This window comes from Alternaria viburni (assembly GCF_023758015.1).
Source record: "Alternaria viburni strain BMP 2772 chromosome Unknown scaffold_8, whole genome shotgun sequence".
Lineage (NCBI taxonomy): Eukaryota > Fungi > Ascomycota > Dothideomycetes > Pleosporales > Pleosporaceae > Alternaria > Alternaria viburni.
In genome coordinates this window covers 2758-274083 of record NW_026055777.1, presented here as the reverse complement: position 1 = coordinate 274083, position 271326 = coordinate 2758, and the positions used below count along the sequence as shown (strand labels likewise).

The window sequence follows — 271326 nt, the reverse complement described above, 5'->3', positions numbered from 1 at the left end:
CAGTAACGGTGTTCGAGAACAATTGTAGCTGCGCCAATCTGCTCAGCCAGGGCTCCTGTTGCATGGCTGGGGGTTAAGAAGCTGTGGTACATAGTAGCGTTGACTTCTCCGGGCGAAAACAGTATCACCGGCGAACCGGGACCCCTCCAGTACGTTGTGTCGTAGTAGTAGAACTGGTCAAAAGTCCCCAGGTTAGGGTTGTTGTGGTCTATCAACTGTTTGAAAGTGCTGTTGTCGTAATAGTGTTTCTTCGGCAGTGGTTCGCTGCCTCTCACGGGTGGAGTACAACCCCAGCCTTAATCGGACGTTAATATATCCAGTTTGTACTCTACCCATGTAAAGACTTACCTCCATAAGGACCGCAGTCATACCAGTCCTCGCCATGAGATTTATCGGCATACCCGATATGAACGTGGTCTTTCTGAGCTTCAGTGGGAATCGAGAGAGCGGCTAAAACCCACAGTCCTTTCATGTTAGGCAAGATAGATGGAACAATTACAAAGTATACTGGATGTTGCAATCAGCTGTAAGATTATTATAATCACTCTGTGTACGTCAGCAGCATCTATGTGCCGAGTGCAGCCCGAATAGATGAGGTACCTAACGAATCGACAAGACAAGACTGCTGTTTTGCTTTCGTGGACCAGCCCCAGGTCTAAATTCGCCTATGAAAGACCCCCACGACGACAATACATGTCTATTTCTCCGATGTGCACACCCTGTTGCGTTGTGTAATGATCGACGATGTCCCTAGGCAACTGAACGTCGCTCAGCACCCGGGCAGGTATTGTGGGCCACGCTCGCCTCATCTACAGAACTATCTTTGTTCATACTGCGGATCCGATCGATATCGAAATGCGTTTGACACCTGCTCGAGATCGCGCTCAGCTCTGTCTTCCAAGTCAGCGATCAAGAGAACGGCCCGTAGCGCTTATGTGGACGGCTCGTATAGTTCTAGGAAGAGGGGTCATGCGAGAGGTTCCTACATAGGCCCGAATTTTGCTTAGACGGTCGCAAGAAAACCCGAGGTGGCTGCAGAAAGCTTCCCGCGTCACCCTGCTGTTGGGAGTTTGGAGATTGTCGGCCCGGACCCAGGAGACGGGGCCCGTTGCTTGGCAGCGTTCTGATCGGCCGCTCACGCTCACGCGCACGGACACAAACATCGAAGCTTCACGCGCGCAGAAATCCTCAGATGTTTTCATGTCTTATTGAAATGGCTCAATCTGTTTCGAGGCCCAGATTAAGTACATTACAATCATTGCTAACATAACATACACAGCTTCAGATCATGTGCTACGCGGCAATGCGGCTGCCTTGGGCATGGCTTCTTCACTCCAGCCCGTACTGATCTCAATATCTCTTAATGCAGAGTATTCTTCTCCTAATTTAGAAGTTTGGCGGCTGATCATATGTGACGAACTACACCACTTTCTTCCCGAATATTCTCCCGAACGACTACTCATAATCGTCCCGCTCGCATAGCACGTGTCTTCTTTCATCCACTACTCTTGCATACTCTAACAATAGCCGTAGCCAGTATAGCTCCATATCTGCCTTACGGAGAACTCGGCGGCTCCATATCGCCGCGCCCTCGCCAATTGCTGCGGCATGCCTGTCATGATTCTCACAACTCTTCCCTCGACAACATCCGCCGATAAAGAAGCAGAGTTTGTGCCAAAGGTCGGGAAGACTGCCGAGGTCGAAGGGGACGAAATGTTTGTACGGTACGAGCCGCGAGCGGTGCCATTCTTCGAAGATAGTGGCCTTCAACACTAGGGAGCCCGTCATGAGCAATGCGCGGAAACGAGCTACAACTGATGTTATGCCACATATCATCATTTGCGAGAACAAGAGTGCCTACCACTGTACGCGTTGCCATCAATGTCTGGTAGGTACTTGTACGTGGCCATGTCAGCCATAGATGTATGCGCTGCAGTTCGGAAATGGTGATCAAGGTAGCTGCAGGCATCCCCGACGTCCCAGCCTCGCCCAGCGCAGCGCAGTTGTGTAAAAGCACCGTCCAGATGCTCGTGCATCCATTCAAAGTGCGGTGGTTTGGGTGCTGCTTGATTCAGAGAAGCATTGGCCCAGTCGATCTGACCACTGCTAATAGCCTCGAGAAAAGTGGAGTTCATTGACGCAACAAATCGATGGCGATGAGACTTCATCCAGGTCAAGGAATTATGTCTGCCACCGGTATTGGAGCCACGCCAGATAGCCTGCAGAGACGAACATACGAAGTCAGTATATGTCTCATATGCATCTGATACAACCAAAACTTACCTTGTTGCGCTTCTCTGACCACGCCACACCAATAGACGAGTTGACCAGATGTTCGGGGAGGGTAAAGCTTGGTATATCCACCCAGGTATGGAGGTCAGGGACCGTGATCTCGGCGCTCACGTGTCGCATGTGCGTTGCCGAGAAAATAGGAAGAAGGGTCGATGATGTCGACACAAGGTGAGGCGCCAGCATCGTGCCGTGAACAGCAGCCAACTCTGGTCGATTGCACACATCCTGAACAGCAGAATCCGAAAGCGGTACGTGATCGGTTGACGCATTTCTCGGAGGGCAGACAATGCTGCGCAAAGAGTATGGAGGGATTTCTACGTGTAGTCCAAACTTTAGCTGGCGAAGCTTCGCATATGACGGTACCGCAGCTTACCTCGATTCCACCCTTTCACGACGTCTTCCGTTCTAGCATAAAGTGCTTTGCTGACACCTCCATGAATATGACTTTGTGCGCCTGCTGAGCGAGACACTAATCGACTATGCTGGCGTGCCTGCTGTCGGGCTCTCTCCATGACGTCCCAAGGAACGAGCACACGAGGCGAGGCATGCACACTCACAGCCACGTCAATGTCTGGTAGCAACGGAGCGATTCGTCTGAGCAATCCCAGTTGATCGTCACAGGTCATGTCTTCTCTCGGGCAGTTGGCCCGGACTTCTCCACGTCGGAATGAGAAACCCTGGAGCCGTTCGATTTTCTTTTGAAGCCCGGCGAGAGAGACCAGCGAGGCCGCAGCAGTTTGCGTGGCCTGTGCTGTGATGCCCCAGAATGGCTCCAAGTCGTCATAGATTTGATCCCAGAATGGCTCAATTGATATCCCTTTCAACTGTTGGAGGCGCTCATGAAAGGCCCGGAAGCCTGGAGGTGGACATCGTGCGCGTTGGTGCCGATATGATTCTACCGCCTGTGCGTATGTGTGCGTTTCTTGAACCGCCAAAGACTGGAAGTAGTCCTCGGCATCGTTGATTGAACGCTCGAGAGGGTGCAACGGAGTACGCGTTCTTGGATACGTGATAGACACACTATATGTTGCAATCACAAGAAAAGCACACGCCAGAAGTCGGTAGTGTTGCATGGTCGTAGCGAGTACAGGCACGGTAAAATGTTCAGTGTGAAAAGAAGAACATTTAGATTCATTCTCATTCTTTTATTTCGAACCAAGTCGCCTTGTCCTCGACTCTTCCTTCGTCCACTAGAGCGGCCCGATCGTTCCCTGCTCTCTAACCTCTTCCAGCGCTGGAGCTGGTCCATGATCCTTGAACAGATAAACTTAGGTCTCACGCTTCTCCGATCCAGCGTCCGGCGCGGGAGCTGGTCCGTCATCCTTGAACAGATCGATGTAGGTGTCACGTTTCTCCGATCCAGCGTCTGGCGCGGGAGCTGGCCCATCGTCTTTGAACAGATCGATGTAGGTGTCCCGCTTCTCCGACCCAGCGTCTGGCGCGGGAGCTGGCCCATCGTCTTTGAACAGATCGATATAGGTGTCACGCTTCCCCGAATTGGCCCTTTCAGAGCGTTTGTAGGCGCCACCACCCTCTTCCGGCGCGGGAGCTGGCCCGTCATCCTTGAACAGATCCACGTAGGTGTCGCGCTTCTTAACGTCCCTCAATTCTTCTGCATGAGCTTCGACACTTAGTAAGTTTACTTTCTTATCCGTGGGTCAGGGAAGGACATACGCGAAGCGGTCGCTGCTGACAAGCCAGCCAACGCGACGAGAAAAATCAAACTCTTGTGCATCTTGGAAAATGTGCGTAAACGAGAATATGATAATCGTTTATGAGGATCCGTCTTGGACAATACAAGGCGTTTGTAGGGCGAAAGATGATTATTCTGTGGGGTTTCTGCTCAGCTATTTGTACATCACTCTCCACTGGTAAAGACATCGATGATCGAACACTTACCTGGTGATAGAGTTGCTCTTCTGCATCGTGACGCGGCCCGTCGAACTTACGAAAGAGCTGACCGAGCAGCAACGCATATCTTGAAAGCTTAAAGAAGTGCCATGAACCTGTACTCACTACGCTGGTTTACCATGCGATGACTATCCCTACTTGATGGGTAGTTTGATAGTAGTCGGCCGAGCCGTGTCTCGATTGAACATGATTGAACATTGATTGTAAGGTTTGTCACTTGCATAGTGCATAGTGAGGCTACCGATAGGACGTATGGGAGAGTGAGCAGAATAATGACGTATCTCAAGCTTACCGCCGAACTGCATACTGAACCGGAACTGCCGTGTTGTGACTACCTAGGTACCCCCACTCATTCGTTGGGATCTGTCAAGGTGCCTTCTGACCGAATCGAATACTTCGAAAGTGAAGCTACCGTCTATGACGGAATTATACTGCATTCATTTGGTGGGCGCTAATCGCTCCTATACACTCAATGTAACTAGATAGACTGAAGCTCCGGCTAACCTGACGACACTTCAGACGGGTATACCAGCTTGGTTCGCCTCTCTTCCAGGCTAGCGTTGAGCATGAACATCTCACCGCAATGTCTGATATGTCCCTCATCCGATGCGGTCATATGCATCACGATGCCTGTGAATTGCTGTCGGAACTGCTTCCTCCACGAGAAGATGCAATGCACAACATGTTGCTCGTAGGTAAACCATATGGTCCTCCCGGGCTCGATCAGCATGGATAGCTCGGTCCCGTTGATGAGACGGTACTTGCCATCCATCTCCGTCTGGTATAGCCAGGCGCCCCCCTTGTCAGAACGAGAGGCTGTCGTGAACTCATGCGTGAGATCGAAGTCAATGCATTCCGGTCTCAACCAACATAACTCAATCTCATCGAACTGGCAGTTCCGCGAAATTCCCTCGGCAGTTGTGAATCCGCACAGGCATGGGGCGTCATCCCGTGTCAGCGTTTCGATCGCTTGGGCTCCGACCGTGTAAGCTCCGCATATAGCCAGGGTAGCAACGAGAACGGCAGCAACTGTTCGTAGGATGAGGTTCTTCCGTGGCTTGGATGTGTCCTTGCTGCTCTTTGGGTAGAGTGAGGTAAGGCCGATTCGCTCCTCTATGGTGCTTTCAGATTCGGCTTCCGCGCCCATGCTCGACTGTTGGAGAACAGTCATGAAGCGTTGGAACATTGATCCTGTATACTTATGATTAAGCTGAGTCCTGGCTCCGCATTCGTTCCATGTGGGTTGGTACCTTTCTTTCTGTTTTACGGGTTAAAAAGAGAGAAGTGGTATACTTCACGAGCGAGAAGAGTACGGGCGTGTACGTAAAGACTGCACAATAGTAGCGTGTCGCTCCGATGGTGATGTTATTATCTTCGGTCGATCTTCTTGTAGTTGGCTTCAGCTGACATAATATCCAGGAAACAACAAAGTTTGACTAGAAAACGCGCAGTCTTCGGCTTCGGCTTCGGACGCGGAACTCGACCTTCAACAGTTCTAACGTGGTACCTAGGTAGCTTTCGACAGGCCCGCGGATGTGCCGAAGCAGGACCGTACCTACGCAACCTGCATGCAGTACCCCTCAGTAATGATGCTCCGAAGGCTCCGTCCCGCGACATCGATCGTAAGTATCTCATTGTGATGCTCGTTATCGTTGTTGCCCCCCAAAGCGCGCAGCGGGCTCAGCTATCTCCCGATGACTTTGTATGCTGAAGGCATTGCACGTAATAGATTCTCACACTTTTTCAGTGCTTACCCTGCAATATGAATCACTCATCGCGTAGAGCGCCTCGAAGTGAAGACCCCGAAGAGTCAGAGGGGCTTTTGCCATCCACGGTTCCAAGCGGTGAAGCTCGCACCAAATCCGCCACGTCTCTCCCACTGCTTTGCTCATGCTTGAGGTACGCTGTGGTGGCTATCTTGTTCTTCGTCTTAGGCTTGATATCCAACAGTGGATACCTGCGCAATGAACAGGGCTCATCTGGTACGTGGTCTTCCTGTCGCTGAATACGTGACTAACACAGTATGATATAGAGCCATCGTTTTTGGAAGAGATCAATCGCAGCACTCACCCCAACCATACCAACGTTCCTGTCTTCGCAAGAAGTAACGGACCCATCTGGCAGCAACCGCCAAGTCCAGAAGTTGACGCAGCATGGCATGCGCTAACCTCCGGTTATCCATTTTTGATAACAGAGGACGACATGCGCATCCTTGGCAAAGATCCAGACCGCTATATCAGTGTCCCCCAAAGCTTCGGCTACGGCGAAAAGAAGTTCATCACCCGATTCGCGCATCCACATAACATTCACTGCCTCGATCACATCCGGAAGCGCCTTTACCGTGATTATTACGGATACCCAAAGTAAGTTGTAGCCGCGCAAATTGCATGTGAGATATACACTGACTCCGTATCTTCACATTTGTAGCGATACAATGGATTGGATCCATACCGAGCACTGTCTCCACGCCTTGGTGGATCATTTGACGTGCTACGTCCAGTACGATGTTCTCAACTACATGTGGGTCGAAGGAGAGCCAGCGGCGGAACCTGAGCTCACCTACAATCGTCAATGTCAAGATCTGGACGCGCTGCTACGCTGGAGCAAAGATAACCGTGTCGACAAAGATTTGCGAGTATACTATATTCAGCCGGCTGCGGGTGATAAGATCTTTCCCGCAGACGCAGAGTTCCGCAATATCGAAAACGAGTACGACCAGAACAACCCCGACCGACCGTCAATGGAGGATCGACGGAAGACTTACCAGAAAGCATACCAAGATGCGATAAGCTATTGGAAAACAACAGGAGAAGTGCCGATTGAGGAACGACCTTGGTAGTAGATGTTACTTCTATCACTTGAAGATACCGAAGCGCACAAGGGGATTTGGTTGCAAAGATATCGCTATCGGACGAGATTGGGATATGCACTGTTAGTATGGAGGCAGTGTTTCGTCACTTACACGGGTATGGGCACTGTATTCACACTCCCCTACTGTGTGGTATGATCTGTTCAGGCATCACCTCCAGTCAGCCATCAGGAATGCGAGTTTGAGGTGGGTGTGATCGCCAAATTCCGAATTATCAGCACTGGCGATATCTAGTCAGCGCTGATGTAGCATCCAGCTTGGCCCATTATTTCATTATCGTTATGAATGTATTACCTCTACTCTCTCTTTCAGTTGAATGGTATCGTGGGTGGACACAGTTTAGTACAAGCTCCGCGTATTGTATGCGGCGCAGGATATGCGGCGTGCGACGTGCGTCATGCGGACGACATCGGGTTCCGCCGATTCGACCGCGATATATCGTGCGCTGCGATCGCGCAAGCTGAAGAGTGTCTGCCCAAGCGAATTTGGGCGTGCGCGCATGGCGAAAGATTCGGACAAGGAGACAAGCCGCTCATCCATTGCTGTTGTTGCCTGGTGGGCCCGGCCAGTAGCGAGCGAGTTGCATGACGACTTGTATGCATCTACGGCCTTAACGTCGACGATGGCTATCTCCGGTCTGGCCCAACTTTTCGCCGACTACATGAAATGCGGCCGAGGGTGGGCGCGCATTGTTTTCCTCTTTCGCGAATACAATATAGCTCCTATTTAGGCCGCTTGAGTTAGTCTAGACGCGTGTATATATCCAATGTCTCGCCTGTCGCTTCCGTCTCGCATCATACGAAGGCTACTCAGTGAATCGCGACACTACCAGGTTTGGGGGAAACGTCAGCCCTTTTGGCAAAAACCACACTTTGCTCGGACGCTCAAGATGAGTTCAATAGGTGGTGCAAGTATTGGCGTAGGTCTTTACGCCGTGGTAAGCAATCCAGCACAGATTGCTGCGAAACCCGAGGAAGCCGATGAAAAGAGACATCACCTGAAGAACGGCAAGGGGTTTACGAACCCGTGGGATAGCTATATCGAGTCAAGTGCTTGGGAACTGCAAATCAAGGGTATGCTCTGGTAAGTCCGGCATACGGGAATTTTATGAAGACTTTACAAGGTGCGAACTAACACTCCGTGGTAGGCGCAAGATTACCGGTCAAGCCCACAATCCAGACACCTCGCCACCGACAGTACCAGTCCACAAACCAATGTTCCTTCCCTCCCGAGAGACACCACGACTTCGTGCAACATGGCTCGGTCACGCATGCTACTATATAGAGTTCCCGAGCGGCTTTCGTGTTCTCTTTGACCCTGTCTTTGAAGAATGCTGTGCACCGTTCACTATAAAGAGCCTTAAACGCTACACGCCCCCTCCGTGTGAGATTGAAGATCTACCAATTGTCGATGCAGTAGTTATAAGCCACAATCACTACGATCACTTAAGCTACCCAACAATCCAGCGCTTGAAAAAGAAATTCCCCGAGGCGCATTTCTTTGCGCCCCTAGGAAATAAAGAGTGGTTTGAGAAGAGCGGGGTTACGAAAGTCACAGAATTGGATTGGTGGGAGAGTAGAGATGTCAAGTTGGAGGAATTGTCGCAAAAGGGGGGTAGGGCTGGCTCTGTTTCTGTGAGTTCGGTGGACATGGGCAAGACTAGTGGTATTACAGCAACGATTGGTGCGCTGCCTTGTCAGCATATCAGTGCAAGGACGCCCTTCGATAAGGCCAAGACGCTTTGGGCAAGCTGGAGTGTGGAATCTGGCGGAGCGAAGGTCTACTTTGCTGGGTACGTCTGCTTTGTACCACACTCATGACTCATTCTTTATGCTGACCCTACCCAGTGACACAGGCTACCGCACGGTTCCGGCTAGCATTCCAACCACAGAAGACGACTACTCGGCTGCGTACTCGCACTTACCCACTTGCCCGGCTTTCTCACAGATCGGTCAACATCGCGGCCCCTTCGATCTCGGTCTTATCCCTATTGGCGCCTACGAACCTCGTTGGATGTACAGTAACGTGCATGCTAGCCCCAAAGATGCGGTCAACATCTTCGTGGACACGAAATGCAGGAGAGCGCTAGGCATGCATTGGGGTACTTGGGTGTTGACCGAGGAAGAGGTCATGGCACCGCCAAAGGAGCTGCAAGAGGCTTGTGAGTGGAAGGGGATCAAGGGAGGCAAAGAAGGTTTTGGGGTTTGCGACATCGGGGAGAGTACTGAGTTCGAGTCCGGACAGGCTACAAGAAACTAAATGTGAAAGCGGCCGACACGATCGAGTTGTGGAAAATCCAAGTGCGTAGTTTGAAGGACAAGGCGTTGGGTCAGCTGGGTACATGAGTATGCACGTAATGTATATATTTTTGACTTCACGACGTGCATTCTACACCTATATGTTATGATCCGTGTCCACTTTCATGCGTATAATTATCGCAGGGCTTTCCTTCAATATCTACTAAACCCTTGATGGGTTCTACTCAGAACCTCAAGTTTCCTGAGTTTTCTGCAAGATGACCTTGATCATTTCATTCCCTAACTTGGTCGCCTCCGGGAACCTCGGTTCGAAGTATCTCTGGATCTCCTCAAACTTCTCCCGGTAGCCATCAAAGTTACCCAGACTGACACGCGAGCTCCAGTCCCGGGCGGCAAAGGTGAACTCCAGGTCGTCGGCCCGGAACGTGTTGTCGTCGATGGCCGTGTCGATGGCTTCCTCGAGGAGCGTGGGGTTGCAGAAGAGGTACTCTGTAATGCCGAGCCACATGCGCGAGGGCTGAATGTGTGTTAGTGGATAAGAATTTGGAAGAGTAATGTAAAGAGGAAAGAAAACTGGGGACCTACAGGCGTCGAACAGATCATGTGGTCGTAGGGGACTATGCCTAGCTTCCACCAGCAGTCTACCATGGCGAGTAGACTGAGATGGTTGTTTTTGAGTTTCTTCTCTGGGATTGTGCCTAAAGCGAATCGGTCAAGCAAGTCATCTCGAAGGAGCAGCTTCTTGCCATCCTCGTTATCGCCAAACACAGCCTTGCGAGCGGTATGCACACGTTCACGGAGCTCGTCCCGCTGCCCTGCGAGCATGAGCTTGAACAGCTCGGTCACAGATTCGGCATACTGCTTAATCTGCTTCTTCGCGTCTGGGTTGAGGATCGCAAGACCTGCATAGACGTGCCACTTATTAGAGTAGATGCGGAGGGTAATGTTCATCTTGACGTTCTCAATACCACCGACGTAGCGCGAGCTGTCCCACGGGAATTGGTTGTTCGCGAACCATGCACCGCCCATGCTGAGGAAAGCGGCATGAGTAACAGCTTGTGTGTCCGCTGTAATGCGATCATGCTGCTCGGCGGAAAGATAGACGTGCTTGGACCCGAGGCAGGACATAACATTCTCCACGAACGCAAAGTCAGCATCCGAGGCGCGATACTTGATTAGCACCAGTGGCTGCCCTTTCGGGTCTATGCCTGGCCCGTGGAGGGAGTGCACGGAGACAATGCTGACGTCTTTAGGAAGGTGTTTGTCAAAAGCCTCCATCTCCGGGGCCTTGCATGAGGTCTGACCACCGACTATTGCGCCGACCTTTGTAGCTGAACGTAGGCTCGAGTCAGTAACAACACTGATCCGTGACAGGAGACGGCATACATGGGCCGAAGGTCTTAACGACCGCGTCGATGTTCTTCGCCTCGACGCTGTATATGATGAAGTCGCTGCAGCGAGACACAAGATGACCACTTTGCATGATCTCAACTCTGGGCTGGCGCAGTCTCAGCATGCGTTCGTTCATTGATATATAAAAGCGCTATCCTACAAAGTCCCGAAACTCTGCCACTAATGTATCAAACTTGTCTGGAAGATCGCAGGCGTGAACCCTTCAACGAGAGCATGTCAGCGCGTTCGACGGAGAGGAATCAATCTGTGAGCCACTGGTTAGCAAAGTTCGCGCCATAGTAATGAACAATGCGATGTAGTTGGTCGTAGTTCAGAGGTGTATAAAATAAGGTAGCGAGAATTCACATCATGGACGGCAACATGCCCAATTACTGCAAACCAAGACGGCAGCAGTGTGGACATGCGCCGTACTCGAGCCAAATGCACTCACGGTCATCATAACGGGGGAGGGGAGGATGAGAGAGTGAAGGACTTACCATTTGCAGAAGACACTGGAGCTCCGAAGCTATCAGTCGCGAGTGCACTCACTTCCAGCCAGCTGTGCTCAGCCGGCGGGCGTACATCTTGCCCATGTCGCCCATGCCGATAATACCGACGCTCTTGCGATCGTCCATGGCTGCTGTTGTGTCGCACGCTCTTGTGCGTGAGTGAGGTGGAGGAAGTCAGCCCATTGTAAAGCGATGGAGGAACTGCAGGTCGCTTGCGGCAGCCAAAGAAAAGTTAAGTAGGCGGCTTGGCGCGCTAAGCACGGCGTTTTGGTTACTCCGACACCCGCGAACAAGCGAAATTCCACCTCCCACCACCGAAAGTTCGACTCGATCGCCGTCAGTGCTACGAACCGCCAGTCACGTCAAGAAACCCATATTACCGCCAACATGCCTCCCAAGCAGAAGGTCGCCCGCGCTCCCCAGGAGAACATCCAGCTCGGACCCCAGGTCCGCGAGGTGCGTGACCAGCAGACATTGGAAATCGCGACGACACGGACTGACAGCAACGCAGGGTGAGCTTGTCTTCGGTGTCGCCCGTATCTTCGCTTCATTCAACGACACCTTCGTCCACATCACCGATCTTTCTGGCCGCGAAACCATCTCCCGTGTCACCGGTGTAAGTGCAGCCATACCGATTGCATGCGACAGCCACTGACCAGTACATAAGGGCATGAAGGTCAAGGCCGACCGTGACGAGAGCTCTCCCTACGCCGCCATGTTGGCAGCCCAGGACGTTGCTGCCCGCTGCAAGGGTAAGATGATTGGAATGGATAATCTGGAACGGGAACAGGAGCTAACATATGCAGAACTCGGTATCACCGCTCTCCACGTCAAGATCCGTGCCACCGGTGGTAACGGCACCAAGACTCCCGGCCCCGGTGCCCAGTCCGCCCTCCGCGCTCTTGCCCGTGCTGGTATGCGCATCGGACGTATCGAGGACGTTACTCCCACCCCATCCGACTCCACCAGGAGGAAGGGTGGTCGCCGTGGTCGTCGTCTCTGAGCATGTGCGCAAATCATTGGCTCAGTGGTGGAATATGGCATGGCATGGTATGCACGATTTATGGTTTCATGACCACAATCAAATAAAGTCGCGGGGAACGGCGAATCGCCTGGTCTCCTTGTTGTACTTGGCTTCTCCTACGAGATAGTCAAGCTAAATCAACAGAACCCTTTTTAGTTCGAAAAGAGTTCCCGACAATCAAGTGCTTACTGCTGTGTTGATTATGAGGTTTACACATTACGATTACGACTGCTTTGGGTATTACGTGACGGACAATATCAAATGTCGACGACTTGGATAGGATTGCCCAACTTGCCTGTATTTCCACACGTCTGGGCTGCATTGACCATGATAGTATTTGGACTCTGCCCGCCCCACACGCGATCCCAGAGCAGCTCTCGCATGCCACGGTACGCGACCCTGACTACATTCCACCAAAGCTTTGGATTCAGGATACCTCGCGTCCACTTGGACTTGATTGAAAGCCCTCGCACATATGCGTCGTGAGCTCTGTCCCACCAAACTACAGTTTGCCCTGCGCCCCAATGCACATGGCCGAACACGTGTAGTGTTGGCTTCACTCGCCTGACCTCAGCAAGGAGGTGCTCGCAGCCGATCCCCGTCGGCAGGGACAGATCCAGATGGTATTTCGGCGGTGTATGTGTGACCAATATATCGATATCTTCAGGCACAGTTTCTGACCACGCGTCTCGTCCCCTTTCATACTGGAAGGCATGCACGTTCATGTCTCCACACGCTGGTATATGTGGTGCGCCGTAGATTCGTATCCTTCTCTGACCTGGCTCCGCTGCGAGCAAGGGTGTGGTAACATCCATCTGATCGCCGTCTTTAGGCTCAACCTTGATCGTTAGGCTCAACCGTCGGTGCTGCAGGTAGTGTACCCTCTTCCAATTGAGCCTTCCAGTCCTGTGCTGTTCGGACAGCGATGGTCGTGTCCTTGGATCCAAAAAAGTATCATGGTTCCCACTGATCACTACAATCTCTCTATGCGGGAGCGAGCTCAGCCAGTCTATTTGTTTCTGTATTTCCGCCACACTTCCGTCATTCGTCATGTCACCAGCGTGGATGAGCAGATCGCCTTCCGGTACATCTTCCGGTATCAAATTGTGCGTATCGGATATGCAAACGACTCGAATGGGTGGGCGTTGTAGAGGCTTCGGGGTTGAGCGCAGACATGTGATAAGGTGGTATGCATGGTAGAGGAGTAGCTTGACGGGAGCTCGGAAGAAGAGGGCGATGAAGGGCGTTGGCTCGAACTCTGATGCGGGGCGATACCAAGGATTCAGATGCTCGAGAAGCATTTCCGGGGGGCCAGATGCCCGTCGTAGCTCTGGTGACCGGTTCGCCTGTCACTGGTTTGGTGGTGAGCAAATGGGTGGCAGCATGCGACGCGTCGACCAGGGTCCATGTTCGCGTGGCTTCTTAGCGTGGCTGTGCGGGCCGCGGCTTTCCTCGAGGCATACACCCGTCAACCTATCACCTCCAGGTGATGTCTCTGCTGCACCTAACGAGTTCAGCAGAACGCTCCTCAGCCACGATTGCAGCCTTCGTCATGTATCGCAAAACGCCATCGCGCTGTTACCCTTACCGGACCCCACTATTCCAGCCTCCTGGATTGGTCTGGGATGTGATGACGGCCTTCAGCTCGAGGCCACGGGGCAGTGTTGGTTACAGATCAGGTTGCGCGCCTGCATCGCGGCGTGCTATGCTCTCATGTCGCCATGAAGGTTTGATAGAAATATCAGCCTTCTCGCTGCTTACCCTTGAGTAATTCTCCAAGTCTGCGTTCATCTCATTGCTTTCCTCTCTCGGCGAGACCGTCCAGCTGTCCCTTTCAAAGGTTACTCCGAACAGCCTTAGAGATGGCAGAGTTGGCTATCGGAGGTGTATCCTTCTTCTTCCAGGTGTTTGCGGGATGTATCCAAGGTTGGCATACCCATTGACCTACGCCTGAAGATGCATTAATAATCTTGATTAGGTTACGAACTGATCGCAGATGCTTGTCATCTTCGCAAAGACTGCCAAGCGCTTCTGGTCAACTTCAAAGTGGAAGAACATCGACTTCTCAACTGGGCAAAGCTTGTACAGCTCGATTATCGAGACGACAAACTGGTCCTGAATCACATGTCGAAAGGCCTCATTATCAACATCATGGAGCAACAACAAAAGCTTCTTTTCTCATTCGGCCGACTAGACAAGAAGTACGAGAGACTTACAGAGCCTCTCCTAGAGGAAGCAGCTGAAGCATTCGTCCTACAAAATTTTGATCGCCTGATCGAAGACGATACCAACGGCTCTGGTGAAGGGAATGCAAGGTCTGTCCGGTTCCCGCCTACTGACGAGCTGGTAAAAATGTCCCTCAAATTCGTGCAACAGTTCAAGGATGTACCAAAGAGGCTCAAATGGGCTGTATTCGATCACCTTAAGATGGAGAAGCTAATCGCGAGACTGGCCGACTTCAACGACAAGATGCACGAAGCGCTCGACAAAGCTCAAGTAGACCTGCTCATCGATATGCAGACGCGTACAAATGACCAAATAGTCTTGCTGAACCGGACGATGTCGCACATGGTTCAAATCTACCAATCCCAGCAATCAGAACAGATTGGCTTTCGAAGGGCTTATTCACTGATAGAGATGGAAGATTCCGAATATGATGGTATGATGGACAGTGGTGCCGTCGCAGCTCGTGGTGCCGCCCGTCAGCCTCTTGCTGCTTTAGCCCAGCAAAACTTCATTCACCTTGCTATCGAAGACTCTCACGAAGATCTTACCACAAGCTATGCAGAAAAGATCAACATGCCAGATCTTCCAAAGGACATTCGTGATACCCAGCTCCAGTACATGGACATACGCCCTAAGCTAGGCAGTCAATTTCCCCTGGAGATTGATGAAGGTGTACGCACGGAGGCATACTACAAGAACACACCTGTGTGGATAGAATGGAAATCACCCGATACCACGGGTCCCATGCAGCAGGATGGTGCTGTGGACGCCAAGATCCACGCTCGCGTCAAGAAACTGGCCGCCTTACTCAGTAAGCACAACAGAACAGTCCGGTTTAGAGCACCCTTCTGCCGAGGCTACTTTATCGATGAGGACGAAGGACGTTTCGGGCTAGTCTTCGAAAAGCCCGCGTCCGTCCCGGCGGACACTGAACCGACATCTCTACACGCACTCATCGCAAACCCCGAGAACGATATACCTTCGCTCACTGACCGTATCACACTCATGAGACTTCTTACCGAGACAGTTGAACGTCTCCATGCGGTGGATTGGCTTCACAAGGGCCTACGCTCGGCCAACATCCTCCTCTTTCCGAAGAAGGGAGGAAGAGTTGAAAACGGTCAGGTCACGCACGGCGAGGTCAACTACGCGGATCCTCTGATTAGTGGTTTCGACTATTCTCGTCCGGCAACCAGCGATGATATGACTGAACGGCCTCTTGACAATCCCGCTGCAGACATCTATCGTCATCCCTCCGTACAGCATAGAGGGAATCGCGAAGATGCCGGCGGTCGTGAGTCTTACAAGAAGTCGTTCGACCTCTACTCGCTCGGTATCGTGCTACTGGAGATCGCTTACTGGAAAACCATTGACCAAATTCTGTCTATCGATCTTGAAAAGGCGCGGCCTAAGCATACGTGGGCTGTGGAGAAGAGGTTGCTACAGACGGAACCACAACATCTACGGGGCGTAAAGAGTTATCTAGGTAACACGGTGGAGGGTGTTATCAGGGCTTGTTTGCAAGGGCCTACCGCGTTTGATCTCGATGAAAATGCAGATGAGAAGAGAGAGGTTGTTGCTGCCCAGCTACAGGAGGCATTTGGAGAAAAGGTCGTGAAGAAGTTGGCATGTATGAAGGGTCTTTAGGCATTTTCTCTCTCATTTATCGCTAGGACACCATGAACATATCTGACCCATGCTTGTTACGTATATGCCCCATGATGAAATGATGTGAATGCGCTTGATCATACATGTGCTCCGGTGTGCTTGTCTCTTGTCGCTGTTGTAGTCAACATGTGAAGCTAGACTGGCATGTTCGGCGGCGAGATGCACAGTACTCTTTGGGACCTGCAACAAACAAGGTTCTGGTTTAGGGGTTGAGAGTTGTCATTGTATCGAAGAGGATCCTCCAATGCCGCTATTTCATCCATCGTCAATCATATATATGTCCATGAGCAGTCGCCCATGATGCCATCCATCGCTCCGCAACTCGGTTATGCAAATATCCCTAAAGTACAAACAGGCTCGAATCGAAGGCGCTTTACATTCCGTGCTTCTTCAGGTACTCGCCGAGCTCAACTACGGAGTTGAAGGCGTTGGGAGTCTGGATGGTGTCGGGGTGGTGGGCGATGATGACGGCTTGGGTAGTCTTGAAAGCGACGATGCCCTCTTTTCCCTGAGGTCGTTGTCAGTGCTTGAACACTTGATGGTGGGCAATGTCTGGCACCTACCTTCTTCGCCTTGAGCGAGTCGTCGCTTGCCTCGATGGTCATGTACTTGACACCGTTGACCTTGACACCTTCCGAGATGACCTTCTTGGGCTCTGACTTGTCGTTGAAGGATTTGGCGATGGCAGCCCTTTCCTCAGCGGACAGCTGTAATTGGTCAACACCAATCTATTGTTTATGCGCCACCGGAGCTCTGATTCTGGAGTACTCGCTGTGTCCGGCGCGTATTGTATCGGACGACTTACCGAGAAGTCGGCGGAGGCGGCCCAGGCAGTCGAGCCCTCGATGTCGCAGATGAGGGCCTTGTCGATGTTACCAGTGCCGACGAGGCTGTGATAACGTTAGTCATGGACAGGTGATAGATTGGGAGGCTTGATGTACCTGGTGTCAACGTATTCTGCGCTCAAAGTTAGCCAGGACCTTCCAAACTCGACGCCTCGAGCTGCTCACCTTGCCAGGACATGGTTGCGGAGGGTTGATGTGCGTGCTGTGGAAGCTTGTGGTGATGGGAAGACGAAGAGGGATGCGGCGAAGTAGATGCAGGTACTTTTGACTAAGCAGAGCAAGAGGGTAAATGCGGTGAGGGTGTTCAAGGCTGCGTTGTTGGGCTAAAGTTGCGATTTGATAGTGGGGCTGTTTTGACCCCGCCTCTCGCGATGAAATCTAACGGACGCAATTCACTCCTCCAATTCCAGCACGCAAACCTCTGAGCTTCTAATCTGACGACCCGTCACGCGTCCTACTTGCGCTATCATGCAGCTGCTTACTTGGTGGGGGTCACCACTGCCCTCGATGCCTAACGCGACGGCACTGAGCGCGCCGCATTTAGCTATGCCCACCGCGATACCCGCCTAGTATCCGCCGCGCTCTGGGGTCGAGGACGGATAGCGGGTCAGAGTGCTGGCAATTCAGCAGTCGCTCCAACAGTCACGCAAGAGCGGACACTGGAACCGTCCATGTCCAGGTCCTTCACACGTCTACTATTTAACCCGTCTCTGGCCTGTTTGGAAGCAAACGTTGAAATTGCAGACATGGCAAATCGAGCTCCGCGGCAGATATGAAAACGTATTAGCTGGAGTTTGAGGGACGACTGGCTTTTCATCATGCACCTTGTGCAAGCTGTACAAGCTGGCGATTCAATTCTCTTCCCACATTGCCGATCTATTCCCTGTGGTGGCCCTTGACTATGTGATGGCTGTTTGCGAACACGTCCCGCTAGTCACGTGCCAGCGCTAAGACGAGCTTGAAGCTTGGAGCTACCATCCAAAAGTTACGTCGCGTTAGACATGACCAACAAAGTAACTACAAGCCCAACCACCGAGTGTACATTGAAGAGCACGCGATAGGACACTGCTACGACTGAAATTGCGCGACAGCCAAGACATGCCATCTCGTTCTCCATCTCCCGCACGCTCGCGCACGCGCAGCCCTTCTCGCGACCCGTCGCACACAACATCACCCAGCCGCCCTCGGTCGGCGCAGTCAGGCTCGCCGCGCCGCTCCGTCACCCCTCGCTCGCCTACACGGTCTCGTTCAATTACTCGATCGCGCTCGCCGACATCACCGTCTCCACGGCGCAATGGGCGACGGAGCTACACACCAGAAAGCAGATCGCGCTCGAGAGGCAGAAGTTATTCCCGGAGTTTGACTCCAAGAGATCGGTCGCCAGCACCTAGAAGCGCAAAGGTAAGCATACTCCCTGTGCTAGACGCAACTTTCAGAGCTGCCTTGCCTCAGCCTTCCTGCACCAGCACGCTGACCCACCAACAGATCGTAGTTGAAGCCTTGACCAGGAACGTCAAAGAAGACCACGTGCGGGAGATATTCGGAAAGTACGGTGTCATCAAGGAACTCACCATGCCCATGAACCCCACCTGTATGTTTCGCCCTACCTCCCCACAGAGCAGGACTGACTATTGAACAGTCAACATCAATCGCGGCATAGCCTACATTCTCTACGAGGAGATCGACGACGCCGAACGCGCAATCGCGAAGATGCACGACGCACAATTAGATGGAGCCAAGATCCAAGTTTCCATTGTCCTTCCCCGCCGTCGTTTCTCACAGACACCTCCGCCCGCGCGTAGAGGCCCGCCGCCACGCGACGACTACGAAGGTGGCTATGGGCGCGGTGGACGGGGACCGAGGGGCGGAGGCCCACCTGGCGCGTACAGGCCACCACCTATGGATGGCCGTTATCGATCTCCACCGCGTCGAATGTCGCCCGATCGAGGTCACTGGGGTCGGGGCAGAGGCGGAGGCGGTCGTGGTGGACGAGGGGCCTACGGAGGACGGCCACGGTCGTACACACGTTCTCGCAGCCGGTCACCACGACGAAGCCTATCGCGCTCTTCTTACAGTCGCTCGCCATCCAGAACACCACCAAGACGAAGTGGGGGAGGAGGCTATGGCAGGCGGGACAGTCCACCAAGGAGGGGAGGTCGCGCGGGTGCAGGCGGCGGAAGGAGGAGTCCAAGCTATAGCTCCTATGGCAGCGACCGGAGTCGAAGCAGAGACCGCAGATGAGAGACGCAAGATTGTCTTCATTGTCGGCTGGAAAAGCCTAGAGGCATCCGCACAGTCAAGTAGGAGCTCGGTTGGACTATTCGGTTGGCCAGACCAATGGTATACATTAATTGAAATCGGTCGCAGGCTCAGTTGGGCGAAGTCCATCTTGCCTTGAAAGAAGTTTCCTACATGCCCACGCGTCTTCGCAATCAATCAGGTCATCTTCAACTGAAATCCTGCTCCCTTCTCTTCTTCCTCTCTGCCCTTGAAAATACTACTAAAATCCACGTTGCCCTGCATTCCGGGCGCCTCTCCTCTCTTTGGCGCATTCGGACTCTTCTTCCTTCTCCTCTCCTGCCCGGCCTTGCTTGGAAACGTGGGAAACATCTCGGTCGGTTTCGGCTTGGGTTGCTCTCTGAAGTAAGGATGCTCCAGTACTTCTTTCGCTGTAGGCCTATGGTCTGGATTCAGGGATAGCAACGAAGAGAGGAGTTCAATGCCAGACGCTGTCAAGAAGGGAAATTTTGCACGGTTGAAGCCTGGGGCGCTGCGGTGGTCGCGTGGTAGCTTTAGTGATTTGGAGTTGGGCAGGCGGTAGAATTGTGGCCAAGACTTCTCTGATGGGAGACCACAAAGGGAGAAGATGAGTGAGAGCTCGTCGACCTCGTTCTTGCCTTGTAGTAACGGCTCTTTTGCAAGCAGTTCGCCGAATATACAGCCTACGCTCCACATGTCGACTTCCGTCCCGTAATCTCGAGTCCCTAGTAGAAGTTCAGGCGCACGATACCATAGCGTGACGACCAGTTGTGTGAGGGGTGCGTTCGCCGGCGGGATGTATCGTGCCATACCAAAGTCTGCAAGCTTCAGCTGGCCACGGTTGTTGAGTAGGATGTTTGATGTCTTGAGATCGCGGTGCATGATGAAGTTCTCATGCAGATAGCCGACGCCAGAGACCAACTGTCGTAACAATGTCTTGACTTCACTTGCCATGAATGGCTCACTCATGTCTTCTTGTAATGTCTTGAGGTCATGTTCGAGGAAGTCCATGACCAGGATACATTCTTGCGGGTCGTCACCAGATAGAACCTCCAGAAGATCGACGACATGGGCATGTCTGCAGCGTTGCAGGATGGAGATTTCTCGTAGCGCGGTGATAGGGAAACCGTCTTGGTTGTAGTCCATTTTGACTTTCTTATGGGCGACCACGGAGCCTGTAGTGATGTCGCGCGCTCGTGAGACCCAGCCGTATGAGCCTTCTTCGATCTGATTGAGGGTCTCGAAGTTGGAAATATGTCGACAAGGGTTCCAAGCTCCGCCTTGAAATCGCAGGAGCTTCCTCTCGGTCTCTTCTTCTTTGGGCTTTGCGGCTCCCTCGTCATCGTCGCCTGTTGATAATCTCCTGCGCTTTGCAGGTCTCGATTCCGCCTCTTGCGTTGTTCGTGAGGCTGCTTCCGCCTCTTGATGTTTCTGAAGCTTCAGGCGTTTCTTCTCTTCTTTCTCTTTCTTCCGACGCGCTTCCTCGGCTTTGTCTGCTTCATCATTTGCCCATCGTGATGCCATAGCTCTTTCTCTTTCCTTTCTGACCAAGAGACCGACTTCCACTATTATCTATGTGCAAAGGCGTGTATTGAGGTTAAGTTGGTTTGGTTTTCCCAGAAGGACCCGGTTGGTGTGTTTCCGTGTAGATGGCGCTGGTTGGACCGATAGCACGTGTGAATCGTTAAATGGTGGTCATAGCTTCGTTCACGTTGGCGTTCCGATCTAAACTTTCTGTAGTTCCGAACGCGCCAACGTCATGGAGCTTCGATAAACAAGACCGACATGAGGACCAAACCTCTGAACCTACTGCGGACAGCGACACAGTGTTGTCGATCGGTACCACGACAAACGTCGATCCGAATAACGAAATGTGCCTCCCGGTGGTCGTCGACTTCTGCCTCTACATCTTCCGACTCGGAACGACAATGGTCGACGCCGCTGGCGAAGACGCTGGCTGAAGCTATTACAGTATGAGTCCCCTTCCCAGTATGAAAGCAAGTCTAACATTAGCTTCAGACGACAGGTCCAATCTCGGTAGCGGCGTATATGCGACAATGCCTCACTCACCCCGATGGCGGTTACTACACAAGACAAACATCGACTGGACAGGATCAATTTGGCACAAAGGGTGACTTTGTGACATCGCCAGAGATCAGCCAGGTATTTGGCGAGCTTATTGGTATATGGCTATACGCAGAGTGGCTTGCCCAAGGAAGGAAAGACAAGGTGCAGATAATCGAGGTTGGGCCCGGACGAGGAACGCTAATGGACGATGTACTGAGGGTATGGTTCTCTGCCAATAGTAGAGAATGCGAAGCATGCTTACAGGATGGCAGACCATATCTAGTTTCAAGGCTTTCACAAATAGCATCGAGGCTATTTATCTCATCGAAGCATCACCTTACCTACAGAAACAGCAAGCAAAGTTGCTGTCTGACACCGATGATCTGAAGAAGAGCGACATTGGTCTAACCGCACAATGCAAGTACATGCCTTCCTGCAGGATCGAGTGGTGTGAAGACATCAGGCTGGTGCCAAAAGGTACGCGCTCGACTTTACTCTCTTCATCAACAGCGTACTGACAACATACACAGAGCATACGGCAGCGCCTTTCATACTAGCCCACGAGTTCTTTGATGCACTTCCAATCCACGTCTTCCAGAATATCTCTCAATCTTCGGTGCCTGCCTCATCGACCATCATCACGCCAACCGGCCCTATCAAACCCAAGCACGGCGTGACAACCCCCAAGAATACCTGGCATGAGCTGGTTGTGTCGCCAACTTCGCCGTACTCGGATATGGGCGCAAGTGGCCCTTCGCCAAAGAAAGGGGATGAAAAATTGGACTTCGAATTGACCGTTTCGAAGACACCGACGCCACACTCCTTATACCTGCCGAAGTTGTCTGATCGCTACAAGAAGCTAGAGAATACTCCAGATGCGATCATCGAGATCTCGCCTGAATCTTTTGCCTACGTATCTGACTTCGCTGTACGGATAGGCGGCAGCGCTCCTAAGCCTAGCAACACCTCAGCATCCCATACTTTCTCGAGCAGAAGTGCTCCTGTTGAGGAAAGCTTCGTAAAAGCGCAGCCGTCTGGTGCAGCTTTGATCTTGGATTATGGACCTTTGGATACTATCCCAGCGAACACTCTCCGGGGCATTCGCTCACATACCACTGTCTCGCCTTTTGCATCGCCCGGTCTGGTAGATCTCTCGGCTGATGTGGACTTTCTCGCCCTTGCAGATGCAGCTTTAGATGCTTCTCCGGGTGTTGAGGTTCACGGACCCGTTGAACAGTCTTTCTTTTTATCGACAATGGGCATTAAGGAGCGCGCTGATCGCTTACTTAAGGCTGCTAAGGATGAAGATACGCGAAGACGCTTGGAAACAGGCTGGAAGCGACTTGTCGATAGAGGGCCAAACGGCATGGGTAAAACGTACAAAGCTATGGCTATCGTGCCCTATAAGAAGCAAAGCCCAGTCCGACGGCCGATCGGGTTTGGCGGAGACATCGTTGGCTGAACAATATGATAGCTACCAAATCAACAGTTTTAGCCTTGGACATTAGGTGATAGGCGTCTGATGACTAAATACGATATGTATTCCCATACTGCGTGCCGCAGTTGATTGCATCCGATTGATCGATCGAATTTCTTCAATGTTAGTTCCACTCGACTGGCTCTCACGATGGAATGATACTTCGCATAGCCATCCTACCATGATTGATGCGCGATACTTCCATCACCGGTACCCTACGTAAGAGAAAGACCATCCTATGGGTACACTCATCTTGCAAGGAAGTCTTGGTGTCTTTGAAGGACAGCATCGAGGAGAGGATTCCTTCTGATCGTAGAAGGAAAGAACAACGTCACGGATGAATGGACGAGTGCTCTGCACGTCAATGATGTTAAGACAATTTACTCCTGAAAACTCCAAAAGAATAGAGTTTAAATCGTATAAGGGGGCATAAAAAGGGAAGAATCTACATACAAAACATACTAATAAAAATCGTTAGAACACACACTGGCATCGCTAGCCCTCCGACGTCTTCCCTTGCCCAATATCATACCCACATTCAGTGCACATCCCTGAGGCACCTCGTCGTCTTCAGGCTCACCCCGCTCCCAGTCCTCAATCTCATCTTCAGCAAGTTCTTCATCGATCACGTCGAAACGCGCAGAATTGAATCCTGCGTCCCCGAAAGCAGAATACATAGACTGGCGCTGCGGCTTCGGGAAGACAGAAGCGTTGTCATCCTCATATTCAGCGAACGGTTCGGGGTCAGGATGGCTAGATAGAAGCTGTCTGTACTTCTCCATGCGCTCTTCTTGCGTCTCAATGTGGTCATAGATCGGGTTGTCGAGAGGATCTATGTATCCCGTGCGAGAGGATGGGCCGCCGGTGTAAGACGCGATCGTGTGCGCTGTGGTTGCGAGTGATCGGCGGGAGATCATTGAAGCGGGAGGATTGAGGAAAGAGTTCTCCTGCCTGGTAGAACCCGCGACTGACGGTTGTGGCACAGGCCTGCGTCTGATCTGTAATGGAGCTGGACGGTCGTCCGAATTGTGGTGCCGAGGAAGGCGAACGGTAGGGAGGCTCATGGTATCATCAGGCGTGATAGTCCTTTCTGGATTATGCGAAGCCATTGACTCGTTATAATGCCTTGACGCGTTTGTCGATGAGCGAGAAGGTATGAGTCCAGGCTGGTTTCGCAAAGCCGGATGGACATCTTCTTGGTTGTGAGGAATAGTGTATACCCGCTTACGCATACCGGGCATCTCAAAACCAAGATCCTCGGCCTGTGACTTGAGCTTAGTGTCTGGAGGCCGGGGATTAGGACCCAGTTTGGGGTCGAACAGGCTCGGAGCTGTTAGTTCTTGTTCTCGCCGCCGTCTTACAGTTCTGGTCGAGGCAGAACGGCTAAAAGTGCGCTGATGAGCAGGGACGGTAGATGAACCTAAACTTTGACAGGGCATCGGACCGACGGAAGTTTTCTGCGTTCTCGTGCGGCTATGTGCACGAAGGTGGCGGTGTTGCTCATGCTTCCACTGAGCCCGAAGATGTTTGAGATCCATGCCCAGATCGCATGCTCTTAACATATTGCTTTCTCCACTCGCCTTCCTGACCCAGTAACGCACGAATCGAAGACGTTTGCTCTTAGTGCTGTCCCAGCCAGCAACGCTACGGATCGCATCCATTGTCGTGAACGCCTTGCTGTTGAAGCGACCGACCATACCGGCGAACAGAGCAAAAAGAACATCCGAATCTGATCCCATCCGCGCCATCATACAAGCCGGGCATTGGTCTGCCTGATAGTGCCACTTCGATCCGCACTGAATCGGCTCATGACCAGGGGGAGCGGAAGCACCCGAACTAAAGTTGGGTTGCCACATCCGTAGCACAGGTTCTAGTTGACGGACTTTCAACTTCTGATCCGTCGTTAGAAGGCCGTGGGTCATTACAAGTGGATAGAGAAACTTGCCGATGGCGCCATCGTATTCGTGACGGATCCATTTGAAGATGTCATTGACAAGATTTTGGTTTAGGCCCTTGTGTGTCGTGCACAGGTTCGTTGAGCCGAAAGAGAGCCGCGAAGCGCGTAGCCGGCTAGGAAGCCGTTGTATAGCTTCCTTGGTATGTTTACGATACAGCGCTTCCTTGCGCTCATCGCGCAAATCATTGGGAGTAGGGACATGCCGAAAAATACGGACAAGTCTCTTCATGTCGCTGTTGTGGAGCCGGCGAGTCTCCATCCTGTGTAGGAATGAAGGCATCGTGAAATGTTGTGAGATGTCTTTGTGGTTGTAATGCATTGTGGGTGCCTTGTGATAATGGTTGTGTTTGGTCTGTTGTAAACATGGAGGAATGTGGAGAGGTTAAGAACACGCACGGGACGTTTGCAATGAGACAGAGTGGTTTCATGATGCAGCGTATATTGCGAGTGATAGGGCGCGGCTGTGTAGTATGTGAAAGTTATCAGTGTGTATATATCATAGGACAAGCGAAAGAGGAAGAAACAACTCGAACTCAATAAAGTATCAGTAGAGATACCTGCTCATATGATCTGTTGGAGTGAAAGACAGTATCGGTGAGACACTATCAGTAAAGCAGCTAAGGCTGATTGGCACCAACGATCGAAACAGCGCAACGTGAAAAGCCGTCGCTAACGAGCGAAGGTTGTAGTATTTTGAATGGGAACTCAAATTCGATGTAATCCAACCGTCCAGCAAACGCCGTCCCAGAATCGTACAGTCCGTGAATGAATGACGACAAGATACAGGCCGTATTTCAGAAATAGCAGGAGAATATGCACCAGTGATGCAATGCAGCGGATGTGATAGAACCATCCGGAAGTTATACACCCGAGACTATACATTACCTGCTGCAACAGCATGATGTTTGTTTACACATAAAAAAAAAGTACAGATTAATGTGAGCTTTCCAACCCCAGAACATTGGCTCTCCTGCCGTGCAGGTTTTGATTGACCTTGTTCGTCAAATCTTTGAAATTTGTGCCAGCCGTTGATGAGATGCTGCTAGCCTTCTTGCGCGAGATGCGAGGTGTCGATGCGCCTTGTGGCACTACACCCTCGTCCTGTGTCAGGCCCGAGGCTGCCGCGGTCGACATGGGTACTGCAGTAGCTTCGTTCTCTTTTTCTTGGTCGACCTTCTGCTGTGCTGTAAGACGAGCACGCTCATATTTGGCAGTCACATCGCCTTTGTACATTGTCCCGCCAAGTCGGTCGAGGTATACGAAGAAAGGTTGCGAAAAGTTGGTCTTGATACCCCAGCTCTGGTGATGAATGTCGTGGTAAGCGGCATTGTTGGGGAAGATCCAGTGGATAGGGTCGTAGGGGAATGCGTAACCGCCGTGATCAAGCACTGTCTTGATGGTAGAGCCAGTGAAGAACCACATCGACTGTCGCATTGTCATGCCGGTAAGCAGATAGCTCAAGCCAGCACCCAGGGTATCGAGCGCGAACCCTTCGATCGGGTGGTTGTACAGAGCGCCGTAGGCATATGGCACATAGAGACGGTGATGCCGCGAATGGAACGTTACTGCGTGGGTTAACAAAAGTCGAAGAGCATGACACGGGTTGGAACTTACCATATAACCATCTGTTCAGGTGCATGGCACGGTGCAGCATGTACTCCCACGCGTCCATGATGACTATGGCAGCACTGAACTGGATGGCAGGTATGGCATACCAGTACGCAAAGCTAGCCACGGCCATCTCCCAAGAAGCAAAGGCGGGGACGAGAGTCTGCTCGCCCGCAACTGTCGCTGTCTGCAGCAGCGCGGGGTATTTGCCTCCGATGACAACGGAAGAAAGTATCGGCTGTGAGGTAGCGACCTTGGAAGCCAGCGCGATCGGGTTGACACCTACCGCAGACAAGACGTAAGGAACCGCGCGCTGGGCAAGTCTGAGCTTCTGCGCGTACCAAGCCACATCGTACTCGGCTTTGCCGGTTGTCGGCGCCTCGTCGATTAAAGAAAGGCTGAAGGATGCGAGAATCTGAATGACTTGCTGGAGTATGACGTCGCGCAGCACTTCGTAGCGTGAAACATGGTTGCGCTTCAGAACCTCTGCTGGCGTGTGCAGCCGATACTGCGGGAAGAAGTCGTACACGTCAATGACGTGGAAAACCAGGGAGACAACCCAGTATCCGACGACAGGCAGTGCGGCTTGTATGAATGCATCGGAGACCCACGACGTGAGAGGCTGAAGGGGCTCGAGGGTGTATTCGGGAAGCGGCGGGAGGTCGTAGGACGTGATGTTTGCGCTCGCCATGATGCGGCAGCGGTGCGCTAGGAGAGCGGATTATCGATTACAACTGTATGTATGCGAGACTGAGGAGTTGCGCAGCGCAGCCGGCGAAGACGTCGAAGGTGCAGCGTGCTCGAGGCGAGATCGCGGTGCTGGGCCAGCTATGGGGTGACAAAGACGGAGCCGGAAGCCGCGGACCAAGGAAATTAGGGAGAAGGCGCGATGCGACGGACGAGTGATGTCGGTATTCGGGCTGGAGGGCGGATGGCGCGCAATTGACCAGTCGAGCTCAGAAAGGAGAGGCTGAGGTGGGCGGAGCGAGGGTTGGGTGAAAGTCGTGTGAGAGTGGTGCAGCAGCGTGCCTGTGACAGCACCAAGGCATGACGGGGGTTTACGATATACGCGCGCATCATGACATTTCGCCGCCGGGCGCCCGGGCGGGCCTAGTCGCTCAGCCACTTCCACTTCCACCCCTTGCGGTTAGCGCGCTTTTCACACCCAATTTTCGACCCCACCAATTTCTCCTTCACGCCTACAGGCCAGCGCTTCTTTTCCGCTCCAGTCTTCAACCCCTCGCCTGCCCGCCCCGACCAACCTACACTCTTTCTACATATCCCCAGACCCTACTTCCCTCTACCGCCAACATGATCATTTTCAAGGTACGTTGTGCCTGCGCTGGGTCGCTCTTACCTGCGCCCTACCCCGCCTTCCCTGCTGCACTTGATGCTGCTTTGCGCATGCAAAGAGCCTCTTGTCTTCTCCACTAGTCGCGTGGTACTGACTTCTTCCAGGACATCATCACCGGTGACGAGATCATCTCCGACTCCTACAACCTCAAGGAGATCGACGGCGTCGCCTACGAGGCCGACTGCACCAAGATCACTGTCGGAGGAGAATCATTCGGTGGGTACTGCCAAACGAGATGAGGATCTGGCAGGCTAACGACGTGTAGACACCGGTGCCAATGCTTCCGCCGAGGAGCAAGAGGAGGGAGCCGACGACCAGAAGGAGACCAAGATCGACGTCGTCTACTCTTTCCGCCTGAACGAGACCGGCTTCGACAAGAAGGGCTACCTCACATACCTCAAGGGTAAGAACGCTAGGGCAAAATCCTCCAGACCCAGGACTAACGATAGACAGGTTACATGAAGTCAGTCAAGGAGGCCCTCAAGAACAAGGGCGCCGACGAGGCTACAATCAAGGACTTTGAGAGCAAGGCCTCCGGTTTCGCCAAGAAGATCATCGGCAACTTCAAGGACTACGAGTTCTACACTGGCGAGTCCATGAACCCCGACGGTATGATCGTCCTCCTCAACTACCGCGAGGACGGTGTCACACCCTACGTTACCGTCTGGAAGCACGGTCTCGAGGAGATGAAGGTCTAAGTCCAAGAGGACTTGGCTATGGGAAAGACGAGGCTTGGTTCACGGTTCATTGAATTCACGATTACCTATTGCATGTTTGGGAAATATCCGCCATAGTGCGAAAAGCGGAATGGCACAAATCTAGACGATCTTAAGGAGCCGTACACGATACAGCATATTATTCTCTACCCATGCTACAACCTGCCCTCTAACACCTGTGATGGGGCTTGGTGGAGGCGACTATAAATGGTGAAATGTCGAGTATCAAGCAAGTCTCGCGGCGATGTCAGAATCAGTATCGGACCATATCCAGGGCTGGCACTTGAAATTTCGCCTAACTCAGCTTGGTGAAACATCTCATCGCGTGACCACGCGATACCGCGTATGTGCACAGACCATAGGTTTCATCACCTAGCAACAGCAGCCTCAGGCACACATTTAGCAATCCTCAGCCTTCCGCGACTCACCCCGCTATATCATTACGTCCTGAACCTATTCATTCTTCTTTTTTGTCGCCGCGATCCTGCCAATCTTACTGTCGCATGAAGTCCAAGGTACGAAGGAACATTGTTGCCCCGCGTCATGACGGGTAACGGTGGTCCCGCCGTTTCGCTACCGGCAACTCCGCGCCACCGCTCTGGAGCAGCCCTCAACGAGCTGATTTGCTCGCTGGAAAGACAGTGGAACATCGGTCTTAGGCTTCGTGGTAATGGATGGTCACCAAACAAAGCCATCCCGAGCGATGCGGCCGACAAGGTCAATGCGCTTATCCAATTCCTCTTCTACAGCGCACCGACGGCGCTCGAAGAGGCGATTGAACAATTCAAGGGAGACGCCCCTAGTTTGACGCGTGAGGAGCGCTTGGAAAAGCTTCGTGAGATTCTGTCCCGTGTTAAAAAGGGTGAATTGGAGTCGAAGGGCAGGACGCCGAGGAATGAGCCGCCTAAAGTGCGGGCGACACCCTTTAGTGGTAAGTACAAACTTGCTTTTTAAGTTTCCTTCAGAATTAGCGCGTACATTTCTTCCATGACGGTAGACTATATCGGTGCATGATGGGGAACCCATATATCTTGCGGACTCTGTGATAGAGATGGTCCACGTTATGCCTTCCTCGAATTGTAATTGCTTCGTGGGTCGGACTGTCAGCATGAAGCAATTCCGTCATCATGTCAGCTACCATTCTTGATGCATATCAACGAATGCATATTGTTTGCGTAAATAGTAAATTAGTCAGACTGTAGCTCATCGGGACTGGACTGGGAGAATGTCTTTGCAGTAGCTAATACAAAGACAGGGGCCAAGCCTACCTCGCAAGTAACAACTAGCTTGCATGATGTTCAGCACGACGAACATGAGTCTTGTGCTACTGCTGATCCAGGATCACCCACAGACGTTGACACCGACGATGAGACGGATCAAGAATACGAAACACCGCGATCACCGTCCCGGTCGCCGTCACCATCACCCTCTCCATCCACTAGGTTAGGACAGACGCTCTTTCAGGCAAGTAACCATGCCTCTTTACATGTCTCTAAGAAACGGCCATCTGAAAGCTCCAACCATTCCGAGAACTCGCAGAAATTGACCAAAACCTCGAAAGGGAAACAGGCTGTCAAATCCTTCAACACTTCGCCGATTCCACCACCGCAATTTGACTTCAAGAAGCCAACACTCGATATGGCTCGGTCTTTCCAACCCGTAAATTCCGTTTCATCTTCGGTCAACACCTCCTTCAACAACACCACATTCTCCTCCCAAGAGACAGCAAATACAACAAACACTTCATTCACCTCGTACGATGGCGCCATCGAGTTACAGGAGAATAGGTTCTCTAGGCCCCAATTGAAAAGGACGAGTTCGACTACAATCGGTTCTCTGGATGATGTGGAGCTTGACCAGGCTATGTTGTATCCCGGGAGCGAAGTGCGTGAGAAAGATATACAGCAAGACCTGAACGAACACTTTACTCAAGGGAGTAGCGGTCAGAACAGATCTACTTATGGCTCTGTTGATGAGACTGGTCTTCTTGAAGCATCTTTCGAGGTTGAAGAGAAGCAGACCGACCCGCGAGTAATCCCACATGACAAGATGGAAAGTTCCAGACCACCCGCCGTTGTTGACAATCGCCATGGGCAATTCCGTGCATCATCGACGCCACGGTTTCGATCTAACGGAGTTCCAAACGGTCAAGAGAAATCGCCGGCTGCTGTGCAATCTCCCTCGAAGATACCACACGAGATTCGCGATCTACCTACCCAAAATCTCTTCGTGGACGCGCTCCCACCAGGGCTAGAACATATCCCATACCATATCTTGTTCATCTGCGAACGTCTAGCGATAGACCACTCAATCTCAATCTTGGACCTGGTAAGCGGTATGGATATCGCTACTGTATCCTCCGATGCAGAGGCGTTTTGGTCTTTCATTGACGAACATCGGAAAATACCGCGTATGAAGCTGCGGGAGTCAAACCGTCTCTGGCAAGCTGCGAAACGCGACTTTGATGGGTTCACTTTCAGAGGACACATCAATCTCAGCCCCAAACGCACTGGCCCGATTCTAAACCTTACATTGTTACCAGTACAATCGGATCGATCATGCCGACTAGAGCGAATGTTTGGCTCCGACCGATTTCTCTACTTATACACGCCAGTCTTCGACTTCTCCGAAACAAATCGTTTCACGGGTGAGCGGCTTCAACAAATTTGCAATCAATTTCAAGCGTGGCTACTCACAGAACACCACTTCTTGAACCGCAAGTGGAGAGTCTTCCATGTTGAAGATGTGAAGAAGCCCAAGACCGCTCGACCCAAGGACATGGTCTATGACAAAAGGATCGTGCTGTTCGCCACCGAAGGATGTGGAATTGAGCAACCCTATTCAGTGGGTCAAATGCTCGATCGATTCCTACCATTCCACATCAACAGACACCAAAGCTTTTGCAAAGCCTTCGCTCGTATTGAACTGGGGCTTTCTCGAACCACCTCTACGTTGTGCTTTGAGACGTCACAAATCATCCACGTGGATGACGACTTGGCCACAAACGATCCGGAGGACACTATGTACAATGACTCGGACTTAGAGTGGCAGGCGATTCCGGATGGCTCGGTCATGAACGATGGATGCTCAGTTATCTCCGTTGGCGCTGCATTAGCCATATGGCAGCTATACAAGAAAACAACCGGGATGAAGGGACCTTTGCCCAGTACATTCCAGGGACGCATTGGCGGAGCCAAGGGACTTTGGATGATTAGCGCGGAATCCTACACCAAAGATCCGGAGCATCTCAAGCACTGGATCAAGATCAACAGGAGTCAGTGGAAGTTTCATCCACCCGCCGACGATTTAATGCATCATCATCGAACGTTTGAGGTCTCCAACTTCAGTTCTCCGCCTTCACAGTCGGAATTGCATATATTGTATATACCCATTCTGGCCGATCGAGGCGTGAAGAAAGAGGTTATTGCTAGTCTCATGGAAGAGCGACTCGAAAGCGAACGCGAGAAGCTGCTACATTTACTACCAGATCCAGTCAAGGTCTACGAATGGGTTCACCAGAACGGTACGAAGACTCAGGCTGAACCTGACTGGCAAGCTGCACTGCCGGTATCCTTAGAGGAAAAGTTGAAGTTCTTGCTCGAGACGGGCTTCGTACCTACCAAGTTTCCCTACCTTGCCAGAAGTCTCGAACGCTTTATCCAGACAAAGCATGTCTTCCAGGAATCCAAGCTACGTGTGCCTCTCGCAAAGTCCGCGTACTTTTATGGAATAGCAGATCCTTTTGGAGTCTTAGAACCAGGAGAGATTCAAGTACAGTTCTCCTCCTCATTTGTCGACGAGGATACCGATGAAAAGTACCTCTGCCTTAGGGACATGGAAGCTCTCGTCACTCGTCAGCCTGCCTGTCGCCGCTCGGATATCCAAAAAGTCCGCACGGTCATACGACCTGAACTGTCGCATCTGGTCGACGTAGTGATCTTTCCTTGCAAAGGCCGGTTCCCACTAGCTGGGAAGCTACAAGGAGGCGATTACGATGGTGATATGTTTTGGACTTGTTGGGAACCTAAACTTGTGCGCCCTTTTCGGAACGCTCCAGCGCCAATGACTACACCCAAGCCTGCGAAATACGGCATAGAGACACGGACTGAGAAGCTCGAAGATATCATGAACACCAGCGAACCTGAACAGGTGGACAACTTCCTCAGTAAAGCTTTCGAGTTTCGTAACAACTCCTCGCTGCTTGGTCTAGTCACCACTTTCGCAGAGAAACAAGCATACACCGAAAACCGCATTCATTCTCAGATACTTGAACGACTGTACGATATGCATGATTTGCTAGTCGATGCGTCTAAACAGGGCTACGTATTTACGCAGACGAAGTTTGATAAGTATGTAGCCAACTTGAAACCAAGACAGCCGCGATATAAGGAAGAGATGAAAAAGTGCGCCAGCAAGGGGGACTCAGCAGGTGTTGAGAAAATCCGTAAAGCAGATCGGCGAGTTCGATCTAACCATATAGTCGATTACCTCTACTTCGACATCGTAAGAGCACACAACATCGAGACAATGAGTCGAGTCAGGTCCGTTCTCTCGGAAGCTATTGAGCTAGACGACGCGCTTTTGTATCCAATTGATCACCTCGCCAAGAAGGGATCGGAGACTATTAAGCAAGAAATCCTCTCTCTGACAAGAAAGCTGGACGACGTCAATTGTACTTGGAATTCCGGCTGGCATGGTGATGTGAGCACGACGGAGCGGCTAAACGCTGTTGTAAACAACTGCTACCAGAAGTTCCAGGCTATACAGCCCGAATACCCGGACGACACTGATATCCGGCCTCTGCTTGATGATTACCTTACGCCCGGTTCATGCATGTGGGACACCATCAAGGCATCAGCATTATATGCACAGTTCAAGAGGCCGGAGAAATCCAGTTTCGTTCTGAAAATGGCAGGACGAGAGCTTGCGAGTCTCAAGGCAAACAGCTCTGAGAAATCCAGAGCTATAGTCTCGTGTATACGCATGAACATGAAGCCGAAACCAATCAAGGCACAGGTTCAGTACGAAGAGGAAGAAGAAGACGACTTTCAGACCGCGCTCGAGGAGCTCACCTTGTAGTTACCTCCAGGTCGTACGGAAACGGTGTTCATCTTACGACGCTTTCACGTATCGGCCACCTCTCACTTTGGCACCATACACACATTATTCGCGCAGGATCATTACAGTTATTTGGGTGTTCAGGAGCGCTTATACAATCATTTCGACAGGGTCTTGATCTTTCCACCAGTGTTCGATCCACTGTATTTACTCATTGGGTACTCGAAACATCATTGCACCATCCATGGTTGCCGTTGCAATACCATGTACAAATCAACGTCTCTGGAGTCAGTCCAGGAGTCTCACTGAGCCATTCATAGCCACATCTTTTTAGATGGTGGCACAAACGTAGTATTAGGAGGACGAGGACGAAGAAGGAAGGAAAATGAAGACATTCCGGTTGAGAGTCTGAAGAGATGTATAGAGGGGGTTAGAAGATGGAAGTGGAGGTATAATTCGGGGTCTGCTCCATGTCACTCATTTGTCTCTCTTCCAATGATCGTAGCTCCAAGCCAGTTCATTGTGATTTCGCTCCTTGCTCACAATTCGTTGCTTTTTATACTCTTCTACTCGATCGTCATATGCATAGCTCTAAATGATATAGACCTACACGTGATGAATATGCAGAAGCGCACGCATCAACCAGTGCTTGTCGCTTTGAGCAATAATTGGGTATCTTTAAAAACATCCACGACTCTCCAGTACATCTTTAGCACACGGCTCACCCCATCGTAGGAGCAGCTGCTGCAGCCTTGATCTTCAGATTCCTCCTCTCTTCTTCTCTCCGCGCTTCCACACCAGCCAAAAACTCCATACGACCCAGATAGGCTTCCTTGGTCTTTCCATGTGTATCCAATTCCTCTGCGATGCCCTCTTTGTCCACGAAGCCTGTCCAGTCCATGCGCGATTTGTCCACGACATTGAGCTTCTGCGCCTTCTCGACCTTCTTCGCGACCGATATGTCTGTTTCTGGCGGAATTTCCTGCTCGCGTTGTAGATCGGCAGCGGCGGTACGGGGCCAGGAAAGTTGGTGTTCGGGTGCGAGGGCGCGGACGTAGCCTGTAGGGTTGGGGTCGAATCGGGATGGACGGCGCAGGGGGCGACGGATCTTGGGTCCACTAGACTCGGAGGGATCTTTGGGGGACTCTGTTGTGGGTATTGTCGCTGCGGACGCATCGAGTGTCGTCCACCCATCTTTGAGGTATTTGTCGAGCTGCGAGCGTGGAACTTGCTTCTCCTCGGTCGTGTCCTGCCCAGCGAAGGTGAAGACTTTCTTGATCGTGAGCTGTTCTTCCTCTTCCGCTGATACTGGGATGTTGGCTACGGGTACGTGATTTTGTTGTGCAGCTGATTCATGTGATGCTGTGGAATCCAAAGGCTTCAGAGGCGCTGCTGTCATTTGGGCCCATAGCGCATCGACATCTACAGTTGCGCCCTCGGTCCTTGCAAGCGGTCTCCGTTCTTTTCCCTCAATCCTCCGTTGCGCCCGTGTTTTGACAAGTCCACCCTCCCCGCCTTCATCATCTGATATGATCAGCTCGTCTGCATCATCGTTGCCGCCTTTCTTCCCCTTCTTCTTCGCTCGCTTCTTCCGCGCAGCTTGTATTGTCACTTCGTCTCCAGAATCAAGGTCTTCATCGGCAGGTGCTTTCCGCTTGCCCTTGCGCTGTGTGGGTTCTATCGTGACATGGTCTTCGTCTTCGGAACTGGATGCCTCTTCGGGAGGCGCGGCTTCGGGGTTGAAGTCCTCATCGGACGACTCGTGGTACTTCTCGTCGACGTTCTCGAGGTCTTCGTCGCCATAAGTGTGTGGCATGGTAAAGTGGGTATTGAGTCGGAGGCCTGGGATCGCGTCGCGCAAGCCAAAACGAAGATGCGCCAGATCGACGGCCAAGGCCAATGGGGTCTAGCGTGGCGCAAGGGCGAGCTCCAGACATCTGGAAGTTCATACGTCAGTGACGTGGGCGGGGAGGCAGGCGCGTTCCAGATCAAAACAAGCGAGGCATGCCTCCAGCTGGGCTGGCTTGCTTCTGTCTCCTAACCTCACCGTTGCTGTCGCGTAATGCGCGTTTGACTCTATCACTGATCGCATCACCCAGCCAACATCATGGCGCCAGTCGATACAGTCGCATCTACGCGGAGTAACTCACTCCCCATCGCCATCTTCGGGGGCCAAGTGCTCCTCGTTACAGTACTCACAGCTCGTGTACTTCTCACTACTCGACGCGCCGCCAAATCTCAGCCACCATCAACGCGCACGCGCTCACAAGACTCGGCTCGCCGCCGCCATGCCGTCACCTTCTCCGTCATTGCGCTTCTCTCACTACTCTCCGTCGGTAGCTTTGCCTTCCTCTGGCGCGCCATCTCCTACGTGCGATGGGCTGGAGAGAATACACATGACATTCCAGGTAGCCTCTGGAGTGGCTGGTATGGCACTGGCGAGGAAGGGAGATGGTATCTAGCCGACTGGATCGCGGACATCGATCTCGTGCGCGAGTTTGACAAAGTTGGAATAATGAAACCGGAGGGGTTTCTGTATACTAGCCAGTATTTCGTTGGACTGATCGCGAGCTCCATATTCATGGGCGCTGAAGGTATGTGCAATGCGATCGACGCAGATTCTCCAAGTCCCTCACTGACTGGTCATCTTTAGGCCGCAGGCGCAATCTTTCCAACACAACCATTGCGTCGTTCGTACTACTGAGCTCTATTGGAAGCTTAGGGTACTCTTTGAGCTTGTTCTTCATCACCATCTTGTATACGCCTTTGACCATACACCACGATGATACCCCGTTACACGACGCGCTGTTCACACCATATGCTTTCGTATACGACACTGGCATCGTTGCGTCGCTCATTACTCTGAATCTCTTTCCACAACTAGTCTCCGAGTTCGGCGACAAGAGCATGATGCGACTCGGATACCTGGCCATGCCACTTGCCTTTGCATTTGCGCCACAGTTGGTTCCCTACGCACTGGGTCATCAGCATACGTCTAAAGCAGCGGCTCATAGATCATACGTCAAAGTCTTCCACGCGCTATCAATTGCCTCTATCCTCGTATACTGGCGTGTGTGGACTACTCTGGTGTACGTCAACAGACCTGCCCAGCGCTCCCACGTTTGGGATCTCTTCGCGAATTCTATTGCCAAGAGCGATTCGGCGAATGCAAACAGGCTTCTCGCAAGTATCAGCAACGCGGGCCAAGCTCTCAAGCACATCAGCATGCACCCGGCTATCAGTGTCACCAGCCTCGACGTCCTCTTTGCTGCCATCAGCTTGCTGACGTGGACTTTCACGCGCGATCTAGATGTGCATGCGATCCTAGAAAGCAGCATACTTTCTTTTCTCGTTCCCACCCATGAGAAACACGTCACATTCAAGCAAGACCTGGCAAGAGTGATGGAGCATGCGAGCGAGCCCTCGTCCCCAATAGAGCCTCTTACGCCGAGGAAGCCTGGGCGCCCGGCAAAGAAGGCTGACGTAAATGGTACATCCACTTCCGCATCCACGAGTGCGTCTCTCAGACGCAGCACACGAGGGAAAGCGCGCACTTCAGATGTGGATTCTGACGCAGGCTCATTTGCTGGTGACCCTGATGCTACATACCAACCAACAGAGCAGACCAAGCGCGCTATACAGGGAATGGAGTCAGACGGCTCCGCGCCTGAGGGCGATCTAGTTCACGCGGGAGAGTCGACTGCACTAGCTATGTTTCTTGTCTTCTTCGGTGGACTGGGTCAATTAGCTGCGGGTACGCTGGGTGCCGAGGTGACAGGACCGCGAGACTGAGGCGGTTGAGTGTATTGTACTTCAGATCGCCCGAGTAACGAACGGGAATTATTTTCTTATTGGAAACCTGAAGAGTACGCAATCTATGAGCTGTTTAGGGTAGGCGTACAGGGCCTTTGGTGTACGGGAACAAGGATGGATGGGAATAGCGGCTTTGGCTTTTGATTTTGGATACCCCGGGTGCGCCGGAGCGTCGGGTCGTTTTGATATTGCTTTTTTGGAATACAGTGTTTGCAGGGATATAATGTACATTTTGCGCAAAGTCATCAAGTTGACGAGCAGAGTGACGATAACGCGCATGTTGACATGTCCTACTGACTGGACTCCTACACGTGTGCGACGTCCATCTGACAGTAAAGGGGCACACAGCGCTGTATCAATGACGTTCGGAAATAGTCTCTGCTACGCTGTGTAACCTTGCTGCCGCGGATAACAAATCCTTGTCCACCATGCGGCGTTGATATCGTCAGCTTGACTCAGGTAAGGTTGGGCTGACGGAGGTTGACTTCGGCACAACACTAATCGGGTAACTGTCCCAAGCCACAAAATACCAAGACGTTCGCTCTTCATCGAAGTTGGGCTGGTGTTGGAGAGCTGGGACGAGGACAGAATGGTGGTGCCTGAAGATCTTCCCTTGTTACCGTAAGCGAACGTGGCCTGCACGCGACCAACCGCCTCCTCACAATGACACTCTCCGTCTTCTACGACGGTTCCAGATGCTTCAGCGTCGTGCCACTGCAGCTATTTATCAGCAGCACTGACTTGTCTCCGACCCGGCCTCGAAACGTGTTACAGTGACGCTCTGGTGCCCGACGACTGGGCGCGCGCGGAGAGCCATCCTTGCCGACCCGGCTTCTTCGGCTGCTGGCTGCCAACAGAGAGTGGTTGCGAGCAGTGAAATTGCAGGGCGGGCATCCTGTCAGAGGGCAATCCAAGCATTCCTGGAAGAGTTGTAGTACTCCCGAGCGTTTGGCTGAAGGCGTGATTCGGGTTGGGCGTCGGCTCATCAGCAAGGACAGCGGTTCTGGGGCAGTGGCAGGCTCGGGCCTAAAGACTATCACCACCGTGCGCAACGCAAAGACGCTACACTACCACTGAACAACCATGGAGGTAAGCCCAGATTCCTTCTTTTACTCCTTTGCTTTCCCCACGTGTATCGTCGTCTTCCCTATCTAGCTAGATTACTGGCAAAGCCCCGGCGGTTGCGTCGCGACTTCCTCAGCCCTATGTACGTCTGCACCATGGCCTGAGCTCCCTGGGTGCCTTCCGCTCGGTGTCGACTGCCTTGCGCGCATCACCGACTGTTGTTGTAGAACATCACGGGGGCTCCTGATTGACTCGTCGCTTCTCTGCCACCTCTCCTTTGCATGTACCGCCCGTCCTCGTGGCCTCTCCCTGCTGGTCTCGTACCACACGTTGTCGCAGCGTGCCTGTCACTTCCCCACGAGAGTAGCACGCTTCACTGCGCAGATGCCTGCCAGCTGAAGGGCGATAGGAAGGGCCGGCTCTCTGTTTTCTGTCTTTTCTCGGCGCGGCGCTTTCTTCACCCACGATACCCAATTTTCTCTTAGTTCTGCGACTTCTGCTCTTAGCGATATACCCTGTACCACTAAGCACCACCATGGAGAGCCGCTTTCTTTCACACCGCCCTTCAGCAACCTTCGATGCTTCTCGCGACATTGTTCGAGACGATGGCGCTGAGGAGAGGCGGACATCCGCTAGCTCATCTTTACTCAGACCAAGTGCTCAATTGACCATGGACCGTTTTCTGCAGGATCTATCAAACGCAGAGCAGCCACCTGTTGACTTTGCGCCGCAGTATCACACTGGTCGCGTCCCCAATAGCAAGGCGGGAGATGGCAAGCCGCGATTGCTGCTCATGGGCCAGAGAAGGTGAGATCCGTCAAGGTCAGCGTGTTGAGCGCGCTAACCATCCATCTGCAGGAGCGGCAAGTCTTCGATATCAAGTGTCGTCTTTCACAAGCTGCCGCCAAGTGAGACGCTGTACCTCGAAACGACGTACAGGATAAAGAAAGAGTCCATGCAGTACGTTAATCACCAAGTGTACGCATACATGGCTGACTAATAACGCTAGCTCGTTCATGGACTTTCAAGTCTGGGATCTGCCAGGTCATCTGGACTACTTCGATCCAGCTTTCGATACCGACAACATCTTCGAGGAGATTGGAGCTCTGATATGGGTTATCGATGCCCAAGATGAGTATCTCGATGCAATTGCGCGACTGAACATGACCATCCTCAACCTTCAGCAATCATACCCCAACATCAACGTGGAAGTCTTCGTGCACAAGGTCGACGGTCTTTCAGATGACTTCCGCGGTGACACTTTCCGCGACATCATTCAGCGCGTGCAAGACGAACTATCGGATCACGGCTATGAGCAGGCGCCCATATCTTTCTACCAGACTTCCATCTACGACCATTCCATCTTTGAAGCCTTTAGCAAGGTGATCCAGAAGCTCATCCCACAGCTTCCCACCCTCGAAGCGCTGCTCAACAACTTGTGTGGTGCCTGTAACATCGAGAAAGCCTACCTCTTCGACATCATGAGCAAGATCTACATCGCAACAGATACAAGCCCGACCGATATTGGCAGCTATGAGATATGCTCCGACTACATTGATGTAGTCATCGATGTTAGTGAGATCTATGGCTGGGATCGACCCGATGAGGGCGAGGATGAGAGTGAGACTGGTAACAACGATGCCGAGAGTCTAATCACCATGGAGAAGAAGAACAGCAGATATCTCTACTTGCGGGAGATTAACAAGTAAGCAGACTACCTGCATGGTTATGGAATCGTGAGTGTACTAACGATGGACACAGGTATCTCGCTCTAGTATGTATCATGGGCCAGGATAATCCAGCGGAAAAGAAAGCCATCATCGACTACAACGTCGGCGTCTTTCAAGCAGGACTCAAAAAGGTCTTCCCCAAGAGCGACAGAGAAGCGCAAGTCGAGATCCGCGATATTCACGACGGCGCTGAATGAGTGATTGAGGTGATGCTCATTAAATGAGGAAAGACCACTGAACGATTTCGTACTCTAAGAAGCGGGAAACGCCACGATCCCTACATCATGCAAATCACACAACTAGTGGAGAGAAGATGGAAGATGGACGTTGTATATACACACACGAAGGGAGGGTTGTATTACTACAAAAGTGAAACATTCGCATGACACCTGCGATATCGTACAGTAGCCAGATTACAGAAATTTGCATATTGACTCTACGAGTTATGCGATTCCAAGTCTTTCATGCCGATCTCATCCATTGCAAGTTGTCCAAAAGTGATAGTCCAGTAGTAGCGTCTTGGCCAAGATCGCCAATGACATCAATCTGAAAGTGGCCAATCATCGGAACCGAGATTGTGGTACTTCCCGACAGCAGCGCCTCGGAACGCGCAGGCGAAAGCAATCTATTCTCCGCATCGCGCATCCGACGGTTCCTGGCTTGCGGACACGTCTCCGAATACTTTCTTCGGTGGCTAGTTAGGGTTGTGCCTCGGTATCTGAGTGACGTTGACGCGGGAGTACCACACTTTGAGCTGCGTAACTGTTGGATGAACAGGTATGAACGTCTCCGAGCAACTCTCGCTATATGTAGACTGACCACGCAAATAAAGCAGTGCATCTGAACGCATTACCGTCACTACCACCGCCATAATGTCCTCATCACAGCGATACCGCCGTGCTGCGAAAGAGGAGCCCACAGACACGACCACGTCTTCTATTCCTCCGACCTCCTCGGGCGCTCAAGAGAAAGCAGAGCTTAAGAAAGCCGTCAAGGAGCAAGCCGCTGCGACGTCAAATGGCTTATCCGTGCTGGACATACTGCGCATACTAAGTGGCGTCCTCCTATTGAGTTGCGGGCTGAGCTATCTGAGTACAAGTGGAGAAAGTATGACATGGGGATATAATGCATGGTGGACCAGAGCTCGAGAGTGGAAGAGCCTCATGGTAAGTTTCTCTTTCACATTCCAACAAGCTCTCGTAGCTAACATGACACGTAGCAAGGAGAACTCACCCTAACCGATGCTGAATTGGCTCTATATGACGGCAGCGACCCCTCGAAACCGATCTACCTCGCTCTAAACGGTACAATCTACGACGTTTCCATTTCGCCTACGACCTACGGACCCGGCGGCTCATACCACTTTTTCGCGGGCAAAGACGCAGCGCGCGCCTTCCTTACGGGTTGTTTCGCCGAAGACACTGTGCCCGATCTACGCGGCGTAGAGGAAATGTTCATACCCGTTGAGCCCGAAGAGAAAGCCGGTCTGACACAGGAAGAAAGAGAAGTGGAAATGGAAAAGGCGCGGAAGAGGAAACCATTGAGCAAGGGAGAACTGAAGAACAGGCGTGCACAGGAACTCAAGAGCGCTAGAAAACAGATGGTTGCCGGTCTGGAGGGCTGGCATATGTTGTTCCGTGGAGACAAGGGTAAGCCGTATAGGCGGGTAGGCTATGTCAAGAGGGAACCTGGATGGCAGGACAGAATGCCTAAGAGGGGCTTGTGCGAGCAGGCCGAAAAGGGCAGGCCGGTTCGGAAATATGAACAATAGGTCGAGCTTCCCTCGGCATACTGTCCTGGCCTTCCAGGCGTATATCCATTGTATATACGCACAAACTTGATGCCCGCGTCCCCAGCCTTCCTACTGTAAATCTTGTCTAATAACTATTCTCACACTCGAATCTTGTCCTTCACTTGCGCGGCAAGTAAATATAGCTATGCTGCAATAAAGTATGTCCTTCTCAACCGACGCAATTTGTGAGGCATCTGATGGGCCCATGTGGCCAATCTATCCTAACAAAATACCAGTATATCCTTGAGTCACACCGTCGCGTGACTTCTTGCAACTTGAGAGATCGAGCCTTCCATACTACAAGCGAAATGATGTGATCCAAAACGCAGAGCAAGCAGGAAGGGATAGCTATACTATACCTACCAGAGGTTCTGACTTCCACAAGCGTATAAGGAACGAACTTGGCATGCCTGACACTTGATGAGATAGAGTTCTAGTTTTCCAACCAGTCCAGATCAAGAGCCCATTCCTCCGCCTCCGTGTACTCTTACTATTATCTAAGATCGGGACGAAATAGGAAGTGTGTAGTAGGAGAACGTGCCGCCTCAGACAGTATACGGGCCTAAATCAAGGAACCGCGGCATGGATTAAATCCATCTTCACAGACCGATGGTACATGTCCGCAAGTTGATCAATACGTGCTCGCGCTCTGACCGGACATATCCTTGTGAGCAGTCATAGCAAGCACGAGGTGTAAGCAAGACAGAGACCTGTCGTCGGTACGTCTCTAGGGAAAAGAGCAGAGTGCTATGGCAATTTCAAGCTGGAGAGTAAAAGCGGTGGAATTCGCGATTGACATGACGCCAGACATCAGCGCTAGTATGCTTGCAAAAGCCAGAACAAGGGGAGGGGACACGAGGGCTGCAAGTATTGACAAAACCAAGACAAGGACAGTGGTACGAATGAACACTCTGTAGTGTGGACTCAACATTAGCACACGAGCGCTTTCACTAATAGCAAGGTCAAGTTGGGTGGTGGTGTTTCGGAAGTCTTTTCATTCAGTACATAACCGACACCTCCAATGGACCCTAGGTGCTGTACCCGAGCCCGTTCCTCTCATTTCATGTCCGCTATGAAGCATGCATCCCAATGTAGTATGACCCGTTCATTTCATGAAGACGCCGATTGGTAATGGAAAGAGGAATGCCGTTAAAAAGCCGAAAGAGGTATCCGAGATTCGCATTTACGTTCGTTTAATTGTCGGTTGCGTAAGGCTTACTCGGCGGCGCCGACAGCTCGTGCTGCAGTGTGTTAGTGAACGCTCATACAATCTCCAAATATTCCAAGGTTTCGTAACACGTGGATCTTTCGAAATGCATTTGTGGTGACATACTGTAGATGCTGAGCTTGGAGTGTCCGACAACCTTCTTGATCTGACCGTTGGCCTCAAGGTCGTTAAGAGCTTGACGCGCGAGCGAACCGTTGATCTTCAAGCGATCGACGAGAGTGGCAACGGTGATGAGGCGGTAGGACTGGACATCCTTCTGGAGCTTGTCGTTGGTCTGCTTGTCGAGAACGACAGCGTGCTGGGCCTTGTCCTTGACTGCTTATGTGTTAGTGGCAAATCGACTCTGGAGTCATGTTGAAGTGCGCGATGGTGAAACAGGGTTGCGGGAGTATCAATAAGGCTTTCGAGCGTTTCCGACGTGTTCGCGAGGTGTATAATTATGCTGAAGGTGTGCAGTGCTGGATCACGTACCCTTGCCCTTGGACCACTTCTTCTTCTGCTTCTTGCCTCCAGTTGCTGCAGGTGCCTGTCTAACGGTCAGCGCCAACAATCTTCGTTTTCGGAATCTCGACCGCGCATTAGACGTACCATTTTGTCGGTTGTTGTGTGGTTGCTGAGGAGAGACGGTCGAACTCAGGTCAATTTCGACTTGCTCGGGGGCGGAGAAGGTGCGCTTTCTTGGCGCGCTAACCAAGCGAGCTACGTCCCCACGTGATCAATCACTCCACCGTCCGACCTACTCGAGATAATGTCTAAGGCATGTGTGACGCAATTCTTATTTGCTACTCAAGTATGTGCGTCAATTCGTATGAATTTGGGTTTCATGTCCACCACGGAACTCCAGACCACAGACACGTGCAGCACCTGGGCGTTGTTCTCCAGAGATACCTACCATTAACAGCGCCACCCAGGCGCCGCACGCTACGATTCCGATCTTTTTAGCGCTTATAGACCGTTGCCAGGAATCACATGTCGCACATTATGAGGAGGGATCACGCGTTCCCTTAGTCGGCGGACATGCTTCCCAAACGATGCTTTCAATGAATTGGAAGACTAGCGCCTGAACCGCCAATGTATGCAACCAATGCGGCGTGATTATAATGATGTGCTTGAACAGGAAGGTGTGGTTTGCTGAACGGCGACAAGATCATGAAGTGGTCTTGACGACTATCAAGGTGTCGGTGGCGGATAGAAGAGGACAATGTCTGTGTGCGAACTTCTGGGGGGCTTCGGAAATTGTTGTCGAAAACTACCAGAATAGACATGGATGCGCGGGGGTCTGACCGTCAATGCAACGCTGCAGGGCATGAGCATACGAGGTTCGGAGAGATGTGTGCACCAAATTTAGCACGCGGTTGGTTGACCGTGATCACGCATTAGTAGAGTGCAGTGTAGATCAATACATGTTCCACACGGACGCGAAGCCCTGCGCCAGCACGCGGACGAAGTGCATAGGGGAAATCCCATTCGATGTCAACGTACACCATGGAGCAAAGATGCGCCGAAGATTGTTTTCCAATTACAAGCTAATCAGCACAAGTCACTACCAAGGACTCTTGCGCCAGCCAAGTGCGTCCGACTCGCCTTTTCGCATATTGTATCTCTCCGATGTAGACAACGCAGATACCCCTCAACCATGACTGATACTGACTCAAGGAAAGTAATGAGAGACAAAGACACGTCTGACAGTAAAGGAAATGGACGTCAACATACGACTGAACCACTAATAGAGACGATGAGGGCAAGGAAAAGGTTGGCTTCAACTAGAAAGATCTCCCTCCGTCTTTTTTGCAGTCCGATGCCAACAATTACTTCGCCCGCTGAGCCCACACGCGAGCACGCGTTCTTCCTCTACGTGATTGCAAATGCTCGCTAAGATGGAAGAACAGTCCGTAGTAACCAGAACATGGAACAGAGCTGACAACTGGTAAATGCTGATGGCTCCAATCCGCAAGTGCAACGATGAGAGGTATTCGCCAAGACGCCATGTCCAAATGATGGATGCATAATCATTAGAAGAAATGGGTGTGTGGTTTCGAGAGCTCGTGAACTTCCATCTCCTGTTCGAGTGGTTAGCTTCGCTCCGGTAACGATACTCTAGCTGCAGTACATACCATCTTAAAGGAGTTCAGTTCCTCCTTGATCTGTTGCGCAAGCATCGGTGTAAGCCTATTACACGTTGCGATGTCGCCTCTACGATCGTAGTCCTGTGGTGACCATGCATCGTGGAATTGGATACGTGGGCTAAAACTGATGTTTCGAAGACCTCCGTGAGGTGTGGTAGGAAGACTCCTCGTGCTGCCGTTGGGAATACGCGGTGGTTTGCCGAAGTAGTCATCGTTGCGAGCTTGCCCAACCTCTGTTTTTGGCGTAGCAGGGGAGCTAGATCTTGATGAGCCCACATTTGGGACGGCATCGACGGGCTTCAGAACAGGCGAACCTGAATCTGAGTTTGTACCGGTGCCTGATTTTTCGTCAGTAACTGCATATGAGGAATGCGTAGCACACGTACGTTTTAGGATGCCCTTCTTCATCGAGGAAAGAACCTCGGCACGATCGCGATCGGACCCAACGATGCTCTTCCTTGACATAGCCTCGTTGCCCAACGCAGAGGGGTTTACAATCTCTGCGGACCGTCCGGCGTCAATCGAATTGCGCTCCAATCTAGGATAGCCAGTGCCGCCTCCGATCTGCTCGTGAGGGTTTGCGTTGACATTGACCTTTTGTCTCTCAGCCTCGACGGTGACAAGAGACACCTGACCCACGCTGGGTCTAGTGATAGGGCCATCGGCGGCAGGGACTCCAATGACCGACTTTGGCCTGAAGAGGCCCTTGATGGATTTTGTGCCCTTCTTCATCCCATGACCCATCTTGCGGAGCATGACCGATGCAGACGACGCGGCTGACTGTATTGAGAGGTTGTCAGTAGAGCCTATGCCACCCTGTCCTGAGTAGATGCCAGCGCCAATACCTGCCGCCTCTTGCTTTGCGATAATCGCCGCTTGTTCGGCATCCTCGTCGTTCTGGTACTTGTCTTTCCTCAATCTTGCACGCTCTGCCGAGATGTTATTCTCAGCAGAAGCCTTTCGAAGCTCAGCTGCGCTTCCAAAAGAAAAGGCCCTGCGTAGCCGGGACTTCATTCCCTTGTCCTTGTCGTTCACAGCGTTGAGGTGTTGCATCGCTGTGCTAGGTAGTACAGGTGCCTTCGCAGGGCTTGCAGGCTCTGATGGGGAGACCGGGTGCGACAGAGGAGATGGAGCTTGCCGCCTGTTAGGCTCAGGTGCTTTGGAAGGACCGCCTGCTGCTACGGAGGCATAGCTGCGCTGCGTGTTCACCACAGGGCGAGACTGGATTCCTTGTCAGCTTGCGAAAGTCTGGTGAAGTCACTCTACTCACTTGAGACCTTGAAGAGTTGTTAGAGGAAGCACTGCCTGCACTGCCTTGCCGTTCATGACTGTGACTCGAGTCGGGGCGGCTTCCTGCACGATTCGAATTCGAGGGCGTGGTGGTGGAGGCGCTCGGTGTCGTGCTTGAACCAGCTCCTGAGCTAACCTGCAATGATGCCATGGCGGAGGTAACGTTGTTGTCTCCTTCCAGTCCGTTGAAACTGCGTCTTCTATATCGCTTAGCGGGGTCTATACCGCCTGAGCGAATAACTTGCGTATCATCTGCACTGTTCGCTCGGTTGTGCCCTGGCCTGAATGGCTGTGGGCCGTCATTCTGCGTGGGTCCCATCTGGGAGTTTCCTCCTGATGTAGAGCGTTGCGTCGGGGTAGAGGCACCGGTCGGAATGCTGTTGGACGAGTCTGTCCGTCCAGCGCCTCGCCTGTATCGTCCTGGTGAGGGCTTGGCAGGCGTATCGCCTATTGAAAGCGAGAGATCGGGTATGGAGGTGGATAGCGTGATGGAGGGCGCAGCGGAGTCGTAAGGTTTCTTGGTGTCGCGGTCATCTCTGGCAGCTGTGGGTGGCCCAGCCGACGAGCGGTTGGACGAGCCAGAGGTGGAGACTGTGGAATCGGAGGATGAGGAGGGGTGAGAGGGGTGGCCGAGTCGTGTCTGGTTGGCGTGGCTGGGAGGCTGCTGCAGGGTTTGGGGGGCTGGAGTCGAGGCAGACCTGTTGTCCTGGCGCAGCTGGGGCGTGCTGTTGAAGGCATACGGGGCTATGGGTGCGGCGGTCCCCCTGTATCCAGTGCCTCCCGAGTTTCCATTTTGCTGGTTGCGCGGCATCTGCGAGGCCCGCTGTTGTTGTTGGTTGGGGTGGTTGGGCGGGTTTTTGTAGGCATCGGACGGCGAGTAGGGCATTGTAATGGGTCCTGTCGTCTGGATGACTGATGTGAGTACCTGAGCCATCGGAGGCCTGCGAGGTAGCGCTATCAGGAGCTCGACGGGGGTGGGCGAGGACTCGTCGGCGGCAGGAAGCGGCGACCGAGACGGGCAAAGGAAGATCTGTGGAGGGCGGGCGCATTAGCAGGGGGCTCTGAGAGTGCGAAGGCTGCGGGTGGTGGAGCGATGGGCATGGTGGCCGCGGTCGCGGACGGGAGGCAGGCGACCAGAGCGTGGCCTTTAGGGACGGGGCATTGGGGGGCAGGCAGGCCTGTGTCGGGGCTCCTGGGGCGGCGACGGGCAGCTGGGGGAGGTGTACCTGCTATGAAACAAAACGGACAAAGTATTAAAACAGAGAATAGAATGTAACGTCGTCAAGCGCTGGGAAGGCTGTCGTGAATCGACGGAGATGGCAGCGTGTACCAAGCCTCCCGAGCAGTTGTTCAAGCCTGCATTGGTCGGTCGTGGAGAGTCGGTCTTCTGCTGCTGACAACGACGTGCGATTCAACAAGCAAGCAGAAAAGGAAATAATAGAGGGAGGGTAAGGTTGGCCGTCGCGGTGAAGAGTTGAGGTTGTCAGGCAAAGGGGCCGCACTAGTCTCTGGAGCACGCACGGACGGGCGCGGCTGGGTCTAGGAGATTCAATAACTTCCTCACGCCAGACAACGAGCACGTTGCCCTGCCTCGCCAGGTGCAGCAGCGTCGTTATGCCAGGCTGCCTGTGCGGCCAACCCGTCGCAGGCGTGTGGGCGACGCTGGATGCCGTGAGCCTCTGCTGGATAGCCTCAGGGCCTCGCGGCTCGTGGCCCAGGGCAGCTGCCGCTCGTCGTATTCACGCAAATCTTCATAGCCGATGGCCGCTGAGCTTCATCCGCCCCGACGTTGTGAAGACAGCGTCCGTCACCTCACCTCACCTCGCCAGCTTCACTTTGACCCTGGTCGCGCCCCCGTCATATAGTGCTCGGGCGCAGCCGATATAAGCAACAATATCGCGGCGGCCCATTTGCACCTCTAACCACATGTTGATCCTGCCACATTCCCACCCTGCCGTTCGGAAGCTTCTCGCTGCATGGCAACGGCACACTGCACCAGGCCCGGCCAACGTCACGGCTGCCTGCAAACCCTCCAGCTCCTGTCGCGGCTGGTGCGTCGACGCGTTGCGCTTAGGCCGAGCAGATACGACGCGATCTGGTAAACACTTACGAATTCGCCTCTGCGAGGGTCCCCGACGGCCAATCCGCAGCGCGCGCCCGGCGTCGCGCGACCCACCGCACCTGCGGCTCAGCCGTTTGCAGCAGTTGGTGAGTAGCGGTGGGCTCGTTAGGTCGCTGGCGGGCTGCGATAACGACGCTCCAAAGCCCGCCCTCGCCATGTTGATGCTTCACCGACACGTCTGTACCCCGCTCCTCTGCACGCCAGTCTCCCGTCCCTCTGCTACGCCGTGCCTGCTCCTACTGTGCCTACCTGATGCCACGGCTCTACCACCACTCCCCACCTCTCCTGCTCCCGGCACTGCATGCATGGCACCATTGCAGAGGGTCCCGGCACCTCGTCGGGCCTTCCGCGAGACTCGTGCAGGATCGCATCCCCGTGATGAAATTTGCGGATTGCGATGTTCCCCAAGCCGTGGGGAACGGGACGAGGATGCTCGGCTCAGCGAGATGAGAGCTGTTTGATGTGCATTGTCGAGGCACAACATCATTTCCTCTAATTGCGCAACCGCACTCGAGACACGCCTAGCAGTCCCGTCTCTGCTGTTGTGCAGAAATGGCAGTGGTGCGCGGCGTCGCAGCTCATGGCGTTCGAGGGTGGGTTTTCTCCGTTCCACCATGTCTTTTTGTGCCCCGCTTTTCTCGCCAGGGTGACGCGATCAGCAGAAAGACGCGATCAGTGCGGCTTCTATTTTGAGCAGCACCACCAATCAACGACTCGTGTGGAGAGATCGAGGAAAACCTCCTGCTTCTTCGGGAATCATCTACGCTCACTACCAGCCCTCACCCACACGTCTTCACGTCCTCTTGTGCATCTTTTTTCCTCGCCTTCTTCGGCAGTAAGAGAATCCCGAGACTCGTCCAGACGGAGCATTTGCGCTAGCCTTTAGCACAACGCATATAGAATTGACTCTCGCGGAGCTAACCAGGGTCCCAAATTGGCGGTACTTCATTGTCGTCGCAAGGAACCATCCCTCTCGATCAAGGCTCTATTACTATTCCTATGCTGAGACGCAAATCCAGCTCGCCGATCAAAAGCTGCCTGCTGTATCCTGGACACTGCAGGGAAGGCAATTGCAACCGATCGTTGTGCGTGTCAACACATCACCATGTCTGACTTCTCGACCCGACGGCACCAAGGCTTGGTAGGTTGCCCATGCTCTCGACTGATCCACTGCATCTCTGGGGTATTATCATACCCAGTCCATCCGCCAGTATCCAAGTCCAGATCTCAATCGCCACGATGTCAATGTCGACGCTTCTCCGCGTCCGCCGCAGCTGCGCAACACACTTTCATACCTCAATACACCCCAGCGATTGTAGCCGTTATGTTTAGTCTCCACGCGTCCATCGACCTAGAGCACTCCCAACGAGTATTCGGGGAGAAATTCTTACCAACAACCAATCAAGCATTTTGGCTCATCTACCCGTCTGGAACCCCACATGCGTCCAATCGCTGTCTAGACCGGCCAAGCACGCACGAGGAAGCTTTTGTGGCTGCTCTGATTAACGTCACACAGGGTAAAGCCCTTTACTAGCAATGTAGTCTGCGCATTTGTTAGCAGAACAGCCAATTGGAACGCGCTTGATGTTTGAACGTCTCGCTTGGATGTTTCTTCCGATCGTCGATTGCCGTCCAGCCGCTGTCTGCGGGATCTCCAATGCCCATGCACAGTGCGCCATGGAACTGGATCTGCTGTCCTGTTGTCGGTGTAGTAGCTGTGCAGCTCGGTGCACACGACCTCTTGGGACGATGAACACACACCACAGCACACAGGCATGTTCCATCCTTGCAAGCAACCCACGCGAAGAGTGCTCAGCACGAAAGCTCTGATGTAGTAGCGTTCGCGGCTGTGTGGATTTGCTGGTCAACCGCCAAGGACGGGAGGCAGCGCTGATGTTGCTGTATTCTGACCGCTTCAAACAGCTTTGTTAGGTCTGGGGCGCCTCTCGCATAGTCGTTCTGTCGGGGTCCAGGGATGCATTACATCTTGGCCTATGTGTGGCTGGAAGATCCATGCTTGTCCATTGGAAAGATGACTGATTGCTAGGGAACTTGGCACGATGGCGGGAAAGGACTTCTGCTCACCATCTGTCTACTCTAGCAAATGCTGTATACTCCACAGCCCTTGGAAAGCGCAGGACTCAAAACTCCGCGCTGATCCCAACCCCGTCAGCGTCGAATCTCACTTTCTTCACTGATCGCCCATCTGACATCATTGCGAAGACACGTCAGCCTCCGTGTCGTTGAGGAGCCAACCCACATGCACCGTTGAGTCGCATCCACTCTTTGGTCACCGCGTTTCAGATTCAAGGTTATCGGATCGACAAGAACGGGTATCATAATTTCCCGAACCCTGATTTACCCAAGATGACGCAAGGATCTTCCGCTGCAGACCCGGCAGGTTTGTTTATGTGCGTCAAGTTGCTTGTCTTAATTGCCTTGACAGCAACGCGACCAGGTCGCTGGGTTGGGAAAATGTATCTGAAACGTGACGATCGATGGCTGCACGTATATCGTCCCGCGTTCTGCCACCGGGAGGATGCAGATATCAACAGCCTGCTTGGCATTATAACGAGCGTGTGTGGAATGTCCAACTGCTTGCCGTGACTCGTGTTCAGTACCCGAAGCGACAAGGTAGAGTCGATGGTGGAGATTGCAAAAAGAACGGCCACAACAAAACATGCAACTCCAGACAGAGCATCAGCATGTTTGAGGAGCGTCTCGATTGGGGTAAAAAGCAAAAAGTAAGCGAAGCCCATGGGGATCGAACCCACAACCTGTTGTCTGTTAGAGTCTGGTGGGTGTCTCGAGGCGCGTTGAACCATACCTTTGGTGTTTGATGTTTTCTCCGAAAACCAACGCGCTACCATTGCGCCAAGGCTCCTCTTTAGGAAGTATAGAAGACTGTCGCGAAATCTGCCCTATATAACTACACTCAGAACTGTACGTCCTCGCCGTGCGAGCTTCCAGCCAGACTAGAGGGCAAAAATGCGGACTCCAAGTGACGAGTTCCTGCATTCTACCCCGCTGTTAGCCAGGCGCTTAGAGCATCCGGCGTTGGCGGCACCCCACTGGCACGTGACCCCGCGCAGGTTTGCAAAAAGACATGTCCCTCCCGAGCACCACTACCACCACAACGACGCGCAGGATGGCAAAAGGAATGCATCGGCCGGGAATCGAACCCGGGGCTAGCCGAAACTGTGCTGTGAGGCATGGCAACGGCTAATTTTACCACTAAACCACCGATGCGGATTGGAGGTGTTATTGATGAAGGATTGAGCAGACGGTAACACTATAGTCCCGGCTTCACCACGCGAAGAAGAAGCATTGGGGGAGAAGATGTGAGAACTGGAGCATTTTGAGTTGATTCGGGTTGTTCAGGGGTAGTGAAGGATTTGCCTGGGCTGTGGGTCTGGAACGCCATGGACTTGTACCACTGAGCTACCCCTCTATCGATAGTAGCGTCGCAAATTCTTAGACGTCTTGACCTGACTACAAGGCTCGGAAGCAGACATGATTGTTTGATGGCGTTGCCGCGGCTAGGTTCGGTGACAGATATTGAACATTCGCAAAATCTACACTCGAGCAACTACAATGGGATACAACGGCAGCGTGGAGCCTTCCTCTAATTCAGGTGCCTCACCCTCACAGAGACTATGTGTACCATTCTTCGAAAGATACCGAATCATCAACTTGGCAAGGTGACAGCATCCATCATCAGATTCTGGCCTTACAGCAGCCCTCAGGTTTCAGCGCTGTACCTCTAATTCTCTTCTAATGCCACTCAATACCTTCCTCGATTACGCATAGAGAACTATGAAGTTAGCATGAGGACTCTACGTAGGAGTTACAACCCCTTCGCCATTACATTCACTCCCTCGATCGTTCGGGACCGTTCTTAGCTCGACTCCACTCACGTAAACTCATTCATCCTTCGAGAAAAAGCCAACATCTCCGCTCTTCTGTCCCATCTCCACGAGCCTCTCTCTCATCTTCTTCGCCCTTTCTGCCATGTCAGGTTCAAATCCCTCGAAATCGTATTCCTTGGCCCTGAACGTAGGTGTAAGAAGTCAGTGTATGTCTCACGCGCAGTTCGTATGGGATACTTACCAATCACCGACACCGTGCTGCAACACATTCCTCGCTCGCTCGCTCCCCGCCTGTGTCGTTCCTATACTTCCATGCAACGTCATCCTTTCTTTCGAACTGTCGTACACGCCGCGATGTAGGATGTTGTTATTGTAGAAGGCCACCTCGCCTGCCTTGAGTTGCACAGTAATCTGGTCGGGCATGTGTACTTCGTACGGGTCCGCATTTCGTTCCGTCTCAGTGCGTGCGCGTTTATGCGATCCAGGCACAAGTACAAGGCTGCTGTCGTCGTACAGTGCAAGGTTCCACTGTGCGTGATGCCCTGGCTTCTTCAATCGCTCGAGCTCTTCTTCAGGCGTTGCGGTAGCTGCGACATCATCTCTATGCCAGCGCAGACTGAAGTCCTCGTCTGGTCGAACCAGCATGTTGTATAATTCCATGGTCAAATCGTCCTCGCCACACCCAATTAGTGCTGCGACGTACTTCAGAAGCTCGCTGTCAAAGTACGATCTTGCGAATGTGAGATGATCGGGATTTGACGGGTGGAGCAGATGCTGCACGCCCCAGATGCCTTTCGAGGGATCTTGTGGCCATGGTGGGAACTGCTTCGGCAATGTGCGTATATATGGCCATTTCCCAGATCGTGCCGCTTCTGTCATGCGGGAGGCAGCAGCGCGCAGGGCGTCGAGATCAAAAGACGGGAAGAGCGAAGCCGATAAGACCACGAAGCCATCGCGATCGAGAGCTTCGCGAGCTGCTTTGTACGGGTCGGCGCTCGATGAGGTGATGTTGTTTGAGTCCGAAGGCCCATTTGATGCTGGCTTAGCGGCTGGTTGCGCTATCGGTAGCTGCACCCTGGCCCTTGCACTTCCTTTCGGGCCTCCCATGTCGGGCTGGTGTTCGAACTTCCGCATCTTCTCTGTACCTGGGAGGAAGTGTGATAGAAAGAAAGCGCTGAGAGCTACAGACTTTTGTACGTTCCAACGCGCAGTTCGATGTCGATGTGCTACCCCGCTAGTGCTGTTAGCCCCGCAATGAGGCCCATTTGGGCATGCCGTAGTACAGACGCAAGCCGTATTGTACATCCAGCTCCGACATCCCTACTATAAGGCTCTCGGATTAGGAGATGATGAGGTCACGAGGTTATACCAGCGAAAAAACAGGGAAGAAAGACATGCCCAGACATGGTAGACGCGTTCAAGAGTGGGCGAGTCTCTTCACTTATGAACAGCAATGAATATTGGAGCTGTGGTCTGGATAGTTATTTCCAGTCTGAAGAGTAACGCTTGATTGAAATTCCGAAAAGAGCGACTGTCGCACTAGAAGTAGGAGAGGTTCGTCGACACGTAAGCACACAATCCAACACTGTTTCCCCTCTTAACATGCATCTCAGTCCAAGACCTCGATGTCATCCTAACCAAACTTATTCCGCAATCTCAAAAGCCTTCACCGACTCATCCAGGTACCCGTATCCTGCATTCGCTTTGACAGCTTCGACGAGAATGGTGGTGACATCAGAAGGAACGTCGCCTCCCATCTTAAAGTGACGGTGCTTGCGTTCGACCGCATCCCAAATCCCAGCCACATTGGGCTTGACAGCATCAACAGACCTCTTGGCAAATCTTCCCTCCAGACGTTCGTCCCCACTGTGCCAGAGTGAGCCTCCAGTCTCCTTTGCACCACATCCTTCTTGACCACCACCGGTAGCCCAGCAGAAGTCTTCGAAACCTCCGCCGCCGCCACAGTAGCCTTCCGTAGTCACGGCGCATGGGTCGCCGTCTTCGCCGTTGAATACGGCGAATGAGTCTGGATCGCGGCCATCGACCTGGGTGTTGTTGAGGCCGCGACCTAGAATCGAGCTTGTAGTCTTCCAGAAGTTCGCACAGCAGGTTTCAGCAGGGATGTTGCTGCACATAACTAAGGGTTGATGTATAGAATAAGTAAATGGCCCACACTTGGCCAGCACGGGGGACATTGCTTACAGTAGGCGCCGTCAAGGTCGAGGTTGCACTCTGTGTTAGGAACGCTGTCTTCCCAGATGGCGAACTGGATAATGTCGACAGCATGAGCCATAAGAGGCAGAACCGCAAGGATGAGACTCTGAGTGTACATGGTGAGTTTGGTGGTAGTTCGAGCCGTTTGTGTGTTTGAGTGGTGGTTGATGAGGTGAAGCGAGGGCTAGAAAGCTGATGTTGATATCTGAAGGCCTCATCGTAACTTTATATACACGACTTCAGATATTGACCCACATGCTTTACCCATTACATCTATTCTCAAACGAAGAGATGGTGCTAGTAAGGCAGACTTCCACGCAGTGGTCCATCCTCTACGCGACCATCGCGAAGGATCACAAGTTTACGCCCGTGGCGGAGGTCCAGAGGTTTAATCCACTCCCAACGTCCCTCTTTGACTTGACGCTGCTCGGTTGCGTACGCGATATTTACTTGCTACGCAGGTCTTAGGCAGGTAGCCAAGAAATAATCTGCCGGTCGAAGCACGCATCAAGAAGCTAATCTTTCACCCACGGGAACGGCTCAGTGACTGCACTGCGGCCTTGCATGTGGTCGGTGTTGAATCTGTTGTCGCGTTTTTGAGGCGGAGTCCACGGTTGCGTCGCGAAGGATCTGGCGCTAACGCAGCGAGGACTGGAAACTCCTAAGCACGGGGTAATGACCCCTATAGGACGCATGTCCGCTTGGTTCAATCAGCTTTAGCCGGTATAGCTTAGACAAGTCGACGCCCTTCGTGTGCGCGGTCGCGGACCCGAGTTAGACGGCCGATTTGTCAGGCCAGGTTGTGTGAATGAACATGTTCGACGGGTGTATGATCTCCGTAGTCTGCACTTTCAACAACTTGTTACCAGTTGGTGTAACCGGGAGATTTGCACGGGTATGGCCGGGCCAGATCCTCGACAGGCCAACAAAGCAGTTGCAATATCGGTCTAGGCCATGGTCTCCGACGTATGCTGCCCTTGACAACGCTGTTCTTGTACCAATCGTCTTGAACTCTGCAAAGGTGAACAGAGTAGCCTCCAAGATGTAGTAGAATACCTGGGAAAGGCCTTGTCTACTGATGGCTGCTGAGCTCTCAAAGTACACTAGGGACTACGTTTCCGTTACAAGTTTGCCAGCCTGCATCTAGGATTAGTGTGACATGCCTACATAGGGTTTTAGACATAGAAATTGCGATGAGATGAGACACAGACGTCCCTTCTTTGGTAGCATCCCTTCGACTTCGTGTGCATGCAAGCAGTGTTTTATCGCAGCCCTTAAAGGACGGATTCTCTTCGCTCATCTTCCACAGACCGCCCTTGGTAAGATCCGGGATCTTTCTGATCGATGAGTTAAGCGTATCGCATTCGTTTATGTATCCACGTTGCGAATGATTAACGAGATGCCTCGGCAGGGTTGACGGTGTAGGTATTGCCGAGAGCCCATTCCGGATCCTCACTATTGGACGAGCACGCTGAGGAGCTCGCAATAGCGGGTTGATGTGACTTCGTTGCTTTCGACGCGGCATTTGATCTTGTCAGACACACGAACAGAGGCCTCGACGAGAGTGATAAACCCTCATGACCTAGAAGCCAGGATGGCTTCACCCCGTGCGGCATTTATAGGTGATCAGCGTGATGTCTAGAGGCTGACGGTATCCCAGGACATAACACAGGCGCTTGCAACTCTAATACGAATTGATGTATGTGATGATACACAACAATTGCGAAAGCTCATTGATTGAAGCAGGACCCATTCTTGAAAGCAAACGGCAAGAGTTGGAGGGCCCCGTGGTGACTAAGCCCCGCGCCAACCAATCCTAGAAAGGAAGCCCCACCATGGCTGCCTCCAGCTCCCAAGGTCTCTCTCCATTTTGACTATTTTCTACCTTCTTTATTCATCAGCTCCTGATTTTCAAAAGGATCGCAAGATTGGAGTCCTTAGAGAATAATACGACGAAATGGGGGATGTGAAGATGGCGTATTCTACCTACGTAAAGACAGTCGGAGACATCGCCAAGTCTAACGCGGCAGCAGAACGCCAACGAGAACTTGAAAGTCAGCTCTGCTTGAGCCACACTTTGTCAAGTGGGAGTTTTCAATTTTGAGTGTCGTAAGCGCTCTTCCGAGACCCATGCTCATTAGTGCAGCCTTCTTTTATCAGTGCCCGTGTATTTGTAAGCACTGTGGACGCCTTACAGGAGTATTCCCACGAGTTTCTACTCGATCCTATAACTGCGGGAAACCTATATAAGTGCCTTCAAAAGCTATTAGTAGAAAAACGATGGCACGAAGAACGGATCCAAGGGATGATGAGTGGAAAAATGTCCAAGATGCGAAGAAGAGGAAGCAGATACAGGACCGATTGGCACAACGTGCACGCCGTATGTGTGGATCATCGCGCATGCATCATTTTATACTCATATAATGTAGGGCAGCGACTACGTCAAGCTCAAAACGAAACCAGCATATCGACATCGCGATTGCCTCAAACCCAACGCCCGGAATCCTCCACGAATGATACATCATCTGAGATCGCAATTAGATCCAGTCCAGACGATATCGCGCATCTCAATACGTCGAGATCACCCTGCCCACATTTCCAGAACGTAGAAGTACATTCTAGCGCACTAGAGATTGATTTAACGTGCAACCCCTACCCCCAAACTTGCTCAATACCTTCCCCACTAGCCCAGACCATGATCCCCTTGACCGTCTTTGCTGCACTCTATGCAAACGGCGACATCCAAGGCATTTCCTGCGCTACTACCTACTCCTCACGGACTCCCATGCCGAAGCCGCATATTCCATTACCTCTGCATCCAACAGAGCTGCAAATGATGATTGTACATCCGCGGTGGATTGACCGGCTCCCATTTCCGCGAATGAGGGATAGTTTGATAAAGCTGATAGGTGTGGTGGACGAGGAAGAGCTGTGCAAGGACTTGTTTACTATGCCGAGTTGGGCCATTGAGCCGGGATACGCATCCTGGGATCCTAGGGCCTGGAAGATGGAAAGGGAGTGGGAAATGAAATGGGGGTGGTTAATGATATGAGGGTATGGGTTACTGATGAGAAAATGCTTTGTTACACAGCCAATGAACCTAAGAGATCAAGAGAATCTCGCATTTATTTTACAGAGGCAGTCTTACTTCCACCGCAGTAGGTACCTGGAGATATCTACGCGGTTTCCATCGTTTGAGCTTGCGGTGTCGCTCAGCCGTCAACCTTCCTTCCTTCCCCTCCTTCAAATCGATGCTTCCCAATTTCCAACACGTCAATCTTATCACCCACCGCGACGGCTCCTGTATCCAATGGCGTGACTTGCATACCCAGACACGCATTCTTAGACCCCTCATCGATAACCCTGTAACTCCTCAACGTAGTCAGAGGCTCGTTCTTATCGGCTACAGCAGTTTTTGGGTCGACGTTAGGCAACTTGCACCTGGTCGTCCGACACGAGATGTGCAGGTTCATGGAGGATGTGGAATCAGATGAAGTAATTTGTGCCTGCTTCCAGTCGTCTTCGGCAAAGGCAGGAGGTCCAGTGATGTAAATGTTTGCGCGGAATCGCAGCGCGTCGAGGAGGGTAAGATGCCTTTGCCAGAGTTCTGGAAGTTCGGAAGAGGGATTGGGGAGCTTGGATGCTACGTCGTGGACCGAAGCGAGATTCAAAATATGGATCGGGTACTGTAGTACTATTAATCATAATGCCGTAGAAGGTCAGGACAGAATCTCCAAGATTCAGGCGCCTGGAACGGCAACAGCTGAGATCAAAGAATAGTAAGACATGACTGAAAAAATCCATACGTACCGAATCGTGCATTCCAATGACCGTCTCAAATCCAACATCCTCCTTTTTGGGCGCGCATTTGTGTACTTCCCGATACGCATTCGTGTCAATTCTGAAGAGCGCAATTGGATTTGCTGCACCAAGGGTATATCTCAACTTCTCGAAGACTTCGCGATCAATCTCCGAGCTAACATTGAGTGCAGTAGGGCTGTCTTTCCAGATACGCAAAACTTCGCTCCGATATCCCTTGCTCTTGATCCTCTCCGGCGAAGGGTTGAAAGGTACTCTGAACTCCAGCATCGGCTCCGATTTTCGACTCAATCTTGCCAACATGATTTTTCCATAGTTGATCAGACCCTCGATCGTGAAGTCGGTGTCGGGAGAAAAGGGGAAACGAATGACCAAGCATCCCTCACTTTTGACCCATTCTCCGTCTTCTTTGTAGCCTCTTGCGGAAGGATCCGGAACCCAGATCTCAGTGTCGACTTTAGCAAGGCGAGGGAATTTCCTTTGGGTCATAAAGTGCCATTCACTGGTCACCTTGCCGTCTAGCGTGGGCAAGCTCGTGACTTGCTGGGCGAGGGTGAACTGGCGATCATATTTCAGTCCTGTGCGATCGATGTCGCTCTTGCTCAACTCGACGGGTGCACCTGACTTCAGGGGGTAGACGAAGAGTGCCTTGACCGTCCATGGCTTCTCTGGAGTGGGGTCACCGCCCTTGGCATATCTCTTAGAATACTGATCCTCCAGGTTACTGCGTCCTTGGAGCCCGAGTTTCCTGCAACCAGCTGGCGGAGGTAGTGGCTTTGGTGTTTTGAAGGCAGCGAGAACAAGCAAAAAGACCAGAGGGGCGATACAAGATGCCGTCGTAAGGAGGACTGCCTGGAGTGTTATGCTGATGCCAGCTTCTTTGAGCATACCATTGGCAGCAAGTACGAAGTTTTCGACATTTTCCGCCATGCTGGTGTAGACGTTCACACGCTACTAGGGAGAGGAGTGTGGCGTGTGGTCAAAGGAGAGATCTAGAAGCTCGAAGATGCGACTCTTATCGTGAAAACATGCCAAGGTATAAGCCCAAGCAATATCGTCGGCGCTAGAACACACAAGGCAGGTGTGCTTGAACGAGTGAAAGACCAGATCACCCAAAACGCGTCTCTCCTGGGGCAGTATGTTTGTCGCGAGAAGGAAGCAAGGCATGTGGAAGTGAGGAGAGGGTGCGAGTCATGATAAACCGCGGCCCGCATTTGCTCTCGACAAAGTCTCCCGAACACCCACCATACGCACCTTCTACCTACACGAAGGCTGTCTCGACCCCATCGCGCACAGGGCAAGCAGAATAACGCGAAACGTCATGCACGTCAACGCGAGATCACGAGACTACCGCACCACCATCGCAATCCGCTGAGGCTCGACCGCAAGCCACGACACACCATGGCCAGTGAAGAAGCACCCCAGCTGTCGCCCTCGTCGCGTAGGCAATTGCTCCTCTCGCGCAGATGGCATAGATAACTGACACTATCACAGACAGGCTGCCCACCGTCTCGGCATCCCAAGCCCTCCAAAGCCTCCATGCGCGCGGAGCCCGCACTGTATCGACGGGCCTGGCACAGCTCGACCAGGTCCTCTCACCGCCGAGCCTACCGGGCCACCATGTCTCGGGCGGATACATACGCGGCAAGGTGACGGAGATCTTCGGCCCGTCCGGAGTCGGCAAGACAGCATTTGGGTAATTGTGCCTGCGTCACAGCTTCACGAGAGACGGCGGCTGAAGGGTTCAAGGATACAGGCTGCAGTCTCTGCCCTGCGCGAGGGCCAGCGAGTGATATGGATCGGTATGTATATGTCCACAACTGCGGACCAGGGCTAATTGATTGCTTGCAGACGCTGCCTGTGCGCCTTTGGTCAAGCATCGCGTCGACGACATGCTCACTGCGCAACCCGATGCGCCCGGTATCTCTCGAGATGAACTGCGTGCTCATTTCCACTACTTGCCCATGCCGACGCTTGCCCATTTCCTGGCGCTGTTCATGCACGCGCCCGCTGCCTTTCCTCCGCACGGCACCAGCCTGGTCGTCGTAGACTCTCTTGCAACCCTCGTCGATAACGCATACCCCCGCAATGTCGACGACCGCCTACCCAAAAACAAGACAGATCAGGCACGGTGGGCTGCGGGACGTCGATATACCGTCATCAACGAGCTGATCGCCACACTTACGCGCTTCGCTGCACTGCACGACATCGCCCTACTAGTGACGAGCCAGACCATTACACGCATCCGTGGCGCTTCACGCGCATTGTTGGTACCGGCAATATCAGGGATCGAATGGGAGAATGGCGTTTCTACTCGTCTGGTTCTCTTCAGAGACTGGCCCCGACACGGCAAGGCCAAGAGCAAGGTACAAGCCGACAGCTTGCAGAAAGCGCGATTTGCTGGCTTGGTCAAGGCGAATGGTGTAGCTCTCGCGGAAGAAGGCAGTGTGGGCAACGTGGTATCCTTCACCATTGACCATGTGCGTCGATATACTACCTGCAGAGCGTTCATCTACCACGATGCGCTCCAACATCCTGTGCGATGAGCTCCCGCTGACGCTATACAGCACGGTCTTTGCGACATGAATGTAGCAGCCGACGATATTGCAACCCCTCTGTTCGTCCCAACAGAAGCCAGACCGCCTAAAAGATCCTTCGCCGAGATCGACGAGGACGTGGCTCGAGAACCAAATTCTGATGAGCTCTATGGCTGGATAGAAGACGATGAAGTCGCCACTGAGGGGTTGTTGATGGATGAAGCAGCCGTCAACGAGAACGACGCTGTGGGACCTCGCCTAGATGTTGTCGCAGAGGGCCATAAGAAGAAGGTAACACGGACATCTACGCTTTGATTGTAGGGGCACCAGTCCACCCTACACCTCTGCCACAGTCAAGACCCGCCAAGTTATTGCTCTGTCGCGACGCGCGTTGCTCGTCAGACGTGTTCTGCTTACATCTGGGGTAAGCTCGTATGTATCTCCCTTCTCTTCATATGCAAGGTCTAAAAACTGGCAAATCTACCAGTTAGAACGTAGATCTCGCATTTCCACCGATGATACAGGCCTCCGGCCCGCGGGAATGGGTCTCGCTATTCAGCCGTGTGGGGTCATACAGTGCCACCCGGAATGAACACCCACACCTTGTCTCCGCACCAACCCGCATGCTCGCCTGCATTCGAAGCGCTCTGACATCAGCACCGAGATGCGTCTCCGCGCGCTACGGTCAAACACTCTCGTTTCCGCGTAATCCAGCTCGGGCATGTACGTATTCTTCCGGCGGTAGATTTGCTTCGCATCCGTCCTCCACTTATACAAATCCGGACACAGAGCCTATGGGTGTCGTCCCCAGGCTAGCGGTATCCACGAAAAGCAACAAAAAGCAAATGCACAACACAAGCCTCATCAGCCTTTACACGTGCATGCATCACCCCGGAACTCCGGTGCTCACAGGGATCGGGGAAGCGCCCGCAAACCCAAAGCCCTGGGTTTCTCACCGGCAAAAGTCGTGCTTCTTTTGGATGATGATGGCTTGAGGCTTCGCGAGTCCGGGGTCAGCGGGGTTGGTGTGTCGCCTGGGCGTGGGGGCTGCCACCTACCTGCTTGTTTCACGTTCTGATTGCTCGTGGCAGACCACCTGACCATGTGATAGGCATTTTCGCGACAGTGTTATAGCAAGCCACTGATACAATCGCATCTGATTACCCCACGGGGAGCATAGCGAACTACACAATCCTGCCGGAGAAGCACCTGCTTCCAATGTGGACTCCGCAGCAAGCGATAGTTCATGTTACTGTCCTGTCGCCAAGGGCGCATACGTGAACGAAATCTAGATTTACTTGCTCACCGCCAGTCAGCCACACAAACTGCACAAGAGATGGTGATCTCCTCTTTCCACAACAATCAGCATCTGTCATGCCAGGCAGAAACAGCTTCAACGCATATCATCGGCTCCACCAACAGCAGGGGCGTCGTTTAACGCCAGATGCAGAAGGTCCTTGCCTTAGTATCAACCGCGCAATGTCACTCCTTCCCCACGCTTCTCCACAAACGCACTACGCTTCGCTGGTCACCGTTGATCCCTTGCCCTGATGGAGGCGGAGGCTGCGTGAAGAGACGGCATTCACGGCCCTAGCGGGCGACTGACACGCGGTATCCGGGGCCGACCCGCCTGTGAAGCAAGATGTTCGCTTCGCTTGGACGCCTGATGTGGGGATCGTGGTGTTGATCCTGAATCTGGTGTTTGGAGGTTTGCAACGCTGTTGCCTCTTCGAGTAATCCGTGAAAGGAGGTGCAGAGGAAGACGGCGTGCGTACGTAACGGTATTGTTGGTCGGGTAACGGTGTCCGAGATGATAACGTAGTGCACACTGGAGGATGGTGATAGCGGCTTCGTATGTTGTTCTGCAATATGCATGTTAAGGCGAACTTGAATTTTAGGAAAGAGAGGCTAGTGACTGGTGTCAATGCGATGAGTAGTACCTACTTTGTTGTCCGAATGATTCGTTTCTGATAGTAATTACGCGCTGTATGAGTATGGGCTGGCGGTATTGATACTTGCTGCTTATAAGACACTTGATACCACGGCCTGTATTGCCTTTTCTGTACATTTGCTAGTACCGGTAGTCAGCAACCCGCCTATGAACAAGATGTGCTCCTGACTTAGATGTATCTGGCTGCTACAAGACACCGCATGGCGTTGTCGTTTATAACATAGTGCTCTGGTGGTATTACAACAAGCATGCGAATCGACGCGCTTACAAGCGAGGGCAGTATTGCACCGCAGGAACATGCAGATCGTGTAGCAAAACATACTTTATCGATTGCTACCTTTCTTGAACGATTATTGTTGCCTTAGCCTTTAAGGACGTAAGGGATAGATAGGTATAGTGCAAGACCATACGCAAACACTAGTGCGAAGCTGAGTCGCTAGTAAAACAAAGTTGAGTAAGACTTTGCACCGAGTGCACATTTTGGTCCTGTTAAACACAAAGGTGTCAAAGTTAACAAGCGGAAGCCGATCTATGGCTATGCAGGCGCCTTGGCTCAGTTGTCATACGGACTAAAGTTCGACATGAAGTGGGTATGCACAAAGGTCTTTGCTGACTGGGTTTCTATCTCCCGCGACAAGCGGAACGGAAAGACACCAGAACCATCCAAGATTGGTACTGAGCGCAGCTCATATCAACATAGGCGCTTGCACAACAGCTCAAGCATGAAATGAACTCCAGTGCTGCGCGGGCAGATATGCGAGACGCGTTCGCCATCGACAAACCAGGCCGGCGTAATAGCGTGCACTCAAACAAAGACCATTAACATCCGAAACAGTACTATGTGGCTCTATAGTACCCGAACGGACAGAAAGAGGATGAGGTCACGAGGGACCAAGCCATCAATTAAGGACATCCCCAGTCTGTCAATCGTGCTCGTGAATACGAAAAGCCCATTATATCAATTGGTAGGCCACTTCCGATCGACCAAAGACTGGAAGCCTCCGTAGTGTACCATCTTCTGTGTTGATCCTCATCACTGTACAGCTGAGAGCCTCGCAGCGGCCCTCGTGTAAGTAACTCTATCCCCGGCCTCAGAAGTTGCGATCATCCTGGCATAACGCGAATCTCCCCGGGGCTAAAGGCAGATCGACATTCTCCCTTCATCCGCGGGCTGCATCCGATTGATTGTTCCCAAGATCACGATCGGGGCTTCGTAGATCCATGAGGGGTTGCTAGTGAAATGCTCTGGGGCATTAGAGCCTGGAGAAGCGCTCAATAATTGCGATAGGAGGTCTATTGAGTTTGTCAAGCGCAGCAATTGCGGACAAGACGACGATCTTTATGCAGACTTGTGGAGATCGTGGTCTGACGTAGGATCGACATGTGACTGGAGATTTGTTCATGTTGGGTGACTGCATTAAAGAAATTTGCAGACCTCGAATTCCGCCATCGGTCCATGTCAACCCCAGCTATGCAGCATTCGTAATCTGTTCCCACCATCTGTGCACTGGGATTGCCACCGAAGCTTGGCGTGATGTACTGGGGTCGTCGCGTCGTTGCGTCTTGTCACTATCTTTGAAGACGACAGACTGACATCGAGTAGTGAACAACATGGCCACTACGGTAAGTCTAGGCAGAGAAGGTCGGATCTGATGAGGTGGCGGTATCATCGAAACAAAACCCCTGGATCGCCTTCGCCTCGTCTCGGTCCATGAGCCACTGTCAACGGTGCGGGGCCCCAGAGCCCGACCCGTAGATCAACCGATACTATCGGGTACTGTTGGCTTTGACGCGTAATGGGGTCTTCCAGACTTGCGAAACACGTCAGTACAATGGGCCAAAGAAACCCTGGGAATTCCAGTCTGAAGTCATTAAGCGCTGCAACAGTTGGTGAGTGTCAGGTCTCGCTGGGCGATGAGAAGGTAAAACCCTGGCAGAACTGGTCCCACTGCGCAACAGCTGTCAGTCACCCAGGGGATTGGAAGGTCGACGGGCACTGGTCCGACCGACGTCGCAGATGGCAATCTGCCAGGACAGAGGTTGCTTGGAACTGTGCCTCGGCCGACGTTCGCTGTCTTCACGAGCGAAACGCATGGTGGAAGAACGTCGGCATAACTAAGCTGGAGTTGTGCTGGTTTCGGGTCTAGCACTGTGACGTCTGGAAGGACAGTGCTTCTACAAAAGCTTCCACAAAGGCGTACCTTGCATATCGGAGGTCCAGAAGCAGCTAAGACGTCACCGAGGTGGAATTGAGCGGAGCCACAACTCCAGCGACATGCGTTCCGAGAATCTCCGATGCCACGTTTACCACAGAAACAGCTCCTGGCTCTGCTGGCGTGAGAAATTTCTGTCGGCTCGGCATAGGCGTACGCTCGGAGGAAGCGCCACAAAGCGGGGCGAGCTATCGAAGGGCTAGCAGTACTCAAAAATTTCTCGAACAAGAGATAAGAATAGCGGACCCGATATTGAAATTGCAGCGTAGCAATTGCATCAGTGCTCTGCGACGGCATCGGCGACTTTAAGGGACGTAGTTAGAGCCGTGAAGCAGTTCTCACATTGGCAACAATACCAAGGAAGTAGGCGTCATAATGTTCGGGACCGCCGGTCCGTTGCAAAGGTCCCCCACGATCTGCTGCAAAGCCACTCACAGGGGTACGGCAGGGTGCGTTGGAGATAACGAGCAGCGGAGATGGGCTGCGGGACCGAGGCGGAGACCACTAGTCAGCGAGGGGCTGCGATAAGTACGGAGTAGGGAAAACTCGTCGCACAGTATGAGCTGATGGTGAAGCCATGCTGATGCTGCTTTTGCCGATGCATCGTCAGTTTTGGGCACGTCTCGGCAGAGATCGCCCTCGCCCTGCGTTGGTTCACCGACTCGCATCTTCATCTGTGACTGTGCGAGTGCACAGGCCGGGAAGACGCATAGAAGGCGGGCCGTAGTATAAGGCAAGGTGGCCGGCTCGGTAGCACGGGGCTACTCCGCTGCGCATGTGCTGGTGTGTAGATGCTGCGAGAGATATTGCGATGCTGTGCGAGGCACTGCAACGAGGGGTCTCGGGGCGACATGGTGGCTCACTGTTGCTTGCTGTGCCTGCCGTACCCCAGGAAATGATCCCCCACAGCCATGGACGCGTCTTGGATCAGCCCCCGGGCTGCGGTGGAACGCGAACAAAGCCAGTGGGTAAATCAGGTGTGCTGCGTGTGTTGGGGAGCGTTAGTGGTCGTCGGCCAGGGCCAATGGGTGGAGGTGATTGCGGAAGCGCTCAGCACAAGTAACAGCAGCGGGGATGCATGGCCGGATCCCTGAGGGTGGGTGAATTCCGTGGTGTTGTGCTGCGGTGTAGGCAGGCACGGAGGAGTCAGGGCCACGAGGGGCAGGCGCACCTATGGCTGAGGAAGGAGCGCCTGTGGCCGCTGAGGAAGGCGCATCCATGAGATGCGGGAGCACAAACAAACCCCAGATGTGTGACGTCTCGAGCACCCCATACAAAGGCCGCCGTCTCCTTATCTCTGTGCCCCAGCTTCGCGGCGCCCGTCACTCGCACCGCAGCGCCCGCCCACCTCTCCGCAGCGACGTAGCACCATCTGACCTGCTGCCTCACTCTGCCCACGTACGCCCACTCGGTGTCCTGGCCTCATCACGAGAGTTTGGGGGCCCCGGTCTGCTGCGCACACCTGTACTGTAGCCCTCTGCAACCTCTCGCCGACACTCACCGCTGCAAAATTTCAGCTGCAGAATTCTCACGATTGCAAATTGCATCGTGCGCTCAACCAACTGTCGCAGCTCCACCGGCGACTGCGCCATCAAAACCAGCGTCGGCCCAAGGCAAGTTCCGCTGGGTACTGCGCCATAGCATCCCATCCCCCATCTCACCCGCGCCCGCCCAAAAAGGCCTCGGACGCACTCAGGACTCGCTCCAGCAGCTCCCTGCACCCGCTGCACGCTCCTCTCCGCAAGTCATCACGCAAGCGTTCAAGGGCCCGCATTTCTTGATACGTCTCCACGACTCGAGCGCCCCCCGAAGGAAGCCAAGCCGCACTGGCGCACCGCGTTTCTTTCTGCGCTTGCTCCGGCATATCCTCGCCCGCGTCAGCACAGACAGCCCTGACGGCCATCAGTCGACCCCCACACGCCCGCCTCGTTGATCCATACATATATCCGAGCCCCCCATCATCCCCCTTCCCCAAACTTTCACCCTCGGTCACATGCAATCCAACTCTGCCTCGACAGGTTTCGCCAACCTGCTGAACCCCGACACGTCCTCCCAACAACAGCACCAACTACCCACTACCACCCAGCACTCCAACTCTATGGCTACTGCTACCGTGAGCCTCATGGCTCCTCTGCTGCAAAACGCCCCGCAGCAGTCGGACGAGCCCCGTCAGGATCTCCCCAGGCCCTACAAGTGCCCTCTCTGCGACAAGGCATTCCACCGTCTGGAACATCAGACTCGCCACATTCGCACTCACACTGGAGAGAAGCCCCATGCCTGCACTTTCCCCGGCTGCACAAAGCGATTTTCTCGCTCCGACGAACTTACTCGGTATGTCACAGCAACCACGTCTTGCCAACTTCCAGCTAACTCTCCATAGACACTCGAGGATACACAACAACCCCAACTCACGGCGGGGAAAGGGCCAGCAACATGCCGCTGCCCACCAGGCCGCTGTTGCTGCCGTTCAAGCTGGCCTTATGGAGCCTGGCTCTGGCCTTGCGCACATGATGCCCCCTCCATCCAAGCCCATCTCCCGCAGTGCTCCAGGCTCTCAGCTTGGCTCACCGAATGTGTCACCTCCTCACTCATTCTCCAACTACTCGCCAAACATGGGCAACGACTTGGCAGCGTACCACCAGGGCGGCTTCAACAGCAGTAACAGCAACAGCCCCAGCGGCTTATCCCGCCCCATGGATCTGCTGGCAGACGCAGCCTCAAGACTAGAGCAGCGCCCTGGTCACTACTCGCACTCAAGTAGACACCACATCACGAGCGGCTACCATCCCTACGCCAGCCGTCTGCCTGGCCTCTCTCAGTACGCGTACTCGTCGCAGCCAATGTCAAGATCTCATTCACACGAGGATGACGACCCGTACTCGCACCGTATGACAAAGAAGTCGAGACCAGGCTCGCCAACGTCGACTGCTCCTCCCTCGCCGACTTTCTCTCACGATTCTTGCAGCCCCACTCCTGACCACACCCCACTCGCAACTCCTGCGCACTCACCCAGATTACGCCCGCACGGCTTCAATGACCTCCAGCTTCCTCATCTACGTCATCTGAGTTTAAACCAGAACTTCGTACCAGCTTTGGCGCCCATGGAGCCATCTACAGATCGGGAACAACCTTACGTGCCCAGTCAATCTTCCGGGTTGCGCATAGGCGACATCATCTCAAAACCAGAGGGCGCCCAGCGAAAACTGCCGGTTCCACAAGTACCCAAGGTGGCCGTCCAGGATCTCCTCAATGGCCCGAGCAATAGCGGCTTCTCCTCCGGCAACTCCTCGGCGACTGCTTCGTTAGCCGGTGAGGACCTGTCGCATCGCAACTAAAACTTTCAACTCCACTCCACTCCACTAGCATGGCATCGGCGTTCTCTATCAGCATTTTCGCATTCCGTCATTCACGTTAGCAAGCGATGAGATTAGACATGGACAAACTTTCATGAGGAGTAATGCTTGCGGCATTTCACGATTTCTGTTACATCGCAGACCCCACCACCCAGATAGACCTTTCTTATTTGTTTTGTTGGATCCAATACCCCGCGAAGCCGCATCTGGCGATTCGCAATCTTGTATAAGTTCCACTCAGCCTTGTTTCATCGGCCTGGCTGTTGTGAGGGAAGCGCCTGCTTATTCGCAGTGCCGAGATGATTAGACAGTATCCCCCAGCTTGGCGCTTAATTGAAATACCAATCCACACTTAGTCACTCTATCTGCATTTGAGCATGTAATTACGAGATGGTTATGTTAGGGTGAAGCATGTCGCTATGCGTGACGTGATTTAGCACCATGGTGATGCAAGTAACGAGAATCATCAGCAGGGAACCAAGCATACTTGCATACACAACCCGGAAAGGTGGAATTTTCCAGCCTATCTTTCTAATCTCTCCACACTGCCCAACCACCACGCCCAGTGTTTCCCCGCAGATAAGTTTTGTCGATTGTCTGGTACACCCACAAACAAATCTTACGATACGGGTCGGACCAACAGCACTCAAACAAGACCGGCATTTCCCCACATTCCGCTGTCTGGTACTACCACACTCTGTCCCGAACACGATCCTCTCCTACGCATGGTGTCTTACCCCGGAGCAGGTAGGGCAAATGTGCGGTGAGGAGAGGCAGGCTAGCCACCCTCCCACCCAACATATCCAGACATGTTTCATTTGCTCACTCATCTTGTGTGAGCAGCTAATAGCTATTCTTGTCCCTTTCCGCATTGTGCGATAAGCTCCGACCCATGACGACTCTGGCACGCACACCTTGCGGTACTGGCGCTAGCAGAGCGATGACACGAGGGCCCTGAAAGTTTTTTTTTGCGGAGAGGACGGAACATGGGAGGAGTCAGACTGTGGAGTACGTGGCACACGCAATAATAGTGGCGCTTGCCATGCTTCACTGTCGCAGTCCGAAACCGGAAGGCGCCTTGGTGCCAAATGGACAGAATCAACAACGTTGGCAATCTCCGAGATGCTTTGGCTGGGTGACATCCTTGCGGGGATCTATCGAATCGTGCTGGCTTATCTCTGGTCCTCACCACAGCACGAATCGCGACTTGGCTATCGGCAGACGCCGCGTTTCCATGTGAGACTATGCGATTCGACAGCCTCCAAGCGACTCGTCAGATTGTATGTCTCGGATTTGCAAGTGCGAAACTCCCATAGCCTATCTTCACTCGTCACATTTATTTCCCGCCGGTTGATTGAGGCGATCATCTCTGGTACACCTGGGCATGCACCCCGGACTGCAGAGTGCAGCAGCGCCGTCATTACTCCACAGCGATGACGATCGTGACAGTCTCGAGTGTGCGAATCGGCAGGTCTGGCGGGATCTTCTCCGCTGGCTGAGCGCTAGATATTGCGGCGTTTGAACAATGCCCAGGTGTCGGGCCGGCGGGCGCGAAGCGAAGATACATACGTCTCTGTATACAACACCTATCAACACGACCAACAGTAGGCTTGCATTTCGAGCAGCGAGACGCACCAGACCAGCACGCCGCAACCAGACGGCGACATTTGCAGGAGGATGGAGCTGGCAAGCAGCTTCAGCATTACCACGCGACTCCGGCACATGCTTTGAATTGTCGACGTAGCTCCGCCGTGGGTTACCCGTTACAGAAGTGCAGTGCACGCCAATCTGCTCACGTACCTGACCATCGTGGGCCCTTAGCTCGCACGCCTTGTCCCGATGTCGACTTGGCAGCTAGATCCGCCCCTCTTTCTTGTCAGCCCAGAAAAGCAAAGATAACGCACGACAAAGGGGAAGACAAACTTCTGTCCCACAAAAGTACTCTCCATTCACCCCAGAGAACACAGCCGGCGGGACAAATACCACACTCTACTAAGCCTTCCGCCCCTTGCTTGCTGACTCGGGACCGCATAGCAAAGGGCGTCTAGCGAGCTTCTAGAGCCGCCCATCCAGGCCGCGAATCCATCCTAAGTACCAGAATCGCTTACTTGTGGGGTCTCCACACTGGCAATCCGGACCTGCCTGAGCAGGAAATCGCGGCGGTTAAGGCTGGCGACATGCGAGTCACACACATAGTATCTTGGGGGTGGATCACTTGTGCAAACGTACTCGCGTCGAGGAATGCATGCTGCCGACAGTAAATGCACCAGTCAGAGGGAAGGACGAGGTGTCGTGGACTGTGGAGAGGATCCCTTCTCCACATCTCGATCATCGCATATACTTCCCGATACAGCTGGGTTTCCGCCAATTGTGCAGTCGGAGGCAGCACTTGACTAGCATCGTCACAACCGGCATCCTCTCCGATCCGATGCGGCTCAAAGCCAAGCAGAACTGAGCCAAGTGAACAATGCTCAGTCGCAGTTCTCGCTATCGAAATCATCCGGGGGAGTTTCATTGTCGGTCTCACACGCCAATATCCTTCCGTCCGCCCTTGCTCCGTGTCAGCCGAGGGTATCGAAAGCTCGTCGCACGTTTTCTGCCTCGATTCACCCTTTCTGACTCAACCTCCGTCCATGCAGGGGCAACATTACCCTCAAAGGTTTGAAATATGGTTTCCAGAGTGCTCGTTGAGGTCAGCCGCACTTGCACAGCATACGAGATGCAGGATCTAGCACAACGCTCTCTCATCTAAACCCAACACTGTGCTGTACCAGGCTGTTGGTACTGCACTTAAGCGACCGCAACCAGGTCCACGCAAACACTTTATTCCGCAGATCGGTTCTATCTAGACGGTAATATATATTGCTTCCGGTGCCCTGCGCAAGGGCGATGCACAGATGCTTTGCAGCTTGGGCCGCTCGTTCGCCAACCATCCAATGCCTTCACATACGAGTCGAGGTTACATCTCCGGCATAACGATGGAGGGCTTCTGCACTCCATATCGCGGATGTGTGGTCCCGTGACAGCCGTTTGTACCGCCTACCAAGCCGCACAGAAGGACACTATGCAACTATCATGACACGCTAGATTCCAGGATCGCAAGTCTTGGTCTCACTTCATGATGACGCAGCCTGATTCTCACACCTGAGAATACCGTCAACAATCAAGGCAACAGTCTGACAGCTGTCTCCGGAGTCTTGCAATTACATGCACGCTGCTCTAAGCGACCGCGCATCGCATGTGCATCGCGGACCATATACGTCCGATCACCTCTTACCGCTGTTCTTATCTCAATAACCGACTTCTGCGGCGCATCAAGGCGCAACGCTACATATAATCGTTTAATCTAGATTCGTATTTACCCGACCAATGTCGCGGATACCCGAGAGAATGGGTGTACATTGGGATAGATTGCTCAACGCATGTACCAAACGCCCAAGCTACTACTCCTTCAAATTAATTGAGGAGGGGCAATGTACCAAAGTATTTCTGGACGACACGTCGGTGGTTCGAGATGGTCCGACCGTGACATGATAGCGGCGTGCCTCGCTGCACATGCAATCTACTGCTACGATACCGTGAGGTGTACAGGTAAGGCAAGGCATATTGTTGAGATACCTGCATGTCGTCAGATCATCATCACTAGTATAGGCATCACCATCTCGGAGCTCAACAGCGTCTTCAGAGCTTACAGCCCCCCGACATGTGAAAATGACCCCCACGCCGCCAATGTCGAGGCCTCGAACCTCTCCAGCTCTCCAGCCGTTCAAGCAAGGGGCTTCCCCAGACAAGTTAAGACGCGTAATTATGCCGGTCCGAGATACCGCGGGTCCAAACGCGGAAGAATTCTACCTTTCTTCTCTCTGTTTTTGAGACTGGCCGGAAAAACTAAGGATGTGACTGTACCTCGGGCTAAGTACAACGCCACCAACATTTTGCGGGTGAAATACCTCCTCGACATGTACCGCGTCGAATTCATCCTTTTCGGAACACTTTTGACCCAAGAAAGTAGTGCGGACACGGCGACCAGGGTTGAGCATGGGTCAAATATTGCGTTGCGGCTCAAATGGCACCCACGTGCAGGACTTTCAGGGTCTGTGGGGACGATAACGGCGCTGCATCTGTCTCGGCGATCTCGTCTCCAGGATATATGTGAGCTGCAAGCGATGTGTATTGCGCGAAAATGAAGTTCCGGTGGCTGAAAAGGAAAGTCGATACAGAAGATGTGGAGACGATAAAGTGACGCTGACTCAAGTCGTATCGGAGAGAGATGAGGAAGGATTCCTCTTTCTGGATGCCCGGGAGACGATTGCGAAGTTTTTCCGAAACTCACGATGCAATGCGAGAATCCCCAATATCACGCTTTTGTGAAGTGATTTGAGCTGATGATCTCGGCAAGGCTTGACTGTCTCGAGTTTAGTATTTGCCAAGCGCAGATAGACGCGTCATCCACTTCTGATGCTAGTCTTTCGGATTGCTTTGTCGGCGCTTTGCCAGACACTGGGACAACATGTTGAGATATGCAGAAAGAGGAAGATCTTCGAGGCAACTCGGCTTGGGTCGGCCTATGTACCATCGCCTTCCCTTCACTCTGGCCAAAGACCCAGCTGAGGGTTCTCAGGAGCAGGATGAATTCTTGCACAGAAACCACAACACCTGTTGATTATCGCTGCACCTTGGGGTGGAAACATATTTTCGTTCTGTCATGAAATCGTTCATTGGAGGACTGTAAGAAAGAAAGCGACTGGTTCTTAGTTCTCCGTCCTCTTGCGTACGGCATACACCTGGCCTCAACGTCACACGTAATCGACAGTCTGTCCATTTCTGTTGGATATATTCAGAGCCCACGATACGCTCATTATCATACACATCGTCATCTGCGGCGAACTGTTCCTCCTCATTACTCGCAAGCAGGGTTCAGAAAGCTCAACGCTGCTGTTGCACATGTTAGCACTTTCGCATCCAAAGGTGTGGGCAGGAATAAGGGAAACGTACCAAGGTTCTCGCCCATACTACATGTCGCCGCTGAACACGACGTTACGGCATCGAAGAAAGGTCCGCACAGACAGCTGTCGTCTGCGTTGGGATCGCAGCCTGCTACCACTGCGGCTTCGTTCCAACAGTTCATCTGCGCACGCAATCAGCACACATTCTCTCCATGACATATAATGGTGAGTGTGCGACATACCGGGCAAGGTCCTGCTCCAGCGACACCAGCGCCCGGTCCCATAGGTCCTCCCATGGATCCCTTGGGCCCTGGAGGACCTTGTCTCCGCGACACAGGCGAAGACGATGTGATGGGTGACGCAACAGCAACGGAAGCTACCACAGCACCGACAATTGCAATACTGACGCGCATGTTTAGAGTAAGGGAGGCTTAGCAGTAACGATCGTGGGGCCTTTTACAAGCACAAAGAAGGTGAATGATTGGTTTTTTGTTGATTGGATTCGAATTGATTGAGCAATGCGATAGTCATGCAACTTCAAGCCTGCTAACTACACAAGTTCCTTATATGAATTCGACAGCGTTGACCGTGTATTAATTAGGTGGGTGGCCCAAGGCGATGGTGTTAATGCGGGCTTGTTTCGCATTTCTGCCGCACCATCGGTTACAAGTTGGTGTTGAAACGACACCCAGATTCCGACATCCCGCTTGCTAGAGTTCACGAAAACAGGGACGAGACGGAACTCAGAATCGTTTGCTTAGTGTGGCGCGGATAGCGGAAATGCGTGGTTCTTCGTCCATCTCGAACGAGCATGTTGCGATAGCTATACACTGAGGTTTGGAACGGCGACTCGTATCGTCGCGCAAATCATTCTCACGTTGCGAAGTCAAGGTCTTTACCAATGGAGGACAGCAGGTTGTTTCTTATCACACTCAACACGATAGAAACGCATTAAGTCAACCTTCCAGAATACGCCGCAAAGTTCCAGATCTTGTTTTCGCATCTTCAGTACGCTCAGCACCTTGTTTTGTTGCATATCCATCCCAAGGCATCGATTCTTTGTTTCAGTTATATGCGTTCATGCCTTGTTGGTTCTCAGATCAAACGCCTGGCTCCGCCTTGTTGCCTCGGAACATTGCACTCTTCAAGGCATCCCCATCAAGCAGGCGCTTACGTCTCAGCCCTACCTGATAACCGCTCTGCGACAGTGCGTATTGGTGACAAAAGCTAGCGGCAATGAAAGTCGAAAAGAGGTCAGGTGCGTGCAAATTTTGGGGCTACTTGTTTAATCCTCACGCTCTACGCAAATGAACATTCCCTAAAGAGTGTCTTAGAAGCGCCCCAGATATTCGGAACGGTCGTCAGTTTCCAGTTCTGCTTAATCTTTGCATAGACATGCGAGCGACAAAATATCCCGTGTCTTGGGTATACTCAACACCATACTAATGCTATCTTACCCCCATACCGCATCGAGGCAGATTTCCGTGAGCCCGTTTCAGCTTCACATAACTCCGTCACACAGCCACTCAGTCTAGCTGCTTCGTCTGTAGGAGAGCCTGTGCATACATCGCCAGGAGAACGACGAGCAATCTTTCTCACGGTACTTGTGGCAAGTTGAGTATACTTGCAGTTCAAGGACCATGGAGATTGGGATTAGATGTTTGAGGCACCGTCTCAGCACCTTGGTGCGCCCGTCTGTGGCATTCAGAAGAGATCATTGATAGAGAGGAAGATGGGGCAAGAACTTTCTTTGAGATAACATGCTACGCTATATATGCACTGTACAAGCACATCCGATTGACGTGTCCAGAAGCCAGTTGCTCAAGCATTGGAACTTATTCGTTTCCACTGCGGTAAAGGCTCACCACGCGTAACTATTCGCGGCCTCCTTTCTCGACAAGGCCCTCAATCCAAACACTCACTTGCTCTCTCTTCTCATCAAGAACGAGGGGAAAGTGATCGCAGGCGACCTTGGTAACATCCACCTTCATCCCGTCCCTCTCTGTACCGACCCAACTTCCCTCGATAACATCGATGGCAGTTTGCTGTACCCTTGGTACAACGATAAGGTCCTCTTCTGCGAATAACCAAGACACAGGAACATCTTTGTAGCCAGCGTGGGTAAGTACGTCACCGAAACAAGCACCGTGATGCTTGCCAAACTTGGCAACGTACGAGATGCCGTCTTCCAGCGTGAGGTTGTTGAAGCAAAGTGACGCTGTAGCGGCAGGATCGGACTGCGTTACCCATCCGTTTGCATCAACCTCGATTGGGGCACTCTCTTCGCGTGCAAGGGCCTGACCGCAGGATTCGCCGACACGTGGTACGGCGGCCGTGAGATACGCAAGGCGTACCACACCACCAGTCCTGCCCTGATGCTCTCGCTCTTTCTTCGTTACGTCTTTGATACCCTCGGTTGCTGGGCAACCTATATGATATCAGCATTAGTCATTCCTTCATCTATCAGAAAAGGTATGAAAAATCTAGGACTTACCACCATAGCTATGCGCAAGTAGGATGACTTCCTTTCCACCGTCTGCGAGCTTTCTCACAAACTCGTTGACATAAGCTGCGTCGTCATACATGCTTGGTTGAGTAACGGAGTTGGCTTTGTAGCCAGCAGGATAGCAGGGTGGTTCGAGAACGTGGATATCGTAGCCTTTGGCACGAAGTGGCATTACGAGAGGGTCGTACATGCTTGTAGGGCAGAAACTGCCCGGAACAATGACGACGCTTGGTTTTGAGGACATGTTCTCAAACTGTACTGATAGAACAATGTGGGAGAGAGATGGATGTCGGAATGAGATATCAGTGAGTGATTGTAAGCTATCGTGCTGCGTGCGTGTGGATGCTGAGAGTCGAAGTTGATCGAGGGCTGGTTGACATATTTCCTCTTCAGCGGCGCATCTCTTTATATACTTCCTATACCGTCCTTCCACTAACAATCTGGTTATTGTTCGGCATCTGAGTTGCCGCTGATCCTGCACCCTACCGCGATTTAAGAGGATGGCTGCCGAAAGCCACGCACTAGCCAGAATTCAGTGCTAATATTGCAACTGCTTTACAATCTCATGAATTGTCATCATCGTACATGTGGAGAAAGCTGTATATCACGGCTTGACAAGTTCAGAAAAGAGTTGCGGAGTGGTCGTGCATTCTGACGTTCTGACATGCACGATGTCAGAAACTAGTGCCGGGTGGGAAGGGCCTAAAAACCCAGCCAACCGTCGCCACAGCGACGATCAGGATTATTAAGCAAGGAACATCAAGTATTCCCTGTGGTTTTCCGTGTCTGCTGAGTTGCTCCGGGGCGACTGGAAGTAGACGGGGACATTATTGTCAAGCAATATACCAAATCGCACCAAAGCTGTTTTGCATCAAAGATCATCACATAGACTTGGTCAAAGCAGTGACAAAAAGTTCGTTCAGATGCCGAAGCAAGCACGGAAGCAGATGTGTTGGCATAGCGATTAGATTAGAACATTAAGCTAACAAGGAACAAGCTGAAGACATTCTATCCTCCATCAGATCATCACATACTTGCTTTATCCCCTAACAAGAAGCCGCAGGAGCTTACGCCTCGTTCTTTCCAGAGTCAGGTGTGCTATCGGTGTAAGAAGCAGCGCAGATGACGGAGTATTCATCGTCGCCGTAGTAGTAGCCAGTGTTGACGGCATAGCTTTCATCCCAGTACTGAGTGTAAAGTGCGCAGTAAGTACCAAGAGGAACACCGTTCTTGGTCAAGATGTAAGAGGTGAAGAAGTTGCAAGGCTTGTATTCGCCGTTGGCGTCAGCAAGGTGCTCCTTGTCGAACTGGGTCTGCGACTCGCAAGCTGCAGCGCACAGGCTGGGGTCGTAGGGGTTGGTGTTGAAGAGACGCATTCCGTTGTAGGTGTCGTAGTCCTTGCCTTGCTTCTTGATCAAGGGAGCGTTGATGGCAGCGGGAAGGTTGGCGGGAGCGTTGAAGCCCTCGACGGTAGGGGCGGGCTTGCAGACTCCTTTGCCGGCCTTGGAGTAACCTGAGTATATGTTAGTAAGGAGTACTCAGGGCGATGAGCAGGGTTAGAAAGCTTACCGTTGCTGCCAGTGATAACAACATGGAAGTCACCACGGTACTGGCCCTGGTTGGTGGCCGATGCCTCAGCCACGGGGTATCCGTAGATTGAGCACTTGATGTTTGTGACGGGCGCTGGGTCACTGCATCCCTCACCGGGGTCGACGCTGGGGTCGCGCTCGAAGAAGAGGTTGAAACCAAGGCAGTACTTCTCGCTGTTGCAGAAGGCGGCACACTCATCAGGGCTGTAAGTGTCGAGAGTCTTGTAGGTCAAGTAGCCAATCTGTTCGGTGGACCCGATAAGATTGGTAAAGGCCTTGGTGTAACCTTCGGGAGTGCCTGCGGTTTGGGCAGCTTTCCGGAGAGAGTTCTCTTTGTTCAGGTATTCATCAACGGAGCCCTGTCCAGGAACATACTCGGCTCCGGCACTGTGTCGATTGTCAGTCACTCTGCAGTAAAGGTGTTCAGCACAACAACGTACCCAGCAGGCTGGGCCTGGCAGGCATCACGCTTCTTGAGCTCTGCACCACTTGTAGCAACTACTGCAGCAGCAGACGCGGCAGCGGCAGCTTGGTTGTAAGACACTGGAAGCTCAGCAGTCTCCTCGGCCTTGGGTCCAAGAACGGTGGGAGTGGGGACGGCCAAAGCAGCCTCGATGTTGATCATCTGGGGTAGGGCAGCAGCTAGGCCACTGAGGGCGGAAGTAGCGAGAAGAACGTTACGCATGTTGAAGGTTGGTTGGAGGAGATGGTGATGGAGAAGGATAGTGCTGATGAGATGCCAGTGAAGCTTGCTGAGTGCTGCTGTGGATGAGGATCTTCAATTGACGAGCAGAGACGTCTTACTTATACATTGCCAGGACATCATCATGGAATACATGGGGCATGATTTAGCCGAGACCTGTATTGTTAGTTGCAAGCCGCTGTTGTTGCTAACGCCGCTCGATAGCGCTTGGCGGAACGTTTCCAGCTGGGCGCGTTGTGGTGAGGCTCGAGAACTTGACCACATCGGGCCCAGAATCGCGAGCGTGTCGACTCTCATGGAACAGAATGGACGTTTTGGTACCACGATGCAAGTTCCAGCCGTACGCCGCTGTCTGGTGGCTTGTAGCCTCATCGTGTCCGAAAAGCACCGTATCACAGTAAGCATGGGTGGAGCAAGGGATGTTATTGAGAAGTGATACGATCGCAAGCCACAAGTGTGGTGAAGCGCCGCATAGATCGCGTCCACCGAAGAGCCCAGGAAGAGTGCCGGGTGTCCATAAACAACCCGAAATAGTGACGGGAGAGCGCCTGAGGCTAAAGCTTGACGCACGAGCGGGCCCCTTGTCAGTTGCGTCGCCGTGCTGATCTCCTTTAGCGAAGTCTGGATGAGACGGGAGATAGATCAAGCCAATTTCCACAAACGTGTTGGCATTCAGGCACCGTTCCCGCACCACCAACAGCAAGATTGGCTAGCGCGACCGGAGCGGCCAAGCGGGCCCCACTCTCGATAACGCTAGCACGCTGGCTTCTGCAGTTTCGAGAAATCCTCAACAACACCCTTACATGACGACAGCTCTGTCTTCATCTGAGTCGATCATCGAAATCGTTCCAGAGAGTCGGTTGGCGATATTGACGCCTGCCAACGGCGAGGGAAGTATAATGTCTACCAAACCTTCACCACCTACGCTAAGATGCGCTATATTCGGCACACTGATAATGCCCCAGTATGCGGATGCCAATTGCGGCGTTTCTGGCAAGGCGTCGAACCCAAAAACGGCCGGTGAGCCCACGCCTGCCACGCCACGAGGCTGGCGTGGAGCTGTCAATATTGGTCTGCGGTGCTCACCCCCGTTAGTGCACAGATTTCGCAGCCCTTCTCCATGGCAAACGCTATCTTCCTAGTCATTTGACCTGCCAGTTCGGGGTCATCGACAGGACTTGTTACCGATACCGCGTTTTCAAATTGCTGCCGGCTCCGCTTGCACCAACTAACTGGCTCGCGGATTTTCAGAACCATGGAAACATCAGAGCTTAGCTGCCAACCTTGCAGTCGGAGACATTAGCCACCCCACATGATTTCTAACAATGCCATTACCCTGAAGACGTTTCTTCGGTATCCTGAGTTAAACCCGACACAAGTCCTCGCCCAGCGCCGCGTGTTGTACAGACTTGGCACACATTACTCCGCGGATCTAGACGCCGCGCCCACGACGCAAAATGTCCGACTAGACCCTAAAGCCTGTCGCGATGGCTTTTTCTAGAGGCGAGCTGAGATGCGGAGCTACTCCACAACAGCAAAACAGCGAGGATGAAGTCGACGGTGAAGCCGATGCTGGCTGTCATGCATGCACGACCAAACAGCGTCACTTGCATGATGCTAGTCTTTTGTGGAGGCTCAGAAGCGAGCAAATGTCCACGTGTAACTGCCGAGATCACTGATGCGAGGCTGGTCTCAAACAATGGCCTTACAATGACACATGCCAGTAAAGAAAGAGCACTGTTCGCGGTTGACTAAGAGACGTTCGATCGGAAAGTGCGGCACGTTGTGCTCCGCACAGTGTACCATGGTACTCGTCCTCTAGAGATTGTCTGGTATGGAACGCGAAGCTCCATGTACAATGACCGGCGTTAGGGTCTTACTTCACCCCCGCCTTTGTTCCTCTGGTACCTTTAGGCTGGTACCAGACGATCGCGTTCACGCCAAGTGGGAACCTCATGAATCAGCCAGCCTTATTGGACCCCAGCTTCCTACTCAGACATGCCCAGCCACAGACACCAAAAAAGACGTCAAGCGTATGCACCGGTGAGAGTGGGCCCAGACGAGCCACAGCGGTGTTGCATATGTTTAGACCCTTACTACACGTCCACCAGAGGCGAATATGCCGAGGTGCCACTCCAGCTCCCTTGTGGGCATGTTTTCGGTGACGCTTGCATTGCGGAGTGGATGCAAACCAAGCGAACATGCCCCCTCTGCCGATTTGAGTTCTTTGATATTGAGTTTGACCACAACGACGACGAATACGATCTATGGATAAGCGAGACTGAGTCAGCAAACCAGCATCTCGGGACCTCTTCGGGTCACATTTCCACATTTTCGTTTGTTCCAGATTTTCCAGGGGAACGAATCGCAATCGATGGGCTAGGCGTTCCTGCGACTCGCAGCAGCACAGCCGCACACCGCTCCTTCCACACCCGTTTGGGTGGCTCTCTCTCAGCTCCCCCACAATACGCCAGGCAGCCTTATCGCCATGCCCAGACAGGTCGCCGCTATGGCCACGGCAAGAACTCTAGATCCTATTTCGAGAGGGAAGATGTCTGGATCACAGCGCTAACTGACGAGAGGGATGAGCTGGCTGCGACCGGAGTAGGCGATGGCTGGATCATGGCGCCCGATGAGGATGAAGACGAGGCCTATGAACTGGAGCTATATCGGCACCTGTACCTTTGCGATGCGTCAATGCAGCAAGCATGGCTTGAAGACTCACTCCCGGATTATTTGTTCGACGAAATGGTCGCTGAACACATGCAGTGGATGCATGAGATGGGTAGTGAGACCCAATACGATGTATACGACGAGTTCGACTATCTCGTTTGATACATGAATGCGAAGTTCAGGTGCTCAAGACATCAACGTGGCTTATGTCGATGAAACGCTTCCTACTCGGGGCAGCTTCAGCTCATGCTATATACCAGCATTCGATGGGAAAGTGCGGATTCATTCATTCATCCAAGTTGTTAGTTCGCTTTTCACGCCATATGGTGTGCATACGTCTTTTGAGAAAATAGATCTTCTTTGCTATTTGATTTCACTGCTAATAATGCCATTTACAATCTCCTCAAAACGAGGCAAAGCTCGATAACCCTTCCTCCATGGCAAAGCAGATTCTGCGTGCGCAATTTCAAACTCTAGTACCATGGCCATCCTGCAGTGCTGCGATAGCTCACCAACAACTCATATACGACGAGTCACTTACGACTTCCGCAATACCAGCGACGCAATCGATGCCAAAAAGTTCCCATTGCTCAATAGCGACAGCGATGATAACTGCAATTCACCAGCAAAGCTTCGAATCAAATGCCTTTGCACCATTCAAACTCCACATCGTCACCTTCCCAAGAAGCCAAACTGCTCCAGGAAGCTGAACTATTACTCCTGCTACCCAAGCCCGACCGACTAGTTCTGTTCCCGTAGTTGCTTCTGCAGGCTTGGTCCAACATGAGAACGCTTTCGAGGGGAGCCGCATCCCGTCCTTCTCGAACAGCTTGCTCCTCGTGCTCTGCACACAAAGGATCTGCAGGAAACCGTGCTGTAGCAGCCAACATTGAGCTAATTGGAAGACGGGTGCTGCAATGGACATTCGAGCAGCGCAAGGTCCCCGGTGTCTTTGGAAAAGCACTGCGTATGTCGGTGTCGGGATCTTGTGTGGAAATAGCGAGGCTGCGTCGCTTGCGGTGACTGGTATTATCGGAGTTTTGCGATGCTGGTGTTGGGGCGGTTATCAGCATGTCGTATGCTGCTAACGATAGCTTGTCGATCCATATCGACGGCGGCTCCTGGGAGGTAGAAGCGGGTGGAAAGATGAATTGTGAGAAGTCTCGCGGGTAGTGTGAGTCCGAAGGGAAGATTGGACGAAGGAAACTTGTACATTCCTCGCATGAACACGCGATATTCAGTTCTGCTGCTGCTGCTGATGATGACGATACAGATGATGGAGAAGACATGTCTGCTACTTCGGACTGATCATCTTCCGACTCAGTACAATGTATTTTTTTTCGTTTTTGTATATGGCAACGTCCTTATCGTAGAGTTCCTAAGAGACAAACGTGTTTCAAAGACACCATCTCCCTCTCTCTCCTACTGTCTTGCCTCCTTTGTTCGTCGCTTGAAGTCTCGACGCAGACAAAGCCCCTGCTCGTGGTATGGGCGAGCAAACAGACTGTACTCCGTGTTTTCGGGCTACTTGTCGCTTTGTTCGCTCGCCTGGTCATCTATGGCTGTCCTGCAGCTTCCCTCGATACGAGTACTGTACGTCCTTCGAAAACAAAAAGACGATGCATGGTTGCCATGCAGCAAGCGCAGTATAGTGTAGTGCAAATAAAACATTTCGGTAGCGCCCACGTGTTGCGAAAAAAAGCAAGTAGTACCAAACAATACATGCCCGGCAAGCCTTGCTGTCCCTGCGCAAGGCCAACGCGTTCCTGTGTTTTTGTTTCTTTCTCCGGCAGAGCTACCGGGATCGATTTTGGCGCGGGCTGCAGCTGTGCCGTATCTTTGGTCGCGTTTGCGGCAAGCGCTGCGCACATTGCAGACCCTTTTTGGGGCTGGCTTGCGTGGGGGGTTTCTGCACTCACCGATGTGCTCGACGAGGAGGCGCTGCGCACTCGCGACAGTGTGGGAATTGGAGGTTTTCTTTTTGTCTAGATTTTCGAGTTCTCCATGACCATGGCAAGTACTCGTGGCAACAGTAGACTAATAATGAGCGTAGAGGGTGTGACTGTTGCTGATGAGATTTTGTGCGGGCCCCTAGAACCGCGTCGCTGGTCTCCTGCTCTTTTCCTCTCCACCTCAATCCCGCAATCATCCTTCAGGCGTGTAATTTGGCGAGGCTCCCCGTTGGACATTACCATAGTTCCACCAGTCATTGTAGAACTCATGGCATGCATCGAATAAATCGAGCCAGTGTAGAGCGCAGAGGTAATCGCCGTTGTGGCCTGCAGCTATGTTTGAATCCCTTGGAAAGCTACGCGTGCAGCCTGTGTGCCCACAGAGAACGGAGTTCTCGTGCGGTAAGGGCTCTGCGACTGTTGAGGGAGTGGCCGCGACGTGGTCTGGAGACGCGGTGGTGGGAGTCGACATGGTGGAAGATGCGGAATCGTGTGAGTTTTGCGTGTTGCAAGCGTGCATGATTAGTTTAAGTCTGCCTGGGCGTAGTGACTTGCCGAAAACTGCGAGTAATGGTATTGCTTTTCTGTGATAGCGCTTGGAGGGGTGTCGGTACTGTACGAAAGGTTTCGGTACGTTGTGATGGAGTTGGCAGACGACGCAATGTTTGGGAAATGGTGTTAGAGATGAAAGAATATTTGAGAAATGGGACAGCTTTCATGACGGGCAACTTTTGTTTGGTATTGTTGGGGTGACGAACCACTAGTACGTGGTTGGCTGCCTGCGACCCTATTATGATCTTACTCCCACCAGCATCTCGTCTCCGCATCTTTCCTACTGTCACCTCCGAAACTCACATTCGGTAATTTGGATTAGCTATTGTAACTCAATGACAATAGATTGATTGTATTCACTGTGTATTATGCCATTATCGTGAGTCACAATAGCTGAGACCGTGCCGACGAGTAAGGATTACGGTCGCGTTCGAATATTTGTGGTTGTGTTATGGGGCCGCGCACCCAGCTATCCACACGTGTTCAGCTGTTTACTTCCCAGTCTGAATCACCGCTCGTACATTGAACGTGCGAAATCTCTCTCGTGACTTGGCAAGCTGGACACATATTCATCCAGAAGAGGTCGCAGGTCTTCGTCGAAAGGTTCCCCTTGATCCGCGGCCATCTGCTGCCGGAGTGCATGTGCCTCACATAGGCCGTCCAGCGAGTCCGTGATCATGTCTTTGTCTGCTCGTACTATGTCAGTTAATGCTCGTGCTGAGTCCGACATCGTTCGTGCGCGCGGCTGATGTTGGTGTGCGGTTGGACTGACTGATCTGTGGGCCGTCACCCTCCTGTGTAGGTATTTCCCTGTCTGTATCGATTGGAGGAAGGGAATCCCAACGGCTGAATATATTGATAGTCCCACAGTCACCGGCGCCGACGCACCATTGACCATCACGACTCCAGGAGAAGTGACGGAACGCGAAGGCTTTGTACTTTGGAGTCTCGACGATCTTGTGTGCTTTGATCGAGCGAAAGGGGTCGGATATGCCTCGATCGTGAGATTGCTCATTCAGCCGCTTCTGTTTGGTCTTGGTATTACCCGAGCCTGTACTGATAGCAGATGAGGCAGTAGATGCCGAGCTTCCTTCGCGCACGTGTCTAGGTAGGCTGAGCGGTAAGCCTTTCGAAGTCAGGGAGTCATCTTCTCCGGTACCCGATTTCTCTAGGCGTTGTAAGTCCCAAAAGAAGGTCTTGCTTCTCTCGTTGCCCGCAACCAAAACCGGATGACGACCAAGCTCGTGAAAGATGGAGAAGCGAATGTAGAACTGGTTCGTGTGCGGCAAGTCGAATTGCAGAAGTCTCTGGAAGCGCCCGCCCCATGCCGACCGTGTATTTGAGGTCGAGTTCGCTGGAATTGTCACAGGGGTTCTACTGTGGACCGCGCTTGATGTGGGGACTGGCGGAGGAGGCGTAGACCGATTGGAATTGAATCGATCGATACCCCAAAGTATGATCTTGTTCTCGCGACAGGCATGACTGAGGATCAAGTCACCATACCATTGGACACTGCATGAAGTAAGCAATTGTAGATCGGTTTCAGAAGGGGATCATTACCAGTCGATGAAGTCAGTGTGTATCTCGGTAGTGGAAAAGTGCGGATAGTGCACTATGGCCGGCTTGTCGGTGCCAGCGTGTTCCTTGAGGTCTTCGGGTACTGCCCACTAGACTTGTCAGAGCATTGTCAAGCAGTAGGCCGGGGTGGTGCATCCTACCAAATTGATCCTGGTATCCATACCCGCTGTTAGGATGTACTGGCCTTTCGGGTGGTATGCCTGGCAATATCAGTATATTAATTGGGTATATTTGCAGGTCACACACAATGGTAAGCACCTGGTCCTTATGGCCTTGCCCGTAACAAATGGCTCCGAGGGGCTGCTTTTCGTGATTGGGGTGGAGGCTCCATATTCGGAGACTATGGTCAATGCTCACGGAGGCGAGAATGGTCGGGTCTATCGGCGATATGGCGAGATCGTTCACGGACTGTAGGATGTTAGGAAGGCAGCTCGCCGCATACGACAGATGATATCCATACATCGCCATGGCCTATCAGCGTCTGGGTGCAAGGTCAGTGGATGCAATACAATCAGTGATATGGCCCGTACTGCTGTGAGCTCCCCGGTCTGGACATTCAAGACCTTGATGCGAGAGTCTCCTGTGACGCAGACGAGCGGGTCGCCATTTTCAGCCTGAGACCATACGATACTGTTGTAGTTGACCTGGTGATGGTTAGACAGGCCGCGCACAAAGGGTACGTGCCTACTTTATCGTCGGACGTGCCGTGTTCAGTAGTGGCCTCGTCATCTTCAAACCACCGCAGGATCTCGACGGTGCCGTTGCTGTCAAGTTTACACCGACATATGACGGTCTTGGCCAATCAGTAGACGGCAGACTGCACACAGGGTGATACATACAAATGGACCTCCGCACACGGCGAAAACAGGGACCTGGCCGGGAGCGGTATAGGGATAGAAGTCTACATCGTAGAACTGAGCTGCAACGTGATGAGTATTGCATGGAGTGACGGCTGACGCGCATGCTTCCTGACTCACTAGAGCTCAGCCTAGACTTGGTTGGGGCCTGTCGAGGAGTTAGTGGTGGCTACGCGCAGGACGAGAGGCATGGGTTACGCCTAGTCTCAAAGTGGCCCTCAGCGAAGGCAGTTCAAAGTTGCAGTCCATCTTGGCGTGCATACCATGGGAAAGCTCGGAAAGCACAGCCGTAATGGCTGATATGCAGGGCGCGGGTCTCGTGAGGTAGCCCAAGTGCAAGGTAAGTGCAAGGTTGTGTGTGCCAATCGGGGGTTAGAAAGAAGCGAGGGCGAGGGACAGGGCTTTTAGTGTCATGGAAATTAAGCTATCACTTGCAGCAAACAGGTGAATGAGAGACATGCGGCGAGCAGCAGGCGGACGGAGGTGGTGCCGCCAATCAGGCGGGGGCCCGCAGGCAGAGACGGTGAAGCAGTGGAAAGAGGCCTTGAGGGTCTTGCATGTGGCTTGTGGCGTAGTTTGGGGAGGATCGTCGATGATGTTGTTCGGTTGAGGGCTTGGGATGACAAGTAACAGGTCCGTACCACGCGCCGCTAGACCCAGTGCCGGGCGACCAAGGCAGGGACGACCAAGGCAGGGACGACCAAGGCAGGAGACGCGCAGGCCGGGCGATGCTGTGGGCAGCGGCAATCGCCTGGGTAGGTTTGCCAGAGCGCTGGCGGAGGGGCATCCGCTCGCAGTTCGCAGGCTGGCCGTGGTTGCTCTGGTGGCGCTAGGCTAAAGTTTGCATGCAGGCACCTGGGCGGCCATGGAATGGATATGGATATGCATCATCGACGTCGGGCGCGCCAAGGCCAGTCGCATGGATTGACAGTTGGGCTCTCCAGGGCTCTCAGCACACCCGGCGTGTGCAACGCGCGGACATTTGGAGGCACGACTCGAGGCAGTCCTGACCCGAGTGGCCTGATGCGCACTCCTTCGACCAGAGGTGCAGGGCGACTGCCGGTGCCCCGCGCCGCTGCCGACGAGCTGCTAACCGCCGTTGCGCACACGTCTCGCGTCGATCCTTGGGCGCGGCAAGGGTGAGCAGTTCGTCAGCTCACTTTCTGCACCTCTCTTGCATGCCACGCCGCCTGTCGCATCCTCCACTACATCCACCTGTCGCAACCGTCCTCTTACTTACTCCCAGCCCTCTCTTTGGCCCGCCTGCCGACACAGACGCTGCTGAGCCCGTTGGCGCCCCTCCGGTCCCGCCATTCTGGCCGTCGTCACGCTTCCGCTCCTTCTCCGCTGATTTATTTATGCACCCGACCCAACTGCTCGCTGCTAGCCCCTTCCGGCAGCCCAAGCCCGCGAGCTTTCTCATATATTTCCTCGCTGCTGCCCGCGCCTGCCCTGTCGCGGGTGAGGGGCGCCTGCTGCTTCGTGATCGCCCATTACATCATAGCTCCTGACTCGTATACGTTTCGACCTGCCATCTGCATCCCATCCCATCCCATCCCCACCCCGTGCTCTGGTCGCACCGCCTGAACGGCCTCTAGACACCTTACCCGCACCTGTGCGCCTCTGTGCCACCTGGACCCTGCCTATTTGACCCGCCGACAGTCCCTCGCCTCTACTGCCCAACCTGCTCTTATTTCCACCGCCCGTCCCAGAGCGAGTTATTAGATTCGACAGACCAGGGCGCGTGCGGTAGAGCAGGAACGACCACCACCCCCGTTCTTGCTACCATGGATACCACCTTCATCACCATTCACGGTTTGTCACGTCGACCCTGCCTTTTGCCTGCCAATTCTCACCCAAGACAGACCTCTCCGATGACGCCCACATATTGTACTCTTCCGACTCCATTGTCGACATCCTCGGTCATACACCTGACGAGGTAGTCAATCGGTCCGTGTGGCAATTTTTTCATCCAGAGGAACTCCCGCTGGCCAGAGCTCACCACAGCCGCGGCGTGAGACTGGACAAGGCTGCTGTCTTATCCTATTGCCGCCTGAAGAACCGCCAGGGCGAATGGGTCGGTTGTGAATGCTGCTTCTCCGTCGTCTACGATGTCCTCGTTTGCTGCACCAGCATCTACAGACATGGCATGCAGAGCCAAAGTAAGTCTTTCAACCCGTTTGGGCCCTGCGTCATGCTGATTCCAGCCAATCAGAACGCGCAGTCGAGGCTCCTATAGTGCGCAAGCTATTCGCCTCGTCACCAAAGGACCCGCGCTACCACATGTTGTCTCACCTGTCCAGCAAGTTTGACCTCGGCCCCGATGATCAGACCCATGAGCCGCGAGCTGCCTTGTTCCTCAACAGGTTCACGCGTACCCTGACCGTCATGTACGCAACCAGTGGGATCGAGCAAATCATTGGCATCTCCGGAGAGGCTATGAAGGGTCGCAGCTTCTATTACTGCATTGCTCCCAATTGTCTTGAAGATGCAGTCCGCTGTCTCGAATCGGCCAAAGGCAACGATTCCATTGCATACATGCGCTTTTTCTTCCGGGACCCGCGCCAGGACGATGCGCCTGAAGCTTCCTCGTCTGAGAGCGAAGATGACATCATGACGGATGTTACGGGCTCCGACGATGAATCTGAAGGCGGAGTGGACCTTGACGGCCATTCCACGTCCAACGGCACAAGACATCCGTCAGACTCAAACCGCACCACGGATAACAGTGAAGAGCGGTCTGCGTCGCGCACCAACTCTGGCGGGAACAATGACCCCAACAATACCCACCAAGCCATGTTCGGTGGATCCGCTGCCCGCTCGTCGTTATCGTCCGTGAGTTCGCCTCGTTCCGAGATCCGCGACGATCCTATCGAACTCGAGGCTGTCATATCCTGCACCTCAGATGGCTTGGTTGTGTGTCTACGTCGTGCCCGCCCAATGTTGCCAGGCACCATGCCGGTGGCCCAGCCAGCACAGCAATACAACGGTATCTACGCCGCGCCATGGGCAACACAACCCGTGTTCCATCCTGCTCCACAGCAAATGCCCCAATACCCTCTTGGCGCTCGGCACCCGGCCATGGTGCAGGCAGGGCCGTCTATGGAATTCCAGAACAACTTCATGCAGAGCATTCGCGATGTCGCCGTCTTTGCTTGGGCACTTACTGGCATCAACGGCAGTCTCGTGGACTATGCTCGCGGTAAACCACTAGGTGAAAGTCAGCCGCCTGAGGGCTTTCCGGTCTGGAATCCTTTGCCAGACCCTGGGTTTGGCAAACAAGCATCTGCGGCACCGTCGGGCTATGTTTCGGGGTCCAATAGCTCCTCGAGCAACGATCCATTTGGTTTTGGCGACCCGGGCCTGCGCTGAGAGCTCAGCTTTGCACTTTTGCATCAGGCCAATCCAACACAGAGTAGGCCGCGTGCGACGCGGTGTCGTCAGCGACACTGACGAGCGCAACCTTCTCGATGACCTCAGGCTGCCACAGTATACGACTTTGATGATGGACGCTGTAGACAACTTATGATTTAATGCGAGCGAACAGCGCGGAATATACCAAGCCATATTGGGCTATGTTATCACCATATGGTACGATTTTTTGGACCTCTCCTCTCCTTGTATCTCAGCTGTGAATAGCAGTTAAAAAACTCAATACCTTCAGGTGCTTTTCCGTTCTGGGTCTTTTTCTCTTCCATGTCGTGTGAGTAAGGAACGCGTACCGTCATCCTTTGCTGATGCCGGAATGAACGCCTCGAGTTGTGCCATTGACTATGAGTGGATGTTGTTTCGCTTACCTGCACGTAGTCCTTGGTCTTACGACGCGGCGGGGCACTCGCATCCTTGACCATTGTCAAACTTCAAATTACGCGTTCGAGTGGCCACATTCCCAGATGCATAGCTATTGGAGATACAAGACAGATGAGCTTTGTTGACCTTTGTCGCCCTTGCGATGATCACATGAGGTCACCGAACCCTTGCAAAAGACACAACTCTTTGTCGTAACATCCCTTGAGGCCGACTTCTGGCCACCTTCCAGCGAATAGCAATCTCATATCTACGCCACAGCCACAGAAACGTACCACCATGATTATGGCGTACATGTCTCATCCTGTGCCGTTCTTTTCGTCAATTTGGCCGCTTGGCCTGTTTACGATCCCTTGTTTGCAACGCTCCTACCATGATAGGCTGGCGTATTGCGTCTTTGAATATTGATTTTCACTCTGGTGTCTTCGTCTTCGTCAGTCCCACGGTCCTCTTTTCTCTTGAAGCTTCCGTCGTCCTCTCTGCACGATCGCAACTCTTCTCAGGTTTCATACTGTTATCTTGACGATCGCAGCACTGATTATGTTGTCCCGAGTGCCTGTACTCTCCATCTTGTCTTTGCTGTTCAGTCTGCTTCCTTCGATATGTCTAGCGCAAGGCAACGATGGCCTCAGCAGTGGCAGTCCCACAGCCTCGTTGAGCACAGCAAGCTCGACGACCTCTGCAGCTGCGCAGACACACACTATTTCAGTCGGTCTAGCGGATCACAAGTTCAGACCCGAGTCGACAAACGCCAGTGTAGGCGATGTAAGTAGAAGCTTCATTCATCATCTCGATCGGGCCTCCGTACACATATCAACAGATGAGGAAATACTAATGTGCTAAAGATAATAGAGTTTGCCTTCTATCCACTAAATCACAGTGTCGTCCGCGCAGAATACGGCTACCCATGCATCCCATACGAAATGACGGGGCAGGGTAAAACTGGTTTCTTCAGCGGTTTCGAGCCCGTCGACACTGTCCTTGATTTCCCACCCACCTACAGCATCGAGATCAAAAACACTGATCCCATTTTTTTCTACTGCTCAGCACCAGGGTCTTGCATAGGCTATGGCATGGTGGGCGTTATCAATCCGAATGCAACGACGAGCATCGATCAACAGTAAGTTTATCGGTACGCACTGCATGTGAGACATATACTGACTTAGTACACCCTTATTCAGACATAAAATGGCGCTTGACAGCAGTTACATGCTTAACCCTGGCGAGCCCTTCCCACCAGAGAGTACTCACAAGACACCCGGTGCTGGCCTCACGAACAACGACACCCAAATTGATCTTTCAGCGGGCGCTATCGCAGGCATCTCCATCGCAGGCGTCTCCGTTTTCGTCATCGTAGCCCTACTGTACTTCTTCTGGTGCCGCACAAAGAGCCTGAAGGATGAAGTCGACGGAAAAGCAGAAGTAGCTGGAGCTCCTCGTCTGGATCCAAATCACAGGGGACCAGCAGCCATGGTGGAAAGAGGTCCCAATCGTTCTACCGCCATGGCCGGCAACGGAGGAGACTTTTATCATCAATACCCGCAAAGGTCTATGCTATCGCCGCCCATGGCAGACCCCGCCTATTCACAGTATAACTACAACCAACCCTACAAATCGGCAGCACCATCTTACTACATGCCACAGCCCCCTCCTTCGCATTCGCCGCCACCGCCACCGCCACAGCAGTACCATCCCCATCAGTACAAATACGACATTAACGCACTCATCGACCACCGTATGCATACGTTACCTCCCATCCCACAGCAATCCCCACTCGACATCCACGATGCACTCGCCCACCGCTCCGTAGGCAGACCATACGAACTCTCACCATTGGGAAATTGCATGCGCAGTCCTCCAAACGACCGTCACCACGACAATCACGACTACAGCCTTGACTCGAACGTTGCCGGTGACACTGACGTTATATCTCCGGCTCCTTCCGTTCATCGCTACGCATCACCACCACCACCACCTCGCGTCCTTGACGAGACGATACCGAGTTACTACGAAACGGTGTACAGGCCCGATCCCAAACATATTAATGGCATGGGGACAAGCCCTATAGAGATGGACGGAAGGGCTTTGGCGGGGAATGTCACGCCGGTGAGAATGGTGGCGGCGAAGTGGGAGGAGGTTGGGGAGAAGGCTGTTGGCAGTGGAGGGACTTAGAGGGCATGAGTGGTTGTGTTCTTATGCTGCTGGTGTACTTCTGCTTCTTCTTCTTCTTTTTCTTTGCGTGGTATAGGTTAGATTATGAACACAGCCTCTTCTTTCACACAGTGGCGCTTGATACGAGGGTGAACCTCAGAGTATATTGATTTGAGTTCTTGTTTTCATTTCATCTCAGCTAAACACAGACGCTCAGCAGTAGAGGACATGGCTTCGCTACTAATCTCCAACCCGCACGGTAGAGGAGGACGGGGCTGCCCGTCTTCTCAACTCTCATTTTCCTCGTTTCTTAGATGCCCAGCGCGAGAGCCAACCAATGCCACGCCAGATCCTTCCGTACGTAGATAGGTAATGTGTGTTTGCATGTAGTAGAAAGCCCATTGGAAGTATCCCGCTTTTTTGAAAATCCCCATCAAATCAATGTATAGTAAACCCGACCGAACACTTCAAGTCGTTGGAAGTAAAAGATAAGAAAGAAGAAAGATAGATAGGGAAAAGTGAGAAAACAAAGGATCGTTTGACTTGTAATCATTACATGTTGTTACACTCCAAAAGGTAGAATCGAAGAACCACGGGTCGCCCTGCGGCCCGCAAGTTGGTTCTGAAAAGGAGCAAAGGTATCGTGAATCATAGCGCTCATGTCGAAGTGGAGGTAGTCGTCATAGTAGGCGCGACAGATACCTCAGACGGCTTCGCCTCCTCGGCAACTGGTGGGAGGATCGGTTCGACAGCCTTGGGTGGCGGTGAGTTGGTATTGGGCAGGCTAGCCGTCGATAACGTGGGTGAGCTGGTTGATTGCGATTGGGCCAGTGGAGGGGTAGCGTTCGAGCCAGTCGACTGCGTTTGCGCCAGCTTGGTTTTTCGGTTGCGGTTGGTGTAGTCGCTTAGACTGAGCTTCTTGCGTGCCGGTGCAGGCTTGACGGCGTTATTAACGGCAGGCGAGAAAGGCGATGCAATCATTGAGATGCCTGGTGATTGCGCGACTGCGCTCTCGTTGAGAACAGACGAAGTCGATCCAGGTGTAACGGCGCGGTTGCTGCTAGTGTTGCCAAAATCAAGCTTCGAGGGCATTTCGACGTGTAGGTCTGCAGTCTTTGGTGTGAGACCGGTGGTGGACTTGGGCGATGGTTCAGCGGGCGTCGAAGCTGACCACGGAGGATCGGGTGGTTGTATTGATGGCTGTGGAGCTTCCTTGGGAGGCTCTGGTGCAGTCACCTCAGGTGCTTCCTCTTGTTTTGGGTCGGAGGCCTTGGGACTTGTGTCCTCGGGTTCGGTCATCTCCACGTCGACCGTAGGCTGCGGTGTAGGCTCCTTTGCTGGTGTAAGCTCTTTGTGTCTTGTATCGGGTACGGGGTCGGCAGATATGTCCATCGCTGTAGGCTCCTCGAGCGGTGGAGATGGGGGCAGTGGCGACGGCTTGTTCGAAGATACGTCCTTCAAAGCTGGTGATTTGGCCTCCACTTTAACGGACGTGGACCGCATTCGCTCGCGCTGCAGCTTGTCTTCTTGCGCTTGCTGCAAAAGCTTACGCTTGAATGAAAGTGGTGGTTTCATTTGGCGTGGCTTGATGCAGATCTGGGATTTTGCGTTGTTGTCTTCGATCGTTTGCGTCGACGCATCGACATAGACAGGCTTCGGACGGGGTGGAGGACGGCCATTCGTCTTTGTAGAGCTACCCGACGTTTTACGTGCTACACCGTGACTGTGTTCGCGGTGCCGTGCCGACGGCGAAGGTTCGGGGTGTCCGAGTCGTCTCTGTATATCTGCATTAGCAGGAGGAAGCGAGTAGGTGGATAAGTGTCTTACCGAGGAAGAGATGCTCGGCGTGTTCAGGTTCGATCCAGCACTAGTCCGTTTCCTTTTGCCTTTGTGCTCATCATGATCAAGCTTCTGGAACAGGAGTTCTTGGTGCTGGATTTTTCTCTTTTCGCGCTCGGAAAGTTTGTCGCCTTCCAATGAGAAGTGGGTTGCTGGTGTGATGTCACGACTGCTAGATTTGTGTGAGCCAGATGTAGAGCGAGCGTCCATTTGGTCTTCGTCGACAGCCTCGCGGTTGACTGTTTCGCTACCAGCACGACTGTTGGTTGCGTGGCCTGTACTCATTGGAGAGATTTGTGACTTTTTGACCTTCTTGCCCTTGGTCTTCAGTGTAGCCGGCTCTGTAATCGTATTGCGACGAGCGCGCTCCAAGAGGCACTCGTTGCCGCTGGATGTATCGCAAGCGCAGCCTCCAAAGTTTGCCAAGACACAAGACACCCACGGTTGTATCCTCCTAAACCCTTCTTTGGCACCGTTGGTTACGACCCTGAGAAGCTGTTTCTTTACCTCAGAATCGATATCCCAGCCGACTGTAAGTTCCTCGCCGGGGCTGATCTCGCGCGTCGCTAGGAAGGAGAAGTGGTAGTCGTTGCTGGAGTCAATCAAGATCTTCATAGACATGTTGGGGTTGCAACTTCTCCGGGCGTATCGGAGGATGTTGCCTTCTCGCCGTGTGTCGATGTATATTGGCAGATGGGGTGGGAAGAAGACGAAGGGTTCAGGGTGTCGCAGCAAGTCCCATCTGTTGGATGCATCGGAGTAGTAATCTGCCTTTCGACCGATGAGACCTTTGAGCTCTCCAACATAGCCACCATCTGGTACCGGAGTTTCGGCGGTAATGAAGTGCCATTGTGGGTGCAGACCATGCGCTAGTACACCCGAGTCGACATCTGTCTGTTTCACAATCTCTGGCGCAGTTGTTGTTTCGAGTTCCTGGATGGTCATGTCAATGCGTGAGAAGATGTCCTGTGGCTTCTTGCCTCCGCTTGCTTCGGCCAGTGCTTCGGGGTCTTGTAGCCACATAGCAATGTCGTTTGCGACATCGATTCGGGTGTAAGAGTTGGACTCAGCGGAGGGTGGTTCTGGTTGCCGATAGAGATGTATGAACTCGGTTGAGTAATCCTCGGTAGAAGCCTCTGGGTTGGTGGGTGACTTCATAGGACTGTGGCCATTGAGCATAACTGAAGCGCCTCGTTTCCGTGATGTTGGCACGAGAGCTGGCGCTTGACTAACGACGCCTACAGAACCCGATGGACGATGGTTTGTCTTTGGACGCTTATTTGGCGGTGGCTGATCTCGTGGGCTACCACTTTTGCGGTCGGGGGTATAGTGCAGGTCCCCATTGGTTTGCACTGGCCACCCATTGGGTTGTCCAGGGCCATGGGCGTCCTTGGTTCGCTTCTTGGGGTTCTTGGCGGAGGCTTTCGGTCTGCCCTTGCGCTCGCCGATGCTGTGTACTTCCCTTCGGATGCGTTGCTTCTCGGAAGCGCTTTTTGCGTCGATAGCTCTGGGAAGGCAGTCGGCGCACTCGTGTACGTCGGGGACGTGTTGGGCAGACTCGTAGTAACACACGATGTGCTGCCACGTATCGCACTTCTCGCACAAGACTGTGTTGCCGTCGTCATCTGAGTATCCGCAGATGCATTTTATCGTGGATGACTCTTCGTCCTCAACGGTGGGTTCGAGTGGAGGCGAGGCGGTCGCGAAGGTGGGTGGTGGTGGGCCAGCGTAGAGGGCGAGAGGAGCCGGCTGATGATCAGCATACGCCTGAACCGACGAGACGTCTGTCATAATCTGGCAATGACGCTCGCTTGTATGTGGTGTCATGTAGTGGGTGCTCAGGCTCTGTGTTCGTGGGATCGCATGACGCCCAACGCGCGACGAGAGAGAGCAGGGCGACCGACGGCGACTCGAGACGGATCAAGTGACCGCCGTCAACGGAGTGCCGGGCTTTGTGACGAGTGGTCGAGCTACACAGAGGGTGTGGCTAAGGGGAAGAGGGTTGCGTGTCGGAGCGCAGCGTGTGCGGATAGGGAGCAGGAGGGCGATGGGGGCTCAGGAACGTCACTATGGGCGTGAAATCGAAAGCCTATCATGAAGAGAGGGTGTTGAGACTGAGTGTGTTCGAGTTGGAGCGATGCGCCGGCAGGTGAGGCAGGGTGGTGAGGGTGGAGGGCTCGAGGCGGCTTCGGAGGGAGGAGTTGGCTGAGGCGTGCTGTCACAAAGGAAGCGGCGCGCGCACAACGAGAGGCGAGGGCGTCGACAGTCGGTGCGACTGTGCGGTTAGTACTCCAGATGGCGACGGCAGGGCAACGACGGCATCAGGCGGTTGGGGAGTCAGAACGGCAGTGGAGAATCGAGCGTGCGAATGTCCTGAGAATGAATGGCCCCAACTCTCGCGAGCGAGAAGGGCTTAGCTTGCGAGGCCCGTGCACCACCAAGGACATGGCCAGGAGTGAACGCTAGATGTAATTAGTGAACGAGGGGTTACAGCAAGTGCGAGATCAAATTCGTGGCGCGAGGGGCCATGTCGACGCCCGAGCAGAGGCGCCGCCTAGACGGATATCCCGTGGCTGGGACATGCGAGATGGCCACTGGGGCAGCATTAAGAGGATGATGAAAATGCAAAAACATGTCACGGCCTGGTGGTTTGGGCAATGGATGTGACGAGAGAAAGCGGCGGAATCCTGGAGGCAGGCTAACGCGGCGGGCGAATGAGAGCGCGGCCGGCACGAAGCCTGCAGGCGCGCCAGGCCCGATGCAGATGGCGCTGGTCAGACTGTCGCGCGCAGATCAAGTTCGGAGGGCCGAGCGCCGTGCCAGGCCCCAAGGCTGCGAGGAAATGCAGGCCCAACGTTCTTCTGTGCTTCATTCCACGTCTCTTGAGTCGCATCAGCATGGCGTGCTGTGTCTGTGTGAGCGGTGCTGGCACGGAAGGCGCGAGCGCGAGCGGCTGGTCGGGGCAGGCGCACGCATGCGCTGAAGCGAATAAACAACGATAAGGGCCCCGCCTGGAACGCGATGAAACATGCTGCATTGCTTCGCCACCCCAAACGTCATCAACGGCTGGGGTCCACCGTCGCCGCCTGCTATCTATATGTCGTCGACGCGGAGCCTGCCTGTTGCGCCCAAACGATAACCAACTTCATCCGCCTTGTGTCCTCCGGCTCCGCACCGTGTCCTGCACCTGCACCTGCACCAGTCGCGTCACCCGTTCCGGTTGCTACCAAACAAGCTGACGACTGCACATGTCAACAAATATCAATGCGCCACTAACAATGCAATCGCAGCAATAGATCTTGACGACAACACCACTCTTGCCCGAACCGAGTCGCGCCGGCGTCGATTCTCAACCACCCTCTCCGTCGTCTCATTCGTTTTTGTGATTGTAAATCATGGACAAGGAAAACAAATATTACCTAAGGAAAGATTGAAGGCAGGAGCGTCTGTAGGAGCTGTGTTGGTACCACCGCAGGCATGGGACAAGATCGACGGACACACAAGGTACAGGACAACATAAGAAGCTGTCTGTCGAAATGCGGCATTCATTGAAGGAGGATGCCGATGATCGAGGGCCGAGGGCGTTGTTACTTGCCTACCGAAGACGCATCCTGCTGCTCTGGTACCGATTATGGACGGCTCATTGCCTCAAACGACGATTGCATGCCATGCCAATCATCCGTTCACGTCTCTATGGCACGAAACTCGTCTCGCATTTCGAATATCCTCTAGACAAATTCAAGGTGAAAGTATACATTATCTTGGGTTATTTTCACCTGATAGAATTTAATAGTGTGTATGCAGCAAATGCGACACAAGTTTTATGGTCCCTCGGTAACGTGAATCATTCAGTACTTGTCAAACCGTTCAAAAATGTGTTATCGAGAAGATGTATTGAAGGCTGTGGCTGCTTGGGAATCAGCCAATGCGGCAAGACTAATGCTCTAGTGGTGATGCTAAGGCAGGACTGGAATGAAGGGGCTCAGAGGAGAGATCTGAACAACTGTTTCTAAACGAGGGCAAAGCGCCATAAGTAGGAAATTGGATAACACCGACACATCCTGATGGCATGGCGCCGAATATCAGCGTCCTTCTTCTAGTGCTCGCGCATGCGTAAAGCTCGCCTGCAAATCCCTCTTACTGTCAGTCACTTCGTTCCCCTGGGTTCATAAAGTCAGCGATATACACAGGCGGCATTCATCTATGGGTTGTACCCACTGTATTATGGTTTCCAGCCATCTCATCTTCCGTTGCTGGCACCTTATCCTTCATAAAGTCCGCTTGCGCCTCTTCCTTTCCGTAATTTTGGGTGTGTACTGCAGTAGGAGAATAGCGTGACGATGGTTCTCGCGCCCACTCTGCTATGGTGAGAAGAAGTGATCGGTAGAGCCATCTCGATCGACGTTGGTGTGAAGGGGTTGTTTGGTCCTCCATGTTGCTGGGCGAAGATGTAGATGAAGTTGTTCTCGAAGATGAGATCGATGTAGACATAGGCATCTCCACCGCAGCATGCGAATACTGACAAGCGAATAACGAAGGAAGGAGGAAACCAAGCATCTGTTCTGACTCTTTTTCTCGAGCCCAAGCCGACGATGTGATCTAGTGGAAGTTTTCGAAGAACGTTGAGAGGCTGGTGATTGAGGGGGTCAGAAAATGAAGAGATTCAGCGTACCCAGAGACCTCCTAAGCATCCAAGATCAGAGTTCTGCGAGACACATTCCTATATACCCAAACGCCTTGGCCCCAAAGTATAGTGGCGGCGCAGCAGCAGGCAGACAGATCCCACCGTACAACGTCATACATGGCGTTCTCCCCCTCCCTAATCTGACATTCTACAGCCAAGGGTTCTGCGCCGCATCCTAATTTAGACACACCTAGGGTTATCGTGTCTTTTGGCCCTCTCCTGTACAGAGCCGCACCAGTCGGAGAATTGTCAAGTACGAGCGCTGATAAGCTCATGCGGTCTTGCTCATTAGCGGTAATAAGCGCGACGCGTGAGATTTGTGAAGCATAGCGCTGGATGTCCAGGGGCAGCTGTGACGATGTCGCGATGCTGCATGTGGAGAAAAAACAAGGAGGAGCAATATCGGCAGATGACTGACCCGATGCAACGGTTAGTGGACATGGCGGAAAACAAAAGAGAAACAAGGCTTGCGAAGCAGGTATCACGAGGTACATTGTACGAGCAAGAGACATGTCATAATGTACGATGGTTTCTTTATTCGATTCTACTTCGAACCACAAATGTTATTCGGGCAGTCCTGTACTTCGGCAGCCTCCCAATGTATACAATACAGTGAAAGCCGCTCAAGGTGCCTCCTGATGCTGTCCCTTCATGCTCTCATCGTGGCTTTGTCGTCAAAGTATGCTTGCCAGACCAATACAGCCCCAAGGGCAATATTAACACTCATATCCAGACGTCAAGGCTGGACCTGCTCTCCTCTCCGAAATTACCCAGGGTTTTAGAAAAGGCATCCTATAGCTGCTCTTCTTTTACCCTAGTGACCTCCTCCCAGAGCTGCTTTGCGTTTTCGGCTTTCAGCTGTCGACAGTCAGTTGCATTCTATCTTTCAGACCAAACAATGTACATACCTTGAGTAGGTGCATCTCCAATTCACCCTCCAGATTAGGCGAATTGAAGAGCAACCGGGTATCCTTCGGCTTGTCACCCTGTGCATCGCCTCCAAATACCAAGCTCTTTGTGACGGCAGCATTTAGCAGCAGTCGGTGGGTACCTTCAGCACGGAGGACAAAGCGAGCCTTCTTGGGTTCATCGACCGTGATGTTGAACTTGAATGTTCCCACGCCACGCTCTTTCCACCCTCTATTTGAACCTTCGCCAGACATGTTGTAAAGCTTTGCGCGGCCGGCCCAGATGGTCTCTTCGCCTTCTTCACCAGTCTCGTGTGCTTCAGGAAGGTTAACAGGATGACATGAGGTGGCGGTGATTGGCTTACGTTGTTGCGAGAGGAGCGGCTGACTTGATTGTCGCTCTTCCTTGTCTGCGTTCTTTTCTGGGTCTTCGTCGTCGTCGCCCTCTTCATCATCAGAAGGCTCGCCGATTGCAGCAGCACCAAAAGGCTTCTCTTTCTCCTTGAGACCCTTAATCTCCAAACTGCCACCAGGAGCAGCGAAAGAGCCTACGGGCTTGGCTCCGCCGAAGCCTCCAAAGCCCCCACCCAGCGATCCACCAAAAGAGCTGCCTCCAAACCCGGATGTACCAGAGCTTCCCAGTGCTCCGAAGCCACCACTTGATGGCGTTGAGGAGGCTGCGCTTCCTGCGAAAGAGGACAGTTTGGCCGCGCTTGCCCCACCGAAAGGCGAGCTAGAACTTGGTTTAGAACCAGCAAGGCCCCCGAATGGAGACGCAGCTGAGGTTGCAAAGCCGCCGAAGCCAGATGACTTGAACTTTTCGTCCGACGTTTGAGGTAATGATTCGGCCTTATCGGAAGTCTTCGGCGGTTGAGGTTTGGCTGCCATAGCGGCAAAAGGCGATGCGGCGGAAGTGTTGGCAAACCCACTGCCTGGCGGTATCTGGCTCGAGCGTTAGTCTTTGACATTCACGCAGCGCTAGTTAGCTTACCTTGGTCTTCGACTCTGTTGTGTCCGTTGTTGAATCGGCTGCTTTCTTGTCTCGTAACCGCTTGGTGTCTCGCTCCTCGCCTGCCGACTTTTCTGCAGGTTTGCCATTTGCCGAGGCGTCTTCCGCCGCTTCTGCGCTAGCATCTGTATCCTTCTCGACTTGATCGCGTGTGCGCTTGTTTTTGGGGCTTGTTCCGGCTCCTGGGGTCTTATCGGCCGCAGTGGTCGTGGATGTGTTCTTGTTGGGCGATGTCATCTGCTCGTCCCCGTCGTTCTCTTGGATACTTGAGATAGTACTTGGAGAAGGCTTTCCGGGCACACCAGCCTCCAGGTCGGCTGTGATGTCCCTTGACCTCTTGCGCGCATGTCGCTCAACCTTCTTTTCTGGGTGCTTGTCCGCTTCGGCTTCCTCTTCAAAGTCTTCCCGGCTGCGCTTGCGTCGTAACCGTCCGCGCTCGCTGTCTGAGCCAGAAGCGCTGTGTTCGCCAGCTTTAACGCTGCCGTTGGGTGCGTCGTTCATGGGCCGATCGGAACTCGGGACGGGATCCGATGTGGCCTGCGCATCGATCTGTGTGTCCTTGAGCTTTTCCCTAACATTCTTTCCTTCGCTATCGCTGCTCTTATCGCTCCGTGCTGGGGACGTGGGCGCAGCTTTGGTGGTGTCGTCGGAGGCGGCAGCAGCTGCAGTTGTCACCTGCGGCTTCTCTGGCGCGTCTGTCATGGTGCAGGACGGGTTGTGTTCCAGGCGTGGGGTATGTTGGGAGTGCGCTTGGTGGATGGTGTAGCAGAGTAGTAGTAGGAGTCGCAGACGTTGGTGCGTGAGAAGGCGGTCCTTGGGCGGTCGAAATGTCTGTGTGGTTTGAGGTTGTGAATTGAGACAGTGCAAGCTTGAATAAGGACAATAGTAACTATGCTCCGCGGTGAAGACCAAGTTGCGGTCGACGGCAGGGACAATCGCAGAGGTGGTGCTCCGCGAGGCTAGTGGCGACCTTGTAGGTGGACAATGCAGCGTGATGGCTCGTTGGGTGTGCGGCGGGCAGACGATGTCGGAAAACAGGTGCAGATATGAGCTGCAGGCTTGGATTGTCGAGCGGACGGAAGCAGAGCAGATGGGCCTTGTGGTTAGTGGAGTCGGTCAATGCGCTCTAGTACCAAATTTCCACTACAATGCGCCGAATGCAACAGTGTCTAATTACACCGTCGAGTCCAGAACGCGACTGCAACGAGAGGAATGCAGACAAGGCGCGCCGTGTGTGTTGAGCGGTTAGGGGGCCGAGTGTTGGCGCTTCAGTCGGCGGTCGTGGTCGAGTGTGTTGTCGCTGCAAAGACCAATGACGAAGTGGGGAAGACAGACGGCTAATCATGAACACGGGTAGCAGCAACAACAGCGTCTACCGCTACTTGGGACATGTACATCAAGTTTACTGTAGACGTCTACTAAGTGCTACTGATTGTATTGGAATGGATTTGTGACGCCCATGAATAGCTATTTCTACAGCTTGTCCGTAACGCCAGATACCCAGCCAAACACTTTTGCATGCACAACAATGCTGCACTAGCTGATGAAGCACAGGCAGCCCAGAGCAACATAAAATACAAACAAAGGGTATACTGCGATGCCGACGCGGTTCCTTACGACTCCAGAGCCGCCCATGATGCTCACTCCCGCTGCTAGCGACCAGGCGATGAGAACGATGTAGACGGGGATGCGCACTATCATGGGTATGCCAACGGCGCTGAGGATGGAGGCAATGACGAGCGGGAAGAGCGTGTAGCCGATAATAGAGATGGACTGGAAGAAGGCACTGGCCACGATTAGCATGTAAAAGGCGTGGGTGTGCAGAGGGGACGTACATGTTGCCTCCCAGCAGCTTGATCTGCAGCGTCACGACTGCCTCGCCTATCCAGACCATGGCGAAGACGCCGGAGAAGACCAGGTCCTTCTGGTCGCCCTTTGCTCCCCACGAGAGGAACAGGCTCAGCAGCAGACAGAAGATGAGCGGGCCCCATAGGTCCCAGTCGCGCAGGCCCTCGCTCATGCCGCCCTGCAGAATAACATCTGCGTCCGGCCATCGCCCTGCAATGTTCCTGAGCCCACCGCCAAAGCCGTCGGCCTCGCCGCGCTCTGCGGCGCCAATGCCTCCCCCGCGCTGCATGATGCCGCCCAGCAGGTACTTGGGGTACAGCACCTGCTTCATCTTCTCCCAGATGGCGAAGATGTCGCGGGACAGCGTGTCCCATACTGTCTCGTCGATGGTGTTTGTGGGCGCACGGCGGTCTTCGCCGGGGATGCTCGACGTCAGGTACGACTGCGTCTGCGCAGGGTCGCGCTGGATGTTGCCCGTCAGCGGCGCGCGGTCCGACGTGCCCTGGAGAGGATCGTCGAGGTCATCGAGGGTAGCTGGTGATGGTTAGCCTCATCCACCGTCTCGTCTCGCAGGCAGCTGTGTGGATGCGACGCACCATCGTCCGGGTCAATCAGGTCACGCTCCACGGCGTCGCTGTCATAGGGGTTGCTAGTTGCGGCACTTGGCATCATTGCCGCCATGGTGGAAAACTGAAAACCCTGCGTTCACGGGTCGCGGGCTAATGCTCCAATCGGCAGCTATCGTGGGTTGTTGGAGAGGCTCTGCTGTCCTCAAGCCTACGCGCAAGCTCTCGGGGCCTCACGCCTGAGGGTGCGCTACTCGACTCGGCTAGCATCCCGCCAACGGGGAAAGCTTGAGCGGCTTAGCGCGCAGCCCTTCACTGGCCGGGCGTCACTCCCACCGTCTAGCTCGCGGCCATGCATACTGCCCCTGCGGCCGTTTCGCCGTATTTCGCACGCGGTATATATACACCTAACCACCATCGTCCGCCCTAGACACACTCCACGCACATTCCGGCCATCATGACGGACCCCGTTTTGAACGACATCTCCCACAGGCGCTTCAACCTCCTGCGAGGAAGCTGGATACTAGTCTCGCCCCACCGCACCAAGCGACCATGGCAGTAAGCATATCAGTGATTCTGTTCACGGGACGACATACTGAAACCCCACAGAGGCATGCAAGAGTCGCCGTCCAAGACAACCCTCCCAGACTATGACCCAAAGGTATCCCTTCGCCCGGACCATGCATGATATCATTCCGAAATTAATCAACCACAGTGTTATCTATGCCCTTCAAACACGCGGGCAAATGGCGAACACAACCCCAAGTTCGACAACACTTTTGTCTTCGTCAACGACTACAGTGCCGTTATGGAAGAGCAGCAAGAGTACAACCCTGACAACAAGGACGGATCTCTCGCTTCTAGATTACTCCGTGCCGAGGCCGTCACTGGAAAGTGCTATGTCATTTGCTTTTCTCCGTCTCACAACCTCACTCTTGCCGACATGTCGCCGGCGGAGATCGTCCCCATAATAGAGACCTGGACGAACATTTACGTTGCACATCTGGACCCAAAGTCGCCTCTGGCCAAGCTTGCGTCTGCCACTACTATACCACCACTATCACAAGGCACTCTCGCAGTTCCAAATGCTCAGTATCGGTATATGCAGATCTTTGAGAACAAAGGCTCGGCCATGGGCTGCTCAAATCCCCACCCACACGGCCAGGTCTGGACGACCACATCCCTACCGGAAGAGCCCGCCTTGGAGCTGGTGCAGTTGAGCAAATATCGCAAAGAGAATGGAGGCGCTCATATGCTCGTCGATTATGCAGAGCTGGAGTCAACACAAAAGACCCGCACTGTGTATGAAAACGCGAGTTTCTGGGCTGGTGTACCTTACTGGGCAGTCTGGCCGTTCGAGATAATGATTGTTCCTAAGCAACACAAGCGCTCGCTGGTAGACTTCTCTAAGGAGGAGCGAGCGGAGTTGGCTGAGTGCATAGCGGAAATTACGAGGCGCTACGACAACCTGTTCGAGACCCAGTTCCCCTACAGTAAGTCCAAAACAGTCATAATAGAGAGACATGGCTAACGAGGTTGAAGGCATGGGTCTTCATCAGGCTCCCCTTACTGGCACAGCCGATGAGATTGAGTCCAGTCATTTCCACATTCACTTCTACCCCCCACTACTGCGAAGCGCCACCGTTCGCAAGTTCCAGGTTGGCTACGAGATGATGGCCGAGCCTCAGCGCGACATCACCCCAGAGCAGGCTGCAGAGCGTCTTAGGGCGTGCGACGGTGAGCTTTACCGCAAGAACCTCGCATCTTCGCCAGACACCAACGGCGTAAACGGGGACCACTAGAGACCCGGCACGTACTTGTTATTCAATTTTGCTTTCACATGCACATAGGCCAGTCGACACAGAGCCTGGCTGGTCACATACTAAGTGCACGAGCTATTGGAGATGGGAGAGTAGATACCCAAGAAGACGATACACGATACACGATAAACGTAGAAAGTTGCATAAAGCGGAGTGCTGCAGCGGCGTTGGCAGGCATAACAGTGCATTACATTATCTTTTCTCGAATACACGTTCAATCTCAACTGTATCACATACTGTGCGCATGGCCTAGTGAGCAACCGCACCATGTGCTGTGTCCCGCTAAAAACGTCATGCCGCGGATGCTGCCCTGCCCCACCATGATCGTGCGAACCTGATCTCGACCCCGCGCTACTACCACTCGGCAGCAAGCCCCCAAGCTCTCCTCCAACTAGTTCACCGACAAACAATCACCACCACCTACCTCCCTAAACACATCTACCACCGTAAGATTACCCTACGGTCTGGACACAGGAGTAATAGACAAGAAGCTAACAGCAGGACTCTAGACCAATATGCCTGGAGCCAAGTACACCGAGACCTACAAAAAGGTCAGCGCCATGGGCGAGAAGCTCAAGGCGGCTGGAAAGCAGGGACCTAGCAACGATGAGCAGCTACACGTACGCGTTTTCTTGTTTACCCTCCCTCGCACACTCTCCCCTTCTCGTATACCCGCTATATACGACAAGAAGTCCAGATGCTGACAGTCGGTTGTGAATTCTAGTTGTACGCGTACGCCAAGGTAGCAGAGGGTAAGGACTTCAGCGAGGCCAAGAAGCCTGGCATGTTCGATCTTGCTGTACGTTTCTGCATACCTTTCCTATACCTTCGTATCCTCCGTCACGACGTACCGCCTGCCAGCCATACATACCGGTCCAATCCCAACAAACGTACGAGGACAATAACTGATAATATGATTAGGGCAAGGCCAAGTACAACAAGTGGAAGGAGGTTGTTGACGCCGGTACCACCCAGAAGGAGGCCGAGGACAAGTACGTCGAGTTGGGCGAGCAGCTATTGGCCAAGCACGACAACTAAGTGCGGGTGGATCATCAAGGCAAGACTCATGTGCGATTTAAGTATTGCTATGGTTATACCATCGCCTATATATTGTTATAAGGATCAACAATAAGAAGTGCCTCATCGACATATGTGTAGTACATGTGCTTCGGAAATGCAAGGGCCTGCATGCGCTCGGTACGGAATCTGAGTACCGGAGCTCAACGTCCATAGCCGGCCCAGGCGTGCCCCTCTCTGTCTGGCTCCATGTATTGCATAGTAGCACACCAAGGCCTCTCATCAGCCGTATAAGAACGAAGTGGTAAGTCGTATGCCATGCGGCAACCCACGACTGTCATCTTCTTCTCTTCAGCTGCCGTTCCGCTGCTACCATCATCAAGAGCATTGAGACTCTCGGGACCAGGCATATCCTCCCCAAAAACAGGAACCATGATGACTTCCTCCTGTGTCTGAGCACATAAAGCAGGCCAGACAACAACCCCTGCCTCCCACGACTGTATCCAGATCTCATCCTTCTTGTTCACCACATCGCCCCACGCTTGCTTGCTCAGGTTTGCGCTCGTCACCATTGCCCAGTCGATAGTCTTGTGCTCTTCGTCACTGAAACGTATGTATGTTTTGATATGTGGCGCCGCAGAGCCACGACGCGCTTCCTGTCTTGCTGCACCGTTCGAGGACGAAGAAGACGCGTGACTCCAGTGGCATAGCATCGGATGCATATACTCCAGTTGTTTCTGCTGCTGCGCTGATTGGAGTTTCCAATGAATTGACCCACCAGATGCGTAGCCGTCAAGAGAACCCCGGATTTCCTCTGGAGTTGGGAAGATGACACTGTACTTAGGAGTTCGCGACTTTCCTACGTTGGACTCACGTTTGGCGAAGAAAGATGAGGCTTGCGTCGAGGAGGGTGACTGTTCACCGGAGTTGGCTACCGCTGTTGCCGAATGGGATGCAAGCACTGACTGGAAGTTCGAGAGCCATGTGGGCGCCGCACCCAGTGTCGCTATAGAGGAGATTTGCGTCACGATATGAGGGCGCACAGAGTCTCTGGATCCTGTAACAGGAACAGTAGAAAGCACCTCCCTCAATCCTAGCCACCCGAAGGAGGTTACCGAAGGGCTAACTGCAGCGGGCTTCTGTCGTGATGGCGCACTTCCAATGAACGCGGCTCTGATACTTGAGAAATCATAGTCCCGAAGTTGCGTAGTCAGTCCTCTCAATCGTTTCTCGTATGCACTCAAATATCGGAGGATATCAACTTTGAAGCGCTCGCCGCTCCCAATAGGGTGAACTTGAGGAGAGTCTGGCTGGGATGGCGTTGCTTGAACCAAAACAGGTAACAAAGGCGACTTCCATACTGCTTGAGTCATGTTGGCCCAGTCGCGATAAATCATATTAGCTGTATGGATAATGATTTGTGCAGTGTCATCATGGCGAAAGAGGATAAGCATCTTCGTGTGGTGAGTTCCGAACGGATCCGGAATGTAGGCGCTCAGAAGCTCGATATTCGGATACCGCTCCGCTGTTTCCTGGATCATTGTCAACTCCTATCAACACTGTGCGGGCAAGAGTATTCACGAGTAGGGCGATCCTATTACCATCATCCCGCTTCCAGAAACCATGCACGATCTTGACTTTGATCATGTCTCTCACATCGCTGTCGAAGTGCTGCCTGAATATGGTTAGCATCAGGACTCGAGCCGGGAGCTGCGTTTAGTCTCGGCGATAGCTACGGGACTTACATGACAAAGTCTAAATCGAACAGAAAGTTAAAGTTCCAGCATTCCTTAATCAACGGATCACCGAGCAAGTCCGACAAGCACACAGCATCGACATTCTGATGTGCCGGCAGCTTCTCGATTTTCGTCAGCTGTATTGGCGAAGGGCAATATCGTGGTTCCCCAGTCCTGTCGCTATCATGATGTGGTGTAGCTGGTTTGGCTGGTCCCGACGCCAATGCTGGTTTCGGTACTCCATCGAAACTCCAAGTCGGCGTAAATGACGGTGGCTCGGGGCTTTTGCGCCGCGGTAATGGTGGGCTGATTGGCTTGTTGAGTCCTGCATGATGGTCGGACTTCGTGACTTCTCTGCTCGGGGAGTCGTCATCAAGCTTGCGGCGTTTTGATGGCGGGGCATCGCTAGGTTGTTGGGACGCCATTACGGTCACGGCGCGATGACGGCAATGCAGTCGCGATCAATCGTAGCTCGGCGCTGTGTAGAGTTGGGTGTCAGGAATCGCGTTGCATCTTGTTGACACGGCGGAGGCACGGTCCACTTGACCATAGCAGGCAGTCACTGGTGTCAAATAGATCAGGAAAGAACACATAGCTGTGGTAAGGAAACATCGATAACGATCAGACATCACAAAAGAGCAGTCACGACAGCAAATGATGGAATGTGAAGTGTAAATGGATATCATTCTTGATTTAGACCGTGAAGCTCACTTTTCAAAGCTTGTGCTCATCAAAGGCTACAAACATACGCCGTCTAATAGTGTTTGAGCATCGTCTCGATGATGCTTGCTAGCGAACGCTGTGAAATGAAAACATAATTATGCCTACACAAAACGAAAAGGCATCCCAAACGCCGGGCATCGCTAAATGAAAATGAAGAATACTCTAGGCCGCGCTGGCGCTGAGCATAGGTTGTGCGACCTTGGTAACTTGGTTACCCGCCCGGATTATTGGGTTGCCTTGTTCGTCCTTGACGATGTTGACCTCCTTGTTCTCCTTCTGGGCACGCTTCCAGATCTCAACCTCGCATCCACCGCGGATGACACCGACCCTCATTGTAGAGAGCAGGTTGTGGGCGGCGTTGGAGTGGAAGTAGACACCACCGTTGAACATGGCGGTAGCGTCCTTGCCGATGCCGCTCTTGATGAGGGTCTTGCCACCGGGGTGCTCGTTGATGAAGTCGGTGACGTCGTGGACAACACCGGCGACAGCGATCAGACCGCGACCGTTCTTAGCCTGCTCAACGTAGTCGTCCCACTCGATGACGGGAAGCTGCTCAAGAGGAACACCCCAGTCGAGCTTGGCGCGCTTCTGGTCAATCTTCTTCTGTAGCTGCTGGACGCGACCCTTCTCGATCTCGTTGGCACGGAACTGCTTGAGGTTGGAGGCGAGGCCGAGCTTGCTCCACAGCCAGATGGACCACTTGGTGGGGTCGTACTGGTGCCACTCGATAGCGTTACGGTAGTCGGAGGGGAACTCGTGGTGGAAGTTGTGGTAGCCCTCACCGAGAGTGACAAGGGCGGTGATGACGTGGTCCCTGGGGCTGTTGCGGTCGTCGAAGGGCTGGTCGCCGAGCCAGTGGGCAAGGGAGTTGACGCAGAAGGTAGCCTGCTGGACGAAGAAAATGCGGAGGATACCGGCGTAGATGAAGCCACCCTTCCAGTCGTTCCAGAGGAGACCAGCGACAGCCGAAGGGAAGATCAAACCCATGAAGATGACGACCTTGATGTAGTGCTTGTGCTGCCAAACGACGACGGGGTCCTCGTTCAAGTCGGTGATGTCGGTGCGGCCGATGCGCTTGGGGTTCTGCTTCATGACCATCCAGCCAAGATGGCTGTAGAGAAGACCCTTGCGGACGCTGTAGGGGTCCTTGTTGGTGTCGGTGTAGCGGTGGTGGGCACGGTGGTCGCGGCTCCACCAGCGGATGGAGCCCTCAACAGCACCGCCGCCAACGAGGGCGAGGAAGACGCTCAGTGGGAGGGAGGCGTTGTAGGACTTGTGTGCCCAGAGACGATGGTAGCCGGCGGTGATGCCGAGACCAGTCCAGAAGTAGTACACGACGGCCCAGAGGGCGGTCTGCCATTTGAGAGGGGTCCAGAAAGCCGCGACGCAGCCGGCGAGAGGGATGCCGATGATGAAGGTAACCTGATCCAGTGTTAGCCAATGGCTCTGATTTGGGGGGCAAGAGCAAACCTACGTTGAGCCAGTTGACGTGCTTGTACCAGTTGGCCTTGGTGATGGGTGTTTCGGTGATGTGTGGCTTCTTAGGGTCGTACTTGGGGTTGCGGTTCGGCTCCGAGGTGCTCGCCATGGGAGACGGCTGCTTGACGTATTCGGGGTCGACGGCCATCATGCCGGCGGTAGGCTGGTGGGAAGGCATGGTGAGGAGGTGGGTAGGGTGGTTGTAGGTAAAGCGAGGGCGGTCGAAGAAATTCGACGGGAAGCAACTAGCGGCTCAAAAAAGTTGAGCTCCGGTCAGCCTCCGGTGTGAGTACAAAGCTCCAGCAACGATGGAAAGCTTCACCACGATCAAGTGAATGACGGGGTAGAAGATGTGAGGGAAGGAGCAGTGGAGGGAGGATGAGGGGAGGCAGAGACAGCGGGCGGCCGAGCGTGTTAATAAGGCGGCGGGACAGTCTTGAATCCCAACACTCTGCGGGCGTGTAAGCGAAAGACTGGGACCTTGCATTGTCGCTCGAGATCCAGCAATCGCCGCAACTTTGGTCATAGCCAGCCTAGCGCGCCGCACTAACCGCTGTCTCAGGGTCCCGCACAGGACGAGGGACGGCGCTGGCTGCAACAGCGCGAGAAAATTTCGGGCCTAACTGGCACGTCGTGCTGATCTCGGCATCGAGACAGTCGCTGGGTGGCGGTGCGCGCGCAGACGTGCAGAATATCCAGCAATCCCAGGCCGCCACCTTCCCCAGATTCTGATTAATCCCACACGCCGCGGCCCTATTTCCTACACATCGCCCGCCTGCTGCTTCTAGCCGCGACATCGCGAAGACGATCGCAAAGAGCGGTCTGGTGCAGACGACCGGCAGCGCGAGCCGGCGAGAAGGATGCCTCACTGCCCAGGCGGGCATAGAACCTCACGCCGTGGTGAGGCCACACGTCTCGTCATCGCTAGCTCGCTAGCTGTCCTCTCCGCTTGCTGCCCCGCTGGGCCACGCCTGCAGTGCAGTCGCCCAAGTGGAAGGGTGAGCCGGATGCAGGCGCGACACCACGTTCGTTGGGAAACTGTTGATATCGCTCTGCATCCGCCCTACCCAAGTCTTCTGCAGCCTTACGTAGGCGGCCGCTCGCCTACCCCAAGTGTCTGGAAAGCATGGCCGCGACGACATGTTTCACGCAGTGGCAAAGTGCTCGGCTTGGATGCCCAGTGGGTCTCAGACGTCCATGACTTTTTCGATGGCGCTTGTGCTTGGAGAAAATCGTCAGTGCTTCACAACGTTGTGGAAACCGTGAAGGGTCTTCTTCCGCTGGCGCAAATTCCCCGGCACGCTCCAAGCTCGGGTGCTGGGTGCTGGTGCGCCATCGCAAGCTCTGCTCGATTGGGAAACGGCCCTCCTCAACACCTGCTCTGCCTGTCTCCAGCCCATACAGACACATGTCCATATCAGTCAAGACGCGCGCCCACCATCGCGACGTCGATAGCATGCAACAGCCTACGAATCAACGTGCGGTTGTTCACCTCGGCTCCCGGAATCTCTTGCGTCACACCCGCTGCACTCTTCGTGTGGTCTCATTCTCATGCCACAAGGTCAACGGTCGTCCCAACGTCCTAACGGGTAGGGCTGAAGGCAAACTGCTGGCGTGCGCTCAAGCTATGACGAGCCATTCTTGCAAAAGCTGGTTGCGGCACCCTGGCTGCGTAGCCCTCGTTGACCCTTGCCAAGGCGCAGTCGGTGGCAGAACTTGCACTGCGTTTCGTCGATGGGATGACTGCTCCTTCGTTGATTTCTACATCCTACCACGTCGGCACAGTACATGTTTTTCCATCTAGCAGTGCTTTCATGTTCTGTCATCTGCAACCGAAACACGATCAGCCAGAGACCAACTCTTGAGACTTACAAAAACCAGAAATTCTACCTAGAACGTACTCACTTGCTCTACACAAGGAAGTACAATGACCTACGATGGTACTGTACATAGTTGCTGGAATTGTGAATTGGAAAGCTGTGGAGGGAATCAACGTAGTCCTGCGCAGTCTCTCTTGGTAGGTCTCAGCGAGGCTCCGATCACCGGCTGCTGCCAACCAGAACACCAAGTCGCCCAGCATGGACGCGCTCAGCACCGCTGCATCGGTAACCGGCGAACAGGATCTTCTGACAGCAATCGGACTCAGATCTAGATGCACATTCCTCCAGTACAGTGTGGGAGGCCTCTCCTGCAATATCTCCCATCCTCTATCGTCGGAGTGGTCCGCCCGCCAAGTGGACACATTCGCCCAACAGCCAATCACCGTTTTCCTACCTATCAGTACAGGCGATCGTTTTAGCACATACGCGGGTGTCGCCCCTCTGCCACTGCGAAATGCGCGCCGTAGCGACGAATCTGCCGTGGAGAAGAGTAATTATTTGCGGCGGCTCACGACTATCTTCGGCCAGCTCCAATCTTTGGCGGTCCGTGAGTGGCCTTGGATTCGGGGCTAAGACGTTGTGGATGAACAATTGTGTATCGTGAAGGTTGGTGCAGGAGATAATACTCTTTCTCCACATGTTCTATATAGATGAGGAAGTAGCTCGTTGGGTTCACGCCGTCACTCTACTGCACAGCGACTAACGTTCCCACTCGAACTAAGATCCGCCATCTTCACGTCACTTCCCCGCATATCGAACTTCAAGACCACCATCCGAGCATTTCAAGAGCCTGTCATCGGTAGCGCCTTACACTGCACGCGACAGCCCTTAGTCGACCAAGAGGCACGTCTGATCCTGCGACTGGCCGTACAACTGGGTATCTTCAGCCACCTCGCCAATCTTATCAAGATCTTCCTTATCGGAGGTTGAACCGCCGAATACAAAGATCCGGCTCAATCTCGACATCTCTGCTTCTGTTCGGACACGCGCATCCGGATTGCAGTCTCTGAGCAGCCATGGCAGACATGATCGGTCCCGACCATACGCCAAAGCGAAGCTTTGGAGAGCAAGCAAGACGCGCCATCAAGGCCTTTACAACCAAGTACGATCTTTTGTCACAATCAAAATCTTATCTAACATAGTCAACAGAGATGGTCTGGTTGGTACTTATGACTACGCCTTTCTGTTCCGTCCAAACCTGCCATTCATGAAGAAGGAGCGAAGAGCTGCACCCTTCTTCGGTCTCCATGACCGTATGCCAGTGCTACTAGCTCTTCTCCTCGGATTTCAACACGCACTCGCCATGTTAGCAGGTGTCATAACACCGCCCATAATCCTTTCCAATGCCGCCCATCTAAGTTCGGAAGAGCAACGCTACCTCGTCTCCACTTCGCTCGTAGTTTGCGGAATCCTGTCCTCGATTCAGATCACGCGCTTCCATATCTGGAAGACCCCCTACTATATCGGAACCGGCCTGATTTCCGTCGTCGGAACTTCTTTTGCGACTATTCCCGTGGCGACCGGTGCCCTCAGCCAGATGTACGCGACCGGATTTTGCCCGACTGCTGCGGATGGCACAAGACTCCCTTGCCCGGACGGCTACGGAGCTATCCTCGGTACGTGCGCTGTATGCGCTTTGCTCGAAATCGGCATGTCCTTCACCAGTCCGCGTATCCTTAAGAAGGTCTTCCCGCCCCTGGTTACCGGTCCAACTGTACTGCTCATTGGTGTTCATCTCATCGAAACTGGACTTCAAAACTGGGCTGGTGGCTCGGGTGATTGCCAATCTCGTCCCGAAACTGGACTCTTTCAGCTGTGCCCCAACATCAATGCACCGCGCCCTCTTCCCTGGGGTAGCGCTGAGTTCATCGGTCTCGGTTTCAGTGTCTTCATCACCATCATCATCTGCGAGCGTTTTGGCGCGCCTATCATGAAGTCTACCGCTGTCGTCGTTGGACTCCTGGTCGGATGCATCATCGCAGGCGCAACAGGCTACTTTGACAAGTCCACCATCGATGTCGCACCGGCTGTATCCTTTATCTGGGTCCACACATTCAAGCTCTCTGTATACGGACCAATAGTGCTCCCTCTGTTAGCAGTCTACATGGTCGTCGCTATGGAGGCCATTGGTGATATCACCGCTACCTGCGATGTTTCGCGCCTTGAAGTCGACGGCGAGATGTTCGATTCCCGAATTCAAGGTGGTGTCCTCGCAGATGGCTTGAACGGCATGATTGCAGCTCTGTGCACCATCACTCCCATGTCCACCTTCGCCCAGAACAACGGTAAGACCCCGATGTACGAACTGCATGTGAGACAAGTACTGACTTCGTACCCCTCTCTTTAGGTGTCATTGCTCTGACGCGCTGTGCGAACCGAAAGGCCGGCTACGCTTGCTGCTTCTGGCTCATTATCATGGGCATCTTCGCCAAGTTTGCGGCGGCCCTTGTTGCCATTCCCTCAGCAGTTCTCGGTGGAATGACAACCTTCCTCTTCAGCGCCGTCGCTGTTAGCGGTATCAGAATCATCAGCACGATGTCTTTCACTCGCCGCAACCGATTTATCCTCACTGCAGGATTCACCCTGGGCTTTGGCGCTACCATGGTCCCAGACTGGTTTGATCACGTCTTCACTTACGATGGACCGAACCACGCACTTCAGGGCTTCTACAACGCTATCATCCTAATCCTCGAGACAGGTTTCGCTGTTGTTGCTTTCATCAACGTTGTACTTAACCTTGTCCTACCAGAGGAGATTGAGGACGAAGAGACACCGGAGTTGACTGCGAATGAAGTCGACGAGCCAGCGGACAAGGAAGAGTGGGCCAGGGTCAAGAAGGGAGCCACTGATGTTGAGGGACGACCAAGTTCGGATATTGAGCCTAGCAAGGCTGCTTGAGCGCAGTTTGATGCATGGTTTTGAGTTTTACGAAAAGCGAATTTCATACTGGATGAATGTCTCGGCGTTATAGTCTTCTTATATTTTACATTACGAAGTCATTTCTTCCTTCTCACCAATTGCCACCCTCGTGCTGCAGCCCAAGATGGTAGTAGTCATCTTACGACACCGATATGCACCACAAAACCACTGCCCTCTCTCAATCCCTCACCCAGCATCCTATCAGGCACCTGCCAGACGTGAAAATACCGATGAAAACTTTTCAACCAAGTTTCAAAGACCTCGGGACTGCGCAGCTGCTGCGCAATAAGACAAAGTGTTGGTTCATCCTTGTCATTCTTCAACCTACATATTGCAGCACATGTCGTATTGAGCGGCTCGATCAGAGCTTCATTGTAGACACAATCGCACGATAAGATCATGTCCACGGGGTTGAGACGAGAAGTTGCATCCGTCTCCCAATCTAGTTGCAGTGTTGTGATGCGATCGCCACCACTTCCTTCTTCTCCCTTCATCTGACCCTGCTGTTTCTTACTTCCTCTCCCACTCTTTCTTTTTGCCGGTATGACGGTATCGAGGTTCTCGGCGATATTCTGCCGTAGCAGTTTAAGCACATAGTCCTGGTCGGTGGCTGTGTAGCTTGCGACTAGGGGACCTAAGCAGAGTGCGACGATACCGGATACGCCTGCGCCGAGCTCGAGGATGCTGGAGCTGGGTGTGAGAAGAGAGGATGTGAAGAGGAAATTTGTGGGGGAGGCGATCCATGTTGCGAACAACGGGGTGACTTTCCACACTACTGTTTAGGCGTTAGTTGGCGGGAGCGGAGCGGAGTATGGCATGTAGAGCGTGATAGTGCTCATTGCAATGAATTTGGTCGGCTATCTACTAGTCCTGTATGGCCAACCCAGGCCACTATAGCTGAGATGCTATTGTAGGAGCCCGCATGAGAGGTCAAATTCAACTGAAATGGGGAACGTAGGGGGCAACGCGCGACCCCGGAGAAAATTATGGCAAACACAGAACTACTTACCGGCACCGGTCGTCCCTTCTTTACGACTGGAAGTCAGCAGACCTCTTGAGTGGTGAATGACCAGATCATGGCCCGCCACGCTGAGATCTAGAGTTGCCGCCGGCTCATCGATGAAACCAAGAGACTGAGAAGGAATATCTTGCGAAAAGACAACGAAGGCTTCTGCGTGATTTGATGAGTAACCTATCGATGATGACTTGTTTGCAGTCTTGCGACATGTTCCACATTGGGCGTACGCGAGAGCGAATCGCAACGACACAGCGATATGTTGAGCCGAGGACCAGCATGAGGGTGTGATTCGATGAGTACATTTGTGTACTCCAGGGCGTTTTACACACCTTCTTCAGGGTCCAGGATGGGCCCCGTTGCCAGAATCTCCGTGAGACTCCGCATCTTGGCAACGCTCAGGCGACAGCGGCCTGCGATTATCCGCTCGATCCTTGCACCTGCGTTAAGGTTGGCAACGGAGCGAAAGCGTCAAAAGGAGACAGCTGCGCGTCTTGGAAGAGTGTCCGGACTCCTTGGCCAGCTGCAGGCCGACTCCACTGCGTCTCACGACGACGTGAGGTCGAGCAGGTTTCCAACGCGAAGAATACGTCGACAGGACACGAGGGCGGGAGGCTGAGACGACCTGGCAGAGCTTGCGATGTGTGCTGCGCTGTCGATCTTCAGTCGCATCTCGTTCGACAGAAAAGAAGTGGAGCAGCGGCTGGCCCCAGGTGCCCAGAGCTTGCGGTGGCTGAGTGAGGTCATCAAGAAGCTCGGCCACCCCAGCCAGGTCGTCGATTTAGCGACCGGGAAAGCATAACAAGCGCATAAGCTCCCAACACACCAACCTCATCACATCCGCCGTTCCCCGCTGGCGACGACACACTCTCCATATACCCTCTCGCTGCTTTTTGCACTTTTTGTGATACCCTTTGCCCTATACCCCTACACATACCCACCCCCATCACACACGGTCGTCACTCTGGACAGCGCCCACCCCAGAGCCGCCAAGATGCCGCAAGACCTCAAGAAGCTGATGCCCCAGGCCAAGAACCACCGGGCGGGGCCCTACACGTGCGAAGCTGCGAATGCAGAGAAGATCGAGGGCGAGACGGTGCCGCGTCGTAACCTGGCCGCGAAAGACGGTCTGGTACTGAAGCCCCACGACAACGTAGAGACATTGTACGACGTGCTGCGACACGCAGCCGCCAAGTACGGCAATGCAAAGGCAGTCGGTGCGCGTCGCATCGTCAACATACATGAGGAGACCAAGAAGGTCAAAAAGATGGTCGATGGCAAGGAGCAGGAAGTCGACAAGAAGTGGCAGTACTTCGAGCTCAGCCCGTACAAGTACAAGAGCTTCGTCGAGTTTGAGAAGATGGCGCTCGCAGTAGGCTCGGGCCTGAAGTCGCTGGGCTTCAACCCGCAAGACAGGCTCCACCTGTTCGCCGCCACGAGCATGCAATGGCTGGCGTCCGCACACGGTAAGCAGTCGCGTGTATCCGTACAAGAGGCAATAACTCATCATGCTTGCAGGTGCCATCTCCCAGTCTATGGCCATTGTTACCGCATACGACACGCTCGGAGAAGAGGGTCTCAGGCATTCTATGCTTCAGACCAACGCAAAGGTCATGTTCACCGATCCTGAGCTGCTACCCAAGCTCGTCAACCCAATGAAGGAGGCCAAGGACGTCCAGGTCGTCGTATACTGCACCAAGAACGACCCCAAGCAGAAGGACATTGATACCCTTACCCAGGCGCACCCGCACTTGAAGGTTATGAGCTTCGACGAGCTGGTCAAGTTGGGCGAGGAGAGCCCTGCGGAGCCTATCCCGCCCAAGGCCGACGATCTGGCCTGCATCATGTACACGTCTGGATCTACAGGCACCCCCAAGGGAGTCATGATCAAGCACCGCAACGTCATCGCTGCTAGTAAGTCTTCTGCTACGAGCATGCAAACAAAGTACTGACCTCTTTCAGTTGCTGGTGTCGATGTTATTGTAGGCAAGTACCTCGGACCGGGCGACGTTCTCATCACCTACCTCCCCGCCGCGCATATCCTCGAGTTCGTATTCGAGAACGCTGTGCTCTACTGGGGTGGTACCATGGGCTACGGAACCATCAGGACGCTCTCGGACCAGTCCGTGCGCAACTGCGCTGGTGATATCCGTGAGCTGAAGCCAACGGTCATGGTCGGTGTACCGCAGGTGTGGGAGACCATCAAGAAGGGCATCGTCAACAAGGTTGAGGCGGGAGGCGCTGTTAAGAGCAACATGTTCTGGGGAGCGTTCGCCGCCAAGGGCTTCCTCCTTGGTTCTGGCCTGCCAGGTAGTGGTATTCTCGATGCCATTGTCTTCAACAAGGTCAAGGAAGCCACCGGAGGTAGACTTCGAATCTGCTTGAACGGTGGTGGACCCATCTCAAAGGAGACGCAGCGCTTCATCTCCATTGCCATTACACCCATGATCAGCGGATACGGTCTGACCGAAACCTGCGCCATGGGTGCACTTATGGACCCCTTGGCCTGGAACGAGCACGCCCTCGGCGAGATGCCTGCTTCAATCGAGATGAAGCTTGTCGACTTCGCGGATGCCGGCTACTTCTCCACCAACAACCCGCCTCAGGGAGAAATCTGGATCCGTGGCGGTGGTGTAGTAGACGGTTACCTGGACATGCCCGAGGAGACCAAGGAGGCCTTCACCGACGACGGATGGTTCAAGACTGGTGACGTTGGAGAGTTCAACGCCAACGGTGAAGTCCGCATCATTGACCGCAAGAAGAACTTGGTTAAGACACTTGCTGGAGAGTACATTGCGCTCGAGAAGCTCGAGTCTGTCTACCGCTCCGCACCCATTGTCGCAAACATCTGCGTTTACGCTGCAGAAGATCGCCAGAAGCCTGTCGCGATCATCGTGCCCACCGAACCGCAACTGAAGAAGATTGCCGCCGCGGAGGGTGTCCAGGGTGATCACCTCGAGGAACTTGTTCACGACAAGAAGATCAATTCTGCTGTGCTCAAGCAATTGCAGCAGGCTGGCCAAAAGGGCGGTCTGGCTGGATTCGAGATGATTGAGGGTGTTGTGCTAGCAGACGAGGAGTGGACACCACAAAACGTAAGTACCTTTCCAAGGTTGTAACATGGAAGAAAGTCTACAGAGTGCTGACATCACAACAGGGCCTCACCACTGCCGCACAGAAGCTCAACCGCAAAGGTATCTTGAAGCAGTACCAGAAGGAAGTCGACCAGGCCTACGGCAAGTCGTCTTAAAAACGTGTTGTCAGAAGCAAAAAGTTGAAGGGCACTGAACGTGATCCTTGAACAACATGCTTGGCATCGTTGCAAATTTCCTATGACTATATGAATTAAGTTGGCGGAATATCCTCTTCATTAGTATGGAGAAAGCTATGTAGTGATATCCTTGTTGCTATAGCACGGCGCAGGGGTCTTAGTTAAATGCTTATTCTGTGTGAATCTTGATCCCAGAAATTTGTCTCTATACATGTTGATAGATCGCGAAAAAGTTATTCCCTTGCGCATTTAGACATTGCGTCGATGTGCAGTGGAGCTCGACGAAAGCACCCACTCCCATGCTGCTCCGCAGCGTCTCACGTGGTTGAGATCCGAGTTGACTCGTTATGTGGTTCAGAAGACAGGTCCACCAAGCGGATAGCTTACTGCTTCTTAGCGTCCCTCTCAGCCTTTCGCAGGGCACGCTTCCGGATGCTCTCGTGCATGCCCCTGTTCACCTTGACAACAGTATCCGAGCGCTCACCCAAGAAGCGCGAAAGGAACCAGTGCATGAGTCCGTGGCTCCAGTACGGTGTGCTCGTGAAAGCTACGCCTTGTGCACCTCCACTCCTTCCAATCTTGCTTAGTGTAGCGTTTACGAATTGCTTGGGGTTCGGAACGAGTGCAGACGTCTTGCGGATCTTGGACATGGCCGTGGTGACGAGGTGAGACTGGACACATTGGACGTATACGCCGTGGGGCTCGAGTTCGGAAGCCAGCGCGGTGGACCATTGTTGTAGGAAAGCCTTGCTGCCGGAGTAGGTCGCGAGGAGAGGTGTAGGGAAGAAGCCGCCAAAGGAGGCCATGGTGAGGACGAGTCCACGCTTGCGAGACACCATCCCGGGGGTGACGAGCTGTGTGACACGGAGAGTAGCCATGCAGTTGATCATGATGATGTCGTTCATCTCCTGCTTGGGTGTCTCGACGAATGGTACTGGAATGCTGTGGCTCAAGCCAACATTGTTGACTAGTATGCTGACGTCGAGACCGTCAATGAGCTTCTTCATATTGTTGTAGTCGGCATCTTTGTTCTGCGCAAAGTCCATAGCCAGCGTCTTGACGGCGATCTTAGGGCCATACTTGGACGTGATGTCGGCGGAGAGGGAGTCGAGCTTCGATTGCGTACGCGAAACGAGGATGAGGTTGTAACCCTTGGCCGCGAGGGAGAGGGCGAACTCCTTGCCAATGCCGTCAGAGGCACCAGTTATGAGGGCCCAGGTGCCGCGGGGTCCGAATGTGCTGAGCTGGTGGGGGTTAGAGATATCCGGGAGGAGTCAAGAATGCTTGGAGGGGCATACAGATTTACCTGGCAGTACAAACAAGCTGAGAAGAACTCGAATAGTGCTAATGACAGGTGCTGCGAAAGATGCAACGCCTACGAGCAGGAAGCCATAGACAGCAGCCTGCACGAACGAGTTGCTTGCGTCGATGTGAACACCGAACGGCTCGAGTATGCCTGCCATGGAGAGCAAATATGGGAGCGGCCAGAGATTGGGTTGGTAAAGCTAAGGAGCAGTTGCAAGCGGATGCAGCATTGAAGTTCGCATGCTCCGTTAGCCCTCGCGACAATCTCGCGGCTTCGCTCTGGGCCCTGCCGAGGCTGGCCACTAGGGTCGCGCTAGTCCTCGGCACCGGAGGAACCTTTCTCCACACAAGCGATCGAATATTGCGATCCTAGAGCAACACCGAAAGCTCGACAATACCACCCGACCCGCAACCATGGCGACCGAACTCACGTACGTTGTGCGATACTGCGAATACTCTCGACAAATACTGATTGCGAAATAGTGTCCAGTCGGAGCGCGCTTTCCAGAAGCAGGTACTACACGCCCATTTCGCGAGCCCCCAGCACGTCCGATACTAATGCGATGCGATAGCCTCACATCTTCCTCAACCACAAGGTCGGCGGACCCCGCAAGAACACCCGCGCCAGGAGATGGTACAAGGACGTTGGTCTGGGCTTCCGTACGCCCAAGACCGCCATTGAGGGTACCTACATCGACAAGAAGTGCCCATTCACCGGCATGGTCTCCATCCGTGGCCGTATCCTTACCGGAACTGTCATGTCCACCAAGATGCACCGTACGTGTTAGCCCAATTCTCGGAGCGCGTACACCAGGCCGCAACAGAAATATCAGAAAGAAATGGGCAGCAAGAACTAACGAATTACAGGCACCTTGATCATCCGCCGTGAATACCTTCACTTCATCCCCAAGTACTCCCGTTACGAGAAGCGCCACAAGAACCTCGCCGCACACGTCTCCCCCGCTTTCCGTGTCGAGCCCGGTGACCAGGTCGTCGTTGGCCAGTGCAGGCCCCTCTCCAAGACCGTCCGCTTCAACGTCCTCCGTGTCCTCCCCCGAAAGGGAAAGGCTGCTAAGCAGTTCAACAAGTTCTAAGTGCATAGAAAAGGGATGGTGTAACGGTTCATGATCAGCAACGGAAAGAAACTTGGTTGAGGCGGAGTGTGACGGCTTTCAATATAGTCGTCAAAATTCGGCATCAAGGATTGAGGTATCGGAGTCCCATGGGCCATGTATGTTTCTTCAGCTACGATCAATGAAAGTCCTCGAGTGGTCAAACAAGCCCCGAGGCGGGTCAAAAGTCCATTGTTGTTCATGCTGCAGCGTGATGGATCTTGGTACATGTCTTTGCATTGGGAACCCTGGCGATTAGTGTCTGCATCACATCACGTCTTCCTGCACTATGACATGTTCTTGGTTCAAGTCGCGAGAAAGATCAACGCATGAACGCGTCTCTGTACACATTAACATTACATCACTACCTCTATTTCGATCCCCGACATTTCCCAGCCCCCCACGCTAGGCCTTGACGTAGAAATCCCACTGCATCCACATCCAGATCAAACTTGAAGTTGCGACTATCACCGGTCCAGCCAATGGTTTGCCCCATCTTGTAGTTCCATACACAAACCATTCACTCATGAAGTGTCCCCAGGCTATAGCATAAGTCCACAAAGCCAATTGATAGAAGCTTGGATTGTTGATGTTGTATGCGGCGTAAAGTCGAACCATGCCCGTCAAGAAAGTCCATGTTCCGAATGTGCGCGACGAGAGAGCGGTTACGTGTTTCGGCGTGGTAGGAGGCGGATCAATTGCTGTAGGGTTGTAGACGCGCGAAGTGAAGGAGAGCGTGGCGTAGCATTGCAGGCTGTTGCCAACAGAGACTATGGCGACCTGTAAGAATTGTTAGTTTGTGTTACGATGAGAGACTGCATGGAAATGACAATCGCAAGCGCGGAGAACAGGACATACAAATAGAAGCCATTTGGGCAGTAAGCCTTCCGCTTGAGGAAGATAGGATTGTAGCGCGTCCATAATGGCGAGCAATTGGTTGCTTGATCAGTGAGTAGAGTCGTCGACGCGTGCGCACGTCGAGTGTTGTATTTGGCAAATGTTCGGCCTTCTGTAGAACCAGCGGCATCTAAGGGTCTTGGCCTGTGCTCGTGGCGGAGGTATGCCTGGCATCATACCTCTGCCCATGGCATAGACCTATTACAACAGCATAACAGGAAACGCAGCTTATACCTTTAGCGTCTGATTATAACTGACATTTTTGGTGCAAGGGCGATGATCGTAGACGTGATGATGAGGTGGTTGTTCCTAAGAGGCTAACCAAAGGTGTACGACGTGCCTCCCATGTTAGGTCAGCTGTGTGACAGTAGCTGAATACAATGAGGTCACCAGAAGCAGTAACGACGCGAGATAAGACCATGCACTGCAAAGTCATTCAACTTTCTCTCCAAAAGACAAGGGTGCCCGACACCAGATGGCACTGAGTGAGATATGTTATCGATAAGGCGCCTTGAGAAAATGGCGCTGTTGATCATTCAACATGTTTCATCTCAGACCACAATGTCTATTGTCAATGACTACATTTCTCATGCATGTTCAACTTGCTGCAGCTGACCATGTGCGTCTCGTTACAAAGCGGTCCGAACGACAATGACGTTGAAGATGACGCGAGCCACCCTCTTACTGGAGCCGCTGACAGGGACGAAGAAGCCCATCTGTTGACAAGAGAAGAGATGGACTTCGAAGACAACGCGTTGCCTGCGCGTAGTGGCCGACGTACTTTCCTTCGCTTCTTGCGCGGTCCAGAGCCACCTCGCATCCAGTCCATTCAGCCAGTCTTCCCAGCCATCCAAGCGTATCCGGCCCAATGGACGGAAGCACACGGGTTCAATAAACCCATCTGGCTCTTTGCTGTGCTACTGCTATGGCTTGTTATATTTGTGTGGTTTCTCACTGCACAATTACCGCTTCGCGATGGGGATGGCAATAGCGTGATCAACCTCGATTGCGTAGACACGCTCTGGAAACGAAAGAACGAATGCGGAATCGATGGGATCGATTGCCGCCCTTTCAGCAACCATTCATTCGCCTTCCGGTGTCCAGCGAAGTGCGGCGACGTGCAGATCTTGAATCCGCACATTGTTGGACCTCTCGAAGTAAACTACCGACCGCTTGTCATCGGTACGGGATTTTACCGTGGAGACAGTTTCATCTGCGGATCCGCGATCCATGCTGGCATTGTGGATGGCCGGAAAGGTGGTAAGGAACTGCCCGTATGAACTGTGTGTAAGACATATACTGACATGTTATCTTCATTCTTGTAGGCTCTGGCCGGATTACTCTCGTTGGTGAGCATGACAGTTTCGCCAGTACTAAGCGACACGGCATCGAATCCTTGCCTTTCGATTCGTACTTCCCGCTTGCCTTTTCCGTAGGCTATGACGATAGCTTCCACTCCGCTTCCGACCCTCGGTCAGCCTTGCTTCCTGTTTCACTCCTCGTCACTGCTGCGCTTGCTATCTTCACCACGTCACCCAAGATCTTCTTTGCGATCTTCAGCCTTATTTTTGCCCACGTGAGCTTTGTTTCCGACCCACCGTCAGCGTCTTCCCGAAACACTACTGTTCTTCCGGATCATCTGTCCATGTTCGCGAAGCGACTTTTACCGGCAATGTTCGTGGCCGTTGTCATATACTCCACTACCGTGAAGAGGTCATTACTTGGGATGACTGCTCATTTTGAGAAAGCACTTTTCTGGCTTTCCGGTTTCTGGATTGGCGCACTTTCAAATTATACTTTTGATTGGATACCGATATCTCGACTTACCTCGCACGATCTGGAACAACAACCCGGGGCAAAGCTAGCCTTGGCAATCATCGTTCTGGTGCTGGTGGTCATCATTGTAGGGCAAGTATATTTCTTCTGGCTCGAAGGCCGCCTGCTCCGCTACCTCGGCTTGTTTGGACTTTTCATTCTTGGAATCATTGTCTGCTTGACTATCCCAGGCGTAAATCTAAGGATCCACCACTACATCCTCGCGATATTGTTGCTGCCGGGCACGAGTTTGCAAACACGACCGTCTCTACTGTACCAAGGCATTCTGTTGGGTCTTTTCGTCAATGGAATAGCGCGCTGGGACTTTGACTCTGTCTTGCAGACTTCTGCTGCACTTCGCGCTGATGCGAAGTTTAACTCCGTGGTTCCCAAGATAGCGGACGCCACCGTCAACTTTGGTACCGAGGCGCTGGTCGCGACATTTCGGTATGAAGTACACCCGGTCGGAATTGACGGCATAAGTGTCTTAGTAAATGATGTTGAGCGGGACCGCGCGTTCTACGATGATGGGCTAGGTGGAGCTTCTTTTGAGTGGCGCAGACCACTTGATAGTGGAATCAACGAGTACTTTCGGTGGGCTTATGTAAGAGATGGGAGAACTTTGGATTATACCAGGCCAGGTACATTATCTGGCAACGGCACGTGGATTCTTGGAGAGCCGGTGGAGAAGATATGAGTGCAGCTGGCTGCACGGTTGCAATTATAAGGATACATCGCGTCTAGGCTCATGTGCCTGGGGTGTGGTGGAGGCCCACGAGGTTCGTTGATTGGAGAATATAAGCTTTTACGATCACAAGAACATGTCAGGGTCTGGTCGTTGTTATCGCTCACATCCGAAGACCTGTCATTTGCTGTAGGCGACACCGGACCATGGTATCAGTTCCAAATACCCCACACTCTTCGTCACGAAGCCCGCATCACTATTAGCTTCAACCGCAAGACAGATACAGTCTGAGGCTTCTCCGTAGCCCATATCTCTTCATCCCACCCTTTTCTCTTCCGGCTCATACTCACTCATTCATTCCTTCCAACCCTCACCACCATTCAAGATGGTAAGTCACAATTGTCCAGTTCTGTAGCCATGCCGCATATCTTCCGTTCAAATCAGAGTTTCAACACTCCTGGACAAGCCGCAATACAGGATATGTATCCAAGCAGCGATTTCGGGGCTACATGCGCGATTCCATGAGCTATACTGACCATGCCACAGCACTATACACTCATCGCTTCGACGGCTGCACTTTCTGCACTGGTTCCGCGCCAGATGCGAAACTGCCCCGCTATACCTACATGCCCTCGCTGGAACGGTTGCGTATCTACGTCCACCAACGGTGCTGTATTCCAGCTCACCTGTGCGACTGACTACAACGGCCCCATCATCGACTCTGCCCAGGTACGTTGCAATCCCGAGGAAGACTAGAATACTATTCACACCTTCAAAGGCCGATGTATTCGTCGACTGCGCAGATGCTTGCTCTCGACACAAGGATTGCGTCGCATTCAACATGAAGGGAAGTTTCTGCTACCTTCTGGGCAACCCCAAGGGTACTGCCCGGCCAGCGTAAGTTTGTCTCTAACACGTCCATCTATTTCCAACAACTTTCCAACTCATCCTGCAGAACCAACGTGTCCACCGGCAATCAGCTCAAGGGCCCGACCATCGCAGAGCCCGCGCCTGGCTCCTCGACATGCACCGACGTCATCGACTGCCCTACCGATGACAAGTGCAGGTACACCACTGCGAACCAGAAGCCGTTCATTGCACAGTGCAACTGGGACTACTATGGTGGCGACATCGCCTACAAGTCAACCGAGTCCATGACCAAGTGTGTGGACGTGTGTTCTGTTACCACAGGATGCGTTGCCGTTACTTGGTTTGACCAGAACTGCTACCTCAAGAACAACAACACCAACATGATCTACAACAACAATGTTGATAGTAAGCCATTTGTGCAATCGCGAGTTTGATCTCCGGGCTAACGCATGTTTAGGTGTTCATCTTGAAAACTAGGCTTCTCATCTCTGAGACAAGCTGGATGCCATCAACGGTGCACATCATCACTGGATCTGTCACCACCATGTCGTGGTGTTGAAGTGGACGTATATGGGGTTTTTCAGGCCAGAATGTTGCATGAAATGCCGCATATCGGCCCGTAGGCTGTTGCTCCAATCGAGCATTCAATATCACGAATAACCCCTCGTTTCAGTTTCACCTTGCGAAAGTAGTTTCGATGATTGCGTAATTCTTTTGTATTGCGTACACGAGCTAGCTTCACACATCTTCCTCTAGTGGCGCGCCTCGCTTACGGTACCTACCTATGCTTGACCGGCAACACAGCCCGAACTTGGCATGGTAGGCTGTGTTTGACACCAACCAACAAAACCCAGCTATTTTCCCCTTGAGTCGATCTTCGAAATAGTCGAGGAATTGCGGGGTGATCATCAGGCTGAGACGTCAAGTGCACAGATACGGGACCTGCGTTGAAGGTACGCGCCACGATAAGGCGACCCATGTGTTGATCAACTTTCTCTTTTGCGCCTTGCTACGTAGAGGTACTTATAGTGAGAAGACATCTACTCAACCTCGCATCTCATTTTTTTAGTATTGATATATTGCTTTCCCGAGATCCTTCCACAGCTTCAGCTACGCGTTACCAAAGTACCTCTAAACATGGGCGTCCTAGCATCTTTCACTCGTCCTAAAAGTCCACTTTGGCAAGGACCTCAACGCTTCCATCACGATGTCTTTCTCGTAAAGGCATTTATTCTTTTTGTCTTTATCATCATCGTCATATCCCACAATGCTTCCTTCAAGTACGGATTTAACGATCGCGACAACGACCCCCGTTGGCAAAGCTATGCGTAAGTCACAGCACATGGTCTTCCCACTTACGATCGTTTCAAGAGCCACACCGATCGAACAAAGCGCATACTAACTGGGTATCTAGAAATGATTGGTTCTTCCGCACAGGGTTCGCAATGATCCCAGATACCGTTTACACCCTCTTCAGCCTCGTGGCTATACCCTCTTCAGCCTCCGTACCAAATTTGTTTCATCCCATCCTTACTCTCACTGTATCTTTGGTCATGGTGTGTCTTTATGGGGCCATCTGCTTTCTACACACGCTCATCATCTACAACGATGAGAGCAACACTTACAACAAGTCGTATTGGGATAGCCTTGGATACGCTGAGGTGGGATTCCAGGGGTTACTGGGCCTTTTACATGCGGGAATGGCCCTGCTGAGTTGCATTGCTGTGCATCAGTGGAGGAGGTCGAAGAAGGGTGCGATGGCTGATGATACAGCGGACGTGGAGTTGACGCCTTCGACCAAGGATGGTAGGGCCAGTGATTTGAGTTAGATGGCCAGGTAGAAGAAGAGGGGACATTGTTTGATGTGCTTGCTGTTAGCGGGTTTCGCGGGTTGATCGCGCCGGCACCATCAAAGGGAACGAAAATGAGTAATAATGAGGGGAACTTAGACTACATGTATTTACCTAGAGCAATAATGTATAATGCGTCCTAGTTTCTGCAATGTCAAGGAGAGTCCAAAGTGGGAGTGGATGACGCCTTATCTCCATGATCGCCGTTGATAGCACCCCACTAACGCTACGGTGACTCAACCAACCACGACTCACATAAAAGACACGACGACTGCCAGATCGTCAATGTAGCCGTTCAGCTGTTCGAAGTTCCGATGGCGCTTCAAAGCCTCGTTGTTGGCGTGATAGCGGCTCATCCCATAACAGCCTTGTTCTTCACGCCTTTCCTGCTTGTATTGATCCGTTCAGTATATCGCATCTACTTCCATCCTCTATCCCACATCCCTGGACCCGTATTACCTAAGCTGACCAGCATTTTCCTTCACTACCACGCCTACATCGGAGACGAAGCAAGCACGATTCACAAACTCCACGAACAATACGGCCCGTATGTCCGAGTCTCACCGAACGAAGTCGATATAAGCGACGCGGATGCTATACCCGCAATCTACGTATCGAAAGGAGGCTTTCCGAAAGCGGCGTGCTACGCAAATTTCGACATTGATGGCCACAAGACTATTTTCTCCACCATCGACACGGACTACAGGAGCCCAAGAGCGAAAGCTGTGGTCCCGCTGTTCTCAACAAAAGCATTAAGGGAAAATGAGAGAGCAATTTGGGGATGCGTCGATCGTATGGTGGAGCGATTGAGGGACGAAGCCATGACAAAGCGGCCTGTCAATGTGCTCAACTTGACGCGAAGCTTGGCTGTGGACGCAGTATCTACGCACCTGTTCCGGGAGAATTACGATGGGGTCAGCGAACGCGGTCCAGTACTCAGCGTGAGCGCATTCGTGGACGCGTTTGTCGCTGTCGGTCGCTTCTTCTACCTCCCAAATCTCGCTTTCACGTGGCTGGAATGGGCCGTTGCCAAATGGTTGCCCGATCCAGAAACTGATGATAGCATGATGCTTGTTGATAAGTTCATCGGCACACTGGTAGCTAATACCTCCGAGAAGTCAACAACATATCCCGGGCGTCTACTCGCTGCGGGACTCAGCGACTCCGAGGTAAAGGCACAGTGCAAGGATCTCATCTTCGCAGGGACAGATTCTACCGGGATGAACTTGGCAACGACCATGCGCAATCTAGCGTTGTACCCAGATATGTACGAGAGACTGAAGGAAGAGATCAAGGGTAACGTTGCCCTTGGCCCGGATGCACAGGACGTTCAAGCGCTACCCTATCTAAACGCTATTGTCAAAGAAGGCCTCCGAACCAGCATGGCAAATCCTACGCGCTTACCTCATACCGTCCCCGCAGGAGGTTGGACTTTCAAAAACACCTACTTCCCAGCTAGTTCCATTGTCGGTTGCTCAGCCTATGAGCTGCACTTCAACCCGGGCATCTTTCCCTCACCAAGAAGCTTCCGGCCTGAAAGATGGCTGAACCCAACAGAAGCTATGTCGAAATACTGGTTCGCTTTCGGCGCAGGGAGCAGAGCGTGCATCGCCAGAAACTTGGCAACCATGGAACTACAATTCGCGACGGAGAGGCTAGGTAGAAGTGGGGTTCTTGATGGTGCAAGTGTAGTACAGAATGATGTCGAGATCTACGAGTGGTTCAATTCGAAAGTCAAGGGCGAGAGAATTGACTTGGTCTGGGGTTGATTGAGATGGCTCTGCAATCCCCTTGACTAGATGAAGTTTCGACTTAGGAAAAGGGTATGCGTTACAAAAAGCGAGAACAAAGAATGTACACCTGTATCGTATGTCCGATTTACATGCGTCCTGGGGGCTTTCATGACAGACATTCTGCCAGGTCTTATGTCACCCGGTGCCGATTGTAAGTGTATCGGTCAATTGCATGCACGCTTCCAATGCAGGACAGTGTCACTGAAGCAATCATGAGTCGAGTGAGCGGCCTCTTTGAGAACGACTGACCATCGCGGACTCCATCGGCAAGTTGCGAAGCAAGTAGTGAGAACATGCGATCGGTGAGCATACATCAACAAGGAAGCAAGTATCTCAGAAATTAAGGGGATGTAATGTATTCAGAAGAAGCTACAAACTACTAACGCGGAGCAACAAAGGGGAAGAGAAACAACGGGAGAAAGAACATGGCAGAAACCAGCGCAAGCTCACACTAGCGTGAAACGGAGCGACGCGACCAACGAAGCGTGCAAAAAGACAGCAGAGCCAAAAGCGACATTCCAGCTACCTCATCGGTTCGTGGCATCGCAGGATGGCTCGCTTCAGTCGGCACGAAGAGAAATTCCCGGCGGAATCGGTTCAAGGACGGCACTTCTCGCCTTTCTCGAAGCACAACTCGACAACCTCGCGTGCGCCGTTGTGGAAGCACTTCTTCTTGATGCCGCAGGTGAACTGCCAGTCGCACATCTGGGAGGAGTTAGTCGACGAACTGTACCAATGAAGATGATGCAACATTGCAGGGGGTGGGTGGGCAAGGCAGTGACTTACGTTGCAAGACTCATCACCGGACTCGCACAGATAGCAATCCTCATCGGCAAAGGAGAAGTCTGGCCGGGTTCCGTTGGAGATCGCCGGCTGCAAATGGGTGGTCGTTGTGTTGGAAGTAGGGGCGTCATCGCCGGCGAGCACTAGAAGCATCGCGGCGGAGCCAAGGAAATCGCCGGAAGCCATGGACGTGTCGTATGCTTTGGACGCCTCGGCGTCCTCTAGGAGGCTTATGCAGATCTCCGCTTCGCTGAGAGGGTCTTTGCACAGGAAGTGCTCACAGCCTTGGTCTTCGTCGCAAGCGAAATCGCACCCCTGTTTGTAACGGAAGTCAGTCAGAAGTTTATGAGCACACGATGGACTAGTGCTTCAACTTACATCGCACTCTGGGTTGCCGTCGCAAGAGTCGCACATTGGCTTGGCGATAATGCTATCGCGGGGAGACGTAGGCGCAGGGGTTTGGTTGGCACGAACTGACCTGGCTACGGTGTGGGTCGCGGTCGTGATCACAGTGACGGGAATCTCGAGCACGTGTGGTGAGCGCGAAGCAGTAACAGTCGGTGGCTGGAGCATGATCGTGGACGCTGGATCTTGGTAGTGATAGGTGACAGTGGAAGTTGTGCCTGGTTGCTGGTAGACGACAGTAGAAGCTGGGTTCTGCACAGTAACGATGGATGTGGTGCCTGGTTGCTGGTAGATTACAGTGGAAGCCGGCTTCTCCACAGTGACGGTGTTAATCTGAATCTGAGGGGCTGCCACGACGACAGTGGTGGTCTGAACCCGAGGAGCTGTCATGACGACAGTGGTGGTCTGAACCCGAGGAGCTGTCACGACGACAGTGGTGATCTGTGGACGCTGAGCAACAACTGTCACAGTGCTTGTCTGTGGACGCTGAGAAATAACTGTCACGGTGCTGGTCTGTGGACGCTGAGTAACCACTGTCACAGTGCTGGTTACTACAGGTATCGAAGTAGTGGTCGTAGTGCATGGGGAGCTCTGAGGAGCTACGACAACAGTAGTGGTACTGGTAAGAGGGGCGGACACGGTGACGGTGACGACTGGCGAGGACGTGGGGCCAACGACGGTCGAAATGACCACTGTCTCGGTGGTAGTTGTGGTCTCGCTGGGTCCGGAGGCAGAGACGTTGAAGCCCGGGGGCTGCCATTTGGAACGGACGCTCATGCACACCGTCATGTGAGTGGCTAAGTTGTTGCAAAGGTACTTGTCGCACTCTGCGCAGTCGGCGTGGCATTCCTGAGAAAAGATAAGTTAGCAAGCTGAATACAGGCAAGAAACTTGGGACAGATCAACGTACTGGGCAAGTTTGGTCATTGCAAGGGAAGCATTCCGACTGCTTAAAGGCAGTGCGACGAGTAGGTGACTGGTTGTCGCCATCGTTGGAGGCTAGCTCATCGCGAGGGGCCAGACCAGTGTGCGTCGGGGGTACGGCTGTACGAGCAAGCGTGATGGTAGTGGTGATGTCGGAGATTGATGCCTCAGAAGTAGGCATGGCGGTCACAGTTACGACCGAGGTGCTGATGGTGGTCTTGAGGATGGTGGCTGTGACTGTGTGATTGCGGATGGCATCGCTGAGCTCGGGCTGGACGTCGAAGCAGCTACGCGTATTCAGAAAAGCGTCGAAACATTGGTAATGGTCGCAGTCCCGACATTTGTATTCATAAGGCTTGCAATACTAGCAGCCAGAAGGTCAGCAAAGATCATCCTATTCCGAAAGAAGAGAACATGAGGAAGACTTACGTCGCAAGGTTCCTTAACTGAGCACTGTTTGCATGAGGTTTCCGACAGAGCAATGGTACGAGGGGATACTGAGTTGTCGTTGCCAACAGCCATGTCGCCTCCCTGGTAGTAGGAGCAGTAGTTGTTCTTGTCGCAGCCAATGTGCCAGTTCCCGTCGACGACGGGAGTGTGCTGGGCTGGGACAGCATCGACAGGGTCCTCAATGGAACTTGGCTTGACTGCCAGGCCGGCAGGCGTAGCGGCACCGAAGGCGATGAAGCAAGCGATGATGCTGGTGGTGAGACGCATGGCGTGGGGTGTGGTTGGAGGAACCAAGCTCTACCGGTGGGATGCGTTGATGGGGTGGGCTCAGGTATGGATGACGGATGGATGAGCTGGGTAGAAGAGTTGATGGTAGAGTTGCTGGGCTGGTTGTGATGTGAGAGAGAAATGGAGGATGGAGACCCGAGGACGGGATTATATACTCATGCACGTAGCTTGTAGACGGGCAGCAGCAGTGAGGTGCTGCTGCTTCATGGTGTGTTGATGTTTACTGTGGTTGTAGATGGAAGAAGGTGGAACATGCTGAACCTGACGACGATGCTACTCCAAAGACAGCAAGGCCGACTCCTACACGTGGTAGTCAGAGAAGTCTCGAGTCTCCTCGTTGGAGAAGCGGCCAGTGCCTTGATCTTGCAGCCTCCTCTACATGCCTCGATTAGCCAGTTACCCAAACATCGTCCGCGGGATGGGCGTGCTGCAGCAATAGGTGGACCAGTAAACACAAGTGCTAAAGGAGAAATGCTATTTTTCGAGTGCGGCTGCATCTTTTACAGCCTATGTCCTGTCCATGTAGGGTAGTAGGGCTCGGCGGAAGTGCTCTTTCGTGATGAGCGTGGTGTCAGCAACTCGGAAGGAGCGTACGGGCAGCCCGGGAACTGCATATAGCATGTCACAAGGGATGCATCGATGCACTACAGGCGTATGAGTGTGTCCATGTATTAGACTCACGGTTCGAAGCCTTGCACAGAATTCTCGTGCGTGATGTTCCATATGCATACGTAGGGCTGCTCCTGTGCTGGGAAGGATCTCAATGAGATACACGACGTGCAGCCTGGTGGCTGGGGACTTGCGCTGCCATGTAAAGGTTTCGGCAATGCTGAGATCTCGTGGCACGCGATGGAAAGGATGACGTTCATTGAGTCTAATGGAGTGGAAGCTGGCCGGGAGTCGCGAGATGGCTGCAGCCAATCAGGCAAGGGGCTGACGTAGCGCGTCAAGCTCCGTGGGGAAGGCGCGACGGTGGGTCAACTGCGACTCCATAGCTACCAGCGACTGCGAAACGACGCATCCAGACCTGAGCGCCCTGTTGGTCATGATGGACCTCTCGACGCTTGGGCGTGCCCCTCAGTGGCTCTCGTCCGCTCCTTCACTTCTGGTCCTGCTCCGCGTTCCAGCGTTTCTGGCTACACAAACGCCTGCAAGCCCCGCGCAGCCCACTGCAGGCAACTGCGGCACCAACTTTACTTGAACCCTGATCTCGCCCGTATTCTCTCTCTAGCTTGCTGCCAATCCCGCTCGCAAGCCTCTCTACCTTACATCTCCCTGCGCAGCTCATTCTACAAAACTCACGCGCGACCAACTGCCCGCCATGACCAACGACAAGGCTGCACCCGCCTTCATGGACCTCCCGCTCGAGGTGCGACACTCCATTTTCGAGCATGTGGCCGCGCGCGACGTCAAGCCTAAGAAGCTGCTCCGCTACTGGTTCGAGAAGAAAGAGGTCAAGGAACTCGTTGCCCAAGACGCCATTGACAACCCCAACGGTCCCACCCCGCGCGTCGTATACGCCAACGACTACGATGATCACGATGACGAGAGTGCTGTAAGCGACCACAACAGTGAGGAGGATGATCAAGAAGAGAACGAAGATGCCGCGGAGGACAGCGAAAACGAGGACGAGGACGAAGACGAAGATGGAAATGAGGACGAAGGAGCAGATCAGGAAGATGGCAATGATGAGGATGAAGCTGAAGATGAGTCTGAGTCTGACTTGGACGGCGAAGATGAGGACGATGAGGTAGAAGGAGCTGTCGCCGGCGCGCACGATACCCAGTCGGCAACTGCTAGCGTCCACGTTCCAGCCCAAGCTACGGCTCAAGTTGACCCCGACCACCACTCCGAAGACGGGATGGCAGCGGAAGAACCTGGACAAGGACATGCCGGTGAGGGTGACAGCGAGGATGAGGGCGACAACGGCGAAGAGTCCGAGGGTGCCCACCTACACAATGAGGACGAGGCCGAAGGCGATAGCGATGGCGACGAAGATTTGGCTGATGACGGCGGTAACGCTGCTGCTACAGTTGTTGCAGCTCAGCCTCCTCCTCCAGCACCCGTATTCCGACCTCACAACAAGTGGCGCCACATACCGAACTTCGTGCGCATCACTCACTGTCCTCCGCCGGTCCAGCTCCTGTTGGCCTCCCGCCAGCTGAACAACGAGGCAAAGAACTGGTTCTACGATGTAGCCGTCCTACGTATCGACGCGACTGGTAGCTTCGCCCACACGTCTTTCTTCGAGGAGGCAAGTCATTTCCTTGGATGAATCAACGTGTGACATGTACTGACTTCGTGAACCAATGTTTAGGCCTTCAGCCAGATCACCGATGCTGCCTTTTCTCCAATGGAGAACATCCGAAAGGTTGATATCACTTTCGTTTGGGATTCGGCCTGGATCCGCGCCGACACTACCGACTCCATCGAGGCCATCTTCCCTGCCCTTCTTCGCCAGCGCTCCAATTTCGTATTCGAGATCCTGTTGAAGGCGCCAGACTTGCGAGAGGTCGTCATTCATTGGTAAGTCAGCTCAAGGTTCGATTTACTTTCGAACAATCACTAACGTTGCGCTCCTAAGGCACGACTCCATTCAAGACGACGAGAGCGCTAACCTCATGCTCGACAATCTTGCACCCTTCCATACGTTGGGCGCTACCGTCAACATCATCGAGCACTACATCGCGGCGGACGCCAAGCCCAAAAAGCGTAGTATCGCTGGCAAGCGTCGCGTCGAGTTCCAAAACATACTTGACATGGGTCTTGATCGGCTCTTCTAAGATGCGATGCTTGGCATCGTCGCACGGCGAAAACTCGGTTCGTGTTTCTGAAGAAGGCAGCCATTTGTGGATGTGATCGAGGGTAGCTTTCCTTTTTCATGAAGTTTCGCCCCAGCAAGCCGGGACTTTGCGTCCTAGTGCCTTAGCCTACACATGCCATCGACTCTTGCGGTTACCGTGCATCGATCCATGGTTCCGAATGCGCAGTGTTAGTGGGCTGCAGGGTTCAAGTATCCGAAAGTAGGCCTTCGGAAATTCCAAGATACCTCATTACACTCTTCCACAATCTCTGTTATCTTTTGTGCTCTACGAATGAAGTGTTTGCTAACATCACCACCACCAGGTCAGAATTTAAAAACTGCGCGGAACATGCGTTCTACATTGTACCTCTCTACGTCCTTCTTTTGACAATTGTTATCCGCGGTTCTCGGACAGGCGCATATGATCGCCGTTAGGTTACGGCTCACGAATGCGGGGAAAGAACACCTGATGTGCTATTCACCACCACCATGGCTGATAGCGCAAACACAAGGCTATCCTGAGTGGACGGCATGGGAGATCGTTCAATTGTTGTGAGAGCTAATAGCTCGTAGCGTTCCCTAAGCCTTGGGGTCGCCATCTAGATGCGCGGAAAGGGTCCGCTAGTATCACCGGCGCCAAGCCGAAAACAGCAGAAGATGGGGTAGTGCGGTACTCAAGTTCACAAAAAACCTATGGCATCCGATAAATGGTCTGCGATGGACTGTAAGTGGCCGAACTTTATTTGCGAGGGGCGAAGAAATACTGAACATTTACTTAAACGGATTGCTGGACTCCCAAATCTGACTCTTGACAGTTGTCTTGTCATCTGGTATCCGAACATCTTCTCAGAGTGCCCAGATCATAACAAAATTTCATCATGGGTATATACAACAAGCTTGCAGACGACATTAATGAGGTAGATGTCATCATCGCTGGAGGTATGTCTATCATATTCACCCTCATCGATTCTCCCACTGACATCTTTGTATAGGCGGTACAGCGGGTTGTATCATAGCCGGTCGACTTGCTGAAGATGACCCCTCCCTCTCTATTCTTGTAGTCGAAGGGGGCGCGAACAACAAAGATGTCGCCAGCGTTGTCAACCCCGTTTTCTACTTGCAGAACTTACTGCCTGCCACCAAGACCGCTCTCTTCTACAAAGGAAACAAGTCGAAGCAGCTAGCCGATCGTGAACCCATTGTACCTTGCGGTGGTACCTTGGGCGGAGGCAGTTCAATCAATTTCATGATGTACACACGAGCACAAAGATCAGACTTTGATAGTTGGAACACACCTGGCTGGTCAGCTGAGGAGATGTGGCCCCACCTAAAGAAGCTAGAGACCTACCATGGGCCCGGAGCGAAAGAGCACCACGGCCACAGCGGACCAATCCATGTCTCAGACGGAGGGTATCGCGCAAAGGCTGCTGAAGACGACTTCATAAGGGCAGCTGAGATGGTCGGGTACCCTGAGATCGAAGATTTGCAGAACCTGGACGACAACAACGGTATCGCGCGATGGCAACGCTACGTCTCACCAGAGGGCAAACGCCAAGATACCGCACACACATACCTCCACCCGAAGCTCGAAGATGAGCGGTATTCCAACCTTCACGTTCTCGTCGAATCGAAGGTGGTGCGCGTACTGTTCGACGAGAACAAGCGTGCCACTGGTGTCGAATACACACCAAATCCAGAGTTCCAAGCTGAAATCGGTCTGAGCATGCATCCTGTGAAGGCTGTCAAGGCTCGCAAGTTGGTCGTCGTCACATCTGGTGCTTGCGGTACACCGCCCATTCTCGAACGTTCGGGCTTGGGCTCCAAAGAGATCCTCGAACGTGCTGGTGTACCTCTTGTGGAAGAGCTACCTGGTGTAGGAAAGGACTACCAAGACCACCACCTGCTTCTCTACCCCTACAAGACTGCCCTAGCGCCCGACCAAACCATCGATGGCATCCTCAGCGGACGTGCCGACGTTGCCGAGATGATGAAGAACAAAGACCCTATGCTAGGCTGGAACGGTATCGACATATCCTCCAAGCTTCGCCCTACTGAAGAAGAAGTCACTTCCCTCGGACCAGAGTTTCAAGAAGCGTGGAACCGAGACTTCAAGGATGCGCCAAATCGTCCGCTGATGCTGTGCGGTCTGGTGTCTTGCTTCTTGGGCGACCCAGCAAGCATACCTGCGGGCCAGTACGTCACAGCAGGTAACTACACCGCATACCCCTACTCGCGCGGACATATGCACATTACTGGTCCGAAGCACGATGACCCACTAGACTTCGACGTGGGCTTCTTCAACGACAAAGACGACATCGACCTCAAGAAGCAGATCTGGGCGTACAAGAAGCAACGCGAGATCTTGCGACGTACGCAGTTCTACCGTGGCGAATTGGCTGCGGGCCATCCAAAGTTCGCTGCCGATTCCGCGGTCGCACTACAAGAGAATGTCGAAGGGCCTTTGGAAGACGTCAAGGATCTGGTATACAGCAAGGAAGACGATGCTGCCATCGAGCAGTGGCTACGAGAGAACGTCAACACAACGTGGCACTCGCTGGGCACGTGCAAGATGGCGCCAAGGGAGGAGGATGGTGTTGTTGATTCCTCCTTGAACGTGCACGGCATCAAGGGTTTGAAGATTGCGGATCTCAGTATCCCTCCGGAGAATGTGGGTGGTAATACGAATAACACGGCGCTTGTCATTGGTGAGAAGGCGGCGGATATTATCATTAGTGAACTACGCGGCAGCGCTGGTACCCCGTAGGATAGGGTAACCTGTAGAATGTAAATTAACGTCGATCAACTTATAAATTTTCTTGCATCTGATGGAGTCCAATTCAGTATGGCCGGTGATTTGAGTGTGAGAAGGAGGTTCGTGCCGATCCGCCTCGCGCTTGCCCATTAGGCTATTTATCCTTTTGCCCAACCTATAACCTATACCTAAACCTTCTATTCTCGCGATCCGTCAGATCAAGGAACTCTTCATTCTCTAGATGCGTTCCATCATCCTCTCGATCCCTCTTCTTGTTTTCCCACATGTAGTAGGCTCTCAACACGAGCGCCATAGCAGCCGCAAATGCGCAAGTCACTACGATGGTGACCTTGGCTGGTATGAAATCAGGCCCATCGCCTTGGCGGAATGTCAACGGTCCGATGATATTTCCTAAGCAGAAAGACATGAGCAGGATAGCATTCATGGTTACTTTCTTCGTGTGACCGGCAATGTTCGCAGACACCCAAGAGTAGAGGAGCGGTAAGCTGGAGCCAATGCAGTTGGTAAGGTAGTTCCCGATGAGCTTTCCCACTCTAGACTCGCCGGGGAGGAAAGCCATGAGGCAGCCTCCAAGTGCGCCAGGTATAAGCAAGGAGACTACATTCAGTGCGCGTTGGTTGAAACGGCCGGCGAGGTATGTAGCGATGAGAATTGAAATGACGCTGACTGCTCCCGAAGGTAGTTGTAGCAAAGCTGTAGTCTTGGAGCTGAAGCCGAATGACTTGATCAGCGTGGCCTGGTAGGAAGACACTGCACCGTTGGGTACGTTGGATGATATGGTGATGATTGATAGCATCCATGTCTGTGGGTCTTTGAAACAATCAAGCACTTGGTGAAACTTGAAATGCGTGTTCTCGATGCCAGTTTGGTTCTCGCGTAGGCGTTCGATGGCCCATACCTTCTCTGATGGGGTTAGGCGAGAAGACATCGGGTTGTCGGGAAGGAGCAACACCACTGCGTAAGTCAGTACCGTTTCGAAAACCAGTTATAGTGATCCACATACCAGTTATACCGACAGAGACAGTAACTAGGCCCACAACCAAGAACATGATCTGCCAGCTAGTAAACGTGGCACTGTCGTAGTGCTGAAACCCGAAACTGATCAGACTTCCGATAATCGTTCCTGTTCCTGCAGGGGTAGAGGTATGAAGTCAGTATATGTCTCACATGCATATCGTACAGCCAGGACTTACCAACTCCTAGATACCAGATACCGGTTCGCAGCGGTTGTTCTTTCTTCTTATACCACATCGAAGTTATCAGGATCAAGCTGGGTGCGACGGCCGACTCGAAGCAACCCAATAAGACGCGTGTAGCGACTAGAGCGCCGTAGTTCTTGCACACGCATGTGAGTGCCGTGACGAGACCCCAGAGGATGACCGCTGCGCCGAGGTACTTTGCAGTAGGCAGACGCTGCATGCCGTAGCCATGAGGGAACTCGAGCGCGAGGTAAGATACGTAAAAGAAGAGAGCGAGGTTGGAGAATTGTGCCGTGTTGATGTTCGCGTCCTCGTAGAGACCCATCACCGCCGCGTAGTTCACTAGTACGGACCGTTAGTGTCTTTGCTTGCAGAGTAGTGATGCAGCAATGCAAAGAGCTGACATACCTAGTGTCTTGTCCAAATACTGCAAGCAGTAACAACACCACATCAATGGCATGATCATCCAATCAATCTTCCGAACCAGTCTTCGTTCATCCTCTGGCGTGAGAGCACCGACGTTGTGTGCATTCTTAAGAAATTTGAGGGCCTCATCGCCGTTGTTGGATGGCTCCTCGACGGTACCAATCTCGACGTCTGAATGCGGTCGCGATGGAGAAGTGTCGCCCGATTTCGACTCGTGGGCTATCTCTTTCTCTGGGATGCTCATCTTGCCGATATGAAGACGAGGACAGATAAAGTAGATATTATTATCGATTGGTTTCCATGTAGTATGCGGTGCGACATGGTATATGTAACGAACCCAGTACCCTACCATCTCAACATCTGCATTGCCGTGTCGCCCCTCACATGCATGCCGACCTCATACCCGGCATGCAGCATTACCTATCAAGGAGCATCTATCGAAGATCGCTTCTGCGTCCTCAATGGCAGCCAAACATCGTTTCTTCCGACCAGCATCCCTTATCATGAACCCTGTAGCGACAAGCCGATGAACGCGCGATAGGTCCCAGATCTCTAGCCTGCATCGTAGGCGACACAGTGAGATCTTTCTTCCGAGGAATAGCCAAGAGTGCAGCGTGTGATAGCAGATTGCTAATGTGTAGACGTGATGATGTCAGTGGAGATAGTATCGCGGCTGATAACGCTCCCCGTTCGCTTGCGGGGCGCTAGGTGACGTTAGGAAGGTGGTGTGTTGGTCCCTGATGAGGGGTACAACGGTAGCCAACGTCGTGAGCGCCTATGGACTTTGTATGTTTAGCAACTGCAAAAGGTAAGAGCGATATCTCGGAAATAAGCCCTGCAGAACGGAAGTGTACGCAAGAACGCACTTATCTTCACCACTTCCTCCGTTACGAACGCTCTACATTTCTGTGAACCCTGGACCCCGGGAGAAAGCTTAATGCAGTCTTCATTCTCGCGTGTATGCCAGGCTTTCATTCCGCTGGGAACAGCTAGGGATAAATGTATTATGTCTTGCACAAAGAGTGTGCACGTCAAATATTGAAAATTGTAATGCCACTTGAAAGATGTCTCACTACTGATAGCACACATCTTCGTAAGTCTCGTGAAATCCTTGAAGAAAAATGTCATTCACACATAACTAGCTCAAGTCTGGAGAATAGTCAACTATTTGGTGGTTACCATTTAGGTATCTCGGTATAGGCTTCAGGTTTAGTAACTCTTCTAGGCAACGACTTGAATAAAGGTGGTCTACCGTGTTGTCTTGTTTGGTAGTCACACGGCAGTCATGATTGGAACTGAGCAAAAGAATTGCAACTAATATGGCGTCCACATGGGACGCTGTATAATATGAATTCTGGGTATCAATCTTTCTCTGACGATCTGTGGTCACATCCGAACGCCAACAGCAAATAATTAAACAAGCACACTATCCAGTACGCCTTCGATCCAGGCTTCCCAATTTCCCCTCTTCAGCCCCGCCACCCCTTTCGCCGCGGAGCCTTCGTTCTTCCCGACCTCTTTCTGCAGCCCTTCCTTCGCGCCATCGCCCTGCGCTTCCCACCACTCTGCCTCGGCCCTATCTTTGGCCTTCTTGACCACCCTCTCTTCGTCCTCTACGCGGTATAGATCACATTTATTGCACTCGCCGCATGGCTGTCCGGGCCGTTCGCGGAAGTGTCCACAAAAGTGTTGATAGCCCTCATTCGCAAGACCCTGTCGGCAAATGTAGCACATGCTGTACCCACAAAGACAAACGAGCTTATTGCAGCCCTCGGATTTTACAAAGCCTAGGTTGCATTGAGGACAGGTACGCTTGACTGCGTCTGTGGTAGCACGTTCGAGTGTGAGTCGAAGGGACGTGAGTTGGGAAGAGAAACATGTGTGGGGGTCATGCCAGGGAAGGGAGCACGAGAGGCAGGATGCGCGACCGCAGCTTGGGGAGAGACACTGAAACCGAAGGCCGCGACGCTTCAGGTGGACACGCCTGAGGGCGGATCGAAAGGGTGCGATGACGGGCAGGCGAAATGTGATGGTGGCGAAGGTGTAAATAAGAATAATTGCGAAAAGTAAGGCTCGCGTGGCTTGGAAGCACAGTAACTCGAATAAGGGCACCGATGCCAGCGAAGCCAGTATCAGTGGGCGGGATTTGAAACGTAGGCTGGCGAAGAGATTGGTATCTGGAAGCGCGAGGTCATCCAACTCCGCATACGAGCAGAAGGGACACTGTACGAGTGGTAGCTGAGATCTGGTCAGTGCATCGCTAGCGAAGCGCTCGTTGAGTTTGTTCAGGTTGTCCTTTCCATCTTGCTCTTCCAGAAGAGCGCGCTTCACGAACGAGAAGGGTATGCAGCCACGGCACTCTTCGGAGCCACCGGTCATAGGCGCTATGCATTTCAGGGTACACAGGTCCGTGTTGATGTTACGCGCCCACCCCTGGTCGTAGAGGGCAGCGTTGATAGCATGCCGTATGCAACGGAAGCAGATGTAGTGGCCGTCGATATCGCAGGTCGACATCTGCTGAAGCGTGTTGGGTATGAAGCAGCATTCGCAGTCGTACATTTCGCCTTCACGCTCGGCCTCCTCGTCGTTCCATTGCACAGCCAAGTCATAGTCCTGTCGCAATTGCGCGTTCCGGTGTTTCTCATGTTCCGGTACAATAAGTGCGTTGTAAAGCTCCTGATTCAGCTCGTCGCTTCGTGTCTTTACGAGAAGTGGCATAGACGGACGGTTCAGGCGTTCGTCGGCGGGAGTCCATATGACCAGGGGGTGGTCACTGGCCGTCGGCGCCTTCCGTCGCATCAGGAAGTTGGTGATGCTAGATCTCCAACTTCTAGTTGATAGTTCCAATAGCGTTGGTCGTGCATGCGTATAGCTGTAGTTGTATTCAGCCAGCACAGCCTTGATGGTCGAGTGGCTCAGGCCTTTGAATTCCTGATACAGTGCTTCTTTGGCAGCCTCCTTGTACCGTCGTGACCGAAACTTTTCTTCCAGCGCAAGCGGTACGCCTCGAGTGTCTCTCGGTGCGTCTTCCTTGCGGTATTTGTACCTCTGCGCCGTCTCCCGCTGCTCTTCCTGCTCGGCAGGCTTCCTGTACCGGCCCCGCACGTACTTGTCGCCATGCTTTAAAAGCGTCTCGGTAACGACTTGCAGCCTGCTCTCTTCGCTAAAAGTAGACAGCATCTCTCGGAAAACCTCGGGTTGCAGGTCGGGGAAGATGTCGGTAAGCGCTTGCAGGGCGGCATTGAGGTCGCGCAGGTCGGGCTCGTCGAGGCCATGACTGTCGATCGAGGGCGGAGGCTGGGCCGCGGGCTGCGTAGCTGCGGAAGCGCGTCGCAGCTTGGGTGGGCGTACCAGGGAGGCGAAGACGGTCGACATTGCAGATAGTGCGCCTAACGCTGCGGCGGAGGAGGTTTGCCAAGCATGCGGAGACGACAGGCCAAGAGACGTGAGCAGAAGTTAACTAGACATTAAAAGTAGTAGGGGGAAGTAAGAAGCGTAGAAGTGAAGCATCAAGCCCGGAGATGGTCGTGTGCATCGTAGGAATTAAGTTGAAGGATGCTGCCGACTCCGAGAGGAATGACGCGTAACCGATCCAGACCCTGCCAATCATTATCGCCTGCGCACGTGAGACCTGCACCTCCACAAACTCCCCAAACACCACGCCTAGATTGTTCGACCCCGGCTTCATCGCCTCCAGTAACATCTATGCCATATGTCAAGGGTCGACTGGTCGGATGATAGGCATATCGGACGCGCTTCATCCTGCGTATTATCGATGATGCTTTCTCCAATGCATAGGCATCCAAGGCTGCGCACTTCTCTTCGCCTTCACTCAGCCAATCCAGCAGACTCTGACGGCGCACAGACTTGGCAGTCTCAAACTTAGGCTGTACAAGCATATCCTGATGCGCGCAACAGCTACCCCGCTACACGGGTTCTGCCTTACGGTTGCTACTCGACGCATGCTACTTCTGTCACGCTGGCATATGAACTCTTAACAAGCCAACAACTCCACTAAACATGTCGCAATCCGTGGCTCAGCCTCCCGCTATGGGACCAGGTACTCTTGACGGCGGTGGAATCCCAATAGCCACTGGGGAGCAGAACTCAGGTCAAAAGGTCGCTCCGATCAAGAAACGCCAACGTGGTAGAAGGCGGTAAGTATTGCGCTGACACTGGTCTGTACGAGTGTACAGACAACTAACAGAAGCGCAGCCAGCACAAGAATCAGGATTCAGTAACAGTGGAATTCGAGAGTTCAGTAACATCAAATGCGCTACAAGCCCATGAGGCATTTATTGACGGCGATCCCCCTACAACGGCCGGGACTGCAGACACCAAAGAGGACGATGCTATACGGCCGAAGGCACGAAATGCGCGTCCTTCAAAACTGTGAGTAGGCTAATCTTGCCCCAATTTTCACTCAAGTCTGACTCCACACATAGAGAGCGTGCTAGGCGAAATGGAGCGAAAGCATCTCCGCCCGTAACAACTTCTTTGGCGTCAGCAGAAGTTGCAACAGTGAAGGTACCGGTCAAAGGGAAGCTTCCGATAATACCTCAAGGAGACGCAGTTCCATCAAAGGGATTAAGACCTCAATCTGCGAGAGCAGGACAACCCCGGGCACAGCTTCCACACCAGGCGCCTTCTTGGAAAACGTCATGGATGTTCCGGGAGACCGCCGAGCTGCCCGTTCGCACAATAAAGGCAACAACACTGGAGCCAGATGGCACCAAGGTGTCGTCTGAGCGTGGCTTCGAGACCTTGTGTAGCTACAACTGGCAGTGTGATGGATCCATCTATGTACCTGGTGCACCTCCGAGGTGGAACCCTCCACCACTGCCGGCCACTCTGGCTCAGGACTCAGGGAGACACTTCGTCGATCAGAACGCATCTCGCGTGCCCAAGTATCCTTTCGAGCCAGCCTTCGCTGCCCTTGCTGTGATGGGTCCCGACGTCGTGCTAGATCAAGTCGACATCATCGCCAACCGCAACAGTCTTCGCAAGCTACTCGATTTTTCGGCTGGGAGGAAACTGGACATTTTCTGCATGGGCTTACACATGGTCGGCAATACGCTCGTCATTAGCCGTAAAGAACGGAACGCTCAGCAAATGATCCATGGTGCACCGAACGCGGGCTACGGACATAACTTCGAGAAGACCTTCACGATGCCTGATCATGGAATGGGGAACTCTAGCAGTCATCACAGAGTCATTCGGTACCATATCGGCCCTTTGAACTGCGTTGTCCGTTTTGAAGTCGATGCGTATTACGATGACCCGGATGTCGGCCTGGACTCGAAGTCTGAACAGCCTAGGGATGAGCCCGTTGGCACCGTGAGCGCTGCTATGGCACAACTGAATATTGCAGGCCTGCCACCAACTCAAACTAAACCTCGAAAGACTCCCGTCGATAAGTCTACCGTAGTTGTTGAAAAGGGAATCTTCATCGACCCGTCCAAGCTCGCTGAGATCAAAGCCAAGAAGGTCGCACGTCTTACAGAAGCACTACCGCAGCTTTGGTTCGGCCGTACGCCCTACTTTATGAACGGCAACCATGACAAGGGTACGGTGCACTCGGTGAGTATCAGTCATGCTGAAAAGGACTACCCCCGATGGGAGGAAGCCAATCAAGACAGGCTGCGCAAGATGGTGAGTTTGCTGGCCGAACTAAGGGAGGTCGTCGCACGTACGAAGAAGCGCGCAGCCGTGATAGTCTACGATGAGAAAGGCGGGCCATTGAAGGTATATGCAATGAAGAGGAACGGCGGTGTTCTGCCAGCGGACCTCATCTCAAGACACTGGAGTACTGCATAGCGAATTACAAGTCAATGGGACCATATAATGAGCTACAGAATGATACCAAACACCACGATACACAGAACCGACAATTGCCATCAGCCAGCTGTTGGGCTCACGCTTTCACCGTCTTCAGCCCACCTCCAAGTAACAGCCGCTCTTCCAACATCCTTATGAGCACAAAATTTGAACACGTCGTCCAGGACATCTAGATCCATCGGCCTACAGGCCGCGCACCGATCTCTAACCCAAAGTTCGACTTCTTTCCTGTCAAATCCAACCTCTCCATTCCCTGCACACGAAGCAATAATCTTTCTTCCACACAACGCATTCTCCTTTTGGTCTAGGCTCCCTCCTCTGCCCCAGTCATACAGTTGCCAACCAATAGCCGCTATGGCCTCACCATGCATTATCATCCCATTCTGGCACGTTGGCGGCTTTTTGTATGCATCGTCTCCGTTGTAGAATGAGATCTCGCCTATCTGCGATGTCTTTGGTACCACGATATTGGGAACGGTGGAATCGTCTACGAAGCTCGATGTGTAACCACATGGGATTGGTACCGAGAGACCAAGACTATGACCTGTTAGGCGTGCAGAAACAGGACCCCAGGTGGATATAGTCGGTGGGTCTGGGAAGGAGGTTATGATTGGGGTGCTCCAAGCTGCTTTGAAAGGGTAAGAGATTGTTGGAATGTCAGCTGGGCAAGAATTCGGCTGAGATTGAGGCATCGTGTTGGATGACAGCGGGGTTTGCGTTGCGCTCATGATTGTTGTGGTGCCAAGGATGCCAGTCCCTGTACTTGGGGACAGCGTTAGAGGGGCGTTACTAATTGGTATGTTTGAAGGAGTTGCGAAGCCCGAGATCGAATCTACGTTCGTGACAGCATTGGCCTGGAGCAAGATGGACGACGATTCGGATCCAGTCATGCCAATGTCAGTCGGCGACTCAGCAGTCGAATCTACTATTGGCGGTCCGCTGGTTGCTGGCAACAAACTACTTCCGCCTCCACCGCCTTGACTAGGCATTTCTTCGTCATCGCCGTCGCATTGTTCAATACTCCCTTCCATGCTGTTTTTGACGTTGCAAAGCAAGTTCACACTTTGAACATACTTCTCGCCTTCCTTGGCCAAGGCACACATTGCCGTAGTCTTGTCCAGTATCCTATGGAAATAGTCCTTGTAGTCGCATTTTGCCCCTTCGCTTATTGCTGGGAAATCCTGCTCGAAGCTATCGCATATGGTCGTATTAAGCGTTTCGCCCATCTTGAGATCCTCAGATGTCGGGGGTGCTTCTGTTTTGAGGGAGTAGCACAATTGCATGAATAGTAGTCGCAGCTCCCAAGAGGCTTTCCAGTACGTTTTCAGTACCTCTAAACCTGGCGGAGAAGGTGGTTGAGCGGGCACTTCACGGCGTTCAAGGATCCTCGAAGGTACTGCGGGATTCGGTTTGCCCATGAAATTCCAATGCTGGACTTCTCGACGCACCGCGGCATTGCTGCTGGTTATACTCAGAACCTTCACACTGTAGCTGTTATCCGCGGCATTATTCTTCGTTGTCGCAGTCGGTATGATCGTCAGAGAAGGAAGCAAATGCCGATTTTGCTCGACATCCCCAGTAAACAGTGGCAAAAAGCGCCGGAGATATCGTAGACTTTCCCCTAGATTCGGTGCTGCTAGTCGTCCCGCTTGCGCAACGGAAGATGTCGAAATGACTCCAGTCTCTTCACCTGCAGATAGAGTAGCTGAGGTTTCGGTAGGTAAAGGTGTCGTATCTGGACTAGCCGTTGAGTCGGCGGCAACAGAAGAGACTTCCATGCTGGGTATATCGGTATCATACGAGGAAGCTGTAGAATCGGGCAGACCACCAGTATGAAAGATGGTATTTGTTATGCATTTCGGACCGGTCTCTGCAGGTTCGGGCTCTGGCGGCTGCGGCGAAGCTGAATCGCTGCCAGCACTGGAAGCTACCAATCTAGATGTCCGAATAGTACTCGTGATCGTCGTTGTCAATGTGGTAGTAATTGTTATAGTAACATCTTCGCAGTCCTCTGGGTCCTCTCTTCGACCAAGGTATCCACCTTGGTCTAGGTCCAGAAGCGAATCGTAGCGGAGAGAACCATCAGCACGTTGGTCTAGATAGCCGCTCCTCCCAACAAGATTTTCTAGGACAGCTGTACTTTGCATGAAGTTAGAAGATTGGGAGGACGGGCTGCTGAGGGAACTTGATGATTGTACCGAGCTGGATTCGAGAGTGGACGTTGGCGTAAGCGTAGACGTAGGCGTAGGCGTTGAGGATGGGGTCTCGCTCGTTTCGATGGAAGACGTAACAACCACGACACTCGTCGGAACGGGTTCTGACGGTATAGCGGCATTTGTGACTCTCTCAGAGGCTGGTGACTCCGTCAGAAGCGGCGTTGACGAAGCACTGAACGTCTCGCTTTCCATCGTCGCTTTGTCTTGGTTATTCCCGCTACCATGCTTCACGTAACTGAGCGATCCTATTATTACACCGATAACTACGACGAGAGCTGCCAGGATAAATGTTGCCCAGCACAGCTGGACTTTTCGCTTTGACATTGCTCCATCGGCAGGTTTTTCGGGCACGTCGCTTGACCCTCCAAATTCTCCTGGCGTTGAGGAGTCGACAGGTATATCGACCATGCCCCTTTGAAAAGCTTCACTCTTCGTTTCCTTCGCAAAAGGACCCGGATTGAACTCCTTGTAGTCGTCAATTCTGGGGTAAAATGAGTTTCTATCACTGTATCGTTTTGTGCAGGTTGAATCTCTGGGGCCCATTGAGTGGTTGTACTGTGGTAGGTCGTCGTCCGTCTCCCAGCTTTGGTCGAATTTCGAAACTTGGAGTGGTAGAGGTATCTGGAGAGGACTGACAGGGACTTCGGGAAGTGCTTTCTCAGAGCCCCCCGCCAGGGTTTCGCCCTCAATAGTATCTGGGATGTACGGATCGTTGAGCCGCGAGGAGTTCCGTGAGGGGTGACAGTCAGATGATATGGGTCTTCTCAGGTCTCTGCCAGAGCTAGTTGATTGGTGTGCACTTTCTGGTGTTTCGGTACGCGCAATGAATGTCGATTCGGAAGTCCCGTCGTTCAAAATAGGGCGGCCTATCCTGAAGGTCCGTTCCCCTGTCGGAGTTCTGGAAGAAGACTCGCTGCTTTTTCTGGCGAGAGGCATGGATATTTACGCACAGTATGGCATATGCCACTGCGCTTTCAAGGAAGATGTAGATTGTCGAAAGGTAGAAAGTTACTGTCAATGTAAACAGGCTCACGTATCAAGCAAAAGGTAGAAGAAGAGTATATCATCAGTAGAATTGGAAAGCATATATATGCCACACCAGTGTGTGAGTAATAGGAAATGCCGTAATGTGTCACAGTCGACTCAACCCTGAGTCATGACTGTGTGACGCGAACCAAGTGACAATGCTCAGGCCCAGTCCCAGGCCACGTTGACCCTGCCCTTGGCTTTATCAGCCAACTTGTCGAACGCGGAAGGGCTGACATCGATGTCGTCGTAAGCACATGCCGCGCCTGGCACAACATTAGCAACAGCAATATGAAGTGGCGTGAGACGGGATATGCCATCCGGAGTACTTACACTTGTCGACAATGGTGACAACGATGCTGGCGTCCTTGCCAGTGCGCTCGTCCACGCGGTGAGCTCGAATCTTCCTACCACAGAGCGGGTTGTTGTTAGGGTTGGGAGTATTGACTTCGTCAACTGATTAAAACACAGTGTTAGTGTATATCTCGTAGATGATTTAGCGACGATCAACACTTACAGCGTCCGTGGGAAACAGCCATGACAGCGTCGTTGTCACCGTGAACATGACCGCAAGCCCCCATCGCAGGATGATAGAATGTCAGCTGGCCTTCCTTTTGCTCAGGGGATTCGCCGGTTGAAGACCCGGCATTATTGCTGTAGGTGGTGTTAGCGGAGGCTCTATCAAAAAAAGGCAAATCACGAAGACTCACTCGGAGGGGATAGTCAAGCCTGCTGCGAGACCGATGATGAGAGCCAGAAGGGAAGCAAAGGTGATTCCGATCATGATGAGTAGTGTACGGCGGTTGATGTGGTTGTTGAAGTATCTTTTGTGTGCTGGCAGAAAGTTGTTGAAGTGTCGAGAGAGTGTCGAAGCAAAAGTGCTTGTCTTTATACCAGTAAAGATGCCAGAGGTGAGTCCATACCGCCTTCCATGGTGAGGTGACTTATCGTCAGGTGCGGGCACTTCACGTGGAGCGGTGACTCTAACGGCATTTTTCGTTTGTTGACCTGAAGGTAAAGGTGCTTCCAATTTCGATCCGATTGTAGTAGTGTCAATGTGCGGGGCCTTCAAGTGCGCCTGGGATGCTTCTGGAAGCGGCTTCCGTGATATTACTGGAGCATTCATAACTATATATCAAAAGCGCGTAGCGTGTGTGTAACGTGAATAGACTATTGGGGGTATCTCAAAGCATGTAAACGTCATAACATATTGAAGCGATTGTCGTCGGAAATGAGTGTATGCCTAGACGGCTGGGACCGACGTGGGTGGAAACGAAGGACTAGGGTGGAGTATGGAGAAGGCGCGAACTTGTGGGTCGCGAGAGTGAAAGACATCAAGGGGTCAGCGCGGGTCCTTGGCCTTTCGGTGATTCGCTATTCGCCGAGGCTCGTCCGAAACATGGCGACCTCACTTGAACTTGACAGAACACTGTTCAATACACTGTCCGTAAACTCGCTCATACCGCTATCGCGCTCTCGTTTGAAATCTTAAAGCAATCGGTGATCTGAAATCACGTTTGCTCAGATAACTACAACTTTGGTACCCGTTTGCGAGTCTCGGCTGCTACCAACGCACTTTACGCCGCACCTCGGTACATACACATTCACAGCACATCGACTCACAAGCCTCCGACTCATACCGCAGATAGAGTCATGGCGGAACAGAGCATCAACATTCCCCAAGTCATCGTTTTCATCGTCGTCACGTTCCTTGCTGTACGATGGTACTTGAGAAAGCCGACGGCGGCGGTCCCAGGCACGCGAGCTGCGGCGAACCGCGCTGCACTCCGCGTGAGCCCTGCGCAAATAGACCAAGTCGCTGAGATGCTGCCGCAGTTGAGCAGACGCGACATCGCATGGGATCTGCAGAGGAATGGCGGAAACGTTGCGGCGACAACGGAGCGGGCCCTGAGCGGGCGAGGGTTAGACACGGTAAGTCTCTCGATTTGAAACCTGTCATGCCGTCGACATATGCTAATACATGCACAGGCACCAGCGTCTTTCCAAATACCAACACCGGCACCGCGAGTCGCAGCTACACCGGCGCGACCATCCCCAGCCCCAGCGAGACCCGCACATCCCGATCTGATAACGCGATACAATCTGTCCTCGAAGCTTAGTCAAGTCTCGCAACCGACACAGGAGGAGCAGCCAAAGGCGAAGTCATGGAGTGCGGACAAGAGTGAGAGGCAAGCGAACTTACAAAGACGGCGAGAGGAGATGATTCTGGCAGCACGGAGAAAGCTCGAAGCACAGGAAAAGGCAAAAGCGTCAGGCGCTGCATAGCCGCGGCTATATCATGCTGGGAAGAGGAAGAGGAGGAGACAGGAAAGTGGAGCATGAACGCATGCGCTGGTTGTTATACCCTAGATCGCTTCCACAATATACATTACCGTGTACACCACCAGATAATGGTAAGTACTCTGTACTTCCCATGGTTTCTTTCCTGAGATCTTCTTCGTATGCAACGTATGTAAAACCTCCGACTAGTGACATGATGTGTAGTCTCATTGGCTTCATGCTACCTAGATTCTAATATTATTGTTGCAGTAAACACATTTTACGACCATCACTTCGTCAGGGTTTCAATTTCAACAACAGACCAAACGACATTATCTTAGATCACCATATCTACCTTATTGCTCTCGATGTCAAAACTCGCATAGCAGAGAATGCAGCATGCATTCTCAGCGTCTACAATATGTGACGTCACATTCCCTACTCAGTATCTGGCCACTGTGCCAATCATCCCACCGAATTTAACCATCACTATGCCGGCTTGCGACTGACAAGTGTAGAAATTCCTGAGGAACTGTCCCAGAGATAATGTGTGCGTACATCGGTGAACAGTTCTCAATGCAGACGCGGACTTACAGCGGACGGAGTTAAGCCTAAGTCAACCGGCATGACATTATCTAGGCGGCTCCCTGATCAACGACATTTATAGAGAGGTGTCCTGGCCTGATTTATCAAAAATCAATAACTCTGAATAGATCTATTTGTCTACAATCTCAAGGGCCCTCTTCGTCAATTCTTCAAACCGCGTACTATGTCTTCATCACTACCCTACAATCGCCAGAACGCGCTTGCCTCAACCATCGCAGCAGACAATGCATCCAACATAGCTGGCAAGATCGTCTTGACGACTGGCGTAACGCAAGGCGGCCTAGGAGCAACGTTCGTCGAAGAGATCGCAAAGCACAACCCCGCTCTTCTGATCCTCGCTGGTCGCTCGCCATCAAAGGTTCAAGCCACAGTCGACAAGATAACATCAAACCCAGCGAGCGGCAACGTCAAAGTGCGTGTCTTAACCCTCGATCTGGCATCGCAAAAGCAAGTCCGCGATGCCGCGAATGAAGTTCTCGCATATCCAGAATCCCACATCGATGTCCTCGTCAACTCAGCAGGCATAATGAAGGGCCCCTACCGTACAACAGCCGACGGCATCGAGAACCAATTCGGATGCAACCACATTGGGCATTTCCTCTTCACAAATCTCATCATGCCTAAGCTCCTTGCTGCCAAGGCACCCCGGATCGTCAACATATCCAGTGATGGTCATCGCTTCAGTGGTGTGCGATTCGACGATCCGAACTTCCAAGATGGCAAAGTGTACGATCAGTGGGAAGCATATGGCCAGAGTAAGACGGCAAACATCTTATTCTCCTATGCGTTGGCAAGGAAACTGGGTCCGAAGGGTCTCAGAGCGTACAGTTTGCATCCAGGAGTGACGATCGGAACGTCTCTTGCTGAGAAATTCGACGATGAAGACATGAAGAGTGTCGGTAAGTCGTCATTGTTGAGAGTTGACACGATCGCTGTTCTGACAAGCATACAGTGGCCAAGGACAAACAGATCGGCTGGGCTCGTGAGTTTGACCTGAAGTCGCTCGATGAGTGTGCGGCTACCCATGTTGTTGCCGCCTTCGATACAAGATTGGACGACTACAACGGCGCGTATCTCGACAACGCCAACGTGGCGCCGCAAGAAGTGCAGCCGACTGCGACGAAGCCGGAAGACCCAGAGAGGCTGTGGAAACTGAGCGAGATGCTTGTAGGAGAGGAATTCGTATATTGAGCAAGAGGCTGCTCTATAGATAGATCACACTATCTGGGTATCGTAAAGCATACCAACGCCATTGCAATGCTACATTCAGTCGTTTTCTATCCTCATGCCCACTTCAAGCACCTCGTTGCTTCGTGCGCGTCTTTGCACTCCAACCCACACACTCGCGCTCCACATTTGCGACACTTGATTTGTCCCCAGTATCCGCAATTGTCGCAAAACTGTCTCTGTGGTGGACCGCCAGTGGGAGGAGGCGCGGCGTGGCTTGCAGCGTAGGAAAGTGGTGGAGCGGCAAGTAGAGCCTCGAGCTCGGTGGGGTTCAACGGCGCGGGTATGGAATCGTCGATCGAGAGCAGCGCGTCGTCTGCATTTGCGTCCTCGAGACGCGACGGAGTCTGCGCAACTGTTGGAGGCCCTGGCGTTGCTTCTACTGGCGTCGCAGGCACAGAAGCATATGTGCTTTGCCTTCGCAAGGCTTGCGCTGCTCCCCTTCCCCCTGTGGGCTGAGAAACGCTTCCCCTGGACGTAGTTGTTGTTTGTCCTAATTGCGCCTCTTCATCGTCGAGCCAATGCTTGATCTGCCGCTGGTATTGTATGATCCTCCTTGCATTTTGTGTCTTTGGCACGCTCGGCTTCCCGGGGATCGTGATGAGCTGCTTGGGGTCGTTGTCGCGTTCTAGTTCGGCTATCCGTCGAGCTATGGCTGTCTGTTGTCGGGCAGAGAGCTCGTTTTCCGCCCGTTGACCGCCTGGTGTTGCTGCGGCGGCGCGCTTCTTGTTCTTGGGGTTGATGGCGACTTTTGAGGGGTCGTAGCCTGTGTCGACGACATACGTCCATCCAGGCGCGACGGTCGCCGTGGAGTTCGGAAGTACTTCGACGTGTGGCATGGTGGAGTGTGGAGTGCAGGAGGTGATGATGCGGAGAGTCCGGAGGTCTAGGAATTATGGATCACATGCCGACGCGTCGCAAAGTCCAGATGCCGCGTACCTGCATGATCGATGCGGGGTACGTACACCATCTGGATTACTTCCGATCTTGTCATCATCTTGTCGGATGTTAGCCGTGATCATCAAAAGGCTATTGCATCCTCGGTAGATCTTTAATATGTATAGTCCCGGAAAGCCGTAGATCGAACTTGTGACCACTTGCCCGAACAACCCCAGCTACCTAGGTCACTGCACATCGCCCATACAACCAAGCATGGCGCCTGAAAGGAAACCGCCAATTGTGCTTCCACCCACAACCCCACCAAGCGATGTTTCTAAGTCCGCGGCCTTCATCTTCATCCACGGTCTCGGTGACGAAGCAGAAGGACTGGAAAGCGTTGCTCGCCAATTCCAATCCGCGAACAAATTGCCACACATGTCTTGGACTATACCCAATGCTTTAGAGAACCATGACCTAGCCACTACAGCCTGGTATCTACCCACACGCCTCTCTCCTTATCCACCATCTCGACCTGAGCTCGAAGACGACGAAGATGAAGAGGGAATGATGGCTACCGTATCCTACATCACAACACTGATTGATGATCTGGTCAGTCAAGGCGTTCCAACGGAAAGGATTGTCTTGGGAGGGTTTTCACAGGGCCATGCTATGGCACTTTTGACTGGATTGGTATCAAAATATGCCGGGAAGCTGGGAGGGTTGGTCGGATTATCTGGATATCTTCCTCTGCCAGATAAAATACCCAGGTTGAGGGAACAAGCTGGGTTGCCAAAGGAGGTTAGTAGCAATGAACAGATATTCCTCGCAAGAGGAACAGGGGATAGACTGGTGCCGAAGCGGTTGCATCGTATGTGTTATGAGGCATTGTATGGACTAGGCATCGAGAAGGACAGGGTGACGGTTAAAGAATATGAGGGCATGGGGCATGTCATGGCCGGAGCTGAGCTGCGGGACTTGTGTGCTTTCTTGGAGAAGGTAATACCGGAGATGGACTAAGATCGAACACGCGCCAATTTTGGTGGCCGCGTTCCGTTTCCGCTACTTCATTATGAGTCCTGCTCCATATCGAAATTGAAGTTACCAAAATACACGCAGAGTGCCTGCGCAAAGTCAGTTTGGAGGTTAGCATCAATATTTTCTGTGTCTTACCTTGCTAGCACCCATCATAGTATAGTGAGCAACTTCCAGCTTTTTCCCATCTTGCCCGTATCTCGCAATCTGATTAAGATCCGACGTTCTCGGCAAATACAGAACAACCTCTTTGCTGATACTCGTAAAGCTCTTGTAAAGCTTTTCGAGGTTATACGGCTCCATCTTACTGAGGTCGAAGACGTCTTCAGCACCATACTCAGTTCCTAAACACATCAGCTTAATTCGAATGATGGTGTGGAAAAGAGACAAACCTCCCCATGGCGGACTAGCGAACACAACGACATTGCTTTGACCCGAGAACCTGCTCATGGCATCAAAGCAATCTGCGTTGAGCCAAAAGATCTTATTGCTCACACCATATATTTCGGCATTGTGCTTTGCACAGTTCAACGTTTTGGCATCTTTCTCAATAGCAAACACGCGTTCCCAGCGTCCAGAGCGCGCTAGTGCTATGGCATTACCACCAACACCAGCAAATGCGTCGACGATGACGGTTTTGTCTTTGGGCGCTGACTCAGATATGTGGGCTGCGATCTTGTTCGCGATGGGTTCTGGTGTCACGCCGAACCAGGCGTCTTCTGTCATCCATATGCCTTGGTCATACTTTTCCCATATCTTGAACCGCTGGTGCCAATATCTGATATTGTTAGAATTCAAGAATCTCTGAGAGTGGAAGAAATGGGCTGTACTTCTTCAAATGTTCGGGGAACTGTTCGACACGCGACCATTGGTCTACGCCTTTCTCACCCGCCGTCTCACTCATATCCCCAGCAAACGCGATGCACTAAGTTGTGAGAGTAGCCTGATTTGAGAAGCCACAGGTAATGGGTCTTGACTTCAGAAGATGTGTGGATGATGAGGTGACCGAGCAGATACTGTGGAAGAGTGAGAGCAATCCTGATACGCCTTACCTGATTAGGAATAGTTCCGACCGACGCGACTGCCTACTCAGACAGTGAGTGCTATACGTGGCGGTACATGTAATTTGGTCACTACAGATGATCATGTTCCGAATTTTGCATCCTGAACTACAACTACCTCCGATTCAACTTTAACCACACATTGCCATCCTCACTGCACCTGCCCCAGCTAGCGCGCCGCAGATCCCGAGCTATGGCCACCTTCCAAAACCTCCAAGTCACCAACAACGACACCTCGACCAACACAACTTCTCTGTCGTCATCACCATACGACAACTTTTTGAAGGAACCATCAGAATCACCACCTCTCATCATGTCCATGTTCGGAGCGTTGAACCGCTTCATATCGCGACTAGACGCCGCGCCCCTCAACGAAGAGCAGCAGTCCGCTACGAATGGCGCATACGGCTTCCAGGTGCTGAGGAACGCTAATCTAGATGTTCCTCTGGAGCCGTGGTTCGATTTTATTATTGGAATCAATGGAAGAACCATTGTACGTATTTTCCATTCGGTTGAAAGATATCAGCAAAGGGATGCAAGAGCGGGAGAAGATAGACGATGGCGAAGCGGGGGTCAGCTCCTAGGCAAGATTGGATGGACTGGAAACAAGAAGACCACCTTGACTTTGTACTAACTCTGTGAACAGGATAATCCAGACCCAAGTCTCTTTGCGACAGAGGTACGGAACAGTGCTGGTGCGACCATCAGCCTAGGTGTATTCAGCGCAAAGGTAGGTTCTAAGTACCCCTTCTCATACCACGATACATTCGAGATGCCATGAGTCATTGTCCAATTTCACATTATACATTTGCAAGGAAGTACAACCACAGAAGGTCGGGAGAACAAACGTCACAATTAACTTCACTCAATTGAACTATCTATACACGTCTGACACCATGTAGGGCCAAAAGATCCGAGAAGTTTATCTGCAAATCCCAGCCGATCAGCCGACTCTAGGGATCTCCTTGCAGTGGTCTCCATTGGCCATCGCGGAGGATGTCTGGCATATCCTAGACGTGGCTCCCAATTCCCCCGCTGATGCCGCAGGGTTGCTACCCTATGGTGACTACGTCATCGGCAGCCCCGAGGGACTTGTGCGCGGCGAGTCTGGCTTAGGTGAACTCGTGGAAGACTTCCTAAACAGGCCATTGCGGCTGTACGTGTATAACCACGAATACAACGTGACTCGTCCCGTTACCATCACGCCGACGCGCAATTGGGGTGGTGAGGGAGCCTTAGGGTGTGTGCTGGGTTTTGGGGCTTTGCATCGAATTCCAGCGGGCTTGGACGAGCCGCCGCCGGCGCCTGGCGAGACCTTCTTCTCCACAGGCGATGCTAGCGGGGCCACGTCGTTTGATGAGAAACGTCCTTTGACTGGCTCTGTTGATTTCCCCACTGCGCCAACGCAGGGTGCACCGACAGAGTTGTTCGTGCCAGCCAACATGGCGCTACCGGCAAAGTCACCACCACCTCAGGGCACGGCGCCGCCGCCAAAGAGGAAGGGCAGAGCGCATCATGTCGCTAGCCCTGCAAGTGGTGGGGGCGGTGGCTTGGACGACTACTTCAAGGAGGGAGAGCAAAAGAGTCTGGAGCAAGACTATGCGCCCAAGAAAGGCTCTGGTGTACCACCGCCTCCCAAGGTTGGTGGTCCGCCTAGAGGCCCGCCGAAGAGTGGGAGTGCGAGCAGGACAGGCACTCCAATGCAAGGTGACGGCAATGCAGATAGTGCAGCAGACTCAGAAGCATAAACTTGGCTTGAAGTTAGCAAATGTCATCTTAGGAACAATGAATGACGACATACCTTTGAGAACACACGTCTCTTTACTCAATCCTCAGCCTCAAAGTCTAGCTCTTCCCTGAACCGACTCAGCCTGCGCTGCTTCTTCTCCTCTACACTCTCGTTGCTGGCATTGCTTCCTTGAGTCATGTAGGAGTCGACTCTGGTCTGTACTTCGGGTCGCTTGACTGCTCCACTCACACCGCCTTCTTTGCGCCCGCTGATCCTCTCGAAGGAAGACACTTGCGGTGAGGTGGGCGATCCATCTGGTGATGTTTCCGGAGAGGAAGATGGAGAGAGCGAGGTTTTGATTTTGGTCGTCAATGTACGGAAGATGGGCATGTTGGGCGGTTGCTGTAAGTATTGGTCGTAGTGTTTCGGTTGCGATTGTCGTTGATTGGGGTTTGGTGTCAGGTGGTTGGTAGATGGTAGTAGTATGCGGACCCGAGTATTTGCATGTATCGAATTGAACAAGTAACTGGTGTTATTTGCAATGCGATAGGCAAAAAAGAAGCAAAAGGTATGTGTCGACAAACGGTAATATCCCAACGAGAGGAGCACCAACAACGCGAGGCACGCGACCACTAAATACCCTTTCCCCCACCACACACACACCTCTACCCGACGCATAACAGTCATCCCAAAGCAGCCTACAGCACCCCAGCATACCACGTCAGGGGCCGGGCGCCACGCAGGGCTATACCCAATCCGCGCCGCTCCCACAGCCGCAGCAACCCAACTGTCAATAAACAGGCGCAGTAGTTTCAAACCGCGGGTTCCATGCAAACCACAAAACGAGTGTGCGTCTAGACCGGCATGCTATGGACTTTGTCGATTAATGTGGGTACTCGGGTTGACGATGCAAGGCCAGACCCTGCGCTAGCCATCGCCGATCCCACATTAACCTCGTTCCTGAGCTTGCAAGGAGATCACATGGCTGCAAGGTCATACCCGCAGCGCAGGGCGATCGCATTTGTTCTGCGCGATCATGGCAAAGAGGCATGGACTACTTTTCTTCCATAATTTCCTTGATTGTTGAGACCAAGCTTTTCCCGTTCAACGCTGATCGCACACGTTGCCTAGGTGTATGCCCAGCGCCGATGCGTCGCCGGAAGCAGTTGGCGTTTTAGACTCACCGTCGCAGGATACGCTGTGTCGATGCGGTCAAGTAGAGCGATTGGCTGCACGGCGGGGTAAAAGGAGAAGGGCTTGGCCTTTTTTCCGCTGGCGAAGACGCACTACACCGCCATATGTGCTTTGCCGGCTTTAAGCTTTGGGGTTGCTGTGATTGGAGCACGTTGGCAGTAAAGGCGTTGAGTTGACAGCAGGAAACATTGTCGAGGCAGTCGTCCGCATGACTGCACACTCAATCTCCCAAAAGAGCGTCACGAGTCCAGCACCCGGCCAACCTTCTGCCCTCCTTGCACCAACCCTTTGGATCGCCGCACATCGGGTGTAACGAGAGAATCGATGATGGGGGATATCGAAGGCGCTCAGCGCAGGAATACAGAACAAAACATTCCCGGCCGTCCTTACAAGTCGGCCATTGCTCCGCTCCGCGGCACCCCTTTGCATCGCGACGACGGCGCCACGTCCGTTGCTTCCCGAGGCCGACGCTTTCATTCACACACAGTTATCCACATCGCTCTTGTCCCTGCAGCGACAATGGCCAAAATAGACATATACCGTTCTGCGCCAGATGGAACACCTCCCGCTTTCAAACGTTGAGGTGGCTCGTAATCTCCACCCTCGTGTTCTTCGTAATCCAGGATTCTGGACTTCTAGACCGCTCAGAGCTTGAATCATGTGGGAAGCAGTCGTTCCGAGTAGTGTTGCGTCCGGCAATGACGGGAGGCTCCACCCTTTCGAGCGGCTGACACCTGACGTACGACATCCACCCGGGCGAACATGAACCATGGTTCCTTCACCGCATTATTACACTGCCGAAGTGGTTCCAAATCGGGCCCACGTAAATCCCTGAGCAAGCCCTGTTGACGCTGACTGAGCACTACGTCAACATGGACGTGGAAACAATTGCGCAATAGGCTCTGCGCAAGTCTGCTAGTGCAACAGCGGACTATGGTCGTGGAAACATAGAGTAGTGAAACGATAGGGGTGTAGGTACACCCAAGTATTGTATTCGCAGGCGAGTCTATCTCTGCGATCTCGTTGTGAGGGAAGGAGGCCCGGTCGAGTCCCTCGTAACATCCAAATCAAAACTCCGACTTGCTTTTCGAGCAGTCTTTTCCGAACAAGCCACCCAAAACAGACCATGTGAACGCCCATGTGGCTCGTGGAGCTAGCAATGATTGGCAGCAAGCGGAACCAGGCACGAGGCCAAGGGAAAGTATGGGGTACGCAAAAACAAACGCCAGATTATGATGTAATACCCAAAACGCCATAGTGAACCTTGCTTCATCTTATATCCAGCTGGAAGGGTTTGAACTTGGCCCCAATAGTGCTGCACCGCGGACACGTCGGCGCACGACCGCGGTTGTGCTCACTGACAAGTACATCTACACACTCTTGACACAGACCGCAAATGCATTCTGAGCATGCATAGCTGTCGCGCAATATCGACAGTTTCCGACATGCAGCGCAGTAGATCTGGACAGGGAAAAGAGAGCTAGGAGATGAATCGGAGAGACCTTGGGAATGCATGTGGAAGTTTTGGCCGGACATGGCTGATTCAATGGAAGACTCGACGGAAGGGAAAGGCTGAAGGTCCGACATATCCGGAGGTGGAGGCGTCAGAGCGTTATTCAAAGGTGATGCCGTGTATGACTGAAGTTGTGAAGCAAAGTTGAAGGGAGGTAGAGAGGTTCTGTTGTTCATCATGTGAGGGGATTGGTTTGGCGACTGTGGCACCTGTTCATGTTAGATAGAATAGCGTAGCAGAGTGTGACACCAACCGGCGTGAGATCTCGGCTATCCTCTTCTGTGGCTGAAGCAGCAGCATCAATCAAGTCTTCCCACCGTTTACCCATAATGGCCGCAGCGGTTGCCGGCTCAGCCGAGTATGCTTTCCTGTCGTAGCTCAGCCTGCGCGAGTAGTCCTTGGACTTCTGCCGCTCGTGTTTGCCCTTACGAGCATTCTGTCCTACAGATGACTTCCGGGGTCTGTTCGGTTTGAGAGAGTGAGCGCCAGGAGGGAGAGTGGAGGAACGCCCGGGAGGCGATCGTGCGAGGGAGGAGGGGAGCAGCTCTTGCTGTATGGAAGTAGATGTGTAGTAAGGTTCTTCGGCATTGATGTGTTGTTCTATGGTGGTCGGAGCGAATCGTGCGCGAGGCCTGTAGTTCTTTGAATCGGGATCGGATGCTGCGTCCTGTTCACAGCAGTTGTTAGCCTGGTGTGCGGGGAAGGTGCAACGCGGGTCCATACCGGATCTGAGTCCCAGTCGTACTCGGCACGATGGTTGTGTAACGAGGCCAGGGCAGCCGCAGCAGTCGCGGCGGGTAAGAGTGACGGCCGGCGCATTTCGTCCGATGTGCGAAGATGATTCGTCCCGAAGTCGGTCTCGAAGAAGGAGTTGTGTTCGCTTCCGCCATAGTCGTACGTCTGCTGGGGCGGTGCTGAGGTCGTCGCAGGTGGAGGTGGGGGTCTTTCTTGCGGTGGTGTGTTGACCATAAGCATGAAGCTCTCCTGCAAGCGGAAACAGTCAGCAGCGTATTCGGCCAGCGCTGGCCGTGGACAAGCCTACCTCAGTCGCCGGCAACTTGGAGATGTAGTGCTCAGGATGGGCGCGGCGGATGTGCTCCTGCATGGACCGGAAACGCTTCTCCTACGCATGTGTTAGTCTGCACCCCAGAGCTCTGGAGCTTTGGAGCTTGCTGTAACGTGAAGCAACAGCGGGAGAGACTTACCCCGGTGCAGCGCTTGCGACAGGCCGAGCTGTCGTGGTTTCGCAGCGGGCATACTACGACATTGTTCTCGTCGCTGACGGAGAAGGAGCTCGTCAGCGGTGCTGCGCGCGACGGAGGCATGGCTGCGAGCATCAATGGCAGGAGCTTCGCGACGAAGCAATGGCACGTGGAAAGCGAGGCGCTGGGACGGGGAAGCTCAGTCCGAGCTTGCGCAGCTGAGGGGGGAGGCTACAGTGACGGCAGGAGCGGGTGTGGTGACTACGGCGGGTGGAAGAAGCTCTGAGCTGAAGTTGCTGCTACTGCGGATAGACGTAACTGGATGCGGGGCAGCTGCGAACGGCGGCGGGGCTTGGAGAGAAAGTGATCAAGTAGAGGCTGTGTTCAGGAATCACGATTGACCATGTGGAAGAAGAAGCAATGGTACTGCACCGCTGTCGTGAGGGTAGAACTGTATCGCCACGACAAGCTCGAGCGGAGGAGCAATTAGACGGCTGCCCTGGAGCTGAGGCGAAGAAGCTGATAGCTTGGAGAGCTTCGTGCTGCCCAATGACCTACCGCTTGAATGGGGATTTGCGCGCTCCAATCAGAGATGGCTGGGAGCAAGACGACTCATAATCAGCTAGACGGCGCAGAAGCCTCCTCCCAGCTCAAGTCCCGTGCATGCAAAGAATTTTGACCAATGCGATCTACTGCTCGGACTCTTCACCAGGACATCGGCTGCGGCGCCATGAAGATTTTTGCTCCTCAGATGCCGAGCTAAAGCCAGTTTCGGCCGGCGGCAGGTCCAGGAAGGCTGCACTTGGTTGCAGGGAGCTGCATCTACCACATTTCGGCAACAGACTTGGGGTGAGGTGGAAGGGTAGTGGGAAACGTCAGAGAAGAGAGGGACGGAGAGTGAAGAAGACGCACGAGAAGACGAGCTTTTGACGCGCCGGGGTGGAAATTGTTGAGTGACAGGAGCAGCGTGTTGCTACCTATGGCTTTCTAAACTCGTCACATGCACCTCGTCTGCACCTGCTGTTTCTCGTCCACGCTCGTCTGCGACTACCCTCTCGCGTCAACCTTCCAGCACAATTGCTTCTGCTGAGCGTTCCAAGGCGATGGCGCAAGCCCGCAATCATCATTGACATGGGCATCACAGACTGACACGGCAGCGCGTAGCCTGTCGCCTCGCCTCCCTTTCTTCATGTCTTACGTTGCCGTTACCCCGTCGTGCGCGTGGCCGACATTGTCTTGCACTTGTTCTTCGCTAGTATGGCTCTCTCCGTCGAGTCGCTGAATGGAGACACTTCTTTTCTCCTTACCTTTGACCCACCCGCTGCCCCACTATCGTCGCCGGGATTGTTCCCAGGATCGTTCACGATTCTGGTTGACCGTAAGTCTCTGAAGATCGCGCTTGATACCGCTGGAGGCCGACTTGTAGATGGGTGCTAATGTTTCCTGACCAGCCTGGCTTTCAGGGCCCTCCATCATCCTAAACTCCGTCTTCTCGCATTCTGTACAGAGAGCGAAACCATCCGTCGCGAGCCTGAGAGACCTTGACCGCGAACCCGACCTCGTGCTTATATCCCAAGACAAGCCAGACCACTGCCATGAAGCTACCTTGCGCCAACTCCCACCAGACTGCGAAGCAACTATTTTAGCCATACCGTCTGCGGCCAAGAAGATTCGCTCATGGAAACACTTTCGTCCCAGCCTTGTGCACGCTCTGCCGAAGTACGTCGAGGGAGATGGCCAGTCCATACACCGTATAGTATTACCGCCGCCGTCTCCCCGAGGGACATGTGGTGAGGTGACGGTGACTTGGATTCCAGCCAAGCGGGACCTTTCCAAGGTACATCACGCGATCGGGATAACATATCGGCCTCCTTGCACAGTACTCTCGTCGCTAAGCCCAATGCACTACATCAACCTGCCTATGAGTCCGCCCCCCTCTCCAGGATCGCCAATGACAATCGCCTCATCGCCCCGTACGTTGGTGCCGTCACCAAACAACGATCGAGAGAAGACCTTGTCTGTCATTTACTCACCTCACGGTGTTTCGTACGACGTGATTCGTCCCTACGCAAGCTCCTACCTTGTATCGGAATCCGCGCTTCCCCTCACAGCGCTTCTACATTCTTTTGACTGCGTTGAGAACCCTTGGTGGCTTGGAGGTAACATATCAGCTGGCAGTCCCGGTGGCACAGAGATCGCCAAGAGTCTGTATGCCAAAGCCTGGATATCTGCCCATGATGCAGACAAGGACAATCGGGGCTGGGCCGTCAAGTTGACTCAGATTGCACAGCACGCGGTTGACGAAGTGAAGAAGATGGTGGAAGAGGGTGTCATCAGGAAGACGCTGCCAAATACCGAAGTCTGTTCGCTGAGGGCCGGCGACAAGCATCGGATTGCTGTGGGATGAAGACAGCGCGGTTACTGCCTATTTACCAAGTCCTCCCAGCCATACACCGACTGCGCGATAAGGGTGTTTTGAGATTTGGCAGTCTCCATGTCGTCTCAGGTGCGACAAGGACTTTGAACTCGCCATTACTGGAGTCGCATGCTCAAGCATGGGTATATATGTTGGCGTGCAGGGCACATAAAGGGAAGCCAAAGATGGCTAGCGTGGAGAGCGCGGATCTTCAATGTTGGCCCCGAGTGCGCACTGCTCAACAGAGATGCACTGTCGAGTGTGAGGATGTTCCAGACTGGTCAGATGTGTCTACGCCTGGACATTGCGGGGAGGACATGTATTTGATGGAGCACTGGACCCTTACTTGGTCGCCCAGGTGTTGCGCATTCTGTGATGGGCGGACGAAAACAGGGCTGGGTTAGCCAGGAGATTGGGAGTGGAGCTGGAGCTAAATAGAGCCGAAGACAGACAAGTGGGCAGCGTGCGGCGCAGGGCAAGGCCGGCTCGCCTCCTCTGTTGTCCGGTGCTCGGGGCGACAACGTGGGCTGCATGGATGGGGACTGCATAGCAATAGCAATAGCAAGGTGCAGCTTGGTGTAGAAAATAACCTTCAGTTTGGCACGCCATGGTTAAGAATAGGGTGATTGCGAGCCACAGCATGACGCCGCACCCGGGCTGCTGGGACTATTGGTGTGGCTGAGGGATGCATGCCGCCTGTTCTTAATCCAGACGCGCAATCTCCCTCTACGGGCGCGCGCAACGCAGACAACATGTCCAAGTACCGCAGCGATGGGGCCTTTGGGGCGTGGAAAGCAGCGCAATGCAGTGGTGAATGGGGCCCAGCATGTCCGACTGCATTGAAACTGCCGTGATGCAGCAGGAGCCGGGCCCGTGGTCATGTTGCTGGTGGCTTCGCAGCGCGCAATAAGGCACTGTCCACCTGCCAAGGCTAGCGCAAGACGGAAGTCGGATCGCGCCCGGCGAGCAAAGGGCTGAGCGAAGTGCCAACTATTGAGCATCACAGCTCGACTCGACTCCTGGCCGCCGACACACCCACGCCCATTCTTGCGCCCACCGTTTTTCTTATCACGACCCCCATTGCTCCAGCGCCTGCCGCCCCGCCGCTGCCTCCCCTCAGCGCCGCTCTGCTCTGCTCTGCTCCGCTCTGGTACCTAGTCTCTGCCGGCGCTGCACTACGCAATCCCCCGGACGACGCCCAACCCGACCTTCACCAGCCACACGTCGCACACACACACTGGCTTCTCACGCTCCGCCGACCCCTCCTCCGCAGCGCTCGGGAAAGGCTGCCTCTTTGATGAGCGTAACCATCCATGAGTCGCAGATGATGCCCTCGTATGGCGCCGAAGCAACCGACCGCTCTTCCTTTGCACATGCTCAAACATCACCGCCTCCCCCCGCGCGCTCGCCATCGGACCGCTCGCCCCCCAATGGCACCGCTGCCGCGATGAACGGGAAGATGGCCAATGGAATGCAGCCCATGGCAAACGGCCGCCCGGCCAGGCCCGCGAGCATCGACAAGCGCCTGTCCCAGGACGACGCACGTCATGCCCGGAGCAGAGGAGACTACATGGACGCCGACAGCTCCAACACCAAGTCGCTCGACACGCAGAGGCAGTCGAGCGAGCGCCCGAGCAGAGACGACGGCTACTTCGCCTCGATACACAGCAGCAAGACCAAGGACCGCCTCTGTGGCAGCACCACGCACGTCGAGCTCGGCCAGATCGATGCTCAAGACGGCACCAAAGAAGCAAGCAGGGACTTCTATGTTCCGCACGTCGGCTCCGTCTCCCATCCTCCCACGTCGCCGTCGCCGCAGCCCCAACCCGACGAGGGCACGTCCAGTCTGCAGGTACCGAGCCAAGCGCATCGCGTCTCCTCCCCGCCTGCCTTCAACCACAACAACCCCGGCCCCTCTCAACAACCTCATCGTCTGCAGCAACGTCATACCCTCGAGGTCCCCAAGCTGCAAACATCGCGCGCCCGCGAACCCCAGAACAACACCGACGACGTCATCAGCGCTAGTGGACGCTTCTCGCCTTCCACACCGCACAAACGGAGAGGCTCCATGTCGCTTGTGCGTCGGACCACACGCTCCGTCAACTCCGACATGCATCTCGACGAGGTGCCCCAGGACGATGAGGCCGCGCGCTGGGCTGAGCACATCCGCCAGAAGCGAGCAAGCAAGCGGAAGCGCAAGGAGGACGAAGACGAAGACCGCGTCGTGGTAGGCACCAAGGTCGACCAGAACCACGTCAACTGGGTGACAGCCTACAACATGTTGACGGGTATCCGCTTCACCGTCTCGCGAACCAACGCCAAGATGGACCGAGATCTCACTGATGCCGACTTTGACGCGAAGCACAAGTTCTCGTTTGACATGTACGTGCCGGCCGGCTTTCCTTGCAACATCAAGCACCTGCTAGAGTTCATCTCCACTTCGTCTGGCAGACCTCTGTTCTTTGCTTATTCGCACAATACTGACACTTTGACAGAACTGGTAACGAGCTTACTCCTTCCGCCAAATACGACTTCAAGTTCAAGGACTATGCACCATGGGTCTTCCGCCATCTCCGCACTACCTTCAAGCTCGACCCTGCCGATTATCTCGTGTCGCTGACCAGCAAATACATCCTTTCCGAGCTCGGCTCTCCCGGCAAGAGTGGCAGCTTCTTCTATTTCTCCCGCGACTACAAGTACATCATCAAAACCATCCACCACGCCGAACATAAGTTCCTCCGCAAGATTCTCAAGGACTACTACAACCACGTGCAAGAGAACCCAAACACTCTTCTTTCCCAGTTTTACGGCCTGCATCGCGTAAAGATACCCTATGGACGCAAAATCCACTTCGTCGTCATGAACAACCTGTTTCCCCCGCATCGAGACATCCACAGCACATTCGACCTCAAGGGTTCTACCATTGGGCGAGACTTTAAGGAAGAGAACTTGGCAACCAACCCCCGCGCGACACTGAAGGACCTCAATTGGTTACGCAGAAACCAGCATCTTGAGTTAGGGCCGTCCAAGAAGAAGATGTTCATCGAGCAGATGCAAAGAGACGTCAAGTTGCTGCAGCGCTTACACATAATGGACTATTCGCTCCTCATTGGTATCCACGACCTGGAAAAGGGTAACGAGGAGAACCTGCGAGACAAGACACTCAAGGTCTTTTCACCAGGTGGAGAGGAAGCACCAGAGCCCCAACCGAATCAGCTTATGCGCACGCCTTCGAAGTTGGAGAGTGCTCGGAAAGCAAGGGAACTGAGGCAGATGGTCAAGACACAGAAACCAGTACCCATGGGTCAGACGTCTAGCAAGATGCCGAACGAGTTGGAAGATCCTAACCGGAACTTCTACTTCTATTCTGACGATGGTGGCTTCCGAGCCACTCACGAGGACGAAACCCCCGGAGAAGAGATATACTACCTCGGCATTATCGACTGTCTGACACACGTAAGTTTGCAGCGTACAGCGCATAGGGCTCGCCAAATACTAATTATGCTCCAGTACTCTTTCATCAAACGTATGGAGCACTTTATTAAAGGCATTGCTAATACCGAGTCTCAAATATCTGCTATACCTCCCGAGCGATACGGCGATCGATTCATCAAGTTTATCAGCGGTGTCACCAAGACTAGAGAAGCGGCCGAGCGTGAGAAGATGGAAGAGGCTACAAACGATCTCAACGAACTCTCGCTTGACGGTGTCAATGCGACTGCTGCGCAGCGATCGTCGACCGACCGTGTCCTGGAGAAGGCCGAGCATCAAGCCGACCGCTCGCGGCGACAAGGTCATGGTGAAGAAAACGTACCCAATCTACATTTGAGGGCAGTACGTAGTCCGTCGGCGGAAAGAGGAGAGATTGGGACCACTCTGCCTGTGGTGGAAGAGGCCGGTGAATCTTCAAGTGTTGGCGGGCACAGCAACCGGAGTGCCTCAGATCGCCATGCTGCCAATACGAGTAGCGAGAAGTCATCATTACCACCACCCACAGGAGCGCCCTACCTCGGCCCTCCACGACTTGAAGCCAGAGCCAGGTCTACATCCAGGGAAAGGGATCATGCACAGGGAAGGCCGCCGCCTACACCGCCGAAGGACTCTGGCACCGCGAGTAGCGATGGGCGCCCGCCTACACCGGCAAAGGACGCCGAATACATGCCCAACAGGCACTCTGGACCACCCACACCACCAAAGGAGGACAAGAGGGGAGGTATACCCAGAGCCTCTTTGGACAAAGATCTACCGCGCACGCCATTAGAGACCACTATCAGGGTCGGCTAAACTGGTTAACGAATCTGTACCGAACTCGTCATTTCACCATAACTTCTCATACAACGCCTTTTGCATACCGTCTGGCAATCCACCGGACCTTTCCTTTGTCGCTCCCTTGCGTCGCGAATGCATGATACCATGAGCCGCCGCCCGTTACTATAGGGCGTCGAGTCGCTCCTGCTTTTCCTTTGTCACATTTTTTCTCTTTTTCTTTTCTCTTTCCTTTCTGGGAGATATGTAGCTCTTCTCCCTTATTGTTGGATCACGGAATGGAACGGATGGCCTGCGGTGCAATTGTTGTCCTTTGCCTCTGTCTTTGCCGAGCTTGAGGTGCTAGTGCGTGGAGTCGGTTGCCGCTGCTGCGTGTCTTTGTAGGATAGTTCTTAGTCGGGTGGATGGAGGAGGAAGACGCAGCAATAATAGTTGTTGGTGGATTTTGGTTGCGAGTTGCCGGTGATACCAAGAAGAGACGGCGTGGGAAAGGGAAGGAGAAGCGGGTATGCTGACAGAAAGGAGCGTTTGGTGGCATATCTGGTAGATAGACGAAAGAAGTTATAAATGCATATAATTAAGTAACCTTGTCTCCATTGATCTTGATGGTATGTAACTAAAATGGCTTATAGATGGCGACACAAGATGGATGTCAATGTGTAGTATACTGGATACAATATCAAAGTCAGTGCAAAATCTCATGAAATCCATAGAGTTTTTCCCGTGTACAAGGACTGCCCTGTGATGTACTGCATAGTCTCTTGTCTACGTTGGTACGTCAGATACTTCTTGAACTATAATCACTCACCAATAATAATATTTGCGTGATGTTTGTATATATTGTTACCGCAGTAGTACAATCAATGACTATCTTGACATATCTTGCCGAATTAGAATAATACAGCCATGCTTTAAGACATGTGTAATCCGGCAGACGCAGTGAGGAAAGGACTGAGTATGCAAACATGGGGCGTTTTCGCCCGATGTGGTAAACATAGGAATATTCTCTTCCACTTCCTTTTACCTGAACGTGAAGAATGTAGCTTAGTAGTGCACAAGCCCTGGTCTAGATGAAACGCAACGTCTAGATCACACAACAGCAATCGAGGCGTAGTCAAGGTGATATTCATGTTGTTTCATGCATTACCCAAGCGACCACGGTATATAGCCTCATAGGATACGAGACCCCAGGGCCTAGTCTATCTAGTAGTACAATGGTGCATGTCCCTTCTCAAGTCCCTTACAAGTAGCGATGCGCTTACTTGTAGAAATCGAACTTGTCGGCCTCTGCCGCACCCTTGACCTGGCTGGTGTATGCCTCCTCCAAATCGCTCTGGATAATGTTGTACCTGTTCTTGCGTACGGCCCTCAGACCCGCTTCCTGCATGATAGCTGCGATGATGGCACCGGAGAGGGGGTCGTTTCGGACGATCAAGCTGTCAAGGTCTACCTCAGGCGACAAGCTCATCTTGCTAGCGATGGTGGAGAAGATAAGACGGCGCTCACGGCGGTCGCGTAGCGAAGGGAACTCGATCTTCCTGTCGAGACGACCGGGTCGGAGCAGCGCAGGGTCGAGGGTATCCGCGCGGTTCGTCGCCATGATGACCTTCACGTTGGACGTCTGGTCGAAACCGTCCATCTGGTTGAGCAGCTCGAGCAGGATACGCTGAACTTCTCGGTCGGCACCTGTCTGCGCATCGAAACGTTTTGTAGCAATAGCATCAATCTCATCGATAAAAATGATGGATGGCGAGTTCTCGCGCGCCATTCTGAACACGTCACGAACCATACGTGGGCCTTCACCCAGGTACTTCTGTACGAACTCCGAACCGACAACACGGATGAAGGACGCGGTCGTGCTGTTTGCTACAGCCTTCACCAACATGGTCTTTCCTGTACCCGGAGGTCCGTATAGCAGTACACCGCGCGGTGGGTCGATACCGATCTGCTTGTAGAGGTCGAAGTGTGTGAGCGGCAGTTCAACAGCTTCCCGAATCTCCTGCTTCTGCATATCTAGACCTCCAACATCGGCGTACGTGATGTCTGGCTTCTCGTCTTGACCAAGCATGGCAATCGAGGAGTCGGCCTCTGGTGGCAGGATGTCGACGAGGGCATTTGAGTGGCGGTGCAGCGCGACGGATGACGATGGCTTGAGGAGTTCGCGATCGAGAGTGGAGAGGATGCGGACGACATAGTTGGAGCCGGTGGACGATTGTACGATGCCGGTGCTGCGCGTGTTAGTGTCATGACGCAAGCGCTGTGCCTGTGTTGAAGCTTACTTCTGGTCGATGGCCTCCATGAACTGCCCTATCACCAGCGGTACACTCTGAATGCGCTTGATCTCCTCCTGTGCCCTCACCAACTCTCGCTTCAGACTCCGTTGCTCATCTTTGATGTACTCTTCCTGTAGATGGATGTACCTGCGACTGTTAGCCACCTGCGGTTCCATGTGCCTGAGCGCTACGAACTCTAATTGCCGTTGCAGCTTCTTGAAGGTCGAGTAGTCATCGCTGCCCTCGGTGGAGAAGCCCTCCAGGGTATCAAAGTTGGGTATCGACGACGGGAGCTGCTTCTTGTGCGGCGGGACGGTGTTGGCCGGGTTCTCCATGGCGGTATCAGCCATGATGATAGTAGCTGGATGGACTTTGTGTAGTTGTAAGTCGGTGGGGGATATCAGCAGCGAGAGACAGTATTCGTCAGTGGTGATTGTTTGTGGCGGGATGTTGGTGAAGGCGGTGCTTGTGTGTCGCAATGTTGATGAAGCTCATGGAAGGCGCGATCGGGCAATGCGAGGCGGTGCCGCCGACGTCACGTGAGCTCGACGATCACTCCAGGGCCCCAGCCAGCTAGCTCAGACGCCATCTGTTGCGACACGTGAAAAAGTAAATTCACGACGCTCTTGTTACACGCAGGCAGACCTATACACTAGGACAGTATGATTGTAACACATCGGTATTGCGCGTCAATACCCACTGCAACCAGGCTTCTATGGTATACTAAAGGGATAGTCGAAGACCCTTGCTCATGGCTCGAGACAGCTATGCAATGGGCCTGTATGAGGGACGTTATTCAACTCGCGGTGTGACCTTTCCTTCTGGCTGGAAGCAGATGTGGAGTACGGATCAGCTCTAAAGTCTAGTTTTACCTGGCCCCCTTGAAGTGTTTAAATCCCGCGCCGGTTCACGACAACGACCGGGGACTAATTACCTGACATGTATTGATCGAGGAATGCTTTGTGAAAATTATAGAGTATGAAGACAACAGCATAGAGTATGGGCCTCGATGCGTGTGTACGATGGCACAAGCGCCGAATCTGACATGTATACCCCCAGTCGCCATGGTAGATTGCTGGCGTGTGACGCGCCGATCACCAACGGGTATAGGATTGTTGCGAATTTGCATCGTATTCAAGGGCAGAGCAGAGAGGCCGGATTGCGTCAAGTATCGGACGAGGACACTGGTGCGCTGACTCTGGGAGTAGCTTGGGGCGGTTCAACGGTTGGCTGGGCTCTCGACGCAGAGTCAAGCGGTCTGGGTGTGCCCACTCTCGACGCCCAGCTGTGTGCGATAACAGCGCCATTTCCTGCAGGAACAAAGTGATGTAATAAGTGGAGAGACGTGTGTTTCCGTGTCACGACGGCCAAAGACCCGGAGAAATCAAATCAAATTGAGTTAGGCTAGGCTTGTGAGTTGCCGGCAACGCAGGCACTCCACTGGTCTGTCGCAACGCGCGAACGCGTCTACGGCTCCGGATGCGACTGTGGCCTGCGTGTATGTTTTGGAGACTCTGCGGCTGCTTCTGCTCTGCGGGCGACGTGCGCTCTGTTTTGGAGTCGCGGACACTGCTAGGTCTCGTGATGCTCCCGACCAGGCTAGAGTAAGTAGAGGCTGGGATTCCGCCAAGAAAACTGTTCCTTCCTCCGCTCTCAGCAACGCATAGTCCGCAAAGCGCGTCTGCGGTGCGTCAAGTTATCGACCGCATTCAAAGCCACTCGTTATCCGTCCTGCCCTGATGAGAAGATCCTTTTAGCGTCGGTCTATTGTCGCGCCCGGTGTGTATTATCTCATCCTGCCTCCGCCTGCCGCGTCCCTGTCCTGCGCCTGCGTCTCGTCGGAGGGCTGCTGCTAGAGGCGCGTCCATCTAAACATCAACATGCCTGCTGACGGACCACTAGCCATATCCAACCCAGACACTCACGTGCGCCTATCGCTCTCTTCCTCGTCCTTGCCTTCACGCGCCTGTCCCCTCCCTGCCCGCCGCCGCTCTTGACTGCTCGCGGCAGTAGCGCACCATCATGGACTTCCAATCCCCCCAGAACGGCATGTACGATCCGTCGAGCTTCATCGACCCGAGCGCAATCGCAACACCCCAGATGAATGGCGCGCGCCCGTTCAATCCTATGCCCTCGGTGCCCCAGAAACGAGACTCGTCCGGCGCCGCTCTATCTTTATCGCGCTCTCAGACACCTTCACAGCAAGCCCAATTCGGCTTCCAGCACCAGCAAGGCTTCACTAACACGCCCTCGCCCACCATGCAGAGCCAGCACTTCGCGCCCGGCCAGATGGGAGGCCAGCGCATGAACACGGCCTCACCAGCGCAAAATCCCCACGCGCCGCAGATGTCGCCCATGAACTTCCAGGCTTCACCTATGAATCAAGCCTTCAATGCTAATTCCGGAAACCAGTTCCCCGTACAGTCGGTGCAACTATCACAAAATCTCCAGAGTCGACAGCAAGAGGCGCAAAGGCAATACGCAATGCGCCTGCAACAGCAGCAGCAGTTGGGTAATCTTGCCGCGAGCAACATGGCTGCGCGACAAGGGCAGCAGCCAGGCGCGCAGATGCCAGGCGCAATGCAGAATCCAATGCAAAACCCAATGCAGCATCCGGGCATGCAACAGAACATGATGCAGGCTCAAGGGCAAGCGCAGAACCAACAGTCGCAATACAACCAGTTCATTAAGAATGTTCAGGCGCTGATGGCCCAGCATAATAGACCCTTCAACCACCAACCACTCTGCGCCGGTCGGCCGACAAATCTCCAGAACCTTTACGCGGCCGTCATGCGCTTCAAGGGCCATCGATTTGTGACGCAACAAAACGGTTGGCCCAGAATCGCGCAAATGATGAACATACATCCACAACAGTTCCCAAACGCCCCCAACGAACTGCGCCAGATATACGAACAGAACCTAAGCCTTTACGAGACCGCATATCTGCAAAGACAACAGCAAATGCAACAGAAGGGTATGCCTCCGCAGGGACAGATGGGACAGATGGGCCAAATGGGACAGATGAATCAAATGGGTCAAATGGGCCAGATGAACCAGATGGGTTCTGTGGGTCAGCAGATGTCGCCAACAAGACCGACTATGCCGGGACAACAAGTCAATGCTGCAGGACACCAGGAATATCTGCAGCAACTACAGAGATCACAGGAGGCGATGAAGCAGCAACAGCAGCAACGGCAGTCGCTTCCGCCTGCCCAACAGCCGCATCAGCAACTCGACCCTTCCCCACATCCACACCAGTCGACGCCTTTACAGAGCAATGCAGCGCTACCAAGCGTCAACGGCACCACACCACAGCCGGACGGAAACGCGCGGAAAAGCCTCAGCAGACAGCTGGAAGGGACACCTACTCAGGGACAAGAGCCTGGCCAATCGCAGTCGTCACCAATGAAGCAAGAACAGAACGCCGCCGCAGATTCAGCCGCGGCCGCCGTTGAGGAGCCCGAGAAACGCAAACCAGTCATCGAGCAAGATGATGGCACGAGGGTCTATCAGCCCGCCTACCGAACGCAAGATACATGGGGAGGTCTCGACTTCGACTCCGACAACTTCAAGAACATGATCGACACAATCACAAACTACAAACCAAATGTTCCGTTATTACCGGAGATGGGTGTGATCGACGTTCGTGCCATCATCATGAGTATCAAGTCGGGACTACATGCGGAGGTGCGCTTGGGTCTGGATACCTTGACGCGGATAACGTATGACAACACCGTCCAGTTCAATTTGTCGCACTGCGACGACTTGACAGAAGTGCTGGTGGAGTACGCCGAAGATCAGCTGGAGATACTAGGCAACGACAATCCCGAAGTCACTGATATCATCGATCTCACCCCATACGAGGACGTCCTACATCACTGTCGCGAGGAAGCCTCGGCACTACAAGAACTCCCACAGGCTGGTACGAAGGAGTACATGCTCGACCGTACTGCAGACCGGCTGCTGGCAATCACCACCATCTTCCGAAACCTTTCTTTCCTCGAAGTCAACCACGACTCTTTGGTCAGCGCTCCAGTAATCAAGTTTCTCGCAAACTTCATACGGCTTGTCGGAACCCGCGTACTGTTGCTACGATCACACATCAACACCTTCGACTTCATGAAGGATGTAGTCACCTTCTTCTCTAACACAAGCGCGAAGGTTGTGTTGCCAAATCGTGAAGACGCATACGCCGTGTTGCACTTCCTCTGCGCTTTTGCTCCAGTTCCGCGACCCGCTGAGCCTGTCAAATTCACACCCTTCAACCCGCAAATCCACCGCTATCTCCCTTCTGCCGTTGATAGTCTTGCCAAACTCCTCGCTCGCGATGATCCCAACCGGACCTACTACAAGCAAATATTCATCAACGAGGCAACATCTATCCCTGCGTACGACCTCCTAACGCGTTCCTTCGCCCTCGCCATCTCCGTTGTGCCGGACCGCAACTACATTGAAAACAAAATGTACCAGATGAAAGAGCCACGCCCCAAGGAGGTGCGCATGTTCGAAGCGCGTGTTGCAGAGTCACGGAAAGCATACCTGATGCAGGGCATGTTGGCGGCAGATATACTCGCCAGCCTAGCTCCAGGGCCCGAGACCGGTATCTGTCGCTCATGGCTCGAGTCGGAAGACGGCTGGGCGCATAGCTTACTCAAGTTCGCCATGTCGCTATCCGCTACCGATGCGGCCATACCGCACCCCCCACAACCGCCAAATCACCGCGGCCAACGGCCCATGGACCATGACCGGGAAGGTTTCCAGCTCATCGTCCATCGCGCGCTATCAACCCTGAAACGCCTAGGTGACAAGTCAAAGGGTGGTGAACCGCTGGTCAAGGGCGTACAGCAAACAAACGGGCACATGGAACACGATGATGAGGACGACTATGACGAAGATGAAGACGACGACATGGAGATTTTCAACTTCAACGGTAGCTCGTGGAAAGTCAAGGCAGACATCTTACCTCGGAAAGAGACCATGCTCGGCGCATTGCTTACCGCTCAGTTGGATGTGCGGAGTCTGAACCAATTCTGCAAAATCGGTTATCTGGATGAATAATGGGGTGGTGTAGGATATGGAAGGTGGGGTTTTAGGCGAATATAGGAATGTGTATATTGGCGGAGGTGTTTGGAGACCAACCTTGCATGGGAAAGCATTTTTGCTTCAAGTGAACGTAGCATTGCGAGAGAGTTCACATGGATTTTGTGCGATTTTTTCTTGCCGTCTGTATCAACTCTTTCTTATCTTCTTGTATAGTCAATGTATGAGACTGTGGATGCATTATCATGTATTCCTTCGCAACGTACGTGAGGTCCTCTACTCTACTGAAATAGAGGACATGTGGATGACCAGATCAAGTCGACCAACCTGGCATGATCATCTATCGACAAACAGTGACATGATCACCAACATGGACAAGCACAATTCATGAATGATTACTCTCATTTCGCCCCTCTGCAGGGAACATGTTATACAGATTACTTTGCTCGAGTGTCAACGAGCGGAGCACATAAGACCTGTGCTCACAAAAGAATAAACGCCATGAGAGCTACCGAAGTAAGCCCAGGTTCCGAGTACCGTTTTGACCTGGTCCGCCCAACGCCATGCTATGCATTGAAAGAGAAAAAGACTCGAAATCCCCATGCTCATACCACCACACATGATGCGTTAATAGTCAGATAGTCCGTGCAGGACGAATGTCCTTGTACAAACTTGAAAAACCAGTTATGATACGTAGCAGCTGTTGCATCTCGATCATGTCCTCTACTAATGGGGTGCCCCGGGATTATGAACAGTGGATGGAGAGCCAGTCACTGTGCCGCTAGTGACGTTGTCGTTCTAGGACGGTGAGCCGGCGAAGGATGGAGTAGCAGGAACGACGGTGGCGGGAGATGCAGCACTTGCGTCCCTGAATGTGTCGTTCTGCTTCCGTTGGCCGTTGAGGAGCGGGCAGAGCCTGGTGGAAAATCTGTCAGTAAATTCGTTGAAGAAAGGGAAGATTGTCTACGCACTTCTTGTTGGTCTTGATATGACCCACCTCGCCGCAGTTAGCGCACTTGCGAGGTGTTGCTCCGCCTTTGCCTGGTCCACCAGTCGCACCACCTTCTCCGGTCTGCGACTTGTGCATACCCTTTGCCTTTTCACGACCTTCACGGCGTTCAATGTTGCGAGCTAGACGTGCTAACTCTGCCTTCAACTTCAACTGTTGGGCCCTGTCCACTTCAGGATCGCCAGTTGGTTTGATGTCCTCGATGCGCATGTTGAGAAGACGCTGCTGTCGCTTGTGCTTGATGTAGAGCTGGATAACGGCGGGGTCGGTGATGACCTCTGTGACATCCTCGTACTCATCGTACTTGTTCTTGATAGTGCGAGTGATCTTGAGCTTCTTGCCGCTGTTGTCCGCATTGCTATTGCGAGACATTTGTGACATGGTCTCATCATCAGGACGTACGGCCGGGGTGCCGACTTCGGAACGCTGGCGACCTGTGTTGTTGTGGTTTACAGCAGAGTCCACATCGTCTTCGGTGTCGGAGGGCGGGTTCTGAGCAGATAGACTCTCCTTCTGCTTGTTCCAGATGCGCTTAATGGCGTTCTCGTACATGACCTGTTGACGCTGGACATTGTAGCTGTGGCCACCAAGCTCCTTCATCTTCTTGTTATCGAGACGATCAGCTGCACTCTCACCAACATCTCTGAAACCACCCTTCATCGAAACCTTGATGAAACTGAAACCCAGACCTTGACCGGTAGGATCACCGTCACCATGAAGCTCCAACATGGCCTTGCCAGCGCAAGCGTTGAGGAAGTTCTTTGTTGTGTTCCATGGCGCGAGTTTGACATCAGCGTTCTCGTTGTCAGCCTCTTCATCGTCGTCACGGATCTCGTTCGACTTGATGCCGGCGTCCTGCAGCTGTTTATCACCAGCATGCATCGAGTCGATCAGACAAACATCTTCTGGCTTGATCCAAGTGCGTAGAATCGGCTCTTCGGGAACAGTCTCTCCAGGCACCGGCTCCCAAGTTCCAATGTCCTTCTGGTACTTCATGATTTCTCGCATTCGAGAGCGATTCTGCGCAATCTCGGTACCAGGCAAATGCTGCTTGATCATCTCGTTGCTGACCCAAGGTTGACGCGCATTCTTCTGCTGTCCCTTTCGATACAAGCGGAACGCGAGCATCTTCAATCGCTTCTTCGAGGCTTCAGTAACCTTGCGGGCATGTGTACCGGGCACTTCCACAGAAGGAAACTGCTGACCGACGACCATGAGATTTGGAATGTTTCGCATGTAGTACTTGGGGCCATTAACACCAGTGAAGCTTCTGCTCACAAGGAAATCGGTCTGTTCGGGCTTATGTTTGAACACGGGAGCTCGGTACATGGCGTTGTGAAGCGTCAACACTTGCTGGCCGGGCTCAACCTGACCGAACAGCGAGAATGGGCTCTTGTCTTGCGGTAGCAACACCGAGGTCTCACCAATACCATCTTCCGGTTTTGGTCGCGCAGTATCTTCCATGTCCTTCCGACGGTAGTAGTTGAGAATCTTGACACCCATACCGAAGTTGGACAACGTGGTAGGGTATTCCTCCGAGTACTCGGCAAGGAGGAGGTCAGAATTATCGCCAATGTTGAGGTCTTCTGCTGACGCGAAAGCTTCGGATGGCTTGAGGTTTTTCTTGTGCTTCCTTTTGACAGATTTGAGGACTGAGATACTAGCTCGCTCACCGGGCTTGAACGTGACAGTAGGACGGTGGAAAGACCGGAGTTCGCGGTCGGACAGCGCAACCTTGTAGAAAGGATATTGCAGCTTCAGTGCGGGCAAGCTGTGCTCAACGTTCATGTGGCCAATCGTACTACGGACCTTCTGTTGGCTGCTTTCCTTGAGCGCGTCGTAGGCCTCATCGTTGGAGATGTTGTAGCGCTTGAACATGGGGTTTGCAAGACTTCCGCGGCTGTCGCGCTTGAGGCCTACACCCAATGTCCGAGGTTTCGGTGGCTCTGCACTGGGCTGCTGCACATCCAGTAGGAGATGGGGGTCGTTCATGTCGAGAAGAGTCTTCTTGGACAGTCGCGCCGTCTCAAGCTCGGGATCGTCCCAGGTGGGTAGGTCCATGTGATCGTATACGGAGAATTGGATGGGCTGCTCACGGCTTCCAAGCTTCCGCTTCTTGTTCGGCGATAACTGCTCGAAGTCAATGCCCCCCATGCTATCAGGCGGCGTTGGTGCTTGGTTCCCGTCGGACATGGTCACATCGCTTGCACCATCTGGCACGTCCCAATCCTCACAGGCAATCCGTAGGTCGCTCCAGGATACATTGCCGATCATCTCACGGTCGTCGATGGTGTCGAGGTTGTCCAACTCTAACTGATCTTCGCTATCGCCATCTTCGTCGGCGGTATTGGTAATGTGAATGAGACCACCCTGCTCCTCTTCTTGCTGCCGGCCTGACTTGGCAGTGGTGGTCGTAGGATGCAACCGGAAGCTTTTTTCTTGGTCCGTCGCAAGGTCCAAGGTAAGCTTGTTGGTTTGGAATGGTCTCGGTGTCTTTTGCGGAACTTTGGGGATATAGAAAGCGCGCTTTCGAGGTACCAGACTGAAGAAGCGTGGCGGCTTGTCCGCCTCAAAGTTGGGCCAGATCTTCTCGAACTCCTCTCGCGATGTCTTTACGGGTGCAGCCGCCGGCTCATCCTTCTTGCGCGAAGACTGTGCGAACAGAGCCAGCTGCTCTCGCACCTCGGGGTCTTCCTCTTCCACCTCTTGCTGTGCGACACTGGTGGCGATGTTGCGGGTGGCAGACTGTGGCTTATCCTCTGCGACACTACTGAAGCCTTCCTGGACAAGGTCTTCGATGGAGGTGAGAGGGTCGTCTTCGTGTCGCGCGGACTCTTGCACCGGGTCGGAGTGGCTGGGATCGTCGCCGAAGAGATCATCGTTATCGTCGTGGTTGTCGCCGAAGAGGTCGTCCATGTCGACGTCTTCGTTGTCACCTGCGCCGCCAGAATCCTGTAGAGTAGTTCCGCTGAAGTTCTGGGTGCTATCGGCGCCCTCGCCCGACGCAAACTCCTCGTCCGGCAAGTCGTCATCGCTGATGTCTTCGTAGTCGACTGCGTCGTCGGCCTTCTCGCCAATATCCAGCGGCCGATCCGCGATACCGCCCAGGAGATCCTCCTCGCCTTCGGCAGCGCCCCGCGACATCTGTTGCATGATCTTGCGGAAGTCCTCCTCATCGTTGTCCGCGGTGGAGTCGCCGCCGACATTCTGGGGTGGGTGTTCGTCGGCCATGGTCGCGTGTGGTATTATGGGAGCTAAGCGTCGCTGGACGTGTTCGGGGAGTTGGAGGGCAGTTGAGGTATTAATATAGGCGTGTGACTCAAGCGCAAAAAGTGAAAGCGCGCCGCGAGGCAGAAGGGCGGTTGAGGGGTGCGCGCGCCGTCATTCACGCTATCACCGCGCTCGAAATACTGCGAGGCGCCACAGAGACAGGCCGGGTGGTTGCGTCGGTTGTTCGGGTGCGTCTTCGGGGGGCTTCTCGGTCGTGCGGGGGCGCGGGTGTCGATACAGCCAAATGGCTCCGTGTCGTGTACAAGTGATGGAATCCAGTCGCGGTTCAAGGCCGCGGCAGAGTGGTCCGTGCGCCGAGCTAAAACTAGTCAAAGAGAACGGTCAAGCATCGCTGCGTTCAAGATTCACTTCACGCAATGTGCACGGATGTGGGGATTTTCAATAGAACATTGCATTGTATCAGGTGGTCGCACTGCTACGTTTACAATCATGTGTCCAGTCCTTGTCGCCTCCAATCTGTGCTATCGGGTCGCCGCACGGTGACGCCTGCCACCCCGTCGTCTCCAACTCACATCTCCTCCTGCTCAACTGATTCCTCCTCCATGTTCACGTCTCCGTCTTCTTCATCTTCGATCACTTCTCCATGACCTTCTTTAGTATCGTCAGCGGCAGGTTCTGGTGACGTGCCCCAGATGCGAGCACGAGCTTTCGCATACTCCTTCTTGACCGTGGGCACGCCAAGGGACCATCCACGCTCCTCGAGCTTGTTGCGGATGTCCTTGAACGACATGCCTTCAGCATCGTGCCAAACAACAATGCAGGCCTTGTCAAACTCGTGGCTCTTGTAGTTCCGCTTCTCGCGCTGAGCCTGCTTCATGGCTTTGACCGAGCCACCCTTCGAAGAAGCAATCGATGTATCCGCCGAAGTCTCTTCGAGGGCCGAGACTTCGCCTTCGCCTTCGCCTTCGCCTTCGGTCTGCTCCTCGGAGGGAGCAACCAAGTCCTTCTCGGGCTGAATACCACTTAGACGGGGCGCACGCGGCCTTCCACGTCTCGAGATGTTCCTGCCGACTACGCCAATCTGCGTAGCAGGCCTTGCACCGTAGCGCTTCTGTAAGCGCTCGAGAGACCGAATATGGCGGCGACGTACAGCTTCATCCGTCACTGTATCGTTTGGGAATGCCTTGTTGTACAAGATAGTCGCCTGCGAGTATGTGTGCTCCAAGTCATCTAGCAAGTAGATAATCATACTGTTCTGGTGATCTTCTGTGTCACCATAGGGAGATGCACCGGGTGTGGGAGCTGGAGGGTCTTGGCCGGCCACGAGATCACGCGGCGGCATGTTGATTGCCTTGATGCTGTTATAGGTCAGACCCAGCTCCTGGGATGATCGTACTTGACGCTTCGCTCGACCGCCTTTCTTGTCTTCTGCCGCGCGCTTCTTGCCATGTGACGAATGTTCCTGAGCAACGGCGCGAGGGTCTTTCGAAGAGGTGACGAATGGTTTGGCCTTGCGGTCTACGCGAGAGTTCTCCTCAGTCCCGGACGCTGACCTTGCAGCAACCCCTTCATCGCTGCTTGTCGCCGATGCAGATAAGTCTGATTCTTCTGATACAGCCGTCATTTCGACAGATTTGACTGTTGTGTCTTTGCTCAGAGTGGTCTGGGTAGACTTGGTACTGCGAAGAGTTCGCTTAGGCGTAGTTTGGCCATTGCTCTTTTCGACTCGAGGGCTCTCAGAGGTCTTTTTCGCTTCGGATATAGGAGTTACCGCTGCCTCTTCTGCGCTGCTAACATCTCGAGTTGTGTGGCCTTTCAACGGGGTGGGAACGGAGTCAGTGACGTGGGCCATGGTGTTGTGAGCGGCTGACGTAGTCGCGCGCTCAAGTTGTGAGGTGCTGGTGAAGTAGAAGTGTATTATTGTGTTGGTGGAGAACGTGCAGTGGTTGCGGGTATAGGTATAGGTAGGGGCAGAGGCAGGAGGTGGGTATGTGGTGTAGGCCGAAAGTTGGTGTAACCCGTGTTGACGTACTCGAGTAGGTTGTTAGCAATGGTCAAAGCTAAGACAAGTGTAAGCGGTATATGAGGTGGAGGTCCGAGGTGGCGAGGGGCGATTGCGTGGGAGTTGGAAACCGTAGCAACGCCTCGGTCGAGAAGTTTTGTTGTGTGCGCAGGCAGCCGCTATGCCTGATGAAAGGGACGGGAAGTGAAATTGACTACACTGCTGCCACTTAAAGAGCCTAGGGGAGGAGAGCGAGCAAAGCTAGTTTGATCTAGCTCCGTGCAACTGTAGATTCGCGCAACCTTGGACGCTCAGTTAGGTATATCAGTGCTCAAAGCGAGGTTTTATAGATATAATGATAATGACATTCAACATTGCATTCGTTCAGTACCAGGCCGCATGTATCTCAGTATGGTATCATCGCAGCTAGCCCAACCCATTCCGCTTCATACCGAATACGTGCCCGCGAGTTTACTCCCAACACCAAACACCAATCGCAAGAGTCTTCGTTGCCCACCAATCATTAAGCCTGTTTAATGATATAGTCTTTGTTCTCAATCGTAACACTTTTCGTCTAAAATAAGTCAGTAAACGATGCTGAAGCCATTGAGTGTGCACTTGAGATGAGCTTACCATGTGATTGACCTTGTACACGCCGACCAGCCGCGATGCAAGTTCAAACATGTTGTTTCTAAGTGAGATAACAATGAACTGTGCGTTCTTCGTCCTCTCCTTGATGTAACTCGCCACGATGCTCACGTTGCGGAAGTCTAGCGCCGCGTCGATTTCGTCCATGACGTACAACGGTGTAGGCTTGTAGTGATGCAAAGCAAACACCAAAGCTAGAGAGCTCAATGTCTTCTCACCACCGGAAAGGTTGCTGATGTTCTTCCATGACTTTTTCGGAGGCATTACTGAGAACCGGATGCCCTCGGAAAAGGCGTCGAGTGTATCTTCATATTCGAGCTCGGCGTTGCCACCCATGGTAATCATCTGGTACATCTCTTTGAGACGCGCAGTGATGATGTCGAAACCAGCCTTGAAACCTTCTTTGCGAAGACGTCGAAGCTCTTCGCACTTGTGCTTTGCAGCGTCACGGGCGCTGACAGCAGAAGCGAGGTCTGTGGAGCGCGCAGCATGCTCCTCGACACGTTTGCGGTACTCGGCGAGGACCGCTAGGTCGACTTGCGTGGACTCATTCTTCTTCTCCAAGTGGGCGATTTGGTCCTTGAGAGTAGCCTTGTCCATGTCTTGAAGCTCGTCTTTGCTGTAAGACGGGAGACCTTCACCTCCGTTTTCTTGTTCCTCGCCCAAGTCGGTGACATTTTGGTATGCGAGCTTGCTTAGCTTGTCATGGAAGTATGCTTGCTTCTTCTGGTACTCGTTCAGAGTCTTTTGGCTTTCTTCAAGCTTATTGCGCATCTCAATCTCGACCGCACGCGTCTCGTTGAGCTCGCCCAGCTTCTCATCGAGCTCCTTCTTGACCAATTGAAGTTCTTCTTTCCTGGCCTCGAGCTGTTCTTGCGCTTCTTCGGCCTGCTGTCGGATCCCGGAAACGTCGCGTTGTTGTGAAGCCATATCATCTTCAACCTTCTCGGCATCAAGAGCAAGCTTTTCGAGCTCTTTGATGGCATCGTTATGTGCCTTCTCGTGCTTGACGCACTGCTTCTCTTCCTTTGATTTCGCGACCTGTGCATTGGACACTTGCTCGGTCAATGTATCGATCTGTCCCTTGAGACCATCGACTTTGGCCTTCTGACCTCGTAGCTTGACTCCTCCGATCTCCATGATTTTGTCCTGAAGAGCCTTGATCTCCGCTTCAATATCCTCAGTCTCTGCACGAAGTTTAGAGACCTCCTTCTCCATCGTGGCGATGTTCTTCTCCAGCGATGCGATGCGTCCCTTGTCGGTCTTCGTGGATGTCTGTTCACTACCTAGCTCTTTGATGCGGCGCTGAGAATCCGCAATATTGCGATCAAAACTCTCAAGTTCCAGCGCAAGCTTCTGTGACTTGGTGTCTAGTTCGGGTATCTGCTGATTGAGGTCTCTCAGCGCAGTCTCGAGCTCCCGCAGCTCTTGTTGGAACTCAGCAAAGGTCTGTTCAAGCGTATCGCGGTCATGCTCGAGCTTTGTGACCTGGTCTTTCGAGACGTCAGACGCGAGCTTGGAAGACATCTTTCCCTTGACTACTCTGCTTCCACCACCACTCATGGTACCCGCAGTGTCGATAAGCTTGCCGTCTAGGGTGACGACTCGCCATCTCTTCGCGCCATATGCGATACGCTCAGCTTGGTCAAGGTCTTCGGCGACCAGCGTGTTTGTCATAACCTGGAAGAATGCAGGCTTGAGCTTTTCGTGCTTAGGCTTGACAAGGTCGAAAAGACGTGGCACGTTCTCGGGTGTTTGCACTGGCGACATGTCACGCTTGGCGAGGCGATCCAGGAGAATGAAGTTGGCGCGACCGAGGTTGTTCTTCCGTAGGTACTCAATGCACTGCTGACCAGACTCTACTGTGTCTACAACCATGTTGTCTAGTTGCGGACAGGCCGTAGAGATAGCAACGTCGTACTTCTGATCGATGGTGCCTAGGTTTCCGAGTCGACCATGGAATCCATCGATACGTCCTGATTCTTTCAGACGCATCAGACCCGTCAAAACGTTGCCTTGAGTCTGAGCGGAAGAGAGACTTGCCCGGGCCTCATCTGCCTTGGCTCGTGCGCCAGATAGCTTCGACCTCAGCGCCGGTTCTTGTTGAGTTATCTCCTCAAGTTTAGCCTGTGTCTTTTGTACGTTCTTCTCGACACGCTTCCTCTCGGCTTTGCACTCATCAAGTTCCGCAACCTTCGCCTGTTTGGCTTCCTCCAAGCTCTCGATCTTTGCTTCGACTTCGGCAATACCCTTGGCACCTGCATTCTCACGCTCACGCATGATGTCGAGCTCGCTCTGGGCAACTGCAATAGCGGACTGTTTCTCGTTGATCTTCGCACTCCAAGGTTCCAAAGATTTTTGCTTTGCAGCGATCTCGTCGGAGAGACCCTGTGTTTTACCAGCCAAGCTCTTGCGAATCGTCTCGAGCTCCTTCGCTTCGACCTCCATGCTTTGCTCGAGTTCAGCAATCTCTTCGTTGTAGCGCTCGACGTCCGCAGCGTACTGCTTGGCGAGGCTGTCTGCTTCCGATCGACCATAGCCACTTGTCTCCTTGGTCTTCTCCAGCTTCTTCTGTTTATTAGCCAGGAACTTCTTTTTCTCCTCGAACTTGACCGTCTCCTTGTCAACGCGGGCCACCTCTTTCTGGTACTCCTGGTTCTTCTTTTCGAGCTGCTCACACTCTTTCGCGCCAGTCTTGTATTGTCGCTCAAGCCCCTTGATCTCTTCCTCGTTACCCTGGTGCTTCTGCAACTCCTCATCAAGCTGCGACTGGAGCTGTCCGACAGATTCCTGGGTGACTTGAATGTGATCGTCGAACTCGGACACATATATTTGGTAGAGGGTGGACTGCTTCGAGGCCAGCTCGTTCTCGTCACGAATGTAGGCGAGCGCCTTGTTCTTCTTCTCTTCCAGACTGCTCTTCTCCTTCTCGACGTGCTGTACACGGCTGCTCTTCTCACGACAGACTTCATTCAGGGTCTCCACTTCGACCTCTGACTCTGCAATGGGTGTCTTGTATTTGGACGTGCCGATGATATCTTCGAGATACTCTAGCAGACCATCGTCATGTTCGCCCTGTGCTTTTGGCTTCATCTGCGCGATCGATTCAACCTCACCCTGCAGGATCAAGAAACGCTTATGGTCGAGATCCACGCCGCGGTCTTTAAGCAGGGTCGTGACAATCGTGAATGTAGACTCCTTCCTGTTGATGTAGTATTTGCTCGAATTGTTCTTGAACGCTCTTCGAGAGACAACGAGGTCTGAGTCAGGGATGACTTCGTGGCCGCCGTTTGGGAGGTCCTTGACTTCTTGGAAGTGGACTTCGACCTCGCAGTAATCCAGGTCCGGGAACGCCGCCGAATTGTGAATGAGGGCGGAAAGCTTGCTCTGTCGCATCTTACTTGCACGGAAACCGAAGACGAAGAGAAGCGAGTCGATGACGTTTGACTTCCCGGAGCCGTTCGGTCCCACCACGGAGGAGAAGGAGGCGTGGAAGGGCCCAACCGCCTGTCGGCCAGCGTAACTCTTGAAGTTATTGAGGACAAGCCAGGTGATTACTGTCCGCTGTTTAGGCGCCACAGGCTCATGCAACGCGGGGATACCTGCCGCTCGCCTCTTGACCACAATATCTATAGGCTCAAGCATAGTTTGTTGTGTGCCGAGATCCTCCATGACCTTGGCTGGGGGCTGAGGCTCTGATAAAGGCTCGACCTCGACCTTCGGTTCCGGTACGGGCGACTCGTCTTTCGCTTCTATCTGGGTAACCTCAGCGACAGGCTCGGGTACGGGTTCTGGCACAGGTGCGGGTGCAGGCTCCGGCGTTCGGTCGGTCATGGTAACATCGCTCGCAGCGTCACTCGTAGGATCGTCTACCATGTCATTCGTGGCATCGTCTGCCGTGTCGTTTGTACTATCGGCGAGCGGCGAGCTTGGTGTAACGGTGGCTTCGGACGCCTGCTCAACCTCGGGCTCGGGCGATATTGAAGGCTCAGGCGTGAGCAAGTGCGAGGTATCCTCAGCCGGAGGTGCAGCGACAGAAGCACGTGGCTTCCTGCCGCGCTTCTTGGGCACCGCCTTGGAGGGTGAAGCCGCCCTGGTGGTCCTCTCTGTCGCGGGTGTGAGCGTCTGCGTGGGTTCGACCGACTCTGTGGCGCGTGTCCGCCGCCTCGCTGCGGGCTTGGGTGTCGCTTCTTCATTCTGGGCTGCAGCCTTCCGAGGCCTCCCCCGTCCCCGTCCCGTCTTGAGTGGCGCGGGGGCCGGTGTGAATTCTTCCTCCTCCTCCTGCTTGACTTCGGGCGTCGGGGTCCTGTTCTCCTCGTGGTCCGAGTCGTCGACAACGGGTGCTTTTCGGCGCGTCGCAGCGGCGCGCGTAGATTTCCTCGGGGACGTGGAAGCCATGATTGCTATGGCTGTGGGCTGGTCGTGGTTGGGCGCGAATTGCGCGGAGTATCCTTGTGCAACTGGACACTTTCCTAGTGTTGTGCGCACAGGTAAACAAACACCCTGACACGTGCGGTCTGCCTGTAGCGGGGCGCGGGGCTAACGTGCCGCCACCTTTCCTTCAACCGTCAGACTGCACCGGGCTTCGAGGTACACCTCAACAACGCAAACTTGACCGCCTTTGATTCTGTTCTCAGACAGACTTCCCATTATTAGGCTTCGCGTTTTGCTGGTAGAGTCTGCCTCACACATACCAAACTGCTCATGGTTACCATATGCGGTGCTGTGCAGCTGCCGTGAAGGTAGCCCCGCCCCAGGCACCGTTGCGATTGGCTACATCCACATCATCGTGGATCTCAGCTGCAGTCATATAACTTTGATACCAAAAGGCTGCGGGTACTCCAATCTCTTTTGTATAACTATCAACTCATCACTTCCTACCTGCGTAACCATGGCATCAAGTCTGCAAAAGTTCAAGATTATATTCTTCGTCCCTCCCTCTGCCCTCAGCGCCTGCAAGACCGCTGTCTTTAGTGCCGGTGCAGGGCGTTATCCAGGCCCGGGGGGCTACACCGAAGTTTGCTTCACAAGCAGAGGAACGGGACAATTTAGACCGGGCAACGCTGCCGACCCTCACGTAGGTTTCTTAGGCATAGGTAGAGCCACAGTGTGATGAACAGTGAAGTCTGACAACGGCTTTTAGATTGGCAAGGCTGGTGAACTACAAGAAGTGGACGAGTACAGAGTCGAGGCCATGTGCATGGGGCGCGACATAACTGTCAAGGCCGTGGAAGCACTGAAAAAGTGAGTCTGTCCATCTCCAGTGATGATCAAGATCGCTGATGGAAGCAGAGCACACCCATACGAGGAGCCAGTATACGAAGTGTACAAGATGGAGGACATGTAATACGCTCATACTCGTTCCATTCTTGTAAATACAGTTCGCTATTTCGACTGTACACTCTCTTTGTCGGACAATATGGCTTGCAACACCTGTTTGATGATGGGCAAATCCCTCTCGGCGTTCGTCATCCAGTTAGAAACTGCAAATCTACAAGCTGGCTTCCCGTCCCATGCTGTACCTGACACATATATTTTCCTCGTTGCCTTGATCTTATTGACCAGTTGATTGTTCAGTGCTTCATCTGTTGCACGGAACAGTACAATGATGTATATGCTGTTTACGACGTCTTCCTGAGGAGTATCGTGTTGAGGGAGGAGCTCATATCCATCAGTCTCCAGAATATATCTTGCGATTCCTCGCGAGAGTTCAATCTGTCGTTCCAACATCGCACGATAGCCCTCTTTACCATACGCAACAAGGTTGGCGTAAACCGGCAGCGCTCGGAATCGTCGTGAGTTCTCGAGTCCAATGTTCAGTGGTGACATGATGGCGTTCGCGTCGTTCCCAGAAGCGAGGTATGCCGCGTTCGGATTCTGGAATACGCGTTCAGCGATGTTGCGGTGTCGAGAGAAGAAGAAGCCACAGTCGTATGGCACGTTGAGCAGCTTGTGCGCGTCACCTGTGATCGAATCCGCAAGCTCAAGACCTTCACAAGCCTGGGTGATAGAGGAGTACGCGGGTGAGGTCAATATGCGGCCGAAGAGCCCAAACGCACCATCCACATGTATCCATGCTCCATACATGTCGCACAGCTTTCGCATCTCCTGCATTTCTTCTAACCCAGAAGTCGCAAAGACTCCTGTGTTGACTTCGGATGCAGAGATAGCCACGATCGATGCGGCACCAGGTCGCTCAAGAGACTTCTTGAGTAGCTGCATGTCGAATTTGTGCGGCGCATCTGGCTCTCCTAGACACTTGACGCTCGTCCGCCCCAGACCTAGTATGCTTGCCGCCTTGCTCAGCGATGAGTGCGGTACCGTGGTCAAGATTTGGATCTCGTCGATACCAGCTTTCCGCATAGCTTCCGTGATACCAAGTTCGCCAACGCTAATCTCGACGTCTGTACGATGTGCTGAGGCTTCAGCAATCACATACTATCGTCCACACGCCAGCCCCAGGATATTGGCTGCCGTCGCACCTGTGGTAAATATGCGGTGTGGCCATTGCTCTGGTGCGAAATTGAGCAACTCGCACAATAGAGAAAGAGCTCGATCCTCCACGTCTGTGGCGATGGTCTCATTTGGTAGGTGAACTTGCACGTTTTGGTCATAGGCTGTGACCAGGTTGTCGGCAAGAAGTGCTACAGGTGTCGCACCACCGGTTACAAAGCCGTAGTAGTTAGGAGAGCGGGAACTACTGTTGAAGGCTGGGGCGAGGTCCTCTTGTATGTGCCGTATGCTTTCTTCGAGACCCACGCCCTGGCTCTGGAGGTGGGAGTGAAGCATAGAGCGAGCAGCACTCAACGTATTCGTTGAGGGAAGGACATTCTCAGGCGGTGGGCCTGAGTGTAGCTTTGAGATCGACGTCGACAGTCTTTGGAACAGCTCGTGAGCTGGGACCTCCATGATGGATTGAATTGATGCGTATAGAAGTAGAACTGGGAAAATTCACAGCTCGTTCCCGACGTGGATGTTGGAACGTGAAGAAGTGCAGCATATAAATGTTGGCGCGAGAAGTGCTTGTACGAGCGACGGGACGCGTCTGACTCTATGAAGAGTCTAGATTTCGCGATGATTGCCTAGGATAGCCGGAAGCGACATGTGCCTTCGCAACCTGCGCCATATTTTGATCCATCGAGCGGGCCACTTTCGCGATTGGCTGTCTTGAGCGGGTTCGTGAAGTAAGCGGCACGTTTGACTCCAAAGCGGCAGGTCCACTCGACGTTCTTCGGCATCCACCCAGCACGTGACTTGGTGCTAGCGCGGCGCGTTCCGGAGTTAGCACAACACGGTCAACGATGCTATCGGTGACATCGCCACCATTACGCCTGCAAAACCGCGATGCCTACACGGACCGACGCGTAAAATATTCATGCGGACTCACACCGACGATGCGACGCTCTCATGCCTCAGAACAATCTTAGCAAACATCTCAAGTGGTTGATCGCAGAGAAGCCTTTCATTCCGCCAGCGGCTTCGCTCGTTGCATACGATCCCGACGCAGTTCCGACGAGTTCAGCTACGATTTCACAACAGCATTCTTCCTTCTTGGACAACCACGCAGGATACGATGAGCCTGAAGCTGCCTCCGCGCCACCACCCCCACCAGCACTACCAGCCGAACGTCCCGCTCCACCCCGCGCTCTCGCTCGAACACGGACTATTGATATACACAACCCGCCAGGCACGGAAGACCCGACCTTGGATATGGCAAGATTGAGGCACACTCCAGCGAGTGGAAAGCCTAGACTTATCTTAGCGGGGTTGCCTGAACATGTATCCTCTTCCAAATCAGCAGGCAGGGAACGAAAGGAACCGAGTGATGTTGGAAGTTTCAAGAACAATATACAAGATCTATCAGCGAATGTGAGGAGTATCACTGGGACTACTGGCACGCCTGCCTCCCAACATGCTACCGCGAGAACGAAGTACCGCGAGCCAGTCGATGTCGACTCAATCGATCTCACTGGTGACGACGCGGGTCGCTCCTCTCCAGTTCCAGCGCGCACCTCTAAGGGTCGGAAACGAAAGAGCGACGAGTACGAGGCAGACCTCCGTCGCACCAAGTCTCCCAGACCTGTTCGCAAGGCTCATGCGCTCAGTCCAGAGCCCGTCGACGACGATGACTTCCCCGATATCGATGATATGGTCATGGCCCCCGACAGCCCTCCTCCACCATACTCAACCATCGTAGACGGTGTAGGCAAACAGTCAAAGCACACCGCGACAGCAGAAGACGACGACATGGAAGCTATGTTGCAATTAGAAGAGGAGGAGAGACAAATGGCGAATGCAGAGAATGCGATAGCCTCACAACCCCGCAAACGCAAGTCACTGAGCCGCGCACCCTCGGAGAATGCGCCAGCTCGCAAAATGGGGAAGCAAACGCGTAGTCCTTCGCCCCGGAAGAACGATCTCGCTAAGACCGGGGCCATGGCTAGAAATGATCGACGTTTGGACACACCTGGTACTAAGAGGGTTGGGCATGCGGTCTTGGACTCGGAGGATGACGAATTTGGTGCACTGGATGAGATGGATATCGATACCCAATCCCGGACGAAATCACCCACCCCAACAGGGAAGAAAATGCGCGAGAAAACACCGATGACCGAGTTCACCAGAGGTGCCAGTCAAACGCAGCTTCCCATACGATCGCCTTCGAAGACCGTAAGAAGCCCAAGCCCATATCAGCCGGAACAGGACTCTATGCCCACTCCAGCGAAGTCTCAGTCTCCAAAGAAGGCTGCAAGGCCTACACCCACACCAGTGCCTGCATCCACAAAACGCGTACCAAGCTCTTCCGAACTTCCAAAGGAAAGGAGAGATGCTATCAGAGAATCCATGGATACCTTCCTGTGCACTGAAGGCCAAAGATTGCAGAAACACCTCAACGCTGCAAGCTCGGCATGGGATAATGCTAGGGCTGCGTTTGTAGCACATCTTTCCGAGTTTGGCAAGCCTGATCCAAGCGAACAAGAAAGGATGGAACACGCTCGTTCACGAAAAGAGGCAGTCGAGCAATTGATAACCTTGAAATCCAAACACGAGGAACTAATCGGGCAGCGGCAGAGAGTCAAACAGAAGCTAGAGGATGACTTGAACATCGGTCAATTTGATGCAGCGGACGGTGAAACCCTCAGCAGACTGTTCAAGATGAACGAGGATGTTCTCATCCAGATGTTTTACCTCCTGGATGCGGCAGCCATCAAGCAGCAGTCAACACCTCTTGTGAAGACTGAAACGAAAGTCAGCCGTAATGTGGTCATACAATCAACCCAAGCGAGCCCGGTCCGCCCACACCTAAAAGCGTCAAGGGATGCAGGCTCACATCGCATCCCCCAGACACAATACGGTAGGCCAACCGAGGCTCCCGCTCAGGAACTGTGGACGCCTACTCGGCATATCCGTTTCGCAGAAGAGCAAGTAGCTGCGTCCCCACTACCGCCCCCAAACCTAGGCTCCCGTGCCCGTGCGAATGATGGCATGGCAGGAAAGCAAAAAGCGAAGTCAAAAGAGCGATCCCATAGAGTGCCTGAGACGCCAGAGCGCCGACGTTCTCCAAAGCGATCAAGGCCAGTAGCTCCGCAACACACACCAGATGAGTTTAGCGAGCTTGACTTTGAAGAGAACGAAACCCTGTTCAGCAACAACATGGGCGAACTTCACCAACCCATTGAGATCAATGACGACGATGATTTTGGTGAGGCATTTGGACCGGACGACGATGATGACTTCCTTCACGAGATCACCAACATTGAGAATCAGGCACCAGGTGGTTTTGATTGGAAGGGCGAGCGGGCTGGGAATCACGTCACTACACAATCTCGTGAGGTGTTCCGCGAAACTTCTACCAATAAAGCCAAGCCTAAACCAGCCCAGCAAGCTTCACCGAAGAAGCAGCAGCTGGATATGCCTGCTAAGAATCATCCTGGTATGAATTTCCCTTGGTCACAAGATCTAAGGACCGCCCTCATTCGCCGCTTCGGTCTGCGAGGATTCCGTCCAGGACAGTTGGAAGCTATAAACACGACGCTGTCTGGCGAACACTGTTTTGTGCTCATGCCTACGGGAGGTGGCAAATCTCTTTGCTACCAACTTCCGTCAGTAATTACCTCAGGCAAGACAAGAGGAGTCACCATCGTAGTATCTCCGCTCTTGAGTTTGATGGAGGATCAAGTGGAGGCCTGCAAACAGCGCTTTGGGATGCAGGCCTTTCTGATCAACGGAGAATCGACCGCAGCACAAAAGAACATGATCATGGACGGGCTACGTCAGCGGGATCCCCAACAGTTCATACAGATCCTCTATCTAACACCCGAGATGCTCAGCAAGAACCAGAGAATGATCAGTGCTTTCCAGCAATTGCATTCTGGGGGCAATCTTGCCCGCATCGTCATCGATGAAGCGCATTGTGTCAGTCAGTGGGGCCACGACTTCCGGCCAGATTACAAAGCACTTGGAGACGTCGTTCGTCAGTTTCCAGGAGTACCCGTTATTGCACTGACCGCGACTGCGACCCAGCTTGTCCGCACTGACGTAGTAGCAAACCTCGGTATACAGGGTTGCCGTCAATTCTCCCAGAGTTTCAACCGCCCCAACTTGTCTTACGAGGTTGTGCCAAAAGCCAAAGGTGTCATCGACAGCATCGCGGATCTAATCAAAGAGAGATACGTTGGGAAATCCGGCATCATATACTGCTTGTCACGAAAGAGCTGTGAGCAAGTGGCCCAGAAGCTATCCGATGTGGGCATCCGTGCGTATCACTACCACGCAGGAATGGAATCCGCAGACCGATCCGAAGTCCAACGCAAATGGCAGAAGAACGAATATCATGTCATAGTGGCTACCATCGCCTTTGGTATGGGAATCGACAAGCCTGATGTACGATATGTGATCCACCACTCGCTGCCTAAGAGTTTGGAAGGCTACTACCAAGAGACCGGTCGAGCTGGCCGTGATGGCAAACGTTCAGAGTGCTACCTGTACTATCAGTATGCCGACTCGAGAATATTGCGCAAGATGATCGAGGAAGGCGAAGGTAGCTGGGAGCAGAAACAGCGACTGAGCGATATGCTGAGAACTGTCATCCAGTACTGCGAAAACAAAGCAGACTGTCGCCGCGCCCAAGTACTCGGATACTTTAGTGAAGCATTCGATGCCTCTAAGTGCAACTCGACGTGCGACAACTGTCGCTCAGATGCGACGTTTGTTACTAAAGACCTCACGGACTACGCTGCCATGGCCATCAAACTTGTGAGCCAGGTACACGAGGACAACGTGACGATGCACCAGTGCGTGGACGCTTTCCGTGGCGCGGGCAGTGCGAAGATCAAACGCTCTGGATTAGAAGAGTATGGATGGGGCTACGGCAAGGACTTGGAACGCGGTGACAACGAACGCATCTTCCAACACCTGCTCGACGCTGGGGCCTTCAGGGAAAGAAGCAAGGTGAACAAAGTTGGCTTCGCGACGAACTACTTACACGTATGTATTTACTGCCCTGACTGTATTCTACATACTGACGATTGTAGCCTGCTTCGGCACGCAACGACTACGAGAGCAAACGAAAGCAGCTCAAGCTTCAAGTTCGTTCTTCGCCACAGAAAGCGCGCGCGAAAGCACCCGCTGTCAAGAAGGCAAAGAAAACCCAAACTCAGATTCCGTCTACCAATGTTCCCTCCCCCGTACGCGCACCGAAGCAGAAGATCCGATCGTTTGCCTATAATGAAGAGGACGACGACGATGACGATGCATTCGAAGCTCCACGACACCCCGCCCGCAGTAAGACCGCCCGCGGGTACGAGGCGGACGATTTCGTGGTTGATGACGATTTTGCGCCAATACGTGTCGCCAAGCCATCAAGAAGCACGAAAGCAAAGGGTGTCGGAGCTCCAATTACTACAGATCAACGCACCGAAGGACTCAGCGAATTCCAGTCCGATGTTCTGCGAGACTTCATGAACGGAGCCAAGCAGTTGAGGAAGGGCATAGAAGACAAGAAAAACCACCGTGAAGCCATCTTCACAGACACAGTACTACGTGAAATGGGTCTTGATCTACCTATGGATCTGGATGAGATGAAGACTATCCCGGGTATCAGGCCGGAAATGGTGGATCTGTATGGCAGGCAGTTTTTGGCCTTGGTGGACAACACAAGAAACTTCTACGGAGACGACACACCAGTACCTCGGAATCCACAGCTTCGTAATCGCCGACCCCAGCAATCCAGAGTCATTCACGAGATTGACGATGATGACGAAGAAGAAGTTGTCGACCAAAACCATCGGCTCGTCGTGGACCTGTGTAGTGAGGACGAAGAGGAAGTACCCATTGCAGAAGAATCTGAAGAGGAATCCTTCTATGGTGAGTTTGGCGACGAGGACGAGGACGACGATGATGCAGTTCACACGAGTCATCACTTCAGCCAATTCCCGAACCAAGCTGTGGCGGAGTTCAACAGTAAATACACGCAGCTCGGTGGCGGCGCAGCACCTTCTACATCCAAAGCAACGAAGGCACCAGCAGCAAGAGGTAGATCGAAAGCCTCTGGGTCCGGATACAAGAAGGGCTCTTTTCGCAAGAGGGCTAGCTTTGGTAAGGGTTCTGCTGGTGTCAAGAAGCGGGCATCGAAGGGCAGCAGCAGTAGAGCATCGGGAGGCGCAACGGCAGGGAGGCCTTCTGGGCGTGGTGGTAGAGGCGGAGGGGCAGGCGCATCAGGCGGGTGGAATGGCGTGATGGCGATGCCTACTTGATCGCGAGTTCCATGTTCATACCTGTAGCGAGCAATTGCGCACGTACATTCGCAGCTTCCGCAACTATTACGAAGTTATGTAAATTATAGATTAGCCATATGCTGTACGAGAGTTGGTCTAGTATCACGCAAACACTTTGGCTTGACGCCATTGATTATTTCAATCATGCTAGTTCTTATACCACGTTCGATTTCTAGGAGCTGCACAGTGGCTACGCTGCGCTGATAGACAGTGACAATTTCACAACACCAGGAGGTCACCAAGATCAAGCGTACGCGATATGTTCAAACATAGACACAGGCATCAAGTCGTAGTGTAATAGGATATTAATTCGTTAGCCCGCAGGCAGGGTATCTAATTCCTTCCTCCATCGTCAACAGCAAGCACAACGCTTACAAGCCGCTGCCGTGGGTATGGGTGGTGTGGGTTCCGGTGGTGTGGTGACCCATTCCAAGTGTGTTCTTGGCCTTGTCGACGATGCTACCACCGGTGGAGCCGTGAACGTTGTTGTCCTTGCTGCGGCCGACCTTGTCCATGGTGGACTGGGTGTTGGTCTTGGAGGAGTCGGGCTGGAGCTCGCGGGCAACCTTGTCGCCGGTGCCAGTGAGGGACTCTTTGATCTTGGTGCCGGTGGACTTGGAAGATTGGGGTTGCTAAGGGGAGTGTTAGTGAAGGTGGTGGAGAATGGAAGGTGAAGGTGGCGTACCATCTTCTCACCAAGCTTGGTGTGGGTGTCTTTGCGGAATGCGTCGGTCATCTTGAGGGTGGTAGTTTGGTTTAGTTTGGGGTAGTGTGATGTAGGTGGTTGATGATTCGAGTTGATTGAAGTTGCAGGTGTGGATGTTGATGAGGTCTATCTTAAGTGCAGGGTGAGCACTGCTTATATGCTCCCCGGACCTCAAGCAGCTACGTCATGGTTCGTGACTGCCGTTCGCAGTCTCAGCATGAGTGCTGACTGACATGTGCCCAGAATGAAACAGCGCAGCCACAAACCACGGCGTATTCCCAGCACGTCGAGGACGTCATTCAGTCGGCAATCCGAGTAGGTCTAGATCTCATCTACTTTCGTGATAGGTCGTCCTTGTTCGCTTGTTTGCATATCACTATAAGAGGCGAATGAGCAGGGATGGAAGAATGGATCAACGATGAAAGCAAGCTTTCCACGGTGGCTGACCCGTGTTGACAAGAGCTAGTCCATTGGTGTTTGCGGTCGTTATACCGCGCCTTGAGCGCACTTGCCACGTTGCGATTATTGATCAAGTGAGTATCAAGATTAGTCGTGTGTAGTCGAGCATGCGCGTCGTGAACCGCTGGGTGAAGTTTGATGCCTGGTGGGTGGTGGGGCAGGGCACTACAGGTCCCTGCGTCCCTGCGCCGGACGCTCGACCCCACGTGTAGTAGCGGTGACATCATCCCGTGTTTCCAAGGGCACAGGGTGTAACAATCAAGCTTCAAGTCCGATCGCCAGGTCAACGGAGCCCCATGCTTGCCTCTATTCAGCACCTAGCCTCGCGTTGTCATGATCACGAAATGACTCTGCTGATCACTGACGTACGTTGAGATTCTGGATGCGCAATCACTATAACTTGATCAGCGATCTCGACGGGCAGGTCTAGGGACTATGAAGGAGGTGGTCTGCCGCCATGTAAACAGGGTGCAGCGCAAGCTTCCGCCGTGTGCATGTTTGGGAGACGTCGCTGCAGGGCCACCGGATAATACTTCAGGGCCCGATGCCGAGCCATGGAAGCATTCAGCCCTGAGTTGAGATCGCCTTGAAGCTGTCGCGTTGACTCCATGCCTACATATTCCCAGAAAGCGTCACGTGATGGTGTCGACGACCACCTTCTCATGTGCCTGGACTCAACATACAGGAGCGCGCAGAACGACATGTTGACCAAGTGGCATGGTAGGATGCTCAGATACATAGAGGTGCGTGATGCTTTTTATTGTTGAATCTCCGGCCGCGCACTGTCGGCGGCACACCGACTGCTATATACGGTACATGGCGGTATGCGCTGTCGAAGCGGGTATCTTCGAGTGCATCGCGCTACGACGCGTTCTGCGGTGACAGCGATGGCGCACGCGAAAGAGCGGTCGCGGCAGGGCTCTAGGCGGTGCCGTACGCAAGGCGCCACGTCGTCGCAGGAAATGCAGAGGCTGGACGGGGACATTGCCAGGAGGCTCTAACGCAGGAACGCGCTCGGATCAGCAGTAGCGCGGCGTGCGATTGGCGGCTGGGGGCGGCCGGGGCAGGATGCTCGTGTTCGGTCCCCTCGACAACCCGCTTTGTTGATGGACTAAGCCAACCACCTCCAGCCACTTCAGACCAGCCATCACCATTTTCGCAACAGCAAAACTATCCGTCGCTGCAGGCAAAGAGAGAAGTCACATTCCACGCTACCACCCACACTTTGAATATTCTTCCACACAGGAGACATCTGACCATCGTCGTCGCAGTGCATCCACCGCCGCTGTAGAGCCATCCAGCCGAGCGTACCAACATCGACCCGCATCCCGCATTCGACGCAGTACACTTGGGACAAGACGCCATCGCTTCCCCTCTCGTACCCTCACAGGAGAGAGACCACCACCAGCCGCAGTCTGAGTGCACTTCCCCGCTCATCTCACCCGGCCCTCTGGGGGCGCAGGGAGAACACAGGCCCACAAGAGGCAGTTGAAGGAGAGACACATTCACAATGGCGAACTTACGGTTCGCGGTTAGCATGCAACGTAAGTACACCGCAGCTTCCAGGAGAACGATCACGACTAACAATCCCCAGGGCTAATACCGTTTCTCGGCTTTCACCATGTTCTCATGATTCTCATTGCAATTGCGATAATATTGCTATGTAAGTTGGGACGAAACCACATCAGACGGGCACAGCTAACATTCTCGCAGCATTGCTACTCGCAGGATGCTCATCCACATCACCGCTCATCCCCGGCATCTTCCTCATCTCCATGTGGTACGAAAAGTTCACACCCACCTACGCACCTGAACAAGTCGACCCCGGTGTCACAGCCGCCATTGCCAACATCGTCGGCAACGCACAGCTCGGTGTGCGCGTCGGCTACTTCGGCATCTGCATCAACAGAGACGGCGGTGGCTTCATTTGCTCCAACAACGCCACGGCGCTCGTCGACAACGTTTCAGTCGACCAGGACCCCCTCAACCTTGTCTGGGTTGCCGCCACGTTCAAGGACGCGGTTGTCTTCCCATACCTGCTCATTGTCGCCATCATCCTCGCCTTCTTCACCTTCATCCTCCTCGCCACCTTCCCCGGATGGCACGAGGAGCGAGACGAGCGAACCGGATCAGACGTCGACGTCAAGCCTTTCCCGTCGCGGCCCGTCTCCCAAGTCGCCCTTGCGCTCATCTTCATCTCATCCATCTTCGTCCTGGTGTCAGTCTTGTGGCAACACACAGCATCCGTCGCAGCAGCAACCATCGTGCAAGATCTGGGCAACGGCAGCGTCAAGTCTGGTGTCGGTACATCGGCCATGGTCCTTGGTTGGTTCGGCTTCGTACTCCTCATAATAGTAACCATCGGGTTGCTCGTTATGATTCTCAGCATCATTGTTCTCGACCGTCTCACCGACAACGACTAAGAGGACCGAACCGGCTGCGAATACATTCAAAACATAATTACGAAAGGATGAGCATTTTGTTGGCGCGATTGTGTAATTTGGCGCCGAGCTTACTCGGCCTTCACTTCTTCAGCTCAGTTACATACCCTTTTATTTTGGGCGACGCGGTGGCAGCTTGCTGCTCACAATTCTTCTGGCATACCCGGCGTTTGGAGATTCTATTTGCATCAGATCAATTTGATCCATGAGCGAGTGTTGGTTTTCACCAACGATGGTTAGACGAAGGAGGAATGACTCGACTGAAAGCAACGCTTGGATGGGGCTGTATTTATGTAGTAAATGAAAGAATGAGAATTGGATACGTCAAGTCAAGAATTTCTACCCCAACTTGCGTGATGCTTTCCCGACGGGTGACAGCCAGAGAGGTTAAGTGAAATGCCTCCTTTCGTCCAGTGGCAGTGGAACCATGGCCGTTGGGCGATGGAATTCCGCGATGGCTCATATCTCCCGATTGACATCCGGGGTATTCTCGCATAACGCGGGGAAATGCAGTAGCGGAGCCGCCAGTCGACCTGCCTTTTTGACCCGAAACGGGAAAGGGTTCGTCTTGCCATGAAATGCGCACTCATGAGCTACATCTACACAACTTGTAAGAACAGGTCTGACTGCACACTCTCGCAAAGCCTGCCCGAGTCCCTCCGACGACCGGCCGCAGAGTGCAATTATCGATGGCGCCATACCTAAGCGAGCCTAGGGCATTTCGTCGCGTCCAGAAAAATTGGTGGGGTTGGCGTGAGAGGGACATCTAGTGCTCTGACTGCTTAAAGGCGCTGTAGTCTTACTGCTATCTTCCGATCTTTTTCTTTCAATCCCCCTCTCCTCAAACCACATCCCCATTTGATCGCCTGTCATGTCTAGCTACGCACTCCCCAAGTCCCACCAGGACGTATGTTGCCCCGCGTCAAAGAGAAGATGCGCAATGCTAACGCGGCACAGCTCATGGAAAAGTCCCTGGTGGACACCGACCAAGAGGTCGCCCAGATCATGGTATGACTATGCCATTACCTGCTTACTTTATAATTGTACTAACAAACACCGCAGGAGAAGGAAATCCAGCGTCAGCGTGAATCCATCCTCCTCATCGCCTCCGAGAATGTCACTTCCCGCGCTGTCTTCGATGCGCTCGGCTCGCCCATGTCCAACAAGTACTCCGAGGGTTACCCTGGTGCCCGCTACTACGGTGGCAACGAGCACATCGACTCAATCGAGTTGCTCTGCCAGAAGCGCGCCCTTGAGACTTTCGGCCTCGACTCAGAGAAGTGGGGTGTCAACGTACAGTGCTTGAGTGGTAGCCCGGCAAACCTCCAGGCCTACCAGGCCATCATGAGGCCACACGACAGGCTGATGGGTCTTGACCTGCCACACGGTGGACATTTGAGCCACGGCTACCAAACACCCCAGAGGAAGTGCGTACAGATCGAGCGATATGTATTGGGATGACATGCTGACCATAAGTAGGATCTCTGCTGTTTCCACATACTTCGAGACTTTCCCCTACCGCGTAAACCTCGACACCGGCCTCATCGACTACGACCAGCTCGAGCAAAACGCCCTTATGTACCGCCCCAAGGTGCTCGTCGCCGGTACCTCCGCTTACTGCCGTGAGATCGACTACGCCCGCATGCGCGAGATCGCTGACAAGGTCGGCTGCTACCTACTGATGGACATGGCTCATATCTCCGGTCTGGTCGCTGCTGGTGTCAACAAGTCGCCCTTCCAATACTGCGACATTGTCACTACCACCACCCACAAGTCCCTTCGCGGACCCCGTGGTGCTATGATTTTCTTCCGCAAGGGCGTTCGCAAGACTGACCCCAAGACCGGCAAGGAGACACTCTACGACCTCGAGGGACCCATCAACTTCTCCGTCTTCCCTGGTCACCAGGGTGGCCCCCACAACCACACCATCACGGCGCTCGCGGTTGCGCTCAAGCAAGCGCAGACTGAGGACTTCAAGCTTTACCAGCAGCAAGTCATCAAGAACGCCAAGGCACTTGAGGTTGCCTTCAAGGGCATGGACTACAAGCTTGTCACTGACGGTACCGACAACCACATGGTCCTTCTCGACCTGAAGCCTTTCGCCCTTGACGGTGCCCGTGTTGAGGCTGTTCTCGAGCAAGTCAACATTGCCTGCAACAAGAACACCACTCCTGGTGACAAGTCAGCTCTCACACCCATGGGTATCCGTATCGGAGCCCCAGCCATGACATCGCGTGGTCTGGGTGAGGAGGACTTCAAGAAGATCGCCAACTACATCGACCAGTGCATCAAGCTCTGCAAGAAGATCCAGAGCGAGCTCCCCAAGGAGAACAACAAGCTCAAGGACTTCAAGAGCAGGGTTGCCAGTGGCGAGGTACAGGAGATCAACGACCTCAAGAAGGAGATCGCGGCCTGGGCTGTTACCTTCCCTCTTCCCATCTAAGTCTACACACAATTTTCTTGCAGAGTAGGCGGCGTACACAGGCGTTTCTTTGTCCAAGCGGGTTACGGTGTTTCAACAAAAGGGCAAATTTGGACTGGCATATTCAACAGCTCACACCATCTGATTTACGAGGAATGACATGATTAGGGCGACAAAAACTAGATACCTGGAGATGAGGATTCCACGCGATGAAATGCTCTTAGCGTGCCCTGCACTCTTGATGGGATACGCTGCTTAACCAGCATGTCTCGATCATCAAATGTAAAACAAATGACTTGAAATTTCAAGACTATTGCGCCCTGTGGATTGTGTGATGACCATTTATTTTAGGCATGAAGCTCTACACAAATGTGAACTTATATAATCCGCGCAGCAGCTGTGCCGTTGATCGAAAACGACATTCTTCACTCAAAGCAGCCAGAGTCGAGAGAGACGATTCCAATCACAAGTTCATGAAGCTTGGCTGCCACGATATTCACAGGTATTGATGTCATGGATTGAATGCTAATAAGTCTATGCTGAGACCTGTGGCGTTTACGCCGACTGCCAGGTAATGGAAAAGGTAGCGGAGTGATCTCCGCCAGCGTACACAGTCTGCTGTGTACTTCCCGACGCAACCTTGTCGGCACTCCATTGCGCGTTGCCGCCAGCAGCCAAGTTACCGTCCGCGTTTGTGAACCCGGTCACGCTGGCAGAGCCGTCGCAAGCTAGCGCTCCACCAACGATGCCGCACTTGCCCTTGGAGCTCGACAAAGTGAAGCCGTTGTCTGCCTCGGCAGCGGTGAAAGTCGCGCAGGTGCCGGTTGTGTACCAGGTGCCCTTGGAAATGATACATCCCTTCTTCGCGCCGTTGACGACAACGTTGAGGTAGCCCTTACCGCTGAAGGGCGTTCCAGGCGCAGATGTGGGTGCGGGTCCACCAGCAGTCGTGGTGGTAGACGGAGGTGAGGATCCAGCGTTCTTGGGGAGGTACTTGATGCCCGTCTGGGGGCATGTCGATTTTGTGCCATCGGGGTCTGAAGCAACAAACTCGCCAGTCTGCACGCTACCTCGAACATCGTAGTGGTACCAGATCTCGTTGAGTGCGCCGGACTTGCAGCCTAGGGTAACTTCGACACCGGGGCGCTTGGCCTGGATCGCGCTTTGGATGGCAGCGAATGTGTATGTCTTGCTTGTGCTGGGTGTGATTCCCGCTGCGCTCAACCACTCGTAACTTGGGAGCGTCTTGAAGAGGTCGACAGTCTTTTGGAAGAAGTCAACCACCTCCTCTGTGGCTTTGTGGTCGTCGTAGCATTCGGGCTCGAGCGTCGAGATACAGGTGCCGTGCTTAGCCCACTCGTGGTACCAAAAGGACTCATCGTCGCCCTTGTAGTCTTTCCAGTATGTGGACATGTAGGAAAGAAGGTCGGTTGCGCCGAAGGAGTTGAGGATGGCAGTGATGTTGGAGTAGGCGCGCGAGGAGTCGCAGTTGGCGTCATAGGTGCCGTCGCATCGGTCGGGCCTGGACAGTATGATTAGCATGAGTAGGTAGCTGCAGGTGAAGGGCAATGTTACCATAGACCGTGGATGGTCCAGCTATCCTCTGGTCCAGTGGCAGGCGAAGCATCCCAGAACTGCGTCTGTAGGATCTGTCCGCCCGGCGCATTGAAGCAGCACAGGTTCTCCACGGCGGTGGTGTTGTGGCAGCTCAATTGCGCATTGGGGCAGCTTTGGGTAAAGTCGCCCATGACGCGTCCTCCATGGCCGAGGATGACTTGCGCACCACCAAGGGCGATCTTGCTGAGGGTCTTGAGAGAAGGCATGGCTGTTGATTCTGCTGCCAACATCTCTGCAGTGGAAGCCGCGGCGTTATGTACCTTCTCCCTCGCGGCTCCCACCAGGGAGTCTAGCATGGCCGGCATGTTCCCGCTTGCCTCGTGCTACTGCAAGGACGGAGGAGATAATTTGGCGCTGTGCAACAAGACTACACAAGCTTTCGCGGATCGATCCCTCCCGTAACGGCAGCTCAGATTACACGCCCTCACGTTGCTGTCGCTGATTCGCAAGCAGCGAATACACTGTTGCTCGATGCGGAAGGTCGGTCCTCTAGTCTAGTCTGTCGCCGCCGGGTTGCTTTCCGTAAGTGCGTCAACGGAGAGCCCGAGATGTCTTTTCGACGATTCGACTGGTGCAACAGGTTCGGGGCGAGGTAGGGTAGTGCGTAGGTGTACTATGGCCACCCCGACGATGGCGCTGGGGATGGGTGTTTATGGGGGATGAAAGGGACCGAGGACATAGCCACTCAAGGCGCAGTACCAGCCATCACGCCGGGCGAGGTCACGCAGGGCCGCGTTTGGGGCATGATGGTGATCTGCTGCTCGGGGACCAGTCAGATGGCGTCTCAGGGCGAATGTGACGGGTGCACGTGTAACGCGTGCCTGGCGATAAGACGACGATTGCGTTAGCCCAGGGACGAGCGGACCCTGCGGCTTATCAGCATGGCGCGCTAGCCTGCAGGAGATCGCTCGGCGTAGTCCGAACCTCACCACTTTCCCATCCAAGTCCACACCATATTCGTTTTGCTTTTGATATGGGCGTCATCCTCTCTCTTTCTTCTTCGATGGTTTCTGTTCGTCCAATGTGGCGATGAGTTCCCAGTATGACGCAGTCTTCGTTCATGAGCTGGATCTCTATCTCTCAATATCGATTCACTTCTCTCATCCAGCTGTGTGATGGGTTTGTAGGAAAGCTGTCACAAAATCATACCACAGGTAAAAGCAGGTCAGACTACACACTGCAGACAGAATCACTTCCATCCGGATCCGAAATGTTTAGGTTGAAATAATGTTGTCTATTTACGTATTGTATTTACAAGAAAAGAATGTTGCTCAAATATTTGCAGTGTAGATAGCCTTTACGATCCGCGATCGACGAAGCCAAGGTGTCCGTTGCGGTTCCCTTATGGGTACTGGGTGTAGAGGCACTTGGTGGGGTTCTCTTCCTTGATCGCCCTTGCGATGAAGCCGTAGCACTCGTCGGCTCCAGCAGGACGGGTAACACCGCCCAACCAGACGGAGTAGCCGCCACCGAGAGAAGGCTGGCAAGCCTGGAACTCGATGTCCTCGCCAGTCTGGTCACGGAAGACAAGGTTTCCGTCGTCGTTGATGGCGAAGGTAGTCCTTTCTCCGTTCTTCACCATGGGTTGAGCACCGGTGGTGTATTGGATGACACCCTGACCCATGCCAGACCTGTCAACGAAGAATTGCTGAGGGGGGTTGGCGGTGTAGAGATAGAGGCTGCCGTTGCTGAGCTGGAATGAAGCGTAGTTGTGGGGTTCTGGACCGCAGGAAGCGTTCTGCTGGCCTGCGTTGATCACGAGGGAGTTCTGGACAGCCTGGAAGGTGCTGTACTGGAAGTCGCTGCCTGAGCGGATGGTTTGGATTGTGAAGACATCGCCGTCCTTGATCTTGGAGTCGGTGGGGAGAGCAGTGACGAGGCTGGCGGCGGTGGCAGCAATGGCAGCGGTGGTGAACTTCATCTTGATTGTAGTTGGGTGTGGAAGTAGTGTAGGGTGAAGATGGTAAGCTGGTTGGTGGATGTAGTCTTGATGTTTGAATGTGTTTGTGTTGGATGATGATCTATAGAGCAAGACCTCCAGCTCTTATATACACAGCGACCTCGTATACAGTCTCCTCGCGGCCGTACGAGAGTAGCCCCAACAATACAGCGACATGAGGTCACATTCGATCCGAACACGAGCACTGGCCCATAGAATCTTCCGTATGCCATATTTTGGTCTCGCATAATGCATGCGCCACGATGGTCTCTGCTACTCAGGGTCGTGCGAGGCCTATTCTCCGAAATGCCGGCAAGCAAACGTGGCGTGTGCGCAAAACGTCGAATGGAATGTGTGGTGAGTGACGCAGCGGTGGACACGTCGACGGGCCGATGCCAGCAATGAATTAACGGAGGCTGGCTAGCTGCTGCCAATTTTGAACCCGGGCTAACAGCCCGAGGTGATCCTATTGGCCGGCCGACAGGCGAGACACAGGAATAGATCGCATGACCGAACGCTCCTTGACCGACCTTCACGGTCGAAACAACATTGGGATGGGCGACAATCGTCGTTGCTCGTGTTCTGCTCGGGTTGCATCGTTGCATGGCGGTGTAGCGAAAAGGGGTTCGCGACGAAGCAGTCCTCGGTACTGACGGCGATTTGTGCATCAAGCTGAACACAACAGTCCACGCGTCTTCGGAAAATGCCATTCCAATGTACTCAAAGTAATGAGACCGTATCACAGTGCCAGCTCAAAAATCGGTTCGAGTTTGGCGAGAGCTGCACATCAGACTCACAAGCGTACCTAATACTGAGATGGCACATAGGGCACAAAGGTGAGCATCGCTCTCAAACAAGAGCACAGGTCGTACCCCACAAATCCGGAGTGATGAGGCAATTACTGAACTTCGTGTTCATTTATCAAGATGCGCATCTAGACTATTGCCACATCACTTTCCGCGTCAAAGACGTCAACCTATCTGCCCGCGGATTCCGAGACGAACCAGCCCAAACAACACGATATCGAGCGCGTCCCACACCACCCTTTTACGTCCGCGACTTTTGTGCTCGACGAATCTCCTTCTTACGTCCCTATATTATGTCTTCACGGCCTCGCTGTACGCGGCAAACGGCTGTTCGTTTCGCTCTTCCCGACAGTAACGAAAGTAACATCGAAGCAGACGGCTCGCTTCAATACGGCTCGAACTTCCTCGCGATGTTGCTGTGTACGCTCCTTCTATTTCACTGTGTTTCTCGTGAATTGACTATAAGCCTTGTGTTCCGACATAGTAATGCATCACTACCCGGAATGGTGGTTAATGTTAGCCTCTCGATGGCTCCGACATACCTAGGTATTGAATGTCGTGTGATGTACATGATTCTGCGTACTAAGCTCTATCCTTCCAATGTCCCTTCTCATATTGCCGTTTTCTTCGTGTAAGGCTTGTCAGTGTAGTTTGACTGCGCTGGGGTTGTAGGTATAATGCTGGCATCTCCAAAGAAGGTGTGCACAAGTCCACTCTTTTGGTATATTCAGAACTACTTAGGTAGCCTCCTACAACCTGTGGAAAAGACAATGTTATTCTGTCGCTGTGGTGATTTGGTTTTCTAAGTATCTTTTGGCTATCATGGCGCAAGTGATGGCGTTAAGATTTTTTGAATTTCTATCATGGGCGGTTTTAGTGCTGCAATATCCCACGACCCGAACACAATATTAGAACACTCAAAAACCCGATGGCCATACCAACCCAAACTCCCCAACAACTACAGAGTAGTGTGGATGAGAGCTATGTCCTTTAATATGAGAGATGAATTTGTAGGAGCACAAGAACCGGCCCTAGTCGTAGAAGTTATTGTAGGTAATTTCTCTACTAGCAGGATCATGCAGCGTGCCCAGGTAAGACATCCGCGCATTGTAGGATACTCGGAAGACCAGATATATAGATATGAGCTTATACTAAACATCAGTTCACGTCTGCCCTAGGCTATCTCCTACAAGTGGCTAATGTCGGCTTTCCGTATGTTGGCTGCTGGCAATCAGTGATGGGCTGTCCCACACTGTCTGGCCAAGAGCCGCGAAACAACGCCGCGTTCGCATGCCAACCACAACGCATTGTATATAGGTTGGATGGATCCGCTACTCAGAAAATGAGCCTTTGGGTATGCGCTTTGGGTTCTTAAGGCACCCAATTATGCTTTAACAACAGAGGTTGTGCGGAAGAGGATTGTAGCGATAGAATTGTACGCGTGATCACCCCGCCTGACACACTGCAACACGTCATCAATTCAACACCATGCTGGCCGACACGCTCGAGGGAATGCTCTGAAAATCTATGTATGCGTTGCGCAATAACCAAAAACAAGGAGGATGTTTTTGCTTTGCCAATTTGTACGCGTGGAGGCGGGTCGTGTTCGAGGTGTCGGCGCGCAGAGCGAAACACCATGGAAGGTAGATGACGCGACGCATGTATCGCCAAAACCACAACCATCAAGACTAGACTCGAGTCCCGAGAGCCTATCAAGCCAACATAAATAATGGAGCATTCCATCGAGTACAAGACTGGCATAGAGAAAAAGCAAACAGTAAGCATGTAGCAACGCGTCTCGTCAATAGGCTTCGAGGATTCGAGCGGAAGCTTGCGCAAAATCGATTCCTTCAAGACGCAAGCTGCAGCTATCGTGGATTGACAGAGATGACTCAGACGAAACAACAAGCAGAGACTACTGGCACGACTGAAGCTCGAGGCCAAAGGTGCCTGTGGTAAGGCTCCTGGCATGCGTTGGCCATGGTCAAGCGTCACCAAGTTGAAAAGAGCGACTCGAAGGAGAGGAGATGGGGTGAAGGGCTGCGCTTCCAGCAGGGAGACAGGAAAGACCCCCAACAAATCGAACGGACAGCAGCCGCACGGCGCCTAGTCAGCGTAGGCGGCAGTATTGCAACATGAGATCAAACTGAAGCGCATCTTGATCAGGCCTGGAAGATTAGCGCCTTCGAGTTGGTGATCTGGGGGCGCCGATTCTGATCCCTGAAAAGTATAAGAACGGCGCATACCCCACCCGCCGCGTGCTTGCCCCAACTCAGCGACTTCCAGACTTCCCACCACCACTATCGTTCCATCGATTTTCACGTTCGCCCTCTCGTTCGAAGCATCAGTAACGCGTCTATCTTCCCATCCAAACCACTAGCAGCAATGCCTCCCAAGAAGAACACCACCCCTTCCAAGGCCAAGGCCGCCGCTGCCGCACCTGCCCATGGCTCCTACATCGGTATGTACTATGATATCTCAGCCCAACGCGGTCGCGTCGGTTGCCCGATAGTCGCGTCTTTGTCGCAGGTCAATGCTGACTCTTTTAGACATGGTTAAGGATGCTATCATCAACGTGAGTCTATCCCAGGCGTGTTGCCTTGCATATGAGTTTGCGACAGCTTGCGACAGCTCGCAACGCCAACTTCAGCGCAAATCACAATAACGCTCCATGACATTACTCCCTCAAGTGAACATGATTACTGACGAGCTCTATGCATGCTACAGCTTAAGGAACGAAATGGATCAAGGTTAGTAAAATTAATCCCCACATGCCGTCGCTCATGTGTCGCGGCATGCTTTCGTCTGAAAGGGCGCGTACCTCAGAACTCACGCTGACTTTGCGCCAACAGCCGTCAAGCTATCCAGAAGTACATCCAAGCCAACAACAAGGTCGGCAACCTTAGCGATGCTGCCTTCAGGAGTCACGTCAACCGTGCTATTACTTCCGGCGAGGAGAAGGGTGACTTTGCGCGTCCCAAGGGTAAGTGTCTCTCCACCAAGTCTGCGCGACAACACGTCTTCAACACGTCGCTGCTGTGTACCCTACACGCACGTGTCATGAGCCATCTGAACCTTACTGACGCGTCATGTAGGCACATCTGGACCAGTAAAGCTTGCGAAGAAGGAGGCCAAGCCTGCCGCTGCCACCGCTACCAAGAAGTCTGAGACCAAGGCCGAGAAGAAGGTCACTGAGAAGAAGACCGTCGAGAAGAAGACTACTGAGAAGAAGGCCCCCGCCACCAAGAAGGCCACGACCACTGTAAGTATCTGCCTGCTGTCATGAGCCTACATGTCTGACTTCCTCTACAGAAGGCCAAGGCCACCACCACCAAGGCTGCTGCTCCCAAGAAGGCTGTCGGTCGCCCGAAGAAGGCCACTGCCACAACTGCTGCTACCAAAGCTGCCCCTGCCGCTAAGCCCAAGGCCAACGCCAGCAAACCCCGCAAGACTGCCCCCACCGCAGCCCCCGCCGTCGAGGAGGAGGTATCGCGCGTGCTAGGAAAGACCAAGTCTGGCCGCGTCACCAAGACCAAGGCTCCCGCCGCCGCAACCAAGGCAACCAAGAAGGCACCAGCAGCAAAGAAGACCGCCGCAGCGAAGAAGGCGACCACACCCAAGAAGAAGGCGACGCCCAAGAAGGCAACACCAAAGGCCAAGGCATGAGCTGTTTCAGCTTAAGCTTCCTTGTTCTTGTTGACCTTTTTCATTTTACCATGCTACCGTGCGTTAGCTTCGGAGCGTACGCTAGACGACATCTTCTTCACGTATTCCCTTTGTCACACTACTAGTCTATGGGTTTTACAGGTGGGCGTGGTTCGGCCACCGGCGGATATGGCGAGGCAGGCCTACGGTATTCGTCCCTGATTTTCTTACCTGGGATATATCATGTTGGCCGGGCGTTCTGGCGCGTGTCTGTCACTGCGGATGGATGTCTACTCTACTGTCATTGTTCTCTTCAGCGTCGCAATCTGGCGTTATGGGAGGCTAGCTAACGACGTGATGCTATCGTCTCAAGCAATTGAAATCAACACATACTTCAAACGTTACGCGTCTCTGAACTTGGTGAATGTGACGCGTTGTTTTGATCTGACGCGTGAATGTTGCGAGTCATGTGAGGGGTATGTGGGTCTCTGATAAGATAACCGGCTCTGCCCGATCTTCTCATCCCTTCCGGGTGCCGGCTACCGGGCACATTCTACAGGAACGCCGACTTGCAGCTTCCTGCGCCGCTCCAAAAGAGCTCCGGTCGTGTCTCACATGTTTCCGAGGGTACCGGTGAGATTACTACGAGCATCTTAGAAAGGAAGACGAGCTACTTCGAACGCCTTCACGACATTCACTAGGCCAGCTCTCGGAAAAAGTGAACACGCGTATTGTCCCAGCCATCACTTCCATTAGAATCCGTTAAGGGAGCGCATCTCTGTACCTCTTATCTGCCATTACACCGGTTTACAAATGTCGACGCATGCTTTCTTACAACTAGACGAACGCGGTTTGTAGCCTGCACGCGCGTTGAGCAATCGAGAAAGAGCACATCACACCTGCCATTGCGAGATTATCGGCTTTGGATTCGGCGGAGACGAAGATATTGCTGCATGGCCGCTTGTCGGAGGCATCAAATGATTTTGAGGACATATCGTCTGCGGAAAGGAACACTACTGGTGAAATTAGTCTCCGATATGGGTGTGGTATAAGATGATATGTACACTTCAAAGCGGGTACCGTACCACCCCAGCCACGACCTATCATAGTCTCCTAGACACGCAGTCGATGCTGGGCCCGTGGAAACTGGTTGCTCGTTGACGCCTGCCTGCCGCCCTCTCCTACCTAGGCTCTCACTTTCACCTTCACTTTGGCATCGCGCACAGACCACAGATTTATAGATCTTTCAGTCCAATCTTCGACGTCTTACTCCTAAGCTACACACCACCACCAACACCACCTGGCGTGGATCGCATCGTCATGTCGAGCCCGAAGACTGCTCAAGGCAGGAAGTCAAGCACCATGAGGTAAGATGGCAACACCGGCGGGGCATTCTGCAAGCGATTGCGAGACTGACATCATAACCGTAGCTTCAAGTCTACCTCGACAGTCACCATACGCGTTGGGAAGGCACCGGACACCGAGGAGTTCACCGCGCACGAGACCTTTCTCATTTCCCGTTCGGAGTTCTTCCGGCGCGCCATGAATGGCAACTGGCAGGAGGCAGACACAAGGATCATCAGTTTCCCCGACGATGAACCGGACACTTTCGCCCTCTATCTGAATCACCTCTATACGGGACAGCTGCCTATTGCAACCGAGACTGATGAAGAGCTGAAGAAGCTCACAGCGGATGACTTCAGCAATTTTGTTACAAAACAGTACCACTCTGTTCTCCGCGTTTTCGTTTTGGGCGAGAAACTTCAAGACCTTTCGACCAAAAACGCTATGATGGAAGCTGCACTGGCCACCACCAAATTGACAGGACGGAACGGGAAATGGCAAGTCCCGACTGTGCAAACAGTCAACATGGTGTACAACGGCACACCCTCGAGCAGTCTCGCTAGATGTTTACTCGTGGATCTATGGACAGCATTATCCATGTCCACCATCTTCGAGAATTTCGACCAGATCCATAAGGATATGCGAAAAGACCTAGGAAAATCCGTAAGTGACCGTTACAAGGTCGTTTCCGCAAACATCGGAAACATCACAGATGAGAAGGGTATTGCTGCGTATTTGGAGAAGTCATAGGGAGACTAAGCACGCTACTATCGTCTACAGAGGGCAGAAGTCTGAAGGATAGCTCGATTCTATACGCAAAGGACACGATCATTTGTAATAGTCACTGATGTGCTAATCCCGAGGAGATCGCAAAGGTCATACTTCGCAGAGTGGAATTTCCCAACCCTCCAGTTCCAAATGGTGCTGTACCGTGGTTATGCGTAAATCGATACGTAGAAACGCGTAAAACACAATAAGTTTGATGCAAGCTGTTCACTGTACCTGCTGTTCTTAATGAAGTTGTCGTTGCACTCGAGTGTAGGCGGGTTTCCACCTGGGCACAACGGTCATGCTGAGCCCGTGGGGAGTAATGAGAGGAGCATACGACAAGACCGTGTTCGAAAAACTTTGCCGAGCGCTGCGGTCGATGATATCTCCCATGTGAAGCGTCGAGATGCTGGCCCGGGACGCGCATGGCGTTTGTTTCGTGATGTTTCTCAAAGTGCTGCATGCAACACGTACGGCGCGGTTTACGCGACACTTCCATGGGCACATGAGGACCGGCTAGGTGAACGGGATTTACAGTTATGACAAACTCTCTATGACTCTCTTACTGATCTCGTTATGATGCTTGTTACCGCGTACAGTGAGTCTTCAATGCTTGTTGGCTTGTACATAGGAGTAGGATCGAGGTACGCCCCGCAGAATCAGGCCCACCACGCTAGTTGGCACTAGGAATAGTTGCGCGCAGGAGCTGCTCGACCTTTGACTGAAGTGCCCGCGGAGGCAGAAAAGCGATTCAAGGATACCTGCTTCCGGGTACATTCATATGAGAAGCACATCCACGTGCATAGCCCGCATGCACGCCGTCCTTCGCAACTCGACATGCGCATAGTCTATGCACACCACCTGCCCGGCACAGCGCGCCGTTGTCGAGAAGCCCGTCCGCCGTTGCTTCTCGTTGGACCGTTGCCCACCCGTCTCCACTCCGAATCGCCCAACTTTCAAGTCATCTCTGGTCATGGAATAGACGTAAAGCGTTTGATGGTGCTAGTGGCTCGCGGGACGATTGGTGGCATCCGTTGTTGGGTGATACCAGGAGGCGTCGCAAAGTAGCATCGCTTCACGGGATCCATGAACGCCTTCGAGAGCGGGGTGCCACTGCGATGTTATTTAGGAAGGTATCCGATAGCACGCCTGAGGGATACCGGCCGTTCTTTGCTTATTCGCTCATTTCCTCTCCGGTCTCTACAGTCTGTGGCTGCTTACCTGCGACAGGGTTCTCCAGATCCGCCGCACGGGTGTGGCTAGCAAAACGGTAAGGTGATGACAAAGGGAGAGGCGCCACTAGTATCTCTAATTATCCCAATCTCCTGGATAAACACACTTGGGGAGTGAGCGTGATCCTTCAGTTGCCTTTGATGTTCCGAGAGCTGACCTACCTATGGGCGACAAGACAGGCATGCAATATGTACGAGGCACACCAACTTTCGGGCACGTCCTGTTCATTGGTGACCTTCGAATCGTTACCCTTCCTTCGTCTACGCGAACGAATCAACATGCTCATACATATGCTCGAGGATGTTCTCGGCCCAGCACAAGGGTTGACCGTTGAAGCGGCACACGTCTGCTACGCCCGGATACTTACCAAAACGTCTGTGATGGACATTAACATGCCCGGAGTCGCGTAAGCGATATACTGTAGATCGCCGCCTGTTGGACAAAGAATAAAGAGACGATCAGGTGTCGACGCGCAATGGCTTCGCCGACAAACCACAGCCATCACAAGGACAAGTTGATTCGATGTACATAATCGTGTATCGCTCGTACTGTTTGTGGAGATCAACAGGGTATATCGGGCACCAAACATTACCCCAGATCGATGGAACGATGAGAGCTCTTGGCTGAAGAAGCGTCCACTAGTGCCATTCACATGCATTTCGCACCCTGTCCCTTCCCCATGTAAGTGATAGCCAGCGTCTACTGGGATGAATATGCAGGGCTTGACCGCCAAGACGGGCTTCAAAGCGAGCTTGAGTGAGCTTGGCCCCCAGGTTTTGGCGTCTCTACCAGGCGATCTATATCCGGGGTCAACTGTTGTACTGCCTGAACTAGCGACATATCCGGTCGTCTACATCGGATCGATAGTTGTCTAGAGCTTAAGCGCAGCTGTCTTTGTGGAAATTCTGCAATAGCGTGGGCTGATCGATGACAGGTCACACGGTCGCATGCCAACAGTACATGCGGACATACACATTCTCGCTAGCCGTTGGCACATACCAACGGCCCATGAAGAATGGTACCAATCCTTCCAGAAGTGTCAAGTGCGGAGTAGTCACCTGGTCAGGCCTAGTGTAAGAAATTGCAATGCTACCATAGAAAGCCACACACGCACCACACTGCAGCATCACCGCTGTTCAGGATGCGATATTAAAAACTGGGGTATCCCACTGTCGATTGCGCCCGCAGCCTTCTCCAACTTCTGCTTCCTCAACGCTGCGCAAAGCGCCTTTCATCATAATTACCTCTTGTTCCAGCAATCTTGGAATAATTAGCGACAATGCCAGGAGGTGGTGTTACCCTCACTGGGACGCATGACCTGAACCGGGTCGAGGCTCCTGTCACCGTTCGAGCCTATCTGATCGTCGCATTCGCTGCGTTCGGAGGAATATTCTTTGGATATGACACTGGCTGGATGGGTGGAGTCCTCAACATGGACTACTTCATAAAGCAATACACTGGAGCTGAATACCCCGACGTCGTATATCCGGGCCTTGACTCCACCAGCCAGACCATCAAAGACTATCGCAACTCTACATTCGTGGTCGTACCATGGCAGCAGTCGCTCGTCACATCCATCCTCTCTGCCGGGTATGTGAGAAAAGACCAATAGTGTTACCAGTGAATACTAACAGAACACAGTACCTTCTTCGGCGCCATCATGGCTGGTGATATTGCTGACTTTATCGGACGTCGTTTCACAATCATCATGGGATGTGGTATCTTCATTGTCGGAGGTATCCTTGAGACAGCCTCTACCGGGCTTGGTGTCATGGTTGCTGGTCGACTTATCGCCGGTTTCGGTGTGGGTTTCATCTCATCCATTGTCATTCTCTATATGTCTGAGATCGCACCCAAGAAGGTCCGCGGTGCTGTAGTCGCTGGTAAGTACTATCCACATGGCCTGCATGTATACATCCTGACTTTGATAGGCTACCAGTTCTGCATTACCATCGGTATCTTACTCGCCAACTGCGTTGTATATGCCACTCAGAACAGACGCGATACTGGCTCCTATCGAATTCCAATCGCTGTACAGTTCCTGTGGGCTATCATTCTCGCCATCGGTCTCGCTCTCCTCCCTGAGTCCCCTCGTTACTGGGTCAAGAAGGGCAAGCTCGATAAGGCTGCCGCCGCACTTGGCCGTGTCCGTGGCCAACCTCTTGACTCCGAATATATCCAGGATGAACTAGCTGAGATTCTTGCTAATCACGAATACGAAATGTCCGTTGTTCCCCAGGGTAGCTATCTCGGTTCATGGATGGCTTGCTTCAAGGGAAAGCTCTCTCAGCCCTCGTCCAACGCCCGTCGCACTACGATTGGCATCTTCATGCAGGCTATGCAGCAGCTGACTGGTATCAACTTCATCTTTTACTTCGGCCCAGTCTTCTTCCAGCAACTCGGCTCCATCAGCAACCCTTTCCTCATCTCTCTCGTCACAACTCTTGTCAACGTGCTGTCCACCCCGGCCTCGTTCGTCATGGTCGAGAAGATTGGCAGACGCCCTCTCCTGGTTTTTGGAGCTGCTGGCATGGTCATCATGCAGTTCATCGTCGGAGCTATCGGAGCCACCGCTGGTAGAAACACTGCTGACCATCCTGCCAACCCGAATGCTACCAGAGCCATGATCGCATTCATTTGCCTGAACATCTCCGTCTTCGCTACCACATGGGGACCGTGCGCCTGGATTGTGATCGGCGAAATCTTTCCTTTGACTATTCGATCTCGTGGCGTCGGTCTGTCCACGGCTAGCAACTGGTTCTGGAACTGCATTATCGGCATCATCACGCCTTACCTTGTTGCTGACCGCGATGATTCCGCTCGTATGGGATCAAATGTCTTCTTCCTGTGGGGCTCGCTCTGCTGCGTTTCATGTAAGTTTTCCATTTTCCTTGCAGCCACATGGAGCCTTTTGCTAATCCATAAACAGTCCTTTTCGCCTACTTCTTTGTTCCGGAAACTAAGGGTCTTACGCTTGAGCAAGTCGACAAGATGTTGGAGGAGAGCACCCCTCGCACCTCCCGTAACTGGAAGCCCCACAGCACCTTCGCTGGCGACATGAACCTCGCTGACAAGCATATCGAGATTCCTCTCGAGAACCTCACTACTAAGCACGAGACCTCTACAGTCTAGTTATCTGGTCTGAACGATGTGTAAGAAGGGAATACTCAATATATGGAACTGCCGATGTCAATAGATGTTACTGCAATGCATAGACTTGCTATTTCGCACTCAATGCTGTGGAGTTATATGTTTAGTGGAATAGCATACCCGAACCTTTGTCACTGGGTTTCAATCCGCGTTCCACATTGTGATCGCTGGAAAGCGTACGCGAGACTCAATCCAGAGTGCACGTTATGGCAGCTGCTTCATCACTTGAGATCTCCAGCTATATGCGTGCTTCCAGTAGTCTGGGAATTTGACTCGAACCACAAGCTGTGACTACGATGTGACGTATCAAGCGTCCGTTTGCGCAATGTCCAAGAACCCGTTGCGTTCTGTTCTCCTCGGCTCTAGATATGGACCCCAGTGTTCGCTATGTAGCACAAGGCTGACGGGCTGACAGCGGAGGCGCGTGTTCTTGCGTTCGATTAACCGGCGCGGTGTTTGCGGCATCGTTTGAGTAGGTGGTACGAGGCTGATGGGTCGCATGCTGCATTGGGGAAATGGCTCGCATGAGAAGTTGGAGCACTGTCAGTGTGACGAGAACTTACGTCGATGATCTGTGTCAGCCGACGTAACATTTGCGCGTTTGTTGAGAAATGGGACGGTTGCATGGTTGGATCCTTCGTTGGGCTTGCCTCTGACAGGCGCGCTGTGGCGGAGCTCGCTCTTGCCTGGTGGTGTAGCATCTGTGCGCAGCTTGGTGGGGGCTTCAGGCTCACCAAGCGCGAGCATCTTCTTCAACTCCCATACCTTGCCTTTCAACATTGTTATGGAGGCTCCGGTCAATTCGCCCTGATCCCTGAAGTTGCGCGAAGAAGTCATGGCTACTGCCCGTGATGAACAATGCCGCATGCCGAACGAACAACTTCTCTGTGGACAGCCTTGCGGGATGTGGGAGGCTGCAGGTGATGGTGTCGCTGCCCGTCAAGCTTGCCTCTATACGTCCATGTTCAGCTCAGCCTTGGGGGGCTATGCCTAGTCCCCAGGATGCCAGCCACATCGTCGAGTTCATGGCTATCAGAGTGATCTTCACTTCCCTCCACTTCCCCAGTCCTCTAGCCATTCAAATGAAGCTTGATTCTGACAAGACATTTGGCGAATTATACCCTAGCATCGAAGCTCTCCAAACAGCCTTGACAGAGCTCGAGACAAAATACAAGGAAACCATCTCTGATACGCAGATTCCTCTTCGATTTCTCACTCTGCGCGACAGGCCGCCTTCTGAGTCTCCGGGAAACACAGTCAGTGGTCTCGCCATACAAACTGCAAGTGAGATAAATGCTGACTGCGTGCACCTGATCTTAGGTCCATCTACGTCTTACCCAGAGAGCGGAATATGATCCGGATTGGGAATATGTTGCTGTGTCATACACTTGGGCACAACCTGAGGGTCTTGCCGCCCACTTCAATACGCCGAAGTTCATGATCTGGATCAGCGACACGGAAGCCCGTCCGCCACGTTGCCCTCCATCTGTTCTTCACCGGGCATTGCAATACGACATCCAGGGAACCAAGACTGGCCGCCTCTGGATAGACCAAGAGTGTATCGACCAAGACGATGCGATAGATCGCGATGAACATATCGCGCACATGCATAAAATTTATGAGCGGTCCAAATGCACAGCTATCGTCCTATCGAAGAGTATGAACCCAAGCCATGCGACCTTCTTGCAGCGCTGCATTGAAGCCGACGCAAAAGACACGCTGGAGAAGACTTTCCACCAAGGAGATCAAGAAGAACCTCCAATGCATACTTGCTTGAGTCTTACCGATACCATGAATGCCTCATTGATATCCATGTCACACAAGAACAATAATCTAGAAAGCATTCTCCAAATAGAGGACCAAAAAGGAGGCCCCATAGATTCCGTAATGGAGGCGATCTTTGAGAACGTAACGGAAGATACGTACTTTACACGTGCCTGGACATATCAAGAGCAGCGGTGTTCCAAGGTCTCGTGCTATCTGATCCCTGTACCGCCAGATCCGGCATCTGATGGAATTACTATTGGACCAGAGCGAACGAGTATCTTCATGCCAAGTACTGTTCCTCGGAGTATTCATACATGGTGCTGGAGGCGTTTGCGTTTGCGCAGTTTCGAACTTTCTCGCTTGTTAACCAACAATTTCCTTTCTCATGACCGCGATGCGCGTGCCCCCAGTGTACCTGTCGTTAAGGAAAGAGTGTTGAGTCCCACGGAAAAGATCAGGGACAGAGACTACGTGATTATGGAAACAGTTAAGGGCATGAACACGCGAGATTGCAAGTACGTGTCTGATCGCGTAACAATGGTGGCGAATATATGCGAGTTCGGCATCACCCTTCGCACAACCCAGTTTCAGGACGATGAAGCAATGAGCTACAGTACGTGTGTTTTGGCACTTCTTGTCATGAATCGGATATTCAAGAGGTCATGGGCATCTATCATGGAAATGAAAATCGATGTTGCGCTCCTCACTTTTTGAGCTGCATAGATACTTCCATAGGAGACCTGAATAACAACAGCCACGCGAATAACTTACCAACGCATCCTCTTTCTAATGTGCACCCACCAATGACTTCTCGCTCTTAAGTGGGTCTAAAAGCAGCAGACTTGCCTTGCGCATCTATCAGGTTTCTTCAAGAACGGTCCAAGCTCAACGCATGGTTAAGAGTATGGTATCAATAGTTCCTCATCTATACAATCTCTACTCCAAGTACAATATCCAAAGACTTCGAGGGAGTTCAACTGGTCTTATGCCCTCCACTGGCCGTCTGCGCCCTCAGAAACGCCTCAACGTCCTTGGCACTCGTGGCATCGATCTGGCGATCCATCTCTTGTTCCTGTGGACTCTTTATCCTCTCAGGCTCTTCAACCTTGTTCTCTTCCCCCTTATTTCCACCAACCACACCGGCAACGGCTTCAGCGGCAGAAGTAGCAGTCGAGGTGACTACAGCGGAGGCTGATACAGCGGCTTGTTTAGCTTGGTCCAAATAGCCCGGGGCAGCGGGTTCTTCACGATCGGGGAGCGGTACCTCTTTCGGTGCTTGACCCACCGTGTTGGGCTCCATTGTGACTGTCTTGTCTCCATGCCCATGGTCAACGACTGCTGCCTCGGGCGTTCCGTCTGCGAGCTGCCCAGATGCGTGTGTTTGGTTCTGTTGCTCGTATCGTGCTTCTGATGTGCCCGCGCGAATCGGTAGGGTCGTAGTAATCGGTACCGCGGTCGTGGACGGGCGCGACTCGGTGTCTGAGGGTGGAGTGTGGATTTCAGGCTCGTTCGTATCAGGGGGATGAGTCGCTGTGCCTACGGTTGTGAGAGGGTCGCCGATCTGAGTTGCAGGTGTGGGCGGCATCAGATCTCCCTGCTTGTATCCTACAGGCTTGGGAATGGAGAAGATAAGTTTTCTTCGCGGTGTTCCGCTTTCGCTGCCGACGCCCCAGGCTTCCATTTCGCCATTCTGGCCTTCCTCCCACTTTATCGGCCCAATAGGGAACGTCTTGCGACCGTCCTGGGTATTTGGGTTCTCCCACTTCATTTGCGCCTCGATGGCTGGCTCAAGGTTGGGCAGCTGTCCCCACTCGAAATCGAGACCGCCACCGTATTTCTTCGGTATGTTTTCGTGGTCGATGTATTGAGAGAGTGTGGAGTAGACGTTCTGCGGGGAGAGGATGAAGATCTTAGAGACGGTGATGGGATCAAACCAGCGCTTGACCCAGCCCCAGACGGTGGGAAAGAAGCCAGGCGCTCCAACGATCTACGATTTGGTCAGTTCTACTTGCATGGCTCTCAAGAAGACGCGTGCACATACGAATATCCTATCCAGGGTCTCAGGGTAATGTGCTGTGGCCAGGACCGAAGCATCTTGCATGTGGCCCTTCAGGTTCCAGAACTGCTTCAGCCCAACACCACTGATATCCACGATGTTGTTGCTTTGCGAGATTGGCGTTTCTGGGTGGCTACGAGGGACCATGGAACACAGAGGTGTGTAGAATCTTGTGAGCGACTCATACAGGGCGAATAGGCGCAGGTTCTTGGTCGCGACATTGGGGATGGTCGTCTTTGACTTGGCGAGTTGTTTCTCGTACGTGGAGATGTTCTTCGAGTTCAGCGGTGCGACCTCGAAAAGGAAGAGAGGAATGCCGCGTTTGTCGCGTCGGCCGAGCCATTGCGGGTACTACGTGAGGCTGTCAGACAGGATGACAGCACATGTATGCGGGACTCTCTACCAAGCGGCGCGTTTGCTCATACTCTTCGACCTCGATGGTGTTGAAGATTTCGCTTAATTTGTTCTCCTTCCGCCAGTCTTCCGTGTCTTTGAATTGCTTAAAGGCCTCTTGGGGAACAAAACGACGCGCGCGCAGATAGCGCCTGTAAGCAGTCAGTGCCCCGCTAAAATCGACAACTTCGCGATTTGCGCGTACAGCATGGTCTCGTCGTCATGACTGGCTCGCACCGGCCCGGCTGCAGGTGTGTAATAGCCTGCTTCCTGGCACACTTTCTTGAACTCGAGAAGCTGGGCTTCTTGGTTCTCGGTGAGATGGGAGAGATGTCCCGCAGGATACTGCATCGACTCTACTCTGCTGAGGTCGGCCATGGCGGGATATGATAGGAATGTAGGAGTGTAGGATTACAAGGCCAAAAGGAGAGATAAAAAGTGGTGAGCCAGACCGTTCAGTTTTAGGGCGTCATGTTCATGGTAATGAATGCGGCGGTGCGGCAGTGACATCAACTGTGGCTGCAGATCGGGTCTCGCGGACAGCGAGCTTCGGCAACGGTCGCGCGCTATCCGGACCAAACGTGGAAAAACCATATGAGGGTCTTGCTTGTTCACGGACATAACTGACTGTTGTGCTTGAGTCGCGTCTACCGCATTGACCACGATGAGTCCAGAGTTGCTTCGAGTGCCTCGTCATTCATTTCCGCTGCAAGCCGGAGCTTCGCCAAGGAATTCGTGCTGACAATGACGGCCTAACTTGCAGATACGCTGACAGCATCAAGGAAAGAAAGCCGGGCGGTACGGGTTTCTGCTACGGCGAGTTATCACGTCGTCCTTCTGCTTAGTCCAACAATAGCAATGTAGTCATCTTTGAAGGTGTTCTCAAAAGCGTCCAACATGTTTATCATAACGCGATCGGTTTTCCTCAGCGACTGGTCAAGTGCGCAGCGTGACAGGGACTCGCTCTATCAAGAGTGCTGTGTAGCTCTTTAGCCTGTTGGAATGGCATGAGTAGAAAAGGTCTCGCATCCATGAGTGAGACATCTCTAACTGGGCCGAGACACAAGGCATAGAGTTAGCTCAGTCTCATCCTTGTCGTGACGGGATCGTATATCTGGACCCGCGATACGACGGAGAGAACGCCTGTTGACTGAAGGTGCGTTATCGCGATTTAGCTGCCGAGGCTAGTCAATCTTAGCGAGCCATGCGCTCATGACCGCCCATGTTCCAATGTTGACGACATCTGCGGCGGAACCTTCAAGCGCGCCCTTCACTCGCCACACGGAACCTCCATCTACCCATGCACTTTGCGTTTCTCCCCACGACTCTACCCCTTCCCGAAAGCGCCGAACGACCCCACCCATACACCACCTGAACGCCGGGCCCACCATGCCACGCCCCTCCTTCACTGACTTACCGACCGAGATCCTCGAAGCCGTCTTCCTAAATCTCGACCCGCGCTCCCTCGCATCCGTTTCGCAGACGAACAAACTCATTAAGGAGCTCACGACCGATGCGCCTATAATATGGCGTCACCTGTGCAAGACGCAATTCAAGACATGGGACGCTCGCCACAACATTATCGCTAAGTTTGCAGCCCCGTTGTCTGATGTCGACTGGCGCGCCCTCTACATGACGAAGCACACAATCGAGCGTCGCACCAAAGAGCTCTTGAACCGCATTGTGAATCGCCAGCAAGGGCGCATAAGATGCATCAACGACATCGCCGAGTTTGGGTACGATGCGAAGGAAACGCTGTTGAAGGAATGCGCATGCCCCGACGATGCGCACGACGTTCTAGCAAGGCGATACTACGCCAATGCCGTACTAGAGCGCATACATCGCGAGGTCGCCATCAAGGTGTGGTCGGATCTGCATGACGGCAAGGACATTTCGATAGAGAGAGCTCTGGGCGCATACGATGTATTTGCGAGAGTGGGCGAAGATGTAGACATTGACGTGGTAGCTGAAGACATCACTGCACTAGCCAACAGGCTACTGGAAACATATCCCGACTTGCGCAGCTGGAGTCCACGAACACAAGCCTCGACTTTGGCGTCCTTCCTCCGCGACGAAGGCTTCAACGGTGTTCCAGACACGTCGTATCGCGCACTTCGGAATTCCTTCATCGGTCTTGTCATACGTTCGGCGACGCACGAGTCTCTTCCACTCATCTCAGTCGCCATCTATTGCGCCGTAGCACAGCGCATCGGCCTTGATGCACGACCCTGTGGGTTCCTTTTCCACGTCTATACTCTCGTCTATGCGCCCAAGAACTACAACCTCGATGGCCAGTACAAGCCGACGAGTTCGGCGCAGCTGGATTACATGTACCTGGATCCGTTTCGCTCTTCCTCCGAAGTACGGCAAGGCGATTTACAGAGGATCCTACGCGACATGGGTGTCCCAAAGGACGAACACCATGGCTTTCTGAGCGACACCAACACCCGAGAGATGGTAATGCGCACTGCGCGCAACATTATGAACTCGGTACAAACGATCCGCGAAACTGAAGCCGGAATGGGCAGCATCCAGGCGTCATGGATGAACTCATACCCAGACATGGACAACGCGTTCTACGCAACCATCTGGGCCATGCTCCTCCTTGGGCCCAATGACGATCATATCTCATCTGGACATAACCAGATCCGTCGTCGCCAATATCTGCCGTACCTGCTCGAGCATTTTCAGATGCACTACCCATGGGACGTGACGTTGCTATCACGCTACGTCATTCCCATGTTCTACAATCAGCCTGAGGGTCGTCGCCTGCTTCAGTTTGTGCAGAGCATGCATCAAGTTGACTCAATGCGGAAGCCTGTTGCCAATCGCTCTGCGCGCACGCAAAATGTTGCTTTCAAAGTCGGCCAGCTATTCCAACACAAGCGCTATGGCTATGAGGGTGTCATTACAGGCTGGGATGTCGTCTGCGACGCGAACGAAGACTGGATTCAGAACATGCGTGTGGATTCCCTATCGAAAGGTAGGAATCAGGCTTTCTACCACGTACTGTAAGTTCATCTCTTAGCGCCTTTACCATATTATGCTAATTGAAGTAGTGTCTGCGACAAATCCGTTCGCTACGTTGCTGCTGAGAACATCAAGCCTGTGGATGAGGATACAAACCCCTCCGAGGCGTTGCTGAAACTCGCTGGCCGCCATTTCAAGCGCTGGGACGATGAACAACGTTGTTTCGTGAGCAACGTGCGAGACGAATACCCCGAGGATTAGGTGTTGCAGGACTAAAAGCAAGGTGGGGGTTGAAAAGTATAGATAAATAAAGCTATGACGATTTGTTGCGCTCCCTAGTCGAGCGTCGCATCAAACGCTGTTATATCCCCACTCATTCCGAGCCTGTCGGTCTCCGACCTAATATTGAGCGAAAATATGAAACATTTCCAAGATGATTGCTGTAGAACCACAAAGCAATCATCATAATCTCTAACCCTCACTTTCTTCCCTTGCCTGGCATGAAGCGATCCAAGTTCTCCTCTAGGAAGCCATTTTCGGCTAGCATCTCGAGCCACTTCTTGATGACCGGACCAGAGTCGTATCGCCGCTGTGCAGCCTTCGAATCCTCTTCTGCCTCGTTCTGCATCTCCATCATGATGTTCGCAGCCAGTTGATTGGCTTGCGAAAGCAAATCGCTACGGCGAGCCAGGAGCTGGGTCATGTCTTCGCTGTCGATGGTCGCTTTGAGAGTAGTGGAGATAGGGTTGACCGCAAGAAGCTCTTCGAGGCCTAGCATACGGGGACTAGGCGGCTGTTCATTGGGGTCAACAAGATCTCTCCAGTCCTGAGACGTAGAAGCTGAGATGTCATCGAGGCGTGTGTCGACATGCGAGAGGGTGTTGATTGTCAGACCAGCGTTCTTGCGCAGTGAGAGCAATGGAGACTGCGTCAGAGCAACAACGCCGTAATCGTCGTCGCCAGCAGCCATGAGCGTAGAGATGGTGGTGGAGACTGACTCAAGCCATGTCTCGCCGCGCTGCGGATCGAAGGAGCCAACGCACGTCGGCTGCCTGTCCAGACCGTCCAACTTCCAGACCTCGTTTCCGACCGGTACGAAAGCGATGTAGTGATGCGCGTTATCCTCGACGCTCTCTGCACTATCGTGACTGGCGACGGTGTCGGTCGAAGCAGCGCGTCGCGACTTGGATCCCTTCTTGGTAGGCTTGGTCTTCTCAGTCAACAGCTGTGCTTTGATGCGCTGGGCGCGTTTGACTTTGTAGCTGAGATGTTTGTCGCCCTCGAGAATATCCATCTTCTTGGCAAACGAATTGTGAATCTTCTTCACAAAATCGAAACTCGCAAAAGCCTCACCGCGCTGGTATGGCGACAAGTCTTGTGTGAAATCTTTAAACTGGGTCAAATGCTCGCCGATATGCACATCAGCTTCGTTGCTCTGGTTCATCATGATGTTGATCATGGCTAGTGTCGCACAACTGTTCTGGGCGGGCAGTTGGTTGGCGAACCAGACGTCCTTGGGACACTCGGCTGCCTGGCCGTCGTTGCCAAATTCGCGGTAGTGGAAAAGCAGAATGAAACCGTAGACAGGCTGCGGGAAGTTGTCGAGAAGGAAGTCTGTATCCATACTGAATACTTCGCGTACCGTCACGTCGCGGACGCCCATCTCGCGGAGGATGACGGAGAAACAGGCGGGTTCACTTTCGATTTCGCAGAATCCTTGCCAGGTCTCTTTGTCGAAGTTGGTTGCAGGCATGTCTGGTGGACTAGGGAAAACCGGATCGGTAGAGGCGCCGTTCTGAGGCGACGGTGGGCCTGGCGAGTCTTTTGCCTTTTTGCTGCTGGGCTCTGACGCTGTAGCGGGTTCAGGAGGACCTCGCTTCTTGGTGTTGGGTGAGGCCGTTTTCGATCCTGTGCCTGGAGATGTAGAGTCATTGACAGACTGAGCTGTAGAGGCGCCATTGCTTTCTACTGCGATTGCAGAGACTGTATCGGCGACTTGGTTTGCCAGGTCTTTGCTGGGTATGGCTTGTTGTTGGGTTTGCTCTTGGATTCCGGCTTTGTTATCCGAGCCAGCTCGGACATCGTGGACAGTCTGGCTCTCCATACTAGCTGATTTGGGTTGAGAGAGGCTTAGAGCGAGTTGTAGTTTGGAGTTGAAGGAGTTCAAGTGTGTATATGGACGTTTGGAGGTTGGAGGAAAGGAAAGCAGACAAGCATGGTGGGAGGCGATCTGTGAATGAAGCACGGTTATCTTTTCTATTGTGGGGTTCGACAAGACAATAGGAAGCGAGCTGATAACGGTATAAAGTGAACGTGAAAGCAAGTGGCAGCGTGCAGGTAGTCGAGGTTCCAAGGTTCCAAGGTTGAGGCGCTAGCACGTGACGAGCTCGGCGTCGTCCAGTTCTGATTGGCCGGATCCATCTCAGCCCGCATCCTTGTCGCGCTCGTCGCGTAGACTCTAGGTAAATGTTTGTTTGAGTTTCACGTCCACCGACAGTCCGCCCAGCGCAACAAGCCCGATCACCCCCCGGCCGAACACGCATCTTCGTCGCATCTTCCAATCCATGATCACGATATAGCCGACGCTTAACTTCTGGGTGCGATGAACGGCACACCCCAGGTTCGCCGAGGCGTGGGCGGCTTCCCATCAACACCACAGAACACGAACCGCTCCCCCGGCCTCCAGAGCCCGAATGGCACAACACCGCGACCCAACATCAAATCGCCCTTGCCAGATCTGCCCAAAGCCCCCGCGCAATCAAGCTCAGGGCCCCTAATACCCGCCGACATCCTCGATCCCGCCCAACAACGCTTCTATGTCTTCGCCCTATACGTCGCCCTATGGGCATACCGAACATACGACTTCTATACGCTGGCTGTCGAGGAGGACGAATCGTTAGTGCTGTGCCTGAAATGGTGCTTCTTCGACGTGCTGTTCATGTTCGGCATACCGCTACTGGAAATTCCTTGGCTGGAATGGGGCAACGGCGCCGCCTTCCTGCTGTTTGTGCTGCATGCGGGCGTCGACGTCATGCTCATGTTCAGAATTGGCATACCGGTACAGGCATGGCTTATGGGGCTGGTGGGCTTCTTGTGGGATAGCGAATTGGCCATCAGCGAGCGGAGCGTCAAGCCTGGTGCTATCCTACATAACGCCTCCCTTATTCTCGGAAAGCAGATTGTCAACATCTTGCCTGAGGGTTCTGCAGTCTTGAACCCAGATAGGCAGTCGTTCTGTCTGAACTCGTCCGTCACCCAACTCGAAATCCCGATTATGATCAACCAGACCGAACCCCACGAGATGGAGATCCTGCGCATCGACATCGATACCAATGTCAACGAGACCATCGTTGTTAAGAAGGGAGAGCTCAAGTCTATGTTGAAGAAGGCTAGGAAGACGCAGAAGTCATCCGACCCTGACGATCCATTGACTCTGGCCTACACGATCAAGAAGCCAGGTGTATACCTGCTCAAGAAGGTTACGGATCAGTCGAAGCTTCTGGTCCGACCGCGGTCCACCAACGTCGTCGTGGCCACCTGCCCGCAAGCTCGAGTGAAGCCTACTGGCAACAATCGCTGCCGTAGCGATCTATCCAACGTTGCACTCGAGGTCGAGGGAACGCCGCCTCTGAACGTCAAGTACCGCCTCACGGTGAATGGAAAGCCCCGCGGTGGGTCTCAATTCCAGAATCTGCAGCCAGATGACGCCATCTCGCCCTTGTCGAAACACACATCACAGGCACTGGTCAAGAGCGGACGCGAAGACATTTCCTGGGCACGCCCGCACAAGGTTCTCGTACCTCTGAACGAATCTCTCACGACTAGTGGCTCTTGGGAGTACGAAATCGAGGAGGTGCAGGATGGACTGGGCAACTTCGTGAGCTACCTGAACGTCGACGATGACGAGCGCCCAAGGCCCAAGGTCGCAGGCATTCGTCAACTATTCGAGGTTCACGAGCGCCCTACAGCTTTCCTCAGAGGCTGTAGCCCACAGAACCCGCTTCGGGTACCCAAGGGTGAAGCCGCTCGTCTACCCGTCCAGTACCAGTCTACGGGTAAAAACGCTATTGACTCTGCGCATACCGTTGAGTATCTCTTCACACCCCAAGAGAATATCGTTTCGGATGGCTACCACAGTCCAGATGCTGTACTGCAAAAGCAGGTCATGCGAAAGGGTGAGCAGCCTACTATCAAGGTCGCCGGTCTTTATACCATCAAGTCTGTGTCGACCGACTTCTGCGAGGGTGAGGTTTTTGAACCTACTTCGTGCCTACTACACAACCCGCCCGAGCCGGACCTCACGCTAGACAGCGAGGACATCATAGACAAATGCGCGGGCAACCCCATCGGTCTCCGCGTTGGCCTTGATTTCGTTGGAAGTCCACCTTTCGTGGTCACCTACTCCGAGAAGAAAGACAACGGCCGAGAGGTCAGGCAGCCGCCACTTCAGATTGCCAGTCTCCGCAGTACGATCGATCTTACGCCGACAGATGCGGGTCATTACGAATACTCATTCAAAACCATCAGCGACTCGGTTTACAAAGAGAGGCCCCTTAGCAACATCAAACTTCAACAGGACGTCAAGCCATCCGCACAAGCATACTTCATTGAAAGCAGTAGACCTAAGCAAGCTTGTATTGACGATGTGGTTGAGTTTGACGTGGGCTTTGCTGGTGAGGCACCCTGGAAGCTCGAATACGAAATTGTCCACAATGGCAAGCGTACGAAGCGCACCATCGAGACCGAGACCGCGCACTACGTGATACGAACAGACAAGCTCAGCAGCGGTGGCGAGTACGTCGTAGCTCTGACGAGTGTTACCGACAAATCTAAATGCAAAGAGGTTCTCAAACCCGTAGCTAGAGTCAATGTTCGTCACGAACGACCCAAGGCGTACTTCGGGCACATTGAAGGCAAACAATCAGTCTTGGCTTTGGAAAGTCGACAAGTCGGACTTCCTCTTCGCTTTACTGGAAACGGCCCTTGGTTCCTAGAGTACGAAAACTTGAAGACCAAGGAGGTCAAGAAGGATAGCTTCCAAAACCCCAACTCGTGGCTTGACGTCAAGACAGATGGAACATATCAGTTGATCTCCGTTAAGGACTCTGTTTGCCCTGGCTTGATCGATGAAAAGGCTGACCAATTCGACGTATCTTGGGTCGCACGTCCCTCGCTCAGTGTTCCTGAAAGCAGCGCGGTGCTGGAAGGCAGCAAATATATTAAGGACGCCGTCTGCGAGGGTGACGAGGATTCATTCGATGTGTCTTTAACCGGTAAGTTATCCCGAGTATCCCACACATTGCCAATGCTAACGACATCGTAGGAAATGCTCCTTTCGACATTTCTTACCGACAGGAATACAAGGACAAGAAGGGAAAGACAGCCTCTGTCAGCGAAAAGGACTTGCACACCGTCGGTGGTCTTGCATCGATTCGATCCGAAACCTCCAAGGCTGGTACTTACGAGTACACTTTCCTGAAACTGGCAGACGCCAGATACGACCACTCGAAGAAGCACTTCGCGCCTATCACGATTCAGCAACAGGTTCACTCACGTCCTGGTGCTCGTTTCGATAAACCTGGAAAGACATACAGCTACTGTTCGCGAGAGTCAGAGGGCGAAGAAGTCATCCCCATCACGCTGGAGGGCGTTGCACCATTCTACCTGGAAGTGGAGATCAAACATCAAGGTACCCCTAAGCCAGAAATCAGCGTCCACAAGAGCATCCCCACAAACAAGTATGATCTCAAGATTGAGCACCGCAAGATGCACCTCGGTCACTCGTCAATTTCCATCCGTAAAGTTCGCGACTCGCGTGGATGTACCCTCAAGCCCCCGCCAGGTGGTCCCCGTGTGCAAATCAGTGTTCATGATGCGCCTACCGCCACACCCCTGGAAGACCGACAGGACTTCTGTGTCGGTGAGCGCCTGTCCTTCGCTCTTAGTGGCCAAAGTCCCTTCACAGTATACTACACCTTCGAGAAGCAAGAGCGCAAGGCCTCCAATCCGGGCACTACTTTCCGCCGTCTCGCTGAGCTTCCAGGATCGTTCACTATCACTGGTCTACGCGACTCTGCTTCTGAGTGCCTTGCAGCGCTCGATCTTACCAAGACCATTCATCCAATCCCCTCTGTACGTCTCTCTGGAGGTCAAGTCCACGAGATCGACATTCATGAGGGTGGCGGTACGGATCTAGAGTTCCAGTTCTGGGGTACACCGCCTTTCGAGTTTACCTACACGCGGAGCACCAATGCAAACAAGGGACGGAAGAGCAAAGTGCTGGAGATCAAGACGGAAATCAGTCATGAGATGAGTATGAGCATTCCAGTCCAGGAGGAGGGTACGTACGAGGTTGTATCCATCAAGGACCGGTGGTGTAGTTTTGCGAAGCCCGGTGAGGGCCATGATGGCAAAGGCGGACAGAAGATGTTGACCTACTGAGAGTGAAGAGGAACGGGGTACAGATTTTGTTTTGATGTGCATGGATTGGCGTTTAGCGTTTCCTTTCGGACATTTCTCAAGGTTTGCATGAGACTTTGTATTTATGGAAGGCCTTTGGCTATGGAAGGGGTTGGGTAGCGTGTGAACCAGCGATGAGCATTTATTATCGAAAACTTGATACATACAGCTTGCCCTATGCTTCTCCATACCGCACTTGAGGTAGCTCGATGCTGGCGCCGAAACAGTATCGATGATAAGTAGCGCATCGCGATCGCGTACCTGCATCTAGCGCTAAAGTGGACCCTTTCGCATCCTAACACCATACTGATGATATCATGAATAAAGTGACATCACAGCCACGACTAGGCTGATGGGAGCGACAAAAACAAAGAAAACGTCGCGTGTCTTCTAGCATTGGAACTTCATCTACATTGCACTTCACTTCAACTCACTGCGAATAACACAAATTCTACGTTTACCCGCAACCACACACCAAACAACCAACATGCCTCACTCCAAGACACCTGGCCAGAGCAATGCTGCTTCAGACAAGTTCAACAAGCAGGAGGCTGAGAGTACGTTTTACATTCTCTCCTTAACTTCTGCGGGGATGTCATGCTAACAAATATGACAGGCAAAGGTCTCGGTGCCTCAAACGCACCCGCAGCGAAGGAAGGCCACGCGCCCGGCGAAGCGCCCGTAGCTTCAGACAGCGGAAACTCAAACGTCGGCGTCGACCCGAGCGCCAACAAGCCCGGTGAGAAGGGCATCGGTGGACCTAACTACGGTACACACTAGACATGCATCTCTGTCTATGAGGAGATGGTGTATGAATAAGAAAGAAAGGAAACAAGCAAGAGCTCAGTTGTCTCCATGAAATTACGAATATCATTGTATAAATTACGGGTATATTTTTTCCCAAGTCACGCCAGAAAAGCTGTATGTGACCGTGTGTATGAACAATGTGGCCGTTATGCGTGTTACGCTGCCTTTGGTTTCGGGATGCGGAAGGGATGGGCTTCGGTGTTGAAGACCCAGTCGTCCAGGCTGATGACATTTGGCTCGCTGAACGTCAGGTAAAAGTACTTTAGCGTTTCCGCCATCCAGAAGCTCTGTAGGCGTGTTAGTACACGCTCGATGTCTTCTGACAAGAAACTAAGAGACGACTTACCTCCATGCTGTCCGCTCTCGGTGGAGAGTCGGCAGATACGTCTATCAATGCAGAGTTACCGATGTCAGTGTCTGTGGAGCGCTGTATAGCCGTCCACATATCCCATGCAGCAGCTTGCCATTGCTGCTCCCCTGAGATGCGGTGCATGATGAAGACACTCTCGATAGCCTCCGGCCTGAGAATGTACCTTCTATCATCGACACTGATGAAGCCGCTGGGGAGGCGGAGGTTCGCAATGTTCTTCAACGGATCCTTTTCGTCCGCAGCATTAGATGTCCGGGATAGTATACCATCGAGCCATGCTTTCTCGTCCCATACGCAGGTTGTCGTGTTGTCGCACATGAGGAGATGCGATACTTCGGGCATGATACCTGCGGGCGATGCCTTGTAGGCCCAAACACAAGTGTCTGCCAACTTCCGACCGATCGTGACATGTTCGTCGTTCTGGAATAGCTTTCCGCCGAGGGCAAACATGCCACCTGTGTAGCATGCCAAGTGTTGCATCTCTGGGTCCAACGCCGTCGTCGCACCTTCGGCACGGACAAATCCTGACATGAGCATGTCGGAGTTCTCTGGGGTTGATGGCCTGAACAAGGCATATTTGGATGCCGTGTCCATCGCTCTCTCGTACATCTTGCGATAGATGGCGTCTTGACCACCGAGCAGCGCATATTGCTTGCCAATATACTCGTACGTTGAATCAGCCATACTCCCCAGGGTGAACCCACTGTCAGCAGTGAAGTCCGCAGTTCGAGCGTTGACAATGAGAGGCCACATGCCCGGTAGCTTGGTCTTGTCCTGCTGTTCTTCGAGAAGTCTGGTTACCCTGTTGACCGCGTCGTACCATTTCGGGTCCCCGGTCAATTGCGAGAGACGTGTGAACTCCATGGTCAGACTTCCGATCTCCGCAAGGAGGACCTGCTCGTCCGCTACCTGTGGTTTGCCCTCGCCCGCTGCACGGAACTGCCATCGCGTGATTGGTAGGTGATTGGGTGTGTCGAATGCATGGTATAGCATCTCGCCCGCCTCCTTCGCCTTGTTCAATAACCTCTGGTCCCCGCTAAGCTCGAAAGCTGCCAGAAGACCACCCAAATGCCGTATGTTCGTCTCGAACACATTGATGTGGTCCAAATCGGTGTATCCAAAGTTGATTTGTTCGATATCCTTGATGGCGGACGAGAACTCCTCTTCAAAGCCCATTATGTATAGTGTGTCGAGCGCGTCGATGAGGGTGGCCGCCCAGCCTCCAAAGTGATCCGCTGCCTCTCCGCTTATAGGTCGGACTTCGTCGTGCATCCATGCGTGGCTTCTGTAACTCTTCCAGCATTTCAGGAATTGTTTCTTAACCTCTTCCTTCCTCGTCTCGCGTATGTTCTTGGCCGTAGCATCTTCTTGTCCAAAGTTGAATTGTATGGGTGGTAAGGCTTTCGGTTCGCCGGCTGGTAGTGGAACGAGGGACTCGATGCGGTTTTTGAAGGGGACCTTTGTCCAATCGAAAGACTTGTACTTTTGCTCTTTCTTTGGTTGTTGGCTTTGCTGGCTCTCCGGGCCTTTGTCGGCGTTTACAGGCGCGTCGCCAGGCTGCTCGTATGGAAAGCTGAGGGACCAAAGCATGTACAGGAAGCCCACGGCGAGGACGGTGTATAGCCCATAGCGTCGCAAAAGCGCCATGGTGTATTACAAGAATTAAGTAAAAAGGGGTATAAAGAAGGGAAGAAGACGGACGCGCAAGACGATGTCTGCGCATTACGAACTGTGGGGAGGCTGATGACGGCGGTTCCTGCCAAGTCGGGAGGCGGCATCCTTGTCGTACACTGGACCCTGTACCTGATTACGCGCCGCTCTCCACGTCCGGACGCCCATCATTGCATCATCAAGACAAGTGCGACGGAGAATAGAATGCGATCCGAGGCTGCTGAGTTCGGAGCACGATAGCTAGCCCGAGGAAGCTTTAGTACGGTCATCACATTCACCTACTCGGCGCGCACATTGATTTAACACGAAACTTATCAAGGGGATCGCGTACCCCAACGTCAATATGCCTCAGATGAATTCTGTCTAAGGCCACTGATGATGTTTGGAGCACATTCGAGACATAATGGCAATGTTAGCTTCATCTTCGATACATAGCGACACACCCCACCCCCTTGGTGATATTCATCCACGTATGATTTGACATGTTTTTTTTTCTCTATTATGTACATCTGGACTCAGCTTCTATGACAGCGAGAGATTTGTATGTGACACCCGCAATTGTTATTGCAACTGCGCAATGGTCGTCTGTGTCTTCTGCTATGTTCATTCCTTCCTACTTAGACTCTGCTGGTGGCAGCATGACGACGTACTCCCTCTCACTGCCTCCAAATTTGAGTATGTCCTTGTCCCTCAGCTCAAAGTAGCGACTCGCCTCGAGATCCTCTCCGTTGAGCTCTGTGCCATTACTGCTTTCCAGGTCAATGATGTAGGGCTTGACCTTTCCCTTGTGGCTCTTGACACCGAACTCATCTTCCACCGTCTTTTGTATGTACCGGAACTGGATGACTGCGTGCTGTCCACTTGAGCTAGGGTGGTCGAGAACGTAATCGGCGACTTCCCGAGATCGTCCCAGTAGCCAGCAGCTCTTGTTCCAGAGTTCGATGGTCTCTAGCACATCGTCGCCCTTGAACACGAAGATGCGCCAGGGTTGTGAAGCGGGCGGTTTGCGTGCCTCGGGCGGCTCGTGGTACTTGAGGGAGATCTTGGTGCCTTCTACGCGGTTGGCAGCTTTGGCTAGCGCGCCAGTAGGCTTGAAGTTGGGCTTCTCCTTGTCAGGCGGTGCGCCGCCATACTTGGAGGGTGGTTGGGCCGAGTCGTCAAGCCCCCGGAAGGAGACTTCTTGTGAAGGTAGCGGTTGTTTGGCCCGCTTGTGGGGCGGCGGTGAGCGCGAGGGCGATGGAGAGCGTGTGCGCCGGTGACGTTTCGGCGGTGGAGATGTGGATGCAGAGGGCGAGCGGGTGCGCGGTTTGCGAGAACGGTACGGTATGGGCGAGCGTGAACGTCTGCCTTCTTTGGACTTGTCGCGGCGGCGTCGCTCTCTGGAGCGCGAGCGATCTCGCCGGCTGTGTCTGTCCGTGGAGCGATCGCGCTTTCTGTTCCTGTCTCCGTCCTTGTCGTGCGAGCGATCGCGCCTTCTGTCCCTCGAGCGATCTCTCTTTCTGTCGCCCGATCTTTCTCGCCTCTTGTCGCGTGACCGGTCTCGTCGCCTGTCTCTGGATCGGTCCTTCCTCCGCTCTCTTGATCCATCGCGCTTCTTCTCTCTGGAGGAGCCTCGTGGCTTCCTGTATGGTTCCGGCGACCGTTCCCGCCTGCGGACAGCGCTTGGCTCGACTGTCGTGGCCTTTGGCTCACGGGCGTTCGGTACGTCCTCGGGCTTCCTCTCTCTCGATCGACTTCTCGAGCGGCGACCAGATGCTATCGAAGGCTCCTTCCCAACGCGTTCGGATACATGTCTCGACAACCTGCTCGGGCTTCCGTTCCTGCTTGCGACTGCCGGGGGCGAGGCAGTCTGGCCTTGGACTAGCTGTTGCGTAAGCAGCCGTCGCGCGCTGTAGGGCGACAGGTCTCTCGCCATATCGGGCCCGATTGCTGAGCACTGGGGCGCAGTCGCGGTGTCGAGATTGGGGGCGCAATGACGATCCCAACTTTTTCTCTAGTGGCTGGTGGATACAGCCAACGTCAACGGGCTTCCTGGGGGCGGTGCCAAGTCGCCTGCACTGCGGTGGTAGCCGGCTAGACCATTACACCGTAATTAGTAGTGGGCTGCGCAAAGAAGCAGAAAGGAATGTGACTAGTACGCAATAGCCGGTTAGCGATTGAAGCTGTCGGTCGCGACTTCCCCAGAGGCCCAAGCTTCCTGCAACTTCGTCACGGCGTCGCGCTACCGCGCCTCATCTTCATCTCGTCTATTCGCTGCATGTACACGGCGGCGCCACTATCCACTCCAAGGCGCCTATGTATACGATATGCAAGGAGCTTGTGTTTCTCTCCCACCCAGTCGGCCCATTTGGCCCCTGCAGCAGCGTCTTCAGCCGGATCCAGACAGGTACGGCGTGGTTTGCAGCCCCGAAACATGACAGCGGGCGTTATGAAGGCGGCCAAGATGGGCGCCTTGCAAACGTAGCCAAACCATCGTCCCAGTGCCCGCAAACTCTCTGGCGATTGCCTTTCCGCCTATCTCTCTCTCTTCGCACCATATCGTAGCCCGAGCGCCTGTACTTTCCATCTTATCTCCATGCCTCCGCTGTATTACTGCTACTGAGTGCGGCGTGCGCAACGATCGCGCAATGCCGTCCAAGCGAATCCTTTCCTGGTCAAAACGCCAGTCTAGTTCGGAGCCCTACTATCGCACTGGGGGGTTGCTATCGATTGAGTCGATTGAGCCCGAGTGCAACACCGACGTTGAAGCAAAGGTACGATAACAGGCACAGAGTCATGTCAGTGCGCTGGCAAAGACAACGGCGTCTTATGCACAACGAGACGACCCGTACACCAATGTCAGCGGCCGTCCGGAAGTCGGTGTCTGCAGCTGTCTTGTGGTGCCTAACCATTCGCTAATCATCTCCTCCAGACTACGCTGAAAGTTGAAAAACGACGTTCAGCCAACCTTGTCATCTTTCCATCGGACGACAGACAACATGTATCCAGTCCTGTCACACCCCAGTACGATACAGCCGTGTTTCGGACTATCACGACCCTCCAGACTGCGTCTAGCGATATGTTGCGCTCTCCGGTGCCCAGCACGATTGCATGCTCGAGATCTGCCTCCATAGAAAAGCCTCTGCCCAGTCGCCCACGGTCCGCCTCGGTACCATCGATTGCAGAACTACCCGCTGAGCTCCCTGGTTCTCTTCTCTTAGAGAATCAAGGGTTTCCATCCTGTACGACTTCACTGTCCGTCCAACCCACAATCCAGCTCTTTCGAAGGGAGAGTCACCCGCCTGACAAGCGCTTGAGCCATGGGAGTACATGCTTGAATGCATTGGATTTGGTCCCGTCACCATTGAATCATACGAGAAGCGTTCCAGAACTAAGCTCGCGGTATAGCATCATGAGAAACGTTCCCACCAGCGATGCACTTGATTCACGCGTTATGGCCCAAGCCGGCCTACCAGCGGCATTGGATGACAAGTGTTTGAACAAAACCGGAATGCGGAGACGTTCGAGACCGGACCTGATTACTGCGCTCTCTGCTATGGACGGAAAGGTTTCGACAAACAGAAGCGACAGGCGTGGTTCTAGTCAGATGCGGCAGGTCCAAGAGAAGAAAGTTCGTGATCGGGATACCGAGAAGCGCCGACGCAGCAGTCAAAATGAAGTGAGTGCTGTTTGTTTCTTGGTAGAGGCGTGTTTACTGGACAAACAAGAAGACTGCATAACGAAACAGTTTCAGAACTTCTTTGTGTACCATCTCCAACTCTGATGCGACGATGTGTGCCTGAGTTAGATGTACTTCTCTGCCGTTAGGTCATGGCATCTGGCTGCTCGCTGGCAATGTATTGTTGTATCCACGGATCGGAGGCCTGGCAGGCGAATAGTGGTGGTGTCAGGTTTCACATTCTCATGTTGCGCGGGCGGCACTTGCACAAACCGTCACCACTCTAGTCTCATCGCCATGCCTCTTTCTCTGCCTCGTAATGGCCAATTCGGGCCGTTTCAGCTGCCCAGCATGTATTGCATCCAAATACTAACTATACCCAGGCGTCTACTGCGACCAATTCATCGACGCGCAGCAGCCAGATCGACGAGCTAAAAGCGATCATTGCCACACAGAATCGGACAAACTCCGTCCTACAATCTCAGTTCGCCGCCTTGAGATCGTCGCACGAAGCACAAGTTGCAAGCCTCGTGGACGCACACTCTGCGGAGGTTGCATCTTTGAAAGATCACATTCGGTTGCTTCAAGAGCAGAACAGCAAGCACGGCCTGCACCAGGGTGAGTACCCTTCCAAGTATTCCTGCTCAGTCCACCACTATACTTCACTGCTTTGTGAAGACGATCTCTCTCAACGGGTTAGATCGATCAGTAGGGCTTTTCGAGCTGTGCATCCGTGACACCAGCTATCAGTTCAGCATGCTAAACGTGTCTAGTGTCGAGGAATAATACTTCGCTTGTCTCGGATAGCGCTGAGCTGCCACACACGTCGATTCGCGAAACCCCGCCGATTGCTGAAGACCCCGACTTTGTCTGTCCGGTCGGATTTGAAAGCAAACAGCGTTCACACCGGCGATCAGAAAGCAGCCCAGAGATGGTAATGATACACCCGCTCTCCTTCTGAAACCGACTGCTAATTTGGACTGCCAGGAGAGCTTGAAGCGGAAGCTCAGCGCCACACGTCGACCAGAAACGACAACTCGGAACCTGCTTCCAGAGCTGAATCAGTACAGACAAAACAATGCCGCTCTCCAACAGCAGATCGAATCATTGATGGCGAAGTTGAACGAATCGAAGAAAAGCGAGAGAGAGCTTCGTTCGACACTAGGACTGACCGAGATGAGATGTGCTGAGTTCGAGGACAAGGCGGCGCATGCTGACAAGCTTGCCAAATCCACGCAGGCTCTGCAAAACACTATTGATCATCTCGAGAGCCGTCTCGAGATCGCCAACACTGAGCGACTGGACGCGGAAGAGCAACTTTCGAATTTGATGAACGGGAAATCACCCTTCGATCTCACCTCCAAAGGACCACCTAGCACGAGTCACCCAGCTTCCGATGGACGTATGAGTATGAGTACGGTCTTCTCGAGCGCTTCGCCTATCAGTTCCGAACTTGACTCGCAAGAGAACGCAACGCTAGCTTCTTTCGTTGCGCACATTGAGCGTCTGCAAGACCAGGTCAGGGAGAAAGATCATCGCATTGCGAAACTGGAGAAGGAGCGAGAACAGCTACGACGAGCACGCAGCGAGCTAGAACAGGAGCACAAGACAACTGCCGGTCGTTCAGGCACACACCTCCCAGACACGCATATGGAAAGACTTCGAGCCGCAATCCTGAATCGCGAATCCGTAATTGAGGAGAAGGACAGGGTCATTTATACAGTGGAAAGGCAGTTAGAGCATCATAAAATCTTGTTGCAAGCGGAAATCAGACGGCATGCGGCAATGAAGCTTCACATGGCTAGGGAAGGGGAAGACAGCTGGCCGGAGCTTGCCTCCATTGCGAGACGGGAAGACATCGATAGGTGGATGGATAGGCTCCACGAGCGCTTGAGGAGGGAGCAATCTAAACAGAAGGGAAAGGCTCTTGCCGATACTCCGGATGTGCAGATGGAGAGCTTGCGACAGGAGGTCGACTTCTACGTTAGGGAGATTATTCTCTTCAAGCTCGACATCAAAGGTTACAAGAGCGACATTCGAAAGCTGAAGAAAATCACTGCGCAAATGGAAACTTACGGCCGGACGAGCGATCTGGAATCTGAAGCATGTTCTCTCAGGCCAACAGCTACACCTGTTCCCTCGTATTTCCCGCCGACCACACCAGAGCTCGATGGCGCCAGTGTTGTCTCGCCTGCTATAGACGAAGGTCATATTGTGACTGCCCTGGGAGGATCCCCAGTTACTATCTCCCCATTGGCTCCCTCGCGCGATCGGGACCGCGTCTTCATGGCACCAAGAAACTCACGCGAGCTCGACATACCAGCAACATTATATGAGGTGGCGCATAAGGATGACTACGCAACCGGAGCTGATCTCATGAGTGCGGGGGCCTCTTCAAACTTGGTCTTACCGCGGACAGCGACGGTATGTGCGCGCTGACGGTGTTAAGAGCCCAGCGTCTAACTCACCCAGTGCAGCGAACTTATCACAAGCTTCCTATCACCCAACTCAGCTGTACCACATCAGCGCGTTATACACAAACGTAGTATGAGTGAACTATTACTTAGGGCGTATCAGACCTCCCACGGAGACTATAGACTATAAGGTAGCGGTACAAAGTGTGTAAATAGTTAAGAAAGTAAAAGTTAAATTTAAATACTACTAATTATATAGGAACTAAGAAACTATATACTTACCTCTTCTTAGTTAAGAAAAGACCTATCTGTCTAGGTTTTCTATATTAAATGCTTAAGTAGCATAAGTAAGCGTGCACTTCTTCTAAGAGTATATAACAAACTTATTACATCTTAGCTATTTATATGCTACCTTTTTACTCTAATTAATTTATAGCTAATAGAGAGAATAGACCTAATTATTAGTATATAGACAATCTTCTATATTATACTAATATTTAATGCATATAGTAACACGCGCATTCTCTCTAATAATAGCCTTCTACGCTACCTACTATATATTATACTTTTCTTTACTTCTAAAATAGAAAATAACGTTAGTATAGCTATTATTATAATATGTCTAGTTATAGTTTTAAGAGTAAAACTATTTATCTCTATTCTTATAGTAGGTAGTATAAGCTTCTCTTTTATAGAGAGCCTATATCTCTTTATATCTATTATATAATTCTATTTTATTATTATATATCTCTTTAGATTTCTAATACTTATAATATAGAATATAAGCTTAGAACGTAGTAAATACATAGAGTTCTTGTATAAGTTTATATAGAAAGCGTATAATTATATAAGAAATAAACTTTATATTTATTACTTAGCGTTTATAGCACTCTCTATAACTATAGTTTTTATTAGATAATATATATATAAGATTAGAGTAGAGAAATCTATAGCTCTTTTTACTTAGATAGTAATTATAATAGAGCTTAAAGCCTATAGTAAGACTAGATAATATAATTAGATCTTATAGCGTAATTCTAAAGTTAGATTTATTTATAAGGTAATATATAGCAAGATATTTAAGAAGAATATATTTCTAGCTTTTTCTTATTAATTAGATTTTATTATACTTCTTCTAGAATTTCTTCTAGTATTTAATAATAAAAGCGCTTATTTAGAGCCTATATAGATAACTCTAGCTAGCTAAAATACGCTGTAGTAGTCTAGCAAGAGTTAGTAAAATATCTAGATTATAGCTAGATACACTCTAGTAAAAGATAGAGAAGAATATTTAAGTTATAACTTACTAGTATATAGAATAAAGAGAGAAGTTATTTATTAATTATAGGTTTCTATAATTCTATTACTACTATAGAACGCTTAATAGTCTATAAATAGTTATAAGTATACTAGAATTACTCTACTTAAAGAAATTACAAAAGTATTAATATACTAAACTATTATTAAAGTTATAGAGCCTACTTAGAGGCTTTACACTATTCTTTAAGAAAGAGTAATTAAGTAGTAATAACTAGAGGTTACTATCTTAAAGATCTCTACTAAATACTTAAGACTAAGAGTAGATCTATTATCTTAGTAGATCTCTTATATTATATTCTTTATAATCTCTTAAGTCTAGTAAAATACTTATTTTAGTAGATAAAAAAAGAATAGTAGTATCTAAGCTAGAAATTTTGCCTAAAATAGAAATACGTCTAGTTATTACAACGTAGACAAAGTCTTAGACTATATAAGTAGAAGAATTCTAGTTTATAGTTATAGTAGGCTTAAATAGTTATAACGTTAACTTTTTATTAGCTAACTTAGAGTCTACTAGCGTATAATAAAAGAGAAATCTTATTATAATATATCTTTTAGTCTATATACTACCTACTAAAGATATAGAGAGTATACTACTAGTCTTATACTTTTTTACTTTCTTAGTAAGCTAGGTATATTTAACTATTATTATATTACTATATAGGTAATTATATAAAATAATATAGCTATAGTAGCCTAGTTTATAATATTACTTATTAATTTTATTATAAAATAAAAAACTAGTCTAAGTTTCTACTACAGAGACGCTAGTAGTGTAGTTACTAGAACTCTTATTACTAAAGCTCTTTAGTACTATAGAATTATAGTTAGTAATACTATTCTATTTAGTATAAAGCCTTAATATTACTATATAACTATTTACTCTTATAGCGTTATTAAATTATAAACTACTACTAGGTTTAGTTATGTTAATTATGTAAGAGTCTATAACTATTAAGTCTAGATTATTTTTATTATAATAAGTATAGATAACTAAGTTATCTTTAGATTAGTAGAAGAGAAAGTGCTAGTTAAACTTAGAATTAATCTATTCTTTATTAAACTTTATATTACTTCTTTATATAGTATACTTATACTCTATATTATATAATACGTTTTTCTTCTAGTTAATAAGAAATATATTATATACTAGTAGCTCTATAGAATTAAAGGTAATGCGTATATTAGGTACGTTTTCTAAGAAATCTAATAACTAGTTAATAGTATCTTTTAATAAATTCTATAATTTTAAATAAACTTTAAAAAGGTTATATATTATTATATTAGAGTTAGGTATACACTAGCTATAGAATTTAACTCTATTAGTTAGATTAATATAAATTACCTTACTCTATAAGGTATAAAAAATAAAAGTAAGAGTATTATAAACCTAATCTTTATATATAGCAAAGAGTGCTAAAAGATTATTAAATATAATCTCTTAATTAGTACGTAGTAAAGACACTCTAGTTCTTATACGTTAGTAGTTTACTATATTAAGATTAATCTAGCAGCGTAGTAGAATAATATAGAGATATTTTAGAAATTTAGAGACTATTACTATAAAGAATAGAGCCTATTAACCTAGCTTTAGATTAATAATATCTATCTTTATATTAAATTAGTATATCTAAAGTAGCTTTAGCTTTAGGTATTTTAACTATTTCTTAGTCTACCTTAGCGCTAATATTAAGTCTTTGTATAGAAAATTATATAGTAAATTAATAATAAACCTACTATCTATAGTAGTATAGTTAGAACCTAGATAAAGTTTATTAGTAAACTACTTAAAGGCGTTTTCTATAATAAAGAGATATAAAAATATATATAAACTTCTAATAAGCTCTATATTAACTCTATTTTTGCTAAGGTTAGTTATAAGAATACTATATAGCTTTTAGAAAGTAAGAAACTTTACTATCTATTCTATAATAAGTAGAAGATAACCTTTAATATTCTTAACTAACTCTATATTAATACGCTACTTATAATAAGAGCTTATTATAGCTCTAATTATTAATATAAGAAAGAGTAAGTAATATTAAGCTAGCTAGAGAAAGAATAGGCTATCTACTTATCTAGGTATATAGAGTTATCTATTATACTCTAATATATAGATAATACGTTAGTTCTAATTAATTACTACTATAAACTCTAACTTTTTAATAAATAATAGATAGATACGTGTTTCTATCTATAAGAATTTATTAGTTCTTTAATTTACTCTAGTAACTCTATTTATCTTATATTACTAATACTCTCTAGACTCTATAGTTTTACTAGAGAATCTCTTCTTAGTATAAGTTAAGTATACTTATTATATACGTATAATAGTAACCTTAAACTCTCTAATAATAGCCTTACTAATTTATTATTATCTACTAGAGACACTAATAGACTAGAGGCATATCTAGATCTATTCTATAGATATAAGTTTATAAAAGATTTAGAAAAAAACTAGTAGAAGAATAGAAGATAGAGAAGTCTTTACTATAGATACTATACTAGTAAATAAACTTCTATAGTACTATATTCTTTTTACTATTACTTTAACTTACTAATCTCTATATAGATTTAGAACTAGACTCTACTCTATACCTTATTTTAAATGTTCTCTTCTAGTTATAGTTAGTAAGCTCTAAGCTTTAATAAAAGCTAGTAAGTCTAAGAGTTACTATCTATAGCTATATTTTCTATTACTATTCTACCTTCTCTATAGAAATAAGAAAGCTTTCTAGTTACTTTAGATAGCTAGAAGTAGCTAATACTTCTAAGGTTCTTAGAATGCTAACCTTTCTTAGAAGCTATTCTTAATAAACTTAGCCTTTACTAGATAGAGAGAAAGAATCTTTTATAGTTCTAAGATATTATCCTAGAGTTAAGGCCTAGTACTAAGAATAGTTTTAAGTAGGTATAGATAGCTAGAGACTAGCTCTAGAGAGCTAATATTTACGTATAATATAAGAAACTATGTAAAAGAGTAGATTTACTAGACTAGGCGCTATCTAAACTACCTTCTAATAATTATAGGCTAAGATAATACTAGTTAACTATTATTAAAACTATAAAGCTAATAAGTTTAACTATAGCTCTAGTTATTAATAAGATATCTATTACTATTAGAAGAAAAAACTATATTCTACTAGCTAAAAATAATACTTAGAAGGCAACGTCTACTAAGAGTAATCTTTCTAGGTATATATTTCTTGTAATTTAATAGGTTATATAGAATAAGATACTTAGTCTACTTATTAATGCTATTACTAATAAAGTCTAGTAATAAGATAATTATAAAAGAAATAAGACTATTATATCTATTAATAGAGAATAGATATAGTCTAACTATCTACTACTTTAACTAAAGAAAACTCTATATAAGCTATAAAACGTTATTATTATAGAAAAGAGAAATATTTATAGTTATATAAGTAAAAGTTTAGAAGAAGGTAAAATAATAGTTATAGAAATAAAAGAGTAGAAAGAAAGTAATAATAAGACTAAGAAGAGAAAAGATATCTTTAGTAGATTAGTATATATTAGAAAGAAGTAGCTATAAACCTAACTACTAACTATATACCTAAGCGCTTATGTATTACTATTATTATATTAGTTAGAATACCTATATTATTATATCTATAGTTAATATAAATTTATTACTACTTAATTACTAGCTTACGCTTCTTAGATCTTACCTAAGTATAATAAAGAGCATGTTTAATCTAATATTTATCTTACCTAGAGACCTAACTCTTCTTAATAGACTTTTATTCTACTAGAGTAGATATAATTATATTCTTAACTCTATCTTTAAGACACTTATAATTTAGACTTACTAGTCTCTAGACTATAACGTCTTTCTCTAGAAGTAGTTAATAGCTTTTAAAACTTTTTATAAAGCTTTACTAAGAGTTTTCTTAACTTATATATCTCTTTAATAGTCTATTATTCTAGAATATACTACTCTACACTTAAAGAATAATAATAAAATGCTTATCTAAGAGTAATAAGAAGCTTAGCACTAGTGTTATACTAAAAGCTAAGTAGATTCTAGAGATTACTTAGATAAATTAGTTTACTAAGCTACTTAATACTCTTAAGATTATAGGTTTTATACGTCTATAAGAAGTAGTTACGTAGATATTTAGACACGCTACCTCTAGTACTTCTACTAAAGCTAAATAAATATAAAGTAATCTTAGTGTATAGAATTTATATTATTCTAGAACTAAAGTTAAGATTAGTTAAGAATTCTAAGTAGCTATCGCAACTTGCTTTAGCTAGATATAGCTTTTCTATACTAAGTATCTTTTTAATTATTATAATAGTATAGTATTAGCCTACTAATTATTCTCTAATAGTAACTATATCTTAAAAGTAAGAAAGAGTATAGATTTAGCTCTACTATCTTTAGTAACTAGGTACTCTTTAACTTAAAGCTAAGTAACTTTAACTATATACTTTAGTAGATAAATTAGAGAAGAAAGTTAAACTTATAAAATTACTAACTATAGTTAGTATAGTTATTTAGAGATATAGCAAGAAGTCTAGATAGAGTAATAGTAGTTATATTAGTCTTATAATAATTAATAAGTATTTTAAAATTCTAAAAAAGCTACTCTAAAGAATAGATATCTCTAAGTTTTTTTATAATAGTGTTCTAGTATATAAGATAGATTACGTAAGAGAGATTAGAGCCTAGTATACTAGAAGAAAAACTTCTAATAGTGCTTTAGTTATATAGTAGTAGACTCTCTTACTTAGTAGTAAGAGTAGTAAGCTACTATTACTTAATACTTTAAGGTTTAGACTTATTTTTTTAGCGTAGCTTTTCTTCTTTAAATAAAATTAAATAGCTTAGAAAGTTTTTTAAAAATACTATATATCTATAGTATATATAATTATTATACTACTTACTTTTTTTTTTTCTCTAATATATCTTTTAGTAGACGTTATATACTACGTTTTGTAAGTTCTATAGATATAGTGTCTAGCGTTAAGAATAGGTATAGAAAATAATACTAGGTTTAATATTAGTGTAGACTAAGGTAATAATTAGATATAATAGTAGTCTAAAAGTATAGTAAAGACTTATTAATAGTCTTTATTATATTAATACTATAGATATAGCCTATAATACTAGTACTTACTTAAAGTATATAAATAACTAGAGTAAGTTTATATTAGTAATATAATTACTTCTAGTAGGTTTAGTAAGTATTAAGTTATGTAATAGAACTAGAAATGTTTCTAGAATAAACTCTATTATAGTTTTTTAGATCTAGTCTTCTTAGATAGCTTAAGCTAAGATTATATTCTTTATAGAATTAGTCTATATATAGTTAAATATAGTAGGTATAGAGAACGCCTAATAATAGCTATTTCTTTCTACTACTCTAAAGAGTATCTATCTATACTAGTAATATAAAGCTAGAGCTAATATTAGTTTCTATATTATAAGAACTCTTTAGCTAAGCTATAAAGAATTAAACCTATAACCTCTACCTAATTAGGTCTAGCTCTAATTAAGCAAGAAATATTAAAGTTTAATTCTGTATCTAGATAGACCTATACGCAGAATCTTAATTATTACTTAACTTAACTATTACACTATTCTACATTACTCTATACTTAGAATATAGATACCTATTCTTTTCTTATTTGCGACTGTTACTATTATAACTATAATATTACACTTCTCTTATAATTACCTATAGTCTTACTAACACTATCTAAATTAAAAAGTAAACTTAATACTTATAATAATTAGTAGCGCTATCTATACTTACACTACTATTATAGAATACTAGAAGAATATATAGAAGTAGAGTAACTAATAAGTACTACTAGAAGCTCTTTATTAGAGTACTTAGCTACTAGAAAGTAACTATTATAGAATATTACGCTTTATCGCTAAAGTTATAATATAATAAATAGAGAATTAGCTTACCTTAATTAGAGTAAGTAGTTAAAGGCAAATCTATATATTATATATTAACTACTATAACGTATAATAAACTTATAAGTAAATAATAGTATATAAGAGCGCTAAATCTTTTATTCTACTAATAAACTCTACTATACCTTTACTAAAGAAAAATAATCTATTTTTCTTTCTCTCTATTATACTTTTAAAAAATTACGCTACGTCTTCTCTAGGCTATAATATCTCTAATATTCTATACCTAGCTATCTTATAAGCTTTAATTATAACTAGTTAACTAAGCGCCCTCTTATAGAGCCTATTCTAGAATACCTAATAGACTATAGCCTAGAACTCTACTCTAGAAAAGATCTAGTAATCTAACTACTACTAGAGTAGCTTCTTAGAGCTACATTCTCTACCTTCTAAATTAGAAGAGGTTAACTCTAAACTAGAAGAGCCTATAACTTATAATAAGCTAATAAATACTTATATTAAACTAGATATCTAAAAGAATTACGTTAAAGTAATTACCTCTAACTTCTTAGATATTATCTACGTTTTACTTAAGAATAGTTAATAGTTAGAGCTATATACCTCTTACTCTTAATATAAAGATAATAATCTAGGCTTTATTATTATAATAGACTAAGACTTTAAGAAAGGCTAAAACGCTAATAACTACCTCTATATTACTATTAACACTAAGGCTTATCTTATAGAAGTTATTAACTAATACTTTTAGTAGTTCTATATAGTAGTAGTATATATTATAACTACTATAGGTATTCTTATTAAGAACTATAATATTCTTAGGTAGTAAGCTACTCTTCTACTAGACACTATCTCTTATAACCTCTATAAGAAGAAGATAAATTATATCTAGAATCTTAAACGCTTTCTCTATTACGCTAAGAACTAAAATAAAGATAGCTAAGATATCTAATCTTATAATAATATTGCGAAAGAGCTTAAGACTATTACTAAAAACTATAATAAACTCTAAGCTATTAATAAAGTATAAGCTAGAACTTTTAAAAAGTAGTCTAAAACTATTAATAACTTTAAAGAGCGCAACTTAGATAATAAGAATAAGCTTAATAATCTCTATAATAAGATAAAGAAGCTTTAAAGTAACTATAATTACTTAAAGAGAGCTATAGACCTATATACGTAGTAACTAAAAGATTAATATACTCTTACTATAACCTAATATACTCTTATTACTAAAGAAAAGAAGAAGTCTATCTAGTACTTTCTTAACTACGCTAATAAAGACACTAACTATAATAATCTTTAGAAGAAGTATAATAATGTTAAAGACAATATAGCTATACTCTAGTAAGAGTATAACTTAGTTATTATAAAGCTTTAGACTTATAAGTCTAACTATTATCTATATACTATTTTCTAATATAACTACACTAATTATATTAACTATAAAGAATAATAGCGCAACTCTACTAAGTAACGTTATAATACTAACTATTTCTATTAGAACGCTACTAATAGTAATTACTATAATAATAACTACACTTACTATAATAATAATAAGTACTCTTACTATAAAGCTATAGCTAAACGTAAAGCTATACCTTACTAAGAAGACTTTAACTACTATTATAATAAGCGCTAAGATAATAATAATTATAACTATAGTGCTTAGAGATATATACTAGCTATTAGCCTTTATATATAAGCTATATTCTTAGTAGAAGAAACTAGTAGAGAAGTTACCTTTTGTCTCTTTAACGTTAGTATCTTCTATAGTAAGAAAGATAATAAGAAAGACTATAAGAAGTAGTACTATACTACTATTTATAAGTGTAATATCTATATAAATAAGTATACTACTCTAGTGTACTTAGAATCTTATATTTAAGGTAATACTTAGAACCTTATCTATTATAACGTAAAGAGTTCTAAGAACTTTCTTAATATTCTAGAAGCCTTAGACTTATACTTTACTACTAAATTATATAAGAAGAAGATAGAAGCTAAGTTATTACTCTATAATAACTCTCTTATTTAGAAGAATAGAAAAACTTTTATATCTTAAAAATAGTAGTTTATAAAAGTCTATACTATTCTTAAGAAGTCTAACTATAAAATAATTACTTATACGCGTTAGTTTCTTTACTCTAGTCTTACTACTACTACTACTACTAATAGTTTCTTCTATAGAGAAATCTTAGTAGTCTTCTTAAACTAAGCGTAAGACTAAAACCTAGACTAGAAGAAGATTAATTATTAGTCTACTTCTACTATAGCTACTATAAAGCGCTCTAATAACTATAATATCTATAAGCCTTAATATTAATCTTCTAGAGACTATTTACTAAACTAAAAGCGTAGCTCTACCTAAATAGCTAAGCGCTTTACTAGATTTAGTCGCACTAATATATAGCGTAATATCTTATTTAAGAATAAAGCCTACTTTAAGTATAGAGATAAGACTTACTAAAGTACTAATTACTTTAAAGTATAGGCAGTCTCTTTTAATTAAATTTAGAGCCTATTACTAAACGTAATAGACGCTAACTTTAATAAAGTTAACAACGCTATTTATAACAAACCTAGTAATAATAGCTTTAATAGTAACTATTAACCTTACGCTAAAGATAAGAATAGTAAAGTAGATAATAAAGAATATCTTGTTAACTTTTAAGCTAAAGCTTATTTTTAGATACTTCTAAATAAAATTATAATTAAAAGCTAAAGTAGAGTAAATTACTAAAGAGAATCTACCTTATAGTAGAGTACTATAAATAACTAGAAGCTACTACCTTAAAAGTATTAGAATTAGAGATAACTATACTATCTAGACTAGTTTATGTCTCTAAAGCTATACTACTATCTTAGCATAAACGCTTAACTATAGAAAGCCTCTATCTAGTAAAGTAGATAGACTTTAAGTATTAACTTTAAATACTTAAGAGATAGAAAACTAATATTAGCCTTATTAATACTAGAGTAAGTGCTTATTTTATTAGCTAATAATAGGTTAAGAATAACTATATTAATATTATCTAGACATTACCTATTAAGCTTACACTTACTAATAGCGCTGTTATAGAATTACTTATAGAAGTAGTAGAGTTACTAATATAGTATAGCTTTTATTATAGCCTAGTTATATACTATATTATAAATATTAGACGTTATAATATTATTCTTAGAATAAACTAGCTTAATTACTATAGTTCTATACTCTCTTTTAGTTAGAAAAGGTCTATAACTTTTAACTATATCTACTACTACCTTAACTATCTCTATAATAGTATTACTAATACTATATACTATAGAAATAAGCTCTCTAATAGTAAAACGTAATAACTTAGTAAGATAGCTTCTATTATAATAATTAGCGCCTATACAGCCTATCTTACTATATAATAATAGCTAGGTAAGATTATATAGATAGAACTCTAATACTAGAAATAGCTAAAAGATCTACTAGAAGAAGATGCCTTTATATCTTTCTATAATAATATAACTTAATACTCTACTATATTATAGAAAGACTTTAAGAAGTATATAGAGAAATATAATAAGTCTACGTTATCTAATAATAAGCTAAAGAAGCTAGTTTCTAACTAGCTCTATAGTAAGATAAAAGACATCTTTAGCGTCTATCTAGCTAATAAGTTACTACTACGCTATTCTAGAATTAACTATACTATTAATATAGAGAGTAATAAAGCTCTCTAACTCTATATCTATAAACTTATATAATAAGAAATAGAAGTAGTTAAAGCTTATATTAATAAGATAATAGGTAAGAGCTTTATCTACTCTAGCGTCTCTCTATACACTTTATCTATTCTTATTATTAAGAAGCTAGAGAGTAGATTATAAATTTATATTAACTATTACAGCTTAAATAGTATTATAAAGAAGAATTATAACGTACTTCTCTTTATTAAAGAGACTCTTACCTATATATATAAGATTAGTATTATAAGTATTATAGATATTATTACTATATTTAACTTAGTTTGCATTAAAGATAGTAATAAAAAGAAAATAGTATTCTAAACCTATTATAGTCTATATAAGTACTTTATTATACTATTTAGCCTCTATAATATACTAGAGATATTCTAGATCTTTATTAATAAAACTCTAAAAGAATACTTAGATAACTTCTATAGCGCTTACCTTAATAATATTCTTATATATAGTAAGAATAAAAAAGACTATAAAGAATACGTTCTAAAGGTATTAATAAGAATCTAAGAAGCTAGTATATATCTTAATACTAAGAAATACTAATTTAAGGTTAAGTATATTAAGTATCTTAGTCTTATTTTAATAATAGATAGCGTAGAGATAGACTCTAAGAAAGTTACTACTATACTTAGATAGTCTTTTCTCTACATAGTTAAAGATATCTAGTCTTTTCTTAGGTTTATAAACTTCTATAGGCAATTTATTAAAGGCTTCTCTTATCTTACTAAAGCTCTTACTACTCTTATCTAGAAAGATCTAGATACTTATAAAACGTTTCTCTTATAAAAGATATCTACTACTTACTAGGTATTTTACTAGATTAAGTAGGCCTTTACTTAAGCTAGAGTATTAGCCTACTTTAACCTAGACCTTAAATTCTAGCTAGAAACTAACGCCTCTAACTTTATTATAGTAGCTATACTATTATAAAAGAGCTCTAATAATATACTTTACCTAGTTATATTTCTCTCTTATAAGATAATATCTATAGAGTATAACTATAAAATATATAATAAAAAGCTCTTAGCTATTATATAAGTATTTAAGAAGTAGAGATTTAAGCTTATAGGCACTAGAGACCTAGTAAAAGTTCTCTCTAACTATTAAGCTTTATAAACGTTTATAGAGAATAAATAACTTAACTACTATTAAGCTTAATAAGTAGAATTTCTTACTAAGTTTAACTTTAAAATTAAGTATTATCTAGGTAAGTAAGGTATAAAACCTAATACTCTTACCTACTATTCTAGAGACCTTTCTAAGAACTATAATAATAAGAGACGTAAGTACTAAGTATAAGTTTTTATTAAGCTAGATTAAGTAGATAAGAAAGTCTATATTACCTAGCTATACTTTAAAAAAGATAGTAGTAGTAGATATGCTATATACTTAGCTTATTACTTTTTAAAAAGAATTACTAAGTCTCTAATTAAACTTATATAAGCTATATACTAGCTTAGTAAGAAGAACTACGTTAGTAAAGCCTACGCTAAGTTAGTATTAATAATAGCTACTCTTTATACTACGCTAGTTAATATTAATAATAGTGTATATAACGTCTCTATATCTTAAGAAGACCTACTATAAGCTATACACTATAGGTACGCTAAAGAAGAGAATAGAGTACTTAAGAAGCTTATTAAAGCTAAGATTACTAAGCTCTATTATATTCTCTATAACTTTATATATAGTAGCTAGTATATTAGAATTAAGCTAGCTAACTATAAGATAAAAAATAATCTTCTATATATTAATAATAGAATCTTTATCTCTAATATTAATTAACTCTATATAAAGATAATTAAGTAAGCTTATTAAACCTTTTGTAGTAGATATAGTAGTAAGTATAAGTTATACTTTAGACTCGCACGTTAGTACTATTAGCCTAAGATAATATCTAATATTTTACGCTACTTACGTAACTACTTTATCTATAAACGTACTAAGAGTTACTATAATAGAAGATATAGTCTTCTCTATTTACTCTCTATACTACATTGCTATTAGTTATATATCTTTATAGATTTTATTACTTATCTTCTACTTTATAAATATAATAGGTAGATATTTATAAATATCTTAGTTGTAGTTAATTATTTAACTAAGAAAAAGAAGTTTATCTCTATAGCTATACTTATAGTTAATACTTTTATATAAGCCTTTATAGAGTACGTATAAAGAAAAAAAAAATACCTAGAGAAGATTATCTCTAATAGAGAAAGCTAATTTACTAGCTACTTTTAGAAAAGGCTATATTAGAGACTAGAGACGCACTCTAAGTACTTAACGTTATTCTATCTATAAACTAATAGATAAACTAAGAATATAAATATATATTTTAAATAGTATCTAAGAGCTTATATTAACTATAAGTAGAATAACTAGGCCTTTTACTTACTAATTATAGAGTTTAAAGTAAACTCTACTATAAGTGCCTCTATAGGTATTAGCCTATTCTTTACTATAAAAGAATATAAGCTATAGTCTAGCTTAGAATCTATAACTACTATTATATTAGACTCTATATCTATTTGTATAGATAAGTTATAGGTAGATTAACTTACGTTAAAGCTTAATAAGCTATAATAGAAGCTTTATTACTCTATAGAGTAGGCTTAGATAAAGTAGATAAACTATATAAATAATAACTACCTACCTACACTAGTATTTTATATTAGTAACTAAGTTATGTTAGACACGCGTAACATTAGAATAACTTACTTTAACTAGTCTCTAGACTTTAAGAATAGAGAACTCTTTAAGGTATTCTACGTAATTAATAATATAGCTTATAAACTTAAGCTTTTTACTACTATAGAAAAAGTATATAACGTTTTCTACCTATAGCTTTTATATCTCTATTAAAGTAACTCTCTATCTAAATAGACTATTAATAAGAAGTAGTCTACTAAGATCTATTCTAATATAAAAGATAATAAAGACTACACTATAGAAGCTATTAAAGACTACTAAATTAATAAGAAGTTATTTAACTCTATAGTAAAGCCTTATTATAAAAAGTTACTATAGTACCTAGTATAATAGTCTAGTTACTCTAAAGGTTCTAATAACCTATTCTAGAAGCTTTATATAAATCTTATTAGAAGTATAGACCTAGTTATAGCGTATTACTAAGCGTATTCTATAAAGCTACTACTCTACGTTAAGTTTAAGACCTTAGCAAGCTAATAAAAACTAATAATACTAATACTTAGTCTATTCTCTATTAGCTATTACCTTACTAATAGCTTATTATAAGTATTTACGTAACACTCTAGCTATACACATTAACTTATAGTTAGAAAGAATACCTCTATAGTTATATTCTACTCTATACTATAATAGCCTTCTAGGTTTATAGCTAAGAGAAGATTATTTATCTTAGAGAGATTTTTAAATAAGCGCTAAAGGTTATTCTACTTTAATAGAAGTTATTAGTAACTAAGAATAACTAGTCTTACCTTTAGAGAGCTATACTCTAATATTACTAGTAATTCTACTATAATAAGTATTATAGTCTAATAGCGTGTATAAAAGGTTTATCTACTTACTAAATTATTATACTAGACTAGCTTTTCTATTTAGTTCTATTGCGCTACGCATCTCTTATTCTCTACCTATTATAACTAATTACTATATCTTCTATAACTACTACTTAACTAAATATACTAAATAATAACTAAAGAATATAAGTAGAGAATATAAGAAGTCTATAGAATCTAATAGAATAATAGAAGTACTATTATTTAGTCTACGTAGCTTTTGCAACACAAGCATATATTTATAATTATAATTATACTAACTTAGTATATTATATAGAGTAAAAAAAAAGTATATTAAGTATTAGAACTTACTCTTTTTAAAGAAGAGAGTAGTGTAAAGAATTAAATCTATAACTTCTACCTAATTAGGCCTAGCTCTAATTAAGCAAGAAATATTAAAGTTTAATTCTATATCTAGATAGATCTATACGCAGAATCTTAATTATTACTTAACTTAACTATTATATAAGCTATTTTTCTAATTTTAGATTTATAGACATACCTAGATATATTAGTAATACTTTACTATCTAATAGTAAAAGAGTTATATAAAGTAATAATATAACTAGAGAATAATAATAATATTAATTAGTCTTAGGTTTAGCTCTAGAAGAAAGTAAAGAGGTAGATATAGCTATTAAAAAATATAGAAGAGTAGTAAGGCTTAGTGCGTAGAAGTTTAGTTTCTAGTAATAATATAGATTAAAGAGAAGAGTAGATTTATATTTATAAATATATAATACACTATAATACTCTTATTATTTACGTTATCTCTTATATATACTAATATTAGCGCTTAGACCTTTTAGTAAGTATATATAATTAATAGTAGTATAACTTCTATAAAACTAATCTCTCTTCTATATATAAGATATTTATCTAGATATATTAAGCTTTGTATAGGTATAGATAGTTAACATATTAAAGAACTCTCTACCTAAGAATATTATTATATAGTGCACTTATTCTAAATTTAGGTATTATAAGCGCTATAAGAAGAATATTAGTATTATTTTATAAAAGAGTAATAAACTTATTTATAGATTCTTAAGTAGTAAGAGAATTAGCTTTTATAAGTTTCTAAACTATAATATATATCTTCTATAGTTACGCTCTATATCTAGAAGTAGAGTATTATAGCTTTTAAAGATCTAATAGTAAGTCTAATATATTAAAAGATTAGAGTTAAAGCTAAGAGAAAGTATATCTTAGTAGAAGAAACTACTAGTTGCTATTACGCTTTAGAATATAGCCTAGTAAAGTAGATTACTAGAGCTTTATAAGTTAGAGAGTAATTACTTTCTCTTAGTTAACTATAAAGTAGGCTTAATTTTTCTAGTAGACTTAGAGAAGAGAGAGTATTATTACGTATAGGCTACTTTAGAGTTAGTTCTAGTTAAGTAAGAGTAGAGTAGAACGTTAGTATCTAGATAGAGTTTAATAGAGGCGCGCTATAAAATAGTAAATTCTAGAGAAAATAAGTAGATTATAGATAATAGAAAAGGTAGACAAATGCTAAAAGAAGTCTAGAGATTACTATTATAGTTAGTGCGTTAGTAGCTATCTATTTCTAACTTTTGTCTTAATATAAAAGTATACCTACGTATCTATTTACGCTATTCTAGAAACGTAATAGTAATATTAGATCTACCTCTTCTTCTTAGAGATATTTTAGATTCTTTATATTTTTTCTACTAACTAGGTAGAGTCTACGCTAACTACGTTACTCTAATAATATATAATAAGACTACTAATACTATAAATAACTAGAAGCTTCTAGAAAATAAAGTGCTTATTATAGCTCTTAATAAACTTATAGTAGACTATAGCTAAAGCTACTTTTATTATCTTCTAAACTATAATTACGCTAGTAGATAGAAAGTTAAGCTAGTAAGCTATTAGCTACTAAAGAAGAAATATAAGTACGTGCTCTTTTCTACCTATATTATAAGCTACTTATAACTATTATAGTATATTATACCTAGAAATACTATATATACGTAATACCTAGAGCAAATAAGAATGCTATAACTACTTTACCTAACCTTATTAAACGTAGTATATTTTATTAGACTTTTTTACTAATCTACTAGATATTATAATACCTATATATTACTTTTAGGTAGCTATACGCAAGAACGCCTAGATCTTTAGAACTCTAATACTCTTAGTAATTATTCTCTAAAGTAAAAGATAAATATATCTACTATAGAACTAAGCTTTTAAAGATATTATAGAGTGTAAACTAAAATAGATATTAGTAAGAGTTAATAGGTATCTATAGCTTAATACTATACTAGAACTATAGATAGATAATAGCTTAGAGAAAGTATTAATACTTTTCTAATATAGTTATAGAAGCTTATAGACACTATATAATACTATTATTAAAGTATATTAGGCTATTTATATAGCGCCTATAAGTATAGTAGACAAAGTCTAGTAGGCTCTACTATAGCTATTATATTCTAAGGTAGAAGTATTACTTAGAGTTCTACTAATAGTATTTCTATCTTTCTTATTTAGTAATAAGGCTACTATAGAAGTAGAAGTATATAACTAAGATATATTTTATTAAAGCTTATCTAATACTTATAGTATAAAGCGTTCTTAGTCTTTAGTAATTACTACTTATAGATCTTACACTATTCTATATTTAAAACTTCTTTATAGTTTATATTCTACTATCTAATAATACTTAAAAGGCTGTTACACTTCTTTATAACTTATATACCTTACGCTTACTTATATATCTATTAAATACTCTACTACTTTCTTTTTTATAATCTAGAGAACGTATTACTATTATTACTTTAACTACTATACTTAGTTATAAATATTTTTCTATTAGCTTCTTAGTCTTCTATAATCTTTACCTCTCTACCTTAAGTAATATTTATTACTACTACGTTTACGTTTACTTTAATATAAACTAGAAATAGCGCCTAAAGAATACGTCTAGCTATAGTATAGAAACCTACTATACTAATAATAGAACTATTAAGTTTACATTTAGATAATAAAAGTAATTTAAATTTTAAATAGTACTAAACGCTACTATAGACTTCTACTATCTTTACACCTATATATAATCTATTAGCCTAGAACTTATTACTAAGATCTCTGTAAATAGAAAGTAATAATTTAATAATTCTATCTATAAGTATATTATAAAGAAATATACACTATTAGGTAATATACTCTACTATTTACTTAATAATAATAATAAAAACTAGTAGAGAACTAGATAAAGGTATACTCTATTATAACTAGTACGTACTATAGAGTTAGAGTAAGTATTTATAAGTAGCTATAGGTAGTGTAGCTTTTGCTTATATAATATAAATATATTCTATCTATTATAATAATTATTCTTAGCAATATAATAAGCACCTTATATACTTACTATATTAACTTAGTAAACGAACACTAACTTATATATTAATTTAGTATTATTCTTATATCTAATTCTGCTAAGACTTTATATAATATCTTAGTAATAGCGTAATAGCTACTATAATAGCTATAATAATAAGAAGTAAGATACCTACTAGTTATATATAGAAGTATAGGTAAGGCTTATAAGTATTTATCTTTATAAAAGGCTTATAACTATCTACTTTTATAATAGTCTATTTATTATAAGCTAGCTAGTAATTAGCTTTAGCTAATAATTTATTATATAGCTTATGTAGTCTTTACCTCTCTTCTATATAACCTTAGAAGATATTCTTCTATAATAAACTAAAAGTAGTTTTAATTATTCTAGTCTTTATAAGTCTATTAGCTATAAGACATAAGATACTAATAGTAATAATTCTGCTCTTTTAGTCTATATCTTCTAATAGGTATACTTCTAGTGTTCTACATTTCTAGAAAGAGCGTAGAGTAAGATAATATTACTAGGTTAATAAGTTATAGTAGCTATCTAGCTACTCTTTACTTTCTTTCTAAAGTAGTAGTTATCTATAACTAATATATATATTTAGAGTTTTATAGATCTCTATAAGATTAGTCTTAAATAGAATAGCTTCTTAATTAATATAGCTTAAAATAAGTATATTCTATTACTATAGTTAATGTAAGCTCTCTAAAGTTTAGAGTAGAACTACTATATACTTCTACTTTTTATTTTCTAGATAGAAGTTCTTAGTAATACCTATAGTAGAAGATTTATATATTTCTAGTATTAGTAGTAGTATAATATATACGCCTAACGCCTATAAAAATAAATATATATTTTAGATATTAAGAGTAATAAGTTACAAAATCTATAGTGTAAGGTAATTTTCTAGAGAGATGCTATTATAGTTAGCTTTATTAAGTTTTAGGCGCGTAGTCTAGACGTTAAGTAAGCTATAGAGGTAGAAGGTAATATATACTATATAATAATATTTAGCTTAATTTTAGTATATATAATACGCGTAATATCTTAATACTAAAGCTTTATTCTAAACTATATACTTATTTATTCTAAAGAGAGACTAAATATACTTTATTCTATATTACTCTAAACTAGTAAAGGTATTAAATACTAGAGATAATACTATTATCTCTACTCTTACTATAGCTAATAATACTACGTTATAGTAGCCTACTAGTATAGCTAGAAATAAACTTAAAGCTTTTCTATAGTAATAGATTAATAACTTAAGAACTAAGAAGTAATATATTAGTATATTATATAGATATATTATATTAATAGCTTAACTAAAATAGTTAGAAGTTCTTGTATTTCTACTTAAGCAAATATTCTATATAATAAATATAGTAGTAATCTTTAGAGGTATATATAAGGTAGTTAGCTAGCTTCTCTAAAATAAGACTTATTATTTTTTACTAATTTTTAGTGCTATATTACGTAATTAATTTATTCTATATAAGATAAGATATAGAATTTGCATCTATATAGGCTTATAACTATTCTATAGAACTTATTATATTAGATATAAGTATAGTAGCCTATAGTATATAACCTAGAGTACTATAGAGTTATGTATATTTCTCTACTATACTAGAAGTGTACCTAGAGAGAGTTATAATATAATTAACTATAACAAGTATAACTCTATATAATGTAATATACTTCTTATTATCTTATAGACTATAGTATAGTCTAAGCTCTTATAGATAAGCTATAAATTTAGTTTTAGAGAATATAGATTTATTAATAGTAGCGCGCGCGTAAACTATACTATTTATAGTTACTTTTTTAAATAGTTTCTAGTCTTTAATCTAAGCGTATAGCTAAGTTTATACAGCTTAGGCCTAGCTTATAGCTTTATAGTATATAAGATAAAACTTAGATAGCTCTTTAGTAAGCTAGTTATTCTATATTCTATACTTAATAGAGGCTATAAGTGCTTTATAGATTATTATACGTATTACTATAATACTATTTAATTATAACGTTTAATTCGCAAGAACAAGAAAGATATTACTATTAATAGATATATATAGGTTAGTGTTAGATATCTATATAGTAGGTGCACTATGCTATATATAATATATAAGCTATAGGCTAGAAATAAGTATAATAGTAAGAGCTAGCACTAGATAGTACTTATAAGTAAAGTTATTTAACTAGCGTTTATATATTCTTAAGTAAGTTTTAAAAGAATATAGAAAAGCTTTCTTAACTTATAGACTTTAAAAGTAATACCTTTATAGCGCTATACGTAACTATTTTATCTATACTATATCTTATCTACGTTTATATTTCTACTTATTTAATAGAATATCTAAAGTATCTACTAAATTTCTTACGCAGAATAGCTATACTATATAAAGATATAATCTAGAAAGAGCTCTACTATAAGTTTTGTAAAGGTAAGTTTAATAATATTATCTACTAAAATAATAATCTAGTATTAATAAACTCTACTACTAAGTTACTACGCCTCTAATCTTAGTTATAATACTAACTTCTATTCTACTTACCTATCTAAGCTACGCGCGCTTAGTCTTTACCTCTAGATAAAGTATAGTAGTAAAGTCTACTAACTTTTTCTTCTCTTTCTCTTTAGACGCTACTTTATAGTATAGTGTAGAGACCTCTATAAGTAGTGTATATACTTTTTTAAACGCTTTAAAACTACTTAGTATATAGTATTATATATTTTAGTGTCTATATACTATTAGGCACCTAGTGTTATATAATAACTCTAGAGCTACTAATTCTTTAAGGCTAGTCTAGTAAATACTCTATAAATTAGCTATATAGTAATATACCTAATATAATTCTACTAGAATATAAAAGGTAGTTTAATAATACTATACTCTCTTAGAGAGTGCTAAGAAGTGTATATAAGGCCTTTACAAAGTGCTAGTACGTAGATTATAACTAGCTTTACTAAGAAAATAGCTTTAGTGTACTCTTTCTTATCTTAGTGTCTAGTAAAGCTAAGAGCGTAAATAATAAGATTCTATAACGTAGTAAGTAAGCCTTTAAAAGTCTAACTAGATATAAGTTTCTATATATACTAATAGTTTACTCTATACCTAATAGATTACTACTACTTAGCTCTAACTATTTACTCTACTATAGTATCTATAACGCTCTTAACGCTAGTCTTACTATAATACTTAATTCTTACTATAAGTTAACTATATATTATCTACACGTAGCTAATAAGTTATCTAAATATTATCTCTACTTCTTAGGCTAGGCCTAGCGCAACCTATAACTTACTTATAACTATCTACTATAACTATATTCTATTTACTCTTTCTATACTAATAGAGTATATTTATTCTTATTTTATAAATATAATCTATATAGCTAGTAGATATAGCTATAAAGAAATAAGTTCTTTACCTCTTAGTAAAGAACTAGCATTAATTAAGTTAGTAACTTAGAACTACGTAAGCTATACGCTTAGAGATTCTAGTATAATAGTATAGATAGTTTAAGAACTTTTAATATAGAAGAAGTACGTAAAGTAAGAGAAATAAAGCTATCTAAAAAGAATATAGAAGCCTTTAAACGCGTATATAAAGGCTTAGACACGTAGTGTCTAGAAATGTAGACTCTTCTATCTTCTAAATAGTATATTCTTAATATAGAATCTAGATAGTATAGATCTAAATAGAGAAGATAGTATACGTATAGATATAGTAGTAGTACAATACTATAGAAGATTAGAGAGTTAGTTACTACGCTTCTTAGGTCTTTATACTATATTATAGTGTCTATCTTTAAAGTAACTAGTTTAGGCTTAGTAGTTATAAAACCTATTAAAACTTAGTATATTTTAATTAATAAGTAATTATAGTTTACTATTTTTTATCTATATAGTATATAAATACGCATTTAAGAAGAACTAATTTTCTTTCTACTTTTTATATTATATCTATCTAATAATCTAATAATTCTATTACTTTAGTTAAGAAAGTACTTAGTAAATACGCTAGATAGTATATATTCTATAAAACTCTATTACTTATATACTTTATAATTCTAGAACATTTATTTCTATATATAGCGTATATATTAATTATTATAGGTTATTTTATAGACCTTAACTACTATACTAGTAGAACGCTTTCTATTTATAGTAGCTATGCTATACTATCTATTAAGAATACTACTAAGTATCTATTAAAAGTCTTTAAAGTAGTTAACTTAGCTATTCTAGACTACTTTTCTAGCAACTTTAAAGACTAGTATATTAGTTATTTTCTTTTCTAAACTACTCTATCTACTATTATAATAAAGTATCTACTATATCTATTAGATAGTAAAGATTACTATCTACGCTATTCTAGCTATACTATTAATAACTTTATAGATTAGCTCTTATATAGCTCTAATTATAATAGACTATCTAATCTTACTAAAGTTTTAGACTATATAGAACTTATAAGCTTATAGAAGAGGCTTAGTTTATTTAGCTAGGTATAGCTACTAATACTATTTATCTATAGTAGTAGTATAGATTAGCTATTAAGATTAAAATCTTAGCTTAGTGTATTTCTAGAGTTTATAAACTCTAAGAAGATTACGTTATATAAAGATCTATCTATAATTATAAGTTAGAATAATAATTCTACGTAAGTTTCTTCTAACTTTAAAGTTATTATCTAGCTAATTCTTATACTAGATAGACTAAAATATATAATATCTTAACGCTAGTTACAAACTTACCTAAGGCTTATACATTCTTTCTTTAATTAGAAGTACTTATACTTAGTTAAGAGTAAAAAGCTATAGATATAGTAGATAGCTTTTAAAACCTACTACCTTTATAGATTAAAAGAGTTATTAGATCTAACTTCTTATTAGCTAATAACTAGAAAGTACTCTAGGTAATAGTGTAAGCTATTATCTATATTTACTAGAAGGTAGAAAGCTTAGACACTATAGTTAGATTATCTATTTAGGTAGTGTTACCTACTTTTATAAAGTATACTAAAATTATCTAAAGTTTTTAGAATACTAGCTTAGACTCTAGATAGTAAGAAATAACTAAGAAAGATATCTATATAAGCTTTTAACTAGCGTTAAATATATAAAGTAATATAAAAACAAAACCTATATACTTAGTAGCTATAGTTTTTAATTCTTATATTTATATAGTCTAGGTTAAGAAGATATATAGTAAAAAGAAGAAAATAATCTTAAAAAAGGTAAAGAAGATATTTAAAAAGCTCTAATATAGAAACACTAAGGCTAGTTTTATATATAAACTTAACGTATATTTTATAAATTCTTAGCTTTACTATAACTTACTACTACTAGATTACTAGACTATCTACTCTATATCTAGACTTAATAGGTTTGTAATAGACGTCTTTAATATATCTATAATAATAGCTAGCTTTTAGTATATTAGTAAAGGCTAAAAAGATATATTTAATATTACTAGCTTAGCTATTAGAAAGAGTTCTTACTTTCTCTTTCTTAGGCAGCTTTTAGCTCTCTTTATAGAAAGTAAAGATAATAAAGTAGAAGATAATAAAGTAGAAGATAATAAAGTAGAAGATAATAAAGTAGAAGATAATAAAGTAAAAGATAATAAAGTAGAAGATAATAAAGTAGAAGATAATAAAGTAGAAGATAATAAAGTAGAAGATAATAAAGTAGAAGATAATAAAGTAGAAGATAATAAAGTAGAAGATAATAAAGTAGAAGATAACTTAACTTAGATTATAGTGCTTAATCTAAAGAAAAATAAGAAGACAAATAGTAATAAGATAGATAATAATAATATATATAGTAATAAGATAGAGTATAATAAGATAAATAATAAGAAGTTTTAAAGTACTATAGATAGAGGTAAGTATAACTTTTAGTATAAAGCTAGAATATAAGCGTTTTAGATACATTTATAATAACTTAAGTACTAATAAATACTAGTAATATTACTATAGATTCTATACTTTTTATATATATAGTTAGTCTTTATCTCTAGAAGACACTAAATCTATAAGTTTCTTACTTCTCTTTCTATAGATCTTATCTTTAGCCTCTAACATCTTTAGGCTCTATTCTAGATATAGACTATATATACTAGCGTAACTTATTAATATATAAGCTAATTAGGTATCTAATACTACGCTATATTCTAGAAAGAAAGGCTTAAGAATACTTATATACTAGAGGTAGTTAGTCTTATAAATTTCTAAAGAGATAGTACTAGCCTATTTTAGACTCTCTATATAATAGTTATAAATCTTTTTAGATCTTTAGTATTAATCTATTAATAGCTAACTAACTTTTATTAATAGTCTATTCTTTAGCTTTAACATCTATATTAGAGGTTTCTTTATTCTTATCTTTTCTTTTATTACTAGTAAGGTTACTAATAAAGAGGCTAGATAGTGTATAGCTATTATATTTTATAGTAAAGATATAGATAACGTAACTATAAGATAATAGCTTATTATTATAAGTTAGCTTCTAGATATACGTTTTTTTAAAACGTTTAATAAGGTATATAAGCGCTTCTAAAGTTAACGTAATATATTATATAGCTTCTAAAGAGATTTTACTAAGAGTTATTATATACTTTTAGACTCTAGAGATATATTATCTATTCTCTTCTAGTTCTAGGCTTTAAAATCTCTTACTTTTAATACTCTCTTAGTATAGCTTAATTCTAGTAAACGCAACTTAGGTTTTAGGCTAGACTCTAGTAAAGATAGAATAAGCTATACTAGAAATAATTAAGTATTCTTTATCTATTATTATATAGAACTTACTATAGTTACTATAACTATCTAGCGTAATACTTAAGTATATTCTAGAGTACTTAAGAAGCGTATTATACACTAGTTAAAATAAGATATTAATATACGTATTAGTAGTATTAACGTTAAGTATATAATTAAAGTTAAATATGTGTATATCTAATACTATAGTTATACTTATATATATTTACGCGCTTTATATAGTATAAATAGATTAGTATTCTAATAATAATTCTTTCTTTATAAATGTTATACGCGCTACTATAGTTATTTTATTTTTACGTACTCTAAGTTTTTATAAACTATTTATTAAGAGTTTAGAGTTATATAAGTTAACACGCTTTACTATATATTAATATAGATAAGTAAAGCTTTTAGCTAAATTACTTATAGTACTAAGTAGATCTAGTTTCTTCTATATATAGAAGGTTAACGCTAATAAATCTTAATTTATAGTATAATCTTATATAATAGTGTCTAAAAGTATTATTTTATTAGCCTTAATATTTAAGAAAAAAGCTACGTTAGTAATTGTATAAGATAAATTTATAATATAGAGGTAGAAATTATATATATTAATAACTAGGTCTATTTATCTTTATATGCGTAGAACTAGCTCTTTATCTTAATATATACCTTTAATACCTATTAGAGAATCTAGTAATATAGAATCTATATAAGCTAAAGATACTATATTCTTAATAATAATAGTTATATATTAGTAAAGTAAGCTATCTATATTAAGAGAGAGAGCTAAGTTCTAAAGTACTACTTTATCTTAGTAAAAGACTTATAACTTAAACTATAGCTAGAAAAAAAGAGATTAAATAAGAGTAGTAAGAAAAGACACTAGCGTAGTTAATCTAAAAGTTAATATAGAATATAATAATAGTATTCTAGGCTTATTATTATTAGTAATAGTGTATAGGTATTAGAGAGTATAAAGATATATTACTATAAGAACATAAGGTAGTTAGTATAGATAAGAAAGTATATAGATATTAGTTTAGTAGAAAAGAGTTCTATTATAAAGAGATTCTATTATCTAAAGTATTATATAAAAGTCTAATACTAAAAAGTATAAGTAAAAAATAAGATAGTAGATAATAAGATAATTCTAAAGAGCTCTTATTAAAAGACATTCTCTTTCTAGATAATTCTTAGTTTATTAAAGATTTAATTTATATAAGAATATTTTATATACTAGTATAAACTTTCTCTTTCTAGTAGTATAGTTCTATTATACTATCTAGAATGTGTTACTTACTTATAGTATAAAGAAAAGAAAAAGAAAAAATATAGAAAAGAAAGTAAAAAGTAAAATAAATAATTAAGTAAAGATATTAGTAATATACTACTATAGTGTAGGTAGTAGTTAGATTTTAGATAAAATAAGAAGCTTACCTAAAATCTAAGTACTAGTAATATTACTAGTATATCTAGTCTACTTTACGTTTTGTCTACTATAATATAGCTTAGATAGGCTAGTAGAAGAAGCTAATAGAGCTAGTGTTAGTATCTTAAACTAAGAAGAAAGTAGTAGAACTAGTAGTAGTAATATTGTTAGAAAGTGTAAGGTACTAAAGAGTAATAATAGACTAGATACTAGACTACTAGCGTAAGCCTAAAAAGTCTTAAATAGAAAGAAAAAAGTAGATATAGTATTAAAGTTAGTAGTATTATAGAAGTAGTAATAGATATCTAGTTTTATATTAATCTTATTAATAAAATATTTTATAGTATCTCTTATACTATAATTATAATTCTAAATATACTACTATCTCTTATAAGTAGAAGGTATACTCTTATTAGTAAAGAAGAAAATATCTAAGTACTTACTATTAGCGCTTTTAGTAAAGGTAGTCTTCTTAAGCTTCTTAACTACTAGCTATAGTATTTTAATTTTTCTAATAATATACTTACGCTCTTTCTAGATATACTCTAGAATACTATTTTTATTCTTACTAAGAAGGTTATAAATCTTCTTATGTATAAGAGGGTTGTTCTAGAAGACTTATATAAGAATAGCCTTCTAGATCTAGAAAAAGAAGTTAATATATATATCTACTAGAAATATCTACTTAATACTACTATACTTATTATAATATCTAGATAGTATTATAGAAGAAGCTATAAGATTATAATAAGCCTTTAAGATTTTATTATACGTTTCTATAGCTAGAATCTCTATAATACTCTAGTATACTATAATATACTATAGAAGAATTATTTAATAGATCTTAGTTACTAGTTCTATAGAGCTATAGAGCGTTATAGAGTAAGTAATATAAATATCTCTTTCTCTATAAATAGACTTCTTCTACTTTACGCCTAGCGCTATTACTTATACTTTTTATATCTAATTAATATTATTATACTATTCTTTAATAAGGCTAGTAGAATTCTTCTTAGTAGTCTTGCGCTATTATAAGTATAGCTTTATATATTAATAAAAGCCTTCTAAGACTTCTATATAGTTCTAAAAGTTTTTATTATTAATTAAAACTAATTCTTAAATTATATCTATACCTTAACTTTAAGCGTAGGTAAATAATAGATTAAGATTAATATAGTAGAAGAACGTCTTATTACCTAGTATAGTATACTTAGCGTAGTAAGAGTAGAAAACTATAGTATATTCTTTATAAAGTACTAAGTAGAGTATCTAGTAATAAAGATTAGTATAGATAGCTTATTAAATAAGAAAATAGTATATAATATAAAGCTAGCTAAGGTTCTTATACCTATTAATACGTTAGAGGTAGTAATAGTATATCTTAAAGAATTCTTTAATAATCTTCTTAAGTTTTTTATTATTAAAGAATAGCTACTTAAAGTTCTCTATAGTAATATTACTCTTCTACTTAAAGTTTTCTACTAGCTTACTCTAACTTATCTTTTTACTAACTATCTTCTAGAAAGAAATTAGGTATAAATTATAAGCTATCTAAGAATAAAAGTAATAGCTAAGAAAGTTAGAGTCTTATTTACTAAGCTTATATTACTTAATAAAGAGAATAGATATAACTAGATAGGTTTAGAGTTTATACTACTTATCTTAGAAAAGATATAAAAGAAGAAGAATATTATTTATAGCTTTTATATTTATAGCTTACTTAAAGAGATCTATATAAGTAGCTATTACTTATATATAAGTTTAGTAGATATAAGTACTATTAATTAATAAGCTATTAGAGTAGTAACTAATATAAACTTCTTAATACTACGCTTAGATAACTTTAATACGTTTATAGTTATTAAGTTTAGTATACTTAGAGTAGCTATTAAGAATTAGTTAAAGAAAATTAAAAGTTCTATCTAGATATTTATAGTTCTTAGCTATAGTTAAAGTCTTAAGCTTATTAGAATTCTAGTTTTTATCTTCTAAATTATCTTTATTAAGCGTAGTGTCTATCTTTTTAGATAAAGATTAGTAAGCTAGAGTAGATTTTAGAGCGCTAGCGCTAGATAGTAGTAGTAGTAGTAGAAGGCTAGTTTATATACTATAAAGCCTTAATTTCTATAACTTAGCTACTACTACTCTCTTCTTAACTACTTTAAGACTAGCCTAGCGCTCTTAGTGTACCTACTTCTTTAGGTTTACTAAAGAAGTAACTAATCTAGCTCTACTAAGTTATCTTACTCTAATCTTCTTTAGCTCTATTTTAATATAATTACTACTTTTATTAATTACTCTTAACTTATATAAAGATAATCTAAGTTCTATTATAATAGAGATAGCTAATTAATAGATAGAGTATAGCTTTATCTAGTATCTAGCTATAGTATTAGTAATTATTACGTTATTACTACTATAAAAAGTATATATAATCTAGTAGTTCTTATTAGAATACTTATTAGCTATATATAGAAAGATATATTACTAAAACTTATATTAACTATTATAAGTACTATTTTTCTTATACTTATAAGTAAAAGAAACTATAATATTTCTAGTAGTAAGGCTAAGCATACCTAGCGTTATACTATACTTCTTATAGTTCTTTTTTAATACTTTAATAGAATACTTTAAAAGAAATAGTATTTTAGAAAGTAAGTTCTTTTTAGTAAACTAAATAGTTACCTTAATAGTATCTTTTAAGATAGCCTAGTCTTACGTAATAATATTAGTTTTAGTACTTTTACGTAGAGTGTAGATATAAATAGCTACTACTTAGACTAAGAAAAGAGCTATATTACTAATATCTAGACGCCTAAGGTAGAACTATATATTAGATATAGTCTAGTAGTTATATAGAATCTTACTTAAAAAGTAAGAGACATAGCTTATAAGACTAGGCTCTAATATATTAACGCCTTTAGTAGTAGTAGTTAGTTCTATAATACGCTTATCTTTAGCATTTTTAGCTTAGCTTAAAACTTAATACTAGCTATTAAATACTTTAATACTACTATACTTATCTATAAGCTCTAGCAGCGCCTTAACTATATTAAATACTTTAAGAATAAAGTTAGTAATCTAGTTAAATAGAAAGATTACGTTAGTTATAAAAGTGTTAAGAATAACTTTCTATTACTTAGAAAACTATTATTTAAGACTAGTAATAAACTCTATTACTTTACTATTAATATTTAGATTCTAGAGATTCTAGTTCTAGACTAAAGTAAAAACTTAAGTCTTAGCTTTAGTGTATAGAGCCTAGATAATTATAAAAGTATCTTTCTTTAGTTATAAACTAGAAGAAGTAGTAGAAAAAGAGCTAGTATTACTTCTAGAAGCTTAACTATAAATACCTAGAGTAGTAAAATTCTTAGTTAGACTAGGTATATAAAGCTTAAAAAGTAGACTTTTTTAAGAAGAAGTCTCTTATAAAGAAGAGCCTTAGCTATAAAAGAAAGTTAACTTTCTAGTATTTATAGCTTTACTCTTACTTTTATTTTTATTACTAGCTATCTTCTACTAAGCTTCTAGTAGTATAGGTATCTTTCTTTAGTAATCTAAGACTAGCTCTTATAAAGAAACTCTTACTAGACTAGCTTATAGTATAGAACTAATAGTACTAAACTTATATATATATATATATAGTTACGCTTATATACTTATTTATAGAATTAGTTATAGATATAGTAGACTAAGCGCGTACTCTTATATATAGAGTTAATAGTAACTAGAAGTTATAAAGAAAGTTTAGGTAGTCTATAGGCTTATTATACTTTTCTATACTAGGCGTAGTAGTTATAGTTATAGTTATAGTTATTAAGGTAGAAAATAAAGAAGGTTAGGTTAATAAAGAGAGAAAAAAAATATAGCCTACTTCTAAGAAGTAACTATAGTATATAGAGGTAAGAAGAAAAGATTAAAAAGATTAGAGAAGAAAGAAAAAAGTAATAGCTAAGAAGAGGTATATATATATATATAGTTAAGAGACCTCTATCTATTATAGTATTATAATATTATAATATTAATAAGTAAAGTTAGAAGGTAAAATTATAGTAAAGATAAGGTAATTAATTACGTAATTAGCTATTATACTTAGTAGTGTTCTTACGCGTATAATAGTATTAGTAAATAGATAGCGTTGCGTTATTATAGTAGTAATAACTAGATTTTAGGTAAAATTCTAACCTATCTAAAATCTATATATTAGAACTATTATAGCTTATAATTATTAGAATTATAGCTAAAAGACTATAATAACTATATAAATATAGTTTAAAGAGAGTTTAAAGCTAGATAAAATAGTTAAAAGAGTAATACTTATTATAATTAGTACTAGTATTTCTAATATTAAAGTTATAAAAGAGCTATAATACTTATAGCTCTCTTTTTTATTATCTCTAAGAGCGTATAAAGGTAATAGAGTATTAGTTACTAAAGATAAGATAGTTATAGTTATTATAGTAGTTTCTAAGTAGTTATACGTAGAGTTATAGCTAGTTATTATACGTAGAATTATAGCTACTACGTTTTCTAGACGTTCTAAGTATATTAAGATAGTAGTAGAATAAATACGTTCTTATCTACCTAGTAGTAGTTACTTTCTAGAGACCTAACTATAGATAAGCTAATATAACTAGAAATTACTATTCTAAGCTCTAATTTAAGTAGCTTAAGAAGCTTAAAATAGTAGATTAACTAAGTTTAGATAGTTATTACTAGATAAAGGTAACACTTTAGTAGTTGTATAACTTTATAGTCTAGTTAACTAGTAGTAGAGAATCTAATATAAGATAGAATATAGTAAGGTAGTAAAAATAGTAGTAGCTATCTTCTTTACTTTATCTTAAAGTTTATAGTACTTATACTCTACTAAAAGTATCTAAATATATACTACCTAGTACTTATAAGAAAAGGTATTACTATATATAGTAAACTCTTTATTTATATTATCTAGTATTAATATTATAGTAGAGAATTTAGAAGTAGTAGAAAGTACTTAAAGTAGCGTTTACCTTAGACTCTAGTAGTAGCTTTTAGCTAAACGCTACTATAAACACTACACTATCTTTATTACTACTTATTTTATAGTCTATAATATATTTATCTAGTATAGTTTAAGACTATAAAGAAGTTAGACGCTTTTCTTACTAGTAGTAGTAAGAGTTAATAGATACTAGAAAGAAAGTATAATAAGTAAAAACTTATTATTACTATTAAGGTATAAGTGTAGTAGAAAAGAAGCTAGAATAAATTAAAGTTAAAAGTAAGAAAAGTACTATCTCTTTAATTTTAGTAGAACTTATAGAATACTTCTTTATAAGACTAATATAGTCTATATATATTTATAATATTAAGATTCTTTATAGTATAGTTAATATAATAGAAGAGAAAGAAATAAAAAGAGACTAAGAAAGTGTACTTTAAATACTTAGTAATAGTAGACTATATATTATTAAAGAAGCTTTTAGATAAGAAAGCCTATAGTAGACTCTCTCTTTTCTTTTTTAAGTAAAGGCTATTCTATAGTCTAAGCTCTTTCTTTATCTAACGCTAATAATATATTAGAGTTAAAGAAAGAAATAAAGTCTAGTCTAAAAGCTTTCTATTCTTCTTTTATAAAGCGCTTAGTAATAACTACTTTTAGCTAACTAATAAGCCTTAAAAGAACGCTTAGCTAATTAATAAGCCTTAGAGAGTTACTTACCTTCTCTTTCTTAAGTTATAGCTAGAAAGAAGTATTTTAGCTATTTTTTTTATTATTATTAATAAAGCTAGCTAGTACGTTAGCAAAGACGTTAGTGTTCTTCTAGTTATCTAGGTTATAGAGCTTTATCTAGCCTTAATATTACTTAGTAATATCTTCTAGTATTTATTAGTAAAAGAGCTTTAGTCTCTTATCTAGAATAGTATATAAAAGTAGCGTTCTATTAAGATTCTTAATCTAGTAAGTGCCTTACTTTAGCTATAGACATTAAATATAATATAAACCTATCTATCTAGTATTAAGCTTCTTATCTCTAGATATATTAATCTTTTATATAGAGTTTTATAAAAGAACTAGATTACTAAGTTAAAGCTTCTTATAGCGTATCTTCTTAGTGTTATTCTAATAATTCTTCTTAGCTTAATATAGTTAATTAGTATAAGTAATAGTATCTTTAGTAAATTAGTTCTAGAGATCTAGTTATATTATATATATTACTAGAAGTTATACGTAATTCTTTACTTTCTAGAATAGAAGAGTCTACTATATTAGAAGCTCTAATTCTAATAGAAGAACTAGATTTTAACTAGTAATTAACTAGTATAGTAAATAGCCTATCTAAGACTAAGTAGAAATGTAGTTAGTAAGAAGAATAGTAAGTAGATTATTTACTTATAGGCCTAATAGCTTAGCAAGAGTATTAATAATAGGCTTATATCTACTCTTAATCTTATCTATAGCCTATAAGTTATATAAGAATAACTAGATACGCTTAATTTTATAGTTAGCTATAAGATACTTTACTACTTTAGTAAAGTCTAGTCTACTATTAACTAAAAGCTTATATATTATACTTTATTAATAGATAATATTCTTATAAATAAACTTAGTAATAGTGCTAGACTTATTATTAGAAAGTACTCTAGCCTCTAGCTATCTACTTAAGTATTCTCTAGTAATAATAAAATACTTCTTATCTTAGTAGTAAGGCATATAAACTATATTAATTATAACTAACTTCTAGATTATAAAGCTATACGTGTTAGTTAATATATTAACTCTTCTCTTTAAGAAGTAAAGCTAGTATTTAGAATAATACTAAATTCTTTTTTAAACGTCTTTATATATATTAGACTACTAGTAATATTAGAAAAGTATAGAGTATATAGTATTAGTTCTATAATAGCTAATAGTCTTATATATTAACTATATAGTTTATAAGTAAATATTAGCGTTATTAATAACGTAGCGTATAGTAATATTTCTTAAGATTTTATAAAAGAGCGTGTAATTATATATAAAGAAGTTTAAAGCTCTTTTCTTCTATATATAAAGCTTTTTTAGTATTATACTTTTAGAAACTTTAAGGTTAATAAGAAACTAAGTAATCTACTTAGATTATTTAGCGTACTTATACTTAAGTATCTAGAATACTCTAATAAGTAGTAGCTCTTCTTTTATACTTCTAATTATATAGTTAATAAACTCTTTAAGATTATTTTTAGGTTCTTTTAGTAGAACCTAATTATTAAGTTTAGAGTAGTAAGAGAGAGTGTTTATAATAACATTCTTCTTTCTAAAGATATAGATAATATTAAAGTTCTAAAGAAGAATAGTAGAGATCTACTAATTTATAACTAATTTTAGGTTATTAGTAGAAGAGTAATTAAGCTAGCTAATAAGTGTTACTATATTAGTTTTAATAGTAAAGTATATACTATATAAGTATATATAAAACTTTTTTAAAGCCTAAAGCACTATCTTATATTCTAACTTAGTAGAATACTAAAAATATTCTCTTACTAACTAAAGTGTACTTTTAAATTAAATAGAGTAGCGTCTACTATTAGCTTATAGCTACTTAAGATAAGCTTCTTTTTTATTCTAACTAGTGTTAGTTATAAAAAAAACCTTATACTTTAATATATTTAAGTAGTT

The 271326-nt window shown here is 49.5% G+C and overlaps 88 protein-coding genes and 2 non-coding genes across 90 annotated transcripts in view; 44 read left to right on the top strand and 46 right to left on the bottom strand.

The window, feature by feature from the left end:
- The window catches only part of J4E79_004528 (uncharacterized protein), a gene marked incomplete at both ends in the record, with an annotated part of 1706 nt that extends 1234 nt beyond the window's left edge, over positions 1 to 472 (bottom strand). Inside the window, 2 exons of the mRNA XM_049353411.1 lie at positions 1 to 295; positions 349 to 472. The exon at positions 1 to 295 is cut by the window's left edge and continues 1234 nt beyond it. Of these exons, the coding sequence (XP_049211859.1) occupies positions 1 to 295; positions 349 to 472 (419 nt within the window). The remainder of the gene's footprint in view (positions 296 to 348) is intronic.
- A 3088-nt stretch (positions 473 to 3560) lies between these two features.
- J4E79_004527 (uncharacterized protein) lies at positions 3561 to 5389 on the bottom strand (the record flags this gene model as incomplete). Its single annotated transcript, XM_049353410.1, has 2 exons — positions 3561 to 3904; positions 4708 to 5389. 2 exons carry the CDS (start codon positions 5387 to 5389, stop codon positions 3561 to 3563), a joined length of 1026 nt encoding a protein of 341 aa, XP_049211858.1.
- Positions 5390 to 6167: 778 nt separating this feature from the next.
- On the top strand, positions 6168 to 7042 carry J4E79_004526 (uncharacterized protein; the record flags this gene model as incomplete). The annotated part of the gene is made up of 3 exons (XM_049353409.1): positions 6168 to 6185; positions 6238 to 6566; positions 6631 to 7042. 3 exons carry the CDS (start codon positions 6168 to 6170, stop codon positions 7040 to 7042), a joined length of 759 nt encoding a protein of 252 aa, XP_049211857.1.
- Positions 7043 to 7961: 919 nt separating this feature from the next.
- On the top strand, positions 7962 to 9331 carry J4E79_004525 (uncharacterized protein; the record flags this gene model as incomplete). Its single annotated transcript, XM_049353408.1, has 3 exons — positions 7962 to 8155; positions 8220 to 8864; positions 8920 to 9331. The coding sequence occupies 3 exons, from the start codon at positions 7962 to 7964 to the stop codon at positions 9329 to 9331; spliced, it is 1251 nt and encodes a 416-aa protein (XP_049211856.1).
- A 231-nt stretch (positions 9332 to 9562) lies between these two features.
- Positions 9563 to 11357, bottom strand: J4E79_004524 (uncharacterized protein; the record flags this gene model as incomplete). The annotated part of the gene is made up of 4 exons (XM_049353407.1): positions 9563 to 9847; positions 9916 to 10661; positions 10717 to 10823; positions 11272 to 11357. The coding sequence occupies 4 exons, from the start codon at positions 11355 to 11357 to the stop codon at positions 9563 to 9565; spliced, it is 1224 nt and encodes a 407-aa protein (XP_049211855.1).
- Positions 11358 to 11618: 261 nt separating this feature from the next.
- RPS14 (ribosomal protein S14, S11) lies at positions 11619 to 12234 on the top strand (the record flags this gene model as incomplete). Its single annotated transcript, XM_049353406.1, has 4 exons — positions 11619 to 11687; positions 11743 to 11847; positions 11899 to 11983; positions 12038 to 12234. The coding sequence occupies 4 exons, from the start codon at positions 11619 to 11621 to the stop codon at positions 12232 to 12234; spliced, it is 456 nt and encodes a 151-aa protein (XP_049211854.1).
- A 1883-nt stretch (positions 12235 to 14117) lies between these two features.
- On the top strand, positions 14118 to 16128 carry J4E79_004522 (uncharacterized protein; the record flags this gene model as incomplete). The annotated part of the gene is made up of 2 exons (XM_049353405.1): positions 14118 to 14181; positions 14234 to 16128. The coding sequence occupies 2 exons, from the start codon at positions 14118 to 14120 to the stop codon at positions 16126 to 16128; spliced, it is 1959 nt and encodes a 652-aa protein (XP_049211853.1).
- Positions 16129 to 16522: 394 nt separating this feature from the next.
- Positions 16523 to 17172, bottom strand: J4E79_004521 (uncharacterized protein; the record flags this gene model as incomplete). Its single annotated transcript, XM_049353404.1, has 5 exons — positions 16523 to 16657; positions 16713 to 16856; positions 16955 to 17039; positions 17091 to 17106; positions 17160 to 17172. 5 exons carry the CDS (start codon positions 17170 to 17172, stop codon positions 16523 to 16525), a joined length of 393 nt encoding a protein of 130 aa, XP_049211852.1.
- Positions 17173 to 18288: 1116 nt separating this feature from the next.
- Positions 18289 to 19298, top strand: J4E79_004520 (uncharacterized protein; the record flags this gene model as incomplete). The annotated part of the gene is made up of 4 exons (XM_049353403.1): positions 18289 to 18351; positions 18480 to 18585; positions 18634 to 19009; positions 19277 to 19298. The coding sequence occupies 4 exons, from the start codon at positions 18289 to 18291 to the stop codon at positions 19296 to 19298; spliced, it is 567 nt and encodes a 188-aa protein (XP_049211851.1).
- Positions 19299 to 19430: 132 nt separating this feature from the next.
- Positions 19431 to 20777, bottom strand: J4E79_004519 (uncharacterized protein; the record flags this gene model as incomplete). Its single annotated transcript, XM_049353402.1, has 1 exon — positions 19431 to 20777. The coding sequence occupies one exon, from the start codon at positions 20775 to 20777 to the stop codon at positions 19431 to 19433; it is 1347 nt and encodes a 448-aa protein (XP_049211850.1).
- Positions 20778 to 21038: 261 nt separating this feature from the next.
- J4E79_004518 (uncharacterized protein) lies at positions 21039 to 22782 on the top strand (the record flags this gene model as incomplete). Its single annotated transcript, XM_049353401.1, has 4 exons — positions 21039 to 21224; positions 21273 to 21539; positions 21593 to 21797; positions 21851 to 22782. 4 exons carry the CDS (start codon positions 21039 to 21041, stop codon positions 22780 to 22782), a joined length of 1590 nt encoding a protein of 529 aa, XP_049211849.1.
- Positions 22783 to 23177: 395 nt separating this feature from the next.
- Positions 23178 to 23714, bottom strand: J4E79_004517 (uncharacterized protein; the record flags this gene model as incomplete). The annotated part of the gene is made up of 2 exons (XM_049353400.1): positions 23178 to 23183; positions 23283 to 23714. 2 exons carry the CDS (start codon positions 23712 to 23714, stop codon positions 23178 to 23180), a joined length of 438 nt encoding a protein of 145 aa, XP_049211848.1.
- Positions 23715 to 25687: 1973 nt separating this feature from the next.
- J4E79_004516 (uncharacterized protein) lies at positions 25688 to 27053 on the bottom strand (the record flags this gene model as incomplete). The annotated part of the gene is made up of 2 exons (XM_049353399.1): positions 25688 to 26319; positions 26369 to 27053. 2 exons carry the CDS (start codon positions 27051 to 27053, stop codon positions 25688 to 25690), a joined length of 1317 nt encoding a protein of 438 aa, XP_049211847.1.
- A 620-nt stretch (positions 27054 to 27673) lies between these two features.
- Positions 27674 to 28414, top strand: J4E79_004515 (uncharacterized protein; the record flags this gene model as incomplete). The annotated part of the gene is made up of 4 exons (XM_049353398.1): positions 27674 to 27688; positions 27821 to 27932; positions 27982 to 28119; positions 28170 to 28414. The coding sequence occupies 4 exons, from the start codon at positions 27674 to 27676 to the stop codon at positions 28412 to 28414; spliced, it is 510 nt and encodes a 169-aa protein (XP_049211846.1).
- Positions 28415 to 28975: 561 nt separating this feature from the next.
- Positions 28976 to 33511, top strand: J4E79_004514 (uncharacterized protein; the record flags this gene model as incomplete). The annotated part of the gene is made up of 2 exons (XM_049353397.1): positions 28976 to 29363; positions 29772 to 33511. The coding sequence occupies 2 exons, from the start codon at positions 28976 to 28978 to the stop codon at positions 33509 to 33511; spliced, it is 4128 nt and encodes a 1375-aa protein (XP_049211845.1).
- Positions 33512 to 34211: 700 nt separating this feature from the next.
- On the bottom strand, positions 34212 to 35306 carry J4E79_004513 (uncharacterized protein; the record flags this gene model as incomplete). Its single annotated transcript, XM_049353396.1, has 1 exon — positions 34212 to 35306. The coding sequence occupies one exon, from the start codon at positions 35304 to 35306 to the stop codon at positions 34212 to 34214; it is 1095 nt and encodes a 364-aa protein (XP_049211844.1).
- A 291-nt stretch (positions 35307 to 35597) lies between these two features.
- J4E79_004512 (uncharacterized protein) lies at positions 35598 to 37282 on the top strand (the record flags this gene model as incomplete). The annotated part of the gene is made up of 2 exons (XM_049353395.1): positions 35598 to 36084; positions 36144 to 37282. The coding sequence occupies 2 exons, from the start codon at positions 35598 to 35600 to the stop codon at positions 37280 to 37282; spliced, it is 1626 nt and encodes a 541-aa protein (XP_049211843.1).
- A 1621-nt stretch (positions 37283 to 38903) lies between these two features.
- On the top strand, positions 38904 to 40295 carry J4E79_004511 (uncharacterized protein; the record flags this gene model as incomplete). Its single annotated transcript, XM_049353394.1, has 4 exons — positions 38904 to 39175; positions 39227 to 39328; positions 39378 to 40073; positions 40130 to 40295. 4 exons carry the CDS (start codon positions 38904 to 38906, stop codon positions 40293 to 40295), a joined length of 1236 nt encoding a protein of 411 aa, XP_049211842.1.
- A 675-nt stretch (positions 40296 to 40970) lies between these two features.
- Positions 40971 to 41869, top strand: J4E79_004510 (uncharacterized protein; the record flags this gene model as incomplete). The annotated part of the gene is made up of 2 exons (XM_049353393.1): positions 40971 to 41264; positions 41318 to 41869. The coding sequence occupies 2 exons, from the start codon at positions 40971 to 40973 to the stop codon at positions 41867 to 41869; spliced, it is 846 nt and encodes a 281-aa protein (XP_049211841.1).
- Positions 41870 to 43105: 1236 nt separating this feature from the next.
- On the bottom strand, positions 43106 to 43709 carry RPS25 (40S ribosomal protein S25; the record flags this gene model as incomplete). The annotated part of the gene is made up of 4 exons (XM_049353392.1): positions 43106 to 43131; positions 43224 to 43433; positions 43590 to 43644; positions 43707 to 43709. 4 exons carry the CDS (start codon positions 43707 to 43709, stop codon positions 43106 to 43108), a joined length of 294 nt encoding a protein of 97 aa, XP_049211840.1.
- A 1421-nt stretch (positions 43710 to 45130) lies between these two features.
- J4E79_004508 (uncharacterized protein) lies at positions 45131 to 47468 on the bottom strand (the record flags this gene model as incomplete). Its single annotated transcript, XM_049353391.1, has 4 exons — positions 45131 to 45178; positions 45233 to 45582; positions 45631 to 46465; positions 46671 to 47468. 4 exons carry the CDS (start codon positions 47466 to 47468, stop codon positions 45131 to 45133), a joined length of 2031 nt encoding a protein of 676 aa, XP_049211839.1.
- Positions 47469 to 51405: 3937 nt separating this feature from the next.
- On the bottom strand, positions 51406 to 51540 carry J4E79_004507. Its single transcript has one exon. It is a non-coding gene; the product is annotated as a tRNA-Arg (tRNA).
- Positions 51541 to 51817: 277 nt separating this feature from the next.
- J4E79_004506 lies at positions 51818 to 51905 on the bottom strand. Its single transcript has one exon. It is a non-coding gene; the product is annotated as a tRNA-Gly (tRNA).
- A 674-nt stretch (positions 51906 to 52579) lies between these two features.
- Positions 52580 to 53659, bottom strand: J4E79_004505 (uncharacterized protein; the record flags this gene model as incomplete). Its single annotated transcript, XM_049353390.1, has 2 exons — positions 52580 to 52706; positions 52767 to 53659. 2 exons carry the CDS (start codon positions 53657 to 53659, stop codon positions 52580 to 52582), a joined length of 1020 nt encoding a protein of 339 aa, XP_049211838.1.
- A 509-nt stretch (positions 53660 to 54168) lies between these two features.
- Positions 54169 to 54857, bottom strand: J4E79_004504 (uncharacterized protein; the record flags this gene model as incomplete). The annotated part of the gene is made up of 2 exons (XM_049353389.1): positions 54169 to 54593; positions 54728 to 54857. 2 exons carry the CDS (start codon positions 54855 to 54857, stop codon positions 54169 to 54171), a joined length of 555 nt encoding a protein of 184 aa, XP_049211837.1.
- A 3094-nt stretch (positions 54858 to 57951) lies between these two features.
- On the bottom strand, positions 57952 to 59488 carry J4E79_004503 (uncharacterized protein; the record flags this gene model as incomplete). Its single annotated transcript, XM_049353388.1, has 2 exons — positions 57952 to 58425; positions 58550 to 59488. 2 exons carry the CDS (start codon positions 59486 to 59488, stop codon positions 57952 to 57954), a joined length of 1413 nt encoding a protein of 470 aa, XP_049211836.1.
- Positions 59489 to 59959: 471 nt separating this feature from the next.
- Positions 59960 to 61410, top strand: J4E79_004502 (uncharacterized protein; the record flags this gene model as incomplete). The annotated part of the gene is made up of 5 exons (XM_049353387.1): positions 59960 to 59999; positions 60053 to 60254; positions 60308 to 60360; positions 60410 to 61038; positions 61126 to 61410. The coding sequence occupies 5 exons, from the start codon at positions 59960 to 59962 to the stop codon at positions 61408 to 61410; spliced, it is 1209 nt and encodes a 402-aa protein (XP_049211835.1).
- Positions 61411 to 67252: 5842 nt separating this feature from the next.
- J4E79_004501 (uncharacterized protein) lies at positions 67253 to 68594 on the top strand (the record flags this gene model as incomplete). The annotated part of the gene is made up of 2 exons (XM_049353386.1): positions 67253 to 67590; positions 67640 to 68594. The coding sequence occupies 2 exons, from the start codon at positions 67253 to 67255 to the stop codon at positions 68592 to 68594; spliced, it is 1293 nt and encodes a 430-aa protein (XP_049211834.1).
- Positions 68595 to 75432: 6838 nt separating this feature from the next.
- J4E79_004500 (uncharacterized protein) lies at positions 75433 to 76254 on the bottom strand (the record flags this gene model as incomplete). The annotated part of the gene is made up of 2 exons (XM_049353385.1): positions 75433 to 75986; positions 76053 to 76254. The coding sequence occupies 2 exons, from the start codon at positions 76252 to 76254 to the stop codon at positions 75433 to 75435; spliced, it is 756 nt and encodes a 251-aa protein (XP_049211833.1).
- An 877-nt stretch (positions 76255 to 77131) lies between these two features.
- Positions 77132 to 78338, bottom strand: J4E79_004499 (uncharacterized protein; the record flags this gene model as incomplete). Its single annotated transcript, XM_049353384.1, has 3 exons — positions 77132 to 77577; positions 77634 to 78040; positions 78094 to 78338. The coding sequence occupies 3 exons, from the start codon at positions 78336 to 78338 to the stop codon at positions 77132 to 77134; spliced, it is 1098 nt and encodes a 365-aa protein (XP_049211832.1).
- A 2137-nt stretch (positions 78339 to 80475) lies between these two features.
- Positions 80476 to 81191, top strand: J4E79_004498 (uncharacterized protein; the record flags this gene model as incomplete). Its single annotated transcript, XM_049353383.1, has 2 exons — positions 80476 to 80483; positions 80762 to 81191. 2 exons carry the CDS (start codon positions 80476 to 80478, stop codon positions 81189 to 81191), a joined length of 438 nt encoding a protein of 145 aa, XP_049211831.1.
- Positions 81192 to 85089: 3898 nt separating this feature from the next.
- Positions 85090 to 86217, bottom strand: J4E79_004497 (uncharacterized protein; the record flags this gene model as incomplete). The annotated part of the gene is made up of 9 exons (XM_049353382.1): positions 85090 to 85200; positions 85252 to 85311; positions 85469 to 85519; positions 85572 to 85592; positions 85642 to 85755; positions 85800 to 85904; positions 85951 to 86030; positions 86089 to 86116; positions 86167 to 86217. 9 exons carry the CDS (start codon positions 86215 to 86217, stop codon positions 85090 to 85092), a joined length of 621 nt encoding a protein of 206 aa, XP_049211830.1.
- Positions 86218 to 87755: 1538 nt separating this feature from the next.
- Positions 87756 to 89340, top strand: J4E79_004496 (uncharacterized protein; the record flags this gene model as incomplete). The annotated part of the gene is made up of 3 exons (XM_049353381.1): positions 87756 to 87783; positions 87834 to 88130; positions 88184 to 89340. 3 exons carry the CDS (start codon positions 87756 to 87758, stop codon positions 89338 to 89340), a joined length of 1482 nt encoding a protein of 493 aa, XP_049211829.1.
- Positions 89341 to 90963: 1623 nt separating this feature from the next.
- J4E79_004495 (uncharacterized protein) lies at positions 90964 to 91947 on the top strand (the record flags this gene model as incomplete). The annotated part of the gene is made up of 1 exon (XM_049353380.1): positions 90964 to 91947. One exon carries the CDS (start codon positions 90964 to 90966, stop codon positions 91945 to 91947), a length of 984 nt encoding a protein of 327 aa, XP_049211828.1.
- A 636-nt stretch (positions 91948 to 92583) lies between these two features.
- Positions 92584 to 95592, bottom strand: J4E79_004494 (uncharacterized protein; the record flags this gene model as incomplete). Its single annotated transcript, XM_049353379.1, has 2 exons — positions 92584 to 93702; positions 93754 to 95592. The coding sequence occupies 2 exons, from the start codon at positions 95590 to 95592 to the stop codon at positions 92584 to 92586; spliced, it is 2958 nt and encodes a 985-aa protein (XP_049211827.1).
- Positions 95593 to 99241: 3649 nt separating this feature from the next.
- On the bottom strand, positions 99242 to 101068 carry J4E79_004493 (uncharacterized protein; the record flags this gene model as incomplete). The annotated part of the gene is made up of 3 exons (XM_049353378.1): positions 99242 to 99307; positions 99358 to 100299; positions 100349 to 101068. The coding sequence occupies 3 exons, from the start codon at positions 101066 to 101068 to the stop codon at positions 99242 to 99244; spliced, it is 1728 nt and encodes a 575-aa protein (XP_049211826.1).
- An 834-nt stretch (positions 101069 to 101902) lies between these two features.
- J4E79_004492 (uncharacterized protein) lies at positions 101903 to 102895 on the bottom strand (the record flags this gene model as incomplete). Its single annotated transcript, XM_049353377.1, has 3 exons — positions 101903 to 102152; positions 102202 to 102748; positions 102811 to 102895. 3 exons carry the CDS (start codon positions 102893 to 102895, stop codon positions 101903 to 101905), a joined length of 882 nt encoding a protein of 293 aa, XP_049211825.1.
- Positions 102896 to 103237: 342 nt separating this feature from the next.
- On the top strand, positions 103238 to 104582 carry GAL7 (galactose-1-phosphate uridyl transferase; the record flags this gene model as incomplete). The annotated part of the gene is made up of 4 exons (XM_049353376.1): positions 103238 to 103338; positions 103390 to 103441; positions 103496 to 104273; positions 104323 to 104582. The coding sequence occupies 4 exons, from the start codon at positions 103238 to 103240 to the stop codon at positions 104580 to 104582; spliced, it is 1191 nt and encodes a 396-aa protein (XP_049211824.1).
- A 533-nt stretch (positions 104583 to 105115) lies between these two features.
- J4E79_004490 (uncharacterized protein) lies at positions 105116 to 105638 on the top strand (the record flags this gene model as incomplete). The annotated part of the gene is made up of 3 exons (XM_049353375.1): positions 105116 to 105220; positions 105325 to 105399; positions 105522 to 105638. 3 exons carry the CDS (start codon positions 105116 to 105118, stop codon positions 105636 to 105638), a joined length of 297 nt encoding a protein of 98 aa, XP_049211823.1.
- Positions 105639 to 105820: 182 nt separating this feature from the next.
- Positions 105821 to 106990, bottom strand: J4E79_004489 (uncharacterized protein; the record flags this gene model as incomplete). Its single annotated transcript, XM_049353374.1, has 2 exons — positions 105821 to 106582; positions 106700 to 106990. The coding sequence occupies 2 exons, from the start codon at positions 106988 to 106990 to the stop codon at positions 105821 to 105823; spliced, it is 1053 nt and encodes a 350-aa protein (XP_049211822.1).
- Positions 106991 to 108238: 1248 nt separating this feature from the next.
- On the bottom strand, positions 108239 to 109733 carry OLE1_1 (stearoyl-CoA 9-desaturase; the record flags this gene model as incomplete). The annotated part of the gene is made up of 2 exons (XM_049353373.1): positions 108239 to 109498; positions 109551 to 109733. The coding sequence occupies 2 exons, from the start codon at positions 109731 to 109733 to the stop codon at positions 108239 to 108241; spliced, it is 1443 nt and encodes a 480-aa protein (XP_049211821.1).
- Positions 109734 to 112451: 2718 nt separating this feature from the next.
- On the top strand, positions 112452 to 114333 carry J4E79_004487 (uncharacterized protein; the record flags this gene model as incomplete). The annotated part of the gene is made up of 3 exons (XM_049353372.1): positions 112452 to 112537; positions 112585 to 113720; positions 113783 to 114333. 3 exons carry the CDS (start codon positions 112452 to 112454, stop codon positions 114331 to 114333), a joined length of 1773 nt encoding a protein of 590 aa, XP_049211820.1.
- A 2030-nt stretch (positions 114334 to 116363) lies between these two features.
- Positions 116364 to 118619, top strand: J4E79_004486 (uncharacterized protein; the record flags this gene model as incomplete). The annotated part of the gene is made up of 4 exons (XM_049353371.1): positions 116364 to 116835; positions 116888 to 117283; positions 117332 to 118464; positions 118527 to 118619. The coding sequence occupies 4 exons, from the start codon at positions 116364 to 116366 to the stop codon at positions 118617 to 118619; spliced, it is 2094 nt and encodes a 697-aa protein (XP_049211819.1).
- Positions 118620 to 119023: 404 nt separating this feature from the next.
- On the bottom strand, positions 119024 to 120103 carry J4E79_004485 (uncharacterized protein; the record flags this gene model as incomplete). Its single annotated transcript, XM_049353370.1, has 2 exons — positions 119024 to 119884; positions 119939 to 120103. 2 exons carry the CDS (start codon positions 120101 to 120103, stop codon positions 119024 to 119026), a joined length of 1026 nt encoding a protein of 341 aa, XP_049211818.1.
- Positions 120104 to 120359: 256 nt separating this feature from the next.
- Positions 120360 to 121039, top strand: RPS11A (ribosomal 40S subunit protein S11A; the record flags this gene model as incomplete). The annotated part of the gene is made up of 4 exons (XM_049353369.1): positions 120360 to 120376; positions 120429 to 120459; positions 120518 to 120722; positions 120813 to 121039. The coding sequence occupies 4 exons, from the start codon at positions 120360 to 120362 to the stop codon at positions 121037 to 121039; spliced, it is 480 nt and encodes a 159-aa protein (XP_049211817.1).
- Positions 121040 to 121462: 423 nt separating this feature from the next.
- J4E79_004483 (uncharacterized protein) lies at positions 121463 to 121978 on the bottom strand (the record flags this gene model as incomplete). Its single annotated transcript, XM_049353368.1, has 2 exons — positions 121463 to 121837; positions 121916 to 121978. The coding sequence occupies 2 exons, from the start codon at positions 121976 to 121978 to the stop codon at positions 121463 to 121465; spliced, it is 438 nt and encodes a 145-aa protein (XP_049211816.1).
- A 593-nt stretch (positions 121979 to 122571) lies between these two features.
- On the top strand, positions 122572 to 123234 carry J4E79_004482 (uncharacterized protein; the record flags this gene model as incomplete). Its single annotated transcript, XM_049353367.1, has 1 exon — positions 122572 to 123234. One exon carries the CDS (start codon positions 122572 to 122574, stop codon positions 123232 to 123234), a length of 663 nt encoding a protein of 220 aa, XP_049211815.1.
- Positions 123235 to 124991: 1757 nt separating this feature from the next.
- On the top strand, positions 124992 to 125758 carry J4E79_004481 (uncharacterized protein; the record flags this gene model as incomplete). Its single annotated transcript, XM_049353366.1, has 3 exons — positions 124992 to 125183; positions 125233 to 125351; positions 125410 to 125758. The coding sequence occupies 3 exons, from the start codon at positions 124992 to 124994 to the stop codon at positions 125756 to 125758; spliced, it is 660 nt and encodes a 219-aa protein (XP_049211814.1).
- A 1548-nt stretch (positions 125759 to 127306) lies between these two features.
- Positions 127307 to 128943, top strand: J4E79_004480 (uncharacterized protein; the record flags this gene model as incomplete). The annotated part of the gene is made up of 2 exons (XM_049353365.1): positions 127307 to 127350; positions 127647 to 128943. 2 exons carry the CDS (start codon positions 127307 to 127309, stop codon positions 128941 to 128943), a joined length of 1341 nt encoding a protein of 446 aa, XP_049211813.1.
- A 621-nt stretch (positions 128944 to 129564) lies between these two features.
- J4E79_004479 (uncharacterized protein) lies at positions 129565 to 131796 on the bottom strand (the record flags this gene model as incomplete). The annotated part of the gene is made up of 5 exons (XM_049353364.1): positions 129565 to 129672; positions 129754 to 130065; positions 130129 to 131004; positions 131066 to 131350; positions 131509 to 131796. The coding sequence occupies 5 exons, from the start codon at positions 131794 to 131796 to the stop codon at positions 129565 to 129567; spliced, it is 1869 nt and encodes a 622-aa protein (XP_049211812.1).
- A 1342-nt stretch (positions 131797 to 133138) lies between these two features.
- On the top strand, positions 133139 to 134092 carry J4E79_004478 (uncharacterized protein; the record flags this gene model as incomplete). The annotated part of the gene is made up of 1 exon (XM_049353363.1): positions 133139 to 134092. The coding sequence occupies one exon, from the start codon at positions 133139 to 133141 to the stop codon at positions 134090 to 134092; it is 954 nt and encodes a 317-aa protein (XP_049211811.1).
- A 78-nt stretch (positions 134093 to 134170) lies between these two features.
- Positions 134171 to 134600, top strand: J4E79_004477 (uncharacterized protein; the record flags this gene model as incomplete). The annotated part of the gene is made up of 2 exons (XM_049353362.1): positions 134171 to 134343; positions 134402 to 134600. The coding sequence occupies 2 exons, from the start codon at positions 134171 to 134173 to the stop codon at positions 134598 to 134600; spliced, it is 372 nt and encodes a 123-aa protein (XP_049211810.1).
- Positions 134601 to 135498: 898 nt separating this feature from the next.
- J4E79_004476 (uncharacterized protein) lies at positions 135499 to 137384 on the top strand (the record flags this gene model as incomplete). The annotated part of the gene is made up of 2 exons (XM_049353361.1): positions 135499 to 135559; positions 135613 to 137384. The coding sequence occupies 2 exons, from the start codon at positions 135499 to 135501 to the stop codon at positions 137382 to 137384; spliced, it is 1833 nt and encodes a 610-aa protein (XP_049211809.1).
- Positions 137385 to 137547: 163 nt separating this feature from the next.
- J4E79_004475 (uncharacterized protein) lies at positions 137548 to 139262 on the bottom strand (the record flags this gene model as incomplete). The annotated part of the gene is made up of 4 exons (XM_049353360.1): positions 137548 to 138347; positions 138397 to 138522; positions 138587 to 138934; positions 139001 to 139262. 4 exons carry the CDS (start codon positions 139260 to 139262, stop codon positions 137548 to 137550), a joined length of 1536 nt encoding a protein of 511 aa, XP_049211808.1.
- Positions 139263 to 140431: 1169 nt separating this feature from the next.
- Positions 140432 to 142393, bottom strand: J4E79_004474 (uncharacterized protein; the record flags this gene model as incomplete). Its single annotated transcript, XM_049353359.1, has 2 exons — positions 140432 to 142327; positions 142370 to 142393. The coding sequence occupies 2 exons, from the start codon at positions 142391 to 142393 to the stop codon at positions 140432 to 140434; spliced, it is 1920 nt and encodes a 639-aa protein (XP_049211807.1).
- Positions 142394 to 143038: 645 nt separating this feature from the next.
- J4E79_004473 (uncharacterized protein) lies at positions 143039 to 144835 on the top strand (the record flags this gene model as incomplete). Its single annotated transcript, XM_049353358.1, has 4 exons — positions 143039 to 143175; positions 143234 to 143410; positions 143464 to 143545; positions 143648 to 144835. 4 exons carry the CDS (start codon positions 143039 to 143041, stop codon positions 144833 to 144835), a joined length of 1584 nt encoding a protein of 527 aa, XP_049211806.1.
- Positions 144836 to 148260: 3425 nt separating this feature from the next.
- Positions 148261 to 148882, bottom strand: J4E79_004472 (uncharacterized protein; the record flags this gene model as incomplete). Its single annotated transcript, XM_049353357.1, has 4 exons — positions 148261 to 148364; positions 148432 to 148554; positions 148616 to 148752; positions 148809 to 148882. 4 exons carry the CDS (start codon positions 148880 to 148882, stop codon positions 148261 to 148263), a joined length of 438 nt encoding a protein of 145 aa, XP_049211805.1.
- Positions 148883 to 149751: 869 nt separating this feature from the next.
- Positions 149752 to 150384, top strand: J4E79_004471 (uncharacterized protein; the record flags this gene model as incomplete). The annotated part of the gene is made up of 2 exons (XM_049353356.1): positions 149752 to 150030; positions 150088 to 150384. The coding sequence occupies 2 exons, from the start codon at positions 149752 to 149754 to the stop codon at positions 150382 to 150384; spliced, it is 576 nt and encodes a 191-aa protein (XP_049211804.1).
- Positions 150385 to 151147: 763 nt separating this feature from the next.
- J4E79_004470 (uncharacterized protein) lies at positions 151148 to 152175 on the top strand (the record flags this gene model as incomplete). The annotated part of the gene is made up of 2 exons (XM_049353355.1): positions 151148 to 151883; positions 151937 to 152175. 2 exons carry the CDS (start codon positions 151148 to 151150, stop codon positions 152173 to 152175), a joined length of 975 nt encoding a protein of 324 aa, XP_049211803.1.
- A 92-nt stretch (positions 152176 to 152267) lies between these two features.
- On the bottom strand, positions 152268 to 153050 carry J4E79_004469 (uncharacterized protein; the record flags this gene model as incomplete). Its single annotated transcript, XM_049353354.1, has 1 exon — positions 152268 to 153050. One exon carries the CDS (start codon positions 153048 to 153050, stop codon positions 152268 to 152270), a length of 783 nt encoding a protein of 260 aa, XP_049211802.1.
- Positions 153051 to 153363: 313 nt separating this feature from the next.
- On the top strand, positions 153364 to 154107 carry J4E79_004468 (uncharacterized protein; the record flags this gene model as incomplete). Its single annotated transcript, XM_049353353.1, has 1 exon — positions 153364 to 154107. One exon carries the CDS (start codon positions 153364 to 153366, stop codon positions 154105 to 154107), a length of 744 nt encoding a protein of 247 aa, XP_049211801.1.
- Positions 154108 to 154157: 50 nt separating this feature from the next.
- J4E79_004467 (uncharacterized protein) lies at positions 154158 to 155026 on the bottom strand (the record flags this gene model as incomplete). Its single annotated transcript, XM_049353352.1, has 4 exons — positions 154158 to 154211; positions 154261 to 154466; positions 154515 to 154900; positions 154953 to 155026. The coding sequence occupies 4 exons, from the start codon at positions 155024 to 155026 to the stop codon at positions 154158 to 154160; spliced, it is 720 nt and encodes a 239-aa protein (XP_049211800.1).
- Positions 155027 to 157008: 1982 nt separating this feature from the next.
- On the bottom strand, positions 157009 to 157302 carry J4E79_004466 (uncharacterized protein; the record flags this gene model as incomplete). Its single annotated transcript, XM_049353351.1, has 1 exon — positions 157009 to 157302. The coding sequence occupies one exon, from the start codon at positions 157300 to 157302 to the stop codon at positions 157009 to 157011; it is 294 nt and encodes a 97-aa protein (XP_049211799.1).
- Positions 157303 to 159794: 2492 nt separating this feature from the next.
- On the bottom strand, positions 159795 to 160944 carry J4E79_004465 (uncharacterized protein; the record flags this gene model as incomplete). Its single annotated transcript, XM_049353350.1, has 4 exons — positions 159795 to 160286; positions 160343 to 160603; positions 160662 to 160742; positions 160825 to 160944. 4 exons carry the CDS (start codon positions 160942 to 160944, stop codon positions 159795 to 159797), a joined length of 954 nt encoding a protein of 317 aa, XP_049211798.1.
- A 1134-nt stretch (positions 160945 to 162078) lies between these two features.
- On the top strand, positions 162079 to 163228 carry J4E79_004464 (uncharacterized protein; the record flags this gene model as incomplete). Its single annotated transcript, XM_049353349.1, has 2 exons — positions 162079 to 162199; positions 162273 to 163228. 2 exons carry the CDS (start codon positions 162079 to 162081, stop codon positions 163226 to 163228), a joined length of 1077 nt encoding a protein of 358 aa, XP_049211797.1.
- Positions 163229 to 164561: 1333 nt separating this feature from the next.
- J4E79_004463 (uncharacterized protein) lies at positions 164562 to 167521 on the top strand (the record flags this gene model as incomplete). Its single annotated transcript, XM_049353348.1, has 3 exons — positions 164562 to 165619; positions 165733 to 166693; positions 166748 to 167521. The coding sequence occupies 3 exons, from the start codon at positions 164562 to 164564 to the stop codon at positions 167519 to 167521; spliced, it is 2793 nt and encodes a 930-aa protein (XP_049211796.1).
- Positions 167522 to 168761: 1240 nt separating this feature from the next.
- Positions 168762 to 170126, bottom strand: J4E79_004462 (uncharacterized protein; the record flags this gene model as incomplete). Its single annotated transcript, XM_049353347.1, has 3 exons — positions 168762 to 169731; positions 169783 to 169923; positions 169972 to 170126. The coding sequence occupies 3 exons, from the start codon at positions 170124 to 170126 to the stop codon at positions 168762 to 168764; spliced, it is 1266 nt and encodes a 421-aa protein (XP_049211795.1).
- Positions 170127 to 171798: 1672 nt separating this feature from the next.
- J4E79_004461 (uncharacterized protein) lies at positions 171799 to 174834 on the top strand (the record flags this gene model as incomplete). The annotated part of the gene is made up of 1 exon (XM_049353346.1): positions 171799 to 174834. One exon carries the CDS (start codon positions 171799 to 171801, stop codon positions 174832 to 174834), a length of 3036 nt encoding a protein of 1011 aa, XP_049211794.1.
- A 780-nt stretch (positions 174835 to 175614) lies between these two features.
- Positions 175615 to 179056, bottom strand: J4E79_004460 (uncharacterized protein; the record flags this gene model as incomplete). Its single annotated transcript, XM_049353345.1, has 2 exons — positions 175615 to 175732; positions 175788 to 179056. The coding sequence occupies 2 exons, from the start codon at positions 179054 to 179056 to the stop codon at positions 175615 to 175617; spliced, it is 3387 nt and encodes a 1128-aa protein (XP_049211793.1).
- A 568-nt stretch (positions 179057 to 179624) lies between these two features.
- J4E79_004459 (uncharacterized protein) lies at positions 179625 to 180908 on the bottom strand (the record flags this gene model as incomplete). The annotated part of the gene is made up of 1 exon (XM_049353344.1): positions 179625 to 180908. The coding sequence occupies one exon, from the start codon at positions 180906 to 180908 to the stop codon at positions 179625 to 179627; it is 1284 nt and encodes a 427-aa protein (XP_049211792.1).
- Positions 180909 to 181581: 673 nt separating this feature from the next.
- Positions 181582 to 186104, bottom strand: J4E79_004458 (uncharacterized protein; the record flags this gene model as incomplete). The annotated part of the gene is made up of 2 exons (XM_049353343.1): positions 181582 to 181632; positions 181692 to 186104. The coding sequence occupies 2 exons, from the start codon at positions 186102 to 186104 to the stop codon at positions 181582 to 181584; spliced, it is 4464 nt and encodes a 1487-aa protein (XP_049211791.1).
- A 493-nt stretch (positions 186105 to 186597) lies between these two features.
- On the top strand, positions 186598 to 187053 carry J4E79_004457 (uncharacterized protein; the record flags this gene model as incomplete). The annotated part of the gene is made up of 3 exons (XM_049353342.1): positions 186598 to 186783; positions 186850 to 186950; positions 186999 to 187053. 3 exons carry the CDS (start codon positions 186598 to 186600, stop codon positions 187051 to 187053), a joined length of 342 nt encoding a protein of 113 aa, XP_049211790.1.
- A 38-nt stretch (positions 187054 to 187091) lies between these two features.
- J4E79_004456 (uncharacterized protein) lies at positions 187092 to 188615 on the bottom strand (the record flags this gene model as incomplete). The annotated part of the gene is made up of 2 exons (XM_049353341.1): positions 187092 to 188110; positions 188189 to 188615. The coding sequence occupies 2 exons, from the start codon at positions 188613 to 188615 to the stop codon at positions 187092 to 187094; spliced, it is 1446 nt and encodes a 481-aa protein (XP_049211789.1).
- Positions 188616 to 194853: 6238 nt separating this feature from the next.
- Positions 194854 to 195218, bottom strand: J4E79_004455 (uncharacterized protein; the record flags this gene model as incomplete). The annotated part of the gene is made up of 2 exons (XM_049353340.1): positions 194854 to 195114; positions 195168 to 195218. The coding sequence occupies 2 exons, from the start codon at positions 195216 to 195218 to the stop codon at positions 194854 to 194856; spliced, it is 312 nt and encodes a 103-aa protein (XP_049211788.1).
- Positions 195219 to 197157: 1939 nt separating this feature from the next.
- J4E79_004454 (uncharacterized protein) lies at positions 197158 to 198070 on the top strand (the record flags this gene model as incomplete). The annotated part of the gene is made up of 3 exons (XM_049353339.1): positions 197158 to 197191; positions 197242 to 197310; positions 197361 to 198070. 3 exons carry the CDS (start codon positions 197158 to 197160, stop codon positions 198068 to 198070), a joined length of 813 nt encoding a protein of 270 aa, XP_049211787.1.
- An 889-nt stretch (positions 198071 to 198959) lies between these two features.
- Positions 198960 to 200531, top strand: J4E79_004453 (uncharacterized protein; the record flags this gene model as incomplete). Its single annotated transcript, XM_049353338.1, has 4 exons — positions 198960 to 198995; positions 199046 to 199096; positions 199151 to 199515; positions 199568 to 200531. The coding sequence occupies 4 exons, from the start codon at positions 198960 to 198962 to the stop codon at positions 200529 to 200531; spliced, it is 1416 nt and encodes a 471-aa protein (XP_049211786.1).
- A 534-nt stretch (positions 200532 to 201065) lies between these two features.
- J4E79_004452 (uncharacterized protein) lies at positions 201066 to 202423 on the bottom strand (the record flags this gene model as incomplete). Its single annotated transcript, XM_049353337.1, has 2 exons — positions 201066 to 202032; positions 202086 to 202423. The coding sequence occupies 2 exons, from the start codon at positions 202421 to 202423 to the stop codon at positions 201066 to 201068; spliced, it is 1305 nt and encodes a 434-aa protein (XP_049211785.1).
- Positions 202424 to 203469: 1046 nt separating this feature from the next.
- On the bottom strand, positions 203470 to 204048 carry J4E79_004451 (uncharacterized protein; the record flags this gene model as incomplete). Its single annotated transcript, XM_049353336.1, has 1 exon — positions 203470 to 204048. The coding sequence occupies one exon, from the start codon at positions 204046 to 204048 to the stop codon at positions 203470 to 203472; it is 579 nt and encodes a 192-aa protein (XP_049211784.1).
- A 3209-nt stretch (positions 204049 to 207257) lies between these two features.
- Positions 207258 to 208538, top strand: J4E79_004450 (uncharacterized protein; the record flags this gene model as incomplete). Its single annotated transcript, XM_049353335.1, has 6 exons — positions 207258 to 207333; positions 207422 to 207447; positions 207600 to 207622; positions 207725 to 207855; positions 207968 to 208134; positions 208185 to 208538. The coding sequence occupies 6 exons, from the start codon at positions 207258 to 207260 to the stop codon at positions 208536 to 208538; spliced, it is 777 nt and encodes a 258-aa protein (XP_049211783.1).
- Positions 208539 to 209837: 1299 nt separating this feature from the next.
- Positions 209838 to 210611, top strand: J4E79_004449 (uncharacterized protein; the record flags this gene model as incomplete). The annotated part of the gene is made up of 2 exons (XM_049353334.1): positions 209838 to 209884; positions 209948 to 210611. The coding sequence occupies 2 exons, from the start codon at positions 209838 to 209840 to the stop codon at positions 210609 to 210611; spliced, it is 711 nt and encodes a 236-aa protein (XP_049211782.1).
- Positions 210612 to 213141: 2530 nt separating this feature from the next.
- On the top strand, positions 213142 to 214994 carry J4E79_004448 (uncharacterized protein; the record flags this gene model as incomplete). Its single annotated transcript, XM_049353333.1, has 4 exons — positions 213142 to 213452; positions 213504 to 213745; positions 213794 to 214735; positions 214792 to 214994. 4 exons carry the CDS (start codon positions 213142 to 213144, stop codon positions 214992 to 214994), a joined length of 1698 nt encoding a protein of 565 aa, XP_049211781.1.
- A 324-nt stretch (positions 214995 to 215318) lies between these two features.
- Positions 215319 to 215849, bottom strand: J4E79_004447 (uncharacterized protein; the record flags this gene model as incomplete). The annotated part of the gene is made up of 2 exons (XM_049353332.1): positions 215319 to 215514; positions 215599 to 215849. 2 exons carry the CDS (start codon positions 215847 to 215849, stop codon positions 215319 to 215321), a joined length of 447 nt encoding a protein of 148 aa, XP_049211780.1.
- A 1903-nt stretch (positions 215850 to 217752) lies between these two features.
- Positions 217753 to 219606, bottom strand: J4E79_004446 (uncharacterized protein; the record flags this gene model as incomplete). The annotated part of the gene is made up of 4 exons (XM_049353331.1): positions 217753 to 218766; positions 218821 to 219186; positions 219239 to 219380; positions 219434 to 219606. The coding sequence occupies 4 exons, from the start codon at positions 219604 to 219606 to the stop codon at positions 217753 to 217755; spliced, it is 1695 nt and encodes a 564-aa protein (XP_049211779.1).
- A 1011-nt stretch (positions 219607 to 220617) lies between these two features.
- Positions 220618 to 222459, top strand: J4E79_004445 (uncharacterized protein; the record flags this gene model as incomplete). The annotated part of the gene is made up of 2 exons (XM_049353330.1): positions 220618 to 222239; positions 222288 to 222459. The coding sequence occupies 2 exons, from the start codon at positions 220618 to 220620 to the stop codon at positions 222457 to 222459; spliced, it is 1794 nt and encodes a 597-aa protein (XP_049211778.1).
- A 217-nt stretch (positions 222460 to 222676) lies between these two features.
- On the bottom strand, positions 222677 to 224302 carry J4E79_004444 (uncharacterized protein; the record flags this gene model as incomplete). Its single annotated transcript, XM_049353329.1, has 1 exon — positions 222677 to 224302. The coding sequence occupies one exon, from the start codon at positions 224300 to 224302 to the stop codon at positions 222677 to 222679; it is 1626 nt and encodes a 541-aa protein (XP_049211777.1).
- A 498-nt stretch (positions 224303 to 224800) lies between these two features.
- Positions 224801 to 228639, top strand: J4E79_004443 (uncharacterized protein; the record flags this gene model as incomplete). Its single annotated transcript, XM_049353328.1, has 2 exons — positions 224801 to 227471; positions 227522 to 228639. The coding sequence occupies 2 exons, from the start codon at positions 224801 to 224803 to the stop codon at positions 228637 to 228639; spliced, it is 3789 nt and encodes a 1262-aa protein (XP_049211776.1).
- Positions 228640 to 229144: 505 nt separating this feature from the next.
- On the top strand, positions 229145 to 229437 carry J4E79_004442 (uncharacterized protein; the record flags this gene model as incomplete). The annotated part of the gene is made up of 2 exons (XM_049353327.1): positions 229145 to 229214; positions 229274 to 229437. 2 exons carry the CDS (start codon positions 229145 to 229147, stop codon positions 229435 to 229437), a joined length of 234 nt encoding a protein of 77 aa, XP_049211775.1.
- A 182-nt stretch (positions 229438 to 229619) lies between these two features.
- Positions 229620 to 231481, bottom strand: J4E79_004441 (uncharacterized protein; the record flags this gene model as incomplete). The annotated part of the gene is made up of 2 exons (XM_049353326.1): positions 229620 to 229751; positions 229811 to 231481. 2 exons carry the CDS (start codon positions 231479 to 231481, stop codon positions 229620 to 229622), a joined length of 1803 nt encoding a protein of 600 aa, XP_049211774.1.
- A 637-nt stretch (positions 231482 to 232118) lies between these two features.
- Positions 232119 to 233420, bottom strand: J4E79_004440 (uncharacterized protein; the record flags this gene model as incomplete). Its single annotated transcript, XM_049353325.1, has 1 exon — positions 232119 to 233420. One exon carries the CDS (start codon positions 233418 to 233420, stop codon positions 232119 to 232121), a length of 1302 nt encoding a protein of 433 aa, XP_049211773.1.
- Positions 233421 to 234938: 1518 nt separating this feature from the next.
- On the top strand, positions 234939 to 237714 carry J4E79_004439 (uncharacterized protein; the record flags this gene model as incomplete). Its single annotated transcript, XM_049353324.1, has 5 exons — positions 234939 to 235163; positions 235547 to 235781; positions 235937 to 236097; positions 236151 to 237587; positions 237676 to 237714. The coding sequence occupies 5 exons, from the start codon at positions 234939 to 234941 to the stop codon at positions 237712 to 237714; spliced, it is 2097 nt and encodes a 698-aa protein (XP_049211772.1).
- Between the last annotated feature and the right edge of the window lie 33612 nt (positions 237715 to 271326).